This window comes from Gopherus evgoodei, chromosome 22 (assembly GCF_007399415.2).
Source record: "Gopherus evgoodei ecotype Sinaloan lineage chromosome 22, rGopEvg1_v1.p, whole genome shotgun sequence".
Taxonomy (NCBI): domain Eukaryota; kingdom Metazoa; phylum Chordata; order Testudines; family Testudinidae; genus Gopherus; species Gopherus evgoodei.
The window spans coordinates 13,118,093-13,398,763 of record NC_044343.1 but is presented as its reverse complement, the minus strand read 5'-3'; the positions used below and the strand labels follow the sequence as shown (position 1 = coordinate 13,398,763).

The following is a 280,671-nucleotide window of genomic DNA, read 5'->3' as shown; positions in this document are numbered from 1 at the left end:
GCCCGCAGCAATGACAATTGACGGTAATTAATAGCAGCCTCTGAAGCTTTGACCCCCTTGAAATCCCAGCGCTCCCGGCGCGTTCCGCAGCCCGATCCGGGGAGAGCCGCTGGCTGCCTTCCGAGTCCGCCCCCAGGTGCTGCGGGTCCAAGCCGGCCGGGGGGGGGTCTGTTTGCCGGCTTGGGTCGGGTCTGGGTCGCCCCAGGCCAGCCCGGGGTCCCTCCGCGGAGTTTGGAGAGAGAAGCGGGGCTCGGCTCCGAGTTGCCCCCGGGAACGGAGCGGGTTTTGACACGCGGGGTGCCCGGGGGACGAGCCGCTGGCCGAGGAATGGGGCGCAGCAGATGCGCTTTAGGGCCGGGCCCCGGGGGGACCCCCAGGGACCGTGCGGGCTGCACAGCCCGGCTTGGCGGGGAGCGGGGAGCCCCTTTCAGCGGCGCTGGGGGCTCGGGGATGAGCGCTCGGCTCCCTGAGAGCCGTCGGGCCGGTCGTTGGGGGGCGGTGGGGGACCCTGGGGCCCCCGGGCCTCGCGGTGCCAGCTCGGGGCCCCGGCAGCCTGGCGAGTCGGGCGCTGGACGCTTTGCAACTTTTCTTCCTTTCTCCTCGCCAGCCCCTGCCAAGCAGAGACGGGGCGGGAGGCGGGCGGTCAGCTCCCGGGCATGCATCGGGGGCGCTGAGCGGCGCCGCTCGCTCCCCGGCTGCAGAGGGACAGGCCGGCCCGGGGCATCCTCCAGACCCGCTGGTCATCTGAGCAGCGGCTGGACAATGAATGAATAACAAAGAGCCCCCCCCCCAGAGCTCTCCGGGCAGAGCCCCCCAGAGAAACAGGCACAAAGTCTATTCTGCCTGGACCAGCGCATGTGGATCCCAGTAGGAACAGATCAGAGGCAGAAAGGGGCCTTAAAAACAGTGTTCACGTATCCGAGAGAAATTCATAAGAACATTTAACTAACTAAGAGACACCTCTGTATACATGTGAGTGTGTGTATACACAGGTGTCTGTATATGTCTAACTACATATGTGTATCTATGTAAATATCTGTATACTGGACCATGCATAGATGGATCATCTTCCATCCATCCCCAGACACCCCCTAGCTAGCTACACACAAACATAGGAAGAGAGATCTGTTATTTATGGAATCTTATTTCATTATCAGAGGGGTAGCCGTGTTGGTCTGGATCAGTAAAAAACGACAAAGAGTCCTGTGGCACCTTAGAGACCAGGGGTAGGCAACCTATGGGACACATGCCGAAGGCGGCACGAGAGCTGATTTTCAGTGGCACTCACACTGCCTGGGTCCTGGCCACCGTTCCGGGGGGCTCTGCATTTTAATTTAATTTTAAATGAAGCATCTTAAGCATTTAAAAAACCTTATTTACTTTACATACAACAATAGTTTAGTTCTATATTATAGACTTATAGAAAGAGACCTTCTAAAAACGTTAAAATGTGTTACTGGTACGCGAAACTTTAAACCAGAGTGAATAAATGAAGACTGGGCACAGCACTTCTGAAAGGTTGCCGACCCCTGTTATAGACTAACAGACGTATTGGAGCATAAGCTTTCATGGGTGAATAGTGGGTAAACAGGTGAGTATTCACCCACGAAAGCTCATGCCCCAATACGTCTGTTAGTCTATAAGGTGCCACAGGACTCTTTTGTCGCTTTTTCTTTAATTAGTTGCTTAATTTAATTTCCTTTTTAATTTCTTCAAACACACACATGTGACTATATTATAGAGGTGTCTATAGGTGTGTACTTATGTAATGTACACACACATCTATACAGTGGGATCTTTCATTTAGTTATTTATTTAGATTTAGTTACTTAATGTAATTTCCTTTTTGATTTCTTTAGACTCACACATGGGTGTATTTGTGAGTGTGCGTGTGTATGTGAGGCACACCGCACACTCCAGTACATCATTATCCCAGCGAGATCTGATCACATTTCCCTTTGAAGAAATATCCTGGGATTATGTATTTTCGTTTTATTTAAATGTTTGTATTAGATCCCTCCCGATGGAACGGGGCTGGTAATCCTTATCAAATGCTGCAGAAAGATTTCAGATACACTGGATAAAAAGCTTAAAGACGAAATGTTCCTAGGTTTGAAAATGCTTATAAACACTCAGGGGGGAAAAGGTCATTAGCCAGAAACAGGGGGTGGGGGCAGAGAGGTAAAGAAACCATGTACTTTTGGGGGAAACTTATTTTTACAGCCATGTTGATGGGCCTGTTATTCCCTCTGCTGTTTTCTCTCTGTTTGTTTTGTAGTTAAAGGGTATCCCCTTCCTTCAGACCTGCCAAATCACAGTGCTGGGGTGCGGGGAGCTAGAGGAGTCTCTAGCTTTTCTACCACTGGTTTCTGCAGTTATTTGCACTTTTATGTCACAGAATTTCAAGTGCCATATTATCTCCAGCAAGTAAAGATTGTCCAGATCTACATTAATATTTTAAAAGAGAAACATTAAAAATAAAAAAAAATTGAGCAGGTTAAATCTCAGTTTATATTTGTGATTTTTTTCACTGTATAGTGGATTTTTCTTTTTAAAAAATCTTTAGCCTATTTTCATTGCATCTCTGAAATGTGGATTTTACTGGTCAGACAACTGCGTGTCTTTTTTTAAGATAGCTTCAGAGATTAGCTATGGGAATTTCATTATTGTCTTCAGTATCAGAAGGGGAGCCGTGTTACTGTGTAGCCACAGAAACAACAGGCAGTCCGGTGGCACCTTCAAAACTAACATATATTTGGGCATAAGTTTTCGTGGGTAAAAAAAAGATGCCACTGGACTCCTCATTATTTTCTTAGGTGATCTGTATTGAATGGACAAATATATTGTCACAAGACATTACAAGAGAATTTTTACTTTGCTCTGCTAAGTCAGGTAATAAAAGAAAGAAAAAAGAAAACTATTTAAACAGAAAGAATTAAAAATCCCAGGCTGATTGTGATTTATAGCCATATTAAATTAAAGTTTGAATTAATTCACATGGCAGGTGGTTTATTAATTTGAGCTTTCATATGAAACTTATTTTTAAATTTTGTTTTTCATATAATTTTTTTCCATTCTTGACAGGACACTAAATTGTGGAAGCTTATTTTTAATACACGTATAATCAATAGCTTTCACAAATAATTTAATAATCACCCATGTAAAATAGATAGATAGATAGATTCTAACTATCTATCTATCTGCATTATATATATAATCTTCAGAACCTGGGGAAAAATCCGTGAAGTTCCATTGAAGTCCATCTGATTTACCCCAGATGAGAGTATACTTTACTCATGAACTGGACAGTGCTTTCGCAAACCCTGCCTGTGTTATGAAAATCTGCACTCCATTGATGTAATTCCACTGCTGTAATTCCAACCCAGTGGAATTACACCACCATAGTTTATTCTGATGACAGACCAAAATAGTTATACTGGTGCAAATTTCCTTCACGTAGGCAGGGTCATAGACAGTGAAACAAAATGCCTTTGGTATTGGTGATTACTCACAGACACACACTGAAGCTCCCTTGCTCCATACTAGATTGGGCTAGATCCTGCAGTCTTTGCACAGCCAAAGCTCCCCCTGCAGTCAGGCAGGGATCAGAAATAGTCATCAACCTGGCTTTTTGTCTCACTGATGTTTAAACAAAGAGTAAGTGTGCAAATCTACCTATGGGTGTATTCTCGTTGGGGTCACTGCACTGTATCCATTAGGTTCTGACTGTTTATATGCACAGAGGCACCTAAGCAGATCCTCAATCAGCTTCACTGGAGTCATGCTGATTTACACCAGCTGATGATCTGGCTCACTGGCTCTGTTTAATGCTGATGCGGGTTGGGCTTTGAAGTCAGAGGGAGCAGACCATCATTCAATATGGAATGGAGTGTATGCTCCTAAAATTTGCATGGGACAAGAAGTGGGGAGGGTTGCAAGCACTTTGGAGGACAGGATTAGAATTCAGAATGACTTGTCAAATTGGTCTGAAATCAACAAGCTGAAATTCAGTAACGATTAGTGCAAAGTACCATACCCAAGAGAGAAAAAAATCAAATGCACAGCTACAAACTGGGGAAGAACTGGCTAGGCTTCGTACTACTGAAAAGTATTGGGGGGTTAGAGTGGATCCCAAATTGAATATGAGTCAGCAATGTGATGCAACTGCGAGAAAGGCTAATATCATTCTGGGGTGTATTAACAGGGAAGACACCGGAGGTACTTGTCCTGCTCTACTCTGCACTCAGACTACTGGGCAGCACTTTAAGAAAGATGGAACAAATTGCAGAGTCCAGAGGAGAGCAACAAACATGATAAAAGGTTTAACAAACCTGAGCTATGAGAAAAAGTTAAAAAACTGGACATGTTTAGTCTTGAGAAAAGAAGACTGGGCAGCAGAGAGTTTGTTATCGAGAGGGCGGGGACCACGTGTTCTCCATGTCCTCTGAAGGGAGGATAAGAAGTAATGGGCCTGGACTGCAGCAAGGGAGACTAGGGTTAGATATTAGGAAAAACTTTCTGAGGCTAGTGAATCTCTGGAACAGTTTTCCCAGGGGGGCTGTGGAATCCCTGTCACTGGAGGGTTTTAAGAACAGGCTGGACAGACACCTGTCAGGGAGGGTCTAGGTTTAACTGGTCCTGTCTCAGCTCAGGGGGCGGGACTGGATGACCCTTCCAGCCCTGAATTCCTGTGAGACAGGCTCTTTCCTCTAGATCACCCAGGGTCTGAATCAGATCTCATTAAAGTCAGTATTTCTCCTCCAGTTTAATGGAACTGGCTCAGGCAGCCTTGTCCAGCCATCCTCTCTCAGGCTGGGGAGCACTGCTGTTTGAAAGGACCACATGCCATGGGGATGTCTTCATGGCTCTAGTTTGAACATGTCCAGGTTCTCTTGCAAGGGGCTTTGGTGCCCAGTTGCTGTGATGCTGCAGTGCTGCCGGGAGGGTGCCTTGCCCCCTTGTGCACACGCAAACCCAAATCCAAATCCTGTTGAAGCTAATGGCAAAACTCCCTTTGACTACAAGGGAATTTGGATTTTGCGGGTAATAAGTATCTGGCGTCTCCTGGGAAGCTCCCGGACCAGAGGTCACATGCTCTCTCTTATCCTCTTCCTGCATGTGAATCATGTTACTTAGCTGCTTTTGTTGGACAATCTCAAAGTGCTTCACTATGGGGGAGCTTATTTTACAGATGAAGGAAACTGAGGCACTGAGAGGGGATGAGATGTGTCCAAGGGGGCACATGGCCAATCAGTAGCAGAGCCAGGACTAGAACCCAAGGTGCTCCAAGCCAAGGCAAGCCCCTTGCTCTCCCCACTAGACAATGCTGCAAGTCCTGCAGCCTACTCTTGTGGTTTGAGTAACATCACAATGAGCGGCTGTGGGACCCACTCTGATGTCAGAAGTGGAGCGTTGTGACTTTGTATAGGGAATAAGCAGCAGGAGCAGGTCAACTCTTAAGGGAATGAACAACCTGCTTCCTTGGAGGAGTATCCATCTATCTGTCTGTCCGGGGACCAGCTTCACAGTGCACGCTGGTTGCTTTGACCACTCTGGTGACACAAAGAGGCTGAAATGCCAGGTTTATGGCTGCTCTGTGGTGCTGAAGGCACAAAGCAGCCAGGAGGTACTGGGTTATCTGGCCTTCATTGCTGATTCCCCTCTCCTAGTGCTGTTTCAATGCCAAGAGGCCCTTGTGAGTGAGGGTTGGAGACGTTTTGGAAAATCAGAGCTGCTTCGAACCTGAACATTTCCCGTGAGATCTTGGCAGCGTCTCAGGGGAGTGGAAGGGAATAGCCAGGAAAGGATGAATAAGGGTGAAGTGCTCAGAGGGCTGGACCGTGTTGTGCCATGAATCTCTACTGGGCTCACAAATGAAGCAGGAGGGATCTGGGAAGGTATCCAAGGAACAGGCAACAGTGGCCTGAAGTGTGTTGACGAGTCTGTAGGAAGGGCTGTGTCCAGTACTGAGGAGGAATCCTGCATTTTAGTTCACTGTGGTACTGTTTGCAAGGGCAAGAGGGTTAGCTCTTCTGTCCAGGGGGATAACTGCTTCACTTCCCCCAGGCAGTTTCATTTAGGGCCTGTCTGCATGCAGGCCTTGTACCGATGCAGTAATACCAGTACAAAGCTTATTCTCAGACCTGCAGTTCCTAACCGGTATACAGAGGAACCTCAGCGTTCCGAACGCCTCGGAAATGGAGGATGTTCCTAACTCTGAAAAGTTCAGAACCCTGAGCAAAACGTCATGGTTGTTTTTAAAAGTTTACAACTGAACATTGACTTAATACAGCTTTGAAACTTTACTATGCAGAAGAAAAACGCTGCTTTCCCTTTATTTTGTGAGTTGTTTACATTTAACATACTGTATTTGCTTTTGTGTGTGTGTGTCTCTGCTGCTGCCTGATTGCATAATTGCGCTTCTAAATGAGGTGCGTGGTTGACTGGTCTGTTCGTAACTCTGATGTTCGTAACTCTGAGGCGCTAGTGTATTTAAATCAGTACAAACACTCTGTGCAGGCTGATTCTTCCTCACTTACTGGCCTGAAACTGTTGTGCAGTGCCGCTATGCACTTTAAACAGCTGTCACCTTCCACGCCAGAGGTGGCAGGTAAATTGATCCCTAGGTTTAGTTTTCAGCTTAACAGTTGCTACTTAATAGTCATTCTTAAGTTGCTCCTGCTGCAGCTGTAGTGTGACAGAGGGACCTGTCTGGGTCCCTCTGGTGAGCGGCGAGGCTGCTGTTCCCTGCCCAGCTCCAATCTAACCCCCAATTACTGTCCCCTCTGCAGAAGCCAACATGTTCCTAAATAAATGTGAGGGAGAGCTGAGTGAGCTGCGGAAGAGCATAGACAGTGAGGGCACCACGCCGGACAACACAGAGGAGGAGCAGCCCAAGAAGAAACATCGCAGGAACCGCACAACCTTCACCACCTACCAGCTGCATGAGCTGGAGAGGGCCTTTGAGAAGTCCCACTACCCAGACGTCTACAGCCGGGAGGAGCTGGCCATGAAAGTCAATCTGCCGGAAGTCAGAGTGCAGGTGAGGAAGGCCAGACGAGCCTGTTACTCCTGGGCACCAGGTGTGTGCAGGAGCCTTTCACCGGTAGGCCACTGGTTAAGTCCAGCTCCGTTAAATGTGGAACATGAGTCAACAATGTGATGCAGCTGCAAGAAAGGCTAATACCAGCCTGGGGTGTATTAACAGGAGTGTGATGTGTGAGACACAGGAAATACCTGTCTCACTTGTCTCAGCACTGGGGAGGCCTCAGCGGAAGTATGGTGTCCAGTTCTGGTGCCTCACATTAGGAAAGGTATGGACAAATTAAAGAGAGTCCAGAGGAGAGCTACAAAAATGAGAAAAGGTTTAGAAAACCTGGCCTGTGAGGAAATTTAAAAAACCTGGGCCCGTTTAGACTTGAGAACAGAAGATTGAGGGGGGACCTGATAGTCTTCAAATATGTTAAGGGCTGTTAGAGAGAGGGAGAGGATCATTTGTTTCCCATGTTCACTGAAGGTAGGACAAGAAGTAATGGGCCTAATCTGAAGCAAGGGAGATTTAGGTTAGATATGAGGAGAAACTCTCTAACCCTGAGGCTCAGGAAGGTCTGGAACAGGCTTCCCAGAGAGGTTGTGGAATCCCCATCATTGGAGGGTTTTAAGAACAAGTTGGACAAACCTCTGTCTGGGATGGTCGAGGCAGGGGTGGCCGAACCATGGCAGAGATCCCCACGTTCCCCCCATTCTCCACCTACCAGACATGTGGGGCGAGCTTGGGACCTCTGTCTTGCAGTGAGGTAGTTGGATAGGGACTTCTTGAGGACTTGCAGGTCCTGGAGGTTAGGGCAATCTCTGCCCAGTGATGAGACCGGGAGACTGGATACTTCTTCCAGCAGCTCTGCCATGGAGTGAAGTGAAATCCAGGAAATCCCCAGGCTGCCTTGGGATGAGATCTTGCCTGGGATCGCCCTGCAGGGCTGAGAAATTCTTGAAGACAAAATACAATCTAAGGGATAGAGCCCTGGACTGGGACTCCAGAGACTCAGCTTCTCCTCCTGGCTTTGCCACTAGCATACTGAGTGACTAGGGGCAAATCACATTCCCAATTTGTGCTTCAGTTTCCCCATTTGTAAAAATGGGAGTAATGATACGTCCTTCCTTGCTGAAGCACTTAGAGATCTGTGGTGACAAGTGCTGTAAAAAAACCAGGTATCATCAGTCTTCTTATTAAAAACAGGGGAAAGGATTGCATGAAAAAAATTCAAATTTCCACCCTGTGTCCATTGCGTGGGGCTCCAGTTTCATGTGAAATTCATCAAAATACTTTTCGTCAATTTTTTTCACAGGAATGTTATCAATATTTTAGTTTATTGAAAGCCATGATTCCTTACTGAAAATTAGATTCTTGGTAATGAAACAGGTCGATAGCGACTTTGAAAATGATTTGGATACAAACTGCCATTAAAACTTTTAATGGAAAATTTCATGAAAATGAGAAAATTTCAGTCAGGCCGGCAATTTTCTTGTTAAAAGTTTAATTTTATTTTTAAAAGTCCATTTTCAACAACAACAACAACAACAACAAAACTTGTATGCAAAAAATTTCAACCAGTTCTGAAAATGATGCCTTCATGTTAAATGTCTCACAAAGCCTTTTTGCAGACTTAACAAACCACAGATACTAGAATGACTCTGGCCACCACTGAAATGCAGCCAGCTCTGGGGTGAAACACAGAAGCAGCTATTTTGCATCACACAGCAACGCTGCAGGGGAGCTTAGGACAGAAAGTGAAGAAGTGTATTAAATCCCATTGAAACTGCATTTTAGGAAGCAGTCTGGAATTTAGGCCAGGCACGGGAGAAACCCCTTTGCAGGAGAAACCCCAAGGGGTCTTGCAGGACCACGTGTGGTCAGGAGTCAGGACTATAGTTTCCAGGATCTGGCTCATCTGTTTGAATGGGCTCTGAGCTGGGCCACAGTCCCACATTAAATTGAGCCGGGGTTCATTGCCTTGCTTGCTGTCTCTAGCAGACCAGCATGTGTGGGAGAGGGAGAAGAGGAGAGACCTGGTGCTCAGGCCTTCATCACCCCCTGCGGCTTGACTCTCAGAGTGGCACTGGGCCTTGCACCAGGCCTGAGGGTGGCTACACGCATGGCCCCTGTTGGCTACAGCACTACAAAGCCACCAGTAGGTGGAAGGAGGAATTAATGTGCAGGGAGAGGGTGACCAGTCAGAGAGAGGGGGATGTCCAGGGGATCCATAGCTATCTGGAACTTCACAGCAGATCCCGCTGCTCCATAAGCTCAGGCCTCTAACACCTAAAGGAGGATCTCCATGAGCTCTTAGCAGTACAGACCCTATGACCCACAGCTGAGCAGTTCCTGTTCTTTCTAATAAGAGGTAGTGGTATGCACGCACGCACATATACACACACCAGCCAGGTCTTTACAGTATCCCTGGGGCCCGCCCCCAGACCAAGTCCATATAAATGAAACACAAGGGCAGCATTTTGTTTTTATCAGTAGATCTTTGTCATAATCTCTGTGGAAACAAGTGATTGTCTTGTAAAACACAGGGCAGAAACAGGAGTTTCGGTCAATGTTTGTTCATTCCCCACAAACTCTAGCAATGGGTAGGGTGGGAATGAGGGGATCGACTAGCTCCTTGTTACTTTGGAAACCATCCTGAGTAATTAAACAAGAACATCAGTTAGAAGGCAATTAACTGCATGCTAGACATGGTTAGCTGTATATTTCATGGCACCTTCTAAAGGATTAACAGACATATTAATAAGCATGTTCATCCAATTAAGTTTAAACCCAGCACCAGTGGCCTCCATGCTGGGGGATAAGATATTTTGGTATTTGATACTGATACGATTGGCAGGATTTCTAATTAAAATGCACAGACAAATTCTGTTGATTCGCTCAAAAGACCAGGCAGCCCACTGCCGACCTGCGAGTGGTGTAAATTACCAGGACCTATTTTAAAAAAAAAGACAAGGGTGGCGCATTTTTAGTGTATGCAGTTCATTGATTTTGATAACTGATGTTCATATTTCATTAGATATGACAAGACTTCATAGTATAGGAGCACCAACACTACAGCATCATGTAAGACAGTATAATAGCATGTACATACATAATGCATACATATAAGACAGTATAATAGCACGTACACAGCATCTTTTCATCCAGTGATTTCACTGGTGGCTGAGTCCTGGGGGCTCAGTTGCCAAGCAGGTGTAGGCTGGGTAGCTAGAGACTGTGGGGGCTGATTCTCAGCTGGTGAGCGTCATATGAACATAAGAACGGCCTTACTGGGTCAGACCAAAGGTCCAGCTAGACCAGGATCCTGTCTTCCGGCAGTGGCCAATGCCAGGTGCCCCAGAGGGAGTTAACAGAACAGGGAATCATAATTACCATTTAAACTAGTTGAAGATCTGCCCCTGGAATGGTCGCTGACTAGAAACAGGAAGTGGAGCAGGCCGCTCCAAGCTGATTGAAATAAAAACTGGAAACATTTCTGGCAGCGCCTTGGTATTGATCAACCCGAAGTGTTACTAGCAGCACTTTTAAAACACACTGATCTCGGCTGTAACTGAACTGAAAGCACTAGGAATGAGTTAGGCCCAGGAGTTTTAACTAGGGTTGTTGCCAACTTGACAATATTTAAAAACTGGACACTCCATCAGGAGTGCAGGCACCTCCCCTGCCCCTCCTCTTCCCCCTCACCCTCGCCCCTGCCCCACTTCTTCGGTCAGCAGTGCCCAGCCTTTCATGGGGGAAAGACAGATGGGATGGTGGGGAGGGTCAATGAAAGGCAATAGCGGGGAGGGGGTTTCTAAGGGGTGACTTGATCCTGATCTATAAGTACCTACATGAGGAGAAGATCTCTAATAATAGGGGGCTTGTTAATCTGTCAGACAAAGGCAAACCATGATCCAGTGCCTGGAAGTTGAAGTGAGACAAACTCAGGCTAGAAAGAAGGTGCTAATTTTTGACAGGAAGCAACCAACCTAGGGATGTGGTGGAATTTCCATCACTTGGAGTCTTTAAATCAAGACTGGACACCTCTTTCTTAAAGATCTGCTCTAGCTCAACAACAAGATACTGGCTTGATGCAGGAATCACTGGGTGAGTTTTTCTGACCTGTGACATGCAGGAGGTCAGACTAGATGTTCACAATGATTCCTTCTGGCCTTCAAATCAATGACTCTGTGATTTAAACTAGAGGAGTTACCCTGAGACACTCCCCAACCCCAAGGAAGAATAACTGGCTCTGAGCAGTAGCTTTGGGAAAAAGAATCTTTTCCTGACTGTCCAAATGGCCCTTTCACTGACTACCTCTATTTTTCCTCTCTAGTTCACATCACTCCACATCATGTTTTTTCCTTCTCTCTGCTACTTATTATTTAACTCCACAAAGTGCTTTGGGGGCAGGTTTGCAGGGAAGTTGCTATGCTGGATTGTGTGGCATTGTATTAAATCATCCGAGAGTGACTTCCCAAACGAGGGGCCAGATCCTCACTCAGGAGTTAAAAAATCAAAAAGCGTTTGGCCTGCCTAAAGACGTCAGGATTTTATACCCAGCAAATGTAACAGTATTAATGTGTGGGTGGTCACAGAAACATCACTCAGAATTGCCAGGTTCTGGTGCTGCTTGGGTATTAAGTATGGGAAAGAATTGGCTGGTGTGTATGTGTTAGCTCTGCCTTCCACTGGTGGAATCAGAACTGCTCAGCCGGGTGGCCTAAGCCCTATACTGCAGGATTCTCCTTTAGTTCAGGTAGTAGAAAGGCTGGTTTGGGGGCAGGAGACTCTGAGTTCTCTCCTCACTGCAGCCACAGAGTCCAGGTGGCTGTTGTAGACAGGCGTCCGACAGTCCTAGGCTTCAGTGTGGAATGTTGATGGCATCTGGCGGGCTAGGACTGGGTGCAGTTAGTCACACTCCAGCTTTTCCTCTTGCAGGTGTGGTTTCAGAACAGACGCGCCAAGTGGAGGCGGCAAGAGAAAATGGAAGCCAGTTCGATGAAACTCCATGATACCCCCATGTTGTCCTTCAACAGGCCCCCAATGACCGCCAATGTCGGGCCCATGAGCAACTCCTTGCCTCTGGACCCTTGGCTGACTTCCTCCATCTCCAGTGCTACCACGGTCCACAGCATCCCAGGTTTCATGGGGCCCACCCAAGCCCTGCAGCCTGCCTACGCCGGCCACTCCTTCCTGAACACTGCGCCTCCCATGGCTCAGCCCATGCAGCCCATGGCACCCACGCCGTACCAGTGCGCCACCCCCTTTGTGGACAAGTACCCTCTGGAAGACGTCGACCAGAGGAGCTCCAGCATCGCGTCCCTACGGATGAAAGCCAAGGAGCATATTCAGACCATTGATAAAACCTGGCAGCCTATTTGATTAATGATGCCCCCTCCTTACCCTTCTGCAATTTTCCAATCTCCTGCTCCCATCAGGCTGGCTACTCTGCATCCTGGGTTGCTCAGAACAGATGTTGGATGTTGGTGTTTCCCTAGGGGGACTGCCAGGCCTCCCCATGCAGAACCCTGTCTGGCTGCTACCAAACTTCCCAAGCCAGAGCTCAGCGCAGAGAGGCAGGGCAGGAATCCTCCCCCCACACCTACGTGTTAGAAGGGTCTCAGGGTTGAACTGATTGGCATCATGAGCAAGGAAGCAGAAGTGGACACTAGTGAATGGGTGACGTGGCCGAGACCTTGCGTAAAGGAGACGAGTTTCCAAGAGCAACTACCGAGACCGTCAGAGCCAGCCCAGCTCCGCAAAACCAAAGGGACAGTTCAATGTGTGGTTTGTATTTCCTTTGTTTTGTTTTCAACCACAGAGAGCCAGATCCGCAGCTGGTGGCAATCACTGGCGTTGCGGCAATTTGCACCAGGTGAGGGACTGGCCCTGGTTCATCTTTCCCTAGGTAAGACACCCTTCCAGAATATCCCTGCAGGGTCGGCACATGGCAGAGGTGAGAGCAGGCAGGGGCAGCTCTCGGGCCTGTCAGACATGTCAGACTAGGTGATCGCCATGGTCCCACCTTAGCATCTATGAGACTCCGTGCCTCCAGAGCCCTGTCTCTCACTCCTGGGAGTGGGGCGAACACCCCCCCACACCCCGAACCTGTGGCTGGCCCAACAAATTGGCCAGGTCCCCTGCACTTACACCTGGACTCTTGCATAAACCTCTTGTCAGTTCAAGCCCACTGTCCTCCAGCAGCCTGTAGCAACCTTCCCTGGACTTGAGGAATCATCTCCGGCTTCTCTTCCTTCAGCCCTTTGTCTTTATTGTTATTCATTTTTTATGCTTCAGATTTTAAAAAAACAAATGAAATGATCTAGTTTCCTAGAGAACATTTTTGTTGGGTATTTTTTTTAGCTATGTCAGAGAGTGTTGCTGGTTCTGATGGTAAATGCAACTATATACATTTATGGTTGTATTCAGAGTAAACACTTACTAAAACTCAAACCCATTCTGAATATGGCACCTGTTAGTTGACCCTTGATGTCAGTAATATCAGAATAATACAACACCAAGGTAACTAGTGTATTTCATCCCAACAGATCTGTAGTGTTCCTTACAAACTGTGTTGTATGTAGGACTCGCTTAATCCACAAATGAAGTGCAGCTCCTTCTGGTGTGGACCATGGTTTGACAGCAGCATTCCAGCAAGGGAGAAGGGTGGAGGGGAGCGGGCTAGGGGGGCAGAATGTGACAGTTTGAGCTGGAGTTTGCCCAACACTATTATTTGTCTAAGAAATGCCAGAGGGTTTCACGTGGGAACTCAGTTTTCTGACAGTTAGTTCCATGTCTGGGCTTTGAATCATAGAAACGATGAGACAGAAAAGTCCATTTGGGTCTTGTCTGTTTTTTCCTGCAGGACATTTTGCAGTTGTCTTGCCCATTCGTAGAAGTCCCATGTGTTGGAGCTCCAGTCCACACCTTTGGGAGACAATCCTGCAGTCTCCAGCAGGCCACTTTCCCTGACATTCAGATTGATTCTGAGGGAGGACGGCCTGTTTTTCTGGTTGCTGTCGCTTTCCTTAGCTGCAGTCCCATTGCATCATGCAAAAGTGCTCCCAGGCCCTCTGCTTCATGCTCCTTCCAAACAGCGGGGCCAAAAGAATGCTGCCAGGCTGCTTTCAGGAGGTGCTCCTGGGCACTCAGTATGTATCTTATGGCAGTCTGCAGAGGCCGCAGCTGAGATCCTGGCTCCATTGTGCTAGGCGCTGGACTGACACAAAACAAAGAAATGGTCCTTGCCCTTATCCAAATAGAATCTGGACTTCACGTCTGCTCTGCAGCTGGGAGCGAGTCTCCCCACCCGCCCGGGTAGACAGCCTGGCGCCAGCAGCTAGCACGCCGTACAGAGACTCCAGCTAGCCACCTGAGCTCAGATTCAGGGCGCTGGGTGAGCTGCCACCCCCATGCTGCTCTCTTGAGCACGCTACCTTGGGCCCGGCTAGTGCATGTCTGTCTACCCGGGCTTGGAATCTCACTCCCCACTGCAATCTAACCGTGCTTTTTGTGTTCCCCAGCCAGCATGCAATTGGCAAGCCCAGCCTGGTGGCTGTGGGACCCTGACATGGCACCCCAGGGAAGAGTGGAGGGGCTGCAGCTTGCTCTGTTTGCAGGTGGCTCCTGAGACAGCACATGCCAGGGGAGGAGCTCCAGGGCCAATACGCAGCATCCTACATGCCAGCTGCCTGCTAGGAACTGGGCTTGCCACCCCGGTGCTCTGGCTGCCATCCTGCTGTGCTCAGCCATGGGGAAGGGAGCGGGAGGGCAGGGGGCTGAGCAGCCCACACGGTAGAGCCGGTCGGCCCCACGCTGCAAAACAAGGTCATTTACGCTCTTGGGAGCTAGGGAGAAGGATGTTCCCTACCAGAGAGGGTGGCGGGCGCAAACAACCCAGAAGCCCTGGCAGTGATGTGGAGCAGGGTTGGGATGGGAGGGGACCTAGGAGGAGTTGCATCCCGTGTGCTGTCTCTCTGAGTCTCTGCTCCGCATGTATTTTCCCTCCCTCTGTCTCTCTTCCTCATACTCCTCACTTCCCTCTCTCTGTCTGATCTCTTCCTCATTCACTCCTTCACAATTTCCCCTCACTCTTTTCCTCATGCTCTTTCATCTCCTCCTCTGGGCTCCACCTTTCTTTCTTTCTTTCTTTCTTTCTTTCTTTCTTTCTTTCTTTCTTTCTTTCTTTCTTTCTTTCTTTCTTTGCCTTCTCCTCGTCTATTGTGCATCAGGCCTAATTCCATATTTCACGCATGGGTGACCTGACACAAGTTCCCAGTGCAAGTCTCTCCCAGGCTCTGGGCTGGGAGCTGGTATTGTCGAGTTTTTAACAGTCGCTGTCAGTCCCTTGTGCTTGTCAAGGGGAATCTGCTCTCCAGTCACTCTGGGGCAGCGCAGGGGGGCTCAGCCTGGGGCCCTGCCTCTCCTAATTGCTCTCAAGCAGTGACTACAAGGCCACATGTTGGGTACACAAAGCTGCAGTAATTACGCTCTCCACAATGTGTGTATTTCAAAGGGACCCAGATGGAGCTGCAGAGAAAACCAGCCAGCCTTCCCCGAGCTCAGGACATGGGACTAGAGAGGAGGCTATTTCAGGAGGCTGGGTCTCTGCTCTCTGTGTGTGTGTGTGTGTGTGTGTGTGTGTGTGTGTGTGTGTGTGTGTGTGTGTGTGTGTGTGTGTGTGTGTGTGTGTGGCGGAGGGAATAGCATTTAATGCAACCAGGCCAAGGGAGTCTCCACCCAGCCATCTCCCCTGACACAGACCCTTGCTATTCCTGGACACACAGAGCCCATCCTCCCGTCTCCCTGGACAGTAAGTGTGGCCCCATTGCTGGGAGTAAGGCCAGCAACAGCTTGTCAAAGGGAGTTGCCTTGGCCCTACTGCCGCAGGTGGACAGAGTCATAGTGCCTCCTGGAGCTCCCACTGGATACTGCAGCGCCCCACTGTCCCGGTGGCAGGAAGGTGGAGCAGTTTCAGAACGCCGTTCCCTAGACCAACCGCAAGGGAATCTACAAGGGGTGTTTCCACCCCCGGATGGAATCAGGTAATGCCCCTTGCCTCACCCTTGCCCACTCGCGTTATAGTCATTTCCCTGAGCTGGTGCTGCTTCTCCGCCAGGCGGGGCGTGCTAGGTGCTGCACAGCCACCGACAGTCCGGAGCCAGCTCCGTCCCTCGGGGCAGAAGTGGCAGGTGTGCACGTCTGACTGGCCCCGGGCTGTGCGGGGAGTAGAGAGAATCACAGAATATCAGGTTGGAAGGGACCTCAGGAGATAATCTAGTCCAACCCCCTGCTCAAAGCAGAATCAACCCCAACTAAATCAAGATGCACAAGCCGGAGCCGGTGTGAAGTGGGGAAAACTCCGTCAGTCGTTGCCAGCTGGGGGGATTGGCCGGGAGTCCCAATGCTTCATGGCCTTTTCTACCCCAACATTTTCCAATGTTTTGATTTTTTTCCCTTTTGCTCTTTTTTCCCATCGTGCTCCTGGACCCGGGAAGGGGAGAGGAGATGGGATGAGAAGGGTGGGAGGAGGAGAAGGAAAAACAAAAATAAAAAAGATCCTGTTAAAAACGAAACCCCCACACCAAGGGCTGTTTGCCTTCAGGGCCGCAGGGGGCACCTGGTAGAGTGACCTCGAGTGGCCTGTGTCTTGGCAAGGCTCTGGAGCGGCACCGGTGCAGGGAAATGCCTGGCAGCATCGATCCTCAGAGGAGGAGATCAGGAGATGCCATGAGCCCTGGCGGAAGAGCGACTGCCATCTGCTTACCCCGACACTGATCGGACATGACCAGGCCTTGGCTGCCAGCGCAGGGATCTAAGCCTCAGGGGCTTCCCAAGCCCAATCAGCGACCCTAAGGCTTGGAAGGGTCTCCCCAATCAACCCAGCCCCCTTCCCAGGGGCTGGGGAAACAAGCTCTGCTCAAGCAGGTCTGGCCTGTGGGGTTGGGGTCAGGCCCTAATGGCCCAGGGGACAACAGGGCTGGAATGGGATTTGCCCCAATGAAACCATCTTCCCTTCCTCTTGTTCCTGACCCGTTGGGAGCTCCTGATGCTGGACCACTTCGTTAATAACAATTAAACCTTTAACGACCAATTAAATGAATAATGGACTCTCCCCTGGCGTCTTGGCCCGGCTAATGGGACTGGGCTTATATTAACAGGCCCCATCGAGAGGCGCACTTCCAAGCAGAGATAATGAAGCAACGGCCGCGGAACTAATGGGGTTTGATCTTGGGGAAGGGACATGCTGAATGGGGGCTGATTTTTTCACATGGCATAATTGGAGCGGCTGATCCTGGCTGGCGCCAGCTTCGCTGCCCTCGTAGGGTGGCCAGTGGAACCAGGGACCCCTTCTGCTGGCTTGGTCTGCCTCAGCCTTTCAAGTCCCAACAAAGGATGGTTGGCTGTGGAGCGGTGGAAGGGGGGGAGGGGGTAATCTCACCCCACCCCCACTTCTCCCCCTTTCTCCCCATCCAGCCAGCTCCTCCCCGCTTCCCAGGTTAATTGTAGTTTAACTGGGTCAGGGTTCCCTTGACCAAAATCACTAGCTCAGACAAGCCAATTCATCACTTGCTCCCGCAAAGGACTGTGGGAAGAGGATATGCACATTTTCCCCTCCTTGCTTAATCCCATTGGTGGGGGAGAGGCTGAGTGGTAAGCCAGGGCTGGGACCCGCCCACTCAGTAGCTTTGGGACTGCAATTACCAGCCAGTCTATGGCCAGCAGTGGATGTGCCAGCCAATGTCAGGGGGCTGCATGTTGGTGTCCTTAGGTGCAGCTCCATCTGTGCCCCGCATTTGAATACCAATTATTTAAATTAGCTAATTTGCATTCAAGCAGTATAAAAGCAAAATGGGGTGTGGATTTAGTGCTGTTGAAAGGGGCTGCTCTGTTTGACGTTTGTTGACAGGAGGACCCCTGAAGGGCTCTGCCCACAAGGACCACACTTGCCACCCCCAAAAAGGGGAGGGTCCTAAAGAGTGCTGGGCTCACTCATCAAAAAAGTGGGGCTCAAAGTTGCAATCAAAGGGAGACACAGAGGAGAGATGCCCCCCTCCCCTGCGATAGCTCCCACTGCTCCAAGGATCTAGGTGGGAGTTGTCCAGTGGAACTCTGCCTGTGTATGGCACCTGGGATGTGGAGAACGGCCCCTCGGCCTCAGTGTCCCCGTGCCCAGGGCTGAATTGCCACCTCTTGGAGTTAAAAAGGGCCAACTTGGCCCATGCCTGGAGCAGTTTCATGACAAGGTCTCTGGACTTGGTCAGGCCAGGGATGGTGGGGCCAAAACTAAGCAGCAGAGGGGCAACACGCAGCCAAACCCAGAGCTGGTTGAAACTGGGAATTTCCAGTCCGCGAGAAATGCCAACATTTGGACATTTGTTTTTGTTCCAAATTGGACCAAAAACATCCCAAAGTGCTGGTGAAATGACACTTTTTTGGAAAAGTCTGGCTTGACTAGCGTCTTTTGGCTCAAAATGCTTTGTTCTGATTTTGACGTTAAAAAAAAATGAATAATTTAAAAAACATTTCTAAATTGAAAAAGGCACCATTTCGTGCTGATAACACCGGAATGGGACAGACGTCACCAAAATGCTCCCTTTTGGGGGGTTTCCTAGATGACGTGTTGTGGACACCAATTCACTGCCACCAAGTGTTTTGATGTTGATGAGACAGCATTTTCCTATGGAGTCTGTCGCAAGGCTTCTCACCAGCTGCAAACCAACCTAATAGCCCAGGTTCTGGAGGCGCTGCAGCTTTGTGCTCCAGAGATAGGCACATGCTTCGGGCTCCAGCATGCTGCAGGAGGGGCCAGTATCAGCGGGGGTTTGAATGGCACCAGCAACACGTCCCTGCCCAGAGTGCTGTGGAGGAGCTGCCACAGAGGGGTCCGGGGCTCAATCAGGACACAGGGTGGAGAGTGCTCAGCAAAGCAAGGGGCTGGTCCGTATTTGCAAACTGCAAATGGTGATTTTCCTCATCTTATAACTTGACCAAATCTAAACAGATTTTCCCAGAGGCCATAGTGACACTTCCCAGTTTCCAGCACTAACCCCCTTGCCCAAAGTCTGAGTCCTGCCAACCAGCAAATGCCAGACGTAGGATAATCTACCTGGCCACCCTTAATTCTGACCCCTTTGCTAGTGGGGGGGTCACAGCTATTTGTGAGCCAGCTGTGGGGCATTGGGTAATGGGGCTCCTGGGCTCTGCTGCTGGCTCCTGGCAGGATGTTGGCCCCCTGGTTACAGATAGTCTAGCCAAGCATACGGATTCACCGTACACATTTTGAAAGGCTGTATGGCAAAGCGTCCGAGACACGGGTTCTGTTCCCAGTGCTGGCTGAAGTGACCTCATATATCTGCTCTGTTGCATTGAGTGAATTTTAGCTGGGTGACCCGGGGAGGTGTCTGAGGCCTTGGTACATATTGAGGGTTGTAAACTTCACAGAAATGCAACCACCAGTCAGCAGCCTGGCTCCCAGTCCAAAAACCCTAAACATTTTTCTTTTGGTCAACATTTTTCATAAAATATTTTCATTTTTTCACTAACATAAGACCATAAGAATGGCTGGACTGGGTCAAACCAAAAGTCCATCAAGCCCAGTGTCCTGTCTTCCGACAGTGGCCAATACCATGTGCCCTAGAGGGAATGAAGAGAACAGGGAATCATCAAGTGATCCATCCCCTGTTGCCCATTCCCAGTTTTTGGCAAACAAAGACTAGGGACACCATCCCTGCCCATCCTGGCTAATAGCAATTGATGGACTTGTCCTCCATGAATTTATCTAGTTCTTTTTTGAACCCTGTTATAGTCTTGGTCTTCACAACATCCTCCAGCAAAGAGTTCCACAGGTTGACTGTGCACTATATGAAGAAATACTTCCTTTTATTTGTTTTAAGCCTGCTGCCTATTAATTTCATTTGGTGACCCCTAGTTCTTGTGTTATGAGGAGTAAATAACACCTCCTTATCTACTTTCCCCACACCAGTCATGATTTTATAGACCTCAATCATATCCTTCTTAGTCATCTCTTTTCCAAGCTTTTCATTTTGTTGGGAAAATTACACTTTCTCTTTTTTTTTTAAATTTTTTCCCCCTTTTCTCCACTTGAAAAAGGTGGAAGGACAGTAAAAAAAAAGAGAAACCTTTTCCAGTGGAAAAAAAGGCAAGTGAGTGGTAAAATAATGTGGGAATACCCCCACCCCCCACAATTTCAAAATGAAAATTTTTGAAAAAATTAAAAAATATTGACAAAATTTTGGTTTACAAATTTTCTTGACAAATTAAAATTTTCCACCAGAGGAAATTTTTCCGTGAAAACAATTGTTCTCGTCACATACCCATTATTTCTGAGAAGAAAAAAAAAGAATGCAACCAGCTTTAGTATTTTGGGGGGGGGAATCTGTATCTCCCCTCACTGGGGGCAGGCCTGGGTGATTTGTCAGCATGTGCCTTGTACATGTGTGTTTACTGGCGCAGGGAAGTGGTTGTGGCTTCTAACTGTTATTACTACCTACCTAATCTGACAATATCTGAACACCTCGAAGCCTTAATGTATTTATCCCCCCAGCTCCCTGGGAGATAGGGCAGGGCTGTTGTCCAGGGGCGAACAGTGACCCAGAGAAAGGATGGTTACAATTTCAAACGTTCCACTGACTTCAAAGCCTAAATTTCACTTTCAGAGATGACGTAGGCACCTAAGTCCCATTGGCTTTCAATGAGGTTTAGGCTCCTAAGGGCAGAGCACATTTTTTAAGTTTTGGTTTAAATTTTTCTATTTTTGATGAAAAATTCTGAAACTATTTAGGAAAAAAACCAAAACCAGAAAGCAGCAATATTTTGTTCTGATAGGACACACACCCCCCCGCCACCGCCCCCTCCCACCACACTTTTTCCTCAGTGTTTTACTTTCTCCCTGTTGGGGAAAAAAATAACTAAACTATTTTATGGAAAATTTCGACCCCCTCCCCCAATGAAAACTATTGCTTTCTCCTAAATTTTTGGTGCAACACATTTCCGTGTTCCTGGCCATTTCTACTATTAACATTAAACCCAACGGTGACTAGACGCAAGGTAGCGGGCGGGACAGCCCCCACCCAAGAACCAGGGATTCCCACTGAACAACTGTAATCTGCTTGGGCTGTGCCAGGGCAGAACATATTGTACAGTTCTGCATGCTCCCTTCTCCCCACCCATTCAGGACACCCTAGTGCAAGGGGAAGCGTTCAGCGTGAGCCCTTGACATGAAGTTACAGCTCTGCCAGGCCTGGCCTCTCTTTTACTAGGGCCACAGCTCTGGATAGTGCAGGAGCACTGGCTGTGGGGGAGCGCCCAACTACTCCTCTCCCAGCAGGAGGTGCTGTGGAGAATGGGCCAGGAGCGCTGTCTGGGGGGGGGACACCCAGCTCCCCCAGTGCCTACCACTCTCAGCAAGGGGTGCTGTGGAGAATGGGCCAGGAGTGCTGTTTGGGGGGGGGGCACCCAGCTCCCCCAGTGCCAGCCACTCTCAGCAAGGGGTGCTGTGGGGTATAGAGCAGGAGCGCTGTCTGGGGGGGGCACCCAGCTCCCCCAGTCCCAGCCACTCTCAGCAAGGGGTGCTGTGGGGTATAGAGCAGGAGCGCTGTCTGGGGGGGGCACCCAGCTCCGCCAGTCCCAGCCGCTCTCAGCAAGAGGTGCTGTCTGGGGGCGGGAGCATTCAGCTCCCCCAGTCCCAGCCGCTCTCAGCAAGGGGTGCTGTCTGGGGGGGGGCACCCAGCTCCCCCAGTCCCAGCTGCTCTCAGCAGGGGGTGCTGTCTGGGGGGGGCACCCAGCTCCCCCAGTCCCAGCCGCTCTCAGCAGGGGGTGCTGTCTGGGGGGGGCACCCAGCTCCCCCAGTCCCAGCCGCTCAGCAGGGGGTGCTGTCTGGGGGGAGCACCCAGCTCCCCCAGTACCAGCCGCTCTCAGCAGGGGGTGCTGTCTAGGGGGGAACACCCAGCTCCCCCAGTCCCAGCCGCTCTCAGCAGGGGGTGCTGTCTGGGGGGGGCACCCAGCTCCCCCAGTCCCAGCCGCTCTCAGCAGGGGGTGCTGTCTGGGGGGAACATCCAGCTCCCCCCGTCCCAGCCGCTCTCAGCAGGGGGTGCTGTCTGGGGGGGGCACCCAGCTCCCCCAGTTCCAGCCGCTCTCAGCAGGGGGTGCTGTCTGGGGGGAACATCCAGCTCCCCCCGTCCCAGCCGCTCTCAGCAGGGGGTGCTGTCTGGGGGGGGCACCCAGCTCCCCCAGTCCCAGCCGCTCTCAGCAGGGGGTGCTGTCTAGGGGGAAACACCCAGCTCCCCCAGTCCCAGCTGCTCTCAGCAGGGGGTGCTGTCTGGGGGGAACATCCAGCTCCCCCCGTCCCAGCCGCTCTCAGCAGGGGGTGCTGTCTGGGGGGAACATCCAGCTCCCCCCGTCCCAGCCGCTCTCAGCAGGGGGTGCTGTCTGGGGGGAGCACCCAGCTCCCCCAGTCCCAGCCGCTCTCAGCAGGGGGTGCTGTCTGGGGGCGGGAGCATTCAGCTCCCCCAGTCCCAGCCGCTCTCAGCAAGGGGTGCTGTCTGGTGGGGGCACCCAGCTCCCCCAGTCCCAGCCGCTCTCAGCAGGGGGTGCTGTCTGGGGGGGGCACCCAGCTCCCCCAGTCCCAGCCGCTCTCAGCAGGGGGTGCTGTCTAGGGGGGAACACCCAGCTCCCCCAGTCCCAGCTGCTCTCAGCAGAGGGTGCTGTCTGGAGGGAGCACCCAGCTCCCCCAGTCCCAGCCGCTCTCAGCAGGGGGTGCTGTCTGGGGGGAGCACCCAGCTCCCCCAGTACCAGCCGCTCTCAGCAGGGGGTGCTGTCTGGAGGGAGCACCCAGCTCCCCCAGTCCCAGCCGCTCTCAGCAGGGGGTGCTGTGGAGAATGGAGCAGGCGTGCTGGTGACACAGTTCCCAGTTACTCTTGTCTCTGTGGAGCTGAGGGCCAAGCCAGCCCATGATCTAGGGGGCTGGGGGCGCTCTGCTGCTCTGAGCCCAGTCCCCCCCAGGAGGCCAGAAGGCGCTGGTGTAGCGCTGCTGGCTCCAGGAGAGCATCTGGCTATGGAAGTGGTGCTGCAGGAGAGCCAGGTGCACGAAGAGCTGGTGTTCACTCTAGGCTTTGAAAAGCCAACGGAAGTGCCTGCCTCCAGCCCCAAGAGCAGCTTCCTGTCTTGCCCCTCCAGTCCCTCTAATCCACTCCCCTTGGGCGCCCTGTAATCTGTTTATTTCTCTCTATTTCTCCTCTGCCTGAACTAACCCAATCGCAACAAATGCGACACCTTGTGTGCGGCCTGATCTCTGGGACACAGACCCACAGACATGCCTGCCGGGGGCCCGGGGGCTGGTTGCATGCCATATTCACTGGCTGCTGGGAAGAGAGAGACCCTGCAGGGTCCTGCGGCCTCACAGGGATGTACAGGATGCCCTCTGCCCATTGTAATGGCTGGGCAAGGGGGCAGGGCCTTTGCATGGGTGCCCTGGGATGGAGATTGCATAGCACTACCTGGGTTGCAGACACTGGAGCTGGACAGTTTCTGTATGCTGCCTGGCTGGCAGCATGCCGTGCGGGCAGGAGGGGAGAGGGCTGGACACAGCGGGCAGTGCCGAGCAGAGGTGGGGCTGCCTGGCACTGTGCCATGCTGGCAGGAGGGGAGAGGGCTGGACACAGCAGGCAGTGCCAAGTGGAGGTGGGGCTGGCTGGCACTGTGCCGTGCTGGCAGGAGGGGAGAGGGCTGGACACAGCAGGCAGTGCCGAGCGGAGGTGGGGCTGGCTGGCACTGTGCCGTGCTGGCAGGAGGGGAGAGGGCTGGACACAGCGGGCAGTGCCGAGCAGTGGTTGGGCTGGCTGGCACTGTGCCGTGCTGGCAGGAGGGGAGAGGGCTGGACACAGCAGGCTGTGCCGAGTGGAGGTGGGGCTGGCTGGCACTGTGCCGTGCTGGCAGGAGGGGAGAGGGCTGGACACAGCAGGCTGTGCCGAGTGGAGGTGGGGCTGGCTGGCACTGTGCCATGCTGGCAGGAGGGGAGAGGGCTGGACACAGCGGGCAGTGCTGAGCAGAGGGGGGGCTGGCTGGCAGCGTGCCATGCTGGCAGGAGGGAAGAGGGCTGGACACAGCGGGCTGTGCCGAGTGGAGATGGGGCTGGCTGGCACTGTGCCATGCTGGCAGGAGGGGAGAGGACTGGACACAGCGGGCAGTGCTGAGCAGAGGTGGGGCTGGCTGGCAGTGTGCCATACTGGCAGGAGGGGAGAGGGCTGGACACAGCGGGCAATGCCGAGCAGAGGTGGGGCTGGCTGGCACTGTGCCATGCTGGCAGGAGGGGAGAGGGCTGGACACAGCGGGCAGTGCCGAGCAGAGGTGGGGATGCCTGGCACTGTGCCATGCTGGCAGGAGGGGAGAGGGCTGGACACAGCGGGCAGTGCCAAGTGGAGGTGGGGCTGGCTGGCAGTAAGCAGAGCTGGCAGGAGGGGAGAGGGCTGGACACAGCGGGCTGTGCCGAGCGGAGGTGGGGCTGGCTGGCAGAGTGCCATCCTGGCAGGAGGGGAGAGGGCTGGACACAGCAGGCAGTGCCGAGTGGAGGTGGGGCTGGCTGGCACTGTGCCATGCTGGCAGGAGGGGAGAGGGCTGGACACAGCGGGCAGTGCCGAGCAGAGGTGGGGCTGGCTGGCAGCGTGCCATGCTGGCAGGAGGGGAGAGGGCTGGACACAGCAGGCAGTGCCAAGTGGAGGTGGGGCTGGCTGGCAGGAAGACAGACAGGCTGGACACAGTGGGCAGTGCCGAGTGGAGGTGGGGCTGGCTGGCAGTGGGCAGAGCTGGCAGGAAGGGAGAGGGCTGGACACAGCGGGCAGTGCCTAGCGGAGGTGGGGCTGGTTGGCAGAGTGCCATGCTGGCAGGAGGGGAGAGGGCTGGACACAGCGGGCTGTGCCGAGCGGTGATGGGGCTGGCTGGCACTGTGCCATGCTGGCAGGAGGGGAGAGGGCTGGACACAGCGGGCTGTGCCGAGCGGTGATGGGGCTGGCTGGCACTGTGCCATGCTGGCAAGAGGGGAGAGGGCTGGACACAGCGGGCAGTGCCGAGCAGAGGTGGGGCTGGCTGGCAGCGTGCCATGCTGGCAGGAGGGGAGAGGGCTGGACACAGCGGGCAGTGCCGAGTGGAGGTGGGGCTGGCTGGCCCTGTGCCGTGCTGGCAGGAGGGGAGAGGGCTGGACACAGCGGGCAGTGCCGAGCAGTGGTGGGGCTGGCTGGCACTGTGCCATGCTGGCAGGAGGGGAGAGGGCTGGACACAGAAGGCAGTGCCGAGCAGAGGTGGGGCCGGCTGGCAGCGTGCCATGCTAGCAGGAGGGGAGAGGGCTGGACACAGCAGGCAGTGCCAAGTGGAGGTGGGGCTGGTTGGCAGGAAGACAGACAGGCTGGACACAGTGGGCAGTGCCGAGCAGAGGTGGGGCTGGCTGGCAGTGTGCCATACTGGCAGGAGGGGAGAGGGCTGGACACAGCGGGCAGTGCCGAGCAGAGGTGGGGCTGGCTGGCACTGTGCCGTGCTGGCAGGAGGGGAGAGGGCTGGACACAGCGGGCTGTGCCGAGTGGAGGTGGGGCTGGCTGGCACTGTGCCATGCTGGCAGGAGGGGAGAGGGCTGGACACAGCGGGCAGTGCCTAGCGGAGGTGGGGCTGGTTGGCAGAGTGCCATGCTGGCAGGAGGGGAGAGGGCTGGACACAGCGGGCAGTGCCAAGCAGAGGTGGGGCTGGCTGGCACTGTGCCATGCTGGCAGGAGGGGAGAGGGCTGGACACAGCAGGCAGTGCTGAGCAGAGGTGGGGCTGGCTGGCAGTGGGCAGAGCTGGCCGGAGCAGAGACAGGCTGGCAGCCAGGAGCCCAATGGAATTCACCTCCCAGGGTAGGTGGAGCCTTAAGGGGCTCACACCGCCCGCCTGGTGCTGCTTTGTCCCTAGGCTCCCTCTGAGGATTTGTTGCAGGCCCTGATTTTCGTGACTGTAACTTACTCAGATTCTACCCAGCTGCCCCTGCCTAGCTGCTGAGGACACTGCAGCCTCCTTAATGCTCCTTCCTAAGCCCCTGTATGTCTGGCAGTAGATTTACGTCCTTAGCTGCAGTGACGGCTCTGACACCAGCCCCAGAGTGTGGCTGTCAGGGCATCCCAGGATATGGAAGGCCCCAGGCCCCTAGTAAACCAGTCGCTCTGCATGGAGGTTCTCCCTCACGCCGGCTCCAGCAGGCCACGTCGTGTGGGCAAAGCAGGGCCCTGGCCCACCACAGCCACGACGGGCCATTGGGCAGATGGGCAGGCTGGGGATGGCTCTTACAGACACAGTGGTGTCTTGTTCCCTTTGGGGGCAGGGGCCCAGAGGGCAGCAACTTTCTATACATAGAGAGGGCACAGAATGGGCCACCCATCCCCTCCTAGCCCTCGCAGGAAGGGCTCCTACCTCCTGGTGAATGGAGAGGCCAGGCCTCACAGACTGGACAGTCCCTGGTCTCTCCACTGCAGTGCTTCTCAAACTTCTGTACTGGTGACCCCTTTCACATAACAAGCTTCTGAGTGTGACACACCCCCTTCTAAATTAAAAACACTTTTTATATATTTAACACCATTATAAATGCTGGAGGCAAAGCTGGGTCAGGGGTGGAGGCTGACAGCTCGTGACCCCCCCATGTAATAACCTCACGACCCCCTGGGGTGTCCCGACCCCCAGTTTGAGAACCCCTGGTCTACTGAGTCTGCCAATGGTAAATGGGGACTGCCCATCACGAAGGGGGGGTTGTACTGGCTGAGCAGCCACCAGCCGGGCCACCATTGTGGTCACTACCCTGGCTGGGGGCATCTGAGCTGAAGCTTCAAGGGCAAGTACTTCCTCTTCTACCCCCCATCCCCCAGCCATGCCCCCCATCAGTGCAGAAGGCCCGTCTCTTCTTTTATACTAAGGTCTACATTTATCTTCTCAGTACAACTCCCCAGCAGCTGCCCGGGTTTGCCTGCGATCCTATGCAGAGGGGCCAGCGTGGGGCTGGCTGGGAGGACAATGGACACAGCGTTCCAAGTCCTGGGCCGGTGCAGCCCCTGCTGGGTGAGGTGTGTGCTGCAGAAGCCTGGACTAGGTGAGCCCGGAGGTCCCTTCTGCCTTGGGATCTGGGACTCTCGTTCCTGTCACTAGCTCTGTGTTATTTGATGCTCAATAACAAGTGATCCATTTGCAGATGGTTCCCAGTCTCTGCTAACTGTGTGTGTGGGGGGGGAGGCCAGGGCAGAATCTGACCCTAGTGGTTTCCCTCAGTCCGCGCTGGGAAGAGAAGTGGATGGAGACGTTTATGCCGGACCCCGAGCGCTACATGGAGTGAGAGCCTGGGAACTCAGGGCTCAGGTTCTCCTCGGGGGTGTTTGCCCATTGGCCATCCTCAGCACCCCAGCTGCCAAGGTGCGAGTCACAAGGCAGACTCTGGTAGGCCTCTGAGGCAGCGGGGCACTCGGAGGTCTGCATGCTCTCGGTGCTTTGGAATGAGCCGGTCAAGGCGTCTGCACACAAGTCTGCATGGGCCAGTGGGGTGTTTGCCCCTGGCCCGTCGCTGACACACAGGTTGAGCTTTGCGATCAGTGGTTTCCCGATATTTACTGACTGGCTCTCCTCAATGAAGTCGTCGAGTCCTTGGTATTGGTACTGAAGGCAGATGGTGAAGGCCAGTTCCTTCTGTAATAACACCACAAGCCGGGTTACCATAGGTGGGCATGTGACAAGACATCTACCTCACACTCCCCACTGCCCTCTCCTTAACCACCAGCCAGGTCAATGCCGGTCCTTTGACTCCTAACAGTGCCAACTCCTCGTGGCTGGGACTCAGCGCCGTTCACGATGGCCTTGTGGGGAAGGCACTGGCCTGGGACCCCAGAGACCTGGGTCAAATTAGCTCTGCCACAGACTCCGTGTGCAGCCCTTGGTAAATCACTTCACCTCTCTCCCCCTTGGTTCCCCAGCTGTGCAATGTGGATGCTACTGCCTTTGTCTGGCTCCTGTTAGTGTGTGTCTGTGAGCAGGGACTGTCCCTGCAGTGCCCAGGAAATAGGGCCCTGCTGCCAGTTGGCGACTCTAGGTGCCACTAGATAATAACTTGGACGTTACCCGAAGGATGCCTTGGATCCATTCACTATAACAGGCATAATAACATGGGGCGCTCCTGCCCACTGAGGCTGCTATTCATTATGTGCATTGCCTGGGCACCTAGAAGCCCCAGTCCCAGACCGGGACCCAGCTGTGCTAGGTGCTGTAAAAACAGTCTCTGCCCCAAAGGTTAGTCACTCACTCCAGCAAAGCCCAGCAATCCTCCCCCTGGGAGCCCAGCACTGGAGTGCCCTGGTGAGAAGGATCCGAATCCCAGTGTCAGGGCCTGGGAGTCCCCTGAAGGCAGCGGAGTGACCCAGTGCATGTACACTAGGGCTTCACTTGGCCTCCTTCTGCATGATCAGGGTCATTGTTTTTTCCCTGCCCTTGGCCTCTCTTGGCCCTGCGGGAGCTGGAGTCCGTTCCACCTTGGATGTGGTTACACAGCCAGCAGTCTCACCAGGAACAGCACCGATGGGGCGGGGCAGCACTTACCCTCAGCTTCTGCAGGCCACAGAGGCGGCTGTAGAGGCAGCAGCCGGGGAAACTGAGGCTCCAAGCCAGGGAGAGGCTGCTCCCCATTTCCTCTGGGCTCTCCTTGTTGGTGAATTTCAAATCCACATCCAGCTCCTGCCAGAGACAGCACTGTCATCAAAGGCAGCCAAGGCATGAGGGCACCAGGCTGCAGTACCAGCCACCCCATGCGGTCTGAAATCATCAATCAGCGCCCTCCAAAATCATGAGATTGGATTGAAAATCATGAGATTTAAAAAATAATAATGGTGGAGGTTTAGTTCTTTGCTTTCCAGGCTCATAGCCTTTAGGTGTCACGTTTTCACTGTGGCCAGGAGGGACAGACATGTCCTCACTTGCCAAATGAAAGGTGAGCTTCCTGCATCTTCACATGACTCCAGGAGCTGGGGCTCAAGGAACACACCCAATGCCACTGACTTGCAATGAAATGATGAGAGTTGGCAACACTGGCACCGCTGTCATGCCTGTAACAGGCAGCTGCCTTGAAAGGAGGCAGCGAGCATAGCACAACCTCTTTCTGAGTTCAGTCCAGAAGCGAGGCTCAGCAAGGACTGCTGGGAAAGGTGAGACTATATAAGGCAAGCTTCTTGTTCCCTCTGGGGAGACCAGGGAAGGGGTAATGAGCTGAGAGGTAGGGCCCTGCTGTCAGCCTCTTTGGTGCGCCATCCTCTGCCTTCTCTCCTAGTAAGGTGTCAGGAGCGAAGGCAGAATTCCAAAGGCCAATTAGCCGCTAAGTGGGAGCCGTGCCAGGGACTGCAAACTGTGACTGGTTCCTGCCACAGGGGAAGTTTCTTTGTACTGTCCCCTTGTTTGACATCCCTGCATGATCGTCCGGGATCTCACCAGTGTCCTGTAGAGAGGGAGTAGGAGCCGGGACCTCTCGAACTGGGCTGTTCTCAACCTGGGATTTTGCTGCTTGAGCTGCTCTCTGCTCTCATGCCCCAATGGGAATGGGCCTGGCCTAATGCTTGCTCTCACCTCTGGCCTGGGCATCCCCGTTGTTCACAGCGCTGAGCCCTCAGCCCCGCAGTTCACAGCGCTGAGCTCCCAACCCCACAGTTAACCCGAGCCAGGCTCTGGCACTGGGCCTCTCACCTCCGGGACATCTGTGAGTTTTGCTTCACACCGTGTGATCTCCTGCGGCATTTCGACAATGCGGGTGTAAATGATCAAGATGTTGGAGAACTCGGCAGCGAAGCCCAGCTGTACCCGAGCCCCGCAGTCGAACTGGAGGTATCGGCTCTCAGGAAGCACTGCAAACAAAGAAATGGGGCCATGAGACGCGTGTGTGTCTCACTGCCACCTACTGGTCAGAATGAGAACTGCTCAGCCAGGTGTCCTAGGCCCTATTAATGGAGATTCTCCTTCAGCTCACATGGCAGGGGCCTGCGTTTTGGGAACGGAGGCGGCTCTGGGTCCTGTCCCCAGGGTCAGTGTGGAGCTCCCCAATGGCAGCTGCTTTGTGACACTAACTCACCATCCCAGCAGTGCTTGTCCTGATCAGAGCTGGACAAATAGCAGCAAAGCCATTTGCAGAAGTTTGACGAGCTCTAGGCTTCCTGCTCGACCCAGCTGTGTGCCCCTCACGCTCTGGCTCTCCATGGTTGACTGCACTGGTGGCACTCCGCCCACTCCCATGCTTTCTGGGTAAGTGCATTGTAATGCCTGCTCCGTGGGCTGAGACCTCCCCGAGTCACTGCAGTCCCTGGGGGCTCCCTGAGTAACTCCTTTCCCCTCGACTCCAGGACAGGCCTCTCTCACTGTCTGCCCCTCACCACTGCTCTCTCAGCAGGGATAACGGGGCCCCGGTGCTCACCATGGGCCTTGGCCCATTGCAGGTTCCTGACAGAGAACTCCTCTGGGCCCTCGGATGGTTTAATTGGATCAGTGAGGGCTCGTCGCTCGGACAGGTTACTCCGCAGCTCCAGTGCCTGCCTGCCCTTGGTGATCTCCAGGGTTCCCATGTCTGGAAGACACAAGCAGGTGACTTCAGCACAGTGCTGAGTCAACAGGCTCACAGACAGTCCTGAGTCCCAGGGAATATGGCATGCAATCAGCCCCCGGGCCCCTGGCAGGCATGTCTGTGGGTCTGAGCTGTAACGGGCTGGCCTGGAAGAGCCATTCTAGCCCCACCCCAGGGTAACCCACCTTCCGCCACCTTGTCCAGCAGCACCGTGATCTTCTCCTCCTCCAGCAGCCATCGCTTCAGGAAGCTGACGAAGATACCGTTGAACAGCTCCCCTTGGCTCAGCTCATAGGCCTCTGCGTCCGCACATCTGAGAGGGGCACGGGAGAGAGCTAAGGCCTGGAGCTCCTTCATAGGAGGGGCGAAGACTCTTCTACGCCCAACTGCTCCCTTTCTCCCGCTCAGCACGGAATGTCCTGGGACTTTGCTCCCGGGAACCTGGCCTCAGCATCAGCTGGCTTGATTCAGACTCCTGAGGAAGCTTCGGGTTCAGGCAGGACGGCTCACCAGAGATGGGCCGGAACCAAGACCCTGGCTCCAGACATCCTTACAACCTGGGGAAGTTCAGGTTTGGGTCTGGGCCTAGGGCAGGGGTGGGCAAACTACGGCCCGCGGGATCGTCCTGCCCGGCCCTTGAACTCCTGGCGGGGGAGGCTCGCCCCAGCTCCTCCCCTGCTGTCCCCACCTCCCCCACAGCCTCAGCTGGCCACGCCGCCAGCGCGGGAAGGGGCTGCACTGCGGGGCAGGGGGGAGCAGGGAGAGAAGCTCACCTGCAGCCTCAGGGGAGCAGGCGGGCAGTGCGGGTGGCGGGAGCGCGGCAAACGACTCAGGAGGAGCACAGGGCGGCCGAGGAGCCAGCTGGAGAGAAGTGGCACTTTGAAGGGGAAACCGCCACTTCTCTCCAGCTGCGCGGCTGCCCCTGCTCCTCCTGAGCCCCCCGCATTCTGAAAGGGGCTTGGGGGGAGGGGTTTGGGATGAGAGGGAGTTCCAGGGGGGCCTGTCAGGGGGTGGGGGTGTGGATAGGGGTCGGGGCAGTCAGGGAGCAGGGGGGGTTGGATGGGGTGGGGTCCTGGGGCAGGGGGTCCCAGGAGGGGGTGGTCAGGGGACAAGAAGCAGGGGGGTTGGATGGGTCGGGGGCTCTGAGGGGGGCAGTCAGGGGGCAGAAAGTGGGAGGGGGCGGTTAGGGTTTGGGGAGGCACAGCCTTCCCTACCCAACCCTCCATACATTTTTAGAACCCTGATGTGGCCCTCAGGCCAAAATGTTTGCCCACCCCTGGCCTAGGGCCTATCAAGGCAGCCCAATAGCCAAGATAAGGGGGGAAGAGAGGCTGGATTCTCTTGTGTTCTAATGGTGGGTTTTTCACAGGGCCGCAGGGACTTTGCTGTCCTTGTGTTTCAATGGGAACCGGAGCCTTGCTTCTCATGGAGCCCCCGGCTCCGGAGCTGTGCCCCTTGCTTCGCTCTCCAAGGCCAGTCTGAGGGGGGAATCCCCCTGCTCTCCACTCCTGCAGAGCCTGCTCATGACGCAGCTACCCACCACCCTGAGAGGCAGACGTACCTACTCACCAAAGCACCAGGATCTCAGCAGTGCCACTGCCTGGGAGAGACGCAGGCAGCAGCCCCCGAAAGTCATCCCCTCCCCTCAGGTTACATAGGGGAGAAGTTCTGGCTTGGGACAGAGACATGGAGCTGAACAAAATACACAGCACATGCAGCAGGGGGGAAGTGCTGTCTGGAGAACAAAGCCCAGGACTGGGAGGCAGGGCCACTCGGCACGGATCAGCCATGTGGGTGGTAGAATGGCTTGCTGTGCCTCAGTTTCCTTACCTCTAAATAGGGGCTGATAACTCTACCTTCTTCCAGGAGGACTGTGATGTGTAATGAATTAAAAGGGCTCTGCCACAGTCCCTTGCAGTTACACAGCACCTTCCAGCCAAGGAGCTCAAATCAGTGGCCAAGAATTGTTACGGCCACATTACGGACAGGGGAAGGAGCCTGAGGCACAGAGCAGAGACCTGACATGCCCAAAGTACTGCAGAATGGGGTACCGAACCCAGCAATTTTGATACTGACTCCCTGTGCACTAACCTCTAGACAAGGCTGCCTCTTGGAGAGCTTGGGGTGAGAGGCAATATGGAGGTGTGCTGCGTTATTGCCCTTTTTCCTAAGGATTGTCACCCCAGGAGGCCCAAGCAGAACACACCCCTGCTAGCAGCTCTCCAAATACTGAGTGACTGGTGGGTTCAGTCCCCTGAAATGGACCCCGCGCTGTCCCCCCACTCAAGCTCCAGGAGGACACAGGTAAGGAGTGACTGTGGCCAGCAGGAGGCGACAGGGAGCACCTACGTGGCGTAGCCAAAGACGATGTTGGCGGTGACCTGCAGCGCCCCCACCTGCGGGATGATGTCATCGTTCAGGTTCCTGAAAAGAAATGGAAGGTGCATGAACCCTATGCAGCCCGTGGTCGCGCTGGGACCTCTGGGCTGGGGCCAGACCAATGGGCTCTGAGCAGACGAGCAGAGGAAAGGTTTCATGCTATTCACTTGCCTATCGGTGAGCTCTGGAAGGTAGCAGACTAGTCCCTCGGGTGGGAGCCCTGTTGCTTGGGCCCCCAGGCCCAGACAGGACAAAGTCCTGCAGAACATGCTGTAAGGAACAACCCTGGACTGGGCTGGAAACAGTGCAAGCCCGATGGATTGTTTAGCATGAGGCCACTGCGCCAACACAATGAGACACCAGCTGGCAGCCCAGCATCGTCAGCACTGCAGTACTCCTAGCCAGGGAAGACCTGTTAGGTCAGCCAATGAGTCGGATACTAACAGCGGGCGCCTGGATCGCAATCTGTCTGCACCTGGAGGCTACGGTGTCTTTACTTGGTGGAATGGCGTCATTTGCCAGTGACGGCCCAACATGGCACTTGCCAGCTTAGCAGCAGTCAGGCTGCGCTGCTGGGTCAATGGCCAAGAGTATGTAGCCACTTGATGTCCTACAGCAGGCGTCTGGCATGCCCTCGCAGAACATGTGTGTGGGCTGGGAACCCAGGCAACCGCCAATGGGACACTGAGCTAGACGAGAAAGTCTCTGGAGAAGAGCTCCGGTCCCCTGGCTGTGGATTTATTGCTGTTCTCCTTTCCACAGGGGTTACCCCAGGGATGGCTGCTCTCCGGGGAAGCACTGGAGTTAATTCTGACAAGGGACCTCTGTGACAAACTGGGAATGATCTTAATGTTTTCTCTGCATACTGTGTTGGTGCCTCAGTGTCCCCTACGCAGTTCTTAAGTATCTAGGTGGTGGGATAAGGGTGTGTGATTGCTGCAGAGCAAGGGGCCAGTGCACCTACTTCCCCAGGACCTCGCTGGGTGACTCACTGAGGGAAGCGCACGGAGGGGCAGAGGATGCTGAATGCTCCAAGGAGAGACCCAGGAGGTGAAGACGTGTGAGCTTCTTGCCCTGAACAAGTCTGCTCCAAGGGAGAGGAGGCTCCCCAAAGTCCTGACTGGTTTGGTGGGGAGCAGTTCCAGAGCATCACGCGGTGACTCTGTGACAACCTCTCTCTCTCTGTCAGGTGTCCCCTTTCATGAGTAATCATGGCTGGTTTTACTGGGCGATGCGCCTGTGGATGGGACTGCACCGGTGCTGCCTCTGCGTGCGTGTTCTTGTGTGTGCCTGGGTAGGAATCGCTCAGTATACGCATGCCCACAGGCAGCTATATGTGCATATGGACACACATGGTGTGCATGACCTCAGTGTGTGTGGCTATGATATTTCACACCTGATAGCATGCTTATACGTGTGCTTGCATTAGCGTGTGTATATGTGTTTCGGAAAGCGAAAGGACTGCTTTCACACATCCTTGCACTTACATAGCACCTTCCAGCCAAGGCCCTCAAGCAGGCAGCCAAGACCTATGCCCCCATCTCCGTCCGCGGTACAGGAGTGCATATGCACCCGCTCAGCTGTGCCGAGGGACACTTCTGGCCCTGCCGCTCCCGGGCGGCTGGCTCTGGTGTGCTCACCTCTTCCGGCACATGTCCAGCAGGAAGATGTTGAGACCGGTTTGCCGCTGCTGCATGCTCTGCAGCACACTCTGCACGCACAGGCAGTGCTCCGAGGTGTAGGATCTCGGCGCGTCAATAGGAACCATAAAGCTGTTTCCAAAGTTCTCGTAGCCGTGGCCAGCGTAGTAGAGCAGACCTGGGGGAGAGCAGGAGCAGAGTGCATCAAACTGCAAAGGTCTGTGCTGCTCTCACACCTTCTCCGTCTCTGCCTCCCTCCTAATTCTGGCCTAGCAGCCCACTGCATCCAGGCAGGAGCGGTGCCAGGGTTTTTGGCACCCTAGGTGGGGGTCCTTCCGCGCTCCCGGTTGTTGGCGGCAATTCTGCGGCTGGGGGGGGGGGTCCTTCCACGCTCCTGATCTTCTGGGCACTTTGGCGGCGGGTCCCGGAGCGAGTGAAGGACCCGCTGCAGAATTGCTGCTGCTGACCCAGAGCGCAGAAGGACACCCCTCGCCGCCAAATTGCCGCCCTCCCAAATCCTGGTGCCCTAGGTGACTGCCTAGGTCACCTAAATGGAAGCGCCGGCCCTGCGTCCAGGGCTGCAAAGTCCATTCTGGGGTGGCTCAGAAATCCAGTTCAGGTTCTCCTCCTGCTTCCCACTCATTTCTCTGTCTGACGTATACACAACCCTCCTCTGCTCGCCCTGTTCCCCTCTCCCATCCCTGAGGTCATACTGCCTGGAGTGCCCTTTCCTGCTTGCAGCAATGGATTGTGGGATCCTCTATTGGCCAGGCTGTCGGAGGAGAAGCCCAGTAATGTCCTGTGTTAGGCCTTCAGCAGAATCGTGGGTCTGGCTTCAGGCTCTGGCTGTGCCACCCCGTTGACGTCTGCTAATCCAAACCCTGTCCTTAATGACAGAGCCTTCCACAGCTCGGGCACGGGGCCTGATCTCAGGTCAGCTCCCACTGAGCTGCTAACACTCCATCCTCCAGAGCTCCATGCTTGGCTTGTCTCACAAGCATCTGTGTGCTCTCTCCTGTCCCGAGTGGGAGGCTCCCAGACAGAATCCTCCAGCCACCCCCTGGTGCCTCCAAGTCCCTCGTGCCCCCGTGTCTGCTGGGGCACTTTCCTGTGGGCATCTCCTAGGTGGCTGCTAGCCGGCCTGTGGCCACTGTACCTGCCGAGCTAGGAGATACACAGCTCCTGTTATGTTCTTCCACCTGTCGCCCCATCCCTCCCGCCAGCTCGCTCATTTCTCCTTATGGCCCCATTACCTTCCTGTCATTCAGATGTTAAGCGCCTCGCTCTCTGTACCTCTGTACAGCACCCAGCACACCAGGGACTGACCTGGCTGGCCCAGCCGCTACCTCCATTGCCATGTTTAATAATAACACTGAGTTATCGTGACTCTGGTCCCCGGGCGGGGTGGCGCAGTGTCCCAGGATGGTGCTGAGCAGTAGTGAGAGCAAGAAAGGGCCCCTCGCCATCCCATGGCACGTCTGTGACCCCCACCGGGCTCTACCGACCCCACACCTCCCAGCGCGTCTCAAGTTGGTGACAATCACTCAGTGCCAGCTCCCTTCTGGCACTTGGGCAAGCGAATGAGGGCGATGAGGAAAAATGATAGAGCTTCTAAAATACACATACTCCATCCTCTGCTTTTACTGCCTGCTGGGCCGATGAGGGGGGGCGAAAGGCGGTACAAATTACCGGGGCCTGGTGATCCAGAAGGGGGCCTGGGGCCTGGCTTCGTCAGCCCTATTTAGCCGGTCCGCCCTTGCTGGGGGTCCGAAAAAAAATTTTCACCGGGCCCTAAACCCGCTCTCGGCGGCCCTGACTGCCTGAGCCCCCGACATGCTGCCCAACCTCCCAGCCACAAGAGGGGCAGGAAATGGGCACCTCCACCAAGGGGGCAACATTTTTTAAGTTTAAAATTTGACTCCATTTAAAACTTGGCACTTAAAGGAAAAAAACTGGGGAAAAGCTTTGAAATGTTCATGAAAATCTTCCCGTGTATTTACTGGTGAAGAAGTCCCCCCTCACGCTCCCCCAGCCTGCACTAGCCTGCCCAGGTGGGCCGGGGCCCCAGCAGGAAATGGCCATTCCAGTGTAGACCAATGTACACCATGTAGACATCCCTTCCTCCAGGGCAGAAGGGCTCTCCCACCGCTACCCAGCGACATAGGGCACTCCCTCTGTACCGTACACTCCTTTGTCCAAGAGTAGAAGGAACTCATTGACGGCCATCTGCATCTCGTCCTTGCTCAGGTCCAGCAGGGAGACCACCTTGAAATCCAGCTGGCGCAGCAGGTTGGTCAGTTCGTGTACGTCCACCATGGGTGCTTTCAGGTGCTTGTGGTGCAGGTAGTTCATGTTGCCCATCAGCAGAGCCACTTTGTCTGTGGCTGCTCCAGGAGAGGGACAAGAGGAACACGTCAGGGGGATGGGGAGGAAGCGAGTGGAACTCTCCTGGGCCATTTGGGATGAACGTTCATCCTCTCCCTGCTTCTATCTCCCCTTTACGCTCAGCACCATCCCAGACAGCCTCTTGCCCCACCTGCTGGGGATGGACTCTCTAGAGCAGGGATGGAACTAGTCGGCCCCCAGTTTTACCCCTGGGCCCAGACCTCTATTCCAAACCAAGGCAGAGTCCTCCCTCCAGCTGGTTCATCCATCCAGCCAAGACTTTGGCTCTTCCTTGAAGGCCACGCTTTGCCTAAAATGGCCAGCACGCTGCCCTCGCTGCCTGCCAGTGGGTGCCAGGTCTGCAGTGGGTGTGGTGCCTCTTTGGGGCAGGAGGGTATGTGGCAAAGCTTTTCCATCTCTCACGTCCACAGGCAGGGCTGGATCCACCCAATCCATGGTTTGCCCAATCCACGGGGAGGAGCCCATGTGAGGATGGATCAGCTGACCTGGTGTGGGAGACATATTTTTCCACGGACCAGCAGAGACAAGCTGGCTGGGAGAACAGTCCGGAGTGGGTCCCTGCATTGGCACCAGGGAGGAGGATGCATGTATAGAGGGGGGAAGGCCAAGAGCCGGATCCATTTCTAAGTGGAGGCTTGGCTTGGGGATTTGCATGCAGCCTCTTACCGTACAGCTGGCTGGGGCCGTTGTGCTCTGGGGCACTCCCTGGAAAGAAAGAGACACCTGATCATCTCTCTGAGCGCCACACAGGCACTGTGGCTGGTGGACCTTGCCCCCATGGCGGGGAGGGAACCTCGGCAACACAGCACAAGTCCCAGGAGCTCCCTAGCCCATGGAGAGAGCAGCACCCACTCGGCTGCAGGGCAGGCACTCGGCCCCCAGCAGCCAGCCAAGCTGGGTGAGGACAAAGAAGTCCAGGCCACTAACTAGCACATGTAAAGGCCACGACTGCTGTGACAACTCCTGACCTGCCCCATGACAGGAACAGCCAGAGCCTCCAGCCCAGGGGAGTTGTGTTCAGATAGGAGCTCCTAGCTTTGGTTGGGACCTGGGCCTCACCTACCTGCGTCCTCCTCCCGCCAAGAGCCTCCAGAGGCAAACAACTGTGGGCCTGGAACAAAACAAAGGGGGAAGCCGTGAGGCTGGCGAGATAAGTAGGGCTGCCTGGGAGCGTCGGCTCCAGCTGCTGACTGGGGCCGCAGATCATTCATGCCACAGTCCTTGCCCAAACCTCGTCCTCCCTGCAGGGCTTGCAGACAGGCACAGGAGGCACCATAAGGAGACGCTGGGGTCTCTTCCCCCGCCCCCAGGCTCCCTGCACAACGCCTCTGGGAAGGTATTACAGAGGCAGGAATGCCCAGAGTGGGCAGGGGGTATGTACCCTCTGTCCCTGGCCGTGCCCAGGTGGGAACTCCAGGCCAACATGAGAGAGGATTATTTTACTATGGGCCCTCAACTCCTCCCCACACCTTGCAGTCTATCCAGGACGCAGCTGGGGCCCCATCCATTTAACATTACGAGCAAGCCAGGGTGGCCGTGACCCCCAATACCTGTTCATGAGACCCCGCTGAGATCCCTGGGTTTAAAAGGCAGCCCTAGGCCCCTCATCAGGATATCAAGCACCTTCCCCCACTGCACCAAGCTGTGTGACTAGCCTGTGTCCCACATGATTATCCGGTTTTCACATAGGACTTTCACTTCACAGCCTGCCCAGCAGCCTCAAAGCCCTCCCGCAGGGACTGCTGAGGCCTTGTTGAACGGGCAGCAAACCTGGAGTGCAAAGGGCAGTGCTGGTGGGGTGGGGGCTGCCTGCGGGCTCGGTGAGCCAAGGTCCAGCACGCAAGCAAAATGTGGCTTCTGTTCTCTAGTGGCTGGTCAACAGAGGGTAACAGCCTACTACCGCTACCCATGCACAGAGTTGCTCCTTTAGCTAGTGTGATGGAGGACGGAGTTTTGGTTCTGAAGGCCCCCATTCTAAGCCTGCCAATTGTCTGTGGTGGGGGTGGCTACAGATCCTCAGTCTCGACACCAGATCCCGAATCCTCACCAATCTCCACCACCGTATCCTGGCTCCACAGCACCTGGAAGAGGTTAAACACCTTGCAGGCATAGCAGCCTCTCTCCGCAGTCGTCACCAGCTTCACCTGCAGCAAGGGGAAAGGAAGAGGCGAGCTCCAGCGGGCGGACTCTGCACTGTGGGCACCATACGCTGTGACTAGAGCCCCCAGGAAACCACCTTTGGTGAGCTGGGGGCTGCGGGCACTGAATGCAGCAGAACGTGCCCGGGTGGGCTCGGCTTGGTGCACTGAACCGGGGATTACCCCTCGCTCGCTGTCCTGCACTGCAGACCACCCCCAACCTTGGGCTGCTGAGCCCACAGTGCCTAACTGAGAGTCTGCAGCCCATTACGGGACCCCTGCCCAGCCAGCAGCCCTTGCCCAGACCCCAAGGGAGGGTACCTGGAGGTGGGAGTTCCGCGCCCCCTCAATTGGACTCCCGTTTCGGAACCACTGGTACTGGGGCGGCGGGTTCCCGATGGCCACGCACCGCAGCTGGAGGGAGTCCCCTTCGTCCAAGGTGCAGGGCTGGGGTTGACAGAGGATCTGCAGTCCCACCATTGTAGGGCAATAGCCACTCGCTGGAGGGGGGTGGAGAACAGAGTGCTAGCCTGGGGCAGGACACCGCAGGCACAGGAGTCCTCATGTGGGACCAGGTCCCAGGGCAGGCTCATGCAAGGGCAGCCAAGGGTGCAATCCTGAAGCAGATGGGCAATACGGAGGCACAGCCAGTGGAGACTACATATCCCAGCAGGCACTGCTCCATCTCAGTCTGAGCCTCCGGCACCGTGTCACCCCAGAGCCCAAGTCGCCATCTACTCATAGCATCACTTGGGGCATTGATCAGACTGGCTGGGCCCCTTCAGTTAATCATCATAACAGCAATCCTGAGCCCTTATCTAGCACTTTATATCCACAGAGCTTACAGCGCTTTATGAAGGAGAGCAGGAGCCTTGTCCCCATTTTACAGATGGGGACACTGAGGCACAGGGGCACAGTCACCCAGCAGACCACTGGTAGAGCCAGGAATAGCATCCAGGACACCTAAGTCCCAGTCCAGTGCACTACCCACTAGACCACACTGCCTTCCCCAGCTGTAATACACTTGCAGGAAGGCCCTGGTGACCCCAGCCTGTTAGGCAGGCTGTTTAAGGGCTGGGATCAATGGGAGTTCAGCATGCAAAAGGACAGCAGGACAGGACACAGCTGGGTAGCACTGGGCAGCAGGCCCATCCCAGGCACAAGCATGAAACCCACATCGACGGTACACGGCCCTCCTGGTTCGGCCAGGCCCAGGGGGCAGAATCTGCAAGTCAACACGGTACCAAGACTGGAGCTGCCCCCAGACAGCTCAACTGCCTGGCTGGCCCTGCCGGCTGCTTTCCCTGCCACTGCTGCAAACAGCCCTGTGACTTGTCCTCCTACCTGACGCAGGGCTGCTGCTCTGCTTGACCTGGAGCCGGGCCCACCTGGAGAACGCGAAGCTGGCCCTGTGGTTAACGCGGCAGATGTACCAGTCCGGGGTCTGCGGAGTAGCTGGGTCAATCACCAGCTCAGGGGTGGTAGCACCAGGTACCTAACAGGCATGAAATAAAACATGCCAGGTTTAATGGGGCAGAAACCACGCAGCCTCTTGGCACTGTGCCCTCCATCCAGCCCCAGGTGCCCTCTCCACCCCCACCCCGGGGGCTGTGCCGGGAGGCTGCATGATCTAATGATACCGCCTAGCATTGACACAGAGCTCTGAGCATTGCCTGCGCTGTCCAGGCATGAACGATTCCATTGGCTTCAGCTGGAGCTGGGTGTGCTTTGCTCAGCCCTTCGTGTCTCAAGCTGGGCCCCCAAATTTGACTCGCCCAAGGCCACTCAGTGTGTCAGTGGCACAGCTGTTCTTCTCCCACTAGACCCTGCTGCTGTGGATTTATTGATTGATTAATTTATTAAGCCCGGAGATTTTCCCTTTTCCCTCCTTCCTCCCCCAGCCTCACCTCCTGCTTCCCACAGAACCACTGGTAGCTGAGTTCCGGGGGCCCCGTCGCCCAGCAGGTGAAAGATGCACGGGTCCCTTCTGTAACCACCTGAGATTCGGGCTGCACCACGATCCTGATGGACTCTTGGACTGCAAGAGAGGAAAGAACAAACCCCTGGCTCTCTGGGAAATCAGGCCCCTCCAGGAGCATGTCACAAGGCCCAGTCTACACTCAAACGTTAACCCAGCTATGTTACTCAGGGATGTGAAAAATCCACACCCTGAGCAACGCAGAGAAGCCAACAAACACCCAGCACAGTCAGCGCTAAGTCAAGGGAAGAATTCTGCCAGCAACGCAGCCACCGCCTCTCGGGGAGGGGGATTAGGTACCCATGGGAGAACCCCACTCGTGCGGCGAGGGTGTCTATGCTGAAGTGCTAGAGGGGCTCAGCTGCAGCGTTTCCAGTGTAGACGTAGACTCGGGCAAGTATCCGGCTTGTGCGTAAGTTGCCGTAGTTTTAGATCGTTCCCATTACACTCCCCTGGCAGAATTTCCCTTCACCGGTAAATTCCTGGGGGCCCCACTCCAACCACCATCAGGACTCCTGGTTCCCAGCTCCAGCCATCAGCTCACACTCTGGAATCCCAACGTTCTGCCTTGCTGCTCCCTGCTCCAGCAGAGCCCTCTCCCACCTTCCCACCGTGGGGCTTAGAACCCAGGAGTCCTGACCGCCGGGGACAGCCGCCAGGCCCCATTCCCACCCTAGAGCAGGGAGCAGAACTCCAGTGCCCCGACCCCCAGACCCAGCCACCAGGCCCCAATCCCACCTAGAGCGGGGAGCAGAACCCCGGTGCCCTGACCCCCAGACCCAGCCACCAGGCCCCACTCCCACCCTAGAGCAGGTGCAGAACCTCGGTGCCCCGACCCCCAGACCCAGCCACCAGGCCTCACTCCCACCCTAGAGCAGGTGCAGAACCTCGGTGCCCTGACCCCCAGACCCAGCCACCAGGCCTCACTCCGACCCTAGAGCAGGAGCAGAACCTCGGTGCCCTGACCCCCAGACCCAACCGCCAGGCCCCACTCCCACCCTAGAGCAAGAGCAGAACCCCGGTGTCCTGACCCCCAGACCCGGCCACCAGGCCCCACTCCCACCCTAGAGCAGGAGCAGAACCCAGGAGTCCTGACCCCCAGACCCAGCCGCCAAGCCCCACTCCCACCCTAGAGCAGGGAGAAGAACCCCAGTGTCCCGACCCCCAGACCCAGCCGCCAGGCCCCACTCCCACCCTAGAGCAGGAGCAGAACCCAGGAGTCCTGACCCCCAGACCCAGCCGCCAGGCCCCACCCCCACCCTAGAGCAGGGAGAAGAACCCCAGTGTCCTGACCCCCAGACCCAGCCACCAGGCCCGCTCCCACCCTAGAGCGGGGAGCAGAATTTCAATGTCCCGACCCCCAGACCCAGCCACCAGGCCCCACTCCCACCCTAGAGCAGAGAGCAGAATTCCGGTGCCCCGACCCCCAGACTCAACCACCAGGACCCACTCCCACCCTAGAGCAGGGAGAAGAACCCCGGTGCCCTGACCCCCAGTCCAAGCTGCCAGGCCCCACTCCCACCCTAGAGCGGGGAGCAGAACCCAGGAGTCTTGACCCCTAGACCCAGCCCCCAGGCCCCACTTCCACCCTAGAGCAGGAGCAGAACCTCGGTGCCCTGACCCCCAGACCCAGCCGCCAGGCCCCACTCCCACCCTAGAGCGGGGAGCAGAACCCAGGAGTCCTGACCCCCAGACTCAGCCGCCAGGTCCCACTCCCACCCTAGAGCAGGAGCAGAACCTCGGTGCCCTGACCCCCAGACCTAGCCACCAGGCCCCACTCCCACCCTAGAGCAGGGAGCAGAACCCAGGTGTCCTGACCCCCAGACCCAGCCACAAGGTCCAACTCCCACCCTAGAGCAGGGAGCAAAACCCCGGTCCTGACCCCCAGACCCAGCCGCCAGGCCCCACTCCCACCCTAGAGCAGGGAGCAGAACTCAGGAGTCCTGACCCCCCCGTCCCTGCTCCGACTACCAGCCCATACCGACACTGGAGAGAAACTGGAAGGCCTCAGTGTGTCCCATCTTATCCAAGCAGCAGAGCAGGTACTTGAGGGTGCAGTCCCGCTCCGACAGCAGCTGCAGGAGGCACTGGCTGGGGCTCCCGCAGGGCTCTAGGACCTTCAGGGAACACATCTCCAGCTCCTCCTCACTGGGAACCCACAGCAAACACAGAACAACATTAACCCTTTCAATCCTCTGGCTGGGGGGAGGGCGGGAAACGGGGACGCAGGAGACCCAGGTGCTCAGCTCATAGACTCATAGATTCTAGGGTCAGAAGGGACCAATGTGATCATCTAGTCCGACCCCCTGCACAGAGCAGGCCACAGAATCTCACCCATCCACTTCTATAACAAACCCCTAACCTACGCCTGAGTTATTCAAGTCTTCAAATTGTGGTTTGAAGACCTCAAGCTGCAGAGAATCCACCAGCAAGTGACCCGTGCCCCACGCTGCAGAGGAAGGCGAAAAACCTCCAGCGGGACAGCCTGTGTCTCAGGGGTAATGATCCTAACTAGCCTTGAGATCTACGCAGGAGCTGTGCTACAGCCGGGGTAACGTTCCTGGGTAGGGGATCCAGGCTGAGACACCCACCGTCCTTAGAGAACCCCGGGGGCCCCACACTTACATTCACTGGCACAACCATCATCCATCAGCTCCTGCCCTTCCCCCTACCCAGGCTTCTCTTCGCAGCCAGTGCTTGGTGAGCTGCGTACTGACGGGACTTTTCATGGGTTAGGAGCAGAGACGAGATTGGAATGAAAACCCAGCATCTGAGCATCACTGGGCGTTGGGGGCTTGGTGGTGTGGGTTCTGGAGCACCAAGAACTGTGCCCTCCAGGGCTGAGCTTCCCGGAGAGAGCTGCTGGGCAGGACGCTGTGAACACTTGTCACGGCCCCTCTGTCACTCAGCCGGAGCTGTGGTCTCCTGGCCAGCCTGTTATTTAAGCCCAGACACAAAGGGAGGGTTTTGCTGGCCTGATCGTGCCTGGCACTTCTTTGGCAGGATCTCAATGAATCCCAAGCCTTGACGCTATCCGGTGAAACCCCCCTACGGGACAAAGAATGGCAATCGCAGACAGAAAGGAGGGTTCAATCAGCGTTTCGAAGGGTATGAGGGGGGAGGGCTAGCTCAGTGGTTTGAGCATTGGCTTGCTAAACCCAAGGTTGTGAGTTCAATGCTTGAGGGGGCCATTTAGGGATCTGGAGCAAAAAATGTTGGGGGATTGGCCCTGCTTTGAGCAGGGGGTTGGACTAGATGACCTCCTGAGGTCCCTTCCAACCCTGATATTCTATGAGATGGGGCTGAGATCTGTCCTCCAAGAGCCTGCTAGCACTGGGCACAGCAGCCTGCCTGGGAGCAACACAATGACGGTGCCCAAGGGTGCAGAATGCAGCCAGCTTGATGTTGAATGTGGGAAGGCAGCTCACAGAGACTACAGGTCCCATCATGCACTGCAGCACCAGGAACTAGAGCATCTGAGTGGTGTCTCAGAGGCAGTGCCCCATAGCTCAGGGGAAAGGGGCCAAGCACCACAGAGAACCTCACCTCAAAGGGCTCCCAGGAGCCCAGACACAGCGCAGGTGAGTTGGTGCAGTCAACACAGACACAGCCACAGCCTGCACTGGGTCAGCAAACACCCTACAACCCCCACAGCCTGCACTGGGTCAGCAAACACCCTACAACCCCCACCGTCTGCACTGGATCAGCATCCCCCCTACAGCCTGCATTGGGTCAGCATCCCCGCTACACCCCCCTACAGCCTGCACTCGGTCAGCACACCCGCTACAATCCCACAGCCTGCACTGGGTCAGGAAACACCCTACAGCTGCACTCAGACAGCACACCCACCACAGCCTGCACTGGGACAGCAAACACCCTGCATCCCCTACAGCCTGCACTGGGTCAGCACACCCCCTACACCCCCACAGCCTGCACTGGGACAGCAAACACTCTACACCCCACACAACCTGCACTGGGTCAGCACACCCCCCTACAGCCTGCACTGGGACATCTACACACATGCAAACACACAGGGCCTACACTGGACAGCTCGCTCTCTATCACACATGCACACACTCTGACGTAGGTAGGTACCAAAGGCCTACACTGTAATGACCCCCTGACACACACACACACACAGTGTTACCCACTCATACCCAGGAGCATCACCTACATCACCCCCCTGCGTGTGCACATACACAAACACACACACTGGCCATCTCTGCACACACACTGTGGCAGGCAGGCTGGTGAGGCCCCTGTAATGATGTGTTGCCCGTGGCCACGCTGCCCATATCGATGCCCGAAGCCCGTTGTGCCCCTGCGCTTCCTTCACCTGCATTTGAAGCGTTTCTCGGCGCCGGCGATTTCAGCCAGTTTCCTCCAGCCCCGGCTGCAGTTGTCCAGAAGCTCGCAGAGCCTGGCCAAAGCAGCTTCTCCCAGGGTACTGATGGGCACATTCCCGTCAGCCATTGGCCCGCCTGGCCCCTTCCTTCCGCCTCAAGCCCTAGGAGGTGTCAGGTGGCCTGTTCCCTGCCGATCCCGAACCAGCGTCCACCTGGGCACAGAAAGCACAGCCAGCGTTGATGGAGCGTCATTTTGAGAAGGGCAACACAGCTCCTGTTTGAACTGAGAGCCGGGGGAAAAATAACCAGGCATCTCCCATGGGCAGCCACTCTCCCTTTCCTGGCACCCGCCCCGCTCCCACAAATCTCCCATCGGGAGGGCAGGCTGTTTGGAGCAGCAGCTCCCTATCCCACAGCCCGGAGGCCAGCAAGGGGGGAGAGTCAGGGAAGCCTGCAACCAGGGCAAGTGCCAGCAGGGTTAGGAGGTTGAACCCACAGTCCCTTCTGCTGGGGTGCAAACCCCCACTCCTTTGTCCCCCACCCCCAAAGGAATGATCCAAAGGGAACACGATAAGCCGAAGCCCAAGGGGTTTCAAGCCCTCTGGTGGGGCCGTCAGGTGCAGGCCAGCAGACAGAGTACGTCCACACAGCAACGCGTGTGCAGAGCCTGGGTCCGCAGACTTGGGCACGTGGGGCTCACCCTATGGTGCCAGACAGAGACCACCCGTAGGATTAGGGGGGCATGTGACTGCTCCAAGTGTCGCATCTGGTCCCTTTCCCATTCCCCCTGTGCCCCCCAGACCCCTCCAAGCTGGCATCACCTTGTCCCCACCCACCTCCCTCACAACTCCTTCCCCACTTACTTCTCCTGGGCTGGAGCAGGCCCTGGACACCTACTGCCGAGCCAGTAACTGCGGCTGCGGGTGAGAAAGGAATGGGACTCAGCGGCGTTCCCCACACCCCTGCTCCGGGGCCTCGTAGTGGGACTGGGTGCCGCTGCCTTTCCCAGACACATCCCCCTCAGCCGTGCTCAGTCCGACTCCCACCCTCGCCAAAATCTCATCCCCCCCCATGCTCCCCCCATTCATGCTCCAGCTGGAGCTCAGCCCAAGGCCAAACAGCTGATTTGAGCACCACAGAAAAGGCAGCGTAGACGTTCCCTTGGGCTGGTGCTCTGCTCCCTACTGGGGGAAGGGAACAGCCCTCTCTAGTTAGCCTCCTGGACACATCTTGCTTACTCCTAATTCCCTCTACTGCCCTTGGACACTCTGGTTGGCACTGGCTTCTGTTCTGTGTCCATGACAATAGGTTAGTATTGAATCCCCCAAAGTGCCGATGATTTGGCCAGACTATGCCAAGGGTGGGGTCACCCGGCCCGAGGGGACCGTGGTTTGGAATGAAATCCTCCTCAGAGTAGAGGACAGCGAGCTCTGGGTTCCCCACTTGGCGGTTTGGCTCTGTGTGGAGTGAATCTGTGGGGCTGGAGCAGTGGAGGAGGTAATCGTGCAGAGCTGGCGTTGTAGCCGTTAGCAGCAGTGGAACGTGGCTGAGATCTCCATCAGCCCATGGCACCCTGTTAGTCATGCCAGCCAGGGCTGACTTCCCAGCATCCTGGGCCAGCAGGACCGGAGCGGATATTGCAGAGCTGGGCCAGGTAGGTGCACGGTTTTCTTCGGGCGGGAGCAGACCAGCAGAGGAGAACCACAAGAGGGCTTTAGGCGGGTGGGGCTTGTGGACAGCCTGGGATCTGTCTTCACCGCACAGTTAACTCGCGTTATCTGCACTCAAGTTAGCCTTGCTCGTGTGAGAGCGGCTACATTGCGGAATCCCACCTGCTGTGTCCACACTGGGCGCAGCCCTCCCTCGTGTGTGGCACAAGGCCTTGGCTCTGCAGTAAACGGAAACTCGTTTGTCCTTTCTGGGCATGGGGGGCACGGGGGAGAATTGCAGAAAGGCGTTGGAGGATGAGCAGCAGTCGAGTGGAGCAAGCCTGCCACCGCACTGCACAGCTCATCAGCTGTGCTCTAGCAGGGGGAAGGGGGGAGCAATCAGCTGGTGTAAAAAGCACCGTCACAGGAGTGAAGGGTTTTGTGGGTCTCCAGTGAGGGGTGATGCTGGAAGTGTAACTCGAGTTAACTCTGCTGCAAGACAAGCCCTGTGGAGTCCTGGATCTCTGCTCAGGCAGCCTGCCCGTGAGGCCATCCAGACTCCTGGCACACAGTTTTAGGTGGCTTAGGTTCTTACAGGTAAATCTATACCTGGGCTGTCATGCTTCATTTGACTGTTTCCCCCCCCAGATAAAAAGCTCTCCATGTTCCAAGGGGACCCAGGAGCAGTTATTTTAATTTCCTAGAGCCAGAAGAAGGAGCCCAGACCTGGGTGAAGGCTTGAGCTAGAGTCTGATTAGCTTTAGGCCAGGGCAGAGTGATCCTGCCCCTGGGTCCTGGTACATGGGTTTCAGGGGGATTTAGGGTAGGGGAAATACAGTAATGTCCAGAGGCGGCGAGTTATATGGGCTCGAGGTGCCCGGGCTCCAGGAATATTCAGGGCTGGGGGCCCTGCTCCAGCAATATTTGGAGCTGGGTCTCTCCCCCGGCCCTGCCTGGATCGGGCCCCAGCCCCGGCCCCCGCGGATCTCCCCTCACCACCCTGCCCCGCCGCGTCCCTGCCTGGAGCGGGTCCTGGCCTCCGCCTTCCACCCCTCCCCCTGCGTCCCCCCCTCCACCGCTGCCTGCTCGCAGATCCCGGCAGAACTACTGTCTGCTGCCCCAGGGTCCTAGCACCTGCCATCCACTAATCGCAAGGCAGGCTCCCCTTACCCTGCTCTTCTGCCCTAGCCCTGAGCCTCTCCAACGCCCCAAACCCTCATCCTCAGCCCCAACCCTCATCCCCCTGCACCCTGATCCTCTGCCCCAGCCAGAGCCCTCATCCCCCTGCACCCTGATCCTCATCCCCAGCCAGAGCCCTCATCCCCCCTGCACCCTAATCCTCATCCCCAGCCAGAGCCCTCATCCCCTCTGCACCCTAATTCTCATCCCCAGCCAGAGCCCTCATCCCCCCTGCACCCTGATCCTCATCCCCAGCCAGAGCCCTCATCCCCCTGCACCCTGAGCCTCTGCCCCAGCTCAGAGCCCCCCCGCATCATGAAACCCTCATCCTCAGCCCCAACCCTCATTCCCCTGCAGCCTGATCCTCTGCCCCAGCGTGCACCACCTCCCCCTTCCTACACTCCCACCCCCAGCCGAGCCTGCACCCAAACTCCATCCCAAAGCCTGCATCCTTCACCCCCTCCTGCACACCCACCCCCTGCCTTAGCCCAGAGCCTGCACCCAGCACCAAAACTGGGGGCGGAGTTGGGGGGGGCAGAGTTGGGGGGGCAGGTTCTGGGCACCACCAAAATTTCTACAAACTTGCCTCCCATGGTAATGTCCTAATAGCCTCTCAGGCCCTGGGTGGGAGAGCACCTGGGAAAGACACACGGACACTGGCCTTAGAATTCGGCTCTATGACAAAATGACATGCCCCTGTACTCACATCTGACACACTATTGTAATAAACTCTGTACAAAGTACACCTTGTGAGATATCATTTGAAAACTCATAATTTGCTGATCAGTAATGTCCTGATAAAACCTGTGTGGTAAACTTGTATCTGAAGTTATAAGAGTCCACTGTGTGACATTATTAAAACATGTTCCAAACTGAGGATGGCAAACAGGCTTGTCCTAAACAAAGGAATGTGTCCTCTGCTTAATTTGCATTTAAGCAGTAAACAGAATCATCAAGATGGAAGGGAAACAAAGGAAGCTTAAATAGATGAGGGGAAAAAGCAGGGAACATCCTTCCATACAGACTCTTTACCTTCTAGTCCCACCTGGAAATGTATTTCAAGAGGAGGACTGAAACTATAAAAAGGAAGGACAAAAACCCCACAGGTCCCCTCTTTCTCTCTCCCTGCCCATCACATTCACTGCACCTGAAGCAACAGGTTATCTTTGAAAAGTCATGGTGAACAGAGGAGGTCCTGGATGACTGGAAAAAGGCTACTGCAGTGCCCATCTTTAAAAAAGGGAAGAAGGAGGATCCGGGGAACTGCAGGCCAGTCAGCCTCATCTCAGACCCTGGAAAAACCATGGAGCAGGTCCTCAAGGAATCAATTCTGAAACACTTAGAGGAGAGAAAAGTGATCAGGAACAGTCAGCATGGCTTCACCAAGGGCAAGTCATGCCTGACTAACCTAATTGCCTTCTATGAGGAGATAACTGGCTCTGTGGATGAGGGGAAAGCAGTCGATGTGTTATTCCTTGACTTTAGCAAAGCTTTTGATATGGTTTCCCACAGTATTCTTGCCAGCGAGTTAAAGAAGTGTGGGCTGGATGAATGGACTGTAAGGTGGATAGAAAGCTGGTTAGGTTGTTGGGCTCAACAGGTAGTGATCAATGGCTTCATGTCTAGTTGGCAGCCGGTTTCGAGCTGAGTGCTCCAAGGGTCAGTCCTGGGGCTGGTTTTGTTCAATATCTTCATTAATGATCTGGAGGATGGCATGGACTGCACCCTCAGCAAGTTTGCAAATGACACTGAACTGGGAGGAGTGGAAGATACGCTGGAGGGTAGGAATAGGATACAGAGAGACCTAGACAAATTAGAGGATTGGGCAAAAGAAACCTGATGAGGCTCAACAAGGACAAGTGCAGAGTCCTGCACTTAGGACGGAAGAATCCCATTCGCTGTTACAGAAAAGGACCTAGGGGTTACAGTGGATGGCATTTTGGGCTGTATAAGTAGGGGCACTGCCAATAGATCGAGGAATGTGATCATTCCCCTCTATTCTACATTGGTGAGGCCTCATCTGGAGTACTGTGTTCAGTTTTGGGCCCCGCACTATAAGAACGATGTGGAAAAATTGGAAAGAGTCCAGTGGAGGGCAACTAAAAAGATTAGGGGGCTGGAGCACATGACTTACAAGGAGAGGCTGAGGGACCTGGGATCGTTTAGTCTGCAGAAGAGAAGAATGAGGGGGGGATTTGATAGCTGCTTTCAACTACCTGAAAGGGGGTTCCAAAGAGGATGGATCTAGACTGTTCTCAGTGGTACCTGATGACAGAACAAGGAGTAATAGTCTCAAGTTGCAGTGGGGGAGGTTTAGGTTGGATATTAGGAAAAACTGTTTCACTGGGAGGGTAGTGAAGCACTGGAATGGGTTCCCTAGGGAGGTGGTGGAATCTCCTTCCTTAGAGGTTTTTAAGGCCCTGTCAAGGTTTTTTCCCCACTTTGAACTTTAGGGTTCAAGAAGTGGGGACCTGCATGATCACTTTTAAGCTTAATTACTAGCTTAAATTTGGTACACTGCCACCAGCCAGAAGTCTGAGTCTGGCACACTTCTGTTCCCCCGAAACCTTCCCTGGGGAACACAAGACCCAAACCCCTTGGGTCTTAAAACAAGGAGAAATTAACCATCCCCCTCTCCTTTTCCCCCCACCAATCCCTGGTGAGTTTAGACTCCATCCTTTGGATTCTAAAACAAGGAAAAATCAATCAGGTTCTTAAAAAGAAAGCTTTTAATTAAAGAAAGAAAAGGTAAAATTTATCTCTGTAAAATCAGGGTGGAAAATGCTTTACAGGGTACTCAGATTCATATGGATAAGGGAGAAGCGGTGGATGTGATATACCTAAACTTTAGTAAGGCATTTGATACGGTCTCGCATGATATTCTTATAGATAAACTAGGAAAGTACAATTTAGATGGGGCTACTATAAGGTGGGTGCATAACTGGCTGGATAACCGTACTCAGAGAGTAGTTATTAATGGCTCCCAATCCTGCTGGAAAGGTATAACAAGTGGGGTTCCACAGGGGTCTGTTTTGAGACCGGCTCTGTCCAATACCTTCATCAACGATTTAGATGTTGGCATAGAAAGTACGCTTATTAAGTTTGCGGACAATACCAAACTGGGAGGGATTGCAACTACTTTGGAGGACAGGGTCAAAATTCAAAATGATCTGGACAAATTGGAGAAATGGTCTGAGGTAAACAGGATGAAGTTCAATAAAGATAAATGCAAAGTTCTCCACTTAGGAAGGAACAATCAGTTTCACACATACAGAATGGGAAGAGACTGTCTAGGAAGGAGTATGGCAGAAAGAGATCTAGGGGTCATAGTAGACCACAAGCTTAATATGAGTCAACAGTGTGATACTGTTGCAAAAAAAGCAAATGTGATTCTGGGATGCATTAACAGGTGTGTTGTAAACAAGACACGAGAAGTCATTCTTCTGCTTTACTCTGCGCTGGTTAGGCCTCAACTGGAGTATTGTGTCCAGTTCTGGGCACCGCATTTCAAGAAAGATGTGGAGAAATTGGAGAGGGTCCAGAGAAGAGCAATGAGAATGATTAAAGGTCTTGAGAACGTGACGTATGAAGGAAGGCTGAAACAATTGGATTTGTTTAGTTTGGAAAAGAGAAGACTGAGAGGGGACATGATATCAGTTTTCAGGTATCTAAAAGGGTGTCATCAGGAGGAGGGAGAAAACTTGTTCACCTTAGCCTCCAGTGATAGAACAAGAAGCAATGGGCTTAAACTGCAGCAAGGGAGATTTAGGTTGGACATTAGGAAAAAGTTCCTAACTGTCAAGGTAGTTAAACACTGGAATAGATTGCCTAGGGAAGTTGTGGAATCTCCATCTCTGAAGATATTTAAGAGTAGGTTAGATAAATGTCTATTAGGGATGGTCTAGACAGTATTTGGTCCTGCCATGAGGGCAGGGGACTGGACTCGATGACCTCTCGAGGTCCCTTCCAGTCCTAGAGTCCATGAGTCTGAGTCTATATAGACTAGAGGGACCCCCCCACCCCAGCCTGAGATTCAAAGTTACAGCAAACAGAGGTAAAAATCCTTCCAGCAAAAAGACACATTTATAAATTAAGAAAACAAACATAAGACTAATCTGCATTTCCTGACTATTACTTACTATTTTGAAACATGAAAGACTGATTCAGAAAGATTGGAAAAGCCTGGGTATACGTCTTGTCCCTGTCAGTCCCGAGAGCGAACAACGAACAACACAAAAAGCACAAACAAAGACTTTCCCCCACCAAGATTTGAAAGTATCTTGTCCTCCTATTGGTCCTCTGGTCAGGTGTCAGCCAGGTTTACGGAGCTTCTTAACCCTTTACAGGTAAAAGAGACATTAACCCTTAACTATCTGTTTATGACAGGCCCAGCTTGACAATGCCCTGGCTGGGATCATTTAGTTGGGAACTGGTCCTGCTTTGAGCAGGGGGTTGGACTAGATACCTCCTGAGGTCCCTTCCAACCCTGAGATTCTATGATTCTAACAAAAGAAGCCTTCACTGGATTCTGGGAGAAGGGTCCTAACCTCCAGTGTTTGGTCAGTAAGACTGCTGAAAGTGTATGGTAAGAAGCTTTGCTTGAATCTGATAGAGTTTGTTAAGTTCAGCATTAGGAAATGTCTTAATTTTATTTTCCTGTAACCATTTCTGATTTTTATGTCTCATTACTTGTACTCATTGAAAATGACTCTCTTTGTAATTAATAAACTTGTTTGACTCTTTTATCTAACCCACTGTGTTTAAATTAAAGTGTCTGACAAACTCCATTTGGGGTGGCAAGTTGTGTGCATATTATTTCTATTTAAGAAATAGACTCAATGTAGCTTGTATTGTCCAGAAGAGGACAGACATTACTGAGGGACCGTCTAAGACGGGGGGTGTTTTGGTGTCACCCTGCAATATAACCCAGGCTGGTGAGAGCAGAGTGTGTAACCCCAGTGTGGCTGGCAGGCTGCAGTTACACACAAACACGCAGGGAGTGGTGCATGCTGGAAGCTGTTTGTGAGAGGCCCAGGTGGAAGCCACTTCAGCAAGGCATCGTGAGGCACCCAAGGTTGCAGAGCCAGGATGACTGAGCTGCTCATTAGTCTGGATTGTACCCTGGTATGTCACAGGCTCCCTGTCCTGTGCTCTGACCCCTAGGCTGCACTGCCTCAGCCTCTGACTCTCTTGTTATGACTGAATAGGAAGGGGCTGGGATTTTTCAGATTCCTCCTAGAGGTATTGTATGCCTGGCTGACCCCTAAGGGCCAGAGAGTTATTGCCAGGAATCCTCCCCCACTTCCACTTTCCACCAGCCCAGAGCTCCTTTCTGTAATTTTCCTCCATTCCAATGTTATTGTAGCACCCGCAGGGGGGAGCTGCCCTGCCTTGATCCTGGTTGCGGGCAGCTGAGCAATCTTGTGTTGGCTCCATCTCATGCAACTCCAGCAGCAGCAGGACCCGCAGTGCCTGAGACCCTTGGCATCAGGAGCGCGGCAGACGGGGGCCACAGTTCAGACACTTCCCCAGGGCTTAAGAGTGACTTGCCCAAGGTCACACAGGAACTCTCTGGCAGGGCTGGGAATAGAACCCAGGAGTCCTGCCCCCGCCCCCAGTTGCCTTAACCACAAGCATGTCCTTTCTCTCCTGCGACCAGCCTGCTGGCATTGCGAGGGAGGCTGTGCCCCTCCTTGTTGGATTTACCAGCCTAGGGCCTGATCCTCAAAGAGGCTGATGGCAATAGAGCTGAGGGTGCTGGATGCTTGGCAGGGTGGAATTCAGGCTTTGCAGGCCTGGCCTGCTCAGGGTGGGCACAGGGGAGATCGTTGGGGCCAAGCGGTGAATGGGAGGAGGCACAAAGGAAGGGGAGCATGGGAGGAAGTGGAGGGGAGGGCAGAAGTCTGGGCAGCAGGGAGTCAGCAACAGTGAACTCACCCCTGGCCGAGTGGACTCACCTTTGGAGACAGCCTGGGTGCTGGGGAAGCCCACCTGCTCCTGCCAGCGCTGCTCCGAGCCTGGGGACGGCAGCCCTCTGCATGCCCGTCCAAGAGGCCTGCCCGCGCCCCAGCTGTGCAGAGCCGAGTCACCGAGCTCTGAAGCCCACGCACAGGAAATGAGGGTTAAAAACAAAAGTCCCCCCCTCCCCACAGCAGTACACGGCACTTCTGCTTTTGTGAGCAGCTTCCTGAGCCCTGACTGCAGCAGCGCTGGGGCCCAGCAGAACCCCCTCTGCTCCCACGGTGCTGCCCCCGACTCTGAGGTGGGGCTGGTCTGCATGGCCATTGCTCAGCCCATCGCACACAGCTGGGCCCTGGGAACAAGACACTGGCCTTTAAATGGAACCAGCTAAAACAGGAACCTGACACCCAGGCAGTTCCATCCACCACCCTCCACATGCCAGTGGGAAGGGGGTTCGCTCTTGGCCTACACCGGCGTCTCTGAGAATCCATGGCTGGGCAGTGCCAGCTTTGGTTGGTTAGATGAATTCCAGCTTTGGAGACGGAGCTCTCCGTTGAGCCACAGGTGCAACGTGAGCAGCACCAGGACAAAATCCCTCTGCCCCGCACCGGGAGCGCTGCTCTGAGGGGACCTGCTCAGTCTCCATGGCCCAGTTCAAACCTTAGCTTCTCCCGAGTCCTGTTCGTGCCATGGGGGATGGAGTTTGCCATGGAGCTGCCCTGCGACTCACCGACACACAGCCTGGTCAACAGCCAGGAGATGCCAAGGCCCAGACAGGAGTTAGGTACAAAAATACCCGTGGGGATCTAGCCCCAGGAGCTTCTGGTGACTCCCAGCCTGAATGGGAACCTGGGACTTAGCAGTGAACAGTTCCCTCTGTTACCAGATTTGCCCGTTACTTGGGGTGTGCTCATTTGTGAGGGTTACTCTTCAGGGGGTGCGGGGTTCTGTAATTCTATCAATGTACTGCTTGCGGCACCTGTGTTCTCATACAAAGCTCTGCTTCTCCCAGCTGGAAGTTCCCTCCCAGTGGAGCTGTCCTGCAGGACCTGGGTTCCCCATGGCTGGGTTCTTCCAGCCGCAGAATCAGACACACACACACACACACACACCAGAGTGTGTCTGAGCGGACAGGGTTAATTAGCACTCCCAAGCTGACCCCTTATATGTCCCTGGTCTCAGCAGGCTGGGTCGAGCAGCGCCACCAAGCTGTCCCCCTCATATGCCATGGGCACCGCACCGGAACAGAGTACGCCTGGCTGGGTCGAGCAGCATTTTCAATCGGCCGCTCTCATATGTCCCAGGTTCAGCACGTCCCTTGCCCCACTTTCTCGTTGCAATTGTTCTGGTAGAACCCACTTGATGAGCAAACCCCACAGGATCTTTGGGTGCTGCAAGGATCTTTAGTTTAGATACCAGGAGCATTGCTGCAGAGCAAATACGGAAGCCAAAAAAATAACCACCCACGAGGGGTGGAGGAAGAGAGAGAGAGAAGCAACCAGCTTAACCATGAAAGTTATTTATTGCTGGGTAATAACCATAGGAGAGCCAAACAAACAGAACAGTGATAATAGTAAATCAAACTTAAATTTAATTATAAAAGTCAGGTTTAGAAAACTCACTGATCCCACAAGTCAGTGTCAGAAGGCTACACCTAGAGAGAGAGAGAAAGAAAGCTGGGTTCTCACCACTCTGTGAAGCCTGAATCCTTTGAGGGTCCCAGGTGGTGGTGGAAGATGAGGGTCTGGAGTGCTGGAGTCAGGCAGAGCCCCCTACACGATCAGTCAGGAGAAGACGAAGTCCCAATGGAACTGATGCAGATTTTGGATCCAGGCATCAGATCACTTACTTGAGCGTGGGTCGGGGGGGTTGTAGGGAAACAACAATGGTTCAGGGAGAACACTAGATTTGTTTGTGTCGGGGGGAATGCATCTGAAGAAGTGGGTTTTTTTACCCACGAAAGCTTAGGCCCAAATAAATCTGTTAGTCTTTAAGGTGCCATCGGACGCCTTGTTGTTTTTGTAGATTTGTTTATGTGTAAACTGATGGCTCATGGGAGTAAACCAAAGGTGTTTTGTTCAGGCTAGACAACAGGAACTGCTCATTCCTGGCTATGGGCGGTGTTCCTTGGAGGGAGCTCACAGTGCAGTTAGGGAGCTTCACTGATTTGGATACCAATAAAGGATTTATTACTAGAATTGGTCTGATAACTGCTGAGCTGGGTGTGGGCAGGCAGGTTCATTAACATCTGGAACAGAGATTCCCCATCACGCTTTGCTTTCCTGCTTTTCTGGACCCAGAGTTCTGTGCGGTTCTTGCCTAGGAATCTCTGTTTTCCATTCTATATGCTAATGGAGATGCCTCCCTGTCCCATCTTCGATGCAAATGAGGCTACGGGAGTTTCTTTAATCCTGTCACCCTTATCCCAGGGGTTTAGGTGTCTCCGGGCATGTCTACCCTACAAAATTAGGTCGATTTTATAGAAGTCGATCTTTAGAAAGAATTTATACAGTCGATCGTGTGTGTCCCCATGAAGCACAGCAGGTCCTTGGAGTGCGTCCTCAATACCGTGGCTAGCATCGACTTACAGAATGGTGCACTGTGGGTAGCTATCCCACAGTCCCCACCGCCCATTGGAATTCCGGGTTAAGCTCCCAATGCCTGATGGGGCAAAAACATTGTCGCAGGTGGTTTTGGGTACATGTTGTCTCCCCTCCCTCCCTCCTTGAAAGCAACAGCAAACAATCGTTTCATGCCTCTTTTCCTGGGTTATCCGTGCACATGCCATAGCACGGCAAGCATGGAGCCCGCTCAGCTGTGCACAGCTGTTGTGAGCATTGTAAACACCTCACACATTATCCAGCGGTATGTGCAGAGGCTGGCTAGGAGCCGCTAGCATGAGGAAGATTGTGAGGACATGGACACAGACATTCCTGAAAGCATGGGATATAGCAATTGGGACATGGTGGCACTGGGACTGGATGATACAGTGGAACGCCGATTCTGGGCCCAGCAAACAAGCCCAGACTGGTGGGACCGCATAGTGTTGCAGGTATGGGATGATTCCCAGTGGCTGTGAAACTTTTGCACGCGTAAGGCCACTTTCCTGGAACTGTGTGAGTTGCTCTCCCCAGTCCTGAAGCGCAGGAATACCAAGATGAGACCTGCCCTGACAGTTGAGAAGCGAGTGGCGATAACCCTGTGGAAGCTTGGAACACCTGACTGCTACTGGTCAGTCAGGAATCAATTCAGAGTGGGCAAATCTACCATGGGGGTTGCTGTGACCCAAGTAGCCAAGGCAATCAATAACCTTCTGCTAACAAGGATAGTGACTCTGGGAAATGTGCAGGTCATAGTGGATGGCTTTGCTGCAATGGGGTTCCCTAATTGTGGTGGGGTGATAGACGGAACGCATATCCCTATCTTGGCACTGGAGCACCTTGCCAAACTGTACATAAACTGCAAAGGGTACTTTTCATAGACTCAAGGTCAAAAGGGACCATTATAATCATCTACTCTGACCTCCTGCACAACGCAGGCCACAGAATCTCACCCATCCAATCCTGTAACAACCCCCTCACCTATGTCTGAGTTATTGAAGTCCTCAAATCATGGTTAAAGACCTCAAGATGCAGAGAATCCTCCAGCAAGTGACCCGTGCCCCATGCTGCAGAGGAAGGTGAAAAACCTCTGCCAATCTGCCCTGGATGAAAATTCCTTCCCGACCCCAAATGTGGCAATCAGTTAAACCCTGAGAATGTGGACAAGACTCACCAGCCAGCACCCAGGAAAGAATTCTCTGTAGTAACTCAGATCCCACCCCATCTAACATCCCATCACAGACCACTGGGCATACTTACCTGCTGATAATCAAAGATCAATTGCCAAATTAATTGCCAAAATTAGGCTATCCCATCATATCATCCCCTCCTTAAACTTATCAAGCTTAGTCTTAAAGCCAGATATGTCTTTTGCCCCCGCTAGTCCCCTTGGAAGGCTGTTCCAGAATTTCATTCCTCCAATGGTTAGAAACCTTTGTCTAATTTCAAGTCTAAACTTCCTAGTGTCCAGTTTATATCCATTTGTTCTTGTGCTTCTCAATGGTGCTGCAAGCACTGGTGGATCACAAGGGACGTTTTACCAACATCAACACGGGATAGTCAGGAAAGGTGCATGACGCTCACATCTTATGGAACTGTGAGCTGTTTGAAAATCTGCAAGAAGGGACATTCTTCCCAGACGGGAAAATTACCATTGGGGATGTTGAAATGCCAATAGTTATCCTTGGGGACCCAGCCTACCCCTTGCTCCCATGGCTCATGAAGGTGTACACAGGCAGCCTGAACAATAGCAAGGAGCAGTTCAACTATAGGCTGAGCAAGTGCAGAATGGTGGTAGAACGTGCCTGTGGATGTTTAAAAGTGTGTTGGCGTTATTTGCTGAGTAGGTTAGACCTCAGCGCCACCAATATTCCCATTGTTATTGCTGCTTGCTGGGTGCTCCATAATATCTATGAGAGTAAGGGGAGATGTTTATGGCAGGGTGGGAGGTTGAGGCAAATCGCCTCGTGGCCAATTTTGATCAGTCAGACACCAGGGCGATTAGAAGAGCACACAGAGGCGCGCTGCACATCAGAGCGGCTTTAAAAACAGTTTAATGACTGACCAGGCTACAGTGTGACAGCTGTGTGTGTTTGTCCTTGATGCAAAACCACCCCCTTTGGTGAATGTACTTCCCTGTAAGCCAATCCCTCTCCCCTCTTCGACTACAGCTGGCAAAGGAAATAAAGTCCTTATTGCTTTGAATCCATTCATTATTTATTTATTTTAAAAAATATTGAGCTCACTGACAAGGTAGCCTGGGTGGGGTGGGGGAGGAGAGAAGGACAAGGTCACATTACTCATTGTAGCCACAGTACAAATCAAAGCTGTTTGAATGACAGCCTTCTGTTGCTTAGCCATCCTCTGGAGTGGAGTGGCTGAGTGCCGGAGCCTCCCCCCTGCGTTCTTGGCGTCTGGGTGAGGAGGCTTTGGAACTTGACGAGGAGGTTCAGATGGTTACACAATGGATGCAGCGGGGGGTCTGTGCTCTAGTTTCCTTTCCTGCAGCTCCACCAGATGCCTGATCATGTCCGTTTGCTCCCCCATTAGCCTCAGCATCTTCTCCTGAATGGTTTGATCACGCTCACTATATGCCTTCCTGGCCTCTGCCACCGAATGCCTCCATGCATTCAGCTGTGCCCTATCAGTGCGGGAGGACTGCATGAGCTCGGACAACATGTCATCGTGAATGCGGTTTTTTTTCACCTTCTAATCTGCGATAACCTCAGGGACGGAGATGATAGGGGGAGCACAGAAACAGTTGCACCTGTGGGGGGATGAAAGGGAGAGCACAATTTAAGAAGATACATTTCTGAGGACAAAAGGGAGATTCTTTCAGAGTGAATCAAGCAATTCACAGCAGACAGCGCATGTGCTTTAGGTACAAGGTCGCATTTTGCCTTTTCTATTGAGCGCCCGCTGCTGGTATGGTGACATCACACACAGCTGGGCAACAGAATTCGGTTTCCAGCAGAGCCAGTGCAACCATTTAGGCAATTTAGGCAGTCGCCTAGGGCGCTGGCATTTGTGGGGCGCCATTTTCTTCGCCAGCAACCACAGCAGCCAGATCTTCAGCAGCCAGTGGTATTTATGGGGAGGGAGCTGGGTCAGGGGAGCGCAAGGAGGGCCGCCTGCAGCAAGTGGGGGGCGGCACACAGGGGAACTCCCTGCATCAGCTCCCCCCAGCCCCGCCTCCCCCCCAAGCACGTCGTGGCTGCTTCACTTCTCCCGCCTTCCAGGCTTGCGGTGCCAATCAGCTTAGGCGCCGCAAGCCTGGAAGGCAGAAGTGAAGCAGCCAAGGCGTGCTCGAGGTGCTTGTGCGCGGAGCAGGGGTGAGCTGGGGCAGGGAGGTGTGCCTGAGGGCGGAGGGTGGGGAGCTGCCGCGGGAGGGGCGCCTCAGGGTGGGAGTGCGGGGTGCAGGGGAGGGCACAAGGTGGAAGTTTCACCTAGGGCATGAAATGTCCTTGCACCGGCCCTGGTTTCCAGGCAGCCATGGTAAGCAAAGGGTACGGGGGTTGGCTTTTTCCACCTTCATAACGTGGGAATGGTTTCAAACTGCAGCACCCTCCTTTCCCATAGCAACCAATGCCAGTTGGGCTTGCTGTTTAAAAGGAGGGGCCGCGAGTTTGGGGTGGATGTGCAGCACGCCCCTCCCCCAGTGCATGGCTATTCTCCAGGATGATCCCTTCCCCCCTTCCCCCACCTTATGGCTATTCTCTGGGATGATCCCTTTAAGCCAAGCATGAACAGCCCAGCATGAATGGGGGTCTTTTTTTCAGTTCCCTTACAAAACTTCCCCTATTTCAACCAGGTGACCAGGAATGATATCACTCTCCTGAGGCTGACACAGAAAGATAAAGACCGAAAGTTGCATGAATGCGACCAAAACCCAGGCCCATTTGCTGCCACACTTTGTGCTGCAATGGTTCCAGACTCCTTGCTACTGGCTTGGCGTGGTAAAGTGTCCTGCCGTGGCGGATGAAATAAGGCAGCCCTCCCCAGAAACCTTCTGCAAAGGCTTTTGGAGTACCTCCAGGAGAGCTTCATGGAGATGTCCCTGGAGGAGTCCCACTCCATCCCCAGACACGTTAACTGACTTCTCCAGTAGCTGTACTGGCCGTGAATGCATCCCAATTCTTCAAGGCAAATCAAACATTAAACACAATTGCTTTTAAACTCTGTACTGTAGTTACAAATGTGCACTCACCAGAGGGGCCTTCTCCACTTTCAGGGTCCGGGAACCTGCTTTGGGAGGGTATTGGCTCCAGGGTGATGAAAAGGTCCTGGCTGCCAGGGAGAACGGATTCTCCGCTTGCCTGCTGCACATTCTCCTCCTCCTCCTCTTCCTCATCCACAAAATCCTCCTCTGTGCTGCGTGAGACTCCCCCCTTGCAGGTGTCCACGGACAGTGGTGGGGTAGTGGTAGGGTACCCCCCCAGAATGTCATGCATGATCACAGAAGTGGCATGTATGGAGCTCTGACCCGGAGCGACCATTTGCCTTTGTCTTTTGATAGGCTTGCTTGAGCTCCTTAATTTTCATGCGGCACTGCTGTGTGTCCCTGGTGTAGCCTCTCTCCACCATGCCCTGTGCGATTTTTGCAAATATATCAGCATTTCTTCTGCTGGTTTGGAGTTCTGCCTGCACAGATTCTTCTCCCCATACAGCAATCAGATCCAGTGTCTCCTGTTCGCTCCATGCTGGAGCTCGTTTCTGATTCTGGGACTGCATGGTCACCTGTTCTTCTGAGTTTGCCATGCTGACCTACAGGAAATGAAATTCAAAAGTTCCTGGGGCTTTTCTTATGCACCTGGCTAGTGCATCGGAGTTGAAAGTGCTGTCCAGAGCGGTCACATTGGAGCACTCTGGGATAGCTCCTGGAGGCCAAGACTATCGAATTGCACAGAGCTTCATCTGTACTACCCCAAATTCAACCCAGGAAGGTTGATTTTAGCACTACTCCCCTCATCGGAGAGGAGTACAGCAGTCGATTTTAAGATCGGTGGAACAGGGTTGGTTGTGTAGCCACATGACTTATACAATGGAGCTAATGTGGCTAAATTGGACCTAACCTTGTAGCGTAGAACAGACCTCCCACTGTCTTTTCATTGCTTTTTGTACGTCTTTCTTCCGATCAGTTTTGGTTCACGCAAAGGCTGGGCAGAGGCAGGTGTTTCGTGAGTCAGACAGGCTGGGTACTGTGCCTTGGTTCCCCAAGAACACAGAGCTGCTAGGTAACATCTCACCTGTGCAGGTACCAGCTGGCTCTTTGCCCTTCTATGCCCCAGGAATCTTGCATGATCCATTGCGACTGCAGCTTGCCCCAACCCCCCGAGCAACTTTGTCATAACATTTTTTCCCAGATCTGGACCTTAGCGTCCAAAATATGGGTGTTAGCATGAAAACCTCCAAGCTCAGTTACCAGCTTGGACCTGGTAAAGCTGCCACCAGTCAGGAATTATACAGTGCCTAGCTCACCGTGGTCTCCCCAAAACCTTCCCCGGGGGACCCCCAGACTCAGATGCCTTGAGTCCCACAACAAAGGGAAATAACCCCCTCCCCTTGTTTCCTGGTTACTTCCTCCCAGGCTCCCCTCCCTGGGCGACCCTAGTAGAGTCCCTGCTTCCAGTCCTGGAAACACAAGTACCGAGAGAGCTACTCTCTCTCCCCCACTCACCCAGAGGGTATGCAAAGTCAGGCTTAGTAAATCTAACACAAAGAGATTTTCCCCCTGACTTTTTCCTCCCACCAATTCCCTGGTGAGCTGCAGACTCAATTCCCTGGAGTCCCCACTGTCAGGGACTCTAACCCTGACGGCAAAGTTCGTTGTCTGACCGCAAGAGAAACAGGCAACACCAGCAAGGTCCGATCAAAAGCTCTTTATTGACAAGTGCACGCATCAATAGAGAGCAGCTCGTCTCCAGAGAGAACCAGCCCCCTCTTTACATCTTAGTATAAGCCTATATAGACAGTTCCATCGCGTCATAAATTATTCACTGAAGCAACCCACCCCCTTCTTCTAACAACTAGAAACTAGACACCTTTAGTATACATGCATGCCTAAAGTTAGAAATGTAGGGGAGTTAAAAACAAACAAAGAACAAAACCAGGGAGTGAAAACAAGGAGGCTGGGAAACTAGGGCTCTTATCAGTTCTTCGAAGGAGCTGCCCGAACACTGCACATCTGGTACTATGCCAGGAATGCAGCTTCTCTTTTATCTTACTTTTTTCCAGCGCTTGTGAGACATGCTGCTGCTTCTCAGTGTTTTCCACTCAGGGATTACACACAAACCTCTGTTAGCCTGACTTTGGTCAGGTTGGCATACCTGGTTTTGTCTGCTGTATCTTTATTCAGGCCTAACACCACTAAAGAAAAACTCCAACAGGTCTTAAAACGAAAGCTTTATATAAAAAGAGTGAAAAAGGACATAATATATAGTCTCTGTATCAAGGTGGCAATATACAGGGTCAATTGCTTAAAAGAAAAATGAATAAACAGCCTTATCCAAAAAGAATACAATTCAAAACATTCCAGCAACTACACACATGTAAATACAAAAGAAAACAATATAAACCTATTGTCTTACTATCCTTGTACTTACAACTTGAAAACAGAAGATTAGAAAGCCAGGAGATAGAAGAATCACTCTCAGAGCCTAGAGGGCACAGACACAAGACAAAGAACAAAGAACTCACACCCAAAACTTCCCTCCACCCAGATTTGAAAAAGTCTTGTTTCCTGATTGGTCCTCTGGTCAGGTGTTTCAGGTTTCTGGTGTTACCCCTTTACAGGTAAAAGAACATTAACCCTTAGCTATCTGTTTATGACAAACTTCCCTAAACTTCTGGAGCAGTTTCTAGTGTAACTACATAAACAGCTGATGAGGGAGGAGATAGCTCTGTGGTTTGAGCATTAGCCTGCTAACCCCAGCGTTGTGCATTCAATCCTTGAGGGGGCCATTTAGGGATCTGGGGCAAAAATCTGTCTGGAGATTGGTCCTGCTTTGAGCAGGGGGTTGGACTAGATACTTCGTGAGGTCCCTTCCCACCCTGAGATTCTAGGAGATAGGACTTTTCTGTGCAGAGCTGAAGGCAAGGGTACGAGGGGACCCTGGGCTGGAAGTGCAGGGCTGGGAAGGCTCAAGGTGCATTGGCAGAGCAGGGAGGGAGGCCCAGGATGGGCACAGCCAGGTGGGCTCTGCTCCATGATTCAGGCATGTGGGTCTGGATCTTGATCTCCTTGCACCAGGCTTTCTGGGAGAAGCATGAGCAGGTTTTGCCTAGTGTCACCCAGCAAATCCTTGCATGGAACCTAGGCCAGGGGTGGCCAGCCTGTGGCTCTTCAGAGGTTAATAGGGCTGACGTGATAGATGCTAACTTTCCAGTGTGATGTGGGGTGCTCACTGCTCAACCCCAAGCCCTCCCCCCAATCCATCCCTTCCCCTGAGTCCGCCATGCCCTCACTCCTCCCAGCCACAGCCTCCTGCACACATGAAACAGCTAATTGCTGTGGGAGAGGGAAGAAGGCACTGAGCAGGGCCACCCAGAGGATTCAGGGGGCTTGGGGTCTTCGGAAGTGGGGGTTCCCACTTCGGTGGTAATTCGGCAGCGGGGGGTCCTTCTGCTCCAGGACCCACCACCGAAGTGCCCCGAAGACCTGCAACAGGGGCTCCTCACTGCCGAATTACCACAGAAGACCTGGCACTTTGGTGGCAGGTCCCACTTCGGCGGTAATTCGGCTGCGGGGGGTCCTTCCGCGCCAGAGCAGAAGCAACCCCCGCCACCGAAGACCCAGAGCAGAAGCAGCTCCAGGGCCCCTGGAGCAAGTGAAGGACCCCACTCCAGGGGCCCAAAAACCCTCATCGAGGCCCCTGCAGGGCCCGGGGCAAATTGCCTCACTTCCCCTACTCTGGGAGGCCCTGGCACTGAGTGGTGGGGCTGCCAGCAGGTGAGAGGCACTGGGGAGCGGATGGGGGGCTGCTGACATATTACTGTGGCTCTTTGGCAATGTACATTGGTAAATTCTGGCTCCTGCTCAGGTTGGCCACCTCTGACCTAGGCATCCTGGCTGCCACTCCCTCCCCTAATCACTAGACCAGGGGTAGGCAACCTATGGCATGGGTGCCAAAGGCAGCATACGAGCTGATTTTCAGGGGCACTCACACTGCCCGGATCCTGGCCACCGGTCCAGGGGGGTGGGAGGGGGCTCTGCCTTTTAATTTAATTTTAAATGAAGCTTCTTAAATATTTTAAAAACCTTATTTACTTTACAGACAACAATAGTTTAGTTATTTATTATAAACTTATAGAAAGACCTTCTAAAAACGTTAAAATCAAATTAAATGAATGGAGCTATACCTATCTCCTAGAACTGGAAAGGACCCCAAAGGGTCATCCAGTCCAGCCCCCTGCCTTCACTAGCAGGACCAAGAACTGATTTTGTCCCAGATCCCTAAGTGGCCACCTCAAGGACTGAACTCACAACCTTGGGGTTTAGGAGGCCAATGCGCAAAATGTATGACTGGCAAGCAAAACCTAGAATTAGAGTGAATAAATGAAGACTCAGCACAGCACTCCTGAAAGGTTGCTGACCTCTGCACTTCTCCCTTTTAGAAAACGTGAAGGCAGAATGGGTGAATACACTTCTCCCCCCGTCCCCAGGGTCAGGTGAGTCCTCTGACTGCACAGCCTGAGAACTGGGGGGGCCAAAGAGGAAGTGCGAGTGTCTGGAGGCGGAAGGTGCTTTGTAAATCCACAAGGGAGGGGCAAACATTACCTCGCAGAGAGCTGTGGGGCACATCCCCCTTCCTCCCCATTTCTAACCTCTGTGGCATCCTTGAGACAAGCAAGCACCACCCAGGGGGAGGCTGCAGATTAGGAGCATCCCTCACGCTCCCAGCATGGTGGGCTCAGAGCACAGGGGAATTCACACTAAATCCAATTCTTTTACATCTGAATTAAGTGCATTTTTCTTGTTTTAAACAAACCTACTTAAATGGGAAGTTACTGACAACCTGGGTCAAGGCCCTAAACTTACCCTAATCTAAAATTGTTTACATCAAATCCCATAGAATACTAAGCAGTATGTTTGCTCTTGAAGCTTTAGAGAGAGTCAGGTGCCTGATGTATGTATCCAACATAGCTGTGGCTGTCGTATTGAAAAAAAACTAATTTGAAATGCTGGATTTGTGCATTTTTGATTGAATCCCAATTTCACCAAATGCAGATTAACACAAGAACTAATCAATCATCTAGTAAATAAGAAATGCATCACTCTGTTTTCTAATGGTAGAAAATAGGAAAAATTAAGAATCTGAGTAAATGTAATTGATTAAATAAATATGTACTGCTCTAGTGTATCCTCCCGATTAGCAAAAGCTAGTACCAAATTTAGCATAAATGCTATTTTAATGGCAGACCAACCTGCTTTAATGGTTACCAACCAATGAGAATCAACCTTGCTTTAGGAAAATAACTAAAAAGTGCAAATGCAAAACAGGACTCAATTTGATTATTTAAAATCAAGGTTTCCTGTTTGCTGATTTAAATTACAATTCAAATCTGCAACTGAAATCAATCCTCCATGTCAGGGCATGGGCTGCCCTAGGGCCTGGACACAGAGCCATTCCCCTTGGCCTACGCTGGCACCTGCTGACGATACAAACAAATTTCATCCACTGCTCCTTGCAGGCTCTTTCAGAAAAGTTCCAAACCATCACCTAGGTGCACAGCTTGTTGTTAAAAAGGGTAATAGTAGGTCAGGGACTGGTAGGGAAGGGATAACATAAGCCAGGAAATATAATAATGCCACAATATAAATCCATTGGGCATTCGTCCCTGGACTACTGACCAGTTCTGGTTGCCCCCAACTCAAAGGATAGAGTGGAACTAGAAAAGGTCCCGAGAAGGGCAATGAAGATGATCGAGGGATGGAACGGCTTCCATATGAGGAGAGACTAATATTAGGGCTGTTCATCTTAGAAGAGAGACAAACAAGGGTAGAATGATATGAAGTCTATAAAATTATGACTGGCGTGGAAAAAGTTACCTCCCCATTCCCAAAATAAACACCCTGATTCAAATAATCGCCAGCAGGCTTAATACAAGGAAGAGCAAGTACTTTTCGCATAACGCACAACTCACGTGTGGAACTCATTGCCATGGGATGCTGTGATGACCAAAAGTATAACTGGGTTCAAAACACAGCTGGGTAAATTCACGGAGGATGAAGGCCATCAGTGGCTATTAGCCAAGACAGTCAGAGACGCCACCCCACAGATGGAGTACCCTAAACCTCTGACTACTTGGGGGGGGGAGGAGGGGCAGAATCACTCCATAGTTGCGCTGTTCTAAATGCTCCCCCGAAGCTTTGCTATGGGCCACTGTCAGAGACAGACTACTGGGGAAGATGGACCATTGGTCTGATGCAGGGCAGCAGATAGTCTAACAGAGATGGGGTGAACCGATGCTGCCTCACAGCGGATCAGCAAAGCAGAGCACTTTCTGGACGCTGAGCCTCAAATTCCAAGCTTTCATTGGGGGGGGGAAATAATTTAAAAAAAATGAAGCCTCTAGCCTCACGGCTGTGAAATAAAATTTAAAAAATCTCAGAGCCACCTGTAACTGATACCTGCCTGAGGTGATGTCTGCATTTGCAGCAGTGTATTGAGTACAGGCACGGCACATAGAGCAACACACCGCAGTGATATACTCTGGCCAGGGGGAGGCAGCGGGACACTACTCTGTTAAACACAGTGGGGGTACTGCTTGGGCTTGTATACAGCCACGGAGAGGACAAACCTGGGGGTTCAGGTGGGTCCTGGACTCTACTCACTTAAACCATGTCGCACCCTCTACACTTTTTGTACTCGGCTCGCTGGGCATGCAGCATCTGCTACTCCACAGCCTGAGTTGGCTGGCCACGTGCCACTGTCTTTAACGGCTCTGCAAAACCCCGGGCCATTTTTTTCATAGATTTATAGATTCTAAGGCCAGAAGGGACCGTTGTGATCATCTAGCCTGGCCTCCTGCACAGCACAGGCCAGAGACATGCCCCAGAATAATTCCTTACAACACTCCTGCTAATACATCCCAGAATGATGTTCACTCCTTCACCTCTGTTAAGCTAATGGGCTGTTCACTAAATCAATGAAGACTAATGACAATCTATCAAAGCAAGAAAAAGGAGAAACCACTATATTATGAAGATCCACCATGAGTGGACTCACACTGGTGTCAAATGGCTGGAGCTCGGTTTGTGGGCGGAGCTTGGGAGGTACCGCTACTTACATCCCCTCCCCAACCCTGATTCAGCCTTCAAAGGGAGCCACCAGCCCGCGATGCCCCAAATGCCATGGAGAGAGGGAGGCATGAAGATCTGAGCCTTGGGTTTGCAAGTGCTCTGGTCCCACACCCCAGGCAATGCACAGCATGGATAACAAGACAGACACACCAACGCTGTCCAGCCATGGCCAGTGATTTATTGTCGTCAGTATTCAAAGTAAAAATAAGAGACCCTGTCCGGGAAGAGGTGCCAGCTGATCCCAGCTCAGGGGACCTGCCCAGCTGCATCTGTTTCCTGTCTCACAGGACATGTCCAAACCCCATCTCGAGCCCCAGTGCAGCATCCTTCTCCGGCACAGGAGGTGCAGGGATGTCACCACACAGGTCCCATCCTAAAACTTCTTGCCCTTGCTCAGTTTGTTGCGGCGCCAGGTGTTGTGTTTCCGCAGGAGCCTCCAGTACTGGGGCGTCTCGGGGTCCAGCTCCTTCAGTGTCTTGGGGGGGCCGAGGTGCATCTGGAAAAGCCTGGTGACCAATGCACAGGAGAGTGAGTTCCCAGGCGAGGCAGAATCCCTGAAACCTGACCCAGGCAATGGGATGCAGCAGCCCTTCAGGTTCCAGCTGGCTCCTGGCTCATGCAGTCACTTGCCAGCTAGCACACCTCGTCATTTAAAGCACCCCAAGACTAGCCAGGGTCACCACCAGAGCTGGGCCAGATTTTTTGCACAAAGTTTTTTTTTTTGTTTGTTTTTTTCTTTTCAGTGAAAAATGCAGATTCAACTACACTGAAAAAAATTTCAAAAATTCACACCAAATTGCTTTGGTTGGGAAAAATGATCCCATTTCACTTCCACCTTTTCAAAACAAAATGTTTTGATTTTTTTGGTTCAAACCGAGGTGGCATTTCCAGCTTTCCTTTCATTAAATAATAAAAAGTGTTGAGAAACAGACAAGATCAAATCAAATTGTTTTGTTCCATCTGAAATGAATATTTTTCCTGCTTTTCAGAATTACCAGGAAACCAGAAACTCCCCTTACTTGCCCAGCCCTGCTGATCACCCCCCGCAGTGGACGGGGGAGGAAGGACCTGCTCAGGACCTAATCCAGGGGACACTGCCCGGTTCTTCAGGGGGCCGGGATATAGCACTAGCATTGCAGGTGGCTAGAGTCAGACACAGACTCAAGTGCAGGGGTGCCAGCATGGGGGTGACAGCTCTGCGTGTTTAGTATTTCTATTCTGGTAGCGCTCAGGACCCCCGGTCACAACCCAGGACCCACAGTGGTAGGCCTGTACATTATCTATTAGGTGTATTATGGTAGTGCCTAGGAGCCCCAGACATGGCCCAAGCCCCCACTGTGCTAGGGCTGCACATTATTAGGTGTATTACAGTAGTGCTGAGGCACTCCAGACATAGCCCAAGCCCCCATGGGCTGCACAAACACACAACAAAGCCCTTGCTCCAGGGAGTTCACAACCTGAGTTATTCAGCTCCTTGCTCTCCCGTGGCACCTTTCAGCTGTGGGGCACAATATATGGCATCAACCTGATTTAAACCCATGATAGGGACTGGGACAGTCAGGTCCAAGGTCTTGCAGGGAGTCAGTGATGGAGCCAGAAATGGAACTCAGCAGTCCTGGCTCCCAGGACCCTGCTCTAACCACTAGTCCCATGTTCCTTGCATGGCTGGGAGAGGGCAGATCAGGCATCACCCACCAGTCAGGATACTCAGAGTCGTCCTTCAGAGCCACCTCCGGGCCCTGTTTGTAGAAGTTCACTCCCATGGCGTGTGTGGTGAGCAGCACGGGGTCCTTGCACACCTCTGGGCCTTTCATCTCCTCCTTACTGAAGCCTTTCCCTTTGGTCTTCACCGCTGCAGAGACAAGCACAGACGTCAGCACAGAGTCCAGACACCTCCATGCTGGGGGGAGACACCAGACTATTGCAGGGAGCAGCAATGGCGCTGCCAAATTCCTCGGCCTGCGATTTCCATATCCCGGGGGGCACAGACCAAACACACTCGCTACACAAGTGATCAGCTTTGGAGGCACGGCCACTGAAACCCCAAATGCTCCACAACTGCCCCACTGGACTCTCGCTTTGACTTCTCAGAAGCCCAGGCCATGGCAACGCAAGGAGCTGAATCCTAGGAATTTCTGACGTGCCCGTCACTGAGATATCAAGGCAGTTCTCAGTCCAGTTCAGGTCACGTTCTCTCCCTGAGATTCCAGGCCACTATGTTGCAAATCAATGAGCTTCTCTTGTGGGGGCAGTCAGGGTGGGCATATTAACCCCCCCACCATGCTGATGCCCAAACACATTTGGGAAGACCTCAGCGCAGAGCAAAATGGGCATCAATCCACGGTGCCCATATGACGCCAGGTCACACAGTACGTGACCCCTCACGCTCTGCAGTGTATTTATCGCCCCAATGCCCCGTGAGTAGGACAGGCCTATGCCCCCCCCTTTTCCGGGTGAGGAACTGAGGCTGCCCGACTGGCCCAGGGTCACACAGGAGGCCTCTGGAGCCCAGGTCTCCTGAACCCACGGAGACTGCCCCAGCTCCTGGGCCAATCCTACCTCCCCGCCCAAGGAGGTTGGGATTCTGCATCTGCAACATGGGGAAACTGAGGCAGAGAAAGGAAAAGAGAAAGTGGCCCGAGAGGCTGCAGGGGTCCGCCAGCAGGAACGGAACCCAGGAGTCCTGCCCCCCGGTGGCACCCAGGGCAGGGGGAATCTCGGGGCAGGGGACTGCAGGGAATAAAATCCGGCTCGGGGGGCTGGACCCCGGCACACACTGGGAACGCTACCGGGAGCCCGGGGAGCCCGGGCAGGGCAGCGCCCAGCAGCACGGGGGGGCTCAGCCCCGCGCTCACCTGCCTTCTTGGCGTAGCCATGAGCCCGCAGCCTGCAGAGGGCAGCGGGGGCGGCGCCCAGGCCGCGCCCAGCCCCGAGAGCCCGCACGAGCGCCCGAGCGGCCATGGGCGCAGCTCGCAGCGGCACACGCGGGGCCCGCTCCAGCCTCCTGCCCCTGGCGGCCCGGGCAGGCCCGGTGCAGGCCGGGATTTGTAGTCCGGGAGAGACCAGAGAGCATGCTGGGAGGTGTAGTTTATTTACCGCCCCCCCTTGCTGCGCAGCCAGGGGGCAGTGTCGGTCATGGACCAAACTGTATCTCGTGTAGATCTGCTCCTGTGGATTAATTGCAACTTGAATTCTGATCGTGCCCAATGTCAGTGCACTAATACTGGGGGAGGGTCAGAGCATTACTGCTACAATTACATGAATCCTCATTGGTATCATCGCTGTGCTCCGGGATGGTTTTCTGAAAGATCTGCTCCAGGAATTATTTCAGGGCAGATTTCCGGCCTGTGTGATGATACAGGTCAGAGGAAGATGATCACAATGGCCCTTCTGGCCTTGGAATCTGTAACACTGTGTTGACACCATCAGCTAAGGATTAAACAAAGACTGTGAATGGGCCTCATCCTCCCCCATTGAACTAACCTCTTATCTCCAGCCTGTCTCACTTTTGCTAGCATATATATACCTGCCTCTGGAAATTTCCACTACATGCATCCCACGAAGTGGGTATTCACCCACGAAAGCTCATGCTCCAATACGTCTGTTAGTCTATAAGGTGCCACAGGACTCTTTAATGTGTTACAGTGATTATTAAAACCATTAAAGGATTTTAGTTCTGCTTTAACTGCAAAATACAATGCAACTATGGAGTGGCACAAACACCTTCATTTGTCATTATTACTTATGCTATTTATTATTAATATCATTATTATTATACTCAAGTGGAATGTCATAACAATAGCTTGCACTCAATCATTATTATGATCCATGTAGGTGAAAAAGTGGGTTTTTTACCCACGAAAGCTTATGCCCAAATAAATCTGTTAGTCTTTAAGGCGCTACCGGACTCTTCATTCTTTTTGCAGATACAAACTAACACGGCTACCACCTGATGCAATAAATTAAATAATAATGTAAAGTATCTAGTGCTGCAAAATCTCAGTACTGGACTAGGTGACTTACCAAGGTCCCTTCTAGTCCTACACTTCTACCAGGAGTTTCATGATATTTGTGGGTTTTCTTAAAGCCCCAGCTCCCAGAGTCATGTGATTACATGAGAATCTCAGCTTACGTTAACTGAAAAAAAGGATGTTTCTGGCCCTCGTGGTCGCAGGGGAAAGCTTGAAAATGGACCCTAAAGGTGCAAAACTCAGAAAGCAAATACAGAGAAGCTACAATTTATTATTTTTGAAAATCTCATGATTTTTAAGCCACCAGCACCATTTGTCATTGCTCAGCAATACAGGTACCCAAAGCCTGATCCTGTAAACATTGGCACTTGTGTGAGATTTTACTGGTAAGAATATAGTCCTGTTAGATCAATGGGCCTACTCACGCATCCAAGCACTTGCAGGATTAGAACAAGAGCACAGATCAGATTCTAGTTAGTAATAATCCTGGCCCCTTGCCCTCTCCAAGTACTTATGCAAGTAAATTCACGCTCCTGAGCAGACCTCTGGAGTAGCATTTCAGTCCTCTAGAGACTAAACTGTAGCATGCTGCAGGTAGAAAACAGGAGAGACCATGTTGCCACCAAAGCCCAAGGTCCATGTGATGGCAGGAAATTGTTTAGGTGAGACGTGCACAGATGATCCCGGCAGGCGAATATGCCCCATGCTGCAGAGGAAGGTGAAAAAAACTCATGGTCCCTCCCAGTCTCAGCTGGGAGAAAATTCCTAAATGGTGCTATGAGAGTAATATAAATCCCTTCAGAGTCAGAGAGTCCAAGGCCAGAAGGGACCATTGTGATCATCTAGTCTGAGCCCCTTATAACACAGGCCAGAGAATGTCCCCAGACGAATTCCTAGAGCAGAGCTTTCAGGAAAACACCCAGTCTTGATCTGGCCTCCTAGGCAGACCTCTGCACCCATAAGGAACCCCACTGAGGTCAACTCCGCACAGACATAAGGACCCATCTGCACTGATCAGGTTGCAGGACTTTACCAGTGCTGCTGTTTGACCCCATGAAGCAAGGGACTAACTGAAGAGCCAAACCTGCAATGCATCTTCACGAGATTTAGGGCCCCAGTGGCAACATTTCAGATGGGAGGGGGGCAACTTTTACCATAATTCAAGGAGTTACTTAGGCACCTATAAACTCTAGCTTTTTTGCAGATAACTTAGAAATTATCTGACAGAAGCACTGTATCTAATTCCTATATAAAGAAAGAAAAAAATAATTACAAACACCAGTTAAAGTCATATTTTAAGTTTATATGTGAATTTAGAACAATAAGGAGATAATACACCAAGATATTCCCAATTTCAAACCTTGAGGTATCATAAGAACATAAGATCAGCCATACTGGGTCAGACCAATGGCCCATCTAGCCCAGTATCCTGTCTCCTGACAGTGGCCAATGCCAGGTGCTTCAGAGAGAATGAACAGAACAAGCAATCGAGTGATCTATCCCTTGTCCTCTACCCCCAGCTTCTGGCTAACAGAGGCTAGGGACAGTGTCACACTCAGAGCATGGGGCTGCATCCCTGTCCATCCTGGCTAATAGCCATTGATGGACCTGTCCTTCAGTTCTTTTTTGAACCCTGTTATAATTTCGTCCTTCACAACATCCCCTGGCAATGAGTTCCCCAAGTTGACTGTATGTTGTGTGAAGAAATACTTCCTTTTGTTTTAAATCCGTTGCATTATGAATTGGGTGACCCCTAGTTCTTGTGTTAGGAGAAGGGTTAAATAACACTTCTCTATTCACTTTCTCCACATCAGTCAAGTGTTTATAGCTATCATATCCCCCCTTAGTCTTCTCTTTTCCAGGCTGAAAAGTCCCAGACTTTTAAATCTCACCTCATACAGAAGCTGTTCCATACCCCTAGTCCAGCAGTTCTCAAACTGTGGGTCAGGACCCCAATGTGAGTCACAACCCCATTTTAATGGGGTTGCCAGGGCTGGCGTTAGACTCCGGAGCCCAACAGCTTCAGCCCTGGGTGTCAAGGCTCAGGTTACAGGCCCCCTGCCTTGGGCTTTGGTCTTCCTGCCTGGGGCAGTGGGACTCAGACTTTGCCCCCCTCCTGGGGTTGTATAGTAATTTTTGTCAGAAGGGGGGGTCATGATGCAATGAAATTTGAGAACCCTGCTGAATCATTTTTGTTGCCCTTTTCTGAACCTTTTCCAATTCCAATATACCTTTTTTGAGATGGTGCGACCACATCCGCACACAGTAGTCAAGTTGTGAGCGTACCATGGATTTATATAGAGCCAAGACGATATGTTCTGTCTTATTATCTATTCCTTTCCTAATGGTTCCTAACACTCTGGTAGCTTTTTTGACTGCAGCTGCACACTGAGCAGTTGTTTTCAGAGAATTATCCATGATGACTCCAAGATTTTTTTCTTGAGTGGTAACAGCTAATTTAGATCCCATCATTTGTACAGCTGGGATTTTGTTTTCCAATGTGCATTTCTTTGCATTTGCTCTCCTGTGTCAGTTTTGGAACCTTAGCACAAGAATTCATAACTTTAATTGGTAAATACTGTGACAAAGTTCCTTCTCTGCCTTGCTGGGTCCTGTGCTTATTGGCAGATTTGCTCATCTCAGTGATCTTCCCCACAGTCTGGGTCAACTCTTCCTGTGTCAGATCAGGAGTTGGGAGGTTTGGGGGGAACCCAGGCCCACCCTCTATTCCGGGTTCCAGCCCAGGGCACTGTGGATCGCAGCTGTCCATAGTGCCTCCAGTAATAGCTACATGACAGCTACAACTCCCATGGCATCCTCCAAACACCTTCTTTATCCTCACCACAGGACCTTCCTCCTGGTGTCTCCTAACACTTGTGCTCCTTAATCCTCCAGCAGCATACTCTCAACTCCTTGTGCCTCTTACTCCAAGCTCCTCACATGCACACCACAAACTGAAGTGAGCTCCTTTTTAAACCCAGGTGCCCTGATTAGCCTGCCTTGATTGGCTGCAGGTGTTCTAATCAGCCTGTCTGCCTTAATTGGTTCTAGCAGGTTCCTGATTACTCTGTGCAGCCCCTGCTCTGGTCACTCAGCGAACAGAAAACTACTCAGTCAGTGACCAGTATATTTGCCCTCTACCAGACGCCTGTACCCCACTGGTCTGGGTTTGTCACAATACAGAATATTTACTAAACATAATTGTTCTTACAACCTCACACCAATCACCCTCAAACACCCACACACTTTTTATTTTCACTTATATTATCATCTGGCAAAATATAAGCAAGCAAATACATGCACTGTTAATTTGTATATCTCATTTCTCACTAAAAAGTTATGAAGTCTAAAGTAGTTGAGTTTCCTCTCAAACATTCTTCTAAAACATGGAATAACTAACAAATTAGAAAACAAATTTGTTTCGGCACTAGCTTAAAAAAAAGAAAGACAAAAAGGGTTTTAAGTGATAATTGGAAAGAAAATATTACAATAGATTTGAACATGGATTTCCTATCAGCTCTGACACACCTGAAGGTATATTTCCAGTAGATAAAAGTTATCACCTTTTTCCAATGGCCAGGTGTTTTCTTTTCCTAGTAAGTCAGTAATTAGAAATAAGGTCTTAACCATTGTAATCAGTTTATCCAATGCATTTGATTATTTCTCCAGCACAAACGAAAACACACTTCAGTTCAAGGTGTAATGATTAAAAACATAAAAAATGAATTTAAAAATTGAACTTGCATTTACAAATGACTGATCTAAAAGCCTGTTTTAGCTTCTGGAAACTGTTCAGTTCCATACAGTGACCCAGCTGGATGATTCTTAACCATGTCTTCAAATATAATGTGATACTATAGGTCTTAAATTTGAGTTAGAAAATTTGCCCTCTAAACAAAGTCATTTTCAAGAGCTTACTCAAATATTAAGGAAGTTAATAAAGAGACGTGTTCCAAGGCGATAGCCAGGATGGGCAGGGACGGTGTCCATAGCCTCTGTTTGCCAGAAGCTGGGAATGAGTGACAGGATGGATCACTTGAGGATTCCCTGTTCTGTTCATTCCCTCTGGGGCACCTGGCATTGGCCATTGTTAAAAGACAGGATAGCTGGACCTTTGGTCTGACCCAGTATGGCCATTCTTATGTTCCGAGGATGAAACAACCTTGTAGGATTAAGAGCCCTCCAGGAATTGTAAAAAGTCTCAAGAGTCCACAGAATCATAGCCTCGAGAGGCCATCTAGTCCAGTCCCCTGCACTTGTGGCAGGACTAACTATCTAGACCATTCCTGACAAGTGTTTTTCTAACCTGCTCTTAAAAATGTCCAATAATGGAGATTTCACAACCTCCCTAGGCAATTTATTCCAGTGCTTAACCACCCTGACAGGAAGTTTTTCCTAATGTCCAAGCTAAACCGCCCTCGCTGCAATTTAAGCCCATTGCTTCTTGTCCTGTCCTCAGAGGTTATGAAAAACAAATTTTATTCTTCCTCCTTATAACAACCTTTTACATACTTGAAAACTGTTATGTCTCCTCTCAGTTTTCTCTTTTCCAGACTAAACAAACCCAATTTTTCCAATCTCCCCTCACAGGTCATGTTTTCTAGACCTTTCATCATTTTTGTTGCTCTTCTCTGGACTCCTTCCAATTTGTCCACATCCTTCCTGAAATGTGGTGCCCAGAACTGGACACAATACTCCAGTTGAGGCCTAATCAGTGCAGAGTAGAGCGGAAGAATGACTTCTCGTGTCTTGCTAACGACACTCCTGCTAATACATCCCAGAATGATGTTCACTTTTTTTGCAACAGTGTTACACTGTTGACTCTCATTTAGCTTGTGGTCCACTCTGACCCCTAGATCCCTTTCCGCAGTACTCCTTCCTAGGCAGTCATTTAGGGCGACCAGACAGCAAGTGTGAAAAATCGGGGCAGGGGTGGGGGGTAATAGGAGCCTATATAAGAAAAAGACCCCAAAATCGGGACTGTCGCTATAAAATTGGGACATCTGGTCACCCTACAGTCATTGCCCATAGACTAAATCAAGACAGAAAACGTTTTATTTTCTGATTGAGAAGCAGAGCTATGTACAATAATTTCCTTTGATTTCCAGCAGGAGCAACTGAAATCTCTAAAGGCAGCACTGACTATAGGGCGAGCAGATCACATGAACAAAATATCGGGACACATGGGGGGCAGGTCTGGAGCGCCGCCAAAGGAAAAGAAAAAAAAAAGCCCCAAGCCAGAATATTGGGACAAATGGCGTTCCGACCATACATCCGTTGGGATGCGGGACAAATGACTGATGAATATCAGGACAGTCCCGATTTTATGGGGACGTCTGGCCACCCTGACTGTAACACTGAAAATAAAACAGATCAGCTTTGTGGGAGAGACTTAAGGAGCTCAGCACTCTTTGGGTCTCTTCTCTCAGCCAACGCTAGGCAGAAACTGCTCTCTCCTGGCTCTCATCCCATCAGCTGGGATGAAGGGCTTCGAGTGCTCCCCGGTCGAGGGGCTGTTAGTGCTGCTGCTGGCTGGCAGGTGGTCGCTAATGGGTAACAGGCTCTCAGCTGCCCAGCCCGAGGGAGCACTGGGAACCTCTTTGGACCAGCTCTGCACAGGGGTGGGGGTGGACAGGCCCATGCAGACAGCACAGCTCCCCAGGGCACGGAGCCGGCAGCCCACCCAGTCGGGAAATGTCCATTTCCCACCACCCAGTGCCGGGGGTCCAGCCAACAGCGCTTCTCAGCCCCCAGCTCAGGGCTGTGGGTTCCTCTGCAAGGCACGAAACAGCAGTTCGCTTTCCTGGTTGCATCCTGCTGCGGTAGGAACCCGGGGGGGGCGATGCCCCCCCCGACCCCGCCTTAGCCATATGGGCACAGGGAGGCCCCGGCTCTCAGCGTTGCAGGGCTGGGGTCTAAGGGCGAATATCTCCCCTGGGTGAGTTCCCTGGTTCCCCCGCTGCGGAGGCACGTGAGCCCGACCCCGCACCCTGCAGCACCGCGCCTGGGAACTGCGCCTCAAACTACATCCCCCAGCAGCGCCCCACGTGCTCGGAGCGCCGCCGCGCAGCCCAAAACTACATCCCCCAGCAGCCTCCGGGGCCTGCGCATGCTCACTGAAGGGGCAGAGCAACAGGAAAATGGAAGGGGGGACGGAGAGGCTCAGGAGTAAGTGAAATTTAACTCAGCAGCCACATCAAGGGCAGCTGCCTGCAAGAGGAGAGCGCCTCGGCCTGCGGAGATTCCAGCACACAAAGGGTTAACTAACCCCACTTTCCTGCATTGCTGCTTCTGTAGCAGTTGGTGAAACTTTCTTGGAAGTAAGTTTTCTGTGCAAGGCAGATGTGTGCAGAGAGGCAGGGAGGTTTGTGACTAAAACACCTCTTGCTCCTGGGACGTTTCCTATCCTGAAAGGTGCCAGGATCTGGGGGGTTCCCTTCCTGGCCTTCCGCTCTATCTGATGCAGCGAGGAAAGAGGGGTTCAAAGCAAGTGTTTTAGAAATAAGTTTGATGCCTAAGTTGGGGCTGGGGAGTGAGGGGATCCGGTCTGTTTATTAAGTGGTGACTCCTGTGAGATGTGGGTCACTAGTCATGGTGCTCCAGGCATCTTCAAAAAGTGGGCAGTGTTGCTTGGAACACTTACTAGCCCAGGCACAAGAGTTAGTTGCCCACCTTTTATCACCTTTGTGACTCTGATCCTGCAATCGGCCCCCCTTGTCCCAGTGGAGCTGTACTGAAGTCAGTGCCCTGGCAGCCCCTGGAGGTGGAAGTCTTGAAGGGTCTGATTGCAAAATCAAGGCCTAGCTAATTGGTTTTACTCACCAGTCTAATGAAACCACCTTGTTTTGGGGCAGTATAATTTTGTAAGGCTAAATTGAGGTTATGGGGCCAGATTCTGCTCTCAATGATGCAGGTGTAAATCAGGAGTCACTCCATGGACTTCAGTGGATTTGCTCTTGATGTACACCGGTGAACACAGAACGAGGACTCCCTGTTTGCATGTCGGGATGTTAACGTGCAATGTAAGCAGTGTGAAGGGGCATGTGGGGTGCCAGGGGGCTGTGACATTTCTACTTCCCAGATCAGACAGCGAGGAAGCAGCGGAGTGGAGGGTTTCAGCATTCTCAGCACAGCTGCTGGCAGAGACACAGGAAGCAGCCACTGATCTGTGCATGGTGACCTCCAGCCTTGTCCTGCTGGGATCTGAGGGTGCTTCCCAGCATCTCAGTGTACGTCCGTGGATCCTGCCCTCCAGGGCAAAGCAGCTGATTCTAGATAATGCGGCCCAGCAGGGGTGGACACACTAGCTCCGCAGAAGTAGTTTTTATGAGTCTCCTGCACTAATCCTGGGGCTGGATTTCCTGCAGTGGTACCAGGAGTGGGGCTTGAGCCCCATTGCAGGCAAGGAAGCACCCACCCTCTTCAGGTTAGACAGTGAAAACGTTTGGAGAGGGACTAAAGCTAGAATTGTTAATGTGGTCCCAGGGCACCAGACTGGGAGTCAGGACTCCTGGGGTCTGTTCCTGGCTCTGCCATTGACTCACTGTCCCTTCGGGCACAGTTCTCACAAATGGCTACTGGCTTTGGGTGCCCAACTTGAGAAACCTGGAACGGGGCCAATTTTCAGAAATGCCAAGTGCCCACAACTGGGAGCGGGAACCAAGGGGCTCAGCACCTCTGAAATAATCAGCTTGGGCTCCCAGTGTCAGTGTCCATCAGCAGCGCATCAGAGAGACTGATGTGGGTTTTCAGACTTGCCCAGTGTAGTCTGTGCACTGGCCAGTACCTTACTCCCATTGATTTCAATTCCTCTCTGCAGTGGAGGACCTGGGCCTGAGGTCCATGCCGTGCGAGACTCCACACGGCTGTTCCTTACGTGTTTCAATGGCAGAAACAGCGTAGCAGCTGCCTTTGGTAATTCAGCCCTGCCCAACCTCTGCTGCTTATTTCCATCCAGAAGATCCGGGGCTGGATCCTCCAGAGGCCTGACTCAGGGCAGCTCTGCTGAGGATCTGGTCTATGATGCTGTCTCTGCTCTTCCTTTCAGTCCTGCCCATTTCTAACCTCGAATACCTCTCTCCTTCTGTTCTTAGTGTAGGGGGAGTTTCTTCTTCCCCACCTGGGCAGAAGCGACTGTGATGGACAACGGCATGGACTTCCAAACCGAGGCGCGCCTGGAGCCTGGCTTTGGCAGCCACAGCCTTCCCGAGGAGCTCCTGGAGCCTCCAGCCATGGACCTGGAGGAAAGGGCCTCGCCAAGACTGGCCATGCCAACAGCCTGTGAACAAAGCCTGCACGGCCTGCAGCAGCCTGGATCCCCCTTCAGTGCCCTGCGCTCCGGCCTTAACCCCTCTGCTGCTGAGGCTGAACTGTCTCTCAATGCAGCCATCGCAGAGCCGACTGTCCCCAAAAGCACTCTGGGGGGCCTGCAGACCCCCAGCTCCCCAGTTGCTCTGGACCTAGCCCTCCAAGCAGCCAGGGAAGCATGTGATGAAGCTTGCAGGGCCCTGGGAGTGGGGATGGAAGGCTGTGAGGACGCTGCAGTACCTGGGAGCGATGCTGACTGGAAAGGGAACCCAGAGGGAGCCCACCGGGGGGTGGGTTGTCCCAGAGTCCCGGCTAGCACGGAGCAGAGTGACCTGGTTTGCATGGACCTGGATGAGGAGCCTGAGGCCCACCTGAGAGGGGAGGAGTGGGCTGAGAGCTTGGAGGAGGACGACCAGTCGGAGATCCAGGGCCTCCTCACCCAGCTCCAGACCCTTAGCCCCAGCTTCCACGACGACTCGCCTGGCTCGGAGGACGACCCACTGCTGGCATCGGACTGTGGCGCAGGCCCTTTTGGGGGAGACGTGGCGCTTCCCCACAAAGGGGCCTTTGGCTGCTGCCGGGGGCTGCCTGGCGAATGCCCTCCCTGCCTTCTGCACGTTGCCATGGGGAGAGGCCTGGCAATGCCATCCTGCCACGCTCAGCCCTCTGCCTGCTCCCAGAGGAGCCGGGAAAGCCATGGCCTGCTCTTTGCAGAGGCTGACCGGGAGGACTTGCTAAGCCTCCTGCACCACGAGGGGGGGCTCCCAGTGGAAGCCAGTGAGGAGACCCCCCTCGCCAGGTCAGATGTCCTGGCTGGGAGCGATGGGGAGGTCCTGCAGAGCCAGGAGAGCCTGGCAGCCCAGCAGGCGGAGGAGGCCGCTTCGCAGCCAGGCACCTCGCAGGCAGAAGGCTCCGGCCGGTGGTATCGGAGAGGGGGAGCCCATGAGGGAGACTCTGCCTGTGTGTCCCCGGGCAGTCAGGACAGCTCCCCAGAGCCCGTATGGGTGGCCATGTCCCCTCCCCCCAGCCAGGGCCTGGAGCAGCCCACCCCCAGGAGCACGGCTGTGAGTGCTTTGCATGCTGGCTGGGGGTCCACTAGCCCCGGGCACCCTGGGATGGGGTTGGGCTCTGGGCCAGCTTGCCATGGGGGATCCTGAGCTACCTCTGGATGCCAGGCCTGGAGCTGAGGCTCTGACAGATCCCATGACAACGGCTACACGGGGTGGTTGGGGGTCAGCCCTTGACACAAGAGTTGCTGCCGACTGCCCCCAGGCTGGCGGGGGAGAGCAGGATGTGGAGAGTGGCTGCCCCTGGCTTCCTGCCATGTGTGGGGTATGGGGGAGGCGTTCCAGGGGGCAGCTGGCAGGTCAAGGGGCTGCTGGCACCCGCTGTTACCCTGCAGCCAAGTGAGGGGCCCAGCATCATGTGGTGGCTGTGGAAGCCCAGAGCCCTGGTAGGGGCAGGTCTGGACCCTCTCAGGGCCCGGGGGCGAAGTCTGCTCTCCACTGGATGCGCCGGACAGTTCGGCACGAGAGAGCGGTTCTGGGGGCTGCATGATGGGCTGGCAGCGGGTACCAACGGGAATCCCTGCCCCCCTCCAGCCCTATCCCCTGCCCAGGCTCCCCAGCCGCTTGACCCCCCCCCCCCACATGGCTATGGCCCATCCCCAGGCCGCTGAGCTGACCCAGGGGCCTCCACCCCGGCAGTAGCTGCCCACTGACCTCAGCATCCCTGGCCTGCCCCTTCCTTTGCCCCCTCACGCAGCCTGCCCAGAGCACTGAGCCCTCTGGCGTTGTCCTGCTGCTGCTCTCGGTTCCCCTTTGGCAGCTGCCAGGGGGTTAGTTCATTCTTGTGCCCATGGAGGTGGCCGGCAGGTATCCCGGCTTCTGCATCCTCCTGGCTGCTGACACTCGCTGATCTCGTGGTTGCTTTGTAGGTTAAAGAATCCCGGGCAGCCTATCCGGCCTTCAAAGAGGGTGAGTGACTCGTCCACTTGTAAAAGGGATAGAACCCAGGCGTCCTGCCTCCCCATCACCTGCTCTGACCACCAGCTCGTGGGCCTTGGTGTGGGTGGCAGCCTCTCCTGGGTGCTGTGTGGTTAGTGCATGGGCTGGCCCAGCCAGGCAGGGGAGGGGATTTATGAAGGGGGGGCGGGGGGGACGTGTCTTTCGCTGCCCTGGCTCATGGGAGGAAGGCTTTCTGGCTGCCAAGTCCTGGGCGAGGGGCCACCATGAGGACCCTGGTTCGAATCCTGCTTTAGTCACAAGTGACCTGTTGTGGCCTGTGTGAAATGAGTTTGGGGGGTCTCAGTCGGGTCCCCACGCTGCGTAAACCTTCTCATGGGTGTCTGTGGTGGGTGCCCCAGGGCAGCGTGGCAGGGAGGTCGAGGAGGCTGCACTCCTTTTTTGCACAAGGAAGGGGTTGCTCCAGTTCGGGGGGGTGGGGGGAGGGAGGAAAGGAAAGGGGGGGGCACTTGCCCAGCCACTGTCAGTGCCCTCAGCCTCTGGGGCCGCCAACGTGGCACCTCCCAACAGCACATGCGGGACAAGGAGTTGCTATGGGGGCTTGGCATTCCCAGCCCTAAGGAGGAAGCAGCAGTTGATGCAGAATACCCAGCTGGGGACACATCCCTCTCCCCTGCAGCTACCCCCAAGAGATCTGTGCCCCTCGGAATGGGGCAGTGCCTGCAGGGAGCTCAAAGGTGGGGTGTAATGGAGAGCTGCCTTGGAAGGGGTGTGGGAACCAGGATTGAAAAGCCAGTTCTGGTGGTGCCTGCTGCTGCTCAGGCCCAGCCACCCGCCAGGCCTGGCCAGGCGCTGTGCCTGGCTGGATGCACGTCCCTGTGTGACGGGAGGGAGCTTCTCCCTGCTCCGCAGAGGGGCACGCATTGGGCTTTTTCCCACGGGGGATTCAGGGCTGTGAAGTGGGGGGCTCTGTGCCTGGGCTGATCTCACTCATGCTGAGGGGCATTGCAGGAATGCTGGGGCTCCAGGGGTGGCTCCGGCTTTAAACGGGGAATCATGCCCTGCTGAGGCGTGGGGTAACCTGACCCCCAGGATAAAGGCCTGTTAAGAGAGGCTGTGCCCCCTCCTCCTCCATAACCCGCAGTCAGCAGCAGTGGGGCCTGGCTCCAGTGCAGTGTCTCAGGCCATGGGCATTGCAGGGAAGGGAGGAGTGCGGGGGCCATGCCTTTGCTAACACCTTCCCCTGGCTTCTCAGTGGCAGGCCCCTGTGAGCCTGAGGATCTCCTGGATGGAGTGATCTTCGGAGCAAAGTATCTGGGCTCCACACAGCTGGTCTCCGAGAGGAACCCCCCCACCAGCGTCCGCATGGCGCAGGCCCAGGAGGCCGTGGACAGGATAAAGGTGGGTGAGGGCACCGGGTGAGCCGGGCGGTCACTAGTCGGTGTGAGCCGGTCCCGTCAAGATGAGCCCCTGGCACTAGTTGATTTTCACCCGCCAGGAGCCAAAGCCCAGCTGTCTGGGACTGCCCAGCCAATGTGCCCCCATGAGTGCAGCCGAGGAGGTGCCCCCTCCTGCCCAGAGCACAGAGTGCATCCTCCTCTGCCCTCGCCCTGCGCCTGTCGCAGGCGGCTCCTGGGCTCGCTGGGCCGACCTGGCATGGCAGCAGGTCGAGGGAAATGTGGGCCCCGAGGGCAGGATCCTTGTCCGGTCCCTCGGCTGCTCTGGACCAGGTGCCGCAGGACAAAGCTGAGCTTGTCATGAATGAATGGCTGCCTTTGCATCTGGTTCTCACCCACCCCTGCCATAGCAGCCAGCAGTTGGGCTTTGACCAGGGGGTGAAAGAGTAAGACGCCTCCCATTCTCGGGGCCCCACTCCAGAAGTGGGTGCTGCTGACTTCCCCGAGGTGTGTAGCTCTGTTTATTCTTGGACCTGTAGGCTGCAGGGAGCAGGTGTGAAGAGCAGCGAAAGCAGGTCACTCCTGGGTCCGGCTGCAGCTGGAAGCCGAGTTCTCGCTCACTAGGCTGGGTGGAAGGGAGTGGGAGGAGGGTTCATTTGAACAGGGTTCCAGCAGTGGGATGCACAGAGACAAGAGGGAGGAAGCCATGGTCAAAGCACAGGCCAGGGAGTCAGGAGACCTGAGTTCCAGTCCCACCCTTCCACTGGGTGACACTAGGCCAGTCATGGTTTCTCTGTGCCTCAGTTTCTCCACCTGTAAAAAGAGACTGATCCATTCCTCCTGCGTGGGCTGTCTGTAAAGTGCTTAGTGTGGGTTGCTCTGGACGGAAGTTGCTCAGAGATGAGGTAGAGGAAGGCAGGGCAAACCCAATCCGTTGTGTTAGCTGCTGCTAGCCAGCTCTGGCATTCCAATGGGCTGTGAACTAGTAACCATCGCCCATCCCAGCACCCCAGACTGCATGTTCATGGGGACCCATTGCTCCTTGAGGGGAAACAGAGGCACAGAGAGGGGCAGCAACTCACCCCTGGTCACAGAGAAGGTCGGGGGCAGAGCCGAGAATAGAACCCAGGAGTCCTGGCTCCAGGTCCCTCTGTTTGTCAGAGGGTGGAGATGGATGGCAGGAGACAGATCACTTACGTTGACCCTCTGCCCTGGGGCTACCGGTGACCACACACATGGGTGCTTTGTCCTTACCATGCTGCAGGCACCGGATGGGGAGTCCCAGCCCATGACCGAGGTGGATCTGTTTGTCTCCACCCAAAGGATCAAGGTCCTGACGGCTGACTCGCAGGTGTGTCGGAAATGGGATGTCGTTACGGGGGGTGGGTCACCTGCGCTAGGAGAACCAGGCTTGTTCCTGTTAGAATTCTCCCCCTCTTGGGATGTTGCCTTCTCTGCACCCCGCCCTCTCTATCTTGGATCAGGGCACTTGGCCTGTGCAGGAAACAGGCTTTAGGCTGCTTGTGAATCCCTGTCGATTGCACATGGTGCAGGTGTCCTGGGGTTGTGACCCCACACGGATAAAGAGGCCTTTCCTTCTGGAGGATCCACTGGCATCAGTGGGGATCACACAGCTGCTGCCAAAATGCAGCCACTTCTGGGGTGGACCCAGCAGCAGTTAAAAGTTTACATGTAAAGGGAAAACCAATTGGTTTTGTGTGTCCCTTAGGCCAGAGGCACCAACTTTCTAATGTGCCAGGGGGTGCCTGACCCCCAGCTCTGCTCCAGGCCCTGCCCCCACTCTACCCCTTCTCCCAAGCCCCCCCATCTTCCCCAGTGCCTCCTGCACATGGTGGAACAGCTGATCGCGGGAGGTGCTGGGAGGGAGGGGGAGGCGCTGGGTGTGGAGAGCACCCACGGGGTCGGTGCCTATGCCTTACGCCTCCTCTGGGTTCAGAGCTGCGCTGGGACACAGCTGAGCCCTGCGTGCAGGCTCCTAAATTAATCTAAACCTGGTTTCTATTGATTGATTACCAAGCTAAACGATGTCAGTATACGCCAGGTGTCAATCTCAGCCCGTGTCCAGGCAGAGTTCTGCAGCAGTTGCACTGGATGGATAGAGAAAGCTGAGGCGGATTCGTGTTCTCCTTCATAACCATCAGGCCTGTGCAGTCAGGTCTCCGCTGGCTTTGCTGGAGGTCTCCTTGCAGGACCCACAGGAGTGGGAGAAGACCAACCTGTAACTCAGGGGTCTTCTCCCAGCCGTGTGGCCGGCATTTGAGTGAAATAGTCACCAGGGCCCCAGCATTTTAAACAGGCCGTTAAGAACCCTTCCCTCCTCTCGGTTAACAGGCTCCCCTGGCTTGGAGCCTGTGCTCCCATAGTCCCGCTGGCTCTCCAGCTGTCCACCAAGGCCACCAGGGCCAGCGGGGTAGATGACCCCTGAATTTCTCATGCCCCTTCCCCCAGGAGGCCATGATGGACCATCCGCTCCAGACCATCTCCTACATCGCGGACATCGGCAGCATCATTGTGCTGATGGCGCGCAGGAAGCTGCCGCGGAGGGCAGACGCCTCAGGGGAGAAGAGGCTCTACAAGATGATCTGCCACGTCTTCCATTCTGCTGACGTGAGTCTGAGCCCGGCGGGCGGGGCAGGGGGCGGAGCACCGCACGGGGGCTTTACACAGACTTCGAGCCTGGAGCTCCAGATCCCAGCCCTACCCGAAGCCCAGTAGGCGTCACGAGCTGGGGGTTCTCAGCTTGGCCTCCAGGTGGTGCTGTTCCTTGGGGTGGTTCAGTTACACCTCTCCCTGCCGCTGTGCTGGGCCTTGAGCCTGGGGGCTGGGAGCTTGCTCACCCCCATCTCCAGTCACCCCGAGTCCAGCTCGGAGATAGTAAAGACTGCTGGAGGGGAGGGGATCCTCTGTACTGTAGGGAACGCCAAGGCTGGGGGGAAGGGTCTGGGGAGGGGAGAAGGCCTGGGGGTGTCAGTGCTGTAGAGGGGGCCCCACCTGGGTGGGGGAGAGGAAAAGTGTGGGGGCATCTCTCCATAGAGGGGGTTGGAAGTGTCTGTGTCCTCCCCCCCTGCAATACATCCCAGGTTCCCTGCAGCTGCTGTTGCAGGGTTTGACTGTGCCCCTGACAGGCTGGCAAGATGGCAGATGAGTTAGCTTTGACCCCCTGGCACTGCCCAGGCTCCTGGGCGCTGGGTGCATTGGAAGGTGTAGCCCTTGGAAGGTGTAGCCCTGTACCCACAAGTGCCCCCCTGCCACGGTAACCTCAGGGCACTTCCTCCTGCAGGCTCAGCTGATTGCCCAGGCCATCGGGCAGGCCTTCAGCGTGGCTTACCAGCAGTTGCTGCAGGCCAGCGGCATCGACCCGAGCCAGCTGTCCCCCAGCCAGGACAGCCACGCCCTGGAGAGCCAGGAGCTGCACAACGGGGACCTGGCCCACTTCTCCAAGCAGGAGAACTGCAAGGAAGTAAGAGCTGCCCGCAGGGGCTGGGGGTGGGACGGGATCCCTGGCACCCAGTGCTCCAGCTTGGCTCCCTGCAGCGCCTCCTGCTGGTGTCTGCAGCAGTTGAGAGCCTCCTGTATTGCGACCTGCCAGTGCGGTGCTGGGGGAGCTGAGCCTGGGGTAGCCGGGGGCTCCTGCGTGGCCAGTGCCCCGCTCCCTACAGCCTCTCCAGGGTCCCCCTCCCGCCCAGTGCCAGCCCAGTACTGCACCCTCCGGGACCCAGGTCTGGAGTAGCCATGTCACCCAGTCCTGTTGGTGCCTGTGCTGCAGCCTGAGCTCCCGGCCACGCAGTGTCTGCTCTGCAGCTCAGTGGGCCCCATGCTCTGCCCGGCCCACAGGTCTGCATCCACAAGCAGAAGGGGGAGATCCTGGGCGTCGCTGTGGTGGAGTCGGGCTGGGGCTCCATCCTGCCCACTGTGGTCGTCGCAAACCTCATGCATGGGGGCCCCGCGGAGAAGTGCGGGGAGCTGAGCATCGGGGACCGGCTCATGTCCGTCAACGGGACGAGCCTGGTGGGGCTGCCCCTCAGCACCTGCCAGAGCATCATCCGGGTGAGGAGCGGGAGGGGAGATGGGGGGAGGGAGGACAGTGGGCTGGGTTACGGGAGAGGGGACAGTGGGGCAGGAGTGGCTGTGGAGGGAGTGATGGGGATTGGGGGATGGTGGAAAGGGGGCGAGGGGAGGTGGGAGGAGACGGGCAGGGTGGCTGAGGAAGGAGTGATGGCGACTGGGGGAATGGTGGGACATGATGGTGAGGGGGTTCTGGAGGTCCGGGGGCCAGGGAAGGTGGGAATGGGGAGGGAGTGTAGGGGGGCCGGGGGGACCTGTGCCCAGTTCCTGGGCCCCTCAGTCCGTGATAGCCACCCCCTTTCCAGCAGAAGCGCTCAGGCCTTGGCACCCAGTGTTGAGGGACGTGTGAGCCGGGGCTGGTGCCGCAGCCAGGCGGGGGTGGAGCTGGGGCTGGAGCCTGCACGGCTGGGACGCAGGCTGGGCCCAGGAGCCCCAGTGGGTGCAGTGAGACCTTCCAGACTTAAGTCTGCAAGAGTCTGCCAGCAGGGAACCCAGAAGTCCTGGCTCCCTGTGTCCTGCTCAGATCTCTCTGCAGGAGGGACTCAAGCCAGGCCCTGGCCCTGGGAGGAGCAGCTCCAGGCTCAGGTGTTGGGCGGCATCCTGAGATGCTTCCTCCGGGAGGTGTCCGAGCGGAACATGGGCCAGCCCAGCACTGCACCAGAGGGCAGCATGGCCTAGAGGGTCGAACAGGGCTAGCTGGACTTGGATTCCTGGGTTGTTTTCCCTGACCTGCGCTGTAACCTTGGGCAAGACTATGCCTCAGTTTCCCCCCTGTAAAGTGGGGGAGAGGTAATTAGACCCCCGCCCATGTAAGGCATGCTGAGCACAGTGGCCATGTTAGGATCTGTCCTCCCTCCCGAGGGTGTCATGGGCCCAGTGGGCGTAAACCTGTCCCGTGTTCTCCCCTCCCCCCCCCAACATCCGGGCTGATCCTGATAGCCTCTATGGTGCTAATGAGCCTCCCCTCATGCCTGGCAGGACCTGAAATCGCAGAGCGAGGTGACGCTGAGCATCGTGCACTGCCCGCCCGTCACCACAGCGATCGTCCGCCGGCCCGACTCCAAGTACCCACTGGGCTTCTGCGTGGAGGATGGCATTGTGAGTGGCGGGAGTCCTGAGTGGGGGCAGGGGGAGGGCCAGGGGCCCTATGGCCAGCACAGATGCTGCACTTGGGGTGAGAATTCGGGCCCCTGTGCTCCGGGGTCGCTGGCCAGCACCGCTCGAGCTAGAGGAGAACCTCCAGCTGCCTGAGGAGCGGGAGGCGCATGGCCCCCGTGGACGTCAAGTCCCGGGAGAGTGAGAGGATCTCTGGTCCCAGCCCCATGGGCAGCAATGGGGCTGGTCCCGTATGGGGCATCGTCAGCACCGAGTGTAGGGAGTGGGGGTGAGCAGTGAGGCCTGGGTGTGTTACCCCAGCGCCTGCAGACTGTCTCCTTTCACCCTCCCCCAACAGCACCAGCTGCCAGGACCCCAGTGACCACGGCCTGTCCTGGGTCCCAGCTCCCTGGTACTCCCCTGCTCAGCACCATGATTCTGGGGACACAGTCCTGCCAGGAGCTGAGCCCAGTTGCCAGGGCGCAGAAGGGTGCAGGAATGTGGTGCTGAGTGAGCAGTAGGGGGCGCTGTGGCTGGGGTGATGGCTGGGGAGTGCTGTGTGCAGGGAGGGGCAGGCCCAAGGGTGGGTTTCAGGGGCTCCAGGCAGGCGAGATTTGCTCTGCTTGTGAAGGCTGCGGAGGATGCCATGCTGGGGGCGGGGGCTGGCCTGCTCTCACCGGCGCCCCCTGCCATTCAGATCTGCAGCCTGATGCGAGGGGGGATAGCGGAGAGAGGTGGCATCCGCGTGGGCCATCGCATCATCGAGATCAATGGGCAGAGCGTGGTGGCCACGCCGCACGAGAAGATCATCCAGATCCTCACGCAGGCTGTCAGTGAGGTGAGCTGGGCCGAGGCCAGGGAGCGCAGCAGGGCCCTCTGCCCCACTCGGGGGGGGGGCTGGCATGGGAAAGACCCCTCCCTGATCCCCCTGCCCTGGCTGAGGGGAGAGAGGGGCGGGTACGGGGCAGACTCCTGCCCTGAGCCTCCTGCCTCAGCTCGGGAGACTGGTGTGGGACAGACACCTGTCCTATTTGGGGGAGGAGGGCTGACTCCCACCCTGAGACCTCTGCCCTATGTTTAGTGGGGTCTGACATGGGCCAACTCCCCCCAGCCCCCCCAATTTCCTTGGTGCTCATCTCAGCTCCCAGTCCTGCTTTGCAAGCTGCACTCTCTGCTGGGGAGGGGATCCCTCGTCACACTGCTGAACTGCACACCTCTTCTGCCTGCTGCACTGCAGGGGCTGGACGCTGGGAGCGAAGCCTTGTCTCCCACAGCACCCTGCTCCCTCTGCCCCTTCTGTGCCTCCTCTGCCTGCACCTGGAGCCTCAAGCAGGGGCCGATCTTCGATGCCCTGGGCTGCAAACTCTTCCTTAGGGAGGGACCAGCTGCCCTCTTCTCCCCCGTAGTGCAGGGCAGCGCAGCCCCCTCTGGAACTGCAGGTGCTGCAGGAAATGGTGACTCGGATTTGCCGTCCCTCCACACCGGCACTGAACTAACGCCCCAGGTGGTGCACAGCCGGGTCTCGGAGGAGCTCGCTCACTCTCCAAAGTGACAGGCTACCGGGGGGCTTTGGAGGCTGCAGTAGGGGTGACTATTTACCCTAGCCCGCCCCTGAGCCCTGGGGTAGTTGCCAGGGTTAATGCAGGTTAGCGTGGGAATCCCAGCCAGCTGCCCTGAGCTCCCTTGCAGGCCTGAGCAGGTTCAGGGTTCTGCTAAGAACTGTTCGTCTTTTCTGTCAGGCCTTCCAGTTCGCCCTTAGCCTGGGCAAGAAACTCCACATCCTGCCCTAACCTGCAATATTTAACCCTGTTAAAACCAGTGGCTCAGCTCTGCCCCAGAGGCAGCTACATTTCAGCAGAGGGGGGAGAAGTAACTCTTGCAGCCAGTACCTGGACGTATAAAATGCCTTAATATCTCTAGACCATGCTTTATCGTGAAACGTTTTCCCTGGGTCCTTCTCCCAGGGTGGATGGGGCAGATGAGTGAGGTCTGCAGGGCTGAGCCCAAGTGGGAATGGAGTTCTCCCAGGTGATCATTCCCTATCCCTCTAGGTCCATATCAAGACTATGCCGGCCTCCACCTACCGGTTACTGACAGGCCAGGAGCAGCCCATCTTCCTCTGAAGGGCGGAGTTTGCATTTACCAGTCGGTGGCTCTGCATATGCTCCAGCTGACTGGCTTTGGAGCCCTGACCTGGGGCAGCAGCTGCGTCTCCAGTTCCCCCGGGGCCTGCTGGGGACCAGATCCTGCCGCTTTTCTTGTTTCATGCAGGGACCCGCAAGGCAACCCCCCTTTGGCCTTTTCTGGACGTGCTGTGCCTGGCCTCACCACACGAGGGGGCTTAGAGCCAGGGACCCAAACTCCTTGGCTCCTCTCCTGGGTCTCAGCTCACTCACCTGTTCCCCTGCCGGAGTCGCCGGGTGGCACCACACAGTGCGGATCAGGGGCCTCGTTGATGGGGTGGCCCCTGGAGACCACTAGTGCATCAAAGGGAGCCCTGTGCCCCTCCTCGCTGCCTGCCGGTGGGTGATCCCACCTTGTGTCTGCTGAATCCCGGCTGAGTCTGCCACACAGAGCGAGGGCAGCTGGCCTGGCCACGGCTGCTCCCTCTCTCATCCTGCCATCGGCCGGAGAGGGCCCATCAAACCGCCCGCGAGTCCAAGTGTAACACCAGCTCCGGCTGAGGGGAGGCTGCTGCCCAGATGGACAAGGCCCCTCTTGGACCTGCGGGGATGTGGGGAAACTCCCTCTGCTTCCCAGTTCTGCCTTGTTAATGCTGTTTGTAACGCCCCCTCCCGCAGCGCCTGGGCCTATGGCTGGACCTGCAGCCCCTGGCATGAGAGCCAGGTTTGTGCTTGCAAACTGGCCTCTGGACAGTGCCTGCCAGCTGGTCGCAGGGCTGGGGAGGGGTCAGCTGCACCCTCGTTCTGCAGAAAGTAGAGACCTGGCTTGGGCCTAGCGCTGGGCGTGGGGGAACGTCGGGCTGGAGCAGGCAGTAGAGGCCTGGCCAGCCACGGTGCATTGGGTGGGGGAGCACAGGAGACAGGGGCTCTCTGCGATCCCGCCTGGCTGCTGGAGCCTCTGCCCTGGGCCGTTCCTGTGGGCAGGGCTGGTGTGTTGGGCTAGCCCTGCAGAAGGCTGCTTGTACGAAGTTAATTGCAGTGGTGGTCCCAGCATGAGACACAAAGTGGGGGAGTTTGGACCAAGAGAAGTTAGTCCAGCAACTGGTCTTCTGACCCCCTCTTGTGTTTCCTGGACTAAGTCAGAGCCCCTGGCGCTCCCTCGGCTGTTAACTGGTGCTGCTGGCTGATGTAAGAATAAAGGCTGTTTGTGGTTGTGGCTAGGACTGACTGGGTAAGTGAAATGCCAGGCAACTGACCTCCTGCATGGGAAGGACTTCGCTGCAGGCAGCCGGGGTGCTGGGACCTGCTCTTGGGAGCGCCGGCTGAGTCCCTCACTTGAGCAGCTGCTCAGAGTGTCCCTATCAGCCCTAGCTCCAGACTCAGACGGAGGGAGCCCTGGGACCTCCCAGAGGCAGGGGACATCTGGCCCCAGAGGCCGTCAGCAGCCCCGTGCCGGCTGCCTGCAGCGGGTTTGCTCAGCCTAGTGAGCTGTATTACTTAGGAGGCCATTCTGTATCCAGGCCCATCCCCGCACACTCCACAGGTAGGACCCCAGTCTCCATGCTGCCGTGAAACCCATGGGCACAGCTGTGTGCGGTTCCCCAGGAGACCAGCGCTTGCTGTGGATGCCAATGGAAGGGAAGTGAGGGGGCTGCTGGCTCGAGGGCTCACTCTGGGCTTCCCAGCAGGAAGGGCCTGGTGCCCTGGTTCCCCACCTGGGGCCAAGCATGAGCTGGGAGCCAGGGCTCTGGCTGGACCCTGCTGCTTCCTCCATGGCTAAGCTAGGAGCGTTGTGGGGGGCATCTGGCTCTGTGACAGACGCTGTATTTAGTGGGCACTGCTCCCTGGCATGCACCATCTCAGGCTGGGCTTCTAGGACCAGCTGTCTGGCCTTATGTGCACGAACAGGGTGGAGATGCCCCCCCTCCCCTTTCCCAGCTGGGAAGGCTGATGAGGAAAGCTGGTTGCCACACAGTGTGTGGAGCTGGAGGGGGCAGTTAGCCCAGCTGAGATGTGCCAGCTGCCTGGGCCTCAGCTCCATGCGGTTCCTGTGCAGCCAGGCAGGAGCACAGGGATGGTGCTGCCTCCTCTGCAGAGCACACGCAGCCGGGCAGCAGCAGCAGCGCATACTTCCTCATGGCTGTCCTGCGTTTCATTCCCCAGCCCCCTGCACTGGGGCTCAGAACAGAGACGAGTCCACCACCTCTTCCCCGCCCCCTCCGGCACAATACAGACAGCAGGGGCTAGAGAAAAGGATTCCTTTATTACAAAGAAAGACAGGGCTATTTACAGCACCGCCCAGGGCGTCCTGCCCGATGAATCACGCTGGGCAGAGCTGCACGTGCCCCAGACGCTGGCACGTTGGCCTCACTGCAGGCAGCTATGACAGGCCTGAGTCCTGGGTTCCGGCTACAGGGACTTGGAGGAGAGTTAGTGTCTAGGACGTGTGCAGAGGGTGTGAGCTCAGAACAGCTCACACCAGCTGCTCGCTGCAGGGAGCAGCGTTTAGGAAGATGAAAACCGAACAGCCCTGCTCTGGAGAGGGGTGCGTGCTGGAGGGAGCCGACCCCGCGCGAGAAGGGATGGAGGGGCCCTTGCCACCCAGGGCGGAAGGGGACGATGCAGCATGGCAGGCACTTCCCAGAAGGCAGCTCGGCGGTGTAGAACAAGGAATCCTGGAAGCCGTTGTGGCTACAGGTCCGTGGCTGGGCCCCAGTCGTAGCCTTCATCCTCATCAGAGTCGTAGGCTCGGGCCTGGGTGAACTTCTTTTTCAGAGCGCTGTGCTCGTACTCCCTGCAGGGCAGCAAGACGCCATGTTAGGTCCTGGCTGGGGAGGGGGGGAGGGATGCCAGCTGCAGAACCCCCTGCCCAGGCTACTCAGGCCCAGTGAGGATTTCTCCCAGCACCCCGTTCACCCTGCGTCTGCCTCAGCCTGCTCTCCTGGGGCCCTGTGGGCCAATCTGCAGAGCCAGGCACCACTGTCCCAGGGTGTGCCATCCCCTCAGACCCAGGGCAGGAGGAGCCAGCCCCCCAGCCAGTCTCCCCCCAACGCCGAGGGCAGGGGGGCACTTTGCTTCAGCTGAACCTGACTGCAGCTCAGACCCAGGGTCAGCCTGGCACCAAGGGGAGTGGGAGTGGGTGAAACCGGGTGAAACCGGAGGGGCAGCCTGCGCAGCCAGTCTCTGGGCTGAAGTGCTCATGGTGGCCCACAGGCCATGGCTGGTTTGGGTTCAAAGAGGCTAAGGCAGGCTCCCTGCCTGCTGTGTCTCCAGGCAGCGCCTGGAAGCAGTGGCATGTCCCCCCTCCAGCTCCTATGCATAGGGGCAACCAGGGGGTTCTGCACGCTGCCCCTGCCCCAAGCCCCAGAGCTGCAGCTCCGATTGGCAGGGAATCCTGGCCAATGGGAGCTGCGGAGGTGGTGCTTGCGGACAGGGTAGCGCACAGAACCACCTGGCTGCACCTCCACATAGGAGCCGGAGGGTGGACATGCCACTGCTTCCAGCAGCTGCTTGAGGTAAGTGCCACCCAGAGCCTGCACCCCTGACCCCCTCCTGTGCCCCAACCCCCTGCCCTGATCTCCCTCTTGCCCTCTGAACTCCTCAGTCCCAGAGCCCACACCCCTCAGCCCTCAACCCATATCCCATTCTACCCTCCAAACCCCTCAGTCCCAGCCCGAAGTCCCCTCCTGCACCCCAAATACCTCATCCCCCTCCCACCCTCCAAACCCCTCAGTCCTAGCCGAGAGCACCCTCCTGCACCAAAAATCCCTCATCCCTGGCCCCACACCAGAGCCTGCACCCCCAGCTGGAGCTGCCCCCCCCCAACTTGTAGAAAGTTGGCAACCCTAGTCCTGGCAGGAAGGATACTCCGAGCAGGTGATTCACCCTCCACCCCCTCCCTGCCCACGTCACGGCCACTGGGGTGGGAGAGACCAGGCTGCTGGTACCTGATGCTGCTGTAATCCTGTCTCCACTGGCCCTGAGGCTGCTGGTCTCCATCCTATTGGAATCAGAAGGAAGTTGTTAGAGGCTGCAGAGCCAAGTGCTCCAGAGGGGAGCACTGCAGCCCCAGGCACTGCCCTGGAAGGGGCTCCACGGGCAGAGGGGCAGCACCAGCCCTCAAGCCTACCGGCCCGGCTGGCCGGCCCCAGGGAGAGCACCCCCATCCTCCCTGGAACGGGCACCTCGCGGCCAGAGCTGGGCCAGGCACTCCTGCCCACCTGCCCTGGTGCAGCTGAGGCTGCTCACAACAGGATTCCTCGGTGCCCATTCTGATGGGGGCTAGCGATGCCCTCTGCGACCAGGGCAAAGACCTCCCACCTCCTTCCCCGGAAGCCACCAGCCAGATCTGACCCCTGCACTGCCCGGCATGCTGCTCACCCGCGGGGGGGCGTAGGCCAGAGAGACCGCCACACGCTCGTCTGGGTTCTGGGGCTCGCCTGGGTCCACCGGCTCCGAGGACCGGGCCAGGGCTGGCTGGGCATAGTCGTCGTCCTGCTCGTTGTCCGTGTAGGCCCCCCCCTCTCCATCTGTGTCCTCATAGTCGCTGTTGGCACGGCTGTCGCAGGTGAGGTCCCCCATGCTGGCAGCACGCTGCTGGTTGAGCAGGTCCAGGCCCTCCTCTGGGGAGGTGTCCACCTGCAGGGAGAGGAGACGGGGGTCACCTGGCAACAGGTGCAATGGGGCCCATGGTGATTCGAGGTGCTGCCCGAGCGGGCGTCTGCACTGGTCTATCAGCGTTGGGTATCGGTCTCCCCCTGGCCCTGAATCTCAGCTGCCTTGCAGAGGAGCAGAGTGCTATGGGAGCCCCTCCATTTAGCTCCGGAGCATTGCCCCACCCCAATTCCCCAGTGCCCAGAGGGCTGCCCTGGTCAGTTGGGGTCAGAGCTGTGTCTGACACAGCACAGGGAATTAGCCAGGCCTGGCAGGCAGACTCCAATCCCAGCTGCCCAGGGGATGCCCTGATTCAGTCAGGGCAGGCAGAAGGGGCTACAGGAGGGACCTGAGACAGGAGGAGCGAGAAGGCCTCTGCAGGTACCTGCTCCTCTGCTGTCCAGATAGGCCTGGCCTGCTGGGTGCGGATGATCTCCTGGAGGCTCTGGTACCAGGCGCTGGTGCTTCCGCTGAGGCTGATGGTGGCCGTGAAGAGGTAGCTGTAGTTCTTCTTCAGCTTGAGGGCCTGAGCGTACAGGCGGCGGGAGCTCTTCCTGGAGTCGGGGGCGAGCCACTGGCGCATGGCCTTGATGCCCTGCCGGCTGTCGGGCTCGCAGAACACCACCACCGGGTAGTACTGCACGTAGTTGAGCCGCTCCACAGCTGACGGTGTGATGTCCAGCAGCGCGTGCTTGTCCTGCGGAGCAGGAGAGGGGCTGGGTGGGACGCCGGGGGCGGCTCCTGGGGGTGGGAAGGGAAATCTACAGCGAGATTCCCCTGCCCTGGAACACCAGCTGGGAGGGGCTGGGCCATCCACTGCCACGAGCACTGGAATACAGCTCTCTGGGCCCCCCGCCCCCTTAGCAGGGGGATCCCCACTGCCTGGCCTCACCCCCCCACTTCCTGAGCAGTGGGCAGACCCGGCAGGCCCCACTGGCGCAGAAGCGGCACTGGCAGTGCCCGACACAGGATTCCTAGCCCTGCACTCCGCTCAGGCAAGACACCCAACCTCTCGCCCCATGGATGCCCCAGGAGGCAGCCAGCGTGGGCAGTCTCGGAGGCCCTGGCTGGAAGAGGCTCGGGGTGGACGGAGCATCCCTTGGTATCCCTGGCCCTGCAGGGGCCTCACCTTCTCAACGATCTGGCGCACCGAGTCCAGTTTGATGACCTTGGCCGATCCCCCATCGCGGGCCACGCTCTCTGGGGAACAAGCACAACACAGCACGGGAGACGGTGAGTCTCTCTCTAAGCCAGACCTGCTGATTGTGGAAAATGGCATGAGGGGCCCCAGGGCATTGCACGGGGTGTGCACGGACCGGGGAGGGGGTGGAGAGGGGGTGTGCATGGACGGGGGTTGCAGAGAGGGGCCCCAGGGCATTGCACGGGGTGTGCACGGACCGGGGAGTGCGGAGAGGGGTCACAGGACATTGCAGGGGGTGTGCACGGACCGGGGAGGGGGCGGAGAGGGGTCACAGGACATTGCAGGGGGTGTGCACGGACCGGGGAGGGGGCGGAGAGGGGTCACAGGACATTGCAGGGGGTGTGCACGGACCGGGGAGGGGGTGGAGAGAGAGGATGTGTACGGACAGGGGGAGGGGGGGAAGCTGGAGAGGGGCCAGAGGGCATTGCGGGGTGTGCACAGACCGGGGAGGGGGCGGAGAGGGGTCACAGGACATTGCAGGGAGTGTGCACGGACCGGGGAGGGGGCAGAGAGGGGTCACAGGACATTGCAGGGGGTGTGCATGGACCGGGGAGGGGGCGGAGAGGGGGTGTGCATGGACCGGGGAGGGGGCGGAGAGGGGGTGTGCATGGACGGGGGGTGCGGAGAGGGGTCACAGGACATTGCAGGGGGTGTGCACGGACCGGGGAGGGGGTGGAGAGAGGATGTGTATGGATGGGGAGTGGGGGAAGGTGGAGAGGGGCTAGAGGGCATTGCAGGGGGTGTGCACAGACTAGGGTGGAGAGGGGGCTGCTGACCCGTCTAGTTAGAAGGAAGCCGCCAGCAGTCTGGGCAGGTGAAAATGCAAAGCAGTGGGCAGAAGGGGGAGAAGGCACACACGCACGCACGCGCCCAGGATAAGGAAGCAACTGGGATCAGGGTCACATCCCTGAGAGGGCCCCTGGACCTCGGGAGGCTCTCAGCATTAGCCACGGCTGGGTGCCTGGGGGAACACTTCAGCAGGGCATGTGGGTCCCACCCGCTCCATAAGCTGCCCGCACACAGGAGCCCTGCAATCCCCACGGAATATCCCAGGACAGGGCTCGTCGGACGCTCCCAGCTGTGCTTACGGGCGATTTCAAACTCGTCAGGCAGCTCCGCACTCAGCTTCTCCATGGCGATGTCAGAGATGGGCCCCAGGATCACGACTGGCCTCCTGAAGCTGGCTGCGGGGAAGAGGAGAAGGGTTCAGCGAGCCGGGCAGCATGTGGAACACGAGATCTGACCCCATCCCCGCCAATGAAACGCTGCAAGCCTCGGGCAGCTGCCCACCCTGTGCCACCGTGACCTGTAACTTGCAGGGACGGGCTCCATGCCTCCCAGGCTGGGCGTAGATGGGCCCAGGGGATGGCTGCGAGCAGCAGGACCAGACACGCCAGAGGCCTCAGGCTGTCAGAGTGTCCAGCTTCTCAGCATTAGCCATGGCTGGAGCATCCTAGCCAGCCTGCAGGGTCAGGGCCACAGCCCAGCGTGCTTCCCGCTGCCACCTGCACGGAGCTTGTGCGCTACCGCTGCTTCCACGTGACCCCTGCCCAGGCTCCCAGGTCTCACGGCCTGTGGGAGGGGCCTGGCTCCGGTGGGCTGCAGGGCCGACTGGAGTGCCCGAGGGGCGAGCGACCGGCCCTCGGTTAGCCGGAAGAGGAAGAATCAGCAGCCTCATCCCTAGGCCTGGAGTTAGGCAGCTCAGCTTGGCTTTTGAGGGAGCTTCCCAGCCTCATTTGTCTGGCCGCTCCCACGAAGATACCAACCCTGCCACCACCACCCCCATTGCAAAGGGCAGGGCACAGCGAGGAGCAGGCCCCCAGTGCACTCCAGGCAGGGGACCCCCCATCTCAGCAGAGAGCAGGCGTGCAAAGCAGCTGCCCGTGCCCAGGGGACAGCCCAGCCCAGTGGGCCAACAGAGAGGGCAGGGCCCCACTCACATGGACAGGCCAGCTGCAACCAGCCTCCTGGGCCAGGGCACAGGCCAATCACTCCCTCCCCCAGGCCTAAAGATCATTCAGCCCCCAGCACCGCTGCCCTGGGCCATGCCCACCTTCCCGCAGCACCACCTTCTCGTAGGGTGGGTAGTGTCCCTGCTTGGTGAGAGCCGACAGGTCCTCGCGGCTCTTCCGCAGGTTCTTCTTGGCCCCCCGCAGGCCCCGCAGCTTCCAGAACTCGGCCCGGGCCCCGGAGGAGCTGGTGACCGAGGTGGCCTTCAGGACGGACTCCAAGCTGGCAAACTGCTCAGCCCTGCACCGTAGGGGGAGGCAGCGTCAGCATCAAGAGCCTCAAAGCATCTCGGGGTGCCCCCGAACCAGCCGCCTCACTGTCCCTGCTCCAGCACAGCCAATGTGCCCCACGGTCCAGTGCTGGTGAGCGTTTCCAGCACCGCGAACCAGGGCGCCTGGGATCCCCTCCAGGGGCTGATACTAACTCACCTCCTCCCTCGGTGCCCTGCTTTGCCGGTGGGAGGGGCTGGCAAGCAGCAGACACTGCGAGTGCTCAGTATCGTTATCCCAGGAGCCGTGTGCAGGGGCAGAGAGAAGCTCTAAGCAGCAGAGCCCTGTGCAGCGAGACCCAGGGTGCGTTTCCATGCAGGGCACATGGCCTGGGTCACTGGATTTCCGCCTCAGCACGACAGGAGCAATGGCCCAGCAGGCATGGCAGGAAGATGCTGTGCCACAGCCCCGTCAATCCTAGGGCATCAGGCTGCCCTGCAAACAACCCCCACTGCCTCCCAGGAAGAAACCATTGTCCCCATTTCACAGATGGGTAAACTGAGGCAGAGAGTTGGAATGTGACTTGGCCTCCGGACACATGGCCACTTTGTGGCAGAGCCAAGATTCTCAGGGCTACCACTGGACCATGCTCGCTCCAAGGAGGGCATGCAGGCACAGAGCTTTGTCTCTCTTCCCCAGAAGGGCACGGGCCTCCCTCTGCAGTAGGATGGGTCTGAGGCAGAGCAGCTCAGGACAGCATGGGGGGGCTGGTGGGTTCTTGATCCCATAGCAGCCACCTGCCCAGAACCTGTTTGCTGGACGCACCGCTCTGTCGCTGCCCAGGGCAGAAAGCTGGATTGACAACTGCCCGCCATGGGAGCGTCATGGGTCCTGAGTAAACACCCTCAGGGCTCCTTCAATGGGCTCTCAGCTGCAGGTGCCTGGGGGAGGGGAAGTTATTGTATCCACACTGGAGGACGTCCCCCCACAGCTCCCTTAGTGTCTTGCTGCCCTTTGCTCAGCCTCAGCTCCCAGGGCTCAGCGCCCCGCTCTGAGACTCATGCCAGGGGCCCTGTCCCCCCCGGCTTGCCCTACCTGCTCCTGTTGGGGATGATTCCCTTGTCCAGTTCCTGCAGGTCCCTGCCCAGGCGCACGGCCAGCCAGCTGCCCAGCTTGCCGTGGTACATGGTGTCCAGCACGTGGAAGACCTCGCCCCGTGTGAAGCTCAGCCCGGAGGGCGTGTCCTTCTCGAAGTCGAAGTGCGTGCGGATGTGGAACGAGTCCCCCACATTGGACTGGAGCATCTTCCTGTAGACTGGGCAAGGCCAAGACATGGCCTGTCAGGGCGAGGCAGCCAGAGAGGATGGGGCATTTGGGGACCAGCATGCAGGGAAGATGGAGGAGAGATGGCTGGCTGCATTTGTGCAGCACCTTTTCCTGCCCAGGTCTCCAAATCCCTGCAGAGAACAAGGGACCGTCTGCGGAGAGGGAACAGAGTCCCCCAGCATGGCTCATGAAAAACGGGAGCAATCCACAACACAACCAAGCTGGAAGGAATATGGACCCCTTGCAACCATGGAAACTCTGGGAGCAGGAGCTCAGCATCCAGGGAGATGGGCAGAGCCCAGGCCAGGGCAGTGGGTGAGACAGATGCCCCCCCACCATGAAGGCAGGTCAGGGAGTAGGAGCGCGCAGGGCAGCAACCCCAACGCAGGTCACGTTGGAAACCAAAGCGAGTGGCTGGAAGAAGCAGGAGGCAGCTTTGGTTGGGAGGTACAGGCTAGATGGGAGAGTGGGACCCCCTAGAGCGATCAGGCACCAAGCGTCTGGACTAGAACCCAGGCCTGGATTCAACCCAAGCGATCTGCCATAGGGACATGCGGCTTCCCTTTGGATTTCCCAACCGGCGTAAGTGCAGCTACACCAGCCTGCCCCTCGGCCCAGATGGCTGGCCTGGCGTCACACGGGTGCCATTTAGCCTCACTGGTGCCAGCCCTGGAGGATGCTGGGGCAGCCTATCTGCACTGCAGGCTGGCACTGATGTAGCGTTCCCGGCATGGTGGCTTGTGGTGTAGAGTTTGGAGCGGGTGCCGAGGGTTTCTCTGGGATGCGGTCGAGGGCTGGGTCAACTCTCCCGCCCACCTGTGCTCAGTCCAACAGGGGATGTGCTTGGGCCTGTGCAGAGCAGCTGAGAGCATGGGCAGTCCAGGGGAGGCCCAGGCTGGTCTTGTCTCTTGCCTAACTTCCCAGAGGAAAAGGGAGGAAACACGTGTGGGCAGAGTAACGATAGGCTCTCAATGGGCAGACGCAGGTGCACATTGGCAGCTCACAGGCAAGGACCAGCCAGAGCCTGGAGTGGGACCTTAACACACGAGCCCCAGCAACCCTGCAGCTGCAGACTGGAGGCCAGCTGGTCACTTACTATCCTGCTTGCCCTGGGTCAGCAGAACAACCTCCTCGCCTGGCGGCAGGGACAGCAGGTACTGCACGGCGTCCTCCCGGGTCAGGCTCTGGAAGCTGGTATCGTTCACCTGCCAGAGAGGAAAGGGGCTTAGCGCCGGCGTCCATTCCTGGGCGGGAGCAGCACACGCCGGGGGAGAGCCTGCACGGGGCTGGGCTCAGGCATCGCAGGGCTACTAGCCAGAGCTGAGGCCCACAGTCAGTATGCCCAGCTCTGTGACCTGGGTGCTTACATTTCCCTGTCGGTCACACGGACCGCACGAGGGGGTTCAGAGGGACGTGGCTGGAGAGCCCTGCCTGGAAGGTGCTAGAGGGAGATGGTGGAGCCTATGTAGCTGTGTATACAGCCTACAGCTGATGGTGTTCTGAGTCCCCCGCTAGGCCAACCCACAGAGGATGAGCTGTTACAGGGCCAAGGCTCCATCGTTCCAGTTGTAGGGGCTCGTGTCTTTAGCTCTGGGAGCTCCCCAGTTCAAGCCCCGGGCTGCCAGCTGAGATGGCAGCCGCTGCACATTAACCTGGGGACGCTTCAAGGAGAGTGGGGGGCCCGGATCCCTCAGGGAAGAGCACGGACATGCTCCGGGTATTGTAGACATGCAATGCAGGACCGCCAGAGGGGGTGACCGCTCCTGGGCGAGCCCTTGGAAGGGTATGGCTACACTTACAGCTGTACAGCCCTGGGAGTTACAGCTGTCTTCGTACAGCTGTGTAGGGAAAGCGCTGCAGTGTGGCCACACTGACAACTACCAGCGCTACAGTGTGGCCACATTTGCAGTGCTGTTGGGAGTGGTGCATTGTGGGCAGCTATCCCAGCATTCAAGTGGCTGCAACGTGCTTTTCAAAACGGGGGTGGGGTGGAGTGTGACGGGGAGACAGAGAGAGTGGATTTTTGGAGCTGACACTGTTCTCAGCTCCCTGCCTTGCAAGTTCTAAGGACTGGAAGATACACAGCACCAACCTTGAATCATTTTAAAAGTTTTGACCCCTTCCCCCACCCCTCTCTTATTTACTAAATGCAAATTACGCACTCCTAAATAGCCTTCAGACCACATAAGCAGCTGCTCAGCACGGACTCCCCACTCCCCCTCCTCCGTGTTGCTTCTCTCCTCAAGCAAACAGCTGTGAACATTCCAAAGCAATTCCCCTGCCTCTGCTTGCTGGCTGGAGCAAAGAGCAGCTGTGTTTGTTTTTTAGTTAAGCAGCTTGGGGGAGCTCGGAGTTCAGCCATCCTTCCGGTTTGTTGTGAACAGGCATTCTGGGATACCTCCTAATACCCTGGGGGCCAATAAAAGCACTTTTGGTGACCACACTTGACGAGCAGCACTGCATCACCAGCGCTGCAATCGTTACACCCCAAGCAGACCAGGTGTACAGCCAGCGCTGCAGCCAGGGAGTTGCAGCGCTGGCTGTGCTTTGCAAGTGTGGACACAGAGTAAATTGCAGCGCTGTAACCCCATCACCAATGCTGCAACTCTCCAGTGTAGCCATACCCGAAGTGCTCACAGCCAGGAGACGTACGCTCCTGGCTGGGGCAGGGCTGGACTAGAGGCTGGGAGAAGCATGTCCAGTGTTGTCTCCCAGGATTAGCTGCGAGCAGGGTGGCTCTTGGCTCCATTTGTGGGTGACTCTCCACACAGGACAAGGCCCCTTAGCTGGGGTGCAGGGCTGCTGGGAGTGAGGGGGTATGAGGGGCTAGAGATGATCACGTCGTGTAGCAAGTGAGAGCTCGGGACATCCCAGACCATAGGGAGCTGAGCCAAGAAACAATCCCGGGATTTTGGGCTCCCCTGCCCTTCCCAGGCTCCGCTACTTCCCAAGAGCCGCACTGGCCGAGGACCCCCCCTTGCGCAGGGAGTCTCAGGGACCCAGCACCACTTTCATTCCAGACACTCTCCCTCCTCTGCCCCCTCGTTTGCGGTGGTACCTGCAGAACCTGATCCCCCTCTTTGATCCCCTGGCCGGCCGCGGGGCTCCCCTCCTGCACGCCTGCCACAAAGATGCCCACGTCATTGCCGCCAGCCAGCCGCAGCCCGATGCTCTTGGCCTTCACAAAGCGCACGATCTTGGCGTCCGGGCTGTACCTGCACAGGGAAGAACCGGAGCGTGAGCTTGGAGCAGTGGAGTCAGCGCTGCCGTTGGAGCAGTCGGGTTCCAGCAGCTCATCATCCCCAGCCAGCACGGGAGGGCTCGAGGGCACTTCCCCCCCCCACACACGAGAGATTCGCCCTCAGCTCCTCCTACCTGCTCTACTCTGTGCTGGCTCCATTGCAGCCTCATGAGCTCACCCCCTGCCGAGAGCCCTCTCCTTTGGCTTCAGAGCTCTTCTTAAACCCGCCTATTTCCAATCGCCTCCCTGTGTGGCTTCTCCCCAGGCTCTCGCTCAGGACTGCACTGCACTGCGTCTGGGCAGGGCCTTCCTCTGTCTGCACAGCATCTCCGCCATACCCGCGCCTAGACACAGCTCCCTTCCCCAGCTAGCCAGGAGGTCTCCGAGCCTGGGGAGCACACGGCAGCAGCTTACCCATCCTCCTCGCTGGCTCTGGCTGCAGGGTGGCCGTGAGAGATGCTGGAGCCACTCTCCTCAGGGGGCTCCTGGGGATCTGAAGTGGGAGAGGGTGGGGTAAGGTGGAGCAGCCCTGGACAGTCAAACTGCTTTGAGGGCTGCAGGAGGGACTTTGCTGGGGCAGCGGGGTTGGAAACAGGGAGTTTCTCAACAGCAAAGAGCCCACTGACTGCCTGGGGGTGGTGTGTGGCACAGTGCTCCAGAGATGCCTTATGAAGATGGGGACGTCCATGCTGCTGACTTCAGAGCTGCAGGCAACACCCCCAGAGAGCAGCGCGCCCTTGTGCAGGGGCTCGAGAGCAAAGGACGCCGCAGGGGGAGACGCACACAGGCCATCGGAGCGCCGAGACTACACAAGGCTGCTGCCAGAACACAGCCGCTTGCCCTGCCTGGCCCGGCTGGGAGCTCTGCCCACTGTCTGTTCAGAGCCTGGCCTCACGTATGGGAAGTCAGCGCTGGTGAGTGGCCCCTACCGACAGCCTCGGAGACTGACGGCCTCTGCTCCACCACAGAACCGGGGCAGCACAGAGAGCAGCTGGGTAGGCACCCTCTCCCCCCAGCTGCCATTCACCCCCTAGACCTCCAACGGATCTTCAGCCGTGCCCGGAGAGGCCTCCTCTCCAGACAAGCGAGGAGATCGGTTTCCAGGGCCCCCCTCAGTCCTGGCCCCTCCGCTTAGCTGGACAGCCGGACTTCCAGTGACTCCTACCCACCCTGGTGGTTCCTGCCATGAAGACACCTGAGTGCCAGGAACCAGATGGACACATCAGCCCATTCCTAACACGCAATGGGCCACTACCCTGCTGGTGGGGCGTGAAGAAGCAGCAGCCTGCAGGGGAGAGGCTGCCCAGCCCCAGTCTCCAGAGCAGGACAGGCTGGACTCAGCCTTGAGGTTCCCTGCCTAGCCCAGAGGAGACCCAATAGCCAGGACTCACCTGGGACAGGAGCATCGTTCTCCTGTACAGTCACTGCCGGCTCCCTGCGGAGCTGTCTCCCCTCCCTAGAGCGAAGAGAGGATGAGAGTTAAGCAGGACTGGGCACTTCACCACCCCAAACGGGAGCTTTGTCTGAAGGAGCCAGGGTCGATCTCAGCTCCTCCTACCCGACCTGCTCCACGCTGGCTCCATCGCAGCCCCATGAGCTCAGGGAAGGGGGCCCTGGTCCCATTCAGAGAGTCCTTTCCCGCAGCCCCCAGAAGCAGCAGCCCCTTGCCTGGAGGCACAGGGACATCCCGGGACTCGCACTCATTGGGCTGCCTGGTTTGGCCCTGCTCCTGGAGCTCCCCTTCCCGCCGCAGCAAGTGGGGGGAACAGAGCTGAGGGGACTGGAGCTGCTCAGTGGATGCCAGCTGGAGGAGTGCGCTGCAGCTGGGTGCCGGCAGTGCTTGTGGGGTTAGGGCCCGTTGTACTGGGCACTGCGAGCACACTGCACATGCACAGCACACGCGCACATACTCCCTGCTCCACGAAACGTGCAGTCTATGCCACAGGGCCTGGCTCTTCACCAGCTGGCAGCCCACTCTGCCAGGCTGCCATCCCCTGGGAAGTGCTGTTCTCTGGGGCGCAAGCCCCGCTCAGCTCTGCAGGGGCAGAGCTCTGGTGGCTCATAGCCCCCAGACTCCTCTCTGACAAGCCACAGACCAGTTGCCGGCTGGATCAGGCAGGGAGATGCCCATGCTGCCCCTGCTGTCTCCTCCCATGTGTCATCACCTGCCTCGCTTTGCCACACGGAGCAGGCTTCAGCAGGCACCTGCTCCAGCCCCTCCCTCATCCACAAAGGAGCCCTTAGAGAGGCGCCATCCGCAGGGGCAGTCCTGGCCAGGGACAGAACAGCGACTGCCAAGCAGTGTAATGCCCCATGGTGCAGATGGCCCGTGCTGCCGTTCTCTGGCCCTGTGAAGTCAGAGGCTACTGACGGTTACAAGATGGGCCCCCACTCAGACCCCCTGGGAACTCCGCGTAGGCTGCTCCAGCTGAAGAGGGAACATTACCTTGAAAACTGGGCGAGGTTTGCGGTGCAGGTCAAAGATGGGGAGGTCGCCTTTAAACTAGACTCAGGGCCCAGCTCCACATGACCTTACTAATGGCGCCACTCGGCACTGGCTCCTGGGCGCAGCGAGGACTCGTACACTCGCGTTATCCAGGTTGCAGAGGGGAGAGGGGGACAGGCAGAGAGCAGCACCCGAGTCAATCAGCGTCAGAGCCATGTCGATCCACAACCCCAACCCGGGGCCATCTCTCAGGGGTCTGACGGTGTCTCAGGACGAGGCGGCTGCTGGGGAACACAGCCGGGGCAGAAGGGGAGCGGCCCCTCCGCCCAGGGTAGCACAGCGAGGGTCTGATGACTCAAAGGGGGGGCGGGAGAGGGGAAGAGGAAGAGACAAGTGGCTTACGATAGCGAGTTCGTCCTGGAGGCCTCTGGGGCCCGCTGGGGGCTCTGTGCTGGGGGCGGGTCGGACAGTTCGGAACCAATGTCGGAGATGTCTAGAGCACAAAGGGGGGAAGAGAAGAGCGCAGTAGAGCCAGGCACACCAGGGCACAGGTTCATTTCCCTCCTCAGCTCTATGGCAGTGGTAGGGCGCGAGACCCGCTGAGCCATCGGAGGCTGGGGAAGGACTGGAGGACTCTTGCTGTCTGATGCACCGAGACAACAATGGCTTGGAGGCAACAGACCAAGTGCTCAGAGCCCACTGCCCTGCCCTTCACTCGAGAACACCGGCGAGTCTGTCGCGTGCCGCTCCACTGCTGACCTCCCTAGACGCCCAGTGGCAGCGCCTGGCTTGCCCCGCCAGCTGGCCCAGCACCGAGCAGATCTGGCAGAAACCCAGCTCTCGCTGGACTAGGGTGCACCGAGCCCACTGCATAGGCCGTTGCCGGAGGAGTCTGCCTTTTGCAGAGGCTCCCAAGCAGTAACTACCCCGCAGAGTCCAACAGCCAGAGCACCAGGGCAGTTAGGTCACCGGGACCTCTGAATTCAGAACTTGCGGCTGCCCTGGCGTGTTCTCCCCCTCCCCAGCATTGAGCATGGTACTGCCACGCTGCCTGTAGCCAAGTCAGCCACAGAACACGAGCGTCCCGGCTCCTTCCACCTGGAGGCTCCCCGGGCCCTCGTGACTCTGCTCACCATCCAGCCGCGAGCTGTCGCTGTCGCTGTCCCTCACTTGGGGGATGTTGACCAGGAACTGCCGGTTGTCCCGGAACACGAGCAGCCTCAGCGTCCCCTCTGACCTTTCAATCAGCCTGCGGGTGTCAGCCAGAGACATGTTCTCGCTGGTGACACCATTAATCTAGCCAGAGGGCAGAGAGAGGGGGCGGAGGATTACAGAGCTGCCAAGCACCACGCTCAGGGGGAGGCTGCAGCCTTTTCTGGGGCTGGGCACAGCCGAGAGCAGGGGGGTAGCGAAAACGGAGTAAGTCCGGATCCGCCACCCCCCTGCCCCAGCTAATCTAAAAATCACGCTGGGGAGTGCAGCACCGAGTCAGTCACACTCCCACATGCCCGCCAGCGTGCCTCATATCCGAGCGCCCAACAGGAGGGGTGGGACTGTTGATTTAACGGGCAGGGCCAAGGCTGGCTCTGGTCCCCATAGCTACCCTGCTGCAATCAGGAAAGGCATTCCTTTGGACAATGCAGGCAGGGACAGAGCCCAGCAAGTCCTCGTGGGAATTGGAACAAGGAGTTTAATCATGCTGTGCACACCTACAAGCACAGCTCAGCGAGGAACAGCAGGCCTGTTATCAACAATACTCCCCATTACTACAGAGAGGGGTTTTCAGCCAGAGATTTCAAAGCACTTTCCAACCGCGGTGGGCAACATCATAAGCTCTTAGATAGATGGGAAGCTGAGCCGGGAAGGGAGGTATATGGTTGGAGTGTGAGCACACGTGCACGCACGCACGCACGCGCACACACACTCTCTCTCTCTCTCCCTCTGTCCCCAAACCACCTGCTGATGAGTGGGTGGAAGGATCTCTCACCGCAGAAAGACCCCTGACTATGTACATAAGAACGGCCACACTGGGTCAGACCAAAGGTCCATCTAGCCCAGAGTCTGCCAAGAGGGGTCAGTGCCAGGTGCCCCAGAGGGAATGAACAGAACAGACAATCATCAAGTGATCCATCCCATCCCCCATCCCCAGCTTCTGAACAGAAGTGAGAACAGACAACTAGCACCATGTTTAGAAAGTTCCCCAGACAAGCAGCACCTCCTGATGTGCCCAGCCTGTGAAACACACTTGCAAATCGACTTTAATTATAGTCGTCTGTTCTGACCCTCTCGCCGGGGCCTCTTGAACAAATCCACTTCAGCTTCTGTATTTTTATGCATTAAAACATAAAATCATCGCCCCCCCCATCCCACCCCACTACACAGACACCCCCACAAAAAAAGCATCAGTGATGTCCTCGTTTGCAGAGATCAAGTCTGGCTGGGAGGGGGCAGGGACCATTAAATGAACTGGTTAGTAAAATGTTCACCTTGACAAGCTCTGCTGAGATAAAACCCATCTGTGCCTTTTCACCACTCAGCCAGCTAGCTAAGTAACTCCATGTTAAACACAAACCTTGTCTGCATAGGTGCCGACTGTGTGGGTGCTCCAGCCAAGCAGCACCCATGGAAAAAAATTAGTGGGTGCTTAGCACCTGCTAGCTCCCTGCCAGTGCTTCCCGTTCACCAATTGCCCCACCAATCAACTCCTCCCCTCCCTCCCAGCACCTCCTGCTCACCCCGCCATGATCAGCTGTTCTGCAATTTGCAGGAGGCGCTTGGGGGACAGAGGAAGGAGTGGGGATGGGGCACACACAGGGGACGGGATGGAAATGGGCAGGAAGAGGTGGGGTGGGGGTGGAGCAGGGGTGGGAAGAGGGGTGGGGGGGGTGGGGGCAGGAAAGGGGTTGGGGCTTGCGGGAACGAGTCAGATGGGGGTGGGGGTTTGAGCATCCATGGGGCCCAGAGGAAGCCAGTACCTGTGCTTGTCTGCACAGACAAGGCCAGAGGGTTGCTTTGGCCAGGAGAAAGGACCTTAGATTGGGTTCTTTGCGTGCACTTGTCTTGCACTGTAACCGATGAACACTCACCTCTGCTCAGGTTTTCAGGGGCCAAACTCCACCCTGGGGCAGGCTGGCTACCGCATTCCCCGTTTGTGTGAGGACTCAGTTCCTCCAGACAGGATGATGCAGGCGCTGATGGCAGCTCTGTGGCTAACGCTGCCCCAGGCCCTTCCTTTCAACTATCTCCTTCTGATCCCTCTGGAATACTTTTTGGAATGATTTGAAATGATAAATTTGGCACGTTTGGAATTTTCTATGGTGATTTGGGGTTTAAATGAGGTGTTAAATGGCGGTTTTCCAGCTGGCACGTACACACACAGCACCATGTCGCTACAGTGGTTAGGAACAGATACACAGCGATGCTGGTACAAGCCCTCAGTGTGGGTGCAGTTATTCTGGCACTGAGGTGCATGTGGCAATAAATGACACGAGTTGCTGTGTCCACACTAGGGACTGTGCCATTAACTACCTCCCAACCCTACCAAAACACTTCTGTTGGTAAAAGACGATCTAGTCCCCAAAACAAAGAAACCCTCCCAAAACACCCAAACCCACAACACCTGCTCCAGCTGTTCAGACAGAGGATGTGTCTTTTTCGGAGCTCTGTGGGTTCCAAGCCATGGTGCAGACCCTTCAGAATGCACCACACAGCACGGAATTCATGCCATTTAGTAAAAAGAGACATTTCAATCTCAGACACACAGGCCTGGAAGGGCCCTCGAGAGGTCTCTAGTCCAGTCTCCTGCACCGAGGCAGGGACAAGTATTATCTAGACCACTCCTGACAGGGGTTTGTCCAACCTGCTCTTAAAAAGATCCAGAGATGGAGATTCCACACCCTCCTCAGGTAACTTGTTGCAGTGCTTAGCCACCCTCACAGTTAGGGGCTTTTTCCTAATGTCCAACCAAAATTTCCCTTGCTGCAATTTAAGCCCAGTGCTTCTTGTTCTGTCCTCAGTGGATGAGAAGAACAATTTATCCTTCTCCTCTTCAGAGCAACCCTTTACATACTTGACGACTGCTATGTCCCTCCTCAGTCTTCCCTTCTCCAGATTACACAAACCCAACCTTTTCCAATCTTTCTTCCTAGCTTGTCTTTTCTAGACCTGTCACCATTTTTGTTGCTCTCTTCTGGACTTTCTCCAGTGTCCCCCCCCCCCACCTTCCTAAGGTGTGGGGCCCGGAGCTGGACCCAGTACTCCAGCTGAGGTCTTAGATGAAAAAAACATCTAACATCAGTGATCAAAATTAAGGCTGCCCAGAGCAAAGGGGTGAAAACAGCAGAGGTGTCTGTGCAGACCAATAAACACAACAGAGTTTTGAGCACAGCATTATAACAGGAGGTTCTGAGCATGAAACGCTCACAAGAGCGAGTGTCAGTCACAACAAAGGAGAGACAGAAGGTTTAAGAGGCTCCTCTGAAGTCCTCTTTGGAGATCCAACAACACGCAGGCTTTGTCTGGGCTAAGATAGATCACGTTAGCTAGCCCAACCTAACGAAAGCAACCTAATAACCCCGTAAAGTCCCAGGCTAGACAAAGCCATAATGGCTGAACCAGCAACCAGAGAGGTGAGAAAAGGGCCTGGGAGAGAAGGATCAGGAGAACAAAAGGACAAGAGGAGCCACAAGAGCAGACGCAATAGCCCAGCTCCTCGCTGGCCCCGACAGGCTCCATCCTCGCGTCCCAGAATGGCAGGTCTGAGCCCACGGCCCCACGGTTACAATGGGGCAGAGTGGAGAGTAGCCGCCTCCCTTTGTTCTGGGGGGAACGCTAAGGAGGAGAGTCTCAGAGACCAGAGGATACCTGGGAGCAGGCAGGCGTCGCGGACAGTCCTTCCGGGGGCAGGGACCAACTGAGGAGGCTTTGCCCCATCTCTGTGCTGGGGCTGGCAAGAGGAAGATCAATGCAGGGATAGGTTAGAACAGCTCAAGCACGGCCCTAAGTTGTGCCTCCTCCTCCGCTCCCACCTTCCCTGGCCTCCCAGACCTGAAGAAGAGCCAAGCCTCGTGTGAGCTCTCAAGCTGCTTTCGTCCACCGACAGAAGTTGGCCCAATAGACGAGATTCCCTCCCCCTCCTTGTGTCTCTAATAGCCGCCAAGGGCATTCCCCCAGCAGAGAATGGCTGGGGGTGAAGTGCCATTTAGTAAAACTAGCTGTTGCTCCCATCCCCTCCCAACTGCCCCCTGGGGGGGGGGGGGGAGCTGGCTCCACCCACATTGGGTGTGGGAGGTGAACTGGATAATCTTATGGAACAAGAAATTACTTAGAAACTTTCAGAGCGAGAAGAGACAGGGAGCAAACGCTGTAATTTAAACATTAAAATACAGAAACTCAAACCTCAAAACACCCACCCACCACACCCTGCTGTCCTGCGCAATGTGACCTGTTTCTCACACAAAACTGGGAAATTCAGTGTGAAACTGTTTATCAGCACCCGCTCACACACCCACAGCTACTCACAAAGACACACATTGTCCACTCCTCTGCAATGCAACCATGGTCACACCCAGGCAGCCTGAATTCTCCCAAGGCGGGAGGAGGAATACACACATCTCCTGGCCAGGAAAGAGCCCAGAGTAATCGACGTGCCAGAGAGCCCCACCCCCACGCCACTGTGTCACATGGCCTTGACCAGCTAAACCAAGTCATCAGCCAAAAAAAGTATGTAACTTTGGAGCCAATGAGCAAACCATCGATTACCTGTTAATATCAAATAAACAGGCACAGGACATTGTGGAAAATTTGCATGTAATAACTTCCTGGAGGTGGAGATCTCAGTAATAAAAAGTCAGAAATTAAGTTCTCCTCCCATAATATGCTACAAAATCAAACCAACTGATCAGCTGACAAGTATCGGTTCATATCTACAGCTCAATGCTCTCAGGTAAGTGACATCACTCATCATTATACATCGATTGCTCATCTTCAGCTCTCACAGAACATGAACTACACAGCTCCAAGCGCCACGCGCTGTCAGAAATAAATCCCAGTAACGTTACTCCAATTGTCAGCTCTTTGGGGCAGGATCTGGTCTGGGTTTGTCCAGCACCTAGTGCCTGGGCCACGACTAGGCTCCTTGGTGCTATGGCAAGACACACAATCAGCAGGCTAGACTCCGAACTGCAAATGAGAGAGTGTCCAAGTAGAATTGATTTGCTTGGGGAACAGAGTGTGAGTTTGAGCGTTCTTGCTGATAGAACCATCGAAATGTTGGGTTGGAAGGGACCTTCAAAGGCAATCAAATCCAGATCCCTGCACTGAGGCAGGACCAGTAAATCTAGGCCACCCCTGACAGGGTTTGTCCAGCCTGGTCTTACAATCCTCCAGTGACAGGGATTCCACAGCCCCCCGGGAAGCCTGTTCCAGAGTTTCGCTACCCTGAGGGTTAGAGAGTTTTCTCTAACGTCTAACCTAAATCTTCCTTGCTGCAGATTTAGCCCATTACTTCTTGTCTTCCCCTCAAAGGACATGGAAACCAGTTGATCACCTCCCTCTCTGTAACAGCCCTTGACGTATTTGGAGACTGATCAGGTCCCGGCTCCGTCTTCTGTTCTCAAGCCGTGGGGTTGTGTGTCCATGTTTCACCCTATATTTCCTAAGGCTGGGGGAGCCTGATTAACTTTTACTGGCTCTCCCCCACCGATTTTTAATATTGGTCCATTGAACCACATGGCAGCAACGCCCAAGTCACGAGCAGATTGGAGAGGAGTTTCTGCTGTTGCATCTGCACCGAGGAAAGGAACCTGTTGTGACGGTGGGGGTCAAAACAGCCCCCTTCAAGTGATGCTGAAGACAGTTACCCCGTCTACACTGGCAGGGCAGACATTTCAAAGCCATTCTGGGGCCGGCAGAAGTAGTTTAACATCTGTTATTAAAACAGCCTCATCTTCCTAGTGCAGAGAGCTACCGAGAATCTCAAGACCACAGGGCCCAGGGACAGCATCAGACCCTACACTGAAACCCAGCATCAGGAACAAACTGATGAGTGCACCAACCCTTAAAGACCTCTGCCTACCTTTAAAATGAGGTCCCCCTCGTGCAGCGAGCTGTTCTTTGCAGCCAAGCCTGTCTCCGTTATGTGTTTGATAAAGATCTGGCTTCCCAGCTTCAAGCCGTATTCTGCGCCACAGGGGAGAGAGAGAGAGAGAGAGAGAGAGACAAGTCAGCTTCAGGGAATGGAACTAGAGAAATACCAGATCTGGGGTATCAGGGAGACAGGTCCTCGCTAGGAGCCCATAGTACCCAGTGGGAACCCTTGCCCTCCCCTACGGCTCCAGCTGTCATGTTAGCCAGGTCATAAACGCCAGTCGCTCAGGCCTCGAGCGCATACACAAACTGCACCCAGTTAACTGGTTCAGCTTCTAAACTGATTTTGTTAACTCAGTGCAATGTGGCCACAGACCCAGTGTGTGTCGAAGTGAAGCTACTGCTTTGCCTCAGAGGGGATGCCTTGTGGGGTGGAACCTTCCTGTTCCACCCCACAAGGCATCCCCTCCGGGGCAAAGCAGTGAAGACAACAGCCAGTGAAACGCATGCACCACTGCTCAGCTCGCTGGTGGTAAAGGCCCTTCATCTCTGAGCCCCCGAAGTCATCCTGTTCTGTCCCTCCCGCACGCCGGGCAGCCTCCACCAGACTGTGCAGTGAAGAAGGATGGTTCATTCATGCTGGAGGGTGTTGGTGGGGAGAGAACGGGGAAGCTGCCTCTTACCATCGCCTTCTTTCTGCTTCACCAGAACCGAGCGGATGGGTTTCATTGGAACCTCCTGGCGCGGCAGTCTCTTGAATCCAGACACTAGCGCAAGCCCATTGGCATCCTCTTCGTGGCCATAGCCATTGGTGGAGTGTTGTCTATGGTAACTCTGCCTTTCAGAGCCGCTGTCCTGGCTCCGCCTTCTGCTTCCGGACACCTGCCTTCGATTGTCACTTTTCACCCGAGAGTGGCCGGAGCTCCTCTCACTGGAGGAGTCTCCGTCGTAGCCTCTACTGTAATCCACGTCATCCTGAGGCTGGCTCCTGTTGTAACCGTCGTACCGGTACCCTTTCCCGGTGCTTCGCGGCGATGGCTCCTCTCCCTGGCCCCCGGACTCCTCATCAGAATCGTATCGGACGGTGTTGGGAGAGTGCAAGGAGTCGCTGGATAGTGGCTGGCTGGTTTTGGTTACAGGAAGCTGAATTTTCTTTGGTCTCTTCACTGTCTGCAGGAGAGAAGGAAGAAGAATTGGTTGGCAAATGACACATACTCTGCTAGACACAAACAGCACTCCCGAAAGAGCCACCACTGACTTCAGAGCACTTCACAGAGGGAGAAGAGTGTCATTATCAGATGGGGAAAGCCACGGCATAGAGACAAGATGTTATTTGCCCAAGGCCTCGTAGCAAATCAGAAGAGCCCCCTGGTTTCTATGCTAGAAAGCTGTAGCCCTTTAACTAGGCTGGCACCGGGTTAGTGCCCCTCACGAGGACGCTGTTATGCTGATAGAAAGGTGCTTTGTACGAGTGCAGCGAAGGGAAATAACTCTACCGGGACAAGGCACCTTTATATTAAGTTATATTAAATTTCCACTACACGCGTCTGACAAAGTGGGTATTCACCCCTGAAAGCTCATGCTCCAATACGTCTGTTAGTCTAGAAGGTGCCACAGGGCTCTCTGTCGCTTCTTATATTGATGGAGCTGCAGCCTCACTGGGGCTTAGCCTGGTGTAACTATTTCAGTGATCACACCCCGAGCCAAAATAGTTCTACCGGTAAAACTGAAGGGAAGATCAGCCCCACGAGTCTCTTCCTCGAAGTCCTAAGCGTGTGCGTTGGAGGCGACTCATTATGCCAACTAATGGGATCCAGACTGTTCCACGGTTCAACAGGCACAGAAAAAAGGAGATGAGCAAAGGAGGAGCTGTGTTGTTTCAGATTAAACACAGAGGGGACAGGACATAGAGTGGCAGGGTTGGAAGGGACCTCAAGAGGTATCTAGTCCAACCCCCTGCTCAAAGCAGGACCAATCCCTAGACAGATTTTTGCTCCAGTTCCCTAAATGGCCTCCTCAAGGATTGAACTCACAACCCTGGGTTTAGCAGGCCAATGCTCAAACCATTGAGCTATCCCTCCCCCGATACTTGTTTGTTTCTCTGGGCACATAGGGGGCCTTTGGGCCGGCACTGGAGGACCAGCAGGTCTCGAGTGGAGCAAGCCTGCGTCTACACTGCAGAGCGGTGGTGTTAGCAGCTGACAAGTTGTATGAACTCGAGCATTAGCCTGCACTGACTTAGGCTTTAGCTTATACCCTGTCATGGGCCAGACAACTGGAGTTAGTAGCATCATCACAGTCGAGTTAAGAACAGAGTGTGGGAACGGGACTCAAGCCCAGGCACATCAAATGTTCTCACTGGAATTAACTGTGCTGGGGAGTTGCAGCCAGCTCCATGAGGGCTGCGTTTAACCCAAGGACAGACAAGTGGAACAGGAAAACTTGCCCCACATCAAGGCTTTACATTGGACCCATTACCTCTCCTCCCACCCAAGCCAAGTCACCCCCTCCCGGGCAGGACGCTTACGATGTTGGCTAACTTGCCACAGGTTTTGAGCGTCTGGATGGCAAAGGAGGAGGACACGTTCTCCATGGAAAGGCCGTTCACCATCACAATGTGATCTCTCATCCTGGAAAGGAAAGACTCAGGTCAGGCAGATCCCTTGCCTGGGAACAAAGGAGAGTGTGATAAGGCTCCCGAGTGGCTAGGAGCAGCCTCTTAGCCTAGGCAAACACCTCTGCCATGACAGCCTAACCCACGCTTCACCCCCGGGGAGCATGTTCATTTGCAGGTCCCACCCAGAAACGGCAGGACACCCTCCCAGGTTCAAAGTCCCCATGTGCTTCAGTCTGCACCCCCCACTGGCCTCTTCCTTCCCCAACTCCACCCCCGAGTCTGCCTCCTGACACTAGGTCAGGAGCCAGCAGCTGGGAAGGCAGGTCCCCTCAGGACGCTAGTGCACCAGGGACCTTCCGAGCAGCTGCTAACTCTCCTCTTCCTTCCACACTAGTGACCCCCCAGCAGACGCTCCTCCCAACCCCCACGAGGCATGTTCTGAGCATATGACTGGAGCCAGGACCTCCCAGGTTCTATCTGACTCCCTCTCCAACCTTCAGCCAATCATGCCCCTCTTTGTGCCTCAGTTTCCCCAAGTGTTTGAAGTGTTGCTTCCTCTCCTGGGTAGAGGGGGGCCCGGATCCAAGACACCCCCAAACTTGGGGAAGTTTGGATCCTCTCTTTGCTCACAACTCTTTCCTCAGTGAATCCTTCCGGCCCCGTCTGCCACTCACTGGAGCCTGCCATCTGCTGGTCCGCCGGGTACCACATCTGAGACAACGACAGAGGGGTCCCCAGCCAAGCCGCTGGGACGGTCCCTGCCTCCTGAGATGGCGATGCCAAAGCCCCTTCGAGGGTCCTAGTGCGACAGATACATACAAGGTCAGGCTCTGCACAGAGGATGCCGGCTGCAAATGGAAGAGGGGCGGGTACGGGGGGCAGGCAGGCAGGCATTTCTGAGTGGCTGCTAAGCATCGCTAATGGCACTGCTATAAGTCGCTTGCCTGGCAGGCCAGTCGCGTCGCTGCCATGAACGGCGGGATCCAGCTGGCACAATACCACAAGGGGGGCTGCTTGGCCCTGGCCAGAGACTTCTAGGGTCACCCCAGCTGGTTTGCGCTGCCAGGCTCGGCTGGCGTTAGCAGGACCCCACTGGGAACAGCTCATGCTGCCAGGAGCCCAGTCACATCAGAAGGCAGAGGGCCCCATTCAGGAAGCTTGGCTGAACCGTAGTGTCGCCACCCACGATTAAAGGCCCAATACCCACCGTGCCAGATGGAGACTGCACAGTGCACAAGCTCACCTTGCTCAGCGTCACAGTGTGCTGCTCCCAGATGACCATCTCCTCCATGGCTGTAACCTGGGAGCCCGGGGGGAAAGGATGGTCAATTAACAAAATCAGATTGTTGCCCCAGTCTCCAGAGAATGGGGAGGGGTGGCCAATTTGCTCCTGTCACTTCTCTAGACCCCAGAGATCCGGGCATACTACAAATCACTCTGCAAAGAAACAAGCTGCCTTTTTCCTAACGAGGTAACATGTCCTCCTCCCACCTAAACCCACCCTTTAAATAACAGACTTGCCTCTGCAGCTGCAGAGAGAGCATCTCCCATTAAGGGTGTGTCCAGGCCACTGGGGCTAAATGCGCTGCAAACAGACAGCAGCTCTCAGCAGAGAGGTCACCAGCAGGCTCATCTGAATGCAATGAGATCGAATGAAGCCAGGGAGGCAGTGTGAGTAATAGTTACAGCAAGAGACTGAAATACTGTAAATCACGTCATTAACCCGCGCCTCGGTTTCCCCAAACTGAACAGGGATTATAACAGTCTACATCAACAGGGGATTAGGGAGCTTTCTTGATGTTTTTCGAGCTTTTAGGGAGAAAGCTTCATCATTAACTTCTGGAACCTGATGCCCATAATGGTTCTGTTTAAAAGGGCCCAGTTTAGTCTGTGTTGTGGATTACACCTGCTGAGACAGACTCAGGATTAGAGTCCTGCAAATCTGGATTTTCCATCAGAAGGGAACAGTGGGAGCGGAGAAAGAAAACTGAAGGAGGAAAGAGACCAGCAAATTCCACCAGGACTGTGTCTACTTATTGTGAAAATCAGCCTTGCCTCCCCTGAGCCAGCAGCTGCACAAGATACTCAGTTATTTTACACGCAGGTCCATGATTTGAACATGTCAATTCAAATTAGGAAGAAGAATCCAGTTTCTGCAAGTCAGCCAACATGCCTGGCCCTCTGGCTGTTCCCACTGGATGGTTGCCTATCAAAAGACAACAATAAGTGCTAATACCACCTTTTCCATTCACAGAGCTCACTACTACTAGTGATATCACCAGTCACAGCTGGGGAAGCTGAAGTGCAGGGCAGAGATGTGACTAACGCCAGAGCACATGGAGTGATGGAGCCCGGCACAGAACCTAGCCCCATACCCTGGCCCCATGGAACAGTGCTCCAGCATGGTATTAAGCAGCGGGAGGAGGCCAGTGATCCAAGAACCGGTAAGAGCAGAAGCTGCATGATTACTTATTGCTAAACAATTCATGCGGGCACTTGAGAATGAAGCTGTGCCACTCCGAGGAGGCAATGCGAGCGACTAGCTAGCAGAGCACACGGTGGGTGCCACTCCTTGCTATCCCTGCTCATGCCTCCCCTTCGTTCCTACAGAGGGTCTTAAACACTCCAGCCCAGCAAGCTGAGTCCCTGGAGGAGGCAAGTGAGGCTGGCACGGCGCGAAGAGCACGGCACACCCTGACCACCTCCACGGCCTGCCCTCTGGGGAGCTGGAGAACCAGACAGGGGCTTGTTCTGAGTCAGTCGGCTGCCAAATGCTGGAGAAGACGCAGTATACCCCGCAACTGTCCCAGTTAGGAACCCAGCTCAGGGGGATGAAGCAGCATCAGAGCCCAAGGCAGGTGACACGTGAGTCACCTCACCAGCCTTTCCTCTCTGGGGATTCAAGTGCAATCGTCTGCAATACACGTCCACGTGGAAGCAGAGGGGCTTCTAGCCAAAATTAAACACCTGCCTTCCAGGGACAGAGCGACTAGGAGTCAAAGACCCACAAATGCTGTGCTTGCAGTTATGGTAACCCATGGAGTTTAGAAACACTCTATGTTATGAGCCTCACCAATCGGGTTACTGCAGACCTCCTCTTTGGCCTGCCCAGGGGTCAGACCGCCCCAGAGACAGTCCACCAGCTTACACACGTGTCCATGACTTTAAAGTATCTATTCAAATTAGGGAAGGGAATCTAGTTTATCTACAGGTCAGCCAATCTGCAAGGACAGACGACAGTTCCTACTACATGTCGGTCTACCAAAGAACAACATATGATGAGCACTGGTACAACATTTAATAACCTATAATTTACCATTTCACAATATATAGTAAGTGCTTATACAGCAATTTCCAATCAGAGACTTTAATAATAATAAATAATAATAATATCACCCGTTTACAGATGGGGAAACTGAGGCACAGAGCACTGAAGCGACTGATCCCAAAGCACATGGAGTGACAGAGCCAGGAACAGAACTCAGGTCCCATACGCTAGCCCCTGCTCCCCAGCGCACTGATGCACAATTAAGCAGGGTGAGGTCTGTGGTCCAAGAAAGGGAAAAGCAGAAGCCTGCATGTTCTCAGCCTGGTTTCAAGTACTGAGCAGACAGTAGATTCTGAGTGAGCAGGCTATGTGCCAAGGTCATTAGGCACCTGCAGTCTCAAAACCATGCAGGTCAGACCTTGATGGACAGCCTGGTGTCTGAGAGGTAGGAAAGGATCAGCAATCAATCAAGTAACCCAGACCATACCTCCTCCGAGGGTAGGACCGTCTGTCAGGAGGCCGGAGACCAGATAAGCAGGGGGCGCTGCAGGTCAGGACAGAGCTGGGGTATATTGGCAGAGCTGTGTGGAAAATGCTCTCTCATTGTGCCAGCTCCAGCCGCCACCAACCCCACCAGCCCCCACCCCACCAATCCAAAGGGGTGAAGTCTAGAGACCTCCCAGTCCCTGCTCCCCTCAGCAGCAGTTTTTTGAACAGGAGGCACCACCCTCCCAGCACCTTTGTCCCCTCAGTGAAAAAAACACCAGCATAATCACCTGGGACTGGTCACATTTCAGTGACTACCAAGGCCCTGACTCTGCCCCAGGTTGGGTTGCCAACCCTCCAGGACTGGCATGGAGTTTCCAGGAATTAAAGATTATGTCATGTGATGAAATCTCCAGGAATACATCCAACCAAAATTGGCAACCCCAGCCCCAGGACTGCGTCAGTGGAATTACACCAACACCAAACCAGAGTAAGAGTGGAGGCTCAGGCCTGAAAGCCCTTATCAGTGTCGAGAAAACCATTCACAAACAACTCCCCAACCCAAGCAGATCAGCTGGGCTGAACCATCTCTCAGCTGAAAACCTATCTGTTGGCAGGACAAGAGGCATGCCACAACCCAAGAGGAGAAATCCTGAGCAGGAAAGACATCCAGATGCCTAAAGAAGGGAACAGCCAAACCATGGTGTAAACCAAAAGGACAGGTGGACAAAAAAGTCTCCAGGAACTGGAGAGAGGGTTTGAAATCCACAAGCTGCAGAGACTGATCAAGCCAGTGATTCCCAGGCCTGGATCATCTTGCTTCCTTCTGCAGAGCTAGGATCTTCAATAGTGAACAGACCAGGCCCTGCAGTTGCTGCACTGAAGGGAACAAGCCATATTTAAAAATACCCCAAAAGTTTGAAGGAGCTCTGAACTTATTATGCATCAGGTGGAATCCCTAGGTTCAGCAGACAGAGCATTCCCCCCAGCACAGGATTTCTCAGAACAGCTGGTGTATCAAAGTAGTAAACACAATGTGACAAGAAAGCAAAATACATTACCACCCAAGTCTGGTTATGCCTGAAATATCAATGTTTGCAGGTTACAGCAGGAGAAGGGATAGGATGGTGCAGCTCCATGCAGAGCATATCTGAACCATTCACAATGCCAGTCCGGGTCCCGTGAGGTCAACGGGGGTTTTGCCATTGACTTTAACAGGAGCAGGATAGGCTGTGTGCAGACTCTCCTCACAAACATCCTGATGTTTGCATCTCCCTCCCTCTTGAACTATGGTGCTGGTTCAGATCTCAGCCAGGCTGGGAGTGAGCAAAAGCTGCTGCCATTGGCTGGGAGAAGATTGCTTTCTTAGCCAAGAATTGCTGTCCTTTGAACAGGCTGCTGTGGAACTGGAGCAAGGTAAACCCCATTTCTCCCTTCACATTGTTCCCCTGTCCCACGACAGCTGTTACCGCGCCCTCGCAAAGCTACTGCCCCAGGAGCTCCTTCACCGAACGTGCACAGCTGCTGGGGAAAGAGACTTGCCTGAAATCTTACAGCCATATTCCACAGAGCCCCAGGCTGCTGGCTGCTCCCATGGGCAGGGCTGGCCCTGGGGATGAAAGGGTGCAGGAGCTGCCAGTAGCAAGGGAGACGATCTATGCGGTGCAGGTGTGCAAAGGCCGAGAGATTCTTTGGTCAGCTGCAAGGTTCAGGCACTTTACAATCTGCTCTTCCTTCTCCCAAGGAGATGGGGGCTTACGCCTGCTGCTCCGCCTCCTTCCCTGTTCCTCGGCCCGCCTCCTGTTGACACAGCCAGGTGTGGGACACACCTATGCCAAGAGACCAGGCTGACATGCGCTCAGGTGCTCTGCAGGTAGCCAGCTGCCCTGTGTCGCAGCCAGTCTCCTGCCTGCACTTCGATCTCATCTGGCACAAGACTCCAGGCCAGGATTTCCTGGCAGCTGGCCCAGGGGAACAGAGCTGCAGGAGATTAGGTGCAGGCATGACACAGGTAAGAGGCATGACACAGATTCCAGCTGCCCTGCCCAGGGAGCCTCTCTGCGCTCTTGGGAGGAAGGGGAATGCCGAGCAGAGTGGTTCTGCCGCCCCACCATCACATTAATGATAAAAGAACAGGAGTACTTGTGGCACCTTAGAGACTAACAAATTTATTTCAGCATAAGCTTTTGTGGGCTACAGCCCACTTCATCAGATGCATAGAATGGAACACACAGATTGGAGATATCCACAAGAGAATGATTCCCCGTCACTATCACATGGATTTGTGCTAGATGAGATTTAATGGCACCAGGACTCCAGGGTTCCGAGAGTGATGGGAGCTCCTGGTAAAGCCAGGGGGCAGGGGGTCTGTCTGCACAGTGAAATGTAGGCCTGGGCTCACCTGCTGCAGCTGGCTTGACTCCAGCTAACTCCAGGAGCAGCAGTGAAGACAGCACAGCCTGGGCACCAGAGCAGGCAGTACAAGCCCAGCACAGGCTCTGGCTCCGTACTGGGCTCACTAGCCCGCTCTGAAGCCTTCCTGCTTTGTTACTGGAGCTGGCTGAATTCGAGCTCGCTCAGGTAGGTGAGCCTGTGCCCAGCTTTCACTGCATAAGCAGACCCAGAGTCAGGACTCCTGGGTTCCTTCTCCAGACACTGACTCTGCAATGCTTTGGGCAAGTCATCTCAGTTTCCCCATTTGTAAAATGGGACCCCTAATCCTCATGCTATGTCAGGCCTGCACAACTCGTAAGATGGCAAGGCCCATATTACTCCAAAGAAAACAGCTGAGGGCCGAACCCCTCCGGCTCTGCCGACACCCCCCCCCCCGAGTGCCGCCAAGCCCCCCCGAAACAACACCACCACCCCCAGCACCGCCCACCCCGTGGAAACAAACCCTCCTTCCCTAGCGCCATCTCACCGAAACAGAAGTATTGAACCTTGGTAATATCTTATAGCGGGCCCCTGAGGTAGTATTATTAAGGTGTAAGAAAAATGTCTTTTTGCTCGAAGTAGAATAAGATCTTCCCCTGACTTTGTAATCAATTGCCCTGTTAAATGAATGAGGTGGGACTGAGGAAGGCGTGGAAGGCAGCACCTCCAGACAGCTGCAACCCTTGGAGAGGGGCTGGGAGCCGGATCAGATCAGTACAACAGGTCAGCCACTGACCCCTCGCTCGCCTCCTCAGCCTCCGCCACTGCCCACCCGCCCGCTTGCCTCCTCACCCCCTGCTACTGCCCACTCGCCTCCTCAGCCCCCCACCCCCCCGGCTCGCCTCCTCACCTCCCGCCACTGCTCACCCGCCCACTCGCCTCCTCAGCCCCCCACCTCCCCCAGCTCGCCTCCTCACCCCCCGCCACTGCCAACCCGCCCACTCGCTTCCTCAGCCCCCAACCCCTCCGGCTCGCCTCCTCACCTCCCACCATTGCCCACCCGCCCACTTGCCTCCTCAGCCCCCTACTCCCCCTGGCTCACCTCCTTACCCCCCCGCCACTGCCCGCCCACTCACCTCCTCAGCCCCCTACTCCCCCGGCTCGCCTCCTCAGCCCCCGCCACTGCCCACCCCCCCGGCTCGCCTCCTCAGCCCCCCACCCCTCCCGGCTCACCTCCTCACCCCCCGCCACTGCCAACCCGCCCACTCGCTTCCTCAGCCCCCCACCCCCCCGGCTCGCCTCCTCACCTCCTGCCATTGCCCACCCACCCACTTGCCTCCTCACCCCCTGCTACTGCCCACCCGCCCACTTGCCTCCTCAGCCCCCTACTCCCCCTGGCTCACCTCCTCACCCCCCCGCCACTGCCCGCCCACTCACCTCCTCAGCCCCCTACTCCCCCCGGCTCGCCTCCTCAGCCCCCGCCACTGCCCACCCCCCCGGCTCGCCTCCTCAGCCCCCCAACCCTCCCGGCTCACCTCCTCACCCCCCGCCACTGCCCACCCACCCGCCTCCTCAGCCCCCTACTCCCACCGGCTCGCCTCCCCACCCCCCACCACTGCCCACCCCTCCCGGCTCGCCTCCTCAGCCCCCACTCCCCCGCTTGCTTCCTCAGCCCCCCACCACTGCCCACCTGCCTCTTCAGCCCCCCTCCCTCACCTGCCACTTGCCTACTCACCCCCCACGGGCTGCACAGTGAGCCCACCCACTATACACAGTACTGCAGTATCCCCCAGAGGCATGGCCAGGATCACATTAATGCTCATTAACAGGAGTAAGCTACTGTGCCCTCCCAGCAGAAGGGAGCTATCCAAGCACCAAGCATCCGTATCCTTCTGGCGAGGGGGGCCCGGTGGCTCAACCCAGGCTGCATCCTCACACGTTTCGCAGCATGGACCACACCTTGGCTGGTGGACACCTCCCCTCCTATTCGTGATCACGAGCCATCTGTCTTGCCATTCATGCGCATGTGGCCTCACTTCCCTGTGGCAAATGACAGCGATTTGGAAAGTATCCCGGATATTTTAGGGTTTGTTGATGCATTTTAGCAACTGGAAACATGGAGAAGCTGGTTCCATGGGACCTCTCTACAGACTGCAGTTTGGGAGCGGCTAGATTAGCTCACCTCCCCTGTAGCCTCCCAGGATGTTCCTTTATCTCTGGCTTTAGCTGGCCAAAAAATGGCAAGGTGCATAAGGAACCGAGCTGGTGGTGATTTTCTGTGTCAGGCTGAGCGCTGCAGGACACCTGCAGGATTCCTCTCTCTCCTGTGCAGCTTCATTTGACATCCTACACTCAGCACCTTGTTTGCCGCACGCAGAGGGCAGCACAGGGATCTGGGCTTTTGCCTCCGTTCGCAGTAACTCTGCTCTTTGCTTTGCATCTTTTTGAAACCTTGCCACAAACATTTACATTTGGAAAAGGCAACAGGAGAATCCTGGCACTGGGCACAGGATGGCAAACAGCCCCATGGCCAGCCCAGAGTTTAAAGGGAACCGTCCTAACACGTTCTCCTCTATTTAGGTTCTTATACCAGGCTCATCACCACAGGATCTGGGCACCTTCAAGTCATGCATTAAGCAACGTGACTAACAGCTGTCATGTGTTTGTTCTCTCCTCCTCTCCCCAGGGGCAGAAGGGTGTGCAGTGGAGTGTTTTGTTGTGGGTAATTTCCACACACGCACGCATGCTCTTGGTGCAGAAGGTGAGGAGATTTGTGATGGTCATTAGCTCCGTAAGCCCAGGGGGAGTGGGACTCGAGTCAGCTCGCCTGTGTCAGGGAACCCTGGGCTTGAGTGTCCACACTGCATTTTAATCCTAGGCTAAGGGTTGTCTAATCTGTGGTCAGACCAAGTGCTCTGGCATCCACATTGCGGTGCACAGGCCCAAGTCAAAGAAAACATGTGCCTAGTGCCCCCACCCCCTACCAGTGTTGACACTCTAGCCCAAGGGTGGGCAAACTACAGGCCGGATCCTGCCCACCAGCTATTTTAAGCTGGCCCTCGAGCTCCCGTTGGGGAGCGGAGTCTAGGGCTTGCCCCGCTCTGATGCTCCAGCTGGGGCACAGAGTCAGAGGCCACTCCACACAGTTCCCGGAAGTAGCGGCACAGACCTGCTCCAGCGCTCCAGCTGGGGAGCAGGGTTGGGGGAGCTCCACACAGCTCCTACACGTAGGGACAGCCAGGGGACTCTGCTCCGCATGCTGCCCCTGCCCCAAGCACTGCCCCCGTGGCTCCCATTGGCCAGGAACTGCAGACAGGGCAACATGCAGAGCTGCCTGGATGCGCCTCCGCGTAGGAGCCGGAGCAAGGACATGATGCTGCTTCCGAGAACCACTTGAGGTAAGCACTGCCAAGAGCCTGCAATCCTGAGCCTCCTCCTGCGCCCCACTCCTGCCCTCTGAACCTCTCGATCCCAGCCCAGAGCCCTCTCCTGCGCACCAAACCCCTCATCCCCAACCCCACCCCAGAGCCTGCATCCCCAGCCTGATCCCTCAAACCCCCTCCCCGCCGTGCCCCACTCCCCTGGCCAGAGCTCTCTCCCACACCCTGAATTCTTCATTTCTGGTCCCACCCTGGAGCCTCACCCACTCCCACATGCCAACGCCAATTTTGTGAGCATTCATGGCCCACCATACAATTTCCATTCCCAGATGTGGCCCTCAGGCCAAAAGGTTTGCCCACCCCTGCTCTAGCCTTAGGACACGGTGCACTGGGGGAAACGCTACTGCCCCCCGGTTTCCTAACTGTGCCGATGCATGGATGGAACTCAGGCTCCCATGAGATGCGTTAGTACCCAAACCACACAATGACTGGTGGCTGTCTCTGTAGAACGACTGCAGCTTGAGAAGACTAATACTGTCATCTAATCGGAGAACAGGGCTCTCCAGCTCGAGGCAGGGAAATGCCCGTGTGCGCCTGGTCTGAGAAGAATTAGGACATCAGGCTCCAGGGCCATCAAACTATTACAGTGAAACTCTGCAATTCTTCACTTGTAACCTGGGCTGTTCAGTGAAGGGGTTTGGTTGGTTTTTTAATTTATTTTTGTCTGTCTGAAGTTTGACATAAAATGTAGTTTTCAGAGGAAACACACACACACACACCCCATTCCAGGGCTTGGTGTGTGGTGTGCACTGTGCTCTAGCAACCCCTCCTTATCCGTGCTCCCACCGCACTCCAGGAGGCAGAGATAAGGGAGTGCTGGGAGGCTGTACAGAAGTTTTGGGGCTGGCTCCCACTCGCCGCCCTGACAGTACACGCTGCCTGGGTGCCTCTGCACACGCAGCCACTGGGAGAGCGGCCTGGGGCTGGGGATAAGGGTCAGAATGGAGCAGAGACCAAGCGCTGCCCTGCAGGGTGGGGGAGCAGCATGGCCAGAGGAGGGATGACCCCCAACATCTGGGAGCCACCTTCCACTTGTCAGCTTTGCTCCCTGCCCTGGCAAGCTCTGTGCAGCAGCGAGGAGGAGCCAGAGCAGCAGCTGCTGCCTCCGCTGCGTGCTCGGCCAGGCAGTAATGGCACTTGTGGCCGCTGCACTGGCTGCCTGCAGCGCTGCTTCTCTGGGACCTGAGTCTAGGTGAGGCTGCGTGCACACAGGAAAGCAATAGGACTCAGACCCTAAGACCCAGCTTAACACAGGCATGGGCCCTCCAGCCCTGCAGGTTCCTGGGACCCTGGCTCTGAGCCCTAGGTTACGGCATTTGCAGTGTGGACTCAAGGTGGGTTTGGCTTGAGCCCGAGCTCACACTGCTGTGTACAATTACCCTAAGCTCCATCTCTTAGACATGGCCAATTCCTCTGCTTGTCTCTGAAAGCGGTCAGAACCGGATGCTTCAGAGGAAGGTGCAAGAAACCCCTGCCCCGAGGGGAAGTTCATCCCTAACACCCTGTGAGGGATCACTGATCTTGCATCCCTGCCCACGGATACTCGGGCCATGACCACCACCCGACAGCTCACCGGAGTAACCAGAAAAGGGAACCAGCAAGGTGCTAGCTAGCAGAGGGTCCCGCCCCCAAAGCTCCCGATTGGGGGAACATCCAGTGCCCCGATTGGCTGAGGAGCTCTATATAAACCAGGAAATGACAGAGACTGAACAACTAGAGCAGTGGTCCCCAAACTTTGACAGCCTGTGAACCCCTTTCACTAAAATGTCAAGTCTCGCAAACCCCCTCCTAAAAATGAATATTTCCAGGGATTTTCTCGTTCAGGGTCCCTGAGTATAAATTATAAAAGCAGTGATCTTGGAAATATAAAATTTGTTTTATGACATGCGTATTACATACTAATTATTAGTAAGTGTCCCTGGCCTCTGGTTGCCAGAAGCTGGGAATGAGCGATAGGGGATGGATCACTTGATGATTCCCTGCTCTGTTCATTCCCTCTGGGGCACCTGGCACTGGGCACTGTCGGTAGACAGGATACTGGGCTAGATGGACCTTTGGTCTGACCCAGTAGGGCCATTCTTATGTTCTTATTTATCATTACAGTATTTTTATTACATTATGAAAATGGCAACAGTCTTCCAAGATCTCACTTTTGTAGCTTATCACTTTGAATAAGCCTGTTATAAGACAAGGCTCCTATGTTTCATCAAAGACTATCAGATGTGAAACAGCAGGAAGGTATTTTAGAAGCCAACTCAAAGAGTTCCTCCTACACAAGCATTCAGGTCTTGAGCGGTCCAGACAAACAATGCACGTTACAACAAAGCTTAAACTTGTTCATCATAATAATTTTAAAAACAATACTAGCTGCCTATTTAATTTTAAAAACAGCAAAAAATATCCACCTCCCTTTCAATTTCTTTTAAGGAGTCTTGAAGTTTAAATCTCCTCAGTGTGATAGATATGCTTGCTTTGATCTGCTTAGCTCTTGGAAGTCCATGCTGCCTGGGGTTCCTAGGGACAGCTCTGTCCGCCATTAGGGAATTTTTTTCCAAGAATCCCCTGTAACATTTCGTGAACCCCCAACAGTTCTCAAACCCCAGTTTGGGAACCACTGAACTAGAGGAATCCTTGGCTGGCTGCTACTATGACCCCCTCCTGCTCCTGAACCCTCCATTCCTGCCTGCTCTGGGTTCCTGCCTTCCATCTGCTTCCAGCCCCTGCTCCTACACCTGACACTGTCCTTTGTTGTGACCCTTGGCTCTGAGCACTAAGCCTGACTCTTGACCAGTAGGCCTGGCCACCATGCCTGGGTTATTGCACCGCTATCAGTTAGAGGCTGGTTCACACCCTGAAGCTTGAGGTTTACATCCCTTACACATTTTTATCTTAACTATGAGTGTTCTTATTATCTAGTTGAAAATGTCTGAGCCTCTCTTTGAATCTTGCTAAGCTCTTGGCCTAGGATTGTGGTAAGGAGTCCCCCAGGACTGGGAGGAGGGGGTTTTCCAAGTACTGGTTTGGGTGTGTATGAGAGGAAGGCAGAGCACACACACAAAAACATGCCCGAAGGAAGTCAAGCAGGATCCTGTAAGCACAATGTGACCCTGGGAGAAGTTTTGAGACAGCTTTGGCCGCTGATGTCAGCTAAAGAGGCCTGGGGCAGTAAGCTAAGAAACTGCTCCTTTGTGCCTTTGCTTCCTCCTGCAGTCGGAGAAGCAGGACTTTGTACATTCCTTGTAAATAAACAAGGTACCAGGCAATCATCAATGTCATAGATTTTAAGGCCCCAAGGGACCACTGTGATCATGTCGGCTGACCTCCTGCAGAACACAGGCCAGAGAACTGCCCCAAAATAATTCCCAGAGCAGGTAGTTTAGACCAACATCTAAACTTGATTTAAAAATAATCAGTGATGACGACTCCACCACGACCCTTGGTACATTCTTCCAATGGCTAATTATCCTCACTGTTAAATGTCTGGTCCCAGCTGGAACATCCCACGGGCCCCATATTTTGTCTAGTCACTCGAGTCAGAAAGGGATAACCACATTTAAGGAGCCTGGGGAAACATATGGGAAGATTTCCCCCCTGCTGGATCCACAAATGCAACCATTTGCAGGCTTTCCGTGACAGCTAGCAGGTTGGCAGTTAAAAGATTGATACTGCTTTTATTGCTATATGGTAACAACACTTGACATTTACATAATTTCTCACACACAGACACACACACACACACGCCCCCTAATTACCTTAGATACCAACATGATAAGCACTGCTGGAATTACTAAAATGCAGCCAGCTCCTGGGTGGAACATGGCAGCTGTTTTACATCACAAAAGAATATTACAAAACAGGGAGCGAAGTAGTATGGTGTATTACACCCAAACATCTATGGTAAGAGAACATTAAAGTTGCAAAGCCAAGCACACAAGAATTCAGAAGTGCCAGTGCCAGGGTTACCCATTCAACCTTAAAATTATGGCCAGTGTTGGTGTGCAATATGACAGGCTTGCCCTGCGTTACACAGAATCATAGAAATGTAGGACTACAAGGGACCTCAAGAAGCCATCAAGTCCAGTCCCCTGCACCAAGGCAAGACCAAGTAAACCTAGACCACCCATGACAGGTGTTTGTTCAACCTTTTCTTAAAAGCCACCTGTCATGGGGATTCCACAATCTCCCTTGGACGTCTGTTTCAGTACTTAACTTTCTAATTCTAAGGATAGTTATTTCCTAATATCCAACCTAGATCTCCATTGCTGCAGATTAGGCCCAATACTTCTTGTCCTACCTTCAGTGGACATGGAGAACAATTGATCACTGTCCTCTTTCTAACAGCCCTTAACATATCTGAAGACTTATCAGGTTCCCCTCCTCAATCTTCTTTACTCAAGACTAAACATCTCCAGTTTTTTAATTTTTCCTCAGAGCTCAGGTTTTCTAAACCTTTTATCCTTTTTGGTTGCTCTTCTCTAGACTCTCCCCAATTTGTCCACATCTTTCCTAACATGAGGTGCCCAGAACAGGACACAATACTCCAGCTGAGGCCTCACCAGTGCCAAGTAGAGCGAGACAGTTACTTCTCATGTCTTACCTATGACATTCCTGTTAATACACCCAAAATGATATAAAAACTGTTATTAACCCTTCTGTAACTTTGCTCTTTGAAGTGTGGGGGGAGACTAGGCCTGGCACCCCCGGATTCCTGCCATTCACTATGACTCTCAGCCAGCCAGTAAAACAGAAGGTTTATTTAGACAATAGGAACACAGTCCAAAACAGATCTTGCCGATACAGACAACAGGACCCCCTTTAGTTAGGACCATCTGGGGCCCCCAGGGAGGTCACAGCCCTGTTGGGGTGCCCCTCTCCATTTCCCAGCCAGCTCCAAACTGAAACTCCCTCCAGCCTCTCACTCAACCTCCCCCCCCCCAGCCTTTGTGTCCTTTGTTTAGTTTCCGGGGCAGAGGTGTCACCTGGACTCCAACCCCCCTCCTGGGTTCTCAGGTTACATGCTCAGGTATCCTCCCTTCCCCAATGCAGGCAAACAATCCCAGCAAAACTCCTCTGCAGCCTTTCCAGGTTAATTACTCCCCACTCAGCATTTACTTAACACATTAAGAACATTCCCACAGATGTGTTTTGCACATGTCTGTTCCACTCCTGAGTGTGTGCACAATCCCATGCACAGTGATTGGAAATTTTCCCCTCAGTGGTACCTGCCAGGGTGGCTCAATCATAGAATATTAGGGCTGGAAGGGACCTTAGGAGGTATCTAGTCCAACCCCTGCTCAAAGCAGGGCTAATCCCCAGACAGATTTTCACCCCAGTTCCCTAAATGGCCCCCTCAAGGATTGAACTCACACCCCTAGGTTTAGCAGGCTAATGCTCAAACCACTGAGCTAGCCCTCCTCCACAACCTATCAGGCACCTTCTGCCATCCCATGTCACAGTGCACCAGTATAAAGGGCCCAGGCGACCCAGAGCCCCGCTCAGCTCCCACCTCCTCCCCTGAGCGCACACGCGTCCCTGCTCCTCCGCTGACCTCCCAGCGCTTCCACCTTGCTGCTGCCAAACAGCTGTTTGGTGGTGTGCTGGGAGGGGTAGGAAGGAGTGGGAACATGGCGTGCTCAGGGGAGGAGGCAGGGAAGAGGTGGGGCCAGGGCAGGGATTTGGGGAAGGAGTCGGAATAGCAGCAGGGTAAGGGTGGGAGGAGGCAGGGCAGGGGGGTCGAGCACCCACCGGCGGGAGCTGAAGTCGGCGCCTATGAGTGAGAGGACACAGGTCTGAGGAGAGAGGACCCCAGTGACCTGACCAGCCAGGTCCAGCCAGGGGGGACAGAGGACGGAGGACAGAGGGCCCCAACGACCGTTTTACCTGGGACAGAAGACAAAGGATGGGGGAGGAGCTGTTGGGGGGTGGTGAGATTGGATGCCCAGCTGGGAAGCACAGGGTCTCGGGACTGGAGAGGGGGAGGAGGCAGCGCCCACTGGATGCAGGGGAGACTTGGATGTGCTGGGCTGAGGGAGGCCAGGCCTGAGGGCCCTGAGAGCTTCCTGGGCTGGGTTCAGATGCTCACTAAACCCTCCTGTTTTATGCTGGCTGAGAGTCGCTCTGGTCTAGAGATCAGGGTTGCATTATTCCCTCTGGGAGTAGAGGCCTTGGGGGTCCAGAGCAAGTGGAATCCCTGAGCGGCCCATGGCAAGAGACAGGTGTGCTAAGGCTCAGAGAGTGTGGTTCCAGGAAGCAGAGGGGCTTAACCCATGAGAGAGAGTGGACCCCCGAGAAGGGCTGTCACACTGAAGGGGGTTCGCCCAGGGACCACACAGGGCTGAGAGTGGGTGCGACCTGTGAGTCCGTGACAACAGCACATCTCAAAGAACAGATATGGAAGGTTAGTAATCACGCTGGGTTTTTTTCAGTGATTACACATGTGCATTACACTTTCCGTGACTCACAAGTGTGCGGTAGGAAGAGGGATGGAGTTTATGTACACACAGACTGGAGTATAACTTGCCCAAATTTACCATTGTTTATACAGTGCGGAGTGATGGCATAATGGGACATGAAAGTGTGGATTGAAGACCAGGTTGGTGCTCTACAAATATCCTGGTTAGGGATTTGCACAAGAAATGCTGCTGAGGCCGCTTGTGATCTCATCGAATGTGCAGTTTCTTTGCTCAGCAGGGAAATGGCACCCAGATCATAACATATATAACTAAAGGAGATTATCCACTATGAAATTATCTGCGAAGATACTAGGAGACCCTGCATCCTGCCAGGGACGGCCACAAGTAGTTGGGCTCACAAACGGAACTATTTAGTCCTATCTACATTCACAGAACACCGAAGCCCTTCTAACATCTAGGCTGGGCAGGTATTGCTCCTCTCTATTGGTGTGTGGTTTGGGGCAAAATGTACCTAAGTAAATCGACTGGTTAATATGAAAGGTAGATAACCACTTTACAGCAAAATCTTGGACATGGGGCACAGATACACAGTTTCTTTAAGGACGACGTATAAGGAGGTTCAGACCTCAGAGCAGGCAGCACAGCCATCCTTCTGGCCAAAGCGAGGGCTACTAAAATGCCACCTTCAGTGACAGGTGTAGTAAGGAGCACATTGCCTAAAGGCTCAAACAGCAACCTCATAAGCCTTGAAAAATCTAAGTTCAAGTCCCAGGGAGGAACAGGTTCTCATGTTTGCAGGTACCTTTCCAGGCCTTTGTGATAAATTGGGGTGGGAGGTAAAGCTCCCTTTTTTGGACATCCAGCAGCTATAAAATTCCTCTTAGTAGCTGTTCTCTAATTGATCTACCTGTAAAGGGTTAAAAAGTTTCACTGCTATGCACAGGTAAAAGGAAGTGAGTGGACACCTGGCCAAAAGAGCCAATGAGAAGGCTAGAACTTTTTAAAATGGAGAAAAGACTCCCCTTTTGTCTGTCTGTGGCTGTTCTCGCAGGGAGAGGTGGACAAGACAGAGCTATGCTGTAAGAAGTTTGGACCAGGTATGAAAAAATCATCAGTATCATACTTAGAAACTACTCATCTATGTAAGTATGCAACTACCCAGCTATGTAAGTAGACCAGGAAATGTCTAGGAAAACGCAATTAGATTTGTCCCTTTTATTTCTTTATGGCTTGTGGATTCCTCTGTGCTAACCCCAGGTGCTTTTGTTCTGCTTGTAACCTTTCAGCTGGACCTCAAGAAATCTATTTTTGATGCTTAATTCTGATTTCCCTTTCCGCCCCCACTCCCTTTCTCAGCTCTTCCCAGGGGGTGAGGGTGAAAGGACTTGAGGGTACCCCACAGGAAGGAATTCCCAAGTGTGCCTTCCTGGGTTCTCAAAGGGGTTCTGCACTTAGGTGGTGGCAGCATCTACCAATCCAAGGTCAGGGAGAAGTTGTAACCTTGGGAGTTTAATACAAGCCTGGAGTGGCCAGTATTTATTTTTAGAGCCCTTGCAGGCCCCACCTTCTGCACTCAAAGTGCCAGAGTAGGGAATCAGCCTTGACATGGTGGCAGTGATGAGATCATTTTGAACCAGAAGCACAGACATCAGGATTTTAAAAGGACACATTTTTCTTTTGGCAGCTGGCAAAGCCAGAGAGGTTTTTCTTCTTCTTTCCTTTGCTGGAAGAGGGGGACCAGGTATGCAAAGGGTTCAGCCTGCAAAGCAAGGGAGTCCAACAAGCAGTTAATTTTTTTTCTAGCTTTATGGCAACAAAATAGCTGGGCTAGAGTAAGGCAGCCCTGTGCATGAGGTTGAGGTCTGGCACCAAAACCCTAGAGCAACCAGTCTTCCCAAAGCAGCATGTGTGACAAAGTGGGACTGTTCTTAATGGTTCCTCTGAATACTGTGTGGGTGCCTCAGTTTCCCCTGTGCAGTTCTTAAGTCTCTAGGTGGTGGGATAAAGGCCAGTGAGCATAAATCACTGACACTCTGTCTCCCTGGCAACAAATGGCCAGGGCCCTTCCCCCCCTGCAAGGAAACAGCTAAAGGTGAACAAAGAGGTCAGGTGACCTTCTGGCCCGGGAAAGAGACAAAGCCCAGAGAGGAGGGGCTGGAGGGGGTTTCAGTTTGGGGCTGGCTGGGGACAAGGAGTAAGGGCAGATGGGGTGGTCTGACTCACTGGGCCCCAGAATGGACCCGGCTGCGGTGTCCCATTCTCTGTACCTACAAGCTCTGTTTTAGACCGTGTTCCTGTCATCGAATAAACCTCTGTTTTACTGGCTGGCTAAGAGTCACGTCTGACTGCAAAGTGGGGGTGCAGGACCCTCTGGTTTCCCCAGGACCCTGCCGGGGCGGGCTCGCTGGGGGCAGCACATGAAGAGCCAGAGGATGCTGAATGCTCCAAGGAGAGACCTAGGAGGTGAAGCCGTGTGAGCTTCTTTCCCTGAAGACAGTCTGCTCCGAGGGAGAGGAGGCTCCCCAAAGTCCTGTCTGGCTTTGTGTGGAGCAGTTCCAGCGCATCGCCCGGGGACTCTGTGACAGCATGCCACAGAGAAGACAGACCCAGATCAAGCCCAGACATCCAGCTCCATGACAGAAATGCAGGGAGGGGATGGGGGACCGGAGATTTTTCTAAGTTGATCAGCAGACCCAGGGTTTTAAAAGTTGACTGAGTGAGAGAAAGATTGGACAGTACCTGAGACCTGGATCAGTCTTTGACTAGCCAGTCATCCAGGTAAGGGTAGACTTGTACTCAGAGTCTGCGCAGGAAAGCAGCTACCACTGTCATACCTTTTGTGAAAGCCCAATAAGCTGCTGCGAGGCCAAAAGGCAGTGCAGTGAACAGGTAACAAGAGTGCTTCTCTACAAATCTGAGATACTTACTGTGACCTTGATAAATCACCACATGACAGTAGGTGGCTTGAGTTGAGGGCAGCCTACCAGGATCCAGGGAGGGATAATGGAAGCCAGGGTGGTCATGTAGAACTTTATCTTTTGGAGATAACTGTTGACCTGGTGCAGATCTAAAATTGGTCTGAGACCTCCCTTTGCTTTTGTGGTTAGGATACAAGGGGAATAGAGCCCCTTCCCTCTGAGACACAGCATTACCTCCTCTATGGCTCCTACCTAACGGAGAGAATGAACCCCTTGGAGTGGTCCCTGGGCAGGCATTGATGAAGAAGCAGGAAGAGATGGTGGTTTGCGTTTATAGCCCCTATCTGACAAGGAGCAGGAGCAGAGTAATGGTGAGTCTGCTGTGGGCAGGGCAGGAGTATACAACCCCAAAGACTATAAAATCACCCTAGAATCCTTCAACCCCTGGAGTTTAGAGTCTATTTGCTTCCCAAAAAAACAAGGACCCTTCGGGGGGAGGGGGGTGCAAGACTTGAATGTTTGTTGGACCATGTGTGGAAGCCCTGAGGATGGCAGCCAAGACCTCCTGTACCTAGAAGTCACAGAAGCCATAGTCGTGGCAGCCAAGTCCACCACATCTGGTCCAGGCCACAGTGGCGTGTGAAGGCAGGGGCTGCTCACGCCACTCTGATGGGTACCATTGAAGGGGAAATTTCCAGTGACTGTGTGCAGCGATGTACATGTGCAATCACTCAGTCTTTTTTTGCAACTGCATTACATATTGATCCACTGTAACCCCTAGCTCCTTTTCAGCATTATGACCATCTAGCCAGTTACTCCCCAGTGTGTAGCTGGGCATTTGATTTTTTTCCCTCCTAAGTGAAGTACTTTGCACTTGTCTTTACTGAATTTCTTTTTGTTGATTTCAGCTGAATTCTCCAATTTGTCAAGGTCATTTGAATTCTGACTCCAAACTGCTAGCAACCCCCTAGCTTGGTGTCACCCACACATTTTATAAGCATATTCTCCACTCCATTATCCAAGTCATTAATACAAATATTCAGTAGTACAGTAGTAGTACAGGCTCTGGGAGGGAGTTAGGGTGTGGGAGGATGTTCCAACCTGGGGCAGGGAGTTGAGGTGCGTACTCTGGCTGGGCAGCGGTTACCTCAGGCAGCTCCCAGAAGAAACTGGCACATCCAGTTCCTAGGTCAAGTGGTACAGGGGCTCCATGTGCTGCCCACACCTATAGACCCCACCCCCCAGCTCTGACTGGCTGTACTTCCTGGCCAATGGGAGTTGTGGAGCTGGCACTCAGGGCACGAGCAGCGTGTGGAGCCCCCCATGGCCGCCCCTGCGCCTAGGAGCTGGACATGCCGGCTGCTTGCAGGAGCCACATGGAGCCAGGGCAGGCAGGGAGCCTGCCTTAGCCCTGCTGCACCATCGACTGGACTTTTAGCTGCCCAGTCAGCGGTGCTGACCGGAGCCGCCAGGCTCTCTTTTCGACCAGGCATTCTGTTCATCTGATTCTGGATGCACTCATTGGTATGGGGGAGAACTGGGTATGAACTACATTCCCAGTAGTTGGGTAATTGGTGGGACTGGACAGTGCTTGGGGATCGGTGGGACTGGACAGTGCTCTGAACACACTTTCTCACAGAAGGGCCAGATCAAAAGCATTGTCAGAGATCAGAAAAGCAACTGCCAAGAAATGGTCCATTCATTTAGACATGGATCAAAGATGGTTCTCACTGGACACCAGAGGGAGATGTAACCTTGGCAGATGCAGGTTGCTTGGGCTCTGAAGCAGCCAATGGGGAATCCCTAAACACTGTCCCCTAAAACCAATCATCCAACCCCCCGAAATACTGTGCTTGACCACTGAAACCCCCAAGAGCCCCTCTAGCTCTGCATTTTCCTCTCCGAATCTGAAAGGACAAAAAACAACAACCCCACGGGATCAGCTTCTTGAAACAAAATGGCGCCTGAGCCTGATGGAATGCGGCTGATGGCTGTACTCCAGCAGGTGGCCGCAGACACCATTGAAATTAACTCTATAGCTTCCACCCTGCCACCAGCAAGGCAGATTCAGAGAGCACTCCGAGCTCTTTCCAGATGAAGGGCTGATGGACAACACAGAATTTCTGAAGTGGAAGATGATTTCAAGGAGAACAAGTTACAGGTTTTGAAGAATTTTAATGATATCAAGACTATTAAGACCAAGCTAGTGGATCCAGAAAGCCACTCAAACGACGTAACAGCAAGATTGTGGGTGTCCCTGAGGGAACAGAGAAAGGTAAAACCTCTGAATTTGTCCTTAAACTGCTAACTAAGTTGTTGGTTCTGGCAGTAGATTTTTCGTTTCACGCAGAACAGGCACACTAGGCTCTTGCCTTCAAGCCTGCTCCAGAACGTCAGCCTAGAGCATTGATTGTGAAGTTCCTGATGTTTACCAACAACAAGGAACTTGTATTGCAGAAATCCAGAGGGGAAAAAAGGAGCTGTTATGGGGAGACACAGCAATTAAAATACTGCTCTTTCAAGATTATGCCTGTGATGCTTTTAACCAGGCAAAACTATTGGCCAGGAAGATGGACTTGAAATAATTTATTAAATTTCCAGCAGTGCTCCATATTAACAATGGCGAGAAGATAGTATCATTCAGTTCCCTGCAGAAGGCAGGAAAATACCTCAGAAATCTGCAAACTTCTCCCTTGCAAGAGGAGAAGACATCTATGGAATGATCAGACAGTATGGAATCTATGTATTGCTCGCTTAGAACTAATATGCACTAAACACGTTGATGGGTGCTAGTTGATATTGATGTTAGTTCCTCTCCCCTCACCCCCCGCCATTGGGGTTGAAGGGTTATTATCAATTTACTTCCTATTGCCTTAACTCATAGGAAAGGAGCGTCAATGTAAAATCCACCATTTGATTAATTATATATTATTGTTTTATTAGATGGTGCTTCCTTATGGACTAAGTGCACCAAGGTTCTGTTGGTAATAGGTAAGGCTATGATTTAATCATGAGTATTTTTAGTAAAAGTCACAGACAGGTCACGGGCAATAACCAAAAAAATTCACAGCCCCTGACCTGTCCATGATTTGTGCTATAAATACCCCTGACTAAATCTTGGCTGGGAGCCCACTGCTTTGGGAGGCTCCCAAGGGGGAAGGGCACTTCTCTGGGGGAACACCAGCAGTACCTGCTGCCGGGGGGCAAGCCACCCGCTGCTTCTATGCCTGCCTCTGGGACCACTGCCAGGGGTCACCGTGCTGCAGCTGCTCCCACCACCCTCAGGACCACTGCTCAAGCAGTCCCTGGGGCCAGCTGCCTGGGGCCATCCGAGCAGCAGCAGGTATGGCTAGCTGCAGGGCCACCTGAGCAGCTGGTTGTGGAGCCACTCCAGCAGCACCTGGTGTGGCTGTCCCCAGGGCCACCTGAGTAGCTGGCCCTGGGGCCAAATGTTTGGGTGGCCCTGGGGTCAGTGACACCAGAAGTCATGGAGGTTGCAGAAAGTAATGGAATCCATGATTTCTGCGACCTCCGTGACAGACACGGAGCCCTAGTAATAGGTGATTACTGTAGTTTTAATGTTTGGGCTGTGAGGATCTCCAAGTTTCACCTGCTCTGGACATCCACTCTGAGTGCCAAGTGCATAGTTCTGCATTGTTTAAAAAGATTCTCTCCACTCTCTTTTCTGCTTTGTTTTTTCCACTTATTTAATTCCTCTTTCAGCCCCCTTCCAGTTATCCTCCCATGCTGGGAATTTCCTTCTCACTCCTGTAGAATACGTCCTATGAAGCGATGCCCTACCCCCGGATTAGATCTCTTTGGCTGCTTAGGTATGCAAGAGCCGTATGATGGTCAGGAAAATTTGCAGTTTCATATTTATTCACAAAGCCACACAGTTTTATCTGGTATATTTTAGAAATAAAGCTCTGATCATTAAATGTGTCTCCTGGAATATAAAACAGTTTAATAGCTCTACAAAAAGAAAAAAACCAAAACCAAAACAAACCGCATACTCAATGCTTAAAAAAAAAAAAAAAAAAAGTGTGGACATGGCATGTTCCAGGAGACATCTGACAGAAATTGCGTAGGCCTCTCAGTTTCTAGTTGTTTTAATTCTAAAGCCAGGGGTGTTGCTATACTCAGACATAAAAAGTTGTGTAACCCTTCTGCCCCTCTAGTTGGCAGCAACAAGGGCCGGGTTCAGTATCCAGGGGATCCGTTTCAGTAACACAATGCATAACCGGCTCGAGCCCCCACCCAGTGACCTGGGACACTCACATACCACACCCCCCTGGGCGCCTCTAGGAGGCAATACTTCCCCTCTCGCAAGCACGGAGTCTGAGTGTAGCAAAATCTTTTTTAATAAAGGAAGGAATCAATGCGGCATCCCATTGGAGAAACACCACAAACAGGGTTATAACACAAACCATAAACAAAAACCCACCTCCAAGTACGTTTACCACTGTCCTTTTTCCGCTTAGGGTTTTAAGTCCAATCACCCCAAAGTCCAACAACCCAAAAGTCTCTGGTCAATGCCACCCCAGAGTTCAAGAGTCTATCTGTAGAGGTCCCCCCCCCCCAGCCTGGGTAGAAAGGGGCACCTTACGTGGTCCGGGGCCAACTGCCCTGCCTCTCCGTGGGTTCTGCTTCCGCCTTCTCCACGAACTGCTCCGCTTTACCAGCTGCTCCACTCTGCTCCTCCAGCCATCCTCAGGAACTGCTCCGCTCCACCAGCTGCTCTGCTCCATGAGCTGCTCTGCAAAACTGCTCGGCTCTGCTCACTCTGTGGGCCGCTCCACCCGTCCCACAGCTACTCCACTCTGCTGCCACCAGCTGTCCCATGATCCGCTCCAGCCATCCCCGCAACTGCTCCGCTCCACCAGCCGCTCTGTTCCACAGCATATCTTCAGGCTCCCCCACTAGTTAGCACAATGCTCAGTGCTCTCAGCTCAGTCATTTCAGCTTTTTTGTGATTTCAACTCTTAGTGATTCCAGCTCATAGTAGGGGAGCCCCAGTGCTAGTGCACCATTAGCCCAAAGTGATTTCAGCTCAGTAACCTGTATCTGGATTCTTAAGGAAATAAAAAATCAACTCTGACATTCCACAGTGGAGAGAGGAGGGGGTGCAACTGGTGCTTCTAGCTCCACAAGGAGCCTGCACCACCAGGCACAAATACCTGTCCCCAGCCTCTCTCAATTCTCTGGGTTTTGGAACCCATGTCCCATGTCTAGCCAGTACCACCCAACTGAGGGTGAGCAATTTGTCACCAAGCAATCCCACAGCTTGGGAGTCTGGGATAGGGTGGGCGTGCCTATGCAAATACACTCTCTGACATTCTTTCCACCAGATGTCAGGGTAGAGCTTATCCTGACTCTGCTTACATCCTCCCCCCAGCCAAGAATTTGTCGTCCCGACAAATCACATTCCCTACTGTACCAACTTATTGGTCCCCTCCAAAAGGCATTAGACAGCCCACTTTAGCTTTCACAAACCTGTGTGCTAAATGTATAGGCTCCTCACTAATCACCCCAGGTGCATCGTAAGTTAACCGTTTCACTGGTCTTATTACTCTGTCTCGCCTATTGAGAATCTCTGTTGCTATGGTAGAGGGGACATCCTCTTGAGTGCCAGATGGGAAGGTTTCCTGTGAGTTCCCCTCAGATACTGGCATAGGCTCCTGCATTTGTAGTTCTAACAGTGGAAGGTCGCAGGTGCTCTGGACATCCTCCATCTGTATGTCACCACTGTCCAATAGCCTGTGTAATTCATTACACGGGGGTTCCACCAGTGGCTCAGGGGTGTCAGGAATGGGCCTAAATACTTCTGCCATAGGGTTTAGGGTGGAAGAGGATGTGCTCTCTTCTGATTCAGCGGATCGAGACTGAAATCTTGTCTTCATCCCAGGATACACCATGGTTGTGTCTTCCTCCTCAGACTCACTGTCAGATGTGCCGAGTAGGGGTAGGTTAGCTGCAGGAGGCCGGCTGTCCACATTGGAAGGCAGCTTTGGTACAGCACCTTCGTTCTGCCCAGTTGCCCTGTTGTGGCCCATCTCATAAGGGCTGCCTACCAATTCTCCCACAGGGAGCAAAAGGTTTCTATGCACGGTTTTGGTCTGCCCTGGACCCTCTTCAGGTTTTATCTTGTAGACCGGCAGGTCTCCTAGCTTTTCCATCACTAAGTAAGGTATTGCCTTCCATCTGTCAGCTATCTTGTGTTTGCCAGCAATACCCAAATTTCGCAGCAGGACTCTGTCCCCTGGCTGGAGCTCTTGCAGACGTACCCTAGCATCATATCGATGTTTGTTGCGGCCTGCATTCTTCTGAGCTGCAGATGTAGCTAAGTGATAAGCATCCCGCAGCTTTTCTCGTAGACGGGATAGATATTGCTGGTGAGTTTCATAGCTATCTCCATCCTCGGATACACCAAAGCACAGGTCTATGGGTAATCTTGGTTCTCGCCCAAACATTAAGAGATATGGGGTGACTCCCGTAGCGTCGTTCTTTGTGGCGTTGTAGGCGTGCACTAGAAATGCGACATGTTGGCTCCAGGTTGCCTTCTGCTCTGGCCGCAAAGTCCCTAACATATCTAAAAGGGTTCGGTTGAACCTCTCTGGCTGAGGGTCACCCTGTGGGTGATAAGGCGTTGTCCTTGACTTTTTAATTCCTGCTATCCTCAGCACCTCCTTCAGAAGGTGACTCTCAAAGTCTCGTCCCTGATCCGAGTGTATCCGGGCTGGGAATCCATAAACTGAGAAATATTTTTCCCATAGTACTCGAGCGACGGTAGTGGCCTTCTGATCACGTGTGGGATATGCCTGCGCATATCGCGTGTAATGGTCGGTCACTACTAGGATGTTCCCAATATTCCTCTTGTCCACTTCTAAAGACAAGAAATCAATGCAAACCAGCTCCAGAGGTTTGTTGCTGGTGATGTTCTTCAGATATGCAGCCCTCGTGGGCAGAGTTTTCCTTTGCACACATCGCGCGCAGGTCTCACATTTCCGGCGAACATCTTCAGCCATCCGTGGCCAATAGAATCTACTGCGGATAAGTTCCAGGGTCCTCTCCATCCCTAAATGTCCAAAGTCATCATGCAGGGCCCTCATGGCCAGGGCTCTGTAATCTTTTGGCAGTACTAGTTGATTCCGTTGCTTTTGTAGAGGGTCTGTGGTCGTGCGGTGTAGCACTCCCTGAATCAGTTTTAGTTTGGTCCATTCTCTCAATAGTAGTTTGCCCTCTGGGGTAGGTGGGACAACCTCAGCTGGGCCTCGCCCCTCTCTTTTGGCAAGTAGTGTATCACGAATGTCAGCATCTTGTAGTTGGGCCTCTTGCCAGTCAGCCGTATTGAGCATGGGCAAAGGAGATTGGTCCAAAGCAATATAGTTCACTGAAGCAGAAGGCACGCCTTCAGGGGGTAGGCCCAAAGCTTCAGCAACACATCCATGAAGGCTCTCAGGGGACTCCGGCTCTCGGCGACTCACACTGCAAATAGCTCTCACGCCATCCGTGGGTATCACAGCGACATCAGGTGCCTGCGGACGTCTGGACAAGGCATCTGCATCTACATTGCTCCTCCCTGATCGGTATTGAATGCTGAACTCATAGCTAGCCAAGGCGGCCACCCATCTCTGGCCTGTAGCATCCAATTTAGCACTTGTTAACACATAGGTCAGTGGGTTGTTGTCTGTCCACACCTGGAACTGAGCACCGTACAAGTAGTCTCGGAATTTCTCAGTGATGGCCCATTTCAAGGCCAAGAACTCTAGCTTGTGGATGGGGTAGCGAGTTTCACTGTCAGACAGTCCTCGGCTGGCAAAGGCTACCGGTTTGCGTTTGCCTTCCACTTCCTGATACAGTACTGCTCCCAGACCCTCCAAACTGGCATCAGTATGCAGGATAAAAGGTTTGCTTGGGTCAGCAAAGACTAGGACGGGAGCATGAGTTAAGCGAGTAATGATTTCCCGAAAAGCTCTCTCACATCTTTCATCCCACCGCGGCCCAAATGGTTCGAAGGGGCCATAGTGTCTCTGCAAAGGCGGCTTTGGAGGCCTCCGCTTATTCTGGGTCTTAGATTTGTTCTTGTTGGACTGGTATCCCCTGGTAAGATCATTCAGAGGTTTTACGATCGTAGCATAGTTCTTCACAAATCTGCGGTAGTAACCACTAAATCCAAGAAATGTCTTGAGTTCTCTGTAGTTAATGGGACGTGGCCAGGTAGTGAGTGCTTCTATTTTATCGGGGTCAGTACTCACACCCTCTTGGGACACGATGTGACCTACATACTTCACTGAGGTTTGGCAGAACTGGCATTTATCAATTGAAAGCTTCAAACCGTATGCCTCCAACCTGTCAAGCACTTTAAGAAGTCTTTCTTCATGTTCCTCCAGGGTTCTTCCAAACACAATCAGGTCATCCAAGTAAACTAAAACCTGCAGTAAATTCATGTCTCCCACGACTTTTTCCATAAGACGTTGAAATGTGGCCGGTGCTCCTGAAATCCCTTGGGGCATGCGTTCGAACTGATAAAACCCTAATGGGCAGATGAAGGCTGTCTTCTCCTTATCTTCTTCACCTAGAGGGATCTGGTAGTATCCACTCCGAAGATCCAACACAGAGAACCACTGACTACCCAGCAAACAGTCCAAGGCATCTTGTACTCGAGGCATGGTGTACTGATCAACTGTAGTGCGCCTGTTTAGGGTGCGGTAGTCAATACACATTCGGATTTTTCCACTCTTCTTACGAACGACCACAATGGGTGAGGCATAGGGGCTTCGTGACTCTGTGATGATACCATTCGCGATCAGCTCTTGAAGATGATGGCGCACGTCTTCCATCTCAGAGAGGGCAATCCTTCTAGACCTCTCCCTGAAGGGTCGGGGATCTTGTAGCCTGATATGGTGTTCCACTCCCTTTGCACATCCCACGTCCCACTCATGTAGTGAGAACACTTTGGATCTCTCGCAAAGCTTCTTCCTCAGGCGATCCTTCCACTCCTCAGACAGCGGTGAGTCCCCGAAGTCAAACTTCGCAGGATCTATCATTGGAACTTCAGCTTCACACTGGGGTCTCACAACGCTTTCAGGCTCAAAAATGTCTGCAATCTTCTGCCCTGGTTTTACAAACACATCACGGCGTGTTTCATTAGCAACCAGTATCGTCACCTCCTCCTGGGCTTCAGCAGGTAGGGTTATGACTCCGCTGAGAACCAGCACTCCTTCTGGGAGCCCTCCCTTGGTTGGCTGCTCTACCACAGCTAATGTTCCCTTACTGCCTTTTAGGCAGGTACTCCTGACAATCACCTCCTTTTCTGACATGGCAGGCACCACTAAAGGGACCGGGCCCGCATACCTCAGTGCTCCGACTGGCAAATCAGGCATCACTTTTCTCGTGTCCTCAATTTTTCTGTAAGCCTCGGCACAGTGTGTGTGTATCACCAAGGTATTCAGATATTGGTCTCCTGCTCGCTGTCTGCAGTAATCGGCCAGTATCCTAAAGAGGCTGGAGTTGGTCCCTATTAGCACAGACACATCAGAGGCTCCTTTGGGGTCAGGGCATATTAAAGCTGCAGTGTCCACCTCCTGTCTTACCCCAGCAATCTCTTCTGGGAATTCCAGGTGTACTATGACATAGCCCTGATAAGGGTATTCATCCATGCTGAGGCCACACAGACCAATGCCAGTCAGTGGCTGTATGGGCAGGTGCCTAAGCATCTGTTGGTAGAATGACTGAAATATAATAGTCACTTGAGATCCAGTGTCAAGCACGGCTTTACACTCCGCCCCTTCAATCCTCACCATGACCTCTGCTCGAGGCCCTATCAGTCCTGCAGGGATCCCGGCTGGTTGGTCTCTTCTGGGGGAATCTTCAAATCCTCTAGGCCTAGGTGGTCTCCGTCCCCGGACCTTCTGGCAGCTACTGGATCTCTCCCAACTGATCCTCAGCTTTTCATACACTAAAGAGGGGTTCTCTTCCTTATGGCAGTTAGCAGCACTGTGCCCATCCTGACCACACCGATAGCAAAAGAAGTGTCCTTTCTCCATTCGGCGAGGTGGGACGGTGACTCTAGATACTGACTTCTCTATCATCACAGTCTGAGGCTCCTTATTCCTGGAAGTCTTAGCTTGGTCAATGATGCTTTGCAGCTCAGCTATCCGTTCTGTCAGGACCTGCATTTGTTGGGCAAGTTCCTCTGTGGTGCTCACCATCAGTACACTGGCCATTGGCGGTGGCGTCGTACTGGCTTGTTCCAATGTTTGGGCTTCCCAACACTCGCTGGCTGCCTGCCTTTCTTCTTCTTCCCTGACCTCCTTTATCAGCTGGGAGTAACTTGGGGGATGTTCCTGCCGTTCTCTTAGTCGGAGATGAAGTAGGATTGGGTTCCAATACTGAGTCCCTCTTACAACTTGAGCCAGTCTGGTCTGATCCATCTGCTCAGCAGTCACTGCTCCCCTCATAACAGCTCTCTGAAGTAGTCTCTCCAGCCTCTGTATATAGGCTGAAATTTTCTCACCCCTTTGCTGTCGGGAATTAATGAATTTACAGTAACTGTCCTCAGGGCCCTCTACGCTCCCAAAGGTATTATCAAGGGCCTCTAGGCAGTCCTTCACACTGACCTCAGGGTCAGTGAGCTTCAGGGTGCGAATTACATCTAATGCTGGGCCACTAAGGCTCTCTATTAGACATCGTCGCTTTTCTACATCGGGTACGGCCCACTCCCGCAGCATTTCAGTAGTATGCTCCGACCAGAGTTCAAACTCCTCTTCCCCATCAAATAACCTTAACTTACGACAAGAGTTTGACGTAGCATAGGCCAACACAATCTTTTCCAATATATGCCCCAGTGCTTTTGCCCAATCATAGGCTGAGTCTGCCGCCCCTGAGCTAGAGGCTGCAGGACTGGGGCCCAACAAACCCGACATATTAGCCATTATACAAACAGTAGTTTCCTCAAAATATAAACATAATTATTTCCCAATACAGTGGAACACTCAACAAGTGCTTGCGAGGGGTACTGACCCAGGGATCCCGGACGAGCCCCCAAAAATGTAACCCTTCTGCCCCTCTAGTTGGCAGCAACAAGGGCCGGGTTCAGTATCCAGGGGATCCGTTTCAGTAACACAATGCATAACCGGCTCGAGCCCCCACCCAGTGACCTGGGACACTCACATACCACACCCCCCTGGGCGCCTCTAGGAGGCAATACTTCCCCTCTCGCAAGCACGGAGTCTGAGTGTAGCAAAATCTTTTTTAATAAAGGAAGGAATCAATGCGGCATCCCATTGGAGAAACACCACAAACAGGGTTATAACACAAACCATAAACAAAAACCCACCTCCAAGTACGTTTACCACTGTCCTTTTTCCGCTTAGGGTTTTAAGTCCAATCACCCCAAAGTCCAACAACCCAAAAGTCTCTGGTCAATGCCACCCCAGAGTTCAAGAGTCTATCTGTAGAGGTCCCCCCCCCCCAGCCTGGGTAGAAAGGGGCACCTTACGTGGTCCGGGGCCAACTGCCCTGCCTCTCCGTGGGTTCTGCTTCCGCCTTCTCCACGAACTGCTCCGCTTTACCAGCTGCTCCACTCTGCTCCTCCAGCCATCCTCAGGAACTGCTCCGCTCCACCAGCTGCTCTGCTCCATGAGCTGCTCTGCAAAACTGCTCGGCTCTGCTCACTCTGTGGGCCGCTCCACCCGTCCCACAGCTACTCCACTCTGCTGCCACCAGCTGTCCCATGATCCGCTCCAGCCATCCCCGCAACTGCTCCGCTCCACCAGCCGCTCTGTTCCACAGCATATCTTCAGGCTCCCCCACTAGTTAGCACAATGCTCAGTGCTCTCAGCTCAGTCATTTCAGCTTTTTTGTGATTTCAACTCTTAGTGATTCCAGCTCATAGTAGGGGAGCCCCAGTGCTAGTGCACCATTAGCCCAAAGTGATTTCAGCTCAGTAACCTGTATCTGGATTCTTAAGGAAATAAAAAATCAACTCTGACATTCCACAGTGGAGAGAGGAGGGGGTGCAACTGGTGCTTCTAGCTCCACAAGGAGCCTGCACCACCAGGCACAAATACCTGTCCCCAGCCTCTCTCAATTCTCTGGGTTTTGGAACCCATGTCCCATGTCTAGCCAGTACCACCCAACTGAGGGTGAGCAATTTGTCACCAAGCAATCCCACAGCTTGGGAGTCTGGGATAGGGTGGGCGTGCCTATGCAAATACACTCTCTGACATTCTTTCCACCAGATGTCAGGGTAGAGCTTATCCTGACTCTGCTTACAGTTGAATATTAATATTCTGAGCACAAGGTCTGAAATTATGGCAGATTTACTGTCCACAAGATGGAAATTAGCAATTCTATAATCATCCCTGGCAATCTCTATGGGTCAAACCAGAATGATCCCAAATTTTTTATGAGTATAAATGAAAAGAGCCATTGTCCTATTATCATAGCTGGAGCCTAATGAAACTCTAGACTCAGTCCTTGATAAATCTTCTCCGTCTCCGTAATAAATGCTACGACTCATAAGGTACTTCAGACATTCCTGGCTGACTTAGGTTTCCAAGATGTGTGGAAATTGGATGATCTCATAGTCAGAGTTTTTTAATAGTTTTTTCCCCTGCTGCTCATTCAATATATTCAGACTAGATTATTTTAGTGTCACAGGACTTGATCAATTATGTTGTTATATTGTTATATCTGACCATACTGCTATACATGCATCTTTGAGGACTCCAGGGTAGGCACCCCCAACGAAAATGTGGAGACTAAAGACCTTTCTGCTGTGTGATCCATCACTTGTTAACTCTCTCTAGCAGGAGTTGAGCAGTTCATCAGCTGCACTTTGGGAAGCTTTTAAAGCCGTCATCGGAGGTTGTATCATCTCTTATGCCACCATTAAAGAGAAACTGAGAACACACAAACTTGATACACTTGAGGATGAAATTGAGGCCTTGGATAAAGACAGTACTTCTCCCTTTGGAGAGGAGCTCAGAACCCTCAGTCTAAGACAAGGGTGGGCAAACTACAGCCTGTGGACAACATCCAGCCCACCAGCTGATTTAATCCGACCCTCAAGCTCACGCTGGGGAGCGGGGTTGGGGGTTTGCCCTGCTCCAGCCAGGGAGCAGGGTTGGGGGTCACTCCGCATTGCTCCCAGGAAGCAGAGGCATGCCCCACAAGCACCTCCCATTGGCTGAGTACTGTGGCCAATGGGAACTGCAGAGGCGGTGCCTGCAGACAGGGCAGTGTGCAGAGCCATGCAGCCGCGCCTCCACATAGGAGCTGGAGGAGAGACATACCGCTGCTTCTGGGAGCTGCCTGAGGCAAGTGCCAAATGGAGACTGCACCCCTGAGCCCCTCATGCGCCCCCACCCAGTCCCAATCCCTCTCCCATGCTCTGAACCCCTCAATCCCAGCTCAGAGCATCCTCCTGAACCCCAAACTCCTCATCCCAAGCCCTACCCCAGAGCCTGCATCCCCAGCTGGGGCCCTCACACCCTCCCATATTCCAGTTCCTTGCCACTGCCCGGAGTCCCCTCCTGCACTCTAAACTGCTCATTTCTGGCCTTACCCCAGAGGCCACACCCCCAGCCAGAATCCTCACTGCCTCCTGCACCCCAACCCCACTTTCATGAGCTTTCATGGCCTATGTGACAGACCCAGGCCAGTGGGGTACAGGAGTCTGGTAGAGGGCAAATATACTGGTCACTAAGAGAGTAGTTTTCTGTTCCCTGAGTGACCAGAGCAGGGGCTGCACTAGAGTAATCAGGAACCTGCTAGAACCAATTAAGGCAGACAGGCTGATTAGATCACCTGCAGCCAATCAAGGCAGGCTAATCAGGGCACCTGGGTTTTAAAAGGAGCTCTCTCCAGTCAGGCAGAGGAGGAGCCAGAGGAGAGGAAGTGCGTGTGAGCAGCTGGGAGCAAGAGACACAAGGAGCTGAGAGTGAGAGGGTGTGCTGCTGGAGGACTAAGGAGTACAAGTGTTATCAGACACCAAGAGGAAGGTTCTGTGGTCAGGATAAAGAAGGTGTTTGGAGGAGGCCATGGGGAAGTAGCCCAGGGAGGTGTAGCTGTCACACAGCTGTTACAAGAGGCACTATAGACAGCTACAATCCACAGGGCCCTGGGCTGGAACCTGGAGTAGAGGGTGGGCCCAGGTTCCCTCCAAACTTCTGATCAGACACAAGAGGAGTTGATCCAGACTATGGGGAGATCACTGAGGTGAGCAATCTGCCAATAAGCGCAGGACCCACCAAGGTAGAAGAGGAACTTTGTCACACCTGCCATACAATTTCCAAACCCAGATGGAAAAAGCTTGCCCACCTCTAATCTAAAACATGAAATCAACAAACATCTGTCCCAAAAGGCTGAGTTTGCTGTAATCTGTTTGAAGCAAAACTTCTGGGAATTTGGCATATAGACTTAAGCAAAAAGCTAACTGAAAGAAGAGTGTTACTATCACAAACAGCAACAATAAATTATATACAACAGTCAGATATTAAAAGAATTTCAACAGTTTTATGTAGCTGATGAGGGCATCAGTAAAGGTAACCTAGATAGCTTTAGTGGGCTGTCTCTGCCACAGATCTCTGACTGTCAGAAGGAACTTTTAGATGCTTCTCTAGAAATCACAGAACTGACTCAGGCTAGAACAGAAATAAAGAGTCCCAGTGCAGATGGTTTCCCAACTGAATTTTACAAAATGTTATCTGAAACGTTAACACCTAAATTATTGAATATGTTCACTGAGGCCAAGGATGAGCTAACCCTCCCACCTACTCTTAAAGAAGCTATAATTTCTGTTATTCCTAACCTGGGAAAGACCTTGAACTATATAGTAATTACAGGCCAATTTCTTTAATCAATTGTGATGCTAAAATGTTAGCTAAAGTTCTTGCTGTATGAGAGAACTTTGTCCAAGCCCATATTATACATATAAATCAGGTAGGTTTACTTATAATAGACTTAGCTCAGATAATTTGCATCGACTGATTGATATTATTGCCACTTTGAGAGATTCTAAAACTCTGGTGTGTAAAGAAATGACAGCTAAAAGGCCTTTGACTGCATAGTCTGGGACTATCTTTTCCCTGCTTCAGCAAAATTTGAATTTGGTGACCCACGTATTGCTTGGATTAATCTTTTATACTCTAACCCAACTGCCAGGGTTGTTACCAATGGTTTTATTTCCACCCCATTTCCATTACAGAGTGAGCCAAGGCCTGGCTACTCCCTTCTTCCTCTTCTGTTTGATTTAGCTCTAAAACCTTTAGCCATTGCCATCCGAGCGAATCATCATATTAACGGGATCAAGGTGGGCCGAAAAGAGCACAAAATTAGGCTCTATGTTGTGGCTGATACTCTTGTATTCGTGTCTAAGCCTGAGGTTACCATTCCTAACCTTCTAACCACTATTAATAAGTTTAGACTCATAGACTCATAGACTCTAGGACTGGAAGGGACCTCGAGAGGTCATCGAGTCCAGTCCCCTGCCCTCATGGCAGGACCAAATACTGTCTAGACCATCCCTGATGGACATTTATCTAACCTACTCTTAAATATCTCCAGCGATGGAGATTCCACAACTTCCCTAGGCAATCTATTCCAGTGTTTGACTACCCTGACAGTTAGGAACTTTTTCCTAATGTCCAGCCTAAATCTCCCTTGCTGCAGTTTAAGCCCATTGCTTCTTGTTCTATCATTGGAGGCTAAGGTGAACAAGTTTTCTCCCTCCTCCTGATGACACCCTTTTAGATACCTGAAAACTGCTATCATGTCCCCTCTCAGTCTTCTCTTTTCCAAACTAAACAATCCTACTCCTCAGGATATAAAATTAATTGGGGGAGAAAAATCAGAAATTTTAGGCATTAACAAAAATGCCCACAAAGGCCTTTCCTCAAATTGGGAATTTCAAGGGCAATAATCTTCTATGAAAGATTTTAGAATATCAATTCTCAAAATTATTCTGGACATCCCTAAGATAAATATAGATCCAATTAATGCCCAAGTGGCTGATAATTTAGGGAGATAGTGTGTTAACCCTCAGTTTGTTTGTTGGACAACATTAATATACTGACAATGAACGTCCTTCCCAGAATTTTGTTATCTCCTATTCCTCAAACTCATTTTAAGAAAATTCAATAATATTTTCAGAATATTCCTTTGGGGTGCAGGTAAGAAACCTAGATTGACTCTGAACAAATTACAGCTCCCCCTATCTCTGGGAGGATTTCATTTTCTCAACTTGGAAAATGATCTTATCTCCTTTTTGTTAAGCCCGGCATCTTTGTGGCTGTGGGATATAACCACACAGACCCCACCCAGGTTCAGACTCAACAAGAATTGGTATCCTCTCCCCCACTTTCAAGCACTGTAGGATCAAGTTATTATAGATTTGCTGGCGCCAGAGTACTCTCAATAGCATTTGTGAGGCAAGCTTGGTCAAACTTACCTAAAACATTCTACTTCCACCTATTTTTCCATGTAGATGTAGTAATCTACTCTGGAACAATCCTATCTTTAAAAATCAGTGGCAAAACTTTGCCGTGGAGGGACTGGATGGCCACAGGAATTATGACTGTCACAATGATAAATTTAAACCATTTGTAGATCTTCAGCAACAATTTGGCAAACCCTGCTCCGTAGCATGCAAATCTTTTCAGTTAAAGTATTGACTTGTACATATATTTGCACTGGATATATTGAAAGCTTCAGAACATTTTGAAGGAAACGCCCTGGATTTTCTCAGCCAGTGGTATCCTTTTATGATTGTCTGGGCCAAAGAACTCTGCCAAAGTTTGCTAATTTGAGAGTTGCTTGGGACAGAAATTTGGATATGGAGCTAGCTCTGGCCCAGTGGAACACCATTTTATCTAATGTTTAAAAAGCAACTATAGACCTGAGACTACAGCTTATTCACCAAAAGACACTGTTTTGAATATAGTTGTCCTCACATAGGCTAATGGTAATGGATCTCATAAATGCTGACCACTGTTGGAAATGTAACTCCCTTGGGGTTACATTAGCTCATATGTTTTGGGAGTGCCCTGTATCAAGAATTTCTGGTATGAGGTGGGTCAAAGAACCAATTTGATATTGGATGCTAAATTGGAGCCCTCCCCCTTAAGTTTCATTCTTGTATATATTCCTGATACACGGAGATTACCTGGTAACAAGGCAGCATGGTTCCTGATTGCTAAAAAGTTAATCCTGCAAAAATGGTCAGGCCTCACCAAATATTGATGCCTGGCTCTGTGATACAGCTGACCTCACAGCTAATGAACAACTGGCACTGCAGAAAGGGGTTGCCTGAAAAATTCAAAGCAATTTGGAAGGACTCTTTAAGAGGTCTATGATTAATGTAGACTCTGACCATAGATATGTTACTTCCCCGCTTTTATCCTAACTGGCTTTACTTTTGTATTATGATGGATCTGGTATATTTATTGTATTTGAAAAACTGAATACAAAATTATAAATAAAACCAACCAACAAGATGGTTCTCATTGCCTGCATGAAAATCCACAGGCAGGTTCCTGGGAGAAGAGCCATGGATGAGATGTGCATGCAATCAGTCACAGGTGGTGCCAGGGTAAGAAACAAGATCAGACAGGTCAACAAAAGGATGAACCACCAGTTCTTTACCAAAAAGGACTCCAGTTATTCCGACAGGAGTCAGTCCTGTCTGTCTGTGTCTGTTATGGATTGTTTAATAATTATCTGGAGTCCCTGCATCTGTTCTGAGCTCATAGGCACTGCACAGGCCTTATCAACTGTCAGGATCTGATCACCACCTGGAACAGTGAGGAGGATCTCAGAGACACTTCATTTCTAGGGAACCCTGGGGATTTTCTGCCCAGGCCCTACACAAGTATTTCATTTCTATTCTAGTCTCTGCCATCAAGACATGACCCACTGTTCACTTCAAGGACTTTTCATAGATCCATAGAATCCATGGCCAGAATGGACCATTGTGATCATCTAGTCGGATCTCCTGTATAACATAGACCAGAGAATTGCCCCAAAATAATTCCCAGCAAGAAAAATATCCAGTTTTGATTCTCAGTAATGGAGAATCCACTGTGCGTCTTGGTAAGCTGTACCAATGGTTAATCACCATCTAACTTTTTACGGCTTATTTCCACACTGAAAAGGTCTAGCTTCAATTTCCGGCTGCTGAAATGCTCTGTCCCCAGGTCGGGTATGCATACAAGATACAAAACACAGTTGCTGCAATACATACAATGAAAACACTATTCCACTAAGGTGACAGACCCATACCTAAGCCAGACATCATCAGGATGTTCTTTGGGGAGGGACCTCAACATCTTTTCTTTTCAGACTCCACTTACAGTCCCACAGAGTCTCTCCACCCAAACAATAGTAATGTATTAGTTTACCCCCCTAGGGACCTGGTTCTGTTTGTAGCTCTGCTGCTGACTGGCTGCATGACCTGGGTCAAGCTGTTCTCTCTCTCTGCTAGTTTTCCCATCTGTACAATAGGGATAAGGACTGGCAGTGATGTAGCCTCGCTGTTATTAATGAATTCCATCCCACAGCTCTCATAGCACTTTACAAACATGAATTAAGTAAGTCTCATTAAATCCTTGTGAAGTAAGCCATTGTTTTATCCCCATTTTACAGACAAGGAAATTGAGGCACAGAGCAGGTTTCACATGTTTATGGCAGAGCCAAAGCTAGAACCTAACCACCCAGTCTGGCACATTAGCCACAAAGCCAGTTTTCTCCCTGATTTTGTCAGTGGGAACATTCCCTAGCGTTTGATATTCTGTGGGGCAACCGGCAGGGGGCATTTTTGTTTTGGTTGCTACTCTTCAGCAGAGCTTTTATTTCCACACTGCAAGAGCCCTGCTGTGCTAGCCACCACCGGGTGCGCGATGGCACGTCTACCTGGGGAGAGACGCACAAAGAAGCAGCCAGTTTGGGTACCAATTTATACAGAAGCCTGACTTCAAAAGAAACACGCCCCAGAACGTTTGGGCTAAACGCTCTAGAATCCCAGCTGTCCAGTTCTGTCCACCACAAAGCCACAAGCCTTCTCAGTGGGGTGCCAACCGCTTGGAAAGCAAGATGTGCAAAAAGGAGAGGGACAAATTAAGGGAGGGGGTAGCTGCACTCTAGACAGAATTATCTTTTCACAGACTGTCACAAAGGCAGCATTGTCTGGTGGTTAGAGCAGGAGCCTGGGGTCAGGACTCCTGCACTAGTTCCATCTCTGCCCGTGACCTCGGGTGAGTATCTCCCGCCCTGTAAAATGGGGCAGGGAGGCTTTGTAAAACACTTGATCATCAGAGAGAGGAGCCATAGAAGAAGACCGTGGTGTTTAAAAACAAAAAAGGAAGGAACAGGCAGGGCCAAATCCTATGAGGCTGGGCCCTGCGTGCCTCTGTTCTAACCCCAGCACAGGGCCATAGAGAGGCTGCAGAGCATGCTCCGGGGCGAGGACTGCAGGAGGAGCGCAGGAATTCCCCAGAATCACCTTGCCTTTTGGGGAACTGGGCCCTCCCTGGCTGTGGCTAGGGGGGGACTGGAACCAGAAAGAAGTGCAGTGGGGAGTGGCACAGAGAAAGATTGCCTAGTGACTGAGCCCAGCTGCTTAGACACCTGCTGAAGCAGATGCAAACAACAGGCTCTTAGCGTAGGTCTGAACTGGCTGCAGTCTTTGACCCGAAACTCCTCTGCAGGGTGGGACAGTGGGAGTTAAAACAGGCTAGTTTTAATGGCATCTGAGCCATCCAGAATTCTCCACCCTGCTACATTGCCCAAGGTCAGGAGCAGTTTCTATTGCCCCTAGCCCCAGTCTCTCCTTTTCTGGCTGCCGAGCACAGGGAGCTCAGAGATGCCCGGTGGTTTTGAGGAAGGGAGGCCCAGAGGGGACCGTGCATGCAGTCCCCAGGAAAGGGCTCTCTGCTGTCACTGCACATGGGAGTGTCCAAGGGAGGGACTCCAAGGAGGCTACACTCAGATTGCTAGCTCTAGTGAGAGCAAGTTTACCTCAAAGCACTACCACCACCCCTTACTAGTGACCTGCAGCCCCCCTCCAATTAGTCCAGCCTTGGCCTCCCCATCCCCCCTTGGGAAAGGATCTGCAGCCCCCTGCCCCTCTCCTCCTCCTCTGATGAGCAAGATCACAGGAGCAATTCAAGTGCCTGCACAGGTTTTCCTAGGCCTGGTGGATGGAGTTTTGCTCCACCCTTGGGCACTGAAGCACTAACCAGCAGTGGTGCCCGCACTAAGGGAGAAAAGACACCCAAGCAAACAGCCAGAGAAGCTGGTTTGGCAGGTTTCATTGCAGAAACCACCCCCACCCTCTCAGCCTGCTAGTCAAGCAGCATCTCGAGAGCACTGACCACAGCCTGGCCTGGCTGCGGTGCTGGAGCAGTTTGTACAGTGCGTGGGGAGAGGCTGAGAGCCACTGAACCGATCTGTAAACCCGGTCTGTGATGGAACCACTTCAAGCCAGGGGGGTCGGCAGCCCCCTTCCCCGCAGCACCCCTATGGGCCTGACTCCCACTGCAGCCCACGGCACAGGGCTCCTACAGAAGGAAGGGGCCAGCACCACCCAGTATTGTCACTGGGCTTTAAGCACTTTCTGAGCCCAGCCCCAGTCCCACCCTGACAGCTCACAGTGCAAACAAACAGTGTGGGGAAACCAGAGGCCGGGAGGATCTGGTCTTGGGGCTTCTCTTAAAAACCATCCATTCCCAGTGCCTTTCCCGCCAGGCTCCGAGTTAGGCCTCAACAGGCCGTGAGGGCTCCACACTGAGGCAGGGAGCTTGCCCCCTGCTTTGTATATAGAGCACAGGGCGCACTACAAACACCTGTCTGTCCTGTCCTATCCTGTCCTACTGCCCAGCAGAGATGTGGCTGAACAAACATGCACTTTTCCACAGGGCTTCAATTCAGATCAGGTCTCATCTACGCTACCCGTGAGAACCGTGGTATAATCAGATCCTCTGACTTAGTTTTATTTGCAGCACAGATTTGGCCCTGAGAGCGTATCCTGTCACATTCGCAGATTTGGCTCTAAATTACGCTTGTGTAAATCCAGAGTAACTCCTGGATCATTCTCTGCATAAAGCTGCCTATTTCTTAAAACTTGTTTTTCACCAAAGCGCCTTTGTTGTCTGCAGCTCACCTACTTCTGCCTCCCTCTGCTCAGCAACATGCTTCAGGGTCATCAGCAAGACTGTTTACATCCAAGCAAGCTGTTTTGCGGCTACAGCAAAGAGCTGTTTGCTTCACTGCCCGGGCAGGGAGGCCTCCCAAGACACACCAATGTGGTGGAGGTTAGATGAGGAACCTGTGAAGTCAGACTTTGGGGAAGTCAGCCTAACGCTTCAGAGCTCAGATTTGAAATAAAATCAGTTAAGCCCTCCAGCATTTCAAGTCTCAGCCTCCAGGCTCTGGGCTCAGCCCTTGTTAATCATTAGCTGTGGCCAGTGACTTGGTGCTGACAGGAGTGAAAGGTGAGTTTCCTTTACAAAATTGCCATTAGAGATGGGTTCCAATTGCAAAATTCAGTTCCAGAGCTGCCCTCCCTCAGTTTAGCGCTTGAAGTCTGATTCTTTAAGCAGCACCTGTAAAAGTCAATAGGACTTTTTTTAACATTGCTCCCCCTATTCCAGGGGAGCGCTGGGTACTTTCAGACACACCCACCACAGCAGGGTCTGAAAGGCACTTCTGTTGCCTCTCCTGGCTTCTAGGGAGGTGTGCTGACAAAAATCACAGGGAAGACTGTATTTTTTGAGTTGAAATAGCAGGTTGTTTTTCAGCTCTGTGCCAGCCTGGAGGAATTCCCTCTCCCTCCACCACAGCCCAGTTAAATCAAAGCCACGGATCCCACCACATTAAACACTCACCTTGGGGGCGTGCGAGGTGTTTGCTCCTCAAAGACGCAGAAATTCACTGGGATTCAGCTACACATAGAGACAACTCCCTGGTGCTCCCCTACCAGGAAGAAGACAACTCTCCACTCCCCAGGTAGAGCCTGCTTTAAATATGCAGCAGCAGATTTCATTTCAAGGCGGCTCACGTAACCCTTTGTGGGCCAGAAACTGGAAGGCAGAGGGTGAAAGAAAAGGTAACCTTTGGGAAACAGGACTTGGGCAGCTATGCTGCATTTAAACACACAGGAAGACAGAGAAGGCCAGAAAATACTCCTTATACCTGGCAGAACCCTAAAAAATTAATGGGGAGGAGGAGAGACAAAGGACCTAGGGGTTACAGTGGACGAGAAGCTGGATATGAGTCAACAATGTGCCCTTGTTGCCAAGAAGGGTAAAGGCATTTTGGGCTGTATAAGTAGGGGCATTGCCAGCAGATCCAGAGAAGTGATTATTCCCCTCTATTCGGCACTGGTGAGGCCACATCTGGAGCACTGCATCCAATTTTGGGCCCCCCACTACAGAAGGGATGTGGACAAATTGGAGAGAGTCCAGCGGAGGGCAATGCAAATGATCAGGGGGCTGGGGCACATGATTTACAAGGAGAAGCTGAGGGAACTGGGGTTATTTATTCTGCAGAAGAGAAGAGTGAGGGGGGATTTGATAGCAGCCTTCAGCTACCTGAAAGGGGGGGGAGGTTCCAAAGAGGATGGAGCTCTGCTGTTCTTAGTGGTGGCAGATGACAGAACAAGGAGCAATGGTCTCAAGTTGCAGTGGGGGAGGTCTAGGTTGGATATTAGAAAACACTATTTCACTAGGAGGGTGGTGAAGCACTGGAATGGGTTACCTAGGGAGGTGGTGGAATCTCCTTCCTTAGAGGTTTTTAAGGCCCAGCTTGACAAAGCCCTGGCTGGGATGATTTAGTTGGGATTGGTCCTGCTTTGAGCAGGGGGTTGGACTAGATACCTCCTGAGGTCTCTTCCAGCCCTGATATTCTATGATTCTAAGCCTCTGCATTGCAAGGCGAAGGGGCTGATCTAAGACAGCCTTGCACATTTCTTTCTCACCTTCTCCCACTCACCTGGGAGGTGAGTTTCTTCCTTAGCATCTCCCTAGCAAGGACAGGTGAGGGGCTGGGTGCTTGGGATGGGGAACTGGCATGGCACTTTTGCAAGGGGGAATCAAGCAGCTCTTCCTCCCTAGCCTGCTACGACTCTGAGGTTTTGAGGGCACCTTCCCACCTGCATTAGTACCACAAGCCTCTGGCCAAGGTGGGCAAGATGTATCTCAATCAGCCAGAGGGGTTGCTATTGAGCAATGAGAGTCCCCCTCGCTGTCCGCCAGGGCCTCTCTCTTCTGCAGCACCAGGGAGCAAAAGAGTGGGGCATTCTCTCCCCTGTGCTGACTGGCTGCTAGCTCCAATCCCCCCCTGCCCCGCATGCTCCATCCCTCATCTCCCCGACCTTCTTCTATGGCCCCGCTCCCTCCCTTGTCTCATCTAGCAAATCCCCCTGCACCCCCAAGAGTCCATCTGAACGATTAAACAAAACGTGCAGCACGAAGTGACATTTACACCTGTCACTCGGCTCATCTGTTACCCCCCTTCTCTCCTTGGGGCTGGTCTGTTTCGGTTGGAAACTCTCCAGGGCAGGGACTCTCGTACTCTGGCTGGCCAGTGCCTGACTCAATGGAGCCCCATCCTCAACTGGCCCTTAGCTGCATATGTGCTACCATAATACAAACAAGAAGAAGAAGAATTGCCCTACTCCACTCTCCCGGGGGCCAATGCAGAACAGAAGCACTAAGGCACAGTGCTGGGCTGCTGGTTTTTCTTCACTGAACTCCATAGAGCAGTGCCTGCCTGCACTAGTGTGGAATTTGGCCCATTTGCTATCCCCAACCAGGTCAACAGTCCATGTCCTGCTGTGTGATCCTAGGGCTGTGGCCAGTGTTTGGTGTTATTGAGGAGGCATAAAAGTCACCTTAGACAGCAGCCTGATTGCACAATACTGAACAAGGAGAAAAAATTCTTCCCTACTGTCAGCAGCGATCCACTTCGTTCCATCCCAGTGCGCGAGACAGGATTACGCTATAATCTTAGCCTGCAGGGCCACCCACTTCATCCCTGCTCATGGAACTGTCCTGTGCTTTGTTTGAAATCAAGCATGGCCTAGTGGTGTGATCACAAGATGAGGAGGGAGGAACTTCTCAGCTCTAATCATATCTCTGACCCGAATTCTCTCTGGGGACCAAGGCAGGAAAGTTCCTCTATAGCTCAGCTTCCTGGGCTGTGAAATGGAGATCATCATATTTCTGTCTGATGGGGGGTTGGGAGGATTCACTAGGCAATGTCTGCACAGCACTTTAGAGATGTCAGATGATACAGAAGGCTAAATATTCTCACTAGCTAGTGTTCGACTCCACATGATGTAGCTGAATAGGAGTTGTCTTGAGAAATCAGGTTTCCATTGCTTTGAGAATAATGCTGAACTAACACTGTCACTCAGGTGCTGTTTCCTTAAAGCACTGATCCTTCCAAATTACAGACCAACCACCCTTGTGCTTTTTCTCTCCCTGCTCAACCCACAAACCGGATCCCTTCGGAGCTGTAGAAATCTCACCTAGCCCCTTACTAATATCAGATGGGTTATTTTTAAACAAGCGGATGATTGCCTAGCAAGTGCAGATCTCCTCCCTGGAGATACAGATAAAACTGAACAGTGGCAGAGGCATTTCAACACTGCAGGCACCTGGCTCTCCCAGTGAGGAATCTTTTGACAGTCCCTGGGTAACAGGTAACTTCCACATGCCTTCCCAAATTAAACAGACACAGCTGAACACTGATCCAATATGTTATGCATATCATGGTGACCGATATTAGACAGCACTTTCTATCAGAGGGTCTCACAGCTCTTTATAAAAGTGATTATAATTCCCATTTGACACATGGAGAAACTGAGGAACATATAGGTTAAGTGACCTGGCTATGGTCAAACAGCAAGTCAGTAGCAGAGTCAGGTCTCCTGATTCCCTTCATTTCCCAGACCATGTCTCTGATTCCTAGTGCATGAATCACTAAATTCCCTCCCTCCCTTATCAAATCTGTATAATCAAAGAATAACTAAAGGTACAAGACCACAGGGGAGCTTTTCTGACTCCCCAGGTGCCATATTGGCATGCCAGGTAATATTTACTAAAAAAAGCTGAGGTGTTCCTATTGTGGAATCTATCCAGGGCCCCGATTCTGCAAACACTCACATGCTTAACTTCACTACCACAAGTCCTCCCATTGACATCTGTGGAACTACTAACAGCAGTGAAATCAAGCATGTGTGTAAGTCAGTGTTTCTCAGATGATTGTATTGGTGACTCCTTTCACACAGCAAGCCTCTGAGTGCAACCCCCCCTTATAAATTAAAAGCACTTGTTTATCTTTTTAACACCATTATAAATGCTGGAGGCAAAGCGGGGTTTGGTGCGGAGGCTGACAGCTCACAACCCTCCATGTAATAAACTTACAACCCCGGAGGGGTCCTGACCCCCAGTTTGAGAACCCCTGGTGTAAGTGTTTGTAGGATGGGGGCCTTGATCTCTATAGATTAAGGCTGCACTACACCTTACTCTTCCCAGCCCCCAGTTGTACATAAGGGTTTACAGTACCCCCATCAAGGAATACAGGAGCTAATTGGGAAGCACTTAAAAGTTTTAGGTTGCTTAGAAACTGACCAAGTGATGCGGTGCTCACTCCACACTAGCCAAGCAAAAACAATGAGGCATCTTAGGCCACGTCCAGACTAGGAATTAAAATCGATTTTAGATACGCAACTTCAGCTACGAGAATAACGTAGCTGAAGTCGAATTTCTAAAATCGAGGTACTCACCAGTCTGGACGGCGCTGCATCGATGTCCGCGGCTCTCCGTGTCGATTCCGGAACTCCGTTCGGATTGATGGAGTTCCGGAATCGATGTAAGCGCGCTCGGGGATCGATACACCGCGTCCAGACTAGACGCGATATATCGATCCCCGAGCAATCGATTTTAACCCGCCGATGCCGCGGGTTAGTCTGGACGAGGGCTTAGTGACTAACACACTTATTTGGGCATAAGCTTTTGTTGACTAGAACCCACTTCATCAGATCCAAGCAGGGGCTAATGAGACTGAGGAAGGGGCCAATTAACTGGCTAGGCCACAGCTGAGGGAATTTGGTAACTCTGGATTGATGTTGGAACCCAGCTGGGAAGGAACAGGCAGGGCTAGTACAAAGTCAGGAAGCTGGGAGCAGAAAAGGCTGCAGAGGGAGCCTATAGCTGCTCTCTAGAGATTTGGTTGTATTTGGCTGAATGAGTGATGATAATATTGGCCATTCAGGTGCTGTGTGTAGGGGGTGAGGCTATGTCTGCATTAAAGAGAAAAGGGGTATTTTTAATGTTACTCTCCTGGTAAAGAAAAGGCAGTTGTTGTTTTAACATGGCCTAGCTAGCAAGATAAACCTGTACCAGCTGTTACATTCACAGCACACACAGAGCTAGAAACAAAACAGAAGTGCTCTTGCTCAAACCTAATTTTATTTCCCAGAATCCAGAAATCTAATACTCACCAAGCAAACAGAGCTAGTCAAAGCAGGCTGCTCTCTAAGGCAGAGAAGCACAACTCACCCCACCTTGCACCAGACTGGCTCTTGCAGACTCACTGCTGAGGAGCAGAATTGCACATTTCCCTCGAGCCCCCTTATCTGCAAGCAGGAATTAAAGTGACAACTTATTTTAACAAGTTTTCAATATACCACACCAGCTAACACATTAAAACCACAACTGCCTTCCTAGTTTTCTCTAGGCTGTTACCATTGGTTAACACATGTTAAAAACACATCTTCCCCTCCCTCATAATGAAGACAAGGCCGAGAGAATATAAAATCAGAGGCCCAGGGCAGATCTCTACACTAGATGCTGCCATTGTAAGGGAAAAGAGATGACCTGCCAGCAGCCTGCCATGAGTTATTGTGAAGTCCTGGGCTCATGAGAGCTGAAAACAGGACATAATGGGTTGGGGAGGACAGCACTTTCTCAGCCCAGTATCCTAATAGGACAATATTGGAGAAATGGGTTATTACCAGGCAGAAGGGGATCGTTATTACCAGGCAGCTGATAGGATGTCGCATTTGTAATGAGCTACTTTGGGATCCTCCTTCTTGCTAACAAGCAAAGTGCCCATCATCTAGATCAGCCAGTGATGCCTGGCAGTGGCATCCTTGTGACTTCCTCACCCCTGGAGGGAACCTCATGTTGCCACCACAGAAAACAAGCACTGGCAGCAGCATGGCCAGCTGGCAGCCTCCCAGCAATGGCAGGTATTGTAAAGAGAGAAAAGGAAGGGAACATGGAGGGAAACAGACACACTCTCAATGGACCAACAGCCCTGGTGTAAAGGGGGGGGCAGTTCTGACTTCAGTGGGGCTGGGTGCACTTACAGCTGGGCTGAATGGGACCCAATATTAGGGAGCAGTGGAGAGATGGAAAAGTCTGCTGGAACAGAAGGACCCATGGCTGATTTACACTTAAAGGGACCAGAGTGTATTTCCAATCTAGTCCACTGTAAACAGTAGTTGCAGGTTCTGATGGCTCCCTCTCCTGCCTGCTTTACCATCACATCTGCCTGGTTTAGAAGGTTTCTCTTCCCCCAACTGCTGTATGGAAAAGCTCCCAATAACAAGAGGAAGTGACAGACTCTCGAGGGGCGGGGGCAGCCACACTGACGAGACACAAAGTACCATCAAACGTACAAAGCATCAGTGTGGAACTGAGTCCAGTCACCCGAACCCCGTGTGGTCCTGCCATGGCCCCGCACTAGAGGGGGTGCTCCTGCACTGGGAGCAGAAGAGATTCCATGTAGTGTCCAGCCACCTCCCAGCACTTATGGGGTGGGGGAGTGTAAACATGCAGGACTCACCCCTGCGGCACCTCCTGCTGGTCGTCTCTGGGAATTAGCATTTCCAGCTCTGGAGTGCCCTCTGCAGGCCAGTGTCCTGCTGCCACTGCCCCCCAACATGTCCCTCCCAGGACCCAGTGCCCCTTGTCTTTGGGGTGCTGCCCCCTGGCAATACCCTAGCAGTCTCAGGGTCTCCCCACCCAGGGGAACCCCCAACCTTCTAGCCTCACTTTGCCTCAGTCGTGGGCTACTGCCAGTCACCCTCTAGCCTCCGCTCACTGGGGCAGACTGCAGTGTAAAAGCCACTTATCATAGGCAAAGGGGGGTTGGACCTGCTGCCTCTGCCTACCCATGGGTTGCCCCTGCAGCCCCATTACCTAACTGGCCTTCCACTAGGCCCACAGCCTGGAGGGTTTCTAGACCAAAGCTCCCCAAGCCTTCCCCCAGCCCTACTCCACTCCAGGTCCCTTCTCTCAGCTCCCTGCAGTACAGTCCCTCCCTCTCAAAGCTAGAGAGACTCTCTCTCTGGCTTCTGGTGCCAGCCCTCAGCTGACCCTCATTATGCCAGCCTCAGCCTGATTGGGGTGTGGCCCCCAGCTGAGGCTGCTTTCCCCAATCAGCCCCCCTTTTCTCTGCCACAGCCCTCTCCTGGGCTGCTTTAAGCCCTTCCAGGCAGGAGTGGGTGACGACTTTGCTACAGGGACGTGGTGCATGCAGGTGCCTTTGAAAGATCAGCACATCCCCTATGCAGGGGAGAACACACCATGTGCTGCCCTGCCATGCCCAGGCACCTGTGTGCGCCACCATCTTCCTGATGCCCTGCGCCATCCTGCCACACACTGTGAAATGCGGGTGGGACAGTCATCCCACAAGGTAACAGTTCTGTTGCTCTGAAGCTAGGTCATGTCAGAGTGGTACTTGGGGAGGAAGTGGGCACATAGCTCTGCAGCAGAGCCCCCCTCATGGGTCCCTTAGGGGGGAGGGCAGGGGCTCACACTGCCCTTCTTCCTTTGGAGTCAGAATCACCAGAACAACGTAATATAAAGCTATAGATCTACCTACACCATCTTCTACAATACACCCCCATGCAACCAACCAGAGTCACCAAGGGCTTAGCCAGACAACCTGAACCCTGCCCTCTGCGAAATACCATGAAAATCAGGATGCACCCATCTCACACTGCCATACTGGAGGCTCCAGTTCGGTGGGCTGTTCCAGGGATCAAGCAGGGACTGGCTGTGATGCACGAGAGGTATTCCCCTTGAGAGGAGAAGGGGTGATGTATTTCATAATGTTCAACTGCAACTGCTTTGTCATCCAAGGTGAGACTCATATGCTGTATTTGGTTGAATAAATGATGGTAACAACACAGGACTACTAGATCCTCCTGGGTCAGGGCAGAGGAGAACTCAACCACTAGGTGGGGTTGTTACATGAGAGAAAAAGAAGATGCGCCAACCACAACTGGTAACAGAGTGTAAAGCTTGGGCCCCTGTGGGTGAAGAATAAGAGGGAGGGGGGGAAGAATATTGTTTTGATCCAGTTCCCTAGGAGGGCAGGGTGTAGCCCGAAGGCCACTTTGGTTTACCTAGAACAGTGGTCCCCAACCTTTTCGTCTGGGGGTGCCAGACGACAAGCCACGGAGGACTGTGGCAGCGGACAAGCATCCGCCGAAAAGCCGCCGACAAGCAGCAAAGTCAATAGGCATTGCCGCCGAAATACCGCCAACAAGCAGCATTATCCAGAGGCATCGGCGGCGATGCCGCTGGATGACACTGCTTGTTGGCGCCATTTCGGCAGATGCTTGTCTGCCAGCCAGTCCATGGGCGCACTTAGACACCCCGGCGGGTGCCATGGTGCCGCGGGCACCACGTTGCGGACCCCTGGTCTAGAATCTAAACTAGGATTTAAAAGCGTATTATTAAAATGTGCCCAACCTGTTCTAGCTAACATATTAGAAGTGTAGTACAGGCAAGGCAGTTTACATTTTAACACAGTGCTTTTCAACCAGGGGTATGTGTAACCATGGGGATACGCAGAGGTCTTCCGGGGGTAGTCATCTAGAGATTTGCCCAGTTTTACAACAGGCTACATGAAAAGCACTAGTGAAGTCAGTACCAACTAAAATTTCCCACAGACACTGACATGTTCATAGTGCTCTTTATGCTATTCAGTGGTTCTCAAACTGCAGATCAGTTCATAAGATTTTCTGGGGCCCAGGCAGAAATTCACATGGGGCTGAAGCCAAATTTCAAGTTTTTAAGAGAGGTGAAACCTGGGGTACACAAGACAAATCAGACTCCTGAAAGGGGTACAGTGCCCTGGAAATGTTGAGAACCACTGTTTTAACACGATAAACTGGTCGAATGGGTGGGAGCTTAGACTTTCGAGCGGTGTAACGTGTTAATGTCTTTGCTGCCTTGTCTACACTAAGCTTTTCAGAGTGGGTTCGTTAGAATGTAGTCTGACATCCCACCTTTAAATCCAAGGCCAAAGTGTGTCCTGGGGATAATTTTTTTGAAGAGCTCCTTTCAGACAACAAAGCCTTCCTAAGGGACTGTTAGTGGCTCTTTAGAAACCAAACATCCTAACGTCATCAGTTAGATTGACCAAGCCAGCCTGACAGTGGCATTTTCATGACTTCCTCACCCCGGTACAGCCCTTATGTGAGGGAACAAACTTCTATTGACTGGAATGCAGTTGCATTCACTTATATCAGGGCTGAATTTTAAAGAGTGTAGAGAAAAGGACTTTGGAACCTAAGGGTTTTGGTCACAGAGCTGCTGATTAAACTGGAAGGGGGAGCATCAATTTCAAATCTAGTCAATTTCATGGAATATCAGGGTCGGAAGGGACCTCAGGAGGTCATCTAGTCCCACCCCCTGCTCAAAGTAGGATCAACCTCAACTAAATCATCCCAGCCAGGGCTTTGTCAAGCCTGACCTTAAAAACCTCTAAGGATGGAGATTCCACCACCTCCCTAGGGAACCCATTCCAGTGCTTAACCACCCTCCCAGTGAAAAAGGTTTCCCTAATATCCAACCTAAACCTCCCCCACTGCGACTTTAGACCATTGCTCCTCGTTCTGTCAGATTTCAACTATGCTGTAAAATACTTGCAGGTTCCACACCAGCTCCTGACTGCCCCTCGTCCCCATTCATTTCACAATTACATTTCCCTATCTGTGCACAAGCAAAGCAAGGTCTAATACTCCACTTGGCAGCATTGCTCCGTCTGTAGGTTGGTAATACGGTAACTTAACTGTGTTGTTGAGTGTGTCCGTAATGTGGTAACTTTTGAATGCTGCATTCAATTAATGCTAAAATGTCACGGAATGGCATCAATGGTCAGACACCTGTTTATGGTGGTGAAAAGTGGGGGGAGGGGAGGAGTGGGAAATGGGGCACACACAGAGCCCCTGCCATCTGGTTAGCAGAGTGTCTGCTTCTACCACCTTTGTCTGTAGATCAAAGAACCAGTTAATGGCAGAAATTAATGCCTTTCAGCACAACAACATCCCTCAGCTCCTCTCTGGCTTGGTTTAAAATGTTGGCACTTTGAAAGCCTTCTCTCCCAGACAGAACAAAAATAAGGAGAATGGTGGGGGGCATGGGATGGGACAATGGAGCAAAGATGGGAATGGGGGCACACAGAATCCCTGGAAGGGGGAGGTAGAAAGAGGGGCCACTGGTATAGAGAGAAGGGGGAATAGGAAGGGGCACAGAGAGCTGCTGGAATGAGGGAGAAGGTGGGAGCATTGCAAGGAGTCCCTGAAATAGAAGAGACTGGGGGGGTGACACACAGGGTGCTCGAGGGGGGAATGGAAGGATGCAGAGAACCCCTGGGGTGTGCAATGGACATGGCATGCACAGACACCGTAGCGTGACCCTCTAGTTAAAAAGATTTTCTTCTCCTCTGCTGCTGAATTAAAACACCTCATGAACAGCAGCAGAAACCAACTGACTCCACCAGGGAGAGGAGAGGGTGACAGAGGCGCTGCTGATACACATTTATTAGTCAATATCAGATTATCACAGTAATATCAAGGGAGACCCCAGGATCAGGGCTCATTGCGTTAGGCAACGTGCAGTCCAATGTGCGAAGCATCCAGGTGCTGCAGGTTCAAGCCATGGATGCCATGTCCCATTCTACCACACCTGGCACAAGGGCAATGCCACATTCCGTCCCGCTGCGTCCCAGCACAGGGCCATGGGGCCAATGCCACGTTCCGTCCCGCCGCGTCCCAGCCCAGGGCCATGGGGCCATTGGGGGCAATGCCACGTTCCATCCCGCTGTGTCCCAGCCCAGGGCCGTGGCGCTATAGGGGCCATGTCACGTTCCGTCCCACGTCCCAGCCCAGGGCCATGGGGTCATCGGGGGCAATGTCACGTTCCGTCCCGCCACGTCCCAGCCCGGGGCCATGGAGCTGTCGGGGGCGATGCCATGTTCCGTCCCAGCCCGGGGCCATGGAGCCGTCGGGGGCCATGTCACGTTCCGTCCCGGCCCGGGGCCGTGGGGCTGTCGGGGGCCGTGTCACGTTCCATCCTGGCCCGGGGCCGCGAGGCCGTCGGGGGCCGTGTCACGTTCCGTCCCGGGGCTGTCGGGGGCCTTGTCACGTTCCGTCCCGGGGCTGTCGGGGGCCGTGTCACGTCCCGGCCCGGGGCCGTGGGTCCGCCGGGGGCCTTGTCACGTTCCAGCCCGGGGCCGCGGGGCCGTGGGGGGCCGTGTCACGTTCCGGCCCGGGGCCGCGGGGCCGCGGGGGGCCGTGTCACGTCCCGTCCCGGGGCTCTGGGGCCGGCGGGGGCCGTGTCACGTTCCGTCCCGGGGCCGTGGGGCCGGCGGGGGCCGTGTCACGTCCCGTCCCGGGGCCGGCGGGGGCCGTGTCGCGTTCCGGCCCGGCCCGGGGCCGTGGGGCCGGCGGGGGCCGTGTCGCGTTCCGGCCCGGCCCGGGGCCGTGGGGCCGGCGGGGGCCGTGTCACGTTCCGTCCCGGGACGGTCCGATGGCGCCGCGGTGCCGGCCGCGTCGGCGCAGGGAGGGGGGAGCGTGTGGCGGCCCCTCCCCCACGGCAGGGCAGAGGGCGAGGCTCAGTGAAGCCGGCACGGCCGCCCCGCCAATGACAGCCTCCAGCGGCAGGCTGGGCCGTGTTGCCATGGTGACAGGCAGGCCCCGCCCCCCAGCCGTGCGGGGCTGGAGCCGCTCACCCCTCTCTGAGGACACCCTGGGAGGGGCCGCCGGCCGCGCCCCAGCCATAGAGAGGAGGTTCCGGTCCCCCGTGGGAGGGAACAGGTGCACGTGTGTTCTAACTGCCAATCCGCGGCTTCCGATTGCAGCGGCGGTCTAGCCACTAGAGCGCCGCTCTATAGCCTCTGACCTCCGCGCCGCACAGGCCCTATGTGCCCGCCTAGCCCAATGGGCGGTTCATTTCCGCGCCTGGGGCCCCTCTACCTCCGCTTCCTGCGGTCTCTATGATCTTCTTCCGCCTCCAGCGCCCCCAGGGGCGCTTCTAGCCGCCGCTCCCGGCTCTATGGTCCGCGCGGCCCGGAGCGCTCCCCAGTCTCCTCAGCGCCCGCCTCGCTGCTGCTGTCGGCTGGAGCCGGGGGAGCGAGCGCGGCGGCGCTGCCGGGGCCTGCCCAGCCTGCCTCCTCTCGGCGGCCATGGAGCTGGAGCTGCCGGATGATGCGGAGAGCGCGGCAGCCGCCGAGGCCGGAGCCGTCACCCCGGAGGCTGGATGGGGGGGAGCGGACTCGGCAGCAGGTGAATGGGCGGCGGACCCCGGGGGTGGGAGGCTGAGTCTTTCCCTATGGAGGCGCCCGTCGTGGAGCCGGCCGGGCTGGGCGCCCTCCCCCCCCCGTCCCCGGGGGGCGCCCGTCGTGGAGCCGGCCGGGCTGAGCGCCCCGTCCCCGTCGGGCGCCCGTCGTGGAGCCGGCCGGGCTGGGCGCCCTTCCCCCCCCCCCGTCCCCGGGGGGCGCCCGTCGTGGAGCCGGCCGGGCTGGGCGCCCTTCCCCCCCCCCGTCCCCGGGGGGCGCCCGTCGTGGAGCCGGCCGGGCTGGGCGCCCTTCCCCCCCCGTCCCCGGGGGGCGCCCGTCGTGGAGCCGGCCGGGCTGGGCGCCCTTCCCCCCCCCGTCCCCGGGGGGCGCCCGTCGTGGAGCCGGCCGGGCTGGGCGCCCTTCCCCCCCCCCGTCCCCGGGGGGCGCCCGTCGTGGAGCCGGCCGGGCTGGGCGCCCTTCCCCCCCCCCGTCCCCGGGGGGCGCCCGTCGTGGAGCCGGCCGGGCTGGGCGCCCTTCCCCCCCCGTCCCCGGGGGTGCCCATCGTGGAGCTGGGCCGGGCTGAGCGCCCTCCTCCCCCCTCCCATCCCCGGGGGGCGCCCGTCGTGGAGCCGGCCGGGCTGGGCGCCCTTCTCCCTCCCGTCCCCGGGGGGCGCCCGTCATGGTCCAGCCTGGGCTGTGTGCTCCTCCCCCCTGCTGTCTCACAGGACACCATTAATGGTACTGTCCAGGATGAGCCCCCTCGCCCCCCAGTAATGTTTCCTGGGCAGAGCCCCACCATGCATACGACCCCACTCGGGAAAGAAGCGAGCCTGAGGCTGCTCCTCTCTGAGGGGTGCACTGCTCTGAACTTGCCCTGGTGCTCACTCTTCAGGAGTCGGGAAGGGGGCCGCTTGGGGTGGGGAGCCCCTGGAGCTGGGCGCTCTGGGTGGTGGGCAAGCCCCTGCAGCTCTGGGTGTGGGGCTGTGTGCATGGAAGGTCATGTACTAATGCAAGGGGCAGTCTGGTCTGCCCCTGGGAGGAGAAGAGAGAATAATGCAGTGCATCAGCTAATGGGGTGGGAGAGGTTGGAGCCCCTTTGCTTAGCAGTAGGACATCAGGGGATGGTGCCTTGTCGACACGGGACCAAGCCCTGGAGAACATGGCACAGTCTTTCATTAGTCCCCAGTGAGATGGACTAGATAGGACCGAATAGTCTTCCTCTGGCATCTCCCCTGAAAGCAGAGTGCTGGAATATCAGCAGTGTGCTGGGTCTCAGGGGAAAATTACTCTTCTGCTCCCAACCAAATACTGACAGGCAGAGCCCCCCAATCTGGTGACATCTGAACAGACAAGTCTGTCACTGAGTTTTGTTGGCTTTTCTCAGCCCTCCTGGCCTTGTAATATCTGAGTAGCCACACGAGCATTTTTGAGTTTATCCTTGCAACACCCCTGAACAGTAGGGGGATGGTTAACCTCATTTTGTAGAGACACGGGCTTTTAAATGACTTGCCCAGGTATTACACACCAAGTCTGGGATCTCAGTCCTGTGCACCAACCACAACTTTCTCTGGAAAGTGCACGTCCTTTTGGCTCGAACAAGGACAGGATTGAATAAGTGCTCCAACTACGATATTATGTTCATATTCATTCCTATAGAGAATGGGATGGGAGGGGTCTCCCCTCTTGCATCCCTGGTCTTCATTGCTTTCATAGAATTCTAGAAGATGAGGGTTGGAACTAAAGAGACCTCAGGAGGTCATCTAGTCCAACCCCCTGCTTTCTCCAGTAACTCCAGGTCTTTGTGTGACCTCCCCCATGTAGCCCTTACAAGCTGTGAGAACCTTTTCCAGTCACAGGAAAATATTTCTATCATGTTATCAGTTCATCTTATCCAAAGCAAGATCAAAAAGCAGACTCAAGGCTGCTTGAAAGTGATTATAAGGCTGGAAACAAGCTCATGAGTTGACCTGGCTATTACTGATAATATTAAAGGAATTTGAGAATCTCAAACTGACAAAATCAGAAACACATTGCTAGGCAAACCCCTGTGCATCTGTCCTTGCTTGCTAACTTACAGTTCATTATAACTTTACAATTTTTAGGTTCAGTTTTGCATATGACCATGGTGCAACTATTACAAATTAAGTGGACTACAAGTCCCGTTGTGGGTCTCATTCAGAGAGATGCTGAATATCTGTGGCTCTGAACACTGAGTTTATTCGTAGTATTTAACTGAGCCAGCCAAATTTTGATTGTCACAACACAATGATCTGATTTTTCTTTAGGGTTTTTAGAGGCAGTAGAACTTAAATAATCTGCTACAGAAATTGGTGAAGATGCCATATAATGGGTTTGGCAGTGTTTAATGAGCCAAATATTATAAGAGGTGGTGGTAGCCACACTTCTGGAGAATCCCAGCCGGGCTCTGCACTTTCTGCTTCAGTTGGTCAGTACTGCTAGATAGTAGAGGGAACACCTGCATGTGGCTTGCTTCGAGAGAGCTCTAGAAAAGTAGATCAGAGAGTTTCGAGGCTCCCTTTGCTGGAGCACAGTATGATGCTTGTTTAGCAAGATGCGGTAAAGGCAGCAGGCTTTATGGTTTTTGATGCTGAGTAGAAAAAAGAAAACGCTTTTTCACAAAGCAACAAAAAAATCACTTTTTTTTTAAGTAATTTTGGTTTTCTAAGAGTGTCGGAGGACGGCAGAATGTTATTGTGATGCTTAGGGTGCAGCAAGGAGTCTGTGGATGCTCTGGCTCAGCTGCTGACTTAAAACAAAACAATGAATGCATAATTTTTTCCTTCTCCTAAAAAAGCACACTGGCTGAACTAAAGCCGTAGGAAATCTTGACTCCTTTGACTAGCACCAGGCAGATATAGGGCAAAGAATAATGTTGTCAGTGTTTTCATTTGAAAAACTGTTTACTCTTTACTTACATAGTGTTCCAAGTGTGCCACATGACTAGCTATAGACAGATCCCTGCCCTGTGCTGATTGTTAAAATATGGAACAGGGAATTGGGGTAGATGGGCAGCACATGGCAGCTTTTTAAAAAGATTGTCAAAAGAAAGTTTAACCTAAGCCTGACTTCATGCATTCTTCTGTGAAATACACCTCTGCCTCAATATAACGCTGTCCTCGGGAACCAAAAAATCTTACCGTGTTATAGGTGAAACTGCATTTTATCCAACTTGCTTTGATCCACTGGAGCGTGCAGCCCCGCCCCCAGAGCACTGCTTTACCACGTTATATCCAAATTCGTTTTATATTGGGTCACGTTATATCAGGGTAGAGGTGTATTCCCAAAAGCATGGTTATGGCACACTGTCACCATAAGGACCACACTGAAATCCTGAGGGCAGGGCAGTGAGTGATGTAGCAGGGTGGGTATGTGTTTTGAGAACTTGCATTCCTGTGAATGGGAACACTGTTCCTTTGCTTCCAGGCATATTTTGGGATGGATTCCTCCCAAATAGAACTTCTCCTTTGCTCACCCTCTGTTTCTACACTAAAAGTTTTCCTACATTTCCCATCGTTGTAGCTGGTGTACACAAACGCTGGTTGACGTGGCGGTTAAAGCTTTGGAGACTCGCTGCAACAGCACCCATCACTGCTACCATTGATGGAAGATTTTGCAGTTGGGTTGGCTGAGAGCTGTGCTTTCTTCTTAAATGAACTTGACAGAGTTCATTAAGGGCCTTGTCCATGTCAGTAAAGGCCTCCAGAACGCATGGGGAGAAATGGCATGATGTGAACTTCAAGGAAAGAGAGGACTCACTTAGCATGCTCAGGGATGTAACTAGAAGTCGTTAGATGGAAGTAAGAGGAAATTTGGGCTGAAGATCAGAAACATTTTCCTGGCAGTCAGATGGATTAAATTGTGGAGGGATCTCCCAAGGGGAATTTTGGAAGCCTCATGATGTCCCTTGGGGAAAAAAATCACACTTGACATGGCAAGCAGGAATTGTTCATTCATGAGCACAAGGGTCTAATTCATCAACTTCTGCAGAGTCTGATCTTTCTTCTTCTGCCCCCTCCCCCATGGTTTTAGCCGTTATGATTGCAAAGAACAGTTTTGAAAATTGAATCACATGTAAACTGATGCAGTACCATCTTCCTGAATCTGCAGACAGTCTAGCCCGGACAGCTGCATGCAGTTTTACCAAGCAGCACTTGAGAACTTTGCTCAGTTTTGCTGTGAGCGGCAGTGAAACTGGTGAAAATCTCATTATCTTCACGTGGCTGGTCTTTGGGGAAGCTCTGGTAAGCAGCAGCAGTGGCAGGCCCTGGAATTACTCAGAATGGAGTACTTGTCCCCAGAAAGTGGTTGGGAAGGGTGAATAGCAGTGACCTCATCCTTCTCTCCTCCCTCTATTAGCAGCAGCTAGGAAGCTCTGAGGGAATGAGAAGAGTCCAAAAACTCCTTGTAGGGAGTGGGGTTCGGAGTTATCGGAGACCCAACTACATAAATTGGTGTTACAAAAGGTGATGCCCCCAAGCAGGATCCAGGGGCAACATACTAGTAGGAATCGCAGCAGTTTGGGGAGGTGAGGCCTGGATTTCTCTCACACCCCACTCCATATTTCTGATCTCTCTGTCTAGTTGGTGTTTGGTCAGTTTTTCAAGTCTTGCCCCATCACTTGTGACTCTTAAAAGCTAGACTGGGCAAAACACTAGAATCCTCCAGTGTCTAGAGAGTGAGCCCTCTATTTGTAGGGAGATGGGCTAGATGATCTAATAGCTGGATTCCATTCTCTGGCTCAGTACAGTGCATCTCGCTGTCTGCTATTCCAGCCCTGGAGGCAAAGGGAGAGTGCAGGGTGAAGTCTGTTCACTCCTAGGCATTCACCCTCAGCCTCCATGGATGTTGACTGAAGCTGTAATGCCAGTCCTGAAGTGCTGACGTTATGAGTGCTGATTAGACCAATATTACAATGAAGTGTGTGCTCATTGGTGGAAAATTTCTTCCTCAGCCCAAAGATAAAATCATAAGTAACTTCACAAGGGATGTGGGAAATGGTTTTATCCAGTGAGCAGATAAAAAAGCTGAGACAAGAAGTCTATCTGTAAGCCAGAAACAGTTCAGTCTTTCCCAATGTGATGAAAAAGGAAATTGGAGAGATCCCTCTGGGAATGGAAAGATCTTATCAGCTTGAGGAAGAATCAAATACACGCATCATCCCAGGTGTGATGAAGGTTTAAAGCATGGTGCGTGCCCATTGCCCTTGGAAACGGTGCCAGTTAAGGTGATGGTGACTAGTCAGAAGACACCCCCTCGCCCCCAGACCCATTGACATTTTAAAGACCCTCTGCAATAGCTTCTCCCTAAGTCAGCCCAGTACATAGCCCATCTGTGGGGAATTAGAAGGAAGTTAACTTTAGTTCAAAGACTGGCTTAGCAAACTAATTGCCCCTTTAAATGAGAATAGGCAGGTAGTGAACAGGGATGGCAGGAGGATTTCTAATGGAGGTTGAGAGCTGAGGAAAGACAGTAAGAACTAGATACATTCCATCTTAGCACTGGGTATTCTAGCCACTCTTACTTTAAAATATTTTGGACTTTTTTTTTACTAGCATTTGATCTAGCCAACACTGATCTGTATGTAACAGCTAGTCGCATAATCCAGTACTACTACTTAGGATATGTGCAAAATGCCTCAGATGGCACGTGACCAGGATTCATTGCCAAATTTGGTCTGCTGGTTGGATCGTTAGTTTCCCTGTCCCGGACTGGGTACCAACTGGGAGTGCAACGTGAACACTGTTTCATACCCCCCAATCCAGTACTGATAGGATTGAGTAAATTGCTGCTGCTGTATTCCATTCAGGGAGCTTTCTTATAGGTCTCTGAAGAAGTCTTCCTTAGGAAACAATCCGAGACTGAGCAGCGTATAATTTGAGCTCCGTGATTAAAACAGTTCACTCACATGACCTATGTGCATCTGGCAAAAGCCCATAATCTGATTAAAATGTGAATTTTCCCATATACAGATCTTGCAGTATAAAAACAAAGTCCAAATTACAGTGCTCGCTCTCCATTAAAGCATCTTTCAACTGAAACAAATTAAATCCAGAAATAAATCTGACATGGTCATGTGATATTCCAACAAAGGTTTGGAGTACAGTGCTCATCAGGTGCTGCTTACATCTTTGTCACTTATTAGTCCCATCCATCTCTCTGCATGTTCCTGCAGACCAGAATTACTTTCCAGGAGCCTGGCAGGTGCCTTTCTTTTGCCAGTGTGGTGTTGCGCCTTAATATTTTCTAAGAGGCTTGTTTTCCAGAACATGATTAGTTCCCAGCTCTCTGTGCATGTGGGAACAAAGAGTAGTTTAAGATGTAATAAACTTGAAAGTCACATTTGTCTGAAAAGGCTGCCTCTGCCCTAGTCTTGTGTAACTAGAGCAGAGATGGCTAAAACTGAAATTAGAGGGAAAACATTTTTCTGTGTATCTGTGTCTCTACTTGATGCATAGTCAGTTTCACTCTGATTTGTTGACTTCTTGTCTTGTGCCTTCTCTTCCCCAGTATTTACCAGTAACACAGTAGCAGCTGGAGTTCAGCTCTGGGAGCCTGTGTCCTGTTCATAGGATCCCTGCACTGAGATGGGGAACAGCAGGAGCTGGGAAACACTTTCTTCAAGACATCTTTATGGTGGTGGGTTGTAATGAGAGTTTGGTGGGTCACAGAGCCCCCTTTGTTCTTTAGACTGTTACGATGCTGGGGGATATAAAATCTGGGTGCCAGGGAGCCCCCTTCTTTTTTCCAGGCTGTGGAGCAATGAGAGTTTGGGCAGGGACTGTGGGAGAAGTAGTACTTCAGTTCCCAAGTGTTCTTTGCAGGTCATGGAGAGGAGGTTAGAAGAGAGGCCTTGTCTTGATACTCCTGAAGAAGCAAGCGTGAGCCTAAAGACGTTTGGACCTTTATAAATATCAGCAGGGCACCTGGAAATCCTATCAATTTATATATAATATATAATTTTTTTTTACAAAGGAGTCTTCAAAAAGGTGATGTGTATTAAAGGAGACTCTCAGTGTTATTTTTACTTAATCTTTAAAAGTCTAGTTGACTCTGTCGTTTTCATTCAAACACATGGCTTTCCCATGAGCTGCCATGTCTTGTTCTGGTCTCACTACAGCTGTGCAGCCTGCATGAATATAACTGAGAGCAGAACTTGCTCCACGCTTAGCCACATTCAGAGGAGTTCGTCATGCACTCAGTAGGCCCAGAGTATTGAGCTTGTTCAATTTCATGTTCACAGAGCAGAATATGAAGTTGAACTAGTTTGATATATTCATTCTGTGGCTTGTGCTCCCAATAAGAAACTTACGTTAGGTACCTCTGCATGATAGTCACTGTTCCTTAATCCAGGTGAAGAGACTTGTAGAAACAAAATTTTTCACTTTCTGTAAGTCTTTGGCAAAACAAACTGCTTGCCCCACAGATCCACCCTGCATCTACAGCATACTGGTTGTGTACCTGCTCTGTATTCTTTCAGTACACACACAAGCATCCACATGTTCTCTCTTGTGGCATGGAAGATTCCTTAATGCAGATGTGTAACAGGCCAATCACCTGCAGCTTTACAACTTTTACAACTCCACTATGTTGATACCTTTTATGATGGCAAAACATCAGTAACCCAGTACAAAGATAAGTCCGTCTGTTAGTGATGTCAAACAAAAGGCTGTTTGATGCTGATATTAAACAACAAAAGTCCAAGAAAGGAGGTGATGGAAAAGGCTGTAACTTGCTTGGTGGTGTGTGTAAAATGAGTTTAGCTTCAATCTATATCACAACTAGTGCTCCTAGCAGAGAGCTCAAAGATTGCACACCCAGAGATCAGGGTTGAGACACATTAGTGGAAAGGCTTTCCTTCTGTGTCTGATCTATTGAGAAGTAGAGGCCTTTAGTCTGCAGAAGATACTAATCTGGCCCCTTCCACCAACACTGAAATCCTGTGAACAGTCTGAGGGTATGGCTACACTTGCAGCTGTACAGCACTGGGAGTTACAGCTGTCTTCCTACAGCTGTGTAGGGAAAGCGCTGCAGTGTGGCCAAACTGACAGCTACCAGCGCTGCAGTGTGGCCACATTTGCAGCATTTGCAGCGCTGTTGGGAGTGGTGCATTATGGGCAGCTATCCCACAGAGCACCTCATCCCACTTTGGCGCCGGGGGTTGTGGGAAGGGACGGAAGGGTGCAGGTCATTCCGCTTCCTGTCGCAATGCCCCGTGATGCATCGCTTCACATCCCAGCAGTCACTGTTTTTCCGTCCATGTTTGGCGCCATTGTGACTCTCCCAACGGTTTCTGTGCAGCGCAATTTCTGTGGGAAATGGAACCCGAGCTGCTGAGGACTTTGCTGATGAGTCTCGCCAGCACATCACGTTTGGCAGTTGAGCTATTTCTTAAGATCCAAAGTGACAGTGAGGAGTCCGATGATGATATCGTGTCGCCTGACGTGTATGACACTAAATTGCTTGTGGCATTCACGGAAATGCACCGCACCGTGGAACGCCGCTTTTGGGCTTGGGAAACAAGCACTGAGTGGTGGGATCACATCGTCATGGAAGTCTGGGATGACGAGCAGTGGCTGCAGAACTTTTGGATGAGAAAAGCCACTTTCATGGGACTGTGTGCTGAGCTCGCCCCCACCCTGCGGTGCAAGGACACGAGATTGAGAGCTGCCCTGTCAGTGGAGAAGCGGTTGGCTATTGCAGTCTGGAAGCTGGCAACTCCAGACAGCTACCGATCGGTTGCGAACCAGTTTGGAGTGGGAAAGTCGACCGTTGGAATTGTGTTGATGCAAGTTTGCAGGGCCATTAATTGCATCCTGCTAAGAAGAACCGTGACTCTGGGGAACGTGCAGGACATTGCGGATGGCTTTGCACAAATGGGTTTCCCTAACTGTGGAGGGGCGATAGATGGGACGCATGTTCCTATTTTAGCACCACCCCACCTAGCATCCAAGTACATTAATCGGAAGGGGCATTTCTCTATGGTTCTTCAGGTGCTTGTGGATCACCGTGGGCATTTCATTGACATTAACACAGGCTGGCCTGGAAAGGTGCATGATGCACGCATCTTTCGGAGCAGTGGCCTGTTCAGGAAGATGCAGGCCGGGACTTTTTTCCCAGACTGGAAGATCACAGTAGGGGACGTTGAAATGCCCATTGTGATCCTTGGAGACCCCGCTTACCCGTTAATGCCTTGGCTCATGAAGCCGTATACAGGGAAGCTCGACAGGAGCAAGGAACGGTTCAACTACAGGCTGAGCTGGAGCCGAATGACTGTGGAGTGTGCTTTTGGCTGTTTAAAAGGGCGCTGGAGATCTCTGTATGGGCAGCTAGACTTGGGGGAAAGCAGCATCCCTGCAGTTATATCCGCATGCTGTACCCTCCATAATATTTGTGAAGGGAAGGATGAAACATTCAGTGAGGAATGGACCTCCGAGGTTCAACACCTGGATGCTGAATTTGCACAGCCAGAGAGCAGGGCTACTAGAGAGGCCCAGCACAGGGCTATAAGGATTAGGGATGCCTTGAGGGAGGAATTTGAGGCTGAAAATCAACAGTAATGTTTAGTGCCTTGCACGGGAGTGAAGTGCAGTGGTTACAATGTTAGGAATCTGTTTTTCCTAAAATGATTTGCAGTGCCTGTTTCTTACCTGGGCTATGGTATCTTTCACTTTCTGCAATAATAAAGACTATTTTCAAAGCCAAGATTTCATTTATTGAAAAGAAAATAACTTTCTTGACAGACGCACAACATTTTGGGAACCTAAAAGGGCAGGGAGGTGGGGTGGCGAACTGTACAGTCACAGGTTTGAATATGTCCTGTCTGAAGTGCTGTGCAATGACTGCTGCACTTCAGGATGAAAATACTGCATGGTGATGGGGTTTGAGTGCAGAGGGTAAGGGTCGTAGTTCTCAGGGCTGGTTGGTGAACGTACAGGTGTTGGGGGCAGCTGGTGGTAGTAAGAACCTGGATGCTGGGGAAGGGGGTTTGGAGCTGACATTGGGGCACAAGGGAAAGAGCTTTGGGACGGGTGGGGACCGGCATGGTAGTGCTCTGCCTGCATGGCTACAAGTGACTGGATAGAGTCCGCTTGGCGCGCCAGGATGCTTATCAGCTGCTTTGTGCTTTTCTTCTTAGCTGCTGCGTTTCTCTGGCGGATCCTGCTTTCCCTTTCCCTCCAGTCCTGCAGTTTTTTTACTTTCTCTGGCGGAGTGATCCATAACTGCTTTCAGCGTGTCGTCTTTGCTTTTTCGCGGCTTCTGCCTGAGGTTTTGTAGCCTCTGAGCAGTAGTTGATGTTACGGGCAGTCGAGTAGTCGAAGACACTTTTTGAATGGCAACAGTTAACAGAGGAAGCATTGTTTGTAATCTCACCCAGACAGTTATTCCCACACAGTGAAGGAGTTTACAGTCTTCTATTTAGCATACTTTTCCCATACCAGAGTGCACATAACCCACAGGAGCCACGAAATGGTGAATAAGGGGGACTGTGAGTTGGGGAAAGCAAAGTGCTGCAGGGAGCACCTGCGGTGAACAGTCTCCCAACATTTTCCACAGGAGTTACTCCTGGAAAATACCTCATTGCTGTGGGTCACCTGGGAAGAGCGGGAGGGTCTTCTCCAGCAATGCGGATTCCGCCCTGGCCCCTATGCAGCTTGCCTGTGTGCAGCAATGGTCCCCCCACCCCTCGCGGCACAGTGGTGCAGACGCGTTAGTCTGACTGGGACAAGGACCGCAGTGGCTCTCCCTATAAACTTGCGCAAGCGCATTGCCCACGCTCTGGCTGAAACTTTTGAAGAGATTAGCGAGGCTGATTACCGCGACGTGATAGACCACATCAATAGGCTATTCCACATCTAGGCATGCATGCATGCAGCCTTAACCCCCTCTCCTCTCCCGAAACATTTCCATCCTGAAAATAAAAGCCGTTTACTGGTAACCCGCTCCTCTGCTTGTCCTTCACCAAGTACTGGCTGCTGCGACTGGCTGCCTTCCTCCTGGCTTGAGAAGAGCTCCTGGCTGCATGCCTCCTGGGACTCCGGGGTGTCTCCCCCCACCCCAGTACCCTCAGTCTCGGTTTCCTCCTTCTCTCCACCCCCCCCCCCGCTCTGAAGTGTCCATCGTGGTCATCGGATTGGCAGTGGGGTCACCCCCAAGTATTGCGTCCAGCTCCTTGTAAAAACGGCAGGTCGTGGGGGCAGTGCCGGAGTGGCAGTTTCCCTCACGGGCTTTGCAATAGGCACTCCGCAGCGCCTTCACTTTAACCCTGTACTGCATCGCGTCCCGGTCATGGCCCCTTTCCAGCATGGCCCTTGGTATCTGCCCATAAGTATCGTAATTCCTACGGCTGGAGCGCAGCTGGGACTGCACAGCTTCCTCACCCCAAACACTGATGAGGTCCAGCAACTCGCCATTGCTCCATGCTGGGGCTCGTTTGGCGTGTGGAGGCATGGGCACCTGGAAAGATTCACTGATTGCACTCCACACCTGGCTGAGCAAACAGGAAGGGGATTTTTTAAATTCCCGGGGCATTTAAAGGGCGAGTCACCTGAGGCTGGGGCAGTAGATTGTGAACTGGTGAGCAGAGTGGCTGAACAGGCATTCTGGGATACCTCCAAATACCTCTAGAGGCCAATTACAGCGCTTTTGGTGGCCACACTGGCGGAGCAGCGCTGCATCACCAGCGCTGCAATTGTTATACCCCAGGCAGAGCAGGAGTACAGCCAGCGCTGCAGCCAGGGAGATGCAGCACTGTATGTGCCTTGCAAGTGTGGATGGTAAGTTGCAGCACTGTAAACCCATCACCAGCGCTGCAACTCTCCAGTGTAGCCAAGCCCTAAGAGCCAATGGTGCTGCCTTGCCTTCCTTTAGGGAAATATTCTGCTCCCAGGGGTGTGTGGTGTGTGTTTGTGTTGGGTTTTTCCACTGTTGTAGGTAGCCTAATTAACCTCAGAACTTTCTGTGAGACATTTCTAGTGATAAAGAAAAAGCCAAAACTGACAGTAGCTTTTCTCACTTTCTCTTTCTCACCCACATATTTGAACAAAATCTCTTCAACCTATAATTAGGTGTAGAGTAGTTGTTTTCTGTCGTGTGTTCTTGTGGCTTCTCCAGGTTACATGTGAGTTTCTTCACTGTCTTGTGGTGAATAACTGGACTGAGTCAGTTTGTGCAGTGGGTAAATCTGGAGGATTCAACATATTCCCATCAATTTTATGCTGTTTGGAACTGCCAGTGATGCTCAGCCAGCCTCTTTCTGTCACCTTGGCAATCTAGAGAAGACTGCACATCCGTGAGCAGTTCGAGTTCATAGTGAGCTATTTACTGTACCTCACTAATTTTTTCCTACAGTATTACTGAGTAAAACACAATGCCATTTCCCTTCTGGCTCTGTTATATGTAAATAAGTGAAGCCAAGGAGTGACTGAGTAATGTAAATGGCTCTCTTAAATATTTACTGTGGAACAGGAAAGGGGAATGATTTCTGTAAAAAGAACAGCTTTATTTTATAGTATTCTGACTGCACATGCAGTCAAGTTTCATCTGTAATAAACAGGGCCACCTAGAACTATCCCTCTGTACAGTTGCATGGCTTTTCTGTCACTGGGGACCCAATGTCAATAAATGAAATATCACAGTGCACAGGCATCTGTATAGTATTTTATAGTGCCGAGAGCGCAAGTCACTTCGCAGACTATTCAGGATGGGGGATGTGCTCTTCAGTCTTGTCTCTAATTTAGAAGTAGCAGTATCTGCAATAGTAATCTTTATCTGCTCTTTGCCGTGAGACTATTGGCTTTAAAAAATCTTCATATAAGAAATATACCCACTTCCAAATGAATATCTATCTGTTCATCTGTAAACGCTACACAGAAAAGCAGGGCTAACTATTGGCAAACCAGCGGGTAGCTGTGTGCTTCCTTACAGCAAACACTGATTCAACAAATTAAAAACATCCTATGCCTATGGACTTGTCTGTGTCACAAGATTGGCTTGGGCAAACACACTGCTTCTTTTGAAGTGATCTGTAAACAAGCTGAGCATGGGAACTTTTCAGATAACATGAACACAGGGCAAACTACTTTTTCTTCCATTTTATGGAACACTATTCTAACCTTAAATTAGCCGGATGTCAGTGGACCACAAGATGAGGGCAGTGTCATCTTGTCTGCAGAGTCATTACATGGCTGACAATCACATGGTTGAAAAAAGCTTTGGTGGCACTATGGTTGTCAACGTTGGACATAAACTGAATATCCCGCCATGCCACCTTAAGGACCTAGGCAGAGGTCAATCCAAGTGGTACTCAATCTGCAAGGAGACATGTCCCTTTGGGATTTTCTATGATAATGATCGTCATCTTTCTGGTCTGTTAATACCTAGCACGCACTTGGTACTGTATCTGTTATTTATAAAGCACTGCTAATGCACTTGTGTTGTACTCAAAGATGAGTAGCTCAAATACATCTTCCTCCTTTACTGTATAACCTTGTAAAAGTCTTCAGCAACATATGGAAAGGATTAGGCGTGACTATTAATAAACCTTAAATCCAAACGCTGATAATAGTCAGCCTTTGATGCTTTTACAATGGAAATTGTGTTAACTTGGATTTCACCAAACCCACGTCTACACTATCAAAGCTACCCATTGTTATAAGGAATGTTAGCAATGAGTGCAGCTAAACCATCTTCAGCACCAGGTTAACTGCAATGATTGGCTAACACTTGTTGAGTCTACTCTACTCTAGCGCACAAGTGTTTGTGTGTGTGTGTGTGTGTGTGTTACTTTTGAGATACAGCATTTAAAGGTTTCAGAGTAGCAGCTGTGTTAGTCTGTATCCACAAAAAGAACAGGAGTACTTGTGGCACCTTAGAGACTAACAAATTTATTTGAGCATAAGCTTTCGTGGGCTAGAGCCCACTTCTTCAAATGCATAGAATGGAACATATATTGAGGAGATATATACACATACAGAGAGCATGAAAAGGTGAGAGTTGTCTTACCAACTCTGAGAGGCCAGTTAAGTAAGAGAAAACATTTTTTGAAGTGATAATCAAGATAGCCCAGTACAGACAGTTTGATAAGAAGTGGTGAGAAATATTCAGTGTTTGTAATGGCTCAACCATTCCCAGTCCCTATTTAAGCCTAAATTGATTGTATCTAGTTTGCATATCAATTCCAGCTCAGCAGTTTCTTGTTGGAGTCTGTTTTTGAAGCTTTTCTGTTGCAAAATTGCCACCCGCAATTTAACGGGGCATGGCCACTTGAAAGAAGTCATGTTTCTGTCTGAAAATAGTGTATGTGCAATAGTTATTGGTATAATTTACAATGGGCATAATTGAAAAATTAGGTTGTTTACTTTGGTTTTGGCAACACTTTCTATTGTCAGTTTTACTGTTTCCTTAGCATGAAGGCAGACTGACTATGCAGAAAGGACCCTTATATGCAGAGCCGGTAGCATCGCCTACAGTTGAAGTTGACAGCACTTTCCCTGATAAGACCCTATTGTTGCTTATATAACTTTGCCAAACGCTCAGCTATTGAGACTGAAATTTTTCATTGCCTGTTCTGCCTCAGATTGATATTTCTTTGTTTCAGCAAACCCTAATCAGCTGCTTGAGGATGAGGTTAAGGGAAAATAGTCTTGTCAATGTTTAAATTTTTTTCTCAGTATTCTCTTTGAAGGGCTCTAGCTCCTCCATGCTTTAGACTAAACGTGGCAGGAGGATATTCCTGGGGTAAAAGATGCCTTTTGCTTCTCATATCAAAATCCATCTGGAGTTGGCAGTATAAGCCACTGGGAAAGAAATTGCCAGTTGCACATGCTCAGAAGGGCTTGTAAGAAGCTTGAGGCTGTAATCTCAGAACATTCCATTTACACTGAACATGCTCCAGCCCCACAGAGTTTGAGCTCGAGAAGGAGTGCAGCTGCAGCTCACTTAGCCTAGGGAGGGGAGTGCTGGCCTGGGGACCAGAAGAAAACTATGAATTCTAGTCCCTTCTCTTCTACTGGTGTGGGTCGGTGGGTGGGGTCATAATTCTGTGTACTTGATGGCTCTTAGAGAGGCAGACAAGTTTTATTTTTACCATTTTTTTCAGACAGGGTAACTGAGAAATCTCACAAGAACACTTAAGGCAGAGCTGACGTTGGAACCCTGTCTCTAATATGGCATGAATCCATGGAATCACACTGCTTTTCAAAATATATGTTTCTAGTCTGTGCTTGATTGGCTTGTCTGTAACCACTAGGCCCCATTTCTCTACAGGGCCAGGAATAGAAATCGGAATTGTTTCCCACCATTCCTCTTCTGCCTAGCAAACAGCTGTGTAAGCCACTGGCAAAATGTGCCTCTCATCCCCCTATAGTGGTCAGTCCTCATAGCGGATAACTGTTACTGTTACTTTTTATTCCTCCACATGAGGGTATATATTTAAAAAAAAATAAAAGGGCACTAGAAAATCTCTCTCACACAAACTAGATAAAAAACCCATGAAGGTTGCCAGAGTGAAGCAATCAGAAGCTAGGAAATGCTAGTGTTAAGCTGTAGCTTTCTCTTCTCTCTTGTGTCAACGCATTAGAATACACCCTTTAATTATGCTATTTCTGCTTAATTCCATGCAGAGGATGGACAGTGAAGGAGACAAAGGGTTATAAGAAGAGAAATGATGTCCTCTTATGCCGAAGGCTCTGCACTGGGACTGAGGAGAGTTGGGTTCTGCCTCCATCTCTGCCTCTTCCATGTGGTGGATCAGACTAATATAATAAAGATTTGTGGCTCATGGTGAATAATCAGCTGAATATGAGCTCCCAGCATGATGATGTGGCCAAAATAGCTAACGTGACCCTTGGATGCATAAATGGAAATCCTCAGTAGGAGTGGAAAGGTTATTTTACCTCTGTATTTCTCATGGTGTGACCACTGCTGGCCATAGAGACCATTTCTGGTGCCCTCCAATCAAGAAGGTTGTTGGTAAATCGGAGAGGGTTCAGAGAAGAGCCATGAGAATAATTAAAGGATTAGACAGCATGCCTTCCAGCATTAGACTCTCAGAGCTCTAGCTATGTAGTTTAGTGAAGAAAAGGTTAAAGGTTGACTTGATTACAGTCTGTAAGTACAGTACCCGATGGGGAGCAAATGTTTAATAATGGTCTCTTCAGTCTAACACAATCCAGTGGTTGGAAGCTGAAGCTGGACAAACTCAGACTGGAAATAAGGTGTAGATTTTTTTTTAAATGAGTAATTGACCATTGGAATAATTTACCATGGGTTGCAGCAAAGAGTCCTGTGGCACCTTATAGACCAACAGACATATTGGAGCATGAGCTTTCGAGGGTGAATCTCCATCACTGACCATTTTAAAATCCAGATTGGCTGTATTTCTAAAAGATCTGCTCTCGAAATTACTTTAGGGAAGTTCTTTGGCCTGTGTTATATAGGAGTCAGGCTAGATGATAACAATGGTCTCTTCAGCCTTGGAGTCCATGAATAAGGTAGATGCACAAGGGGATTGAACACAGGATGCGTGGACCTCAGTTCTATCACATTCTAGCTGTGGAGTGCTTTGCAGCCCTAACCTTCTCTTGTCATAGCTTATTATAGACCAAAACATTCTCAGCAGTGGAGCAGAATAAGACTGTATGTGTACAATGTAAAGGTACTCTTGATTTTTTTTATGACAAGGACATATTATTTAAGAGACGCAGTGGGACTATTAAAGTTCAAGCTGATTGTGTCCTTCTAAACTCGTAAATATTCATTTGTCTTGCATTCTGTTGTGAGCCAAGCAACTTTGCGTTAACTGAAGCAACCACTGAAATAACTGTATAACCATATTTTTAATACCAGTCCTGTAAAGTCTATAGCAAGGAGAGTTCAGTCAATAAGGACTGGGTGTGGATTTTCACTTTTGTTTAGGACTCACTAGAAGCTCAGGTAATTGAGGTCACCTTAGGCCGAATTGGGGAGCTTGGGAATTGAGTAATGTTGGTATATATTGTGTTGGTCCAAATCCTTCGTGTTGTGTGTGTGGGTTGTAATGTCAGATGAACGCTTCCATGCAGTGAACAGGCTTGAGACCTTTTCATCACTCAAGACCCATCTGTAAAATCAGTTTGTCACACAGCTCCCAACAGGCCACAGTGCCTTGAAGTGCTAAATCTTATCTGCATATATTGTAGTGATAGAAATAGTGGTGTCAATAACCTGTATACAAAGCACTCTTGCTGTGTTAAAAAAATTGGTAGGAACTCTGTGGTTACAGCAGTTGAGATAAGGCACCGTAATGTTTCATTACTGGTGCTGCATAACTTTTTCGACCTGCATGAGAACCTTTTAAGCTTAACTGTAAGCTTAGATTTGGTTTTGCTGCCACCACCCAAATTATTTGAGTTATTTGGGAAACTCTGTTTACCTCTTCCCCTCCCCCCCCAAAATATTTCCCTCCCAAGTACTATAACCCTTCCCTGGGTAGGCTTGAGACACTTTTCCATCAAGTTTTTGGTGAGCACCAATCCAAACCCGTGGATCTTAAAACAAGGAGGAATTAACCATTCCCCCTCCTTTCCCTCCACCAATTCCTGGTGAGTTTAGATTCAATCCCCTTGGATCTTAAAACAAGGAAAAATTAATTAGGTTTTTAAACAGAAGGCTTTTAATTAAAAAAAAAAAAAGGTAAAAATTATTTTTGTAAAATTAGGATGGAAAAACTTTACAGGGTAATTAGATTTAAAGAGTTCAGAGGAACCCCCTCTAGCCTTAGGTTTAAAGTTACTGGAAACAGAGAGAAACCGTTTAGCAAAAGGAACATTTACAAGTTGAGAAAACAAAGATAAAACTAACACCCGTTGCCTGGCTGTTACTTACAAGTCTGAAATATGAGAGACTGGTTCAGAAAGATTTGGAGAGCATGGACTGATGTCTGGTCCCTCTTAGTCCAAAGAGCACAAACAAAAACCTTCCCACCACCAAGATTTGAAAGTATCTTGTCCCCTTATTGGTTCTTTGGGTCAGGTGTCAGCCAGGTTACCTGGGCTTTTTAACCCTTTACAGGTAAAAGGATTTTGGTGTCTCTGGCCAGGAGGGATTTTATAGTATTGTACACAGGAGGGCTGTTACCCTTCCTTTATAGTTATGACAGCATTTTTAAAGGGAGTCAGTCAACTAAATAACCACCCTTCTTTCTGAAAACTCCTTACCTACAAGTGTTACAAATAACTCCAAAATAAACGTGATTGAAAGATTAAAGGAATGTTTTTCAGTTTTACCTTGTGCGTGTAAGAGCGCTTTGTGTATAGTCAGTTTCACGGCTTCCCCTGTTAAGTCAGTCAGTTCCCTGTGTGTTTGTGTGTTTCATGCAATAACAGGAGAAATTTTAAACTAAAAAGAAAAGGGGAGGGGGAAGAATAGGAAATGTGATTGAAAACCTACGCAAATTGTCCGAGGGACTCAGGTTAGATGGAACACCTGAAAGTACTTTTTTTAACTGTCAGTTTCAAATTGAGGTCCCTTTAAAGGGACAGCTTCCCTTCCTGTATTTACTCTGCAATGGTCCTTCTCACCATCTGTCCACATATGTGTTGATGGACACCGTGTTGAAGGCTCAGTAGAGTTTGTTGACAGAAATGCAAACTATAGAAACAATATGTAAATTCAAAGCTGGAACTAGGATAAAAGCAGCCTTGCAACTATTCCAGGGTCTTCACGCTTTCGAGAGTTAAGAAATGATGTCCTGTTGAATTGCTGGGCTAGTGCTTGTCTAGGCAGAATGCAGAAGTAAGGGTAAAGTTTCACTCTGGAATCCTGTTTTCTGGCTCCTGTTGGTTTTAAATCAAACATATGTAATATTATTGTGTTCGCAAGGATTGTTCTTTGAGCTGTCAGAGCTGAGATCTGGAAGATTAACCAGGATTTGTTGCATTCCTAACTTTATTACATAATGCTAAGACCATCGATTATTAGATGTGGAATGCAAATTATGTTCCATTCTCTACCACTCAGTCTTTCCTTTTTCCAGTAATGGTTTATTAAATCTCTGCATGGAAGCAGGTGGGAAGTTAATTCTTCCAGTGTAGAGGGTGTTGGTTTTTATTGGGTTTGTAGGATATCTCCCCTTAGACATAGCATCTGGGCATCTCTTCTGTCTTCAGTTTGTCTTTTGTGAAAGAAAACTGATTATGCAGCCTCCTTCTCCACTTCGGTCTGTCAGGGTTGAATGTCTGTTGTTTTTTTTTCACTTCAATATTAACGGGAGTGACTGATGGATTAACTTTCTAGGGCTCTCTTCTAAGAGAGAGGCTTCTGGAGCAGTAATGCTGGAAAATGCTTATTAAAGAAAATGAGTATCTTGGGGGAAGAACATCCTGAGATGTTGCTAATTATTTTTTGTGGCTTGTTCACTTATTAATCATGTGTAACTATAAATAACCCTTCCTTCTCATCCCAGCACCCCTCAAAAGGCCACTGAAGTCCCTCCAGACCTGAGCTTTTATTATCAAAGTCCTGACTCTGTGCATATTGCTGAACAAGACAAAAGTTATTGCAATGAGATGCTGCCAATCTAAGGAATGGAATCAGGAGGCCTGTTTTGCTTCTAAATCCTAAACTAGAGTTACCTATCATTGTGTTCTGGGTGAGCAGGGATGGCAACCCCAGATTAATGCTAATTTTAAGAATATTTGGAGAAGAAATGGTGAGGGTTAAAGTAGAGGACTGGACTCCTGAATTCTGTTCTTGAATCTGCTACTGATTCCGTGGCCTTGGGGAAAAGTCACTTAATGTCTCTGCCTCTACTTCCTCATTCATAAAATGGGCATAAAGCTAGCTTTCACAAGGTGTTGGGGCTTCGTGTTTGTAAAGTGCTTTGAGATCCTCAGATGGAAAGGTACAATGGATGGACAAAGTTGCTTTTAAAAAAGCTGAGTGACTGAAATTAACTTTTGGAAAAAATAACTTCAGAGTTCATGAAAACACTTCTATTAATGTTGGGATTTGTGAATCTTTTTTCCTTTTAAACCATCCTCTGCAGTGTTGTACTAGTGCATAAAAACCAAAATGTGAGACTGACTGTTAATCAGCAACCAGAAAGCTAAAACTGACCAGTATGAATTTGCAGAAGCAATAAAAATTAAGTTGGATTTGCACTTTGAGTGTGTCCAACTAAAGGGACAGACTTAAGTTTTTCTGTGCCAAGGTGATGTGGAAAACCTTTTTAATCTGTGATAGGGAGTGTCTGAGCCTGTTGTTAAAGAAGAGTAACAGGCACCTGGATTGAGGGTGATCGTTTATAAGAGCATTTGATTGCTACCAGTTCTGCCTAGAAATACGTTCACCAATGTCTGTAGTTAAAGTAGCCTGACGCTTTCCATATCAAGCCCTGGTTTCAGTTGCTTGCTAACCATTTGGGCTGGACATTTCCATGTTTGCTCTTTCCCTCAGGCTGACTTTTGGTTCAGTGGTTCAACCGTTTCAGAGAATGAGGGCAAGAAAAATAGTTTTGCCAGTATTACACCTTGTTCCATTGTTCCTTTGAGCTCTGGCATCCCCATCCTTTGAAGTAAGATCACGAAACTTGAAAGGGTGATAGTGCTGGGGTCAGATAACTGCCTTTTGCTTCCCCCTCCCAGGATCCACTTTCACATGCTCAGCAGAGCTGATTAACATTTCTTTGGTCATGGTGCAAGCCCCCACTGAGCCTCTTTCGTGGTGGATACAGAGCTAGAGCTCCAGACAGGGATCACAGCAGCCACAACTCCCTTTGTCTGAGGAGAAAAGTTCATTGGGTTGGGAGTCAGGAAAAGATGATGAGTTCTAGTCTCTTACTCCTGGGGGAATTCTGTGCCGAAAAAATAAAAAATCTGCACACACATATTTTAAAATTCTGCAAATTTTGTCAAAACAACACTCTATAATCATGCCAGTTTCGATTATTTTGGCAATTTATTTCAAAATACCTGTCAGGAAGTATGTCTGTATTGTTACAGACACGCACACGCATTTCCCCCCAGATGTAGAGAGTTAAAGAAACTCTAAAGACAACCCAGTTCCTGTTTCTCTGCCCCCTCCCCCTCCTGAGCCCATCTGGGGGCCCCCCATCCAATAGACCTGAGAGGATCCAGGGAAGAGCAACAAGGATGATTAAAGGTCTAGAGAACATGACCTATGAAGGAAGGCTGAAAGAACTGGGTTTGTTTAGATTGGAAAAGAGAAGACGGAGAGGGGACATGATAGCAGTTTTCAGGTATCTAAAAGGGTGTCATAAGGAGAAGGGAGAAAACTTGTTCATCTTAGCCTCTAAGGATAGAACAAGAAGCAATGGGCTTAAACTGCAGCAAAGGAGGTTTAGGTTGGACATTAGGAAAAAGTTCCTAACTGTTAGGGTGATCAGATGTCCTGATTTTATAGGGACAGTCCCGATATTTGGGGATTTTTCTTATATAGGTTCCTATTACCCCCAACTCCTGTCCCGATTTTTCACACGTGCTGTCTGGTCACCCTATTAACTATCAGGGTGGTTAAACACTGGAATAAATTGCCTAGGGAGGTTGTGGAATCTCCATCTCTGGAGAGATTTAAGAGTAGGTTAGAGAAATGTCTAGACAGGATTTGGTCCTGCCATGAGGGCAGGGGACTGGACTTGATGACCTCTCAACGTCCCTTCCAGTCCTAGAATCTATTAATATGAATCTACGAATAAAAATTTGACACAGCTGTATTAGTTAAATGGGAGTAATACATGCCAGGCTAGGAGTATGAGAGAGAATGCTGCTCAGCGGGCTAGAGAAGCTGCCTTGTTTTTATCAGTCTGCTTTTGAGCAAACTTGCAGATCTATACCAGGAAGGGCCTGTTCTTCAGCTCAGGGTTGGCTTGGCCATGTTAGAGGCGCCTGTGTGAATGGTGTACAGTGTTGTGTAGCTAACACAGCCATACTTCTCAGCTTAACAGCTGAGTCATGGGGTGTCATACCTCATTGAAAGTTCCTCTGGAAATAGGATTTCTACTGAAGTTCCACCTTTAAGGTTCATTATGGTCTTTGGCAGCTCACTTTGAGCTTGTTTTGTTTTAGCAGTTTAGGTGCCTTTTAATAGGACATCATGCAGAACCATTCCAGTATCTTAGAACAGCGATGGGCATTATCCAGTCAAAGGGTGAGAGTGGGACATGGGAAGTGTTGGTGATGAGCAGCTCAATTTCTGAGTGTTAGATTTCCCTGAGGTTTCATTGTGCTTGGGTTGTAGGACTACATGATTGTGCCAGTCATTAGGTGTCAAGCTTATTTTGGGAGTAGGTGATCTTGAATGAGACTTCACGAAAATCTACTAGTGTAGGCCCTGCAAAGAGCATGTGGTAGCTGTGTTGGTCCCAGGAGAGACAAGGTGGGTGAGGTAATACCTGTTACTGGGCCACCTTCTGTTGGTGAGAAAGATAAGCTTTCGAGCTCTTCGTCAGGTCTGGGAAATGAATTCAGTACGTCACCACTGAGTACAAGGTGGAAGCACCTTGTCTCTCTAGGTGCAGGTAGAGACATATATACAGCCATGGGAGTTTGGCAAACTCCTGGTTGTAAGTAATTCAGGAAAACCACTGAGATATATTCAGCAATAGATATAACATGCCTCTTCACCGTTTTGATTCTCTCTTTTTCCTGTATTTGTTGCACGTTTTTAAAAGGCCATCACCAGCTTGAAAACCACATTTGTCTGAAAATGTTGGGCGTGTTATTTATCAGGACAGAAACTCTTCAGGAAAAAAAAACAGTTTCAATAAATCTAGTTGAAACGTTCTCTTTGAAATTAACCTCAAATTAGGTAAAATGTTAATGTCCCCTTCTCTTCTCCTTCTCCCCCAGCCTCTTCAGTGTTGTAAGCACCAGTCTCTGGCAACTGGAACGTGCCTCCTGAAGGAGAGGAGTTGTGCTAGGCTGCTCACAGATTGAGTAAAGGGCAGCATGTTCAGTGACACATGTTGTTACACAGCCCCATTCACAAATCCCCTTTTCGTCTGTGCTGTTTCGAGCACCCCCAGGAAAATCTCCCTGTCGTGCAGCATTAGCAAGAGCAGAATTAAATCTTAGAGGATTTAGACAAGCAGCTTTTGCTACAAAACAGGTCAGAAAATACCCCACCCGCTAAGAAAAATCCAGGTACGTTTCCTGAGTGATGCATAAGACATGGCCTTAGTGTTCAGACAGTTGCTTTTACTGTGAGCGAAGGGTGTACCTCTTTGGGGTCTGATCTTGTGCTGAGTTCCCACTGACATCAGAGTTGTACTTGCTTACACCTGCGCTGAATTTGACTGTGGTAGTGCCAGTGTATTCTGGTACTAGGGCAGTGAAATTCTGGATATACTCCTCTTCCCCACTAGCACTGGATTAGAGGACTCTTTCAACATACTTACCTTTAGTTCTTGCAATCATTAGTTTCTCAACTCGGTGTCTACCTTTTGCCCTTCCAGAAGGCCAGAATATTTCTCTATGGTAGAAAAATGTCTTTAGCAGTCTGGGGGGAGGAGTTTGTATGTAGTTAGTAAATGTAACTTTTAGGCTTAGAACAGTGGTTGGTAGTAAGCAGATTGCTTCGTTCCATGCTTAGAGGCGTCCCCTCTAGCAAGACAGTGTAATGAAGGAAATAGTTAATGAACATGTCAGTCTAATTTATCCCTCCTCCATCTTTCTCACGCAGTGCAGAGGTTCTGATTTTATCATTCCGTGAAACACTTTGTAAGGGGGAAAATCCACAGTATTTCAGTTCCCACTTAAATTTCCTTCTCCTTTCCATCTGCTACTGTGTCCTTGTGAGCAGCACACCAGGTCTCCCTGCCCCACCAGATGTCTCTAAAACCACTGGGGCACAGCGTGAAATACTGAAGGTATTACTACGGTAATGGCGCTCAAAGTGATTGGTTAGTATGGAGAAATGTTGCCTGGTGCTGTTCTCCAGGACCATTGGCTACAGGGTCTTTGTTCCTCTGGTTAGCAACAGTTAGTGATACTTTGTCAGTTGAGTGGAGGTCTTTGATTTGGCTACAAGGGCAGATTCTTTGTTCATTCCTAACTCCAGGGTCAGCCGTAGCCATATTGTCATGCTAACTCTGTAGCTGAGGACTGGCCGCCATCTCAAACGCTGTTGGTGGTCAAGATTCAGAGGGCACTCAATGGGTTGATTTGCTGTCGCTTGAGGAAGCACCCTCAACCAGCGCTAGCCCCTCTCTGCAGTGCAAAGCTGTGAGGTTTGGAATTGAGCCTTGTGCACCTATCCCGCTGGAACATGTACCATTGCAAAAGGGGTGTGTCTGGAGAAATAGAGTAGGGTGGTAGCTAAGGGGAGAGTTACTGCTTTCCCAGTCTGTGATGTCAGGTAGGTTGGTGGAACTCATGAACTCACTAAATTGTCCCCTTTATTAATATGTTTGAAGTTAGAAGGAAGAGCCCAGCTCAGTTCAGTATCTCTCCTTGCCCAGAGACTTTAAAGCTGCTTATGCCTTGCTTTCCTCCAGGAATCCATGGTGTTTTAAACTACAGACTCTCCCCATATTTGCAGAGACCTATACCCGACAATGGCCTGGTCTACACTACGCGTTTAACCGAATTTAGCAGCTTTAAACTGATTTAACACTGCACCCATCCACACAAAGAAGCCTTTTATATTGATTTAAAGGGCTTTAAAAACTGATTTCTGTACTCCTCCCCAATGAGGGGAGTAGCACTGAAATCGGTATTACCGTGTCAGATTAGGCTTAGTGTGGCCGCAATTCGACAGTATTGGCCTTCGGGCGGTATCCCACAATGCACCATTGTGACCGCTTTGGAAAGCCATCTAAACTCGGATGCACTGGCCAGGTAGATAGTGATCAGCACGGACTGTACGGGAGATACTGGATCTGATCGCTTTATGGGTAGACAAATCTGTTCTATCAGAGCTCCGTTCCAGAAGACAAAATGCCAAAGCATTTGAAAAAATCTCCAGACAGAGGCCACAGCAGGGACTCAACACAGTGCTGCGTGACAAACATAACGGAAAGCCAAAGAATCAAATGGACACTCATGGAGGGAGGGAGGGGGGACTGAGGACTCCAGCTATCCCCAAGTCCCCGCAGTCTCCGAAAAGTATTTGCATTCTTGGCTGAGCTCCCAGTGCCTGAAGGGTCAAAAACGTCCCGGGTAGTTCAGGGTATATCTCGTCATTTTACCACCACCACTACCCCTGGTGAAAGAAAAGGGGGAAAAAAATCGTTTCTCGCCTTTTTTCAATGTCACCATATGTATACTGCATGCTGCTGGTAGACGCAGTGCTGCGGCGCTGAACAGCAGCATCCCCTCCCCTTCCTTTCCTGATGGCAAATGGTACAAAATGGTGGAAAACCATCCTCATCATCCTGTGAGTGCTCCTGGCTGGCCTCGGTGAAGTCGGCCGGGGGTGCCTGGGCAACAATGGGAATGACTCCTGGTCATTCCCAGCAGATGGTGCAAAAGAATTGAAAACCGTCCTCATCATAGCAACTGGGGGCTGAGCTCCATCAGCCACCCCCCCCCCCCCTTTCATGTCTAATGAAGAATCTGTACTGCCTGGACTATCACAGCAGTGGGAGGCTGCCTCCCCCTCATTTTATCTCACTAAAAAGTCAGTGTTTCTTATTCCTGCGTTCTTTATTACTTCATCACACAAATGGGGGGGACACTGCCACGGTAGCCCAGGAGGGGTGGGGAAGGAGGGAAGCAACAGATGGTGTTGTTGCAGGGGCACCCCCTAGAATGGCATCATCATTTCTGTGAGATCTCTGGGGCTCTGACCTGGAGCAGCTGTGCTCTCTGGTTCTCTAGTACATTTGCCCCATATTGTAGACAGGACTGACTCTATTTTTAGACAAAACATAAAGAAGAGAATGACCTGGGGAGTCATTCCCGTTTTTGTCCATGCGCCCCCGGATGACCTCAGCGAGGCCAGCCGGGAGCACCCATGACAGCAGCAGACGGTACAAAAGGACTGATAACCGTCATCGCCAATTTCCAATTGCAGATGGTGCTATAGCTGGTAACTGTCTCTGCTACCTTGCAAAGGCAAATGAATGCTGCCGTGTAGCGCTGCAGTACCGCCTCTGTCAGCAGCATCCAGTACACATACGGTGACAGTGACAAGGGAAAACGGGCTCCATGGTTGCCATGCTGTTGCGTCTGCCAGGGCAATCCAGGGGAAAAGGGCGCGAAATGATTGTCTGCCGTTGCTGACACGGAGGAAGGATTGAGTGATGACATTTACCCAGAATCACCCGCGACACTGTTTTTGCATTGGGGTCTCAACCCAGAATTCCAGTGGGTGGGGGAGACTACGGGAACTATAGGATAGTTACAGGATAGCTACCCACAGTGCAACTCTCTGGAAATTGATGCTAGCCTCGGTACATGGATGCACACCACCGAATTAATGTGCTTAGTGTGGCCACGTGCACTTGACTTTATACAATCTGTTTTAAAAAAACCAGTTTATGTAAAATCGGAATAATCCCGTAGTGTAGACATACTCAATGACACCAAAAAAACAACTTCCCCCGCCCCCCAAAACAAAACCAGACCCACTTATGGACCTTTTTCCGTAAGTCAGGTTTGCATAACCCAGGGAGAGTCTGTGCTTTGCTAAAGTGTGTGGATCTGACAGGGAGAGGAATTAATTCGGAGCTGAGTTCTAAGGCCTTTGAATATATCTGCTCTTGTCAGGCTTCTCCAGGTGAGCCTCATGCTTCAGTATAGTGTTGGGAATAGGCCGTCTGCTGTCTTGTGGGACAGTTCCCCTCCCCCCCACCCCGATAGCTTTTGAACATTCAGAATGACATTGATTGACCTCTGGAGACATGCTTTGCGGGATGTTCAAGGACCTTTATTTCCTCTGCTACAAATCTACATGGCAGTATAATGTGCTGCTAAGGTGTGTCTGTCAAAGGGCATTGAACATGTCGTAGATGTAGGCAGATGGGTTTCTGTCTCCAAGAGCTTACAGTTCTTATACCACCGTCATCTTGGGAGAAAGGAGATCCAATGGTGTTGACAGATTTTGACCTACAGACTAATTTGAGGCAGCCAATAGTGAACACTTGATTTTGGAGGTTGTAGTAATGGGAAGCCAAGGATTAGGAAAAGGGTTCCCTTCCTTCACCACTGGCTCATTGGGTGACCTTTGGGGAAGTCACTCCCATCTCTACCTGTTTTTTCCCATCTGGAAACTGGTGACTACACAGGTGTGTTAGGAAGTTTGCTTTAATCTCTGGAATCCTCCAATGACAGGTGGCACAGAAGGGGAAAGAAATACTATTTTTGGTTAAAATCTCCACTTCGTCTTTAGTGATGAAAAGCTGTGTGAACATCCCACTGGTTTACATAATGATGCAGCTAAATGTGGAGCAGTGTATTCTGGTATTGTGTATGTTCTTCTTGATTAGATTTTTGTTTCATTTTCCAGATGACCGGTCATACAGTTCATGCTAAGCTCTCTGAAAAGCCCTTCCTAGCCATGCAACTTATTTAAAACAGTAAAATAGCTCATTGTTTTAAATTTCACTGCATTTGTTCTGCTTATTCAGAGCTGTAACTGGCCTCTCTGCTGTAAATGCTTTCCTGGTTAGTTGTCAAGGAGACGTTTTAACACAGAATGTATAGCTCAGCAGTTCGCTCTGTGGGAGGAATGCTGCGCTGTAGTGAGTCGGAGGGAAGGAGCATGCCCTATGGTGAGAAGTAGTCTAGGCTTGGAGTGGATGAGTTAACTGCTATCCTGCATCATTTTGTGATCCTGGATAACAGCAGATTATTTCCTGTGACAGCATGAGTTTCTGCTGAAGAACATCTTAGAAATAGCCTGGTTAGATGCCTTTTTTTTACTGCAGAAGTATCCTGTTTGTTGCAGTCATTTATACTAAAGAGATTCCTTGAGTAAGGCATCTTGTCCCATGGCTCTGGTTATGCTATATAACGCAGTGTGCAATGATCAGCTCAAGGAATCTATGGGTACAGTTCAGCTGGTCTCTTCCTTGCTATGGGAAAGTTATTCAGGAAACTATTGTAGAGCAGTAGTCACAGGGGAGCTCTTTCCTCTGCCCTAGGTTCACCCAATGTAAGAACATAAGAATGACCAGACTGGGTCAGACCAAAGGTCCATCCAGCCCAGTATCCTGTCTACAACAGTGGCCAATACCAGGTGCCCCAGAGGGAGTGAACCTAACAGGTAATGATCAAGTGATCTCTCTCCTGCCATCCATCTCCATCCTCTGACAAACAGAAGTTAGGGACACCATTCCTCACCCATCCTGGCTAATAGCCATTAATGGGTTTAACCTCCATGAATTTATCTAGTTCTCTTTTAAGTAAGTCTCTCACGCGATAGGGCAGGAAATCTAGATATTATAGAACTGGAAGGGACCTCAAGAGACCATCTAGTCCAGTCCCCTGCATTCGTGGCAGGGCTAAGTATTACCTATACCATCCCTGACAGTTGTTTGTCCAGCCTGCTCTTAAAAATCCCCAATGATGGAGATTCCACAGCTTCCCTAGGCAATTTAGTGCTTAACTTCCTAACTGTCAGAGTGGTTTTTCTTAATGTCCAACCTAAACCACTCTTGCTGCAATTTAAGCCCATTGCTTCTTGTCCTATCCTCGGAGGTTAAGAACAACAATTTTTCTCCCTCCTCCTTGTAAGACCCTTTTACATTCTTGAAAACAGTTATCATGTCTCCTCTCATTCCTCTCTTCTCCAGACTGAACAAACCCAGTTTTTTCAATCTTCCCTCATAGGTCATGTTTCTAGACCTTTAATCATTTTTGTTGCTCTTCTTTGGATTTTCTCCAATTTGTCCACATCTTTCCTGAAATGTGGCTCCCAGAACTGGGCACAACTGGGTTTCTAGTTGAGGCCTAATCAGTGCGGAGTAGAGCGGAAGAATAACTTCTCATGTCTTACTTCCAGTACTCTCATTAATAGATCACAGAATGATGTTTGCTTCTTTTTTTTTTCTTTGTAGTAACGGTGTTACACTGTTGACTCATATTTAACTTGTGACCCACTATGACCCCAGATCCCTTTTTGCAGTACTCCTTTCTAGGCAGTCATTTTCCATTTTGTATGTGTGCGACTGATTGTTCCTTCCTTCCTAACTGGAGTACACCTCTACTCCGATATAACGCTATCCTCAGGAGCCTCAGGTTTATAGGTGAAACCACGTTATATTGAACTTGCTTTGATCTGCCGGAGTGCACAGCCCCCCGTCCCCCCTCGAGCAGTGCTTTATCGCATTAGAACATGAATTTGGATATAACGGGCGGTGTTACCTCAGGGTAGAGGTGTACTTTGCATTTGTCCTTATTGAATTTCAGACCATTTCTCCAGTTTGTCCAGATCATTTTGAATTTTAATCCTATCCTCCAAAGCACTTGCTACCCCTCCCAGCTTGGTATCATCTGCAAACTTTGTAAGTGTACTCTCTCTATACCATTATATAAATCATTGATGAAGATATTGAACAGAAATGGACCCAGAACTGATCCCTGTGGAACCCCACTCCTTATGCCCTTCCAGCATGACTGAACCATTGATAACTACTCTCTGGGAATGATTTTCCAACAAGTTATGCCCGCACCTTATAATAGCTCCATCTAGGTTGTATTTCCCTAGGTTGTATTTCCTTGTTTATGAGAAGGTCATGCAAGATCATATCAAAAGCCTTTCTAAAGTCAAGATATACCTATCTATCACTTCCCCCCTCATCCACAAGGCTTGTTACCCTTCAAAGTAAGCTTTCCGGTTGGTTTGACACGATTTGTTCTTGACAAATCCATGCTGACTGTTATTTATCACCTTATCTTCTAGGTGTTTGCAAATTGATTGCTTAATTATTTGCTCCGTTATCTTTCCAGTACAGAAGTTAAGCTGACTGGTCTGTAATTCCCTGGGTTGTCCTTATTTCCTTTTTTATAGATAGGCACTAGATTTGCCCTTTTCCAGTCTTCTGGAATGTCTCATCTTCCATGACTTTTCAGAGATAATTGCTAATGGCTCAGGTATCTCCTCAGTCAGCTCCTTGAGTATTCTACAATGCATTTCATCAGTCCTTGGTGATTAGAAGACATCTAACCTGTCTAAGTAATTTTTGACTTGTTCATTCCCTATTTTAGACTCTGATCCTACCTCATTTTCACTGCCATTCACTATGTTAGACGTCCAGTCACCACCAACCTTCTTGGTGAAAACCGAAACAAAGAAGTCATTAAGCACCTCTGCCATTTCCACTTTTTCTGTTACAGGTCTGTCGCATCTTACACGCATTTAACATGCGCAATTTCAGCTTTACGCGGTCGACAAAAACCAAAAAAAGAAAAATAACGATTTTAGTACTGTAACTGTAGTGCGGCAATTCTTCCTGCCATTCAACTCAATATAATTTTGACTATATGCAGTTTTCGCTTTACGCGCTAACCACGGAACGGAACCCACCTGTATTGTCTTCCCCCCTCATCGAGTAATGGGCCTATTCTATCCTTGGTCTTCCTCTTGCTTCTAATGTATTTGTAGAATGTTTTCTTGTTTTTGATCTCGTTTTGTGCCTTGGCCTTTCTAATTCTGTCCCTACACACTGGTATTTGTTTATATTCATCCTTTGTAATTTGACCAAGTTTCCACTTTTTGTAGGACTCTTTTTTTTTTTTTTCAGTTTTAGATCACTGAAGATCTCCTGGTTAAGCCAGGGTGATCTCTTGCCATACTTCCTATCTTTCCTACGCAGGGGGATAGTTTGCTCTTGTGTCCTTAATAATGTCTCTTTGAAAAACTGCCAACTGTCTTCAGTTGTTTTTCCCCTTAGACTTGCTTCCCATGGGATTTTATCTACCGAGTTTGCTAAAGTCTGCCTCCTTGAAATCCACTGTCTTTATTGTGCTGTTCTCCCTCTTACCATTTCTTAGAATCATGAACTCATCATTTCATGATCACTTTCACCCAAGCTGCCTTCCACTTTCAGTTTCTCAACCAGTTCTTCTGTATTTGTCAAAATCAAATCTAAAACAGCCTCCCCCCAGTAGCTTTCTCCACCTTCTGACATAAAAAATTGTCTCCAATATATTCCAAGAACTTGTTGGATAATCTGTGCCCTGCTGCTGTGTTGTTTTCCCAACAGATGTCTGAGTAGTCCAAGGCCCACATCACCACCAAGTCCTGTGCTTTGGATGATTTTGTTAATTGTTTTTTACAAAAGCCTCAGCCACCTCTTCTTCCTGGTTTGGTGGTCTGTAGGAGACCCCTACCATGACATCACCCTCATTTTTTACCCCTTTTATCCTTATTCAGACTTTCGAGAAGTCTCTTATTTCTACCTCAACCTCAATCCAAGTGTGTACATTTTTAATATATAAGGCAACACCTCCTCCCTTTTTTCCCTGCCTGTCCTTCCTGAGCAAGCTGTATCCTTCTGTACCACTATTCCAGTCATGTATTATCCCACCAATTCTCGGTGATGCCAACTATGTCATAGTTGTGTTTATTTACTAGCATTTTGAGTTCTTCCTGCTGATTCACCTGTACTTCTTGCATTAGTATACAGACATCTAAGATACTGATTTGATTCTCCCCCACAATATTCTGTCTTGTCTACCTTATTTCTGCTATAACAGCCCATGCTCCCCCCCAGATTCCAACCCTTCTCCCAGGTCTTCATATTTCTGACTTACCTGTGGACTTTGGTCACCTGCCTCCTTCGAACCTAGTTTAAAGCCCTCCTCACTAGGTTAGCCAGTCTGTAGCCAGATATGGGGGAGTTCACAGCTATAGACTGAGCCAGCAAGAGGCACTAAAGTGAGTATCCTGGGATTATTGAAGCTATTCCAGTCCCACTTTATCTTGAGCAAGACCGTGTACAGTGTGGTATAGAAACTGTTTGGGGGGGGGCTCATAGCTCTCTGTTGTTGCAGCGTAGTAATATTTATATTACGGTAGCACCCAAAAGCCCTAGTCCAGATCAGAGCCCCTTTTTGCTAGGTGTTGTACAAAGGTAGATTATAGCAAGACATTTTCTGCATTGAAGAGTTTACAATCAAAATAGGCAGGACAAAAGGTGTGGGAAAGAGATTTATCTATTCTGAGTCCAGATAGGAGCATTGTGATCATCTGTTTACACAGGAGATCACACTAGGTCAGAGAACTGCCCCACAGTAATTCCTAGAGCAGATCTTTTAGAACAGGCGTTCTCAGCCTTTGTCTTTCTGAGGCCCCCCCCAATATGCTATAAAAAATCCACAGTCCACCTCTGCCACAACAACTGTCTTTCTGCATATAAAAGGCAGGGCCAGTATTAGGAGGTAGCAAGAAGGGCAATTGCCTGGGGCCCCGTGCCACAGGGGGCCCTGTGAAGCTCAGTTGCTCAGGCTTCGGCTTCAGCCCATGTGGTGGGGCTTCAGCTTTCTGCCCTGGGCCACAGCAACTCTAATGCTGGCCCTGCTTGGCAGACCCCCAGAAACCTGCTTGGGGTCCCCCAGTGTTCCCCGGACCTCTGGTTGAGAACCACTGTCAAATAACTCTGAATCAATAACCTGTCATCTTCATTGTTTATAGCTCCCACAATTTTTGTCATCTACAAACTTTATTAGTGGTGATTTCACATTTTCTTCCAGGTCATTGATAAAATTGTTAAATAGCGTAGAGCCAAGAACTGAACCCTGTGGGATGCTACTGGAAACACATGCTCTACGACAGTTCCCTGTTTATGGTTACATTTTGAGATCTATCAGTTAGCCAGATTTTAATCCTTTTAATGTGTACCATGTTAATTTTATATCGTTCTAGTTTTTAATCTAAATGTCATGTGGTACCAAGTCAAATGTCTTAGAGAGGTTTAAGTATATTACACTATTACCTTTTATCAGCCATATTTGTAATCTCATAAAGAAAATCAAGTTAGTTTGACAAGATCTGTTATCCTTAAACCCATGTTGATTTGCATTAATTACATTACCCTCCTTTAATTCTTTATTAATCGAGTCCTGAACCAACAGCTCCATTATCTTGCCCAGGATTGGTATCAGGATTGGCCTGTAATTATCCGGGTCATCCTATTTACCCATTTTAAAAATTGGCACAACATTAGCTTTCTTCTAGCCTTCTGGAACTCTTCCAGTGCTCCAAGACTTATTGAAAATCAACATTAATGATCCATCGAGCTCCTCAGCCAGTCTCTAAAAATTCTTGGATGCAAGTTATCTGGACCTGCTGATTTTAAAAATGTCTAACTTTAGTGGCTTCTGTTTAACATCCTCCAGAGATACTACTGAATGGCATGTTATCACCATACAATGAGAATATATCAGTTGTTTTTCTCAAATGTAGAACAGTAATATTTACTGAACTTTTTTGCATTATAATTGATAATTCTACCACCTACCTTGAGTAATGGACCAATACCATTGGCAGGATTCTTTTTATTATTGTCCTTAACTCTGCTGGCTATAGATTTTTCCTTGTGTCCCTTTCCTTCCCTTATCAATTTTCTACAATAGTTGACTTCTGATTTATATTATTACTGTTAATTTCCCCTTTCTACCATTTGTTGTATTATTATTTTTTATTTGTTACAGCTGCTCTCACTTCCTCTAAACCAGGTCAGTTTTTTAACCAGCATAGCCTTCTTCCTTGGTTGCTGGTTTGTGGCTTTTGGGGCATCTGGTATTCATTGTCATTTTTCTGGTTAAATTCTTCCTCGAACTGATTTGGCTCACAATTGTTTTCAGCTTTGTGAAATTCATCCTATTAAAGCACCGTGTGTGTGTGTGTGTGTGTGTGTGTGTGTGTGTGTGTGTGTGTGTGTAATTATTTATTTATTTACTGGTCTGGACTTCATTCATCTTGCACATTATAAATGTGATCAAGTCTTAATCACTTGTACACAAGCTAACATTAATTTTTAGTTCCTTTTTATCTGTTAGGACAAGGTCTAATATAGAATTCTCCTGTGTTGGCTACAACACTTTGAGTTAAGAAATTGTCATGTGTAATGCTTAGAAATTCCAAGGATGTTTTAGTACTGGCAACATGAGACTTCCAGCGTTTGTCACTCCAGTTGAAGTCCCCCATGATCATACAGATTTTTCCCCCTACACTTTTTATAGATAGGCTCATAAGGTTAGCGGTCATCCTGTTTCTTAGTGTGATTTGGTTGTCAGCCCAACTAATACCTGATCTTGTATTTTATCTGTTAGAATATTGCTTCTGAATTATCAGTTACTCAGAAACAGGATAATGGCATTTTTGACAGTGCCACTCTCCCTCCCACTTTGTCCACTCAATCCTTCTTAAATACATTTCAACCATAGATTTTCACATTCCTGTTGTGCGGATCATCCCACCAGGTTTCTGTAATACCACCTGGATCGAATTTATGTTCACAAATGAGCAATTCCAGTTCTTGTTTGTTACCCAAACTCCTAGCATTGGTGTGTAGGCAGTTCCGGAATTCCTTCTCTTCATGTCCTTGATTTGATATTATTCTCAACATCTTGATTTGTGCCAGCGGAGTGTTTATATTTTCCCTCTTTTTACCCTCCCCTTTCATTATTAGTTTAACCCCCTCCTGACTTTTCTGACCATTCTGTTCCCAAGGTGATTGGTTCCCCCTTCTGCTGCGGTGGAGGCCATCCAAACTATCTAGAACTCTCTCTCCATAGAAGGTGGACCAACATTCCACAAAACAAACCCCTAAACAAAAACTTTACTGAGCCAGTGATTGACTTTGATAGACTTCTGTCTTCCTTCGTTCATTGGACAGGAAGGATTTTGGAGATGATTGCATGGATATTCTTCAGCACACTTGTATGCAACATAAAATCAGAGTGCAGAGGATGATAGTTGGCTAATGGCATGGTAGTTCCTCGTGGTGGCGGTTGGTTTTTACATTCTGTCAGGGAGTAGAAGAATTAATAGGCGTAGAGGAGGGAAGGAACGAACGGAGGATAAGGAGAGGAGTATGGAGGACCAAGCAGTTGAAGCTGTAGTGGTGGGACAGGAAGGTAGCTGGACATTCTCCCTCTCTGCTGATTGATTGGCTGTTTACTCCAGAGGCCAAATTGAAGTAAGTAGTCTGATGCTACCACTTAGATCCAGGGGCCTCTGAAAGTCTCCCGTGCAACCTACTCCAGCCAGTGGCTGTGGAAAGCTGGATGCTACTCAGTTCCACCCTCTTCAGTGCAGCTTGCTTGGATGGTAAGCTCCAGGACTTGAGCTGTATGGTGCTTATAAGGCACCATGCTCACTCATGGTGCTGTAAAATGCCTTGTCTACACACACAGCTGAACTGGTGTGACTTGTTTTATAGCTAGTTAGTTAAACAGGTGCAACTCCTATGTATAGACAAGTCTAAAGTAGCTCACTGAATTGTCTTGAATGCTCTAGGGGAGAATGGATTCATTTCAGTGTATAAAGTTTGCTTGTCTTTTACAGGCTCGTCTTCTGTTGTCTGTCGCCATTAATGAGTACAATCTCTCGAACTGCTTTGCTTCTCTCTTTCCGTAAGCTCACTAATGGCGCAAACTGCTGAATTTTCTTTGTTCTGGATACAGTTAGCCACAGCACCGCCTTGCAGGGATGGTGGGTTACTTTACGTATAGCATCCTAAGCAAGCTGTGTTGTTTTTTAAAGGGAAGGCTTATCTATTTAACAAGGTAAAGTAGGTCATTGTAGATCAGTGGGAAGGCCAGTTTGTAAATAGCCTCCCCTTCAGAGTGAGGTTACTCTGTTTTCCCTCTAATTACTGCCCTCATGTTGTGCTGCTGGGTAAGAACCAAGACTGCGTGTTGTGGGGACAAGATGGAGGCTCTCTGAGGTTGGCTTCATCCCAGTCCACTTTCCCATTTGATGCACTCTGAATGCCTGCACTGCCTTCTCCTCTACAGCCTTGCCTGGCTGGCTTTTCTACTTAGGATGCTTATGATTCTCTGCATGAGAAGCATTTTTTGGGCATCTTTTCCGAATTGCTTTTTCCTTAATTTCTTTTTAAGATCGGTCTCTGACAGAAAAGAACAGCATAGTGCCATCTCTTAAGATGGGTGTTTCATTTCCAGTACTTCCCACCATATTTCTCTTATAACATTTCTAATATGTGTGTTCATTACCTTTTATAGCTCATACCTCTGCGCTCTCCACTTTCTCTTCCAGTGCTTTGTAATGTAATATATTGACAAGAACAAGCTGCAGTTAGAACTGACTGTTCTAACGAGATCTTCATATTCTTGTTGCTCTCTTTGCTTCTCCATATTGTCTAGACAGGTTAAGAATGTGCCTGGTTCCTTGGTATGTAGGCAACTCAAGAATTACTTCTCTTCATGTCCTTTGGTTGCTTGATTAATATTGTTCTCAGCATCTCAACTTTGTGACCTCTGAGTGCTCATCTCCTCCCTCTTTTTACCTTCCCATTTTATTAGTTTAACCGCCACCTTATACAATCGGATCTTCCTCCTGCAATTCATTTTCATTCAGAGCGGATCGAACAAACATAAAAATGTTTTGTGTACATGCATTGCATTATAGTAGCATAACATACAATCTTGTAGCTGATTGGAAAGGGTCAGCATTGAAGAAATGTTAGGCTTGTAAATGTCACTGCTATTCATAAAATTAAAATTATTAGTCAAGTGCTTTCAGACACTATCTTCCAAAGTTTAGTTGTGTTGCTACTGCTGAAATGGACAGCCAGTGGTGATCAGCCAAAAGTCTTCTATGCACCCTCTATTGCATTTTTTTTTTCTGGTGGTATCAATGTAACTTTCTAATAAAAGGCTATGTGGTATTTCATATTCAGGAGTGTACTTATTTACCACATCAGAGGTTGATTGTACCAATTTATGTAAGTGATACTTTGAGTAATAAAATGTGCCAATCCTGCATCTGAGGCTATAAATGAGTCCTAGGTAAATTCACCAGCTACTCAAGCTTTACTTCCTTGGCCTTGCCCTGCAGAGCATCACAGTAGCAATAACATTGGTAGTGGAAGGGGTATCTTCATTATAGGACCCAGATCACATGCTTGTAAATGTTCTGAAGGAGTTATCCCTTGGATAGAAACTTCTCGTGACTCCTAGCTCTGAAGTGAACATTTTTGGTGGCTTGGTCAAATTTCTATCTAGCTGTTTTTGAGGAATAGCTTTGAAAATGTCGTCTTTACTTGTTTAGCTTTTCAAGTTCCTTCTTTGTGCTTAAAGACAAACCTGGTTTTAAAACTTCAGTCTTGCCATAGGTTTTGGCCAATGAGGGCAAGGGCCTTTTTGTCTTTACTGAAATTTGGCTTAGAGACAGTATATAGGTGATGGTCTAATTTTTAAGGCTATGTCTACACTAAGCACCTTTTAATGACACAGCTGTGCTGTTAAAGCCATGCCACTAAAAGGTGTGCAGTGTAGCCGCTCTTCGTCAGCAGGAGACCTCTCTCCTGCTGACAAAATAAATCCGCTCCCACCGAGAAGCGGTAGCTTTGTCAGTTGGAGAGCTCTCCCACTGACAAAGCGCTGTTCGCACCAGCACTTTTTGTCGGTAAACTTTTTGTCGTTTGAACAACGGAAGTGTGGTGTGGACAGGACCTCCAATACATGTGCACACCCAAGTGTAGACTCTTGGGAAGGCAGCATGGTCTGGGAGGCAGAAGCACTGGGTTCTATTCCTGCCACTGACCTGCTGGGTGACCTTGGATGTGTTCCTTCACTTGTCTCCATCTGTAAAATGGGAATAGTTCTGAAATCTCTTTGTAAAGTGCTTTGAGACGTGTGAATAGACTAAGCTAACCTAGGGCTAAGCTAAACAAGATTCTTGCACCTATTTAGATTGAATTGTCTTGGGAGTTTACAACTCTAGATTCAAGCCAGCCTTTTTCCCTTGCCATGTTTACTGAAAAAGTCACGGATCACAGCACAGTGAGTATTCAACTTAAACACCCTGCATAGTGAGGAAAAATTGTGGCTGCTTTGGGAAAACGTCTGATTACCCTTCCCCCTCTAAAAATCCCCAAAACAAAACACCTTCTCTGAAACACCTGAACTGTTTTGGCTGAAACTTTCCAAATAAATTGACCCTGAGATAGACACCTGGCATAAAGAATTTTAACCCAGTTGCTTAGTTTGGCAAATGCTTTATAAGCATCTGGGAACAGTAAGGTTGCCTAACACTTTCCTAGCTGTGTTGCTACTGGTTCCGCTTATAATATTTAATAGGGGTGTATTTGATTGTTTGTTTGTTCCTGATATGACTTCTCAACCCAAATGTTACCAGTTTGCCACTGTGTTTAAATACCTGTTAAGTTACCCGGTGTCTCCTTCCATGCATTCTTCCTGCTAGGCAACTAGGGCTGGAAGTTGGCCCCACAAATAATTGTCAGTGAGGAGGTTCAGCCCATCAGAATTTAGTTCATCTGCATTTAGCACAGTGCAGTTATATTGTACTGCACTAGGGCATCCAATCCACAGGCTCTTTGAGTTAATTTCTATGAAAACTTTGCAGGTGTCATTTAAATCTTTAAGTGTTGCCTCATTTTTCCACCTGAGAGTACAGTAGTGGCTGTTCAGCGGGCTTTGGAGCAGATGACTAAAGTGAAGATTTTTTCTGTCATTGATTATATGGGTGCCAGTCTTAGACTCACTGCCATAAACTCACATTAGGGAGCAAGTGTGAAGAGTTTTTGTTATGGCCTGTTTCTCTTCTGTAAAGGATTGTTTTGGCACCCCGGAGTCTCCTGCTATAGAACTTGTGAGTGAAACCAGTTTGAGGGCTTGTCTACATCAGAAAGTTGCAGCGCTGGTGAGGGAGTTACAGCGCTGCAACTTTGAAGGTGTACACATCTGCAGGGCATCACCAGCGCTGCAACTCCCTGTTTGCAGCGCTGGCCGTACTCCCGTTTTGTCTCGGGTGTAGAGGATCCAGCGCTGGTGATCCAGCGCTGGTAATCAAGTGTAGACACTTACCAGCGCTTTTCTTGACCTCCGTGGAATAAGCAGGTATCCCAGCATACCTGAGGAAGCGTCTGGTAATCAAGCAGGTCTCCTTCCCTGCGGTTTGCAGGGGGGTTCGGGGAACGCGAGAGCAAACCGCGGCGAAGCTGGTCTCCTTTCCCGGTTTGCTCTCGCGTTCCCCGAGCCCCCGTGCAAGCAGGTCTCCTCCCCTGCGGTTTGCAGGGGGGTTCGGAGAACGCGAGAGCAAACCGCGGCGAAGCTGGTCTCCTTTCCCGGTTTGCTCTCGCGTTCCCCGAACCCCCTTTGAAGCCGCCCAACAGCGCTGCAGTGTGGCCACATCTAACACCACTTGCAGCGCTGGTTGCTGTAAGTGTGGCCACTCTGCAGCCCTGGCCCTATACAGCTGTACTAATACAGCTGTAACAACCAGCGCTGCAAAATTGTAGATGTAGACATACCCTCAGTTAAGGTGTTTGTTTATATTGACAGAGATAGAGAGAGATAGATTCTAGTCTTTAACTAAATCAAACCCAGTGGATTAGTCTATAAATAAAATAAATCGGTCTGTCTTCTTTTATATCTAACTGCAGTTTTTTCATTAGAATGCCAGAATGTGCCAGGATTCTCTTTAAAGGGACATTTGACATCTGATACACTAGATCAGCTGTAAATTTCAACTGTGGCTGAGAGTTCCAATAGAACTTAAGGGACTGAGGCACCCAATATAGGTAGCTTTGAAAATTCAGCCTGTATCCTGTCCTTCTAGTGTTTTGTGGGCCACTTATTGGTAGTTTTATGTTAGTGTCATAGGTATACAGATCGATCTGAATGTTGCTTGACTGCAAGGAGGATACGTCCCTTGGGACTTGCCTTGATGTTGGTGAAGTAGGATGCAAATAATAAATGGGGTTGTTTAACTTATGCTTGATTGATTGTTAATGAAACAACTAATTTCTCTCCAGTGTGTCTAGTCTCAGTTTAAATACACATGATTTTTCAAGGATGTTGCAGCATAAATGAACGCTGAAAGTAGAAAAAGCCAGCCCCCAGAATCTCTCTGTATAGCTCTGTAAATATGCATGGTGCTTTCAGAAATAAATCCAGTCCTTGCCCCAAGGAGTGCTTATTTTGGAAAAACCAGAAATTGAGACAGCAGCCAGAGGAAGAGCCAGGAAAGGGAAGGGTTAAGGATTAAATCAAACAGAGATGGGAATTGCATTGTGCTGCAATCAGAATTCTCAGCTTTGAACGTTGTAAAGAAGTCAGTCAAATGTACAGAACATGCATTGCAAAAAACAAGGGCTGAGATGGAGACGGGCAGAGAGTTGGAGTTACAGTGGAGTAGCCTTTGTATGAAGTGGCTGTCTTGAAAATTCTGCCATGTGAACATGGACGTCTCAAGTTACATTGAGTAAGACTGTTTCAATTAGCTTGTTCAGTGTGAAAACTTCCTAAAGGAGAGCTCCAGCTCATCCATAAACCCAAGTGTTGTGTTGTGGCTATATTACCCCTGGAGCTAAAGTTGTCAGTTTTTTTCACCAGGCCATCTGTCAGCTTACTTAAGAGATAAGCACAGCCTAATACTGCACACTGAGTAGCCAATGGAATACTTTCAGTTTCTGCCCAGACTACTTTTTGTTTTTTTGTTGTCCCCTGAAACAAAATATGTTCCAAAGAGCCGTGATCCCTTGCCCCAGGTGGTTGGTTTGATCACCCCTACTCCAGACAATCAGTGGGGACTCTGCACTTGGAACACAGACAACATTAGACACTCCAGATGCTAGGCACTAAAGCAGCTTGTGGTAATTATCACAAAATTTAAAGATAATCTCTTGCTCTGGAATTCGGACAGTGTGCAGAAAGATTAACTCCCGTGGAACACAAAGCTGTAGGAAAAGGGGCCTTAGCCTCTACCTTCATACAGTCAGCATAGAAAACGTAGCCTCTCGGGCTCAGATTCTTCTCTGTTACACTGTGCATCTCCAATGAGTTCAACAAGGCTACGCCGGTGTAACTGGGAGCAGAATCTGACCCTTTGAATCATGCCTTCAAGTAGATGGCATGTTTGTTGGCATTGAGAAGAGGGGCCTTGTCCTGAGGAACTTATGGTCGGGATAAGCAGCACAGGCACATGACCATGTTGTGACCTAGAAAGGTTGTGAAAGGATTTTCTGATTGCTCGTCATCCTAGCGGAGGTTAGTCCAAGGAGCTCTGAAGTGGGAGTGAGCGATACGATTTATGCAAAGAACAGTATCGGTTGCTGAAGATAGTGCAGTGGTATGGAATCCAGGGCCTTTTTGCTCCTTCCTACTAGTCATTTACCTGTTGCACTTGAATAAGATACAAGCCACGGGTCGGCAACCTATGGCACTCTGCTGCCGGCCTGGCGTTCTGTCCGCCGTCCCCCTGCCAGCCAGGGTCCTGGCCACTGGTCCCGGGGGCTCCTCTGCCGGCCTGGGGTCCTGGCTGCTGGCCTGGATGAACGGAACCCCGGGGCGGCAGTGGGCTGAGCGGGGCCGGTGGCAGGGACTCCAACTGGCAGGGGCCGGCGGATGGAACCCCAGACTGGCAGCAGGTTGAGCAGGTTGAGCAGCTCAACCCGCTGCCAGTCTGGGGTTCCATCCGCCGGCCCCCACTGTAGGTCTGGGGTTCCATCCACCGGCCCCTGCCAGCCCAGGTCCTGGCCGCTGGCCCCACTCAGCCCGCTGCCAGTCTGGGGTTCCGTCCGCCGGCCCCTGTAACTGTAAAATGTATTACTGGCATGGAAAACCTTAAAGTGAATAAATGAAAACTTGACACACCACTTCTGAAAGGTTGCCGACCCCTGATATAAGCGGTTCTGTTTGCCTTGAGCAATCTGCCTATGACCGGTTCAGCTCCAACTGTGCTAGCAACATGGGGAGCCCCGGGCGTGGTCAGCCTACCATCAGCATTCAAAGCACCAAGGTGCCTAGACCTGTTCTGTGGAAGCCACTGTTGGCCTGTTGATGCCAGGTCTCCTCATATTGCTAACACGTGGATCTTGGGCCGTGGATGCAGTGGTAAAACTTTTTGGCTTGTTCTTCAACAGGAATATTTAAAAACAAATGAGATCATCTTCTAGCACAGAGTTGGGAAAACTACAGGCTAGATGTGGCCCGTGGGACCATCCTGCCGCCTCAGCTTGCCATGCTGCCAGTGCTCTGGGCGGTGGCACTGCGATCTTCTGCTGGACAGTGCTGCGGTGTGGCTGGCTCCGACCAGGTGGCACGGTTGTCAGTCCTGTTGCTCTGAGTGGCATGGTAAGGGGGTGGGGAGAGGGGGGTTTGGATAAGGGGCAGGAGGCCCGTAGAGGGCAGTCAGGGGATAGGGAGCAGTTGGATGGGGCAGAGGTTGTGAGGGGGGAGCAGTCGGGGGATGAGGAACGGGGGGTTGGATAGGCATGGGAGTCCCAGGTGGTCTGGCAGGGGTGTGGATAGGGGGTGGAGCAGTCAGGGGACAGGGAGCGGGGGGCAGATAGAGGGTGGGATCCCAGGAGGGAGTGGTCACGGGTAGGGGTTCCCAGTAGCAGGTGGTCAGGGGACAAGTAGCTGAGGGGGGAGGTGTTGGATAGGGGGCGGGTTCTGAGCGGGCCAGGCTGTTTGGGGAGGCACAGCCTTCCCTGCCTGGCCCTCCGTACAGTTTCGGAACCCCCATCTGGCCCTCAGGCCAAAAAGTTTGCCCACCCCTGTTCTAGCATCTGTTCAGAAAGGGCCCAGCCCCCGGTGGGCAGCAGGAAGGACTTTTCTTTCTGTTGTTAGATCTGTTTCCTGAAATGTAAGGGAAAGGTGCCCTTGTCATAGGACCCTGTAAATGCATTGTTGTGACATCAGCACCATATTAGGATGTTCCTGTTAATCTCTGTTCTTGTTGATACTAATTTTGAACCAGATCTTGTCGTACAGCCACTTGGTTGAATCTCTCTGGGCTCTTCAAGAAGGGTAGGCATGGCACATCCCAACTTACTGAGAGCATCCCCTCTGTTTCTGAAGGGCTTTTGGGTCAAGCTGTTTTAGTTCCATAATGTCTGACCAAATGGGAAAGGCTGATCAACAGCGCTGGCTCCCTTGGCCTGCACTGCTCTTGGACAGAAATATCCTCTTGCTCCTCCTGCCTTGCTGAAACAGCTACTCCCTTAGACTGTAGGAAATCTGCATTTAGGCCAATATGCAGGAGCTGCATCAGTTACACATCTGCCTGGCGGTTCAAGGGCAGGTTAAGTCGGGGGTGTGTGTGTGTATGAAGCCTTTGTTCTGTGCAGAATGAATTTCAGTGTTCTGCTTTGCAACATGAAATCCTTCATTTAGAAGGATTAAGGATTGTTCAATAATCTGCTGATCCTATCGTTCCTGGAAGCATGTACAAGGCCTATGTGTGTCTCAAACCAGGTAACTGGAAGCATGTAACGCTAGTTAGGCAGCCTCACAGTGAAATCGTTATTTCTTCTTTTTAAAAAGGGCTTTTCCCTGCCATTTAGCACATTGGCTCTTCCAGCAGAACTCTCCATTTAAGGAGAGGATTGCTTGCGTAACTTGCAAGCCCTTAGGGCAGCTCTGCGGGGGTGTGGTGTATTGCCGAAAGGGCTCCTTTTTGAGCCACTCCTGATGCTTGAAGTCATCCAGGGTCAGCTTCATGAAAGCCATAATTCTCTAGAATTAGGGCCGGTTGAGCTGTTGATACCGTGCACGTAACTGCTTAGGTTTGTTTTTTCTCTTTCGTGGTTTTGTGTATGTGTGTGCGTGTGCGCACGCTTTGAATGAAAATTCAGTAGTGCTGCATTATCCCATTGTAATGGCCCCTTGTTCTGTTAGCGTGCTCTGGTCAAATAGCAAAGGGGGCTGTTCTCATTTAGAAACATGCGTGGCGCAGTCTGCAAAGTTTGACTGTAGCTAAGGTGGGAAAAGGACAGGCTTGTGTTAAGGTGCTAGTGGGACGTGCTCAGACTTTGCCTTTCTGTGTGACTTTAGGCAAGTCATTTAATCTGGGCCTCAGTTCCTTGTCTGTAAAATGGGAATAAGACTTTTTTCCTCGCCAGGGTGCTGTGAAAGCTAATGCATTAATGGGCTTGGGGTTCTTTAAGTAAATCTGGGGCTCAGTTCATACCAGTCTTTCCTCTTGTTGAGTGACTAGAAGAGAGCACTCCTCTTTGGGCTTTAATTAAATAATTCTTGAGTGTAGCACAGTCCCATTACTGCAGGAGCAGCAAGAAGTAGGGGAAAATTATGTCAACTCTGTAACATTTTTAGAGTAAAAACACCACCAACAGCCAAGAAAGAAGACATAAGCACCCTATGACCTTCTAAAAGCCAAGTTGTCCAGGCTTGTTGTTTAACTTGGAACCCCTGCACTTGCAGAAATGAAAGCTGGGCAAAAAATTACTGCCTTTTTTTTTCTGGCCATTTGCTTGACTCATCAGCTGTTGGGATAAATGCACATGCAAAGAGCCTGTGACCATCCTCCTACTGACCTCCTGTTCTTCTCTCCTCAGGTCTGGCACTGAAGAAGATGGCCCTCACTGAGGTGAGTTGCATACCGCTGTTTAAAACCTTCTGCAGAGAGGGGGAGAGAACACAAATAGAGCTTTTATGGCACACAGTTGAAATGGAGGAGTGTGCAAGGTGGAAGATTCATGGTTTTTTAAGTAAATCTTGGTGTTGATGAAGGTGCCAGGTTGGCAGCCTAGGAGAATGAGGTCCTCTAGCTTCCTACAGCATGACTGGAAGCAGGGCAAGGCATTGGGGGACGGAGTGTTTTTGACCTATAGTGATCACATCTGGAGAGGGTATTTTTCATGATCCATTCAGCCCTTCTATCTGCTGACTGGCAGTGATAGGGCAAATTATGGTGATGGATTTTGTGATGTTGATACGACCATTTGGAACTGGACTGAGACCCACCAATTAATCTATGTAATATTCAGGGATTCTCACTCTGAAGGCTAGAATGTCCTTTCATGTATTTATACCTGCTCCTGTATTTTTCACTTCATGCATCTGATGAAGTGGGTTCACAAGGACTCCTCGGTTTTTTTGAGTCAGTATGGAGCACTGGAAATTGTTACAAGCATGGCTGAGAATTCTTTTTATTTAGAGCAGTGGTCCCCAACCTTTTCATCTGGCGGGCGCCAGACGAAGGACTGTGGCAGTGGTGGAGCACCCACCAAAATGCCACTGAATTTCTGCGGCATTTTGGCAGCGACACCTCTTGATGATGTCACTTGTCGGCAGCAAGCGGCGTCATCGAGAGGCATTGCCACCGAAATGCTGCAGAAATTCGGGGGCATTTCGGCAAATGCTCCACCACTGGCCAGGACGCGGGCGCCCTGGCGCCCGTAGGCACCGCATTGGGGGCCCCTGATTTAGAGTATCAGCAGATTGAATCATCACTGGGATTTGTTACTGATCAGTTCAAGTTCTCAGCTATTTTGGCTCTACAAATTACAGCTGTGTGAGAGCATGGGCTTTTAGCTACAGTAAGCCACTTTTAGCCACATGTATATGTGCCAAGTCAAGGATCCTAGACCTTTGTAATAACAGCAGAATCTCAACCCATCACCACCCTTACTCTACAGATAATTTTCATGCAACAATTTCATTGGTTGTATGTGGGGAAAGCGCACAGATGGATTTCTGTGCCCAACCGCCACAGTTCAGCAGGTTCAATCACTGGGATTCACAGACTGTTAGCGTCCAATTTTTAACTTCTTGGACATTTTTTGGCTTTTTTACAATATGACTTTGATAGCACAGGCTTTCAGCCTGTGTGTGTGTGTGTGTGTGTGTGTGTGATATATATATATATATAGATATAGATATCTGAGGTGGGCCATCTCACAAGTACTCCATTGCTCTCCACTGGGCTCTGAGTTGGGACTCGAGATCAAAATTCGATTCCTGCCTCTGCCACAACCTTTCTGTATGACCTTAGACAAGTCACTTAATCTATTTCATTGAATATCAGAGTTGGAAGGGACCTCAGGAGGTCATCTAGTCCAACCCTCTGCTCAGAACAGGACTACTCCCCAGACAGACTTTTACCCCAATTCCCTAAATTCCTCACAGATTGAACTCACAACCCTAGGTTTAGCAGGCCAGCGCTCAAACCACCGAGCTATCCCTCCGAACGGTGCAGTGGAAATGAAACGTCCCTACCTCTCAGGGGTTTTGAGAAGATAGTCTTAAGGATTTTGCTACTACAGTGATGAAAGCCATGTAAGCACTTTGCTACCAATGCAGGCCAAAACTAAATCCCTGGCCTTCTGGTCAAAGCTTCACCAGTCCTGAGCAACTCAAGCTCCTGGGGGGGAGGATAGCTCAGTGATTTGAGCATTGGCCTGCTAAACCCAGGGTTGTGAGTTCAAACCTTGAGGGGGCCATTTGGGGATTGGTTCTGCCTGGATCTCTTGAGGTCCCTTCCAACCCTAATAATCTATGAAATGTATCTATTGAAACTGGCCCCCATCTAAGTATTTAACGCTCAGGTGGAAAAGCAAGTTACCTCTCCAAGCAAAGCACATTTTCTGTCTTTATTAGAGTAGAAAACCCAGTAAATTGTGCTTCACTAAACAGCACGCAAATCTAAATCGAAAATGGGGAAAGCTGCTGATAAAATTCGGAACTGACACTAAACTTGTGTGTACATGTATTGAGAGCCTGATTTTCAGACCCCATCCTCCAGATAGTCAATGGAAGCTGCAGGTGCTCATCTGAAAATCAGGCCTTTAAATATTTATTCAGTTTGCTACTTCAGTTACCAGATTTCTAGGCAATGCTACCCATTGTAGCTCCCAGTCCCACCCTCTCTCTGCTGCTGTGCTCACGCAGTTCAGTTTTTGGCACTGGTTGTAGAATCTGAGTAAGCTCTTGGCTCTGGCTGGTGTTTCCCTGAGAATGAAGCTCTGATAAGAGCAAAAACTTTATAAAGTATATTTATGGCTTTAACAGCCTGTGATACATATAAGCTATGCAAATAGAGCATCTCTTTTGCCGTCCTCCCCTTCTTCCCACCGCCCCCCCACACTCAGTGGCACTACTGTCACGGAGTGTGGGGGAGTCCGGTCCTGCACCCCTCTTCCTGGGACGCACAGTGACTCTTAGCCAGCCAGTAAAACAGAAGGTTTATTGGACAACAGGAACACAGGTTACCGCACAGCTTGCTGGCACAGTCAGGAGCCCTCCACCGAGTCCTTCTGGGCTTTCAGGGTGCTTGGATCCTAGCTAGGATACCCTGAATTCCGCCCACACAGCCCCAAGCCCAAACTCAAACTGCTTCCCTCCTGCCACTCCCTTCCTTTGTCCCCTTCCCGGGCAAAGGTGTTGACCTTTCCCCTCCCTTACCTAGCTCAGGTTACAGGCCCTGGCATCGTCCATCCCCTAAAGTCCTCCCCTGCTCTCCCACTCCCCACACAGACAGTCCCTACTGCATCACAACTACTCACCTACCAATTGTCTCTGTACCTTTCGATAATCCCACTGCTCTTGGTACAAGAGGCTGCTCTGCAGCTCTGAGAGCTGCTACTGAGTGTGTGCGCTGTATGAACTCTTTGAAATCTCACCTTAAAATCCATCTCACTCTTGTTTATGCTTTAATTTTTCTCCCTTTGCTAACTGTTTTGTAATATTGTGCAGATTTAGTGGTTGTAGAATAAAACCAATCTGATAAAAGCTGCTATAAATGTCTTGGGTGAGGGGGGCTATTGTGTGTGTATCTCCCCCAGTGCGCCATTGATTGGTTTCTAGGTGCATTTGAAAAGTCCTGAATGTGTGTCAGTGTGGTCAGGGGGGTAGAGCACTGGACAGACTCAGCAGACCTGGGTTCTCAATTCCTGATGCCACCACTAGCCTGCTGGAAGATCTTGGGCAAACCCCTTCCCCTCCCTGTGCTTCAGTTTCCCATCTGTAAAATGGGGATGATGTTGACCTCTTTTGTAAAATGCCTTGAGATCTGATGAAGAGCACTATGTAAAAACTAGATGTTACTAAGCACAATAGAAGAGCTGATTATTAATTACATAGGGGATGGATCTCAGGCATCACCTCTCTCTCACTCATTAGCTACGATAGGTTATAGTTTGCCAAGTCGCTCTTGCTTTCTGGAGTTAAACACCACAGTTGGCAGCAGGGAGGATCCCATGTGCTGGCCCCTGGGGCAGTGTTTAGCCAGTTTGTGTTTGGTCCAGCTGTGTCAGATTTGAGTAATACGGATTGGTGTGGGGATCATTGGGTGTGGGCACTGAGATACCATGATGGACCCTTATTTAAATGTCTAACAATAATTATAATTTTATGTAAAGCGATGGCTCTGGGAGTACGATAGCCCCAAATCAACACCTAGTGGGAAATTTAACTTCTGGACAGGCTCACTCCTTCTTTTGTTGCACAAATATCCAGCCCTCTCTGGGAGAGAAAATGCTCTGTTATGGTTAGAACAAGGGCCTGGGGGTCGAGCCCCTGCCCTCTGTCCTCAACTCTTACTTGCTGTGTGACTTTGGTCAGTATGTAAAATAGGGTTAATTACCCACAGCATGGGGTGGGATTGCAATAGTTTAATTCATATTTGTAGTGAGTTTTGAGGTCATTGGGTGGAAGATTAACGACGTGTGGAGTAATGGTAGTCAGAATGGCTGGAATCTGCTGTAGGCATGTCCAAGACAAATAGATCTTTATAGAAAGAAGTAAAGGCATCCAGTTGCCTGTTCAGAAGGCTCTCTAGCAGCTTGGGTAATTGGAAGGAAATATTGCAATATTTGCTGCAGTCTGAATAGAATCACTCTTCCTTTATTGTAAACATCGGTGTTGATAAATCGTCAAGTGCTGCAGCATAGACCAATACCACTGATGTGGTGTTCCTGCATGAGAGACTGCCTGGGGTCATTGCATATTGTGCCTAGATGAGTCATGTCTAAAGACCTGGCTGTTGGTGGTTAATGGTTTCACAGAAGCAGAATGCTCTAGCACGATTTCTCCCCCTAAATGTACGGGGTGAGTCCACTGAATGTTGGTGGCTGCCTGTGATGCTTCTCAGTCATGGTGTGTAGTGGGCAGCTGCAAAGTCATTAAAGCAGCACTTCAAGGCAGAGCTGTTTATAGGTGGATGGGACTGCAAAGCAACACTGCCTTGAATTTTACAGTGTGCAGTTGGCTTGATGTGTACAGCTCTGCTGCTGATTCTGGAAGGAGCAGGTGGAGAAAAGCCTGGGTAGAAAGAGACGGGACAGAAGAGCAGAGGGGACAGCCATCGTTTTAGTGTTGGCACTCAGACCGCACTTTACACACGTTGGCAGAAACTGCAACAATTACACCAATTCACCTGGCTTGGTGAATCAATTGTAAACAGCAGCTTGCTTCAGTGAAGTATCTCCCCATGAGCACAACGCTGGTGATTCATTATCCACTCTGCTTGCTGGCTTCCAGATGGAGTATAAGGGGTTGGCGTTGAGCTCTGAAGCCGAAATGGCCTGGTACTTATCTGAGTGGGATGTTTAAAGACTGATCAGTCTGGCTAGTACACCTCCACCCCGATATAATGTGACCCGATATAACACAAATTTGAATATAATGCAGTAAAGCAGCGCTCCGGGGGTGAGGGTGGGGGGCTGCGCACTCCAGAAGATCAAAGCAAGTTTGATATAACGCAGTTTCACCTATAACACGGTAAGATTTTTTTGGCTCCCAAGGACAGCGTTATATCGAGGTAGAGGTGTATTTGATTCACATCCCCATGGTCCCTGAGCACCCCACAAACGTGAATGCAGTTATTCTCCCGTTACCTTGTGAGGTGGGGAAGTGTGATGCAGTAGGGAGCGGGGCGGACTGACCTGGGAATGTTATCTGGTTTTACTGGGGCTGTCTGCATGGGGGAGGGGAAAGCAGGGGATGACTTTAAGTGAGGGACGGTACCTGAGCCAGGAAGGGGGTGGGGGGAGTCAACACCTTTGCCCAGGAAGCTGGACAAAGGAAGAGAGCCAGCTGGAGAGGTTTTTTAGTTTCAGTTTTGGGCTGGCTGGGAAGAGGCAGGGAACCCCAAGTGTGAGGTTGTCGTAAACAGATAGTTAAGGGTTAATGTCTCTCTTACCTGTAAAGGGTTACAAGCAGTGAACCTGGACCACCTGACCAGAGGACCAATCAGAAAACAAGATACTTTCAAATCTCGGGGGAGGGAAGTCTTTGTTTTGTGTTGTTTTGTCTGTTGTTCTCTCTGGGTTCTGACAGTAAGCAGACATACCTACAGGCTCTCTAATTTTCTGTTCAAATAGTAAGTACAAGTACAAAGGCGGTTTAGTCTTTTTGATTGTTTTCTTTATTTGCAAATGTGTAGTTTGCTGGAAGGATTTTATTTGTATTTGTGCTGGAGGGAAGGCTTCTCTCTAGTGTCTATAAGTTGAAAGACCCTGTAACCTTTACCATCTTAATTACAGAGACAACTTTTCCTTTTTTTCTTTCTTTTATTAAAAACTTTTTTCTTTTTTAAGACCTGATTGATTTTTTCCCCTTGTTGAGGCTCAAGGGAATTGAGTCTATACTCACCAGGGAATTGGTGGGAGACAGGGAGAGAAAAGAGGAGGGGGGAAGGTACATTTCCCTTTGTTTTAAGATTCAAGGAGTTTGAATCACAGTGATCTTCCAGGGTAACCCAGGGAGGGAAAGCCTGGGAGAGGCAACGGTGGGGGAAAGGGTTTAATTTCCTTGTGTAAGATCCAGGGGGTCTGGGTCCTGGGGTCCCCTGGGAAGGTTTTGGGGGGACCAGAGTGTACCAGGCACTGCAAGTCCTGGTTGGTGGCAGCACTACAAGATCTAAGCTGGTAATTAAGCTTAGAGGGATTCATGCTGGTACCCCATCTTTTGGACGCTAAGGTTCAGAGTGGGGGTTATACCATGACAGAGGTCCAAGATCCTTGCCCCCCAGAGGGACCTGACTGAGGGGTCCTGGTTGTACCTATAAGCCCTGCTTGGGACTGTTCCTGTTGTCTAACAAACCTTCTGTGTTACTGGCTGCTGAGAGTCACGGTGAATCGCAGGAAGTGGGAGTTGCAGGGCCCTGACTCCCCCACACTCCGTGACAGGAAGTGTCACCAGTTTTACAAATGGGGGACCGAGGCACTGACATCAATTGTTTTGCGGGAGTTTGCTGGCCTTCATTATACAGGAAGTCAGAGGATCAGGATGGTCCTTTCTGGCTTTTACGCAAGGAATCTGATGGAGCTGGGAAACAAACCTAGAACTGAGTCCCAATCCAGTGTCTTAACCCAAGACCATCCCTCCTCCCAGTATGTCAAGATCCACAGTCCTGTGTGTGAGAAACAGACCTGCTGGCTATCAACTCTCCTCTCATTCTGAGGGGTGTATGATTTAGTGTTTAAAGCTCGCTGGGGCCAAATACATCTGTATGCACTCTGCAGATCTTTACACAGGAATAAATGCAGACCATTGCATTCCTTGTAGCCTCAGCACCTCAGTCCTTACTGTGCCTCTTCTCTTCCTTCCGCTAGCATAGCTTTTCTTCACCACTTTGACCTGAAAACTTCTTTTTCCCAGGCCCCATCATTACCAGGACAGCCTGGAGTTGGCCAAGGAAAGAAGATAGGTCATCGAGGAGTTGATGCTTCCGGCGAAACTACCTACAAAAAGGTTTCATCTCTTGCTTGATTTCTGGAGGGTGGTGGTCACACATACAAGTGGGAGGTTGAGAATAGAATAGACTAGAATCAAGAAACAAATGGGAAATACAGGTGTGCAATTGGCCAACCAATGTGATTAGATTTCCCTGCAGTGTATTGTGCTGACCTTACATGCTACGAGCATTCTACAATGATCGTTCTATAGAAAGCTGAGGCAGTCTAGAGTGTTGGTCTCTTACAAAGCAGCTAATATCTGACACCTCCCACATCAGCATGATCATAGAGCAGCAGGGTTACCTCTATGTGGGGGCTGTTGCTGTAACTTACAATGAAGGTGCACTGACTGCTCTCTTCCTTCGGCTAGACCACTTCGACCACTCTGAAGGGGGCCATACAGCTGGGCATTGGTTACACGGTGGGGAACCTGAGCTCCAAGCCAGAGAGAGATGTCCTGATGCAGGATTTTTATGTGGTGGAGAGCATTTTCTTCCCCAGGTAAGTGCACAAGGGAAACAAAATGCAGGGGATGGCTGTTTCTTTCATCATGCTGATTTAAAGAGGCTTCACTCTAAGCAGAAAGGTGGGCCCAAAGAATTTCAAATGTGCACCTATTTCTTACCAGCACATTACTGGAAGCATTAGAAATCATGGTGCTGCAGCTCAAGAGATGGGGTTAGATTTACTATGGGCTGTGATATATCTGCTTACTGGGCTTGTTAGCCTTGAAGCTTTCATTGCCTTTAAAATTGTTGTCCTTTTTAACCTACCTAAGTGGAATTTTCACCTCCAGATGTTGCGTTATCTTTGTACTGAGGAAACCCTCTGAGGGTATGGCTACACTTGGAGATGTGCAGTGCTGGGAGTTACAGCTGTCTTCGTACAGCTGTGTAGGGACAGCACTGCACTGTGGCCACACTGACAGCTACCAGCGCTGCAGTGTGGCCACATTTGCAGCATTTGCAGCGCTGTTGGGAGTGGTTCATTGTGGGCAGCTATCCCACAGAGCACCTCGTCCCATTTTGGCGCCGGGGGTTGTGGGAAGGGACGGAAGGGTGCAGGTCATTCCACTTCCTGTCCCAACGCCCCGTGGTGCATCGCTTCACATCCCAGCAGTTTGGTGCTATTGTGAGTCTGCAGCGCGATTTCTGTGGGAAATGGAGCCTGAGCTGCTGAGGACTTTGCTGATGAATGTCACCAGCACATCACGTTTGGCAGTTGAGCTATTCCTTCAGCTCCAAAGTGACAGTGAGGAGTCCAACGATGATATCGATTCGCCTGATGCGTGTGACAATAAATTGCTTGTGGCAGTAACAGACGTGCTCAGCACTGTAGAAACGCCGTTTTTGGGCTCGGGAAACAAGCACTGAGTGGTGGGATCACATCGTCCTGCAAGTCTGGGATGACGAGCAATGGCTGCAGAACTTTTGGATGAGAAAAGCCACTTTCATGGGACTGTGTGCTGAGCTCGCCCCCACCCTGCGGTGCAAGGACACGAGATTGAGAGCTGCCCTGTCAGTGGAGAAGCGGGTGGCTATTGCAGTCTGGAAGCTGGCAACTCCAGACAGCTACCAATCGGTCGCGAACCAGTTTGGAGTAGGAAAGTCGACCGTTGGAATCATGTTGATGCAAGTTTGCAGGGCCATTAATTGCATCCTGCTAAGAAGAACCGTGACTCTGGGGAACGTGCAGAACATTGCGGATGGCTTTGCACAAATGGGTTTCCCTAACTGTGGAGGGGCGATAGATGGGACGCATATTCCTATTCTGGCACCACCCCACCTGGCATCCAAGTACATTAATCGGAAGGTGTATTTCTCTATGGTTCTCCAGGCGCTTGTGGATCACTGTGGGCGTTTCATTGACATTTACACAGGCTGGCCCGGAAAGGTGCATGATGCACGCATCTTTCGGACCAGTGGCCTGTTCAGGAAGCTGCAGGCCGGGACTTTTTTCCCAGAGCGGAAGATCACAGTAGGGGACGTCGAAATGCCCATTGTGATCCTTGGAGACCCCGCTTACCCGTTAATGCCTTGGCTCGTGAAACCGTATACAGGGAAGCTTGACAGGAGCAAGGACCGATTCAACTACAGGCTGAGCCGGTGCAGAATGACTATGGAGTGTGCTTTCGGCTGTTTAAAGGGTCGCTGGAGATGTCTTTATGGGAAGCTAGACTTGGGGGAAAGCAGCATCCCTGCGGTTATATCCGTATGCTGTACCCTCCATAATATTTGTGAAGGGAAGGGTGAAACATTCAGTGAGGAATGGACCTCCGAGGTTCAACGCCTGGATGCTGAATTTGCACAGCCAGAGAGCAGGGCTACTAGAGAGGCCCAGCACAGGGCTACAAGGATTAGGGATGCCTTAAGGGAGCAATTTGAGCTGAAAGCTAACAGTAATGTTTGGTGCCTTGCACGGGAGTGAAGTGCAGTGGTTACAATGATTTGCAGTGTCTGTTTTTTCCTTGGGGTACAGTATCTTTCACTTTCTGCAATAATAAAAACTGTTTTAAAAGCCAAGAAATCATTTATTGAAAAGACAGTAAGTAAAAGGACAGGGGGGTAGGGTGCTGAACTGTACAGTCAGAGGTTTGAATATGTCCTGCCTGGAGTGCTGCGCTTCAGGATGAAAATGCTGCATGGTGATGGGGTTTGAGTGCAGAGGGTAAGGGTCGTAGTTCTCAGGGCTGATAGGTGAACGTACAGGTGTTGGGGGCAGCTGGTGGTGGTAAGAACCTGGATGCTGGAGAAGGGGGTTTTGAGCTGACATTGGGGCACAAGAAGAGAGAGCTTTGGTACGGGGGGTGGGCAGCACGGTAGTGCTCTGCCTGCATGGCTGAGTGACTGCATACACTCCGTTTGGCGCGCCAGGAGGCTTATCAGCTACTTTGTGCTTTTCTTCGTAGCCAATTCCTTTCTCCTGCTCTCTGTTTCCCTCCACTGCGGAATTTTTTTCTCTCCAGTCCTGCAGCCTCTTACTCTCTCTGGCAGATTGATTCATAACTGCTTTCACCAAATCCTCTTTGCTTTTTCTTGGTTTCCTCCTCAGGTTCTGTAGCTTTTCAGCAGTCTGTGATAGGGATGGTGGATTACTGGTACTATTCAAGGACACTTAGAAAAAAAACAGAAATAGAAACATTTATTACAGAGGCTGCATTGTTTATAATCACAGTTAAGGAGTTTTTAGTCTCATTTGTAGCATCCTTTACACATAGCAAACATAGCACAGAGAGGCCACAGCAGCGAAGACATGGTGAGTAATGGGGAATGAGTGATTAATGAAGCCATCTCGCTGCCACGGCTCACCTGGGAAGGGCAACTGCTTGAGGCAGGGCTGCACTGGGGTTTCTGTGCATTGGGGAAATCAGAGAGCTGCCGGGGGGGGACCTGCACGGAACACTATCCCTACCTTTTCCACAGGATTTTATCCTGCCAGATATCTTGCTGCTGCGGGTTACCTGGGAAGAGCGGGAGGGTCTTCTCCAGCAATGCGGATTCCGCCCTGGCCCCTGTGCAGCTTGCCTGTGTGCAGCAATGATCCCCCCACCCCTCGCGGCACAGTGGCGTGGACGTGTTAGCCTGACTGGGACAAGGACCACAGTGGCTCTCCCTATAAACTTGCGCAAGTGCATTGCCCACGCTCTGGCTGAAACTTTTGAAGAGATTACAGAGGCCGATTACCGAGACATGATAGACCACATCAATGGGCTATTCCATATCTGGACATGCATGCATGCAGCCATAACGCCTCTCCCAAAACATTTCCATCCTGAAAATAAAAGCTGCTTACCGGAAACCCGCTCCTCTGCTGCTGCTTCACCAACAAGTTCCAGCTGCTGTGACGGGCTAGCTTCCTCCTGGCTTGAGAAGAGCTCCTGGCTGCATGCCTCCTGGGACTCCGGGGTGTCTCCCACCACCCTAGTAGCCTCACTCTCGGCTTCCTCTACACCCTCCCCCTTTTCTCCCTGCTCTGAACCCTCCATCGTGGTCCTCGGATTGGCAGTGGGGTCACCCCCAAGTATCGCATCCAGCTCCTTGTAAAAACGGCAGGTCGTGGGGGCAGCACCTGAGCGGCGGTTTCCCTCACGGGCTTTGCAATAGGCACTGCGCAGCTCCTTTACTTTAGCCCTGCACTGCACCGCGTCCCGGTCATGGCCCCTTTCCAGCATGACCCTTGATATCTGCCCATAGATATCATAATTCCTATGGCTGGAGCACAGCTGTGACTGCACAGCTTCCTCACCCCAAACACTGATGAGGTCCAGCAGCTTGCCAGTGCTCCATGCTGGGGCTCGTTTGGCTCGTGGAGGCATGGTCACTGATTGATTGATTACACGCCACACCTGGCTGAGCAAACAGGAAGGGGATTTTTAAAATTCCCCAGGGCATTTAAAAGGCGGGTCACCTGAGCCCAGGGCAGTAGAATGCGTAACGATGAGCAGAATGGCTGAAAAGGTATGCTGGGATACCTCCTAATACCCTGGAGGCCAATAACAGCGCTTTTGCTGGCCACACTTGTTGAGCAGCGCTGCATCACCAGCGCTGGAATCGTTACACCCCAAGCAGACCAGGTGTATAGCCAGTGCTGCAGCCAGGGAGTTGCAGCGCTGGCTGTGCCTTGTAAATGTGGACACAGAGTAAGTTGCAGCGCTGTAAACCCACCACCAGCGCCGCAACTCTCCAGGGTGTAGCCAAGCCCTGAGCCAACAATATTCATTGGACCACTTCAGCTATTGCATGGCTGAGCTGTTAATGTGCGGGGCTTACAGAAACTAGATTCTGTATGTAAATACGTCTAGCCTTGCAAACTTCTGTTCTCTTTTCCCAAAGAGTGAGTGTTTCATTGCCAGGTGGTTAAAATGTTAAGATCTTTTTGCTAATGTCCTGATGAGGTCAGGCAAGATCTTCGTGCTTAGGCTGGTGGCTTCTTGGGATGCCTTTTTTACAAAGCTCAATTTGCCTTTTTTTGGTATCTATTAACTGGCTGGGTGTAAATGTGCAAGTACGCGAGGCGTTAATGTGAAATAACGTGCCTGCTCTTTTTGTGTCCTTTCCATGCAGTGAAGGAAGTAACCTCACTCCAGCTCACCACTACCCTGACTTCAGGTTCAAAACCTATGCACCCGTGGCTTTTCGGTACTTCCGGGAGCTCTTTGGAATTCGTCCAGATGATTATTTGGTATGTGTGGAGTTCTTTATTTCTCTGAGGTTAGTACTAGGTATGAATGGGCTTGGATATAACTGCTTTACTTGAAGCCTCAGCAGAAGTGAAGATGGGGGAATGCCATACCACAGACTGAGATGTGACCAGTCAGCTGCATGGGGTTTCCTTGGGTTTTTATTAAATTCAGTCTCCAGCTAATAGCTGGAGGAAACTGAGGCGTGGAGTCAAGTGATTGGGTCAATACCACAGGGGCAATTGAAGTCAAATTTGAGGAGAGAACATAGAGGAGAAAGCCAAACATCCCCCAGCTAATATTTGGCAGCTGGAGACTGAGATAAGGACTGGGATTAGAGACAATCTCTGATCCTGTACATCAAGCAGATCCCAGATGTGAAGAAGTCTGTGGTGGTGCTTCTCTTCTTGTACAATCTGGGAGAAAGACCAGCTGGAAGAGTGGGTCCGAGAGGCTCCTGGTCTTCTGGGGTTTCTGCTTCAGTTTGCTGAGTCCATTCCCAGCGACTGAGGTCTATTGGGGCACCCTCTGTTAAAGGAAGAATGGAATAATCTACTGTCATGGAGTCTTTAAAGCACATTTGGTTACAATGATATGGTGGGGTTCCATGTCTATTACTCACTGATAATGCAACAAATGTACTCTGTCTGCAAGAAAAAAAGATGAGTATTCTGAACTCCCTTGGGTCCTCAGGGAAGGTGTTTTCTGCCTCATGCATCATCCCCAGTAATAAAGATTTAACAATCTGAGAGTAGTTAACACTTGGTAATGTGAAAATCAGAATAGACTCCAACTTGCTCTCCTAGAGCTGAAATGGCTTGTGAGGGCTAACCAGTATTCTCCCGTCAGGTCACTGACTGGATTTGGAATAGACTAAGGCCATGTCTACACTATGGGTGCTGGAGTGACCAGCTACGGCACTGCTGTACTGTAGCTGCTTCCTACTGTGACAAAGGGGTTTTCCCATCGCTGTTGTTAATTCACCTCTCCGAGAGGTGGTAGCTAGTTGTGCCCACACTACGGGATGGGGCTTAACGACAGTGTCATCTGTTGTGAACTTTTCCTACCCTGAGCAATGTCAGTTTAAAATTTAAGCATAGGTCAAGCCTACGTTAAAGTTGGCTCCTGTGTATAAGTGGTTGCACCTCATCTTGCTTGTAGGAAGGCGAAGTTGGTTGGAGGCAGGAGCAGATCTTCTTAAGAAGTTGCCATTTTTATGTAACCACTTTGCCCATATCTGCAGCTAGTCAGAAATGAGGACTGAAAACATACCAGCAAAAATGAGCGGGTATGATGGGGCTGCTTGACAACAAGAGAAATCCCCGTCTGTGCCATCTGGGATAATGCTTGCTGATTTGATGATAGTGGTTACAAACTTGAGTGAGGGAGAGAGTCTGCCTGAATTCCAAAGGTCACAGATCTGATTTGCAGCCACTGCTTCCCCATTTTCTGGCCCACCACAGCAGTGAATGCCTTTTAATTATGCATGAGATAATTAAGTTGGTAAAGTCTTGGATCATTAATCCATGCAGTGCTGAAAGCTGTTTTCAGCATGTAATGATAGCATTTAATGTATCGCTCTGATTATGTCCCCTCTGTATTGTCTGCTTTACCCTGCCTTACCTTCTTCAAATATCAGCTCCTACATAATGTTGCCCAAACCCCTTTTGTCTGACATATGCAAATGTTTTTGGGCTATTGTATCCACACAACACCACCTCCTCTCTTCTGCTCCTCATGCATATTCTGCTCTGAGAACTTGCTGTTCAGATTTCTAGTCCCTGCTCTCTTCTCCAGGATTGGGTTCTGAATACAGGGAAGCGTAATTACCACATGCCTACTGATACATGAGTTTTCTGGGGGGCGGAGGGGTTCCCACCTCTCTTAGCAGCTGCACTGAGGGTGTGAGGGACGCCTCTGCAAACCATGTATCTTTAATGTTTGAGCACATGGGAGACCTTTAATCTTGGGAACAGGCAGTGCATTTTGTTCCTCTCTGGCACGGCAGCTCACAGAATGCTGAACAAGCTGGCTTGTCTCTTTTTAAATCTGATCTTTCTGTCTGCGCGCACACTAACACACTGAGGGAGAGAAACCTATATGTGGTGGTGTTACAGGGCCCAAAACATTAAAAAGATTTGATGTCCTTATGTAGCCTGGGTTTTACTGAGGACAGGCAGGTTAGCTTGAATCTGTGAGCAGTCGGGGCACTCTGGACTGTAATGCCTGCAGCTCTTTGTAACCCACTGAGAGACCTAACTCCAGTTTAAAGTTCACAGTTTCCATACTGCTTAATATCCCAGACCTCTTGATCTAGATTCGATGGGGTGGTGCCTTAGGAATGCCTTGCAGGTGTATTATTCTGTTCATAGCTTATCATTTGGTATATGAATGGCATCTTATTTTTTTTCTTTCCTTCCTAGTATTCGTTATGTAACGAGCCCCTGATCGAACTGTCGAACCCTGGTGCCAGCGGCTCCCTCTTCTATGTCACCAGTGATGACGAGTTCATTATAAAAACTGTGATGCACAAGGAAGCGGAATTCTTACAGAAACTTCTTCCTGGCTACTACATGGTACGTATCAGGCCTTTGATTTGTGGGAGGAATGCACAGCTTGCCTGTCTGCAGCACCGCAAAGGGTGGTGTTTGGTAACGCCCGCCTGCCGAGCACACATGACAGAATGAACAGCCTATTGTGAAGTCTGACATGGAAACAAAATTCAACTCACTTGAAACCTGGAGGCAGCTGAGCCATGTCCTGACAAGTATTTGCACCCTCCTCCTGCTTTATTGCAGTTGTATCCCAGGATAGCAGATTATCAAGCCTTAACTGTTGGAGTCCTTACGGAATGAAACTTTCCTATCAGATGCTTCTAGGTTTGTGAAGGCAGCTGTGTGGCAGAGTGGGTGTGTTATTGCCCTGCTTTTGTGCAGCTCCCAAGCATGTTTGTTTCGGGAGTACCCAACCCTACTATTTCTTGAATTTCCCCTGTATGCGTGCTGCTTAACAGAGATCTGCTTAGCAATGGGCTGTACTATTGTAGTGGGTCCCTGCCATCGACAGGCCCTGGTACCAGTCTGTCAGCTGAAGCCTTTGCCTGTATCAGCCCGTGGCTGCAGCCTGGCATTTTCTAACCAATGCCAGACTGTGGGTTGCTCTACAGCGCAGCAGCATAGTTGGTTAGCATGGCCATGCACTGGGGCTCAGCAGAGACTTGCCAGGAGGAGAAAACAAGAGAACCACAACAGGAGCCCACTGTACCGGGCAAGGTGGGTCCCCCCCAGTGGCAGAAAGCATCTCCTCCTTCACAGCTACATCTTAGGGTCCAAACTGCATTCAAAGAACCTGAAGCCTGCAAAGGAGAAGCACTGTGCTATGGAAATGCCAGAGCTAAGGTTACCCACCCAACCTTCACTCTGCCCCTTGTATGTGTGCATCATAGTAGTCTTTAAATAGCTGAAGAGCTATATTCCTCCAGATCCCTGCCTCACTCAGAGCACTGGACTGGGACTGGGGAGACCTGAATTCTATTTCTGGCTATGCCACTGGCCTGCTGGGTGACCTTGGCCAAGCCATTTCTGCTCCCAGTGCCTGAGTTTCCCCATCTGTAAAATGAGTGTGATACTTCCTTCCCTTTGTAAAGTGCTTTGAGAGTTACTGAATAAAGGAGCTAGATACAAGCTAGGAATTATTATTCAGAGGCACCTAGACTCCAGAGTGTGACTGAAAGTCAATGGCTCACTTTTGAAAATGGAATTTAAGCAGCTAAATCACTTAAGAGCTTTTGAAAATGTTACTCTGTCTGACCGTGTGCAGCATGCTAGGCAGGGCTGCTAGGATTAGGACATCTCAAACGGAAGTAGTAACTAGACTCTCTTGTCCCAGGAACTTTAGATGATTGGACAATAAAAATAATTAGACGCTCAAGCATGACTTCTGGACCTATTGTAAAGCGCTTGTGCAGTTGTCTGATATTTTGTTAAGTTACACTGTGCTAATCGCTATGAGGGTCTCCCTGCTGCAACCTGAAACTCGTCTGAGGTGTAAAATGACCTGAGACAGACAAGACACCAGGGTGGTTGGTGCTGAGTTGCTCTAACTCTGGAAAGTGGAGTTCTGCTTTCAGCTGCTGGCTGTCAGTGGTGGCTTTGTGCGGCACTGTATCGACTGACACGCTCAGAATGAAAACTCGCTCCTGGGTCTAGTGAGGAAAGATGAGATGAAGGGCATTAAAATTTCATACACTTGCTGTGCTTCTGCTTTCCTTTGTGTTGAAATCTGGCAGGTTCATCTCTTCTCTCATGTAGCATCTTTGTTTCCTTTTAACAGCCTCCCAGCACCGACAAGCAAATTGGGTTTGTGATTGTGATATTCCAAATAATATGATTACCTAAAATGGGCCTGACAGCGGGGTGGGTTAACTGATCTCTCTGGCAGACTGTTTATAAATTTGGCTCTTTCTATTAAAGGTAAGCTGAGATGATAGTATTTCCTGCTGGAGAGGCTTCATAGAGATATTGTAATAAATATTACGCCATTGGTTTGTTCTGAGCTAGGGAACAGTTCATGGCTGTAAGATCTCCAATTGGATGAGGATATTTGATATTTTAAAACTTTACATTCCCACTGTTTGGTTAGGTTTCCCTTTCCTTAGCTGCAGTTTGTGGGGAAATCTGTTGGGGAATTCCCAAACTTGGCTGTTTGCCCAGAGAGAGGGGCAAAATCTTATTTTCTATAGGCAAGCCAAGGCACAGCAATCCTTCCAGTTTGTAAAGCCAAGCCCTAGGTGGAGCCGTTCAAATGGTTAGTTGGAGTTTGTTTGGAATCTTTCTCGTGCAAAGCTGTCAAGGTAAAAATAAATTCTGGATGTGCAAATGCTGGACTGCAAACCCTTCCCAAAGCCAATCTGAGCTTGGGTTCTGCACTGAACAAAGCAGTCGTTGTTTTTCACAGTGGCTCTTTCTAACCTTTCCCTTCTCCCTTCCCTGCCCCACTGCAGAACCTGAACCAAAACCCACGGACCTTGCTGCCAAAGTTCTATGGACTGTACTGCGTTCAGTCGGGAGGCAAGAACATTCGGGTGGTGGTGATGAACAATATCCTGCCCCGGGTGGTGAAAATGCACCTCAAATTTGACCTGAAAGGTTCGACCTACAAACGCCGGGCATCCAAGAAGGAGAAGGAGAAATCCAGCCCCACTTTCAAGGACCTGGACTTCATGCAGGACATGCCAGAAGGCCTAATGCTGGACACAGACACCTTCAGTGCGCTGGTGAAAACACTGCAGCGAGACTGCTTGGTAAGGGCAAGGTAAACCTAGGAAGCTGGACTGACTAACTGTGTAGCTCTCAGGCAGCTGTAACCAAGATGGACTGTCCCAGGCTTTTGTTAGCTCATTAATCTGTAAGCCCCAAAGCCAGCTGTCTCCACCTCAGCTCACCCAAAAGCAGAGTGCGGTAGTTCGGGCTCATGGTACTCTGCTAGTTTCAGAACATTCTTTAGTGTCCGACAAAATATCATAAAACCAAATGACACTTGGCTCCCAGGGACACAACTTGCCATGTGCTGCGGTATTCTTGGTTCTTCCTATCACATTTATTCACTTATTCTCCAGTTCACACAATTCAGTCATCCAGAACTGGGTCACGGGTGGATTTGTGAACAAGCTTCTGCTGTACAGTGTGCAGCAGATGATGGGCCCCTTGTAAACTCTGCCATCCCACAACCCACCCAAATGACCAATGGCAAGGGTGTCTGAGATCCGACGGTTAGACCAAGGCCAAAGTATGTTGTGTTGAAACAAAGGGTGATTAACTCTGACGCTCTCTCACGCTGCTGCCTAGGATTTGTTGACATGAGTTCATGCCTTTGGAGTAGCATGTGAGAACTTACTGGACTGACTGTCTTCTTGTCTGATTTGTTCTTGAACTTGATACTAACCTATAGGTGTTGGAAAGCTTTAAAATCATGGACTACAGCCTGCTGCTCGGGGTGCATAACATAGACCAGCAAGAAAGGGAGCGGCAAACAGAGGGAGCCCAGAGCACGTCTGATGAGAAGCGTCCCGTTGGGCAGAAGGCACTTTACTCCACAGCCATGGAGTCCATCCAGGGTGGGGCTGCTCGGGGGGAGTCCATAGATACAGATGACACGTAGGTGAAAACCTGGTTCTCTTGCATTGCTGTAATGGGAGCGGTTGGAAGCAAAAAGCCAAAATAGTAAATCCCTAAAGGTTGCCACTCTGTGCCGTTGGCTTGAACTATCTGCATGACCCAGCTACCCTAAGGAGAAAGGAGTGCAGCCACTGATGTATTGTAGCATGGAGTAGTTTGTTGTGAAATGTGGTCGTTGTCATTCTGGAACACTTACCAGTTCCCATTTAGTTATTTACAATGGTCGTGACCACGAATTGCACCTCATCCAGCAGGTAACTGGGTCCTGTACCAGCCTGTAGGCCCAGCACTGGTCTTGGGTGGAGAGAAGGGGGCAGGCTTCACTCAAGAGTGTGGTGATGCAGCGGGGCTACATGCTCGCGTAGCCTGCGGAGATTAGGGTTTAGTTTCTGCTTGGATCATGAGTCTGTCACTTGGTCCCGGTGGAATCCTAGCAGGCCAGCGTGGGTTGAGGATGTGGCATGCTTAGCAGCACCTGGCCTCTGCTCAGGAGAGATCCAGGCCTCAGCACGTTGGGGTTTGATAGATGCACAGGTGGAGCTTGCCCAGTGCTTGCTGCACTCGGCCTTATGTGTAGTTCCTGAGCCGTGTGTGGCTCGGTGGATTGGGCTCACTAACAAATGGTGGGGTTGCTATGTTAATCTGCTGGCGTCTGTGCTCTGAGAGCCCAGCTGCTCCGTTTTGAACAGTTAGGATTCTTCACAGTTAAAGAGCCAGGAAGTACTTTGTTGTTTCCATTCTCTCAAATACTCTTAATTCCAGTGGACAGCCTGATGTCCGCATGTCGACTTAGCAAGTGCTGATACTAATTGCGCTGCAAATTCAAGATGGGTATTAATGGTGGGGGGGAGGAGGGTGGTTTGAAAACAAACTTGTGCTTAAAGACTTGGGCCAAGCTTCTGCTTTTATATGCACACAGCTCCCACTGACTGATCCAGGGCTTGTGCCATCTGTACTCGTGAGCAGTCTACCCCTTATTTTAAGGGCCAATGCCCAAGGGTTCTCAAAGCATTTTCCCTGTGAAGGGCATGCCTAAGACTTACCTAACCACTGCTGTAGGGAGCAGCAGTTGTGTGTGGTGGGTGCTAACACCCAGTCTTAAATGTCAGAATGTATATTTTTGGGAGAAGGGGATGTTTGCCTAGATGCCTCTTTGAAGTACCACAGGCATCTTAATCACCTTCTAGGTTGCCACTAGCGACTGGGAGAAAGCTGCTAGCTTAGTGTATGGGAAGGGCGCATTTCACATGCGGCACTGCAGCTGGTTCTTTACGTCAGGTTCTTATTCAGAAGCTAATGTCCTACGTAGGACAGGAACCCTGGGGTGTCTGGCCCAGGTAGGAGAGAGCAGTCACCTGATTCATAATAAACCTTAGCACTGTATATGGTCAAGTGCTGTACAGAGGTTGAACACCACCTTCCAGTCAGACAGAAAAGTGCATGACTCCACAGGTGCTGTATCTTCTAATGAAAGCTGTTGCACCAGAGTCAGCCTGATTAACCACAGGATTGTCCCCCCGATAATGTGGATGTCTGTCTTTTTCCACTCTGACATACAGCACAGGTAACCTAGGGCATCTCTGCATTGCTGTGACAATGTTTTCTTTTCTTCAGAATGGGAGGAATCCCAGCCGTGAATGGCAAAGGAGAGCGCCTCCTGCTGCACGTGGGAATAATAGATATCCTTCAGTCCTACAGGTAAGGGGGCTTGAGCATCCTCGGACCCCTGAGCCTCTATACCACCTAGTTTTAATACTGTATGGAGAGAGATTAAAGCCTGCCTTGGAGACAACAGTGTCTGAGAGCAAGTGTCCTAATCTGTCTCACATTGATCGATGCATGTTTGAAAGCTGTGGGTTTTTATCTAGCTAATTTTGAAGCTCTTATCTCAGCCAGTGGTGCTGAATCTGCTTTTCTCAAAGAAAAGTCTCTCCCCTTTCTGGAGGGGTAGTACCATGTGTAGGGGAGTAGTTCTTGTGCCCCTCCCTCTTCCCCTTCTCCTCCCACCTCCAGTGTTTCCAGGGAGTCTTGACCTTCCAGCTGCTGAGACCTAGAAATCTCTGCTTCAGAGGCATCAGCGCAGCTGTCTTAGAGAGAGGGAAGCTGTGCTCTGAGAACGGGAAGGAATATTCGCAGCTCACTGTCCTCTGTTGTGAAAGGTGGTCTGACCAGGGCGAGGAGGGCAAACCTGCGTCCAATTCTCACACACACACGCTCTCTCTCTTTCTCTCTCTCAAAATTAGGTTCATCAAGAAGCTAGAACACACTTGGAAGGCCCTTGTCCATGATGGGGTGAGTATTCGACACATACAGCCTTGGGTGAGAGATGCTGTCAGCAAGCTGTGGTCTGCAGGGTTACTCGCATTGCTTTCTTGTATGCAGTTTGGTACCATTTACCTTGCTGTTCGTAGTCTCTCAGCGGGTACAGCTTAAATCCAATGGAAAGGAGGAATTCTTCATGCCTATATGCTTGGGGCAGTGGAGTGGTACTTCCATTCAGGTTCCCCTCGCTTGGCCCACTTCCTCAAACGTTTAGCTGTCATACCTCAGGTTTCTGTCCTCTGTCTTTCTATTTTCCTAGGGCAAGGGGTCGGCAACCTTTCAGAAGTGCTGTGCCGAGTCTTCATTTATTCACTCTAATTTAAGGTTTCGCGTGCCAGTAATACATTTTAATGTTTTTAGAAGATCTCTTTCTGCAAGTCTATAATATATAACTAAACTGTTGTTGTATATAAAGCGAATAAGGTTTTCAAAATGTTTAAGAAGCTTCATTTAAAATTAAATTAAAATGCAGAGCTGCCTGGACGGGCGGCCAGGACCCTGGCAGTGCAAGTGCCACTGAAAATCAGCTTGTGTGCCGCCTTCGGCATGCGTGCCATAGGTTGCCTACCCCTGTCCTAGGGATCTTTGTACTGGCACAGAGCACTGGGTGATGTGTTTGTAGTTCCACCTGGGTGAATTGTCTGCCTACGAGGAGTCACTTTCTACTTGTTTTCCTCTGACATTCTAATGTGTTCCACAGCAGTAAGTTGTGCTGCTACAAAATGGACTTCAGGTGGGAGATGACTTGCTCTTCAGAAACGCACATCGTACTTCTATAAAATGCCTTTGCCTTATTTACAGAAGCCGATGGCTTCCTCCAAAAATTTAGGTACCCACTGAGCAGCAGAATCACCAGCCCAGCGTAATACACTGAGAGCCTCGTCAAAATGCAGTCAAATGAAAGGCCATGCTCCAAGCATATTTATAGTGTTAAAATGGAAAGGCTTTCCTGAAATGATCTGCTTACGGTGCTGTCAGCATGAGATGTTGGAACAAAGAAGACTCGCTGGGCACTGCGGATAGGGCAGTAGGTTTTAAGCAGAATGTTGATTACCTCTCCTGTTTCTAGGACACGGTGTCAGTGCACAGACCCAGCTTTTACGCAGAGAGATTCTTCAAATTCATGACCAACACAGTGTTCCGAAAGAATTCCTGTAAGTGTGTGTGTGGACTCGCTATCCTGGGGCACCCGCTGGGACCACCTCCCTTTGAGATGGGCAGGAAGTCTTCTCTCCCCCCAGTGTCCCCGACCCTGCTAGGAGGAAAGACCTTGACAGAATGCGCTGCCATACTAAAGTAGCCCCGCTGCTTCTGTGGTAGCCGAGGAAGTGCTTCACCCCCCTCACTTGATCTCCCTGCTCCCACTCCTTTGTGTGAATGTTTTGAGTTCTCCTGACACCTGTATGTATAACCACCGTTGCACAGTTCTCTTGGTGCCCTTGTGCTGTACACAGCAGTGGTTCTCAAACTTTTATACTGGTGACCCCTTTCACATAGCAAGCCTCTGAGTGAGACAATCTCCCCCGCCCCCCTTAAATTAATACATCTTTTTTATCTATTTACCACCATTATAAATGCCAGAGGCAAAGCAGCGTTTGGGGTGGAGGCTGACAGCTCACAACCCCCCATGTAATAACCTCATGATCCCCAGTTTGAGAACCCCTGGGTGTAGAGTTCTTAAAGCAGGTGGGTAGGAATCCGAGAATGCCATGCCTCAAGACATCAGTGAGAGGGCATGACTGGCAGATGCTTGCCAAGAGGAACTCATGTTTCTCCTGTCAACGCTCCTTATGTGAGGTAACTATCTGGGGAAATCGGGCTCTCCCCACAGCAGTCCAGGCCTAAGCTAGGAAATTGCAATGGCCAGGAAACTGGAGCTCACTGCAGTTTGGAGCTGACCAAACTTCCGAACTGAAGTGCCTGATTCAGAGCTGGAAGCTCTTTAGGCAAATGGTATCAACAGCCCACAGCTAGGCCTTCCTGGAGACAGAGTCCTTCTGTTGCTGTGTTGTGGGGATGTTCATCCAAGGGGTGGGATGGTTTTTCTAGTGTCCAGTCAGCGAGTGTGGCTTGTAGTCTCATCTCCTTAACTCTTCTGACTGCAGCTCTGAAATCGTCTCCATCTAAGAAAGGACGTAGTGCCTTGTTAGCTGTCAAGATGCCTGGCCCAACAGCTGCATTTTCAGCTAGCCAGATCCCCTCGGCGAGGGATGAAGCCCAGTATGATCTCCGAGCCGCCAGGAGTTACCCCACGCTGGACGACGAAGGTAAGGGTTGTGGTGGTTTTGGCTGCCCTGTGGCTATTCTCTCCTCCTAGGTGTGTAGCTGTTCCTTAGCATCCTCTCCTGTACTCGTTCAGTTTCCACCACTGTGCACCAAATATGCATTTCCCTGGATCAACAGCTGTTCATTCCATTTCTTGCTGTGCTTTGCAAGTGCTAAACTTAACCAGGACAGGGGGGAAGGTAAGAGAATATTGCTTTGGCAGGGTATTAGGAACTAGTGTATGGCCAAGTGACGCCAGTGGCTCTGAAGAGGATAGAGTCCCTTCCCTCCACTTCTGGAGAGAGCCAGCACCTTAGGGGTTCTGTGTAAAAATGGTAATTGACGTCACTGCTGCAAGGTGCCCACTGCCAGTTGGCACTTGCAGTGATGACAGGGACAGTCCAGACACCATGGAAACACTGTTGGCTTTTTGACTATTTCACTGACAGTGAGAAGAGAACTGGGGATACATGGGGATGTAGAACCCAATTCCATTGGTGTTCAGGTACCGCTGTACAGTACAAGACTTGGCCTTTGCCAGGAGAAAGCTGGGTCTGATTCTCCACAGCCTTGAGTCATGTACGTCTGTGCTACCTTTACCAGTTCTGAATGGTAAAAGGCAGTGGCCAGCTGGGCCCATAAATGTTACATCTTTACAGCATAGTAGGGTGAAACACTGAGGGCTCCGTTCATCATCTGAGCACATGGAGGTATTGATCTGACAGTCTGTGCCCAAAGCCAGCTGGGTACGAGCAAGGAAGCTTCTCGTGGTCCTGGGCCCATATTGCAATGATAGGTTTCAGCCAGAAGGCTCTGTACTGGTGGAGCTGGGAGTGAAGCTCCGTGGTAGGGCTGTTCGGAGGAAATGTGCTGAGCCCTCACCTAGCTCAAGTCAGCGCTGTTAGTCACTTTTGTGACCACCCTCAAACACCTCTGCAGGTGCACAGCATTTCAGACTGCCCACTACCTGTGTGGATCCCAGTGGTGGTGCAGCAGACTGACATGGCTTCAGCAGCTGGCTGGAGACAGGCCAATGTTGCTTGTATTTAACTCATTCAGCCTGTTTTTTCCTGTCTGCTTTCTGCTGTTGGTCTTGGGCATAGCAGGAAGGCCAGACCTGCTACCCTGCACTCCCCCTTCCTTCGAAGAAGCAACCACAGCCTCCATAGCAACGACGCTCTCTTCAACGTCGCTCTCTGTTCCTGAGCGGTCTCCCTCGGAGACCTCTGAGCAGCCCAGGTACAGGTAAGGATGGTGTTCTTAATCTGGTTATCCTAGGGTTAGCCTCTGCCCTTCAAATCAGCAGAGTATGCTGTGCTCTGCCAGGGAGTGCGACCAGCTGATTCTAATTCAACCACTCCCAGGAGTGAAGAACATGTTTTCGGGATTAATTATTGCTGTCAAGTTGAACAGCCCCTTCAGGGAAGGCTTTTTTAACACCCCCTCCCCGCCCCCTCAGATAAACTTGTTTTTTGGTTTGTCTCTGCAGGAGGCGCACACACTCCTCAGGGCAGGATGGCAGGTAAGACGTCCTTTTGTGCTGTAGAAACATGTCCAGAAATCCCCCTCAGCTGACTGGGCTGAGTAAAAACAACTACAGTGCTAAGGCCTGTACACCACTTCAGACCTATTTTGAGAGCTTAAGTGGGATTTCAGGGGTGTGTAGACTTTGTGCTGGGGCTCTTCTACAGAGACAAGTGAATTTCTCCCTCTGTGATATTAAATAATAGTCCCCAGCTCTTATCTAGCAGTTCTCATAGGACTTTACAAGGGAGGTCAGTATCATTACCCCTATCTTACAGATGGGGAAACTGAGGCTCCAGGAGGTGAGTGGACTTGCCCAAGGTCACCCTGAAGTTAGTGGCAGAGCTGCCCAGGTGGATAGAAAGCTGGTTAGATTATTGGGCCCAAGGGGTAGTGATCAATGGCTCCATGTCTAGTTGGCAGCCGGTATCAAGCAGAGTGGCCCAAGGGTCGGTCCTGGTGCCAGTTTTGTTCAATATCTTCATTAATGATCTGGAGGATGGCGTGGACTGCACCCTCAGCAAGTTTGCAGATGACACTAACCTGGGAGGAATGGTAGATACGCTGGAGGGTAGGAATAGGATACAGAGGGACTTAGACAAATTAGAGGACTGGGCCAAAACACTTCTGATGAGATTCAACAAGGACAAGTGCAGAGTCCTGCAATTAGGATGGAAGAATCCCATTCACTGCAAAGACTAGGGACCGAGTGGCTAGGCAGCAGCTCTGCAGTAAAGGACCTAGGTGTTACAGTGGACACGAAGCTGGATATGAGTCACCAGCGTGCCCTTGTTGCCAAGAAGGTTAATGGCATTTTGGGCTGTATAAGTAGAAGCATTGCCAGCAGATGGAGGGATGTGATCATTCCCCTCTGGTCGACATTGGTGAGGCCTCATCTGGAGTACTGTGTCCAGTTTGGGGCCCCACATTACAACAAGGATGTGGAAAAATTGGAAAGAGTCCAGCAGAGGGCAACAAAAAATGATTAGGGGGCTGGAGCACATAACTTATGAGGAGAGGCTGAGGGAACTGGGATTGTTTAGTCTGCAGAAGAGAAGAATGAGGGGGATTTGATAGCTGCTTTCAACTACCTGAAAGGGGGTTCCAAAGAAGATGGATCTAGACTGTTCTCAGTGGTACCTGATGACAGAACAAGGAGTAATGGTCTCAAGTTGCAGTGGAGGAGGTTTAGGTTGGATATTAGGAAAAGCTTTTTCACTAGGAGCGTGGTGAAGCACTGGAATGGGTTCCCTAGGGAGGTGGTGGAATCTGTATCCTTAGAGGTCTTTAAGGTCAGGCTTGACAAAGCCCTGGCTGGAATGATTTAGCTGAGGATTGGTTCTGCTTTGAGCAAGGGGTTGGACTAGATACCTCCCAAGGTCCCTTCCAACCCTGATATTCTATGATTGATCCTGATCTAGGCCATAGTCACTGAAAGGCAGGTGTATCCCTCTTGCGTGCAAACTGTTGCCTCTGTACAATGGTGCTGGATGCTGTCTAATTTTCAAGAGATACTGAGCACCCCTAGCTCCAGGGGCGGCTCTAGACATTTCGCCTCCCCAAGCACAGTGGCATGCCGCGGGGGGCGCTCTGCCCGTCACCGGTCCTGCGGCTTTGGTGGACCTCCCGAAGGCGTGCCTGTGGAGGGTCCGCCGGTCCCGCTGCTTCGGTGGACCTCCTGCAGGTGTGGTTCTGAAGCCACGGGACCGGCGGACCCTCCACAGGCACGCCTGTGGGAAGTCCACTGGAGCTGCCTGCTGCCCTCCCGGCAACCGGCAGAGCGCCCCCCGCAGCAAGCCGCCCCAAGCATGCGCTTGGCATGCAGGAGCCTGGAGCCGCCCCTGCCCAGCTCCCACTGATGTACACTGGGAGCGGTGCTCACTCAGCATTTCTGAGCCCTCTGTTCTTCCAGTGGTGTGTGGCGGGGAGCTGCTGACAAAGTGGGCAGAATTCCCCTGTTCCTTAGAGGATACCTTTATTCTAAGACCTTTCTTTGGACGCTAATATCCTAAATTATTCCGGAATATTCTCACACTGGTAACACTGGCTGCAGTGTCTGCATGCTGGAGCAGAGGAATTGGAGTCAGGACTCCTGAGCTCTGTTGCCAGCTCTGCCCCAAACTTGCTGTGATCCCTTGAGCAAGTCAAAGGCCAACGTTTCCAAATACCGCCTCTGATCCCGGGTCCTTCAGGTTTTGGGTGCCCAGCGCTCCACAGGAAGTGCCAGCCTGGATCAGACCCCAGGCCCATCCAACCCAGTGTTCTTTCGCCGACAGTTGACAGCAACAGGAGCACAAGATTGTATCAATCCTTCCCCACATTTGTTGTCATTCATTCGAACAACTCTGGATATTTTTGTTATCTATATAAATGTCCAGTCCCACTTGCAATCTTGTCTTGGTCTTGCTAGTGGCCCAGGGCCTGCTTTTCCCAGGTGCTGTGGATCCACACCCACAACTGAAGTAAGGGGGAGTTGACAGGTACTCGATGATTTTCAGAATGATACTTGAGATGTCTAATGACTTGGCACCTGAAAACTGGCAACCTGGGGGGAAACTCTTTTGAAAATATGGACCTTACCTCTGTGCCTCAGTCTCCCCATCAGTGAGACTTATGCCTATATACATTAGTCATAAAGGGGCTGAGGCTTAATGTTTGTGTGGAGAGCCCTTTGAGATCCTCTAAAAGTGCTGCAAGTACAAATGTATTAATACATGCACAGAAAACAGAAGGGACCGTACCCAGTTTGCTGAGGTTCTCTGTGTGCTGTATCTGGAGAATTTCCTCTGGGATTTTTAAAGAGCCATCACTACAAGAAACAACAAAGCTCCCCGGGGTGAGTCCCATAGTTCTATAGGAGAGCTCCCCCTGCTGGCTATTCAGTGTCCACTCCCTGACTAGCACTCCTCCAGGCACTGTGCGAACAGGGAGTGACAATATCTTCAGGTACCTCACAAATCCAGGACACTGTAAATAACTTTCTTCCCCAGCTGATTGTGTCCTGCACTTGGCAAACATTGACCCCTCCCACGAAGACCATCGAACGAATAATCTGTTCTAAGGCCATGTCTGTTCTGCAGGGTCTATAGCAGCATAGCTATGTCAGCATAAATCCGTAGTGTAGATGCAGCCTACAGCAGCAGAAGGGGCTTTTCCATCATGGTAGGACCACCTCCTCCCCAAGTTATGGTAGCTAAATCAGTGGAAAGCATTCTTCCATTGACCTAGCTGCGTTTACACCGGGATTAGGTTGACATAGCTCCAGTGCTCATGGCTGTGTGGGGGGAGGGGACGTTTGTTTGTTTTAGTAGTTTTCTCCAGCCCCTGACTGACGTAGACCGGGCCTACGCCTCTCTTAAATAGGCAGTCACTTTAATAATATTACGAGCTGGATGAAACCTCATTATGGGTTGAGTTAAAATCTTAGTGAGATTGATAGGTGTGAATGCAGTTAACATATCTGTAAGGATAAGCCCCCACCTAGGACAAAAAGTGTGTGAACCCCCAGGAGGTTTTTTGCTGATGTTTTGTGGGGCAGGGAAAGGCAGAACACTGGGGACCAGAGAAACACAGACAGCAGGAAGGAGCAGCTGAAAGTGCTATGTCTGACTCTGGAAGAAACTTGGGGAGAGGGATTTGGGCCAAAGGTGCAGGCTGAAAAGAGTGTTCTTGGTGCTGTGTGCAAAAGCAACTGTTTCCTGGTATTTGATTCCTTCTGTGTTCAGAGACACGGGACTTTATATATTGTCTGTAAAGGAAGAAAACTGCAGCAGAGAAACACTTGACTATCACCAGTTGCTGTTCCCAACTGGAACGTCCCCATCACCCCACACTGTGACTAACCACTTGGATTGAAAAGGGGCAATGGTACCATAACATATGAAACAGCAGACAATCCACAGACACACAGCTCTCCCTAGGGTTACAGGTGTATAATCTAGTCTGGACTATGTTATTCCCAGGGTGTGAGTTCAATCCTTGAGGGGCCATTTGGGGCTTGGTCCTGCTTTGAGCAGGGGTTGGACTAGATGACCTCCTGAGGTCCCTTCCACCCCTGATATTCTATGATTCACCTGTGCACATCTTTGCATGGCAGGAAGCACAGAAGTGGGCAAGGAGCTTCAGCACACCTGGAGTGTTGATAATGCAGCGTGAGTCAGCTGTGCAGCTCCTTCCTCCATCCCACCTTCCTCTGCTTTCCTCATCTACAGCAGGCAGCTTCCTGCTGCTAGCCATCCTGAGATAAAGCAGGGTCTCCTGATGTCAGGTGGCCTGCTCCAGCTAATCCTGCTGCCCCCATTCTCTCCTCCCTGGCCACAGAACTTGGAAGGGATTGACCCTCTGGGCTGGGAAGCTAGGCTGTCAAAAACGATTGTCCCAAGGACCAGACACTAGGAGATTCTGACTGCAGGAGCTAGTGTAGCTGCGTTACGCGTGTGCTGTGCAACTGTCCATGGGTGGCGTGCTGGCCACTTCTGTTGCAGAAGGCTGCCGTTTGCCACATCCAGTCTGGTGCTGCTGCAGTATGCAAGGCTGTTGCTTTTCTGCCATAAAGCACTTCCCGTGCTCTGGTATTGGAGAACCTGAGAACTGAGTGGAAGAGACAATGTGAAACAGAGCAGATAGGCTCGTGTACCTTTGGCTTTGCAGGTCTCACGAGGAGGTTCGGGTTGAGGAGGAACTCCAGCAGATAACTGTAGAGCTGGAAAGCAAATGTGACGTTGAGATCGTTGCTCCTGAGGAAGACAACAAAGGGCAAGTGTCAATGTGGAAAATACAGGAGTTGCTGTTGGTATTGGCCATGAAGAAATGCTAATTCCTGCCTCTAATCCTATGCCACTGCTGCTTCAGGCAGCTCCTCCAGGTGCTGGCCAGCCTGTGTCGCTCCTGAGCCTGGAAGGGGGCGATGTCTCCATCTTAGCTTTGAGATGCATGAGGACTGATTTGCTCTGGGTACCAAACTTCCAAAAGCGTAGGTGCCTCACCCAGGGTGCTGAGTGATTCTTTGCTAACCCCACACTGATCTGCACCGTAGCGCTGGGGAGCAGTGCTGGTGTCCAGATTTGCAGTCTCCTGACCCCTTCAGCTCCCCTGTTGTAAATCAGATTAGCTCCATCCTTTTTTGATAAAGGAGGCTGGCCTCACGTTCTTTGCTTCTTACCCAGGGAGGCAGCTCCTTCAGCCTGTGCCATTGCAACGGCCACAGCTACAATCGAAGTGGAAACCGCCAGCCAGGCCTCAGAACCAGCCAGCCAGGCTTCAGATGAAGATGATGTGCCAGTCGCAGACATATACTTTGTAAGATACTCTATCTGCTTAATCCATTTTACACCCGTAAAGTGCATTCAAGCAGCGTTGTAGCTAGATACAAGGTACCAAAGCAGCAGCTGAAGGAAAATAGTCTAACTTGGGTAATGCATGTCCTGTGGATCTGAAACACATGGCTGTCAGTCGCCTGTGCACTCATTGGTTAGATGGAAAGGTTTTAAATCCCGGTAACTTCAGTTTCACCCGTTGCTAACTCAGACATAGCATGTGCTCAAGCAGAGGAGAGAGAGGCATTGCTATTTCAGTGTACATTGTAGACATGCCTGTCCACCACATGAGCAACATTGCTACCTACATGCACAAGTCTCTGACGGGCTTAAACAAGCCAGCTCTCCATATCTGGGAACTTGTCGCATCGAACATACAGTTACCCTGCGAGTTCTCTTTCCTCCCCACCGAGCAGAATTCATTGTTTCTCTCCCTGAAAAGATGAGGTTTCAGATCCTGTTCTTTCCTCGCAGCCTCCTGGAGACAGGACAGGAAGTTACTGTGCTGGCTGACCTCAGAGGTCTGTGGTGATCTCTGGTTTTTCCTTTCCCTGCAGGCAGATGCGTTAGATGGTGCAGTGGAAATCTAGTACTGAGGCAGGGAGTAAGTGAGGTGCTTGCCGGGTTGGCAGCAGAGTGCGGAGTATCTGTGAGCTGTATCCCTCCATCAGCTCTCGCAATGCCTGAGCTCCTGCTGGAAACATGAGAGAGAGGAGACTTCTAGCAACGTGTCTCTCCTCTCTGAACTACCAAAGGCCAACAAGGAGAGGTGGAGGCACACTGCCTGCTGACACCATCAGCCTTGCATTGATGCTAGTTTTGGCTGCAGTGGAGTTACGGCAGGGAGGAGCTGTGTCCTGCAATTTGGCACATCCATAGAAACAGAGATCACTCTAAAGTGGGTACCTCAAACACAGCGTATCCTAGAACATTCATGCATCACATTGTGGCTTTCTTTGTGCTCATGTGACTCCACTGCAGAATTGCTCATTCATTGCTGAGTAATTTGGACGGCTCCAGGGAGCTGCAGGAGGAATTGGCTCAGTTTTAAAAGCTTGTCTGTTTTGGTTTTTTATGCATGCGATTCAAAATGCAAACAGCTTTCCCCAACATTTGCTGCTCTTTATTTCCTGTGGATGGCAGCTGAGTGTGAGCTGCCTTCTGGTAACTGCCCTTCTCATTAGGAAGTGCCTTCTGGTGAGGTTCAACCCCTCATCCCCCCACCATCTGGCCATAGACAAGCCTGTTGGATGGATGGGTTGGTGTGCTGTGCCTAGCTGCGTGCACAAATCTTGTAACCCATCATCAGCATCTCATACCTCATCTGAGCCCTCTGGCTTTGCGTTGCCATGTGTAGTGTGTTGTGATGTGTCTCTCCAAACTACTGAGGGGAAGGGAAATGCACAGAGTTTTAGTCCCCGCTGGCTCTCACCTAGGGAAACTGCTTAAGCGGCAACTCAAGCGAGCACCGAGCATGCTGCAGCTTAGGCCTGGCTGCCCCCTCCAATAGCTAGCTGCATTCAGGGGGGAATCTGAAGGGATGCTTGGACCAGAGGAGAAGTCACTGAGTCACAAGGGAGCATAAATTCACCTTTGGGGGAGATCTGCTTTCCAGCGCTTAAAGCAGCAACAGCAGGGGGTGGGGATGCACTTTATCTCCCTGCTCACTGCAGGGGAAGAGGCGCAGAGCGGCGTGGCTGGGCTTGGGGGTTCAGCTGTTCCCATGCATGGCTCCCCTGCCAGCTAATCCTTTCAGACCTGGAGATGCCCAGCCCCTTGGTTGCTTTCTCTTTCATCCTTTCTTTCACTTCATCCTTTCTCCTCTGTTTCCTTTCTCACCTCACTTGCCCTGGTGCCATCCAGTTCACGGATGGGAGGTACTGGATTTACTCTCCCCGCCAGCGCAGACTCCGAGCCGCCTCGTTTTCCTCTGGGACTGTAAGTGAACATGCTAGCACGCAAGGGAGTCAGGCTGCAGCTTTGAAACACTGGGGTCAAGCAAAGACCCAGCGGTTCCCTCTCTCCTGGATGGCCCAGGGTCTAGTTGTGTTTTGTGGGGTGTAGATCCAGCCTGCATGGCTAGCAAGCCCGATTAGCGAGGAGTTACCCTCTACAACCTCTTACAAAGGCATCCGATGAACCCCTGCTAATGGAGCTGATTGAGGAGAGTGTCTCCCTCCTTCCTGCCCCCCTTTTTCTAGACCAGTTATGAAACTGACTGAATTTAGCCAAGTGCTTTATCATTAACCCTTTGTGCCAGCATGTTTGGCAACATCTGTCATTAACGTAAACATGGCCCCATATTTACACGTCACGCTGGGCCGAGTCCTCCTGGTAGCCACGTAGGCTGGAACGCCAGACCTGGATTCCAGGAGACGTCCACTCAGCCGGTATGAAGCTGAGGATAAAATCCAGCTACAAACACGGCCCTTTGGCCCTTAGGACACTGGCTGATTACCAGGTTCTACAGCGTTAGAGGCTCTAAGAGAGAAACTGCTGGGTACTCCAGCCTAGGTGAAGGGCCTTCCCTGCCTCCAGCGGGCTGTGTGACCTTGGGAGAATCACGTCACCTTTTCACTTGTTTTCCCCCTTTATAAACTGGGGATAATTGTTCCCTCTCCAAGTCATCTGTCCAAAGGGACTGTTTAACGGGGGGTGGTATTCCTAGCCCCTCCTCTGCTGTGGGGGATGCTGGGGGCACTAAGCAGACTGGATGTAGGTGGTGAGCAATGTGCAGACTGAGCCCAGTGAGATGGAGAGGGGGGAGGAGCCAGAGAGAGTTGAGAGAATCGTTACTCTTCTCCCTCACATCCGTTTTGCCCCCATTTACTGTAGTAGGAAGTCCCAGCAGTGAGGGGGTTAACTCTAGCCCACGCTCTGAACGCGTCTCCTCTCTCACCACACAGCACAGAGCCACTTCTGTAGCAGCTCTTGCTAGACACCTGCTCCTGGTGCTCAGGAAAGGCTTGGAAGGTGGGCGATGGAGGTCAGGGCTCACTTTGCCAGAGCAGTAATGGGGAACGGAGGATCGGGAGCAGTGGGGAGGGGCTCTGGGGGCTCTAGCGCAGCGCTTCAAGCGTCGGCTCTGGATCCTGGTGCCCCCTCCCAGCAGAACCTGCTATTATCCGTGGAGTTGAGTGTAGCAGACCCCACGCCCAGTGCTCCAAAGCTCGCCTGGCTGGTTGTAGCTGTACGTCATAGACTCAGTGCCAACCCTGCTTCCTTTGCCTCACGCCTTCAAACAGCACTGCGGGAAACCCAACTGACTGACGGTGACAGTGGCTTCCCCTTGATCTGTGCCTTGCCCTGCGTTCGACTGCAAGGTTCTCCCTGCTCACCTGGAAGCAGAATCTGTCGCATTAATGCTGTTCTGGGGTAGCTAAGTCCCTGGATCCTTCCCAAAAACAATCCAGTTCTGTGTTGCCTCCTTTGTCATCCCCAGTCCCTGTTCTCCATTTCCCTGCTGTTTCCAATTGATAACTAACCAGCTCCTCTTCATGGTCCAACATGATCTAACCCTGCACTTCCACTGCCTTGCTTGGCATGTCAGCACGAGGGGGTACAAATAGTGCTGGGTTTGCCATAAAAGCTCCCTTAACTTTAAAGTGACAGTAACATCCAACATATGCAGATGTGACAGCAGCTGAAGGTGTGGGGAAGGAATGGTCTTGTGGGTAAAAGACAGCACTGGGAGTCCAGAGATCTAGGGTCTAATTCCAGCTCTGCCACTGACCTGCTGTGAGACTTAGGCAGGTCGCTTAGCTTTTTGTGCCTCGGTTCCCCATCTGTCATTGGGGCTGGGGCTGGGGTTGGCCTTGCAGGAGCTTTGAGGCTTAATTAATGCCTTGAAAGCTCTTTGAGATGCTCCCATGGAAGTGGAAAGTGTTGCCCTCTGCCCTGCAGCTGAACAGAGATTTCCATTTTGGCAGCGCTGCTAGCGGCTCTGCCAGCCGTTACTAGGGACTCAGGTACGTACTGAGGATGAGGAAGGCTCCTTTGCTGAAGTCTCGTTGTAAGATCAGTTCACTTCCTCTGGGTGTACAGCTGTTCTTACTGGATTTTCCTGCTCTCTCTATTTTCTCCTCTTCTCTCCCTCACTCCCTGCTCTGCCGCTGCTCTTCTTGCACTGTCTCTGGCCACTCTGGCAGCCTACAGACGAGCGGAGTTGGGTTTACTCCCCCCTCCACTATAGCACTCAAGTCCACTCTGTCTCCGATGAGGAGAGCGATACAGTAAGTGTTCAAGAAAGCTTTGATGGGGCAAGCTCTGAATGTGGACTGTGGTGCCAGCATGAGGTTTGGGGCTTTGGGCCTCGGCTTGGCTTCCGCAGCGGGTGACGCTTGCATGGCTGGGGTAGTCCTGCTGCATCTTAAATTGGCTCTTTGGCAGCAGGCAAAAGCTGCTGTGTAGCCAGAAACCGGCTTCACCTTGGTGGTTCTGTTGAATTGTTTCTAGTACAATCAGATCTCGGATCTAAATTGCCCTGTTACCTGAGGGCACAGAGTGAGCGTGGGTCTCTCTTTGTATAGGGGACTTAGCAAAGTGTGACACTAACTGAAATCAGCACAGCCACCATGGCCTGCTAACCCCTCCTCCTTGCCTCTTCCAGTAATCTCTATGCAGACACTGAAGACCCAGAGAGCAGCGTTTCCCTCTGCAGGTTGATGTGTTCCCGTTCGTTGACACAGTCCTTCTGATGGGATGGGGAAGAGCTTGCTGCACTGCTGGATCTGGGCACTGCGTTTCAGGCTGGGGCGCAACACTCTCTAAACGTGTATTTATACCTATCCGAGACACGGACAGCAAAGACACCTCCCACCCAGAGCGGCTGTGTAAAGCGGGCGGTAAAAAGGCCTGGGTAGTGACTGTTCCCAAACAGGCCCCACTGCAGCTACCTACCCGTGTGTGATACTGTGAACCTTTTTAATTTTTAATCATGTATTTATTTCTTTTATCTTTGCACAGACACTGCACAAATGTGCTTTTTTTTTTTAAACATTTAGTTTACTGCACTTTTTTTGGTTATCATATTCTATTTATGTGCTTCATCAAGAGTGTGAAACCTCACAGGAGACGGAGAGCAAATCTTCACTGGGGGGGCTCTGAGGAGGGCAGATCCAGTCCTTGCTTCACTGATGAGGGGGCCATGTGGTCTGACCCCCAGACAACAGGACTGGGAGTCAGGAGGCCAGACTCTGTGTGACCTTGGGCAAGTCACTTTGCTGCTCTGTGCCTCGGTTTCCACATGTGTGACTGCGGGTAATACCCACCTGGACCCTCAGATGAAAGGTGCTATGTAAATGCAATGTATTCAAGGCCAGTGATGAGAGTGGCTCCTGTATTAAAGCAGTCTGAGTTAGACATGCCACTTGATCTGAATTTAGAAATTGCCAGTGACTGCTGCAGTGAACTTGTTGATCTGTATGGGAGAAGCAAAAACACCCCTGGCTGTAATGACATGGCTTCTTGGCCTGGCTTTCGTCTGGGTGTTGGAGGTGGTGGGGGCTCTGCCTTCACCATGAGCTGTGCTGCTCGGTGGTGGGCTGGAGTTCTGCCCTGATCTGCTGGCAGACTGCTGCCTCAGCCATGGGGCGTGGAAGGAGGAGAACTGTGACACCTGCAGCTGGGCATTGCAGGCTATTGAAGTCACTTAGAGTCATGAACATGCTGCTGCTCTCTGATGCTTAAGCGTGTGAGCGTGTCAGAGGTTCCTGTGTATCCCTTCATAGCTGAAACCGACACGCCACCCTTCCCCCATATTGAAGGAAGTCAGAGAATCCCAGCTGGAAGCGTCTGTATTGAGCATGTGACACACATGCTATTGACGCGCAGCCAGGGGAGGCCAGCTGTGGGATGTGGCCCCTGAGTCTCTGAGGCAGATAGCGCTGCTCTGTGCTTGAGAGGCATCTGTAGACCAGACAAGATTTGGCTTCACTTAACCATGAAATGAACAAAGCAGTGACCTGGGGTTGACTTCAAGTTCCTCCTTTGTGAGTGTAGGATACTGCAGCTGTAGGTCCTGACTTCTCTAGTGAGCCCACCTCCTCTCTCATGAATTAGAACGTCTTGACCACAGAGAGGGCTTGGGCTAGTCTCTGTCTTCCTTGGACGCTAGTGTAAAGTGAGGGGCAGAGATCACTTTTTAATGCTGTTACGTTCTTCAGACCTCTCTTCTCAAGCTGCCCTGTGCAGCAGCAGTGAGAGGATGGCCCCAGGCTAAGCACTGAAGAACTGGTACCGCAGTCTGGCCTGGCAGCACTCGGGGCATATTGGGGAGGCAGGTTGGGTCGGTGGGAGTGTCGAAGCTTTTTTCCCAGGAGCTGCCAATGTTCTGAGGATCTTCAGTGGATGACTTTCTCTTCCTTTTCTAAATACCCAGCGCCTGCGTTTTCAATCCCTGCCCTGCGGAGGCTGAAGACTTGCACTCCCAGTGTGTGCCGGGCTTTGTAGGAGCCATTACACTGTTGGGTCTAGAATATCCTTTCTTTGGAACTCATGTGGGTTTAAAAGAACCCCTCTTCTCTCCTTAATAGCTGTGAAAACAAAGATGCTGTCATTACATCCATGAGTCAGGTGGCGAATCTGCTACAGAACTCTGGCAGGTTCCTAAAAGCTTTCTCAGAATCCTACATAGCCCCTTCTCTCATTACATACAGGTGGAGGTACCGTCACTTGGGTATTTGGTGGTATGTAGTGCTCAGCCCAGGCCCACCTGGCGGTCTTCTCTCCGAAGAGAAGGCTGGGCGAAGGAGCTTGGGAGGTGAACAATGCATAGACTCCGCTACTGCTGAGTGCTAAAGGCAGAAGATTTCAGAACCCAGCTAAATGTACAGCGCGACTTTTCAGACACACTGAGCAGCTGCCAGTCCAAATGAAGCCAGTGGGAGCTGCAGATGCTCAGCCCTGTGACAACCAAGCCCCCGATTTCAACATCAGGTAAACTAGGCTTTGGGAGGAGCAATGAAGATGAGCTAGGCCCATCTCTGACCAGTATTTCAGGGCTCTGAAAGGAAGATGCTTCCTTCCTGGTAATCAGATCCTTAGCCTTATGCCTTTAAAAGAAGATGCTGAAGTTTGGCACTTCTGATTGCCCAAGAATAAAGATCAGGATTTTATTACTTTCAACCATTTGGAAGATCTCTGATTGGTTTATCCAGTACACCTACTCCAGTCAGTATCTCTGCGGCAAAGACAAAGCATCTTTGGTGATGAAGTTTGCAGCTGTGGCGTTTCCTTGGTCTGCTCCCACATTAGAGGCTGAAGCCGAGAGCCCTGTCCTGCGATGCTGGAAAACTGAACTTGCTTCCTCCATTCCAGAAGTATTCCTTGATGTTCTCGAGCAGCTTCATCTGTGTAAATCTCTTGTTTTCAACCCTTTGCAGCAAGCAGGCATTTTAGGGTCTATTATTGACTCTGAACGTCTTCTAAGGATTCAGCTTCTCTGGACATGCAAAAGAACATTGCCAAAAAACCCTTCCCCGGAGCCGCACTGCAGGAAGAGATGGTCAGAAATAAACCATATTGTTCACTTGCAGTCCCATTGTGCTCTGTTGTCTTGTCTGTTACAAGTTGCCCTGCAGGAGGCTTAAACTCCCATTTCTATAATGGCAGAGGCACCTGGCTGAAGGAAGGGACCCGTCGGGTGTGTCTACATTGCAGTTAGACACTGTGGTTGGCTCGTGCCAGGAGCTGTTTCACTGTAGTATAGATGTTCTGGCTTGGGTTGCAGTCCAAGCTCTGGGACCATCCCACCTCACAGGGTCCTAGAGCCTGGGCCTCAGCTGAAGCCTGAACGTCTACACTGCAGTTAGCCTCACAAGCCCAGGTCAGCTGGCGCAGGCCAGCCATGGGAGTTTAATTGCAGTGTAGACATACCCTTGCGCTCAAAACAGGCTCCTCTTCCATCAATTGGACTCTTATTTCCTGCCTCCTGGACTTCAGCATAGTAGTTTTGCAAGGCTTAATCCTACAGTAGGTGGCATGAGGGAGCTCCACACTTCCAGATTTGGACTGGGGATAGCGGTCTGCTACTGTCAGTTACCTCTAGGGATGACACAGCCACTTCCTTTGGGGACGGGGAGGAGAGGGGTTGCATCACTCAATTCTGCCCTAGATCTACGGTGAGGCTTTGCACTGGGGGGAGGGAAGTTTTTGTAGAATTTCTCAGGGGCCTCTCTCAGAGACTGTTTGAACAGCAGTCTTTCTGCTTCGCTCCAACATGAGCCGGCGCTGTCCTACGTCACATTCGTTCTTGGGGTGGTATGAAAGTGGCACTCTTACATTTATTGTACCTACCAGGATTTTCATTGTTAGCTTTGCTGTAGCTGACAGTTTGCTTACGAGCTATCACCTGTTTCAGGATCTAGTCTATTGTATCTTGGAAAGGAGGCATCTTGTTTCTTTTCCACTGAAATGTTAGTGGAACAATCCAGTGAGACCCTAGGCTTCAAAGTAGCTTCATGTCATTACTGTCCCACCATCATCCCTGCATCCTGCCTCTCTCACCTGCTCAAAGTGTGAAGTCATTGCTTCTACTACGGCTGTTTCTGAGCTCTGGGGTAGGGGATTCCAAGAGGAGGGTCTCGTGCCAGACTACAGGGTGCAGAATGCACACGGGAGTGTAATTAAGACCCCACTTCAATAAAGAAATGCAAAATGTTGACTGCCAAGGTGGCCTCTGGGCTGTTACTTGCTGGGTGTTCCATCCCAAGTCTGAGCCTTTCTTGAGCAGCTCCCGGGTGGGAGAAGCCTCAGTGTGAATGATTCAGCAGGCACACCACCAAAACAAACTCCACTCCACTCCAGTGTGTTCATTTGGGCCCTCTCCAGAGGGAACAGGAGTAACAGCTTCTCCGGAGAAGACTCCAAATTTGCACTGTCACTGAAAACGAACAAACTGGTGCTCCAGAGAGACTCCTGGAACCCTCCAAAGCCCCAGGCTCTGCTAGGAGTCCGGGATCCATAGCTGTATCCTTTACTGCTGCTAGCAGTGTCTCTGCAGGTATCCTGCTGTCACGCCCCCGCCACTATCATCTGGGTGCGTGTGTCGAAATCCCACAAAAGATTTAATCTCCGCACTGAAGCTGGCATGGTTGTGATCCTTGATGGCAGCATGAGAGAGGGCACAAGCTCTGTGCTTGTCCCGGTCATCATCAGCCAGTTGACTCTTGAAACACGTTCCAGCCTTTCCTTGTAGCAAAGAGCCTTCCCTGAGCAGCTAAACCCAGCCCTGGTATCTTTTCTTCACGCGCCCACCCAGCAGCATGGCCCACAGCTTTCAATGGAGAGGAGAGCTCAGACTTACTGGATCATGTCTGATTTGTTTGACGTCTACATTAGACCAAGTATAATATAGCTGCTGTGCATATTAGGTCATTTTGTATGTGTGCTCCATGTAAAGAATGTATGTAAGTGGGGGGCGGGGTTGTGGGAAGGGAGTGGGGAGAGCTTCTCTGAAAAAAATGATGAGACTCCATGGATGTTGTCATGTTTCTCTTTTTTGTTTCAGTTTAAGTCCTGAATGCTTTTTTGGAAGTCTTTTCTCAGAGAAATGTAAATTGATGCTAATTGTTCTTCGGCTGTGCGATAAAGCATAATGTCGTCTTTGATGTAAACACAGAGGCAAGCAAACTATTTATAATGTCTGGTGAATTAATTGCCTTACCCAAAACCCCATGGGAATAGTTCCTAAAAATAGTTTCCCTTTTTAGTGTAAAGAATTTTGTAAATCCTTTCAGCGTGAGATTGCACTCCTAGTTTGTCTTGTCTCTCTGATGGCTGCTATTGCTCAGAAAGTGGACACTGTTTGAACGATTGTACTGTATTAAAACGAAGGCATTTTGTGAGACAATTGAGATGCAGTGTTCTCTTGGAATCATGAACTTAGCTCAAAAGGCAACACTCGTGTTAATAGCAGAGTCCTCTCCCGTCTGTTGGAGACGTTTCCCACAGTCGCCTGTGCTCATTCCTGACTCCCAGAGAGAGAGACTGCTGCTTTTGTGGAGACTTGGGTTTGTAGCTCGAGTTGATTGGCCATTAGCTCAAGTTGGCTAATAGGTTTGTAAATATGTGGCCAATCCACACATTTGTGTCCTGACCCACCTGTGACGTACCCACAGTCGCCCTCACGGACGGGTCGGCCAACTCAACTCAACTGGCAGTGAGTTAACTCGCATTAAAGTCTGACCAAGGCAAAACCGGTTGTGTTGTTAAATTGCATCGAGGTCAATCTTCTCTCATGTTTTCCTTTGTAACTTATGGAACGTTGTATGTCCTTAACTATTGAAGCAGGTTCCAGTAGAACTTTTGAGTCCGACAATACTTTGACAATCTCTACGCTTTTTTTTGTCGAGGGGAGAGCTGTACTTTTGAACCCAGAGCTGTGGAATTTCTGTATACCATGTACAACCACCTCTGACAAGAACTAATAACACTTGTATGCAACAGCCTCCTCATTCTGTGGCCCCTTCTCCCCCTTCCTTTTATTTTGGAAAGGATCTCTCTAATAAATAGAGTAATCATGCAATTGCCTCTGTCTCTTCATTGCTAACCTGTAGCTGATGTTTTCAGCCTTTCTGGCCTCAGGGCCAATTTGTGTATGTTGACGGCCTGTCGCAACCCTGTAAATAGGCCAGGGGAAGGGGGTTGTGTCCTGCCCTGGCAGGGGATGGCCTGTTGCAGCCCAGTAAATAGGCCCTGGGAGTGGGTTTGGGCCCTACCCTTGGGTAACAAATGCTCTGGGGGAGGCTTGCAGAGCGCTGCAGCAGTCACTCCTGTCCTGTGGGGCAGGCTGGACTCAGCTCCCTGCTCTGGGTATTGTGACCCCTGGGTGGCAGCATCGCTCAGGTTTGGCCCCATGCCTGATGGGGGTCCAGCTGTGAGTGGCATTGCAGCTTGGAGCATGGACTGGTGCTGCCACTCAAATTTGGCCCAGCCGGCCACCTATCACCATGGAGGGGCATTGGGACCAAAGCCCATGGCACTGTGATGCTGAAGGTTGCAATGCCTGGAGCAGGGAGGCAAACCTGCCCAGACCCACAGGACCAGAGCTGCTTATGTGACCCTTTGAAACAACTTAGGGTCATGACCCGCAGGTTGAAAATCCCTGACCTGTAGGGCATCTTGCACTGGATGCTGGGTAGCCATCCTGATTTGCTACATACAAACCTGATTGTGTTTGATCAGGGCTTGTTTACAAGGGTGTTGGGCACCAAAATCTTAGTGTGACGTTCCCTTCTGGTGTTATCTGGACCACTGAACTGCTAGGTCACTCCACTCCTTGACTCTGGGAGCCAGCCTCACCCTGCACTGCTCTGAGCACCCCGCTCCTGGGCTGGTCACGCACAGCCTCTGACATGGAAGCTGCTCCTTGAATTGTGCAACCGAATTACACTAGCCAGTAACTCCAGTCCCAGACACAACCCAGGAACCTCCGTCTTGCAGTGTCCAGTTATGCCCGCTGGCCGCTGTAAGCTTATGAGTTAATCATTTTAACAAAGAAATTGATATGTACCAGGCTTGTTATCCCAAGGGGAGCCTCTGTCACACTGCAAACCAAACACACTGCTTCAGATAGAATAAACAAACAGATTTATTAACTATAAAGATGGATTTTAAGTGATTATAAATCAAAGCATACGTCAGATTTGGTCAAATGAAACAAAAGCAAAACGCATTCTAACTCGATCTTATCACTTTCAATGTCCTTACGAACTTAGATTCTTCTCCCCACAGGCTGGCTGGCTGCTCTTTAGCCAGGCTCTCCCCTTTTATCAGCGCTTCAGTTGCTTGGTGTGGTGGTGGCGGTAGATGTAGGTGGAAGAGAGGGAGAGAGCATGGCAAACATCTCTTCCTTTTATCATGTTCTTGGCTTTGCGCCCCCGCTCTCCAAGTCAGGTGAGCATTACCTTATCACAGTTCCAAACTGACCAAAGGAAGGAGAGTGACTCCCTCGAGGGTCTAACAGATTCTTTTGTTGCTGCCTAGGCCATTGTCCATTGTTTCTGTGAAGCTGGGTTGGGTTTGTCCCATCCGCGCCTTGATGAGGTGTGAACTGCCCCCTCTGCTTCTGTAGAGTGTTTGCCTGGGCTTGCTTTAAGCCATGAGGATACATTTTCAGCCTCAGAACTATATCCATGAAATTACAACCTATAATGTTACTGTAACAATTACTATAACATCACTATAACAACCATAATGAGTGCATCACGAACCTTCCGAAGACACCTGGCATGACAAACTTTGCATTGGATACCGCACAGTCATTTTACAGGGATGAGAATGGGGGTGCTGGCTGTTCTCCCGAGGTACAGAGCATCACGCTTTGGGCTTGTCTACACCGCGCAGCAGCGGCATGACCCACCTCTGGCTCCTACACATAGGAGCGGCCAGGGGATTCAGTGCTGCATGCCAGTGCCACCCCCACAGCCCCCATGGGCAAGAAACCGCAGCCAAGGGGAGCTGCACGGGCGGTGCCTGCGGACAGGGCAGCACACACAGCTCCCTGGCCGCACCTCCACATAGGAGCCAGAGATGGGATATACCTCTGCTTCCAGGAGCCGCTTGAGGTAAGCACTGCCCAGAGCCTGCACCCCTGAGCCTCTCCCCCTGCCCCAGCCCCAATCCCCCTCCTGCCCTACAAACCCCTTGATCCCAGCCCCAAGAACCCTCCTGCACCCCAGCCAGAGCCTGCACCCCTTCCCGCATCCCAACCCTGATTCTCCTCCTGCCCTCTGAACCGCTTGGTTCCAGTCCAGAGCCTTCACCACCAGCCAGAGCCTGTGCCCCGCTCCCCTGGCTGGAGCCCTCTCCCACACCCTGAACTCCTCATTTCTGGCCCCACTCTGGAGCCTGCACCCCCTCCCATACCCAACCCCAATTTTCTGAGCATTCATGGCCCGCCATACAATTTCTATTCCCTTGGGCCAAAACATTTGCTCCCTCCTGAACTAGCTGGTGCATTATCACTTCTTTAGTATGTGTGAGAAATCAAATTAATGCTAGTTACTTGGTGAAAAGCCTCTTCCCTTTTATGAAACAAACACATCTTTTAAAGAGTGAGAAGTTAATTTATGCACCAGGTTAGATGCAGGAAGGGGTCACTGTGCAGCCAGGGCGTGGCCACTGTGTTTTACTCAGGGCTCTGGAGATGGGGAGAGGGAAACCGCTTCCTGGAGTTCACTATTTAACATTGTAGCAGCACCTAAAGGCCACAAGCCCTTGTACTAGGTGATGTACAAACACAGAAATGTCCCTGTTCCAAAGCGCTGACCCGCTAAATGATCAAATACAGCAAATGGATGAGACAAGCAAGCAGGCTTGAGTGGGATGAGGTAAAAAAGGATGTGCAGAATTGCTAGCTGGGCAGTAGCAGTGATCTCTCCCCTGCCTAGCCAGCCTCGTTCCCCAATACATTACCGAGGAGGGACTTGAAGGACAAGCTGGGGGCTTTCTGCAGGCTGACTGGGAGCTTTTCTCACTTGGAAGGGGCAGCATCAGAGAAAGCATGACAGAGATTGGAGGGGGCAACATTGGAAAAGTTGGCGTTAACCTTTCACTAAGATGACACCATAAGAGAGACAACTTAAATCTATGCCCCACATTAAAAAACATAGTAAGAGAACCAAAAAAGTGTCACCGTGGCTAAACAACAAGGTAAAAGAAGCAGTGAGAGACAAAAAGGCAGCCTTTAAAAAGTGGAATTAAATCCTAGTGAGGAAAATAGAAAGGGGCATAAACTCTGGCAAATGAATTGTAAAAATGTAATTAGGAAGGCCAAGAAAGAATTTGAAGACCAGCTAGCCAAAGACTCAAAAAGTAATGGCAAAAAATGTTTTAAGTACCCTGCTACTCCAATATAACATGACCCGATATAACACGAATTTGGATATAACGCAGTAAAGCAGTGCCCCGGAGGGGTGGGGCTGTGCACTCCAGTGGATCAAAGCAGGTTCGATATAACGTGGTTTCACCTATAACACGGTAAGGTTTTTTGGGTCCCGAGGGCAGCGTTATATCAGGGAAGAGGTGTACATCAGAAGTAGGAAGCTGCTAAACAACCAGTGGGGCCACCAGACGATCAAGGTGCTAAGGAGCACTCAAGGACAATAAGGCCATTGCAAAGAAACTAAATGAATTCTTTGCATCGGTCTTCACGGTTGATGTGAGGGAGATTCCCAAACCTGAGCCATTCTTTTTAGGTGACAAATCTGAGGAACTGTCCCAGATTGAGGAGGTTTTGGAACAAATTGATAAACTAAACAGTAATAAGTTACCAGGACCAGCTGGTATCACTCAGGAGTTCAGAACCTGCAGGGGCGGCAGGTTATATGGGCTCGTGGTGCCTGAGCACCAGGAATATTCAAGGCTGGGGGCTGTGCTCCACCAATATTTGGAGCTGGGTTTCTCCCCTGGCCCTGCCCCCCACTCCCACCCCTCCTTGGAGCTTCCCTGCCTGAAAACAAACAGCCGGTGCCTCTGTCCCTTGCTTGTGCTGCTGGCTGCCTGCCCCTGCTTCTGCCCAAGGCTATAGAGAGCGGCGGGCACCTCAGGAGGGGGATGGGGAGAAAGGAGAGGAGAGGAGGCACACACGTGCTTGGGAGCCCTTGCTCCCATCCCCCGGCATCCACCTGGAGGAGACGCCAAGGGGACGTCCGGCCAGGAGATGGACAGCTGGAGTGGACCTCGCTCACCTGAGCAGCTGCTGGGGCTTTGGTGAGGTTTGACCCTGTAATCCACCCCTCTCCCCCACAGGTCCCCACTCCTGCCCAATGCAGGGCAAGGGGCAGCCCCGTTCCCAGTGAGACTAGGGCGAGGGGCAGCAGCAGGACCAGTGCTAGAGTTTTTCGCGCCCTAGGCACACGGCCATTTCGCCGCCACACGCTCCGCTCCGGTGGAGCTGCCGCAGCCATTTCTGCAGAGGGTCCGTTGGTCCCCGGCTCTGGTGGAGCTGCTGCAGCCGTGCCTGCGGGAGGTCCACCGGAGCCGCGGACCAACAGACCCTCTGCAGGCACCACTGCGGCAGCTCCACCAGAGCCGCCTGCTGCCCACCCCCCCCCCGGCAAAATGCATCACCCCAAAAATCCTGGCACCCTAGGCGATTGCCTAGTTCGCCTCAATGGAAGCGCCGGCCATGGGCAGCAGGCTGCAGCAGGGGAGGAAGGAAGCCATTGTGATGGCAGTCTCCCCCCAGCACCCACCCACCCACCACAGGGGAGATGGGGGAGGGGGGCTTCCTAGACCTGAGCAGCTGGGGCTTGGGTGAATTTTGTGACACCCTAACCCCACCACCAGCCACCACCCTGCAGTCCCCACTCCTGCCCCATGCTGGGCAAGGGGCAGCCCATCCCCAGTGAGGCTATGGTGAGGGGCAGCAGCAGGGGAGGCCACGTGATGGCAAACCCCCTACCCCGGTACCCACCATAGGGGAGGCAAGTGGGCTTTCTGGACCTGAGAGAGGCCCTAGGAGCATGCCCAGTGACTAGGGTGACAAGATAGCAAGTGTGAAAAATCAGGACGGGGTGGGGGGTAATAGGAGCCTATATAAGAAAAAGACCCAAAAATCAGGACTGTCCCTATAAAATTCGGACATCTGGTCACCCTAGCGGTGACCGTGGTGCAGAATGAGTGTGCTGCCGGGGGTGGGGGGAAGAGGAGGGGTCCCTCCCCTGGAGCTTGCTGCTGCCAGAGCGGGGCAGGGAGTCCTCTCTAGCCCTAGCCCTGGGGCAGCCTGTCTGCACCCCAAGTTCCTTATCCCTAGCCCTGTCCCACCCCAGAGCCTGTGCCCCCAGCACCCCAATCTTGAGCACCCTCCTGCACTGTGAACCCCTCATCCCCAGCCCCACCCCAGAGCCCTCACCTGAAGGGAAAAACGTGCAACTTAAATTTGGTGGTCAGTTTGGAGTATCATTGTGTTTAGCACAATACTTGATTATTTTACACCCTTTAAAGTATATAACTAGTCGTATAGAGCTGTTATGAAGTGAGAATGTTCTTAATGTTTTCTCTGAATACTGTGTAGGTGCCTCAGTTTCCCCTATGCATTTCTCAAAGATCTAGATGGTGGAATAAGGGGGGTGATTGTTGTAGAGCCCTAGAGGGCCAGTGTGATGCCGTCTGCACAGAGAATGGCCAAAACCCTGTCTCCGGGCAACTGATGGCCTGGGCCTCTCTCCTGCAAGGTGCCAAATGAAGGTGTTGGAGAACAAAGAGATCAGGTGGCCTCCTAATGCCTGGGAAAGAGACAAAGGCCAGAGGAGGGAGTGTCAGTGGCTGTGCAGACTTCCAGGAAGCACATGGTGTGGAAGGGGATGCTGGGGTGCTTTGGAACTACTCCATACAAAGCCAGTCAGGACTCTGGGGGAGCCTCCTCTCTCTGAGCAGATTGTCTTCAGGGCAAGAAGCTTACACCTTCATGGGTCTGACCTCAGAGCATTCAGCATGCCCTTCCACACCGTGCGCTTTCCACAGCAAGTCGGCCCAGGCAGGTCCTGGGGCAACCAGAGGTCCCTGCACCCCAACTCTGCAGTCAGATGTGACTCTCAGCCAGCCAGTAAAACCGAAGGTTTATTAGAAAACAGGATCACAGTCTAAAACAGAGCTTGTAGGTACAGAAAACAGGACCCCTCAGTCAGGTCCATCCTGAGGGGTGGGGAGCCCAGACCCAAGTTCTGGGCCTCTCGCCATTTCCCCAGCTAGCTCTAAACTGACACTCCCTCCTCTAGCCTTTGTATTTCTTCTGGACAAGGAGGCCACCTGATCTTTGTCCCCAACACCTTCAGTTGGCACCTTGCAGGGGAAACTGAGGCACCCACACCGTATTTAGAGAAAACATTAAGAACATTCCCACTTTGTCACAACAGGTGCAACAAAATATAATACTGTATACTGAAGCAGGCAAGTGCTGCTTCTGACTTTCCACTTTTAATTGACCCTTGTAATCTTGTGGTGCTGAAGCATTGTAGCTTCATTTTATATTGGCTTAAAGGGTGGGAGTGGGGGGGCACCACCAAAAATTATACAAACCTGCTGCCTATAGAGGAATTCAAATGTAAAATTGCAGGACTACTAACTGTCACCTATAACCTATCATTTAAATCAGTCTCTGTACCAAATGACTGGAGGATAGCGAATGTGACACCATTTTAAAAAAAAGTGCTCCAGAGGAAACCCCAGCAATACAGGCCAGTAAACCTGACATCAGTATCGGGTAAACTGGTTGAAACTTAGTAAAGAACAAAATTGTCAGACACATAGATGAACATAATTTATTGGGGAATAGTCAATGTGGTTTTTGTAAGGGGATCTACTACAGTTCTTTGAGGGGTTCAACAAGCATGTGGAGAAGGGGGATCCAGTGGATATATTGTAGTTAGATTTTCAGAAAGCCTTTGACAAGGTCCTTCAGCAAAGGCTCTTGAGCAAAGTAAGCAGTCATGGGATAAGAGGGAAGGTTCTCTCCTGGATCAGCAACTGGTTAAAAGGTAGGAAACAAAGGATAGGGATAAATGGTCAGTTTTCAGAATGGAGAGAGGTAAATAGTGGTGTCCCCCAGGGGTTTGTACTGGGCCCAGTCCTACTCAACAGATTCATAAATGATCTGGAAAAAGGGATAAACAGTGAGGTGGCAAAATTTGCAGATGATACAAAACTACTCAAGATAGTTAAGTCCCAGGCAGCCTGCGAAGAGCTACAAAAGGAGCTCACAAAACTGGGCAAGAAACTGGCAGATGAAATTCAGTGCTGATAAATGCAAAGTGATGCACATTGGAAAACATAATCCCAACTAGTCATATAAAATGATGGGGTCTAAAGTAGCTGTTACCACTCAAGAAAGAGATCTTGGAGTCATTGTGGAGAGTTCCCTGAAAACATCCACTCAATGTGCAGCAGCAGTCAGACAAGTGAACAGAATGTTGGGAATCATTAAGAAAGTGAGAGATAATAAGACAGAAAATATCAGTTTGCCTCTATAAATCCATGGTACCCCCACACCTTGAATACTGTGTGCAGGTGTGGTCGTCCCATCTCAAAAAAGATAAATTGGACTTGATAAAAGGTTCAGAAAAGGGCAACAAAAATGATTAGGGGTATGGAACGGCTTTGCAGAGGAGAGATTAATAAGACTGGGACTTTTCAGCTTGGAAAAGAGGCAACTAAGGGGGATATGATAGAGGTCTATAAAATCATGACCGATGTGGAGAAAGTAAATAAGGAAGTGTTACTTACTCCTCATAACACAAGAACTAGGGGCCACCAAATGAAATTAATAGGCAGCAGGTTTAAAACAAACAAAAGGAGGCATTTCTTCACACAACGCACAGTCAACCTGTGGAACTCTTTGCCAGAGGATGTTGTGAACCCAAGACAATGACAGAGTTCAAAAAAGAACTAGATAAATTCACGGAGGACAGGTCCATGAATGGCTATTAGCCAGGATGGGCAGCGAGGGTGTCCTTAGCCTCTGTTCACCAGAAGCTGGGAATGAGGGATGGGATGGATCACTTGATGATTCCCTGTTCTGTTTATTCCCTCTGGGCACCTGGCAGTGGCCCCTGTCAGGAGACAGGATACTGGGCTAGATGGACCTTTGGTCTGACCCAGTATTGCCGTCTGATGTTCTTATGACAGGTCAGGTGGGGTGAGGCTAAATTGTGGAAGCTTTGTATGTAATGACAAGAATTTTGTTTTGGAAGAGGGGGAGGGCAGGGTGTGGTGACCTGTTTACAAGACATGTTTCAGCAAGGAGCTGCCATACTCTCTGGCCTGAGAAGGGGAAACTGACTTTAGGTGTGGCAAATAGGATGTGGATAGTTTAACCTCAAGACTTCTGCATGGCAGGGGTGTTTAAAAACAAGGATCAACCGTGGCAACTAAGTAGCAATACCCTACGTGTTGTCCCCTCCTCAGGGCTTGTCTACGGGAGCAGCTGCACCTCTGTAGCGCTGAGTGACGATGTCACCTGTGCTGGCAGGAGAGCAGCTTCCACGGGCAGAGGTTCGCCCGCTCCCCAGAGCAGAGGGGCAGCTGTGTCCCGTGGGAGCTGCCCGCCCTGCGGCAGAGCGCTGTCTACAGCAGGGGCTGGGCCTGCATCGCTGCATCACTTGGAGGGGGGGCGGCAGAGCGCTGTCTACACCAGGGGCTGGGCCTGCATTGCTGCGTCACTCGGGGGGGGCAGCAGAGCGCTGTCTACATCAGGGGCTGGGCCTGCATTGCTGCGTCATTTGGGGGGGGCGGCAGAGCGCTGTCTACACCAGGGGCTGGGCCCGCATCGCTGCCTCACTCGGAGGGGGAGGGGCGGCAGAGCGCTGTCTACACCAGGGGCTGGGCCTGCATCACTGCGTCACGCGGGGGGGGGGCAGAGCGCTGTCTACACCAGGGGCTGGGCCTGCATTGCTGCGTCACTCGGGGGGGGCAGCAGAGCGCTGTCTACATCAGGGGCTGGGCCTGCATTGCTGCGTCATTTGGGGGGGGCGGCAGAGCGCTGTCTACACCAGGGGCTGGGCCCGCATCGCTGCCTCACTCGGAGGGGGAGGGGCGGCAGAGCGCTGTCTACATCAGGGGTTGGGCCTGCATTGCTGCGTCACTCGGGGGGGTGGGGTGGCAGAGCGCTGTCTACATCAGGGGCTGGGCCCGCATCGCTGCCTCACTCGGAGGGGGAGGGGCGGCAGAGCGCTGTCTACATCAGGGGTTGGGCCTGCATTGCTGCGTCACTTGGGGGGGCAGCAGAGCGCTGTCTACACCAGGGGCTAGGCCCGCATCGCTGCGTCACTCGGAGTGGGGGGGGCGGCAGAGCGCTGTCTACACCAGGGGCTGGGCCCGCATGGCTGCGTCACTTGGAGGGGGAGGGCCAGCAGAGCGCTGTCTACACCAGGGGCTGGGCCCGCATCGCTGCCTCACTCGGAGGGGGAGGGGTGGCAGAGCGCTGTCTACACCAGGGGCTGGGCCTGCATCACTGCGTCACGCGGGGGGGGCAGAGCGCTGTCTACATCAGGGATTGGGCCTGCATTGCTGCGTCACTTGGAGGGGGGGCGGCAGAGCGCTGTCTACACCAGGGGCTGGGCCTGCATTGCTGCGTCACTCGGGAGGGGCGGCAGAGCGCAGTCTACATCAGGGGCTGGGCCTGCATTGCTGCGTCACTTGGGGGGGCGGCAGAGCGCTGTCTACACCAGGGGCTAGGCCTGCATCGCTGCGTCACTCGTAGGGGGAGGGGCGGCAGAGCGCTGTCTACACCAGGGGCTGGGCCTGCATCGCTGCCTCACTCGGAGTGGGGGGGCGGCAGAGCGCTGTCTACACCAGGGGCTGGGCCCGCATGGCTGCGTCACTTGGGGGGGGTGGCAGAGCGCTGTCTACACCAGGGGCTGGGCCCGCATCGCTGCCTCACTCGGGGGGGGGGGGCGGCAGAGCGCTGTCTACACCAGGGGCTGGGCCCGCATCGCTGCCTCACTCGGGGGGGGGGGCGGCAGAGCGCTGTCTACACCAGGGGCTGGGCCCGCATTGCTGCGTCACTCGGAGTGGGGGGGTGGCAGAGCGCTGTCTACACCAGGGGCTGGGCTCGCATCGCTGCATCACTCGGGGGGGGGGGCAGAGCGCTGTCTACACCAGGGGCTGGTCCCACATCACTGCCTCACTCGGAGTGGGGGGGTGGCAGAGCGCTGTCTACACCAGGGGCTGGGCCTGCATCGCTGCCTCACTCGGGGGGGGGGCAGAGCGCTGCTGAGCTCCGTGTGCGGCGCAGCCCTGCCCCCCCAGGGGAAAGGCGAGGCAGGGCCCCGGCCCGTGTCCGCCCTGGCAGGGGATGCGGCAGCGGTGCCCGTTCAGCCCCAGCGGGGACCTGACTCCCCCCCCGGCTGTTCTTGGGTTCTGCCTCTTTAAGGGCTGGCCCCGCCCCCATCGCCGTGACGCACTAGGTGCTTCCGCTCATGGCTTCCATCGCTGCTAGGCCCCCGGCTCCTGTAGCTGTCTGAGTAGGTGCCTGTAGGGCGAGCTGAGCAGCAGGGGCGGAGCTGCTGCGGCCTCGGCCTGGCCGCTCTGCAGAGCCAAGGCTCGGGGCTGGGCATGGGAGCGGGCGGCAGGACGGCTGGGGAAAAGCCTTTTCCAGTCAGGCGCCGGGGCCGCCTGGGAACGCGCCGCGAGTGAGAGAGGCCCCCTGGCGCGCCGGAAGCGGGCGCGCGGCGGAGATGGGGTCCGGCTCGCGCAGCCCCGCGGGGCGCTCGCGGCAGCGGAGCCGCAGGGACGCGGGCGGGTCCCGCTCCGGGTCCAGCGGCGCCGGCAGCGATGGAGGCGGCGGCGGCCGGGCCCGGGGCAGCGAGAGGCGGCGGCGCGGGAAGCCGGGCTCGGGGTGAGGCCCCGAGCGGGTGACCGGGGGGCGGGCCAGGCCAGGCCGAGCTGGGCGGGGGTGGAGGGGAGACACCGTGTCCCCCCCCCGGGTGTCACTGCCCCCCCGACCTCGCGCGCAGCGTGTCTGGCCGCCGGCGCTGGGGCTTTGGGTGACCCCCCAAATGTCTGTGCTTCCTCGGGCGCTGACACGTGGCGGGCGCTGCCCCATCTCAGCGGTGCCAGGGTGATCAATGAACAGCTGGATAGGCAGGGTGCCGCGTCAGCCCTGTGCTGCTGTGCAGTCTCTGAGGTCGTAGCTGTCACCAGGGTGGTGGTGTTTTCTTCTAGATCTGACTCTGATGAGAGAAAGAGATGGAGAAGGAAGAAAAGCAAAAGCCGGGACCGGCACCGCAAAAGCAAGAAGAAACGCCGCGCTCGGTCACGGGATCGCTCCTCTAGCTCAGACTCCGAGGCGGAGAGAGAGAAGAAAAGAGGCCGCAGCAGAGAGCGAAGAAGAAAGCGATCCAGTTCCAGGTCTTCTGTGTCTTCCGTCACGTCTCCCTCTCCTTCACGTTCCCAGAGCTCAAGGGAGGAGCTGGGGCAACAGCTGAGCCTTCAGGAGCGACTCAGACTGAAAGAGGAGAAGAAGAAGCAGGCTGAGATGATGAAGGCATTGGAGACACCAGAGGAGAAGAGGGCTAGGCGGCTGGCGAAGAAGGAAGCCAAAGAGAGAAAAAAGCGTGAGAAGATGGGCTGGGGGGAGGAATACATGGGCTACACCAACACCGATAACCCCTTTGGGGACAACAACCTGCTAGGCACCTTCATCTGGAGCAAGGTGAGGCCTCTCTCTACCTCAGTGGGCAGTGAGATGAGGGAGATAAATGGGCTTTTCCTTCCCCCAAGCTTCCTGTGTCATGAGATAATCAGGGCTGTGCTGTTCCCCCTGGTAGAGCTTTCTCCTGGGAACCTCAGTCAGTTCAGCTGTGCACATACCAGCTGAGCTGCTGCGCTGAGGGCCAAGGGGTGATGGTGCAGGGTCAGGGATGATGAGGCGCAGGGAGGGACAAGTTTGCCTGGGATGAGTTGGGGGAGGAATTTGAAAACGCTAGGAACAGCAAAGCAAAAGTGAGGGTGAAACCTGCATTGAGGACACACTTGAGAGGCACCCACTTGTTTCGAGCAATTATCTTAAAGATCCAGTGCAGTTTTATTTGGCCTGCCACTGAAAACCTATGAATTACGTAGAGCTTAATGGTCATTTAAATGGGATGGTGGCTCCTTGTGTATCCACGTTAAGGCTGCCACAGCTAAATTCCTGGGGCTACTGGCTGAGTTCTAGTCCCACAGCATCATCTGCAGTGAGGTGGAGTGTGTGGATGGTATGTATTTAGCACCCTGTAGAGGGCTTGTCTTGGGGACTTTCTGCCACGTCACAAATGGCAACTGAGAGGCCTGTTGGGGCCTGCTTACTCTTGATGCGTGATTGATTATAGGCCCTGGAGAAGAAAGGGATCGGCCACCTGGAGGAGAAAGAACTGAAGGAGAGAAACAAACGAATCCAGGAGGACAACCGCCTGGAGCTGCAGAAGGTGAGAGCCAGTAGCCCTTCTCTGCCTGTGACCTGCAGCAGAGCTAATGCAGGCGAGGACACTGGCCCCAATATAAGTCATTTGGTTACTGGTGGCTGTCTTATCCCCCGTCCCTCAGCCTCCGCCAAGTCTAATGCTCCCATCTTTGGGCAAAGAGAGTGGCATGTGTGGTGACTGTAATGTGGTGGTCCAGGTTCTTGTCTCTGCACAGAGGTGGTGCCCTGTTCTCAAAACTGAATCCTCAGAATGATCTGGTCCCTGGTCTCTTTAAACCACTATTAAACTATTTAAACACTGTTAAACCAACAGAGACTGGTCTCAGTACCCCCCAGCCCTGAGCATGGGCCCAGTCGGGTCTGTGCTGCCGGTATCTAGTGAGTTTCAGCTCTCCTCTTGTCCATGCCAGCATTGGTTCTCGTGTTTCTCCTCTTGCTTGGTGCCCTCCCACTCCCTGTAACGGCAGGGCCCATCGTGGGAAATGGGGCAGTTTTGCGCTGGGTTGGATTTGAAGCTAGCATCCATGAGTTCACATGCTGGGACCGGCTGAGCCTTTGGGGAATGGATGGTGCCCCAGGCTGTGCACTGCAACAGTCTTCCCTCCCTCTGAGACAGGTGAAGCAGCTGCGCTTGGAACGGGAGCGAGAAAAGGCGATGCGTGAGCAGGAGCTGGAGATGCTGCAGCGGGAGAAGGAGGCAGAGCACTTCAAAACCTGGGAGGAGCAAGAAGACAACTTCCACCTCCACCAGGCCAAGCTGCGGTAGGTGGGCACCAGTGACTTGTCTCAGGCCTGTGTGTGTGCTGGGGGTAGGCAAGGTCCGAGACCTGGTAGCTGGAGCTCAGTGTATTCTCTTGTTCCCTGCAGATCAAAAATCCGGATCCGGGATGGCCGAGCCAAACCCATTGACTTGCTGGCCAAGTACATCAGTGCAGAGGATGATGACCTGGCAGTGGAAATGCACGAGCCTTACACATTCCTGAATGGCCTGACTGTCTCCGACATGGAGGATCTGCTGGAGGATATCCAGGTACCTCTCCCCCAGTACTGCTGCTTCCAGGCCTCCATTCTCTAGCTGGGGAGGTTAGATGCTGTCCGAGCTTCCTTCCTGCCTTTGCACACTGTCCCTGTGCCCCACCTCTGGTGCTCATCAGCCCTCCCTCCAGTGCTCACCTGCAACTGCAAATGGCCTGATTCAAACAGCAGCGCCAGGCCAGGCCTCGCCTCTGACTTCACGTGGCTCTGTGTTTCAGGTTTACATGGAACTGGAGCAGGGCAAGAATGTGGATTTCTGGAGGGATATGACCATTATCACTGAGGACGAGATAGCCAAACTCCGTAAACTAGAGGCTTCTGGGAAAGGCCCAGGTAAGGGGGAGGGGAATGCTGGCTGTCAGCACCTGCATTGCTTATACACAGCAGTGCAGATGAGAGAGGGGAGTGTTGCCTAGTAGTTAGAGCAGAGGCCTGTGTTCTGCTCTGCCCCATCTCACTCTCTGACCTTTGTCAAATTGCTTCTCCTCTCCGAGCTATTGTCACTGAGGCTGTGACCCCCCCTGCTGTGAGCTCTCCACTGTCTGTATAGTGCCAAGCAGGCTCGAGGGTGCTGTAAAATAATCCAGAGCTATGTGGAACTGTGGTTCTGGAGTGGGAGTGATTCCTGGCCCTGGGACTCAGTTACCTGGCTCTAGTTAAGAGCCCTCGGCTGTCCTGGATTGCAGGTGCTGGCTGAGCGTGGAGGCTGTAACCAAGCCAGGTGAATTCCCCCGTCTTTGTACAGAGAACTCAGTAACATGTGCAGTGGTTTGTTGGCCAGCGGTGTTGTCAGCTCTGGCTGGTAAAATCCAGAGTCTCAGTGATTGCAGCTCCCCAGCCTCACTTCCCTGGCCTGTATCAAAGGGCTTTGCTTTCCTGCAGTTGCGATTTCTGTGGCTGCTGCCAGGGGGTGCCCATGTGCCGTTATTGCTCTTCCTGTTGGTGCTCAGTGGCACTGAGGCCCCGTCCTGCCTGTGAAAAGATGGGGCCCGGAGGTTGCTGCAGAACCACCAGGGCAGTGAGCGTCAGCGTCACATGCTGAGAGCACGATCCTGGCACCTGAGTCCAAGCTCTTGGGTTAGGGACTCTCAGCCAAGAGCCTGCTAAAGGCCTGGATGTGGCCCAGGCCCCCATCCTGAATGGTGCTTGGCACTCAATGCCCATCAAAGGGAATCGATGGCACTCTGTGCTTGGCAGCGTTGGGCCCTGCCAAATGACCCCGTTCAGACGGCCTTCAGGCTGTACCTCGTGGGCTCTGGCTGGACGGAAGGTGCTGGGATTAGCCGAGCAACACCTGACCTCTGGGCAGGGGGAATCCAGCAGGGGTTCAGTGGGGTTCGTGCACCAGGCAGTGAGGGTGCATTGATGGAGTGGTCCGATCCTGGAGGGGTGGCCCAGTGCAGGCCTAGACTCTGCATCATGGCTCAGGAACCTTGGCACCCGTTAACCCTCGTCTGTCTCACAACAGGAGAGCGCCGAGAAGGAGTCAATGCCTCCGTCAGCTCGGACGTGCAGTCCGTGTTCAAGGGAAAGACGTACAACCAGCTGCAAGTGATCTTCCAAGGGATCGAGGGCAAGATCCAAGCAGGGGGGCCCAACCTGGACATCGGTTACTGGGAAAGTCTGCTGCAGCAGCTGAAAGCGTATATGGCCCGGGCCAGGTGAGCGGGAGAGGGAGCATATCCCGTCTGGGTCAGGGCTGCACCCTCAAGGTGGGGTGTCAAACGCTCGCCTGCAGTGGGTGGTATTGGGGAATTGTGTCACAGAGCACGGGGGTGGGAGCTGTGCCAACATGCCAAGCCAGACATGGGCTAAAAAGCCCCCTCCCCCAGCTGGTTATGGATTGCTTCCCTTCCTGGGCTGAGGGGAAGGAGAGTGCCCCACGTCTCCTTTAGCCTGGGTGACAGGTTCAGATGCTGCACTGGACTCAGGCTAATACTGAGTCTGCTCCTCTTTCGTCACCTCTCAAGCTGTCTGACCCTGAGCCATCAGATTGCAGGAGTGAGCTGTGCGCCCACCGGGGCCCGTCTGGGAGCATTGCTGTAACCTTCGGGGCAGGACCCTGGGCGCTGAGTCCGTGTTTCACACCTCGCTCTGGTGTTGCATGGGTGAAGCATAGTGAGTGGATGCCAAAGGGGTCCCAGCCCAGGGAGCTCGGGGAAGGCTGTGCTGGGGGCCTCACCCTTTGCTCTCGTCTCTTTATTGCAGGCTTCGGGAGCGGCACCAGGACGTGCTGCGCCAGAAGCTGTACAAGCTGAAGCAGGAGCAGGGAGTGGAGAGCGAGCCGCTTTTCCCCATCCTGAGGAAGGAGCCGTCTTCTCCCAGCGACAGGTACGATTTCCTTTTGGTGCCAGAAGCTGAGCAGCCCCTGAGAGCGTTCCTTCTGCGGACTGTCCGCCAAGTCAGTGAGCCAACGGCTGCACAGCACGGCCCAACAGGCAGAGCACAGGACTCCAGGGTTCAGTTCCAGGTTTTGCTGCTGCCTCGCTGTGACTTTGCCGAAGTCACTTCCCCTTGCTCTCCTCGGCTTCCCTATCTGCACAGCAATGCTAACCAAGTGAAGCCTCCTTCGTAAAGCACCTTGAAATCTGTGGATGAAGGGCAGAGGGTTGCTGGCATGTCCCATGGACAAGGTTTGCGATGAGGTTTTTAGTAACAGTTGAATTCCCAAACCTCTATAAAAGCCACCCATGAAGTCCGGTTGGGTTGACTGTCGGGCTGGGGAGAGTTCATCGGATTGAGATGTTCCTGAGATCCAGCTCCCAAGCAGCGGGACGGTCGGCTCACTTCGAGCACTGTTGTGCACACAGATGGGAAGTGTAGGTGTGGGCAGGTTTCATGTGACCCCTCCATCTCTGGGCTGCCGTCTGTCAGATCTAGTGTCGGGTGATGGGCTGGCTCCCAGGTGATACATGGTTACCTGGCTGTTTTACAGAGGTTTGCCAGGCTGCTGCAATCCCAGCAGGGGGTGTCACAGTTGGCATGTCAGGAGCGGGGAGAGACTGACCTGCCCCACAAAGTACTCTTGAGCTGGGGGAAGGGCACTGGTGGGGAGCTTGGACATGGTGATTTTGTGCCCTGCTTCGCTGAACGCTGCGGTTTCTGAGCACTTCCCTCCCCACCGCCCAAGGCTTCCTGCTGCAGGAGACGGCAATGGTCGGTCTGTTGGTACCGGTGAGAGGTTGCACCCGTCCAATTCTGGCAATGCTGGCAGTAGAACCCATTGCTAGACTGGTAGCCATGTCGCCTTTGGACAGACAGGGTTCATAGCTCCCTGCAGCCCCAGCTCTCCCCCCAGACCCACCCCTCTTCTAGAGCCAGGAATAGAGCTCTGCCCCGCAGAACAGGCGTTCTTAACCTTTTTCTCGCTGAGGCCTGCCTCGATCTGCCATAAAAACTCCAGGGCCCAGGGAGAGGGGTATTAGGGGCTGTGTGCTAGGAGGACTCCCTGTGATCCCTGTTCCCAGAGGGGTCTGGAGCCACAGAACCGGGTCTCCCCACCCAGGCGGCTCTTACAAGCTGCCTCTGTGGGAGCAAAGGGGGCTGGGAGCTGAGGAGCAGCTTCAACCCGGGGCAGGGCGCCAGCAGGGGGGAAGGGAACGCTGCCTGCTCCATGCACTGGCAACGGCACATCTCTCCAGCAGCAGCAGCTAACTACTGAGCCGGCTCCATTCGCGTGAGCATGCTCGGTACAGCCTCGCTGGGACATTATTCTGCCAGGAGCTGTTTGTGCCACTGCGCTGGAGGGGATCGGGGCTTCAGCCCCGCGGGGGGGCGCTGGAGGGGATCGGAGCTTCAGCTGCGGGGCCCCACAGCCCCCTTGAAAGGGCTTGCGGACACCCAGGGGGCCGTGGACCCGTGGTTGAGAACCGCTGCCATAGAACCTCCAGTATCTTTCCCTTCCCCACCGTCGGTGCCATTCACTGTGCCAGCACGACTCCATGCCGACTCCTGTGCACCCACCCAGCGGCAGCAGCCATGGGGCAGGGGCTGGGAATTGCTCCTGGGGGTGGATCACACCTCTCCTCATTCCCGGCTGCTCAGCCTCAATCAAAGAGGCTAACGGCACCTGAGGGGGTCCCCTCCAGTTAGGTTCCTGCTGTTTTAGGCAAATATTTCCCCCATCAACCCCCAGACGATGGATCCAGCAAGGTGCCCCCATCCTTCCAGAGACCAGTGTCGGTGCCTTGTCGCAAGCCCTGCAGGGTGGATTCGTCCCTTCTGGGGCATGGATCATCCTCTTGCACCAGCCCTGGGCAGCAGAAGGCCCCGTTCTGAGTGTAGTGTTTGGGGGGTGTCCCTGTTCCCCTGCCTGCCAGAGGTCCTCTCCTGGGAGGAAGGGTGCCGGGATGGTTGTCCTGGAGCAGCAGCAGTTCACTGTGTTTGGCCTGTGGAGACTGCAGCAGCTCGACGGCACCAGGCCGGCACAGGGGAGAGTGTCCTGCGGAAGAGGCATTGTGACACATGGGGCAGCCCGGCCCCTCGCACTCAGCCGCAGAGGGCAGTGCCCGGTGAGAGCACAGACTCCGCACTGCCTGAGCCTGCCCTGCGTGACCCGGCCCCCAGCGCCGTAACCTCTCTCTCCTCTGCCTTGCAGGCCGGACCCAGAGGAGAGCGCTCCAGTGCAGCCGGGCCCCTCCACGGAGGGAGCCCCCTCGGAGGCCAAGGGGGAGGGGGAGGGGGAAGCGGTGCTGATGGAGGAGGACCTGATTCAGCAGAGCCTGGACGACTACAACGCCGGGAGGTACAGCCCCAGGCTGCTGAACTCCCACGAGCTGCCCTGCGACGCGCACGTGCTCGAGGCCGAGGAGGATCTCCAGCGACTGCTGCTCTTGAGACAACAGCTCCAGGCCACAGGTAGCAGCTGCTGGCTGGCCTGGGTGTGTCCCTCTCCTCAGGTCTCTGTGTCACCGAGAGGTGCTGCCTGGCAGGTTCTTTCAGACGCTGCCTGGCACCAGATTGCAGGGCCTGCCCCACTGGGTGCAAGACCTGGGTCTCTAGGAGAACAGCAGCTCCCCCGGGAAGGCCTGGCAGCCTCCTTGCTTGGGACGGACTCAGCAAAGCCCAGGGAGTCTGTGCCCGCCCCAGGGTGTGTGGGATGAGGGGCTGGAGGAGCCTGAGCAGACCAGGGACACCCAAACCCCAGGTTAGTGGATCATCCCCCCAGGTTATTGCCTCCTATGAAGTAGCCAGCCCATACCCATGGAGCTGGAGCCCTCTGCACCCCCTACCCCTGTTCTCAGCGGCCTCCGGCCTGGCACCTGGCATTGTAGCCAGTGGAAGAGTCCCCTCCTTAGCATGCCTCAGAGCGGCCCCCAGCTCAAGGCCTCGGGCTGCCAGGTGTGGAACAGTCAGGCCGGAAGTCCCCTTCCCAGGCTGGGTCCTGCTGGGGTGGATCACCCTGGGATGGTGCCAGGCCTGTGCCCCCGGAGCAGTACTGCTGCAGGCCCCACCCACTAACCAGCCCCCTGCCCCTTCCTCTGCAGGCGACGCTAGCGAGAGCGCCGAGGACATTTTCTTCCGCAGGGCCAAGGAGGGCATGGGCGCCGACGAGGCCCAGTTCAGTGTGGAGATGCCCCTGACAGGCAAGGCCTACCTGTGGGCTGACAAGTACCGGCCCCGCAAGCCCCGCTTCTTCAACCGGGTCCACACGGGCTTCGAGTGGAACAAATACAACCAGACACACTACGACTTCGACAACCCGCCGCCCAAGATCGTCCAGGGCTACAAGTTCAACATCTTCTACCCCGACCTGATCGACAAGCGCTCCACACCCGAGTACTTCCTGGAGGCCTGTCAGGACAACAAGGACTTCGCCATCCTGCGCTTCCACGCTGGCCCGCCCTACGAGGACATCGCCTTCAAGATCGTCAACCGGGAGTGGGAGTACTCGCACCGCCACGGCTTCCGCTGCCAGTTCGCCAACGGCATCTTCCAGCTCTGGTTCCACTTCAAGCGGTACCGTTACCGCAGGTGAGGGCGCCGGGCGGCTGCCCGCCACCCGCTGACTCTGGGCTGCCTCCCTTTGGAGGGGCCCTTTGCGTCATTGCTGGACCCGTGGGCGAGCGCTCTCGCATCAGAGGGTGCAGGTTCTGCGTGCTCCACCACTGCCCTGTACTGCAGGGGCATTCCCTGCCGGCGGGTCCGCTGGCGCACTCTGTATATTGCTTTGTATCCTCGTGTTTTTAATGGGCTGTGGTAGGGGATCCTGGGATGGGTGTGCTGTGACTCACCTAGCAAAATAAACCGAGGTTCTCTGTGAGCAAGAGCTCCTCCTGGTGTCTGGGCCGCAATGGGCCAGGAGAACCCAGAGGCAGTGCTAGCTTCCTGCCGTCTGCAAAGCAGCCGCTAGTGGGTGGCCAGCACTCGTGCTTAGCTGTGTCCTGGGTTGGAACAGTCGCTCCCTGGAAAAGCCATCTGTTCCCTTGAGCTGTGTTCCCTGGGAGCTCTCCCTGTCGGTCCCTGCTGCGGGAAGTTAGAATCCTGGGGTGCAGGAGGGGAAGGGCCCATCCCAGATAACCACTAGCCTCTCCTGGGAACCCACCCTCCACAGGTGCACTAGTGGGAAGGTAGCACTATGTCCCCTGTGCCCAAGCAAAGGGATGTGGCATGAGATAAAACCACTGTGCCTGACCTGCCCCCTTCCCCTCACTGCTGGGGCGATTCCCAGCCTCTCGGACCAGTGAGAGCATAGCGGGGCTAAAGGGCGTCAGCCGGTGTCTCATGGAGAGGGGATTGTGAGCAGCCAGCCCAGTGCCGTGAGCGTCCAGGCTCCTGCACTCGGTTCCCAGCTCAGCCCTCAGCTGTGGGCACACGGCATTGCTTCTCCAGGGCCTGTTGATTCATCTGAGCGGCTGCTGCCCCTGGGTCTGACTGCCATCAGTCCAGCCCCGTGCCTTCCCCAGTGTCACCTCATTGTCCGCAGAGGTGCAGAATAGAACCCAGGCGTCCTGCCTCCCAGCCTCCTTTGCTCAGATGGCCCCACATGCTCCCCATGGGCTGCCTTCGGAGGGGCGCTATCCCCTGCTACCCCAGCCTGCCCTGCCAGCTCCTCACTCCCATGTTGTTGGGAGCTAGCAGCCAGCGCCCTGCCTGCTGACAGGCCCAGCACCAAGGAGCTGGCTGTGTCCTGAGCTGACTGGGCCTTCCCCGCTGATGGTCTCCAGGCCTGAGTGGCCCATGCCAGACTCCTCTCAAGGGAGATGTTCTCCAGAAGTGGCCTCCACGCCCTTTCTTGTGGGACCTGCACTGAGAGATCCTGCTTTGGGAGCTCGGCCTGGCAAGCTTCTCTCCCTTGTCAGCCAGCCTTGTTTCCATTCCCTGCTGGGAGCCCCACGCCCGCTGCTCCTGCTTACGCCACCTCTGCCCCTTTCGAGGACTCTCACTGCCTTCCATGGCCAAGATGAAAGTTGCCGGGGCTGGTGTCCAGCTGGGAGGATGAGCACGGGGTCAGGGGGCCGTGCGGGGGAGGTTTTTACCCACCAGCTGTTGCTCTGCTGCTGAACTTGGAGCGAGAGCGCTGTCCTGTTCTGTGGGCAGTGACCTGGGCCACGTGCCTAGGACAGTGCTGGCCTCGCAGCAGCTGCATCTTCCCCCCATCCCTCCTGAGTGGGGAGCAGCAGGCCCAGCCCCTGGGACGGGAGAGGTGCTACAGAGGGCTTGGCCTGGGGATAGGCTTTCCCCTTGGACACCAGCGTTCTAACGGGGCGATAGGTGTCCCCCATCTCCCTGAGGCTGGCACTGCCCTGCCAGTCCCAGCTGGCCATCAGACGTCCCAACGCTCCTGGTACCTCCTGCCTGATCAGTGGCTCTTCCTGGCTGGCTATAATGGTTGTGCCAGTCAGGGCAGGAGGCGGTGGGAAAGGGCAGACGCTGAGGGTGGCAGGCCCAGTTTTGGCCACGTTTGTGCTCTGGCACCCATGGCACGGGCAGGCTCAGCAAATGTGGGTTAAACAGGCTTGGTTTGGTGTGTGCAAAGCCCCGTGTGTTTTTTCCGGAGGGTCTGCCCTGTGGTTGGCTTCTCTGCCACTCGTCAACACCACGTGCAGGCAGGACGGGACTTAACCCTGCTGCAGTGCCCTACCATGGAGGGGCTGTGCCAGCGTCACACCTGGCCCATAGCTTGGCCCACATGTTAGCGGCTGGGATTGGGCTCATGGGGGCAGCTGTTGGAAGGCCTAGCCTGTAGGCACCATGTGGCACAGGCCTGATGCTGCCCTCAGGTGGGCATCTTGGCTGGCCAAGCTGCCTTTTTAAGCCTAGTGCAAGTCTCACAGGCTGGTCCTGGCAGCTCCCTCTCCAGACCCATCAAGGCATTCCAGGTAGGCCGAGGGCCCAGGGCCTGCCCCCTTCCAGGAAGGGCGCACGCTCCCAGTGCCCACTCAGCTCCTTGAATTGCACTTTCCTGGCCGTGAGCAGGAGGCGAAGAAGGCCGGGGAGCTGGAAATGCAGCTCAGTGTATTGACCCCTCGAGGTAGCTGGGGGGCTGGAGCATATATGATGGGAGAAGCAGAAGCTTTCGCAGAAGCCCCAAGGCTGCTGGGGACACAGAAATAACAAGGCCAGCGCTGTCCGCAGCCGCCTTCAGATTCCCCTTGGAGCAGAGCAGCCTGCAGTCTGGCTGCAAATCTTCCTCAGCTCCCCTAAAAGCGTGGAACGCATCCCTGGGATTGTGTACGGGGGTGGGGGGCAGATGCTCTCTCGCAGCTGCTAATGGACGTGGGGATTTAGGAGACAATAAACAAGGGCTTGAGGGATTCCAGATGGAAGCAAAGTCTGGCCCAGAGAGGAGCCTGGGCTGGGAGGTGCCAGTTGGTGGATGTGTTGGAAGTTAGTATGGGGCCAGGACAGCGTATGGAGCGGGATAGCGTATGGCCCGGAGCTGGTATGTGGGCCACCAGCTAGTGTGTGAGTGGGGATCGTGTGTGGGAGGGGACAGCGTCTGTCCCGGGACACTACGGGCCACCAGCTAGTGTGTGAGTGGGGATCGTGTGTGGGAGGGGACAGCATCTGTCCCGGGACACTACGGGCCACCAGCTAGTGTGTGAGTGGGGATCGTGTGTGGGAGGGGACAGCGTCTGTCCCGGGACACTACGGGCCACCAGCTAGTGTGTGAGTGGGGATCGTGTGTGGGAGGGGACAGCGTCTGTCCCGGGACACTACGGGCCACCAGCTAGTGTGTGAGTGGGGATTGTGTGTGGGAGGGGACAGCGTCTGTCCCGGGACACTACGGGCCACCAGCTAGTGTGTGAGTGGGGATTGTGTGTGGGAGGGGACAGCGTCTGTCCCGGGACACTACGGGCCACCAGCTAGTGTGTGAGTGGGGATCGTGTGTGGGAGGGGACAGCATCTGTCCTGGGACACTGTATGGGCCACCAGCTAGTGTGTGAGTGGGGATCGTGTGTGGGAGGGGACAGCATCTGTCCCGGGACACTGTATGGGCCACCAGCTAGTGTGTGAGTGGGGATCGTGTGTGGGAGGGGACAGCATCAGTCCCAGGACACTGTATGGACTGGGAGACAGGGAAGGGCAGGGCGTCCCTGGCTGGGTCTGCCTGGCTTGAATATAGCGTCTGTCCTGGGAGCTCGAGGTGCTTTTGAACCAAGGGTAGGACCAGCACAGCCCCTCCTTGGGGTACGGGCACCTTATCCCAGTACCGCTGCTTTAGACCGGGGGTGCTGCATCCACGCTCTGGGTGTGCTGAGCTGAAAGTGTGACAATGTGTGTGTCACCGGGCCTGACTGTGCTGGACTCCTGGGTTCTCTCCCCAGCTCTGGGAGGGGACTGGGGGTTAGAACAGGGGGGAGTGGGAGCCAGGACTCCTGAGTTCTCTCCGTAGCTCTGGGAGGGGACTGGGGTCTGGGGGTTAGAACAGGGGGGAGTGCGAGCCAGGGCTGTGAGGTTCTCTCCCCAGCTCTGGGAAGGGGACTGGGGTCTGGGAGTTAGAGCAGGGGGCTGGAAACCAGGACTCCTGAGTTTTCTCCCCAGCGGTGGAGAGAAGTGCGGTCTGGGGGTTAGAGCAGGGGGGAGTGGGAGCCAGGGCTCTGGGGTTCTCTCCCCAGCTGTGGGAGAGGAGTGGGGGCTGGTGGGTAACGCAGGAGGTTAGGACATCTGCATTCTCTTTCCTATTGAGGAAGGGGAGTGTAGTCGGGGGCAGGGGGATGATGCTCTCAGGACTCGGGTTCAATTCCAGACCACTCACTCTCTGTGACCTTGGGCACATCCCTTCTCTGCGCTGAGCCTCACGGGAACAGTGAATTTACCCATGTCACAAAGGGGTTGGGAAACTTCTTAACCATCTGCTAAGGTGCGCGAGCTCCTCAGATGGCAGGAACGAAGGAAAGGCAGAGGACGATTCGTTCCCTCAGTGGGATCCTGCTGCATCACAGCGGCACAGTATCCCATATATTTACGCTATGGAGGAGCAGCTTTCAGCTACTCTCCAGAGGGCCAGCAACGCGGGTGCAGATGGTGCCCTCAGGTGAGCCTGCAAGGCCAGGTTCCTGAGGTCTGAGAGCAGGGGCATCGTCCTCTTAAACTGCTCGACCTTCACCTTGGAAGTCTCGATAATTTCCCTGTTCCAATCCTTTGGTTGGAAAGGAAGCAACACCAGGTTGGCGGGGGCGGTCAGCAGGGATGTGGGAATGCACATTTGGGCGGCCCCGTGGCATGCCTTTGACATGCATCACACCCACCCCTAGAACTCCACACGGTGAACAAGAGACCACGCCCCCAATGGGCTGCTTGGGGTGAGCCTCTGCATCACATTTGATGAGGACAGGAAGTGAGGGCCCTGCAGTTGCACTGGTTCAACTGGTCCTCCCAGCACAATCCCACAGTGCCCCTCCAATGACCTCCAGCTCAGGGCTGCAGGAGTGGGGAGCAGAGCACTAGGAAAGGCCCCTTTCTCTGCTGTCCCCCGAATGCCCCGGTTCCCCAGCCCTCCAAAGAGCCCTTCCCGTAAACAACAAGGGGACCAGCCAGCTGGGCCAGGCCAGGGGAGCTTCTCTCGTACCTTGACCTTCCGGGCTCAGCTTGAGCTTCTGGAAGAGCCCATGAGCAGTCTGGGAGCCGCCCTCCCACAGCCCACAACAAGGCAATCAAGGAGCGTGTCCCCCCTGACTGCCATGTCTGAGAACTGCCCCCACTCAGAACCATCTGGTTCAGAGGCTGTTCCCCACTGACACCCCAGTCTTGGAACTGCCACCTGCTCCCCCATTCCAGGAGCTTCCAGACTTCCCAGCCATCCAGTCAATAGCTGGCTCGGAGTTTGGCATCTGTGTCTGGAAAGGTTAATTGTTTTCAGGACACCGTGCTCTGACAGGACCCTGCCCCGCTGCCTCTCATGCGGACAGGTGATGGAGGAGGTCCTGGATCTCCACACCATGCTCCACGTCCCTCATCGTCTCGAAGGCTGAGGTGATCAGGTTTTGGGCCATCACCTCCAGGTCTTTGACACCAGAGCGGACCCTCGCGTCGCAGGGCTGTGGGGATTCGCAGCGAGAAGGGAAAAGCTGTTGAAGAACAGCAAACAGAGGCACAAACTTGCCACCACCTTGCTGGGTCAACGCTGCTGGCTGGGAGCAGGGGGCCCCAACTGTCCAGGACATAGTGACAGCGCTCGTATCCCCCCCATACCTCTCAACAGGCCATGTCTCCCCTTTCCCAGTATCCCTCCCACTCAGTCTCCCCTCTCCCTGGAAGCGGACAGTGGGGAACAAGAGGGACAGTCGCCCCCTGCAACATGCCAGCCCCACCCAGGAGGCGACTACCTCGCCGATCTCTCACCATCCCTTGCTCTGTGACAGCGGATCTGTCTGTAACCTCCTGCCCTCTCCACCCAACAGTGCGGGAGGGAGGGCTTCTGACACAGCCCCATTCTTCCACTGCGGGCCACGGGGGCAGGAAATGGGGCCAATCCATCCCTGCCAGCTCAGGTCCCTGCCAATGCTCATAATCACCGGTGCCTATCCAGGCCTGACCCATGCAGCTGGCACCAGGGCGGCACTTCCATTTAGGCGACCTAGGCGGTCGCTTAGGGCACCAGGATTTGGGAGGGCGGCATTTTGCGGCCCTCGGCGGCAATTCGGCAGTGGGGGGGGGTCCTTCCGCGCTCCGGGTCTTCGGCGGCAATTCTGCAGCGGGTCCTTCACTCGCTCTGGGACCCGCCGCCAAAGTGCCCCGAAGAGCGGGAGCGCAGAAGGATCCCTGCCTACGGTACCAAAAACCCTGGCGCCGCTCCCGGCTGGCACCATCCTTAGCAGTCTCAGCAGAGAGGAAGGGAGCACACTGGACTGAGCCCATGCCCACTGCGAGAGCTGTCAGAGGGGGAAGACTCTGCCACCAGGCCCCGCGACCAGAGGGCCCCTCTCACCAATTAAAATCCTCATGCCCGAATGTGTTTCTCAAGTCCAGGCTCCCACCCTTCCTGTTCCGCAGGGTGTGCAGGTGCTTCTGAAAGGTCTCCTCTCTCTCCAGCAGGTCTGGGTCATCTGGGGCCCCCGGTGTCCAAAGGAACAGGGCAGTGGGGTCTGCGTCCCATCCTCCCAGCGGGCAAAATGCTGCAGGCAGTCGCAAACCTATTGGCAAGTGCCCCACGGTGTTATGGGGTTTGCTCGGCCTGAATCCCACCCTCATCCCCATTGCTAGGCTGTGGGAGCACCTAGTGGCTGCTGAGAATGTAGTTCAACCCCACGCCATCTTGGCAGGGAGTAGGGTGACCAAACGTCCTGATTTTATAGGGACAGTCCTGATTTTGGGGGCTTTTTCTTATATAGGATCCTATTACTTCCCACCCCCTGTCCTGATTTTTTACGGAGCCACCCACCCTGATGTTGTTGTTATCTATACAATAAGGCTCCAGGATTGTCACCTGTCTGTGCTTGGAAGCTCTTGCTGTTCAGAATATCACCAGGTTCAATCATCACTGGGTTTTGCTGTCTGTTGTCGCCCAGTTTTTAAGGTTCCAGCTATTTTGACTTTACGAATTACACCAGTGCAAAGCAAGGCATGTATCTGCCATGCAGGGGTCCGATATCAGAGGTAACTCAACCAAACATCTGTCAGGGAAGGTCGAGTTATTACGTAGCCCTGCCTTGAGGGCAGGGGACCGGACTGGACGACCTCTCCAGGTCCCTTCCAGGCCCACGATTCTATGATTCCACCCCCCACTCCACTTACTTTACAGCTAATTTGCATGCAATGATTTAATGGGCTGTATGAGACACCTAGTGGGTTACTTGGCCCAGATGCCCCACCCATGTGCCAGCAGGGGCTTTCAGCTACTCGTTTTTTGGTCTTGTCCTAGCGCTTAGGAGCCCCAGGCTCGTCCTAGGACCCCATTGTGCTTAGGCGCTGTGCAGCCACCGAACACAAAAGACAGTCCCTGTCCCAAAGATCTGATGGTGTAAAGTCACAGGCCTGGTCGACATTAGCAAACTGGGTCAATATGACCCTGAGGGTTTTAAAAATCCACACCTCTGAGCACTGGCATTAAACTGCCCTAACCCCAGTGGAGACAGAATTCTCCTTTCAAGCTAGCTACCACCTCTCGGTGAGGGGGCGTGCCTGCGCCGACTGGAGAACCCCTCCCATCAGATCACTGCAGGGAGTGTCTTCACTGAAGCACAGCTGACCTGGGGCTGCCTGCACCCCAGCAGCCTGAGCCTGAATCTGACTGCAGTGCAGGGCAGCATGGTACAATGTGATGATGCTGCATGTGCTGCGGGGAAGGTGCATCTGCCACAGTTCTCCACGCATCACCACCAGAATGAAATGTACCCGGAGCAGCAGGGACGATCAGACACTGAAAACTCCAGCTGATGCAGAAGGCTGCATTCTCGCCACCACCCAGGGCTGGCTACCTCCTGGGTGGGGCTCCCCACTGTCACCCAGGGCTGTGTACCTCCAGTGCAGCTCCCCGC

At 52.3% G+C, this 280,671-nt stretch overlaps 8 protein-coding genes across 22 annotated transcripts in view; 5 read left to right on the top strand and 3 right to left on the bottom strand.

Moving 5' to 3' along the window:
* RAX2 (retina and anterior neural fold homeobox 2) overlaps window positions 1–12,415 on the top strand; it is a 13,272-nt gene extending 857 nt beyond the window's left edge. The window contains exons 2-3 of the mRNA XM_030540580.1: window positions 6,792–7,042; window positions 11,972–12,415. Of these exons, the coding sequence (XP_030396440.1) occupies window positions 6,792–7,042; window positions 11,972–12,415 (695 nt within the window). The remainder of the gene's footprint in view (window positions 1–6,791; window positions 7,043–11,971) is intronic.
* A 14,282-nt stretch (window positions 12,416–26,697) lies between these two features.
* On the bottom strand, window positions 26,698–54,452 carry LOC115638710 (mucosa-associated lymphoid tissue lymphoma translocation protein 1-like). 4 transcript variants are annotated; one of them, XM_030540624.1, is made up of 18 exons: window positions 54,318–54,452; window positions 46,396–46,449; window positions 45,523–45,744; window positions 43,168–43,334; window positions 41,116–41,246; window positions 40,553–40,703; window positions 39,530–39,708; window positions 39,118–39,214; window positions 38,134–38,181; window positions 37,737–37,775; window positions 36,845–37,048; window positions 34,665–34,842; window positions 32,995–33,069; window positions 30,831–30,958; window positions 30,499–30,648; window positions 29,778–29,935; window positions 28,644–28,778; window positions 26,698–27,740 (listed from the first exon to the last, which is right to left on the bottom strand). In XM_030540624.1, the coding sequence occupies exons 3-18, from the start codon at window positions 45,657–45,659 to the stop codon at window positions 27,381–27,383; spliced, it is 2,337 nt and encodes a 778-aa protein (XP_030396484.1). In that variant the 5' UTR covers window positions 45,660–45,744; window positions 46,396–46,449; window positions 54,318–54,452; the 3' UTR covers window positions 26,698–27,380. The 4 variants fall into 4 exon arrangements, with proteins under 4 accessions (XP_030396484.1, XP_030396486.1, XP_030396485.1 ...); XM_030540626.1 differs by lacking the exon at window positions 46,396–46,449 and having other exon boundaries at window positions 54,298–54,452; XM_030540625.1 differs by lacking the exon at window positions 46,396–46,449.
* A 13,924-nt stretch (window positions 54,453–68,376) lies between these two features.
* Window positions 68,377–71,206, bottom strand: MRPL54 (mitochondrial ribosomal protein L54). Its single transcript, XM_030540623.1, has 3 exons — window positions 71,079–71,206; window positions 69,919–70,075; window positions 68,377–68,729 (listed from the first exon to the last, which is right to left on the bottom strand). Exons 1-3 carry the CDS (start codon window positions 71,182–71,184, stop codon window positions 68,597–68,599), a joined length of 396 nt encoding a protein of 131 aa, XP_030396483.1. The 5' UTR covers window positions 71,185–71,206; the 3' UTR covers window positions 68,377–68,596.
* A 7,115-nt stretch (window positions 71,207–78,321) lies between these two features.
* Window positions 78,322–92,389, top strand: APBA3 (amyloid beta precursor protein binding family A member 3). Of its 3 annotated transcripts, none has more exons than XM_030540426.1 (12): window positions 78,322–78,514; window positions 79,276–79,423; window positions 80,288–81,565; window positions 82,438–82,477; window positions 83,721–83,866; window positions 85,127–85,213; window positions 86,332–86,490; window positions 87,164–87,343; window positions 87,718–87,930; window positions 88,927–89,046; window positions 89,741–89,881; window positions 91,095–92,389. In XM_030540426.1, the coding sequence occupies exons 2-12, from the start codon at window positions 79,367–79,369 to the stop codon at window positions 91,164–91,166; spliced, it is 2,493 nt and encodes an 830-aa protein (XP_030396286.1). In that variant the 5' UTR covers window positions 78,322–78,514; window positions 79,276–79,366; the 3' UTR covers window positions 91,167–92,389. The 3 variants fall into 3 exon arrangements, with proteins under 3 accessions (XP_030396286.1, XP_030396285.1, XP_030396287.1); XM_030540425.1 differs by lacking the exon at window positions 79,276–79,423 and adding an exon at window positions 79,108–79,216; XM_030540427.1 differs by lacking the exon at window positions 79,276–79,423.
* Window positions 92,390–93,423: 1,034 nt separating this feature from the next.
* On the bottom strand, window positions 93,424–156,809 carry TJP3 (tight junction protein 3). 2 transcript variants are annotated; one of them, XM_030540700.1, is made up of 20 exons: window positions 156,738–156,809; window positions 117,199–117,255; window positions 116,630–116,754; window positions 115,866–115,968; window positions 114,022–114,508; window positions 113,328–113,431; window positions 107,386–107,548; window positions 106,655–106,745; window positions 105,198–105,262; window positions 104,221–104,299; window positions 103,624–103,780; window positions 101,662–101,770; window positions 100,335–100,554; window positions 99,074–99,270; window positions 98,109–98,204; window positions 96,949–97,019; window positions 96,205–96,516; window positions 95,547–95,804; window positions 95,114–95,166; window positions 93,424–93,960 (listed from the first exon to the last, which is right to left on the bottom strand). In XM_030540700.1, exons 2-20 carry the CDS (start codon window positions 117,244–117,246, stop codon window positions 93,858–93,860), a joined length of 2,841 nt encoding a protein of 946 aa, XP_030396560.1. In that variant the 5' UTR covers window positions 117,247–117,255; window positions 156,738–156,809; the 3' UTR covers window positions 93,424–93,857. The 2 variants fall into 2 exon arrangements, with proteins under 2 accessions (XP_030396560.1, XP_030396561.1); XM_030540701.1 differs by lacking the exons at window positions 117,199–117,255; window positions 156,738–156,809 and having other exon boundaries at window positions 115,866–116,005; window positions 116,630–116,698.
* A 9,755-nt stretch (window positions 156,810–166,564) lies between these two features.
* On the top strand, window positions 166,565–167,805 carry LOC115638817 (collagen alpha-2(I) chain-like). Its single transcript, XM_030540811.1, has 2 exons — window positions 166,565–166,892; window positions 166,940–167,805. The coding sequence occupies exons 1-2, from the start codon at window positions 166,817–166,819 to the stop codon at window positions 167,803–167,805; spliced, it is 942 nt and encodes a 313-aa protein (XP_030396671.1). The 5' UTR covers window positions 166,565–166,816.
* Window positions 167,806–168,319: 514 nt separating this feature from the next.
* On the top strand, window positions 168,320–250,616 carry PIP5K1C (phosphatidylinositol-4-phosphate 5-kinase type 1 gamma). 9 transcript variants are annotated; one of them, XM_030540126.1, is made up of 20 exons: window positions 168,400–168,442; window positions 210,473–210,683; window positions 212,909–212,940; window positions 219,954–220,046; window positions 220,401–220,531; window positions 225,094–225,211; window positions 227,633–227,785; window positions 230,212–230,511; window positions 231,159–231,364; window positions 233,000–233,083; window positions 233,629–233,677; window positions 234,777–234,861; window positions 235,813–235,974; window positions 237,076–237,217; window positions 237,462–237,494; window positions 242,147–242,251; window positions 242,662–242,794; window positions 244,675–244,749; window positions 246,960–247,043; window positions 247,421–250,616. In XM_030540126.1, the coding sequence occupies exons 2-20, from the start codon at window positions 210,533–210,535 to the stop codon at window positions 247,421–247,423; spliced, it is 2,139 nt and encodes a 712-aa protein (XP_030395986.1). In that variant the 5' UTR covers window positions 168,400–168,442; window positions 210,473–210,532; the 3' UTR covers window positions 247,424–250,616. The 9 variants fall into 9 exon arrangements, with proteins under 9 accessions (XP_030395988.1, XP_030395986.1, XP_030395984.1 ...); XM_030540129.1 differs by lacking the exon at window positions 244,675–244,749 and having other exon boundaries at window positions 168,402–168,442; XM_030540133.1 differs by lacking the exon at window positions 244,675–244,749 and having other exon boundaries at window positions 168,403–168,442; window positions 237,079–237,217.
* Window positions 250,617–263,987: 13,371 nt separating this feature from the next.
* CACTIN (cactin, spliceosome C complex subunit) lies at window positions 263,988–272,818 on the top strand. Its single transcript, XM_030540471.1, has 10 exons — window positions 263,988–264,148; window positions 264,475–264,964; window positions 265,623–265,718; window positions 266,331–266,476; window positions 266,582–266,744; window positions 266,968–267,082; window positions 268,218–268,410; window positions 268,958–269,080; window positions 271,347–271,606; window positions 272,236–272,818. Exons 1-10 carry the CDS (start codon window positions 263,988–263,990, stop codon window positions 272,724–272,726), a joined length of 2,238 nt encoding a protein of 745 aa, XP_030396331.1. The 3' UTR covers window positions 272,727–272,818.
* Window positions 272,819–280,671: the final 7,853 nt, after the last annotated feature.

Coding starts and splice junctions, on each gene's coding strand:
- LOC115638710 (XM_030540626.1), bottom strand. CDS start 45,659: ATGGCTGACGGGAATGTGCCCATCAGTACCCTGGGAGAAGCTGCTTTG. Junction 41,247..43,167: donor CCAGTTTCTCTCCAGTGTCG/GTATGGGCTGGT, acceptor CCTCTCTTGCAG/TCCAAGAGTCCATCAGGATC. Junction 39,215..39,529: donor CGCGGAACTCCCACCTCCAG/GTACCCTCCCTT, acceptor CCCTTGCTGCAG/GTGAAGCTGGTGACGACTGC.
- CACTIN (XM_030540471.1), top strand. CDS start 263,988: ATGGGGTCCGGCTCGCGCAGCCCCGCGGGGCGCTCGCGGCAGCGGAGC. Junction 267,083..268,217: donor GGCTTCTGGGAAAGGCCCAG/GTAAGGGGGAGG, acceptor GTCTCACAACAG/GAGAGCGCCGAGAAGGAGTC. Junction 268,411..268,957: donor GCGTATATGGCCCGGGCCAG/GTGAGCGGGAGA, acceptor TCTTTATTGCAG/GCTTCGGGAGCGGCACCAGG.
- TJP3 (XM_030540700.1), bottom strand. CDS start 117,246: ATGGAGGAGATGGTCATCTGGGAGCAGCACACTGTGACGCTGAGCAAG. Junction 107,549..113,327: donor AGGGGGACCTCATTTTAAAG/GTAGGCAGAGGT, acceptor CCCTCTGGCTAG/ATTAATGGTGTCACCAGCGA. Junction 98,205..99,073: donor GAAGGTGGTGCTGCGGGAAG/GTGGGCATGGCC, acceptor TCTTCCCCGCAG/CCAGCTTCAGGAGGCCAGTC.
- APBA3 (XM_030540425.1), top strand. CDS start 79,154: ATGTACACCGGTGAACACAGAACGAGGACTCCCTGTTTGCATGTCGGG. Junction 86,491..87,163: donor ACGTCTTCCATTCTGCTGAC/GTGAGTCTGAGC, acceptor TTCCTCCTGCAG/GCTCAGCTGATTGCCCAGGC. Junction 87,344..87,717: donor AGCAGGAGAACTGCAAGGAA/GTAAGAGCTGCC, acceptor CCCGGCCCACAG/GTCTGCATCCACAAGCAGAA.
- MRPL54 (XM_030540623.1), bottom strand. CDS start 71,184: ATGGCCGCTCGGGCGCTCGTGCGGGCTCTCGGGGCTGGGCGCGGCCTG. Junction 70,076..71,078: donor TGGCTACGCCAAGAAGGCAG/GTGAGCGCGGGG, acceptor TTGTCTCTGCAG/CGGTGAAGACCAAAGGGAAA. Junction 68,730..69,918: donor GACTCTGAGTATCCTGACTG/GTGGGTGATGCC, acceptor ATTGGTCACCAG/GCTTTTCCAGATGCACCTCG.
- PIP5K1C (XM_030540124.1), top strand. CDS start 210,533: ATGTGGCCCGTGGGACCATCCTGCCGCCTCAGCTTGCCATGCTGCCAG. Junction 227,786..230,211: donor TTCTTCCTGGCTACTACATG/GTACGTATCAGG, acceptor GCCCCACTGCAG/AACCTGAACCAAAACCCACG. Junction 233,084..233,628: donor GATATCCTTCAGTCCTACAG/GTAAGGGGGCTT, acceptor TCTCAAAATTAG/GTTCATCAAGAAGCTAGAAC.
- LOC115638817 (XM_030540811.1), top strand. CDS start 166,817: ATGGATGCCATGTCCCATTCTACCACACCTGGCACAAGGGCAATGCCA. Junction 166,893..166,939: donor CCCGCTGCGTCCCAGCACAG/GGCCATGGGGCC, acceptor GTCCCAGCCCAG/GGCCATGGGGCCATTGGGGG.